Raw genomic sequence first — 243,793 nt, 5'->3', positions numbered from 1 at the left:
GTGAAAATCCCAGGGATGTAGATGCTCTAAGAAATGTGGATTTTTTGGATCTTGAGGCTTTTCCCACACAAGTAATCCTGATTCATGTAATTGGCTCCATTCAAATGACTGATGCTATACATTAAAGAAAGGATTACTGAAGTGCATTAGAGGGGCAAGACTGGTCCCTTCATCTGTATCCAGTATAAACTGCTGCACTGCTAGGCCTGACAGACTGTGATTACAGTACATGATTATTGTTCAAGAAGTACTTACTGCTCAGAATACAAAAAGTCTCAAGTGTTAGCTTTTTTCTCTGGGTCACTAAAAATAACTTAAGTCTATTGATCACAAGTTGGTAACTAGAAAATTCAACTACAAGTTTAAAGTGTAATGGCATGTTTCTACCTTCATCTCTCAACAGCTACTCAACCATTGGCATATTGGATCTTTTTCACCATACATCTAGAGGATTTTTCCCATGTTTTAAGGAGCCTGCTTACATTTGATCAAACTCTTAGTGACCTGTATTTAAATTACATAGTGTCTCCATATTAACAGAGAAAATGTAGATGCTTATCAGAACACAGCAATAAAAAGATTGCCATACAACATTACAGTTGTGTACCATTTGGTTCACTGATTAGTACCATATGCTTCAAAAAAAAAAAAGCAAGATGCCTGGCAGGGGGTAGAGACATACAGAGTGTATCTATATGAGACGTTACTGCATAGTGGTTACTGCACATTTATTTAATACTTGATTATACAAGTACTAAATAAATGTGCAGCAACCAGAGTTACTGTGCAGTACCCATTATAGTAGTGTGCACTAGCTATTAGCACTGTTGGTATTGTGATGCGCTAGTACTCAGTATTATGTGGCACTGAACAGTTGGTATCTTGTGTAGACACGTCTACAGAACAGCAGATTCATGGACTATAAATTTGAAGGAGCATGAAGAAAAATTGGAAGATAAACTTAAAAAGAAGAGTATAAAAAGATGGTAGGGAGGATAAGAGAAGTTGAGGACAATGTGACTGTCGATGACAAAAATGGTGGAAGAGTCTGGAAAAATGTGTAGAAAGGTATGTGTAAAGGATGGAAGTCAGACTACACAGAATGCAAGATAGAGTTGAAGGTAAGATGCTGTAATTTCCCAACTATCTTAATACAAGGGATGTAATTTCCCAGATGTTTTAATATCTTTCATGTGAGCTTAGCATTATTAGATTACTTTTACTATTTATATATTTATATAAGATGCAATGGATCACTCTGTGCTAACTTCTTTACATTCATTTGGTGCAAAACACTTGTAATCTGATTATAACCTGCAACCCAGCGTTCCCTCAGCATGAGGAATCTGAAGCTGATGTACAGTAATTGTTGCCCTCTCTTTGCCACCTCCCTGGAGACTGTGAAATTTAGATGGGGGGGGGAAGGATAGAGCATAGCTGATATATGCTGCTTTTCAGCTAACTTTAGTGTCCCAACAGGTTACAGGGGTAAACTGAGAGAATTTACAAAGGCCTTAGGGATGTTGTAACTTGCACCAAGGCAGAGCCCATGGATAAAAGGAGTGTAAAAGTGATGTGTGATACCAATGGGCATTAAACACTTAGTGGAATACTGAATTTGAGAAAGGAGAGGTGGGTTCCGGCCCCTGCTGCTGGGACTGCTTATGTGTTTTACGTTAGAAAGTCATTGGTTAAAAAACAGAACTAACCCTGCAGCTGGTACCAGAACTAAAATTCCTCCTAGAGGAGTGGTTTCATCTCTGCTCTACAAAGTCCAGATCTCTCTTGCTTATGTCCCTTTTGGCCCCTTTACTCCTGCAGTCTTGGCTGCGTACTGGAAGCCTATTCTTTACTCTGCTGGTATGGACACTCTCCTGAAGAGTGGGATATTTGGGATAATCTCAGGCTTAGGTCAGCCTAGAACTCAGCTCTCACTTCCTGCACAAGTGCTTTAATTACCAGATGTATTGGAATGACAACTATCATGGCTGCAAGATGTCATGCTGAACTCAATGCTGTCAGTGTGAGTTAAGCGTACTTTGTGGGTGCCTAATACATTGGGTTCCTCCTGGGACTTTAGAACACCCCTGCAGCTTCACTCAGGATTGCAAAACAGTTTAGGCAGGAGTAAGGGACCTAGATCAGGGGTAGGCAACCCTTTATCAATGACAGACCATTGCTTACAACACAGCCAGTGTTGTGAGCTGCTGCCCTCTGTTACTAGGAGATTCCTCCAACAATCCTGCCCCAACACACTGCCAACAGAGAAATAGCCCCAGTCTCACAATACCCCCACCTCACCCTGAGGGATGATGCTGTTGCAACTGGAGGTATTAGGATGGCTAGTAGAAATTTCACCAGCTGTTTCATTTCAAAGCTATTTTGATCTCAAAACAGTGAACTTGAAATGAAACAAAAGCCTTTGAAACAATTTTGAAATGAAACAAGGGCACTCGAAAGGTTTCAAAAGTTTTGAAACATTTTGAGTTTTGAAGCTGGGCTTACTTGGCTTCAGTGCCAGTCCCAGCCGGCAGCAGCAACCTCCTGTCATCTGGTGCAGATCTGGGGGCCATGCTCCCCACGAGGATTCTGGCACAGACCCTGGTGCTGGGTGCAGGCTGTGCCCAGCACTGGTCCCAGCTGGCAGCAGCAGGCTCCTGTCATCCTGCAGGGAGATTGTGGGCCCACCTGCACCCCAGAGTGTGCTGTGGAGGCTGTGCCATACTTCTCCTGGGGGTGCAGGCCCTTGATTTTCCTGCTGGATGACAGGAGGCTTGTTCTACTGCCTGGGGCCAGTGGTAGCACCATTCTTCTCAGTACTGGGTGTGAGTTGCACCCAGTGCCAGTCCCAGGCAGCAGCAGCAGTCTCCTATACCCCAGGACAAGTCTGGGATGAGTCTGGCACAGCCCCACAGCCCTCCCAGGGGTGCATGCCCCTGGATCTGCCTGCTGGATTACAGGAGGCTGCCACTCCTGGCATGTGACATGAGATCTCCTTGTCAATAACTTGAGGGGCAGTTTCCCAGAAACCTCTGCATCTATCTCCTTGAAACATAGCAGACATCATGCTCTTAGAAGGGGCTACCATCCCTGCAAGTTTCATCTCAATCAGACAAGAAATGACAAAGTTATAGGCAGTTTCGTGCTTCCCCATTATAGCCTATGAGCGAAACGTTGAAACGGCATTGAAACAGCAGAACAGTTTTGATGAAACAAAATGGAACAGTGCTTTGTAAACTAAATGAAACTTGATACAAAACACTGTTCCATCAAAATGTCGAAATGGAAGTTGAGGCGGAATGGAGCAGCCTAATAGCCCTAATACTTAGCGCCCTGGGGGTTAATGCAACAGTTGACACTGCTTGTTCCCTGTGTTGCCCTATGGCAATTGGCGACAGTAACTTTCACCTGAAAGAAAGGAGCTATAGTAGGCAAGGATACATTAATCCCCCTGCTGATAGCTGTGCTGACACCTTCCCCAGCGGCAGCATCTTCAAATCTTTGCAAACCAAGTCCAACCTTTTTGTAGGCAGGATCTAGCCTAGGAGCCACAGATTGTTTATGAATCAAGATGGTTTGCTTTTGAGCAAGTTTTGAGAGCTCTGTTTCAGCCTGTAGGTATCTTTTCAGTTCCGTATGGAAATGCCTGAAGAACTTAGCTATCTAAATGGTTTTGTGGCTATTTGGGGAGGGTTGACCCGTATCACTTTTTCTACAAGTACTTAGGCCCAAATACAATTTCATCTCCAAGGTGCCTAAGTGGTACTTAGTTTCCTAAGTGCAATCCTACTCTATCCTGCTGAAGTCTTGAAAAATCATTAAGTTTGTCAGCGTCTGTAATATACCTTAATCTTTGCTTTAAAATTAAGTCACATGAAGCAGTAAGAAGAAGGAGGAGCCACCCATATTTTGCATCAACTCTTTTCAGGAATTTAAGTAGTTTGGAATGGGATAGCTGCAATAGCACTCAGGCATATAAGTATTACTTGAGTGTAATACGCAGTTTTACTTAGATGCCTTGGAGGTGAAATAGGAAGTTATCTGTAAGTGAGTAAATTGTGCCACATCCAATTTAGAAAGCTCATTGTCTGAATGCTTTTAACTGTTAATATGTTGAGATGGTCTTCAAAATCCTAGATGCCTGACTGCAACTTTTGAGTTAATAAAAATGATAAATGGAAGACAAAAGTAGTTGTAGAGACAGGACCCAAATCCAGATATTTTCAGATGTTAGAGTGTCTAAAATCCAGAACTAGAACTTTGCTATGTCTGAGGAACAGACTGAAGTATTTATGCCAGAGCAGGGCACGATGAATATAAGTTACGGAGGAAATTTTAAAAGTGCTTATCTTATAGGGTGCCTGTACATGTGTGGGGAGGCTGCTCTGATGCACTGTAATTACAGCACATTAGAGCAGCCTGAATCAAGTCTGCTGGAGCATACTAATTAGCGTGCTCCAGCCAGTTTCCACATCACATGTATCAGAGTCCCTGCACTTCAGAATGGTGGTGAGGGTGCATTAACTAAAGCTTGTTCGATGAGCTTTAGTTAAAGCACCCCTGTTGCCATTTTTAAGCATAGGGACACCGATATACAAGAGGCTGTGGGTGCTTTAAGTAGAGCTGCTCTCAGAACTACTCTAATTAAAGCTCTGCCCCCTCCCCATACCTCCAGAGCATGTGTAAAAACACTTAGAGATAACTTTAAAAGAGTTATAATCTGAAAAATAGATTCAACTGCCTTTTTCCTTATAAAAGAGAAACTATTTTATTTGGCTGAACAACTTGAAATTTTTGCTCTTTGCTAAAGTTATTTTTCTGCCATTGAAGCTTTGTATCACTAATTTGATTAATTAGAAACCAGCTGAGCCAGCCACCTTCCTCTAAATGTATTGCCTTTCATTAGGCTCTCAATCTATTTTATTGATTAAGCCTTTGTTGCTTTCACTGTAATGTTTGCGAATATTGTTCAGTGTGCTCTGAAGTCTATAGAGTGACTGAAGGTGCACAGAACTCATCTGTATTAACTTTAGATTTATCATGATTGGTTCTACAGCTGAAGTAATATTTTAAAAATACTCAATATCAGTCTTCCTATATGGCATTTCACTGTAGTATTTAAAATACTTATCATCTGAATTTTTTTTTCATCCCTGGACACTGTGTGTTCAGTGTTGTCATCATTTTTTTCATTTTGTTTTATGTAAAACAGCAAAGTTTAATACAGTAACTTGTTGGATGGATAGCCTTGAATACTGAAGGCTTTCCTTTATCTATATAAAAGGTAATTGACAGTATAAGCTTCTGATACAGAAAACTTCCTATAGTATTGCATGTATCGACCCTTTTCTAGGGAGATAAGGAAAAGAGAATAGTAGCTGATCCTTGATGCATGTTTAGTTGTTTGAATTTAACTCTTGTTGGGACTGTACTTATAGTAGTCAGCTTGGGGAATCTCCAAGCTGTTTCAACCTGGTAAGTGAACAGCACCAGTTAATTACTTTTGGTCATCACTAACCTGTTCTGCATTTGGAATGGTTACCTACAATGGAAAGATCAGTATCCCATTACCATCCCTTCAGGAGCCCAGTTGTCTTCTCTTGTCCTCTTCTCCTATGCCTATGATCCCAGTTATATAATAAACACTTTTAACCAGGTTCTTTGCTTAAATGTTACTACAGAATACATGCTTTTCCCCAAATGGCAGCATTTCAAGATCCAGTATATAAGGGCAGGAGAAAAAAAGTAATAAGGTAACCAATAATTGGATCAATACTATTTTGTAATATTTCCACATCTACAGCAGTGACAATCACTACCATATATGTGACATGGATTATCGTATAATATGCTAAATGTAAGAATTAGTTTTTTGGTAATGCAAAACATCAGCATGAGATGAGCATCTAAAGCTTGATTTGAAACAAATTGAAGTTGGTAGAAAGACTTTATTTATCTCTAACAGCTTTGCACTATTATAACTGTACCCACTAAAAGACACAAATTGAGCTTAGTTTTGTGGTAATGGCAAAACATCTCAACTAATTGCATGACTATGGGGAACCAGCCAATCCTAGTGCAGAACTCAGAAAAGCTTAGCAGTAAGGATAAGAGGATACTGGCAGCACAAAGAGAAAGAGAAATACTGTATACGTGTTAATCTTATATTTTGTTTTGTAAACATAAATTGAAATCAAATTATGAGAATCAATTTTACAAATGTACGTTACATACTTGGAGTGAACACAAGAGTCTACTTTTCTTAAGAGCCTCTGCTGATGTTACATAATGTAACATTTCAGTTTAAGCAGTTTATAATTATTAGAAGAGCTTAACAGAGATTCCAGTGACATTTACTCCAGAGTTATCTATGAATATATATCAGCTCAGTACAGAAAAAAGAAATTCAGTGTTTATGCTCTAAATTTACAAAGTGAAAACAAATGAAAAAATATGAGCAGGATAAAAATCTTAGTTGATATCACATGTCCAATGTTTATCAAAGTGTGTATTTGAATTCTTTGGCTTGTTATGAGATGTATTAAAAATGTGTTGTGGAATCTATTTGTCTTTCCAAACTTTCATTCAGAATGTGTCACTATAAAGTTTCTGAGTTAAAACAGAAATAAAGTTGAAGCATCCTTAACTGGTAGATATCTTTAAAACTAAAACTTGCTAAGCCATGTTTCTGTATGTAAGGGATTTATGACTTGCTATACTAGATTAGATTGGATGTATCTAGTCTTATATCCTGCCACTGACAATAAGTGATACTAGGTGCCTCAGTGGAAAATATGAGAAATTCTGCATTAAGCAGCTATAAGGTAATTTATCTCAACGGAAATTTCCTTCAAGGCCTCAAAAGAGATTGGTTTAGTCAGTACAGAATGGACTGCAAGTGGTTGAATGGTAGAGACTTATATTTCTTCTGCTGAAGAATCAGCATTTTAGCCCATGTACATTTGATGAGAATCAGCTGAGGGAACAGGGTGAAGGCTAACGCTTCTTGTGGAAGGGGAAACTAGCTCTGGACAGACATGTTCATGGCCTTGACTTTGCCATCAAGAGTCATCTCGTCAGTCAACTTATGTTGCTACCTGTGGGCATTAACAAAGACAGTATCTTGCAGGGACCTTACATGCAGATGGAAGCAGATTCTTCTGTGCTGGCTGCAGTCTAACTCTGGATATTTCCAGGAAAATCAGCATTGATCATCACTTGGCATCTGAGGTACACATGAAGATGAAGGCTGTTGCACATACTGGAGGTTAGAGCAAGAAGCAAGTGACTGTGTCCTCCCTGTTTTAAAGGACCACAGAAAGCAGCGTAGGAAGGTGAGGGGTGGTATTTTCCCTCATGGAAGATTTCATGGTGATGAACATCCTACTAGAGAAACTCGATCACCCAAAGTTAAGAGCCCACCTGAAACAAAACATGGCAAATGCAGGGAGTGTTCTGTGCGCCAACAAGCTTTGCTAGGGCTATCTCCCTGCAGTGATTGTTTCACATGTACAGTCCATGAAGGCCATCTTGGTAGAGTATCATTCTTTTTCCACTGCAGCTGATGAAGCCACCAACCCTCAGGACAACCACCTGTTGCACATTTTATTTGTATTGCAGAACTGGACTGACTGGGTTTCAAACTGAAGCTTGTCTACCTCACATCTGTCAATTTTTCTACCGTGTCCCAAGCCGTCATGAAGGTAATTGTCAGCTATGGTGTAGACTTAAACAAGATCTCAGTATTCCTGTCTGACAAGAACATATAAATGTGCAAGGCTTTCCCTGATGTTTTCTAAGGAATGCTGCCCAACACTGTTCACTGTATGTCACAGGCATAGCACACATCCTGTCCCTAGTAAGTAACATCTGGTGCACACAGTTCCCCAAGGTGGATAGCACAGTGTCATCTCTCAAGAAAGCCCTCAAGCACTGTCCAGATTGTAATGTCTGGTACAGGGAGTCCGTCACCAGTCAGAGCGGGGACTCACATGGAACTGTGTTGCTGCCACCAGAGCCTGTGGTCTCACAGTGGAATTCCTGATTCAGTGAGGTCCATTACCATGCCAAGCACATGCAACACTACCAGCATTTTATGAGTGAGGAGCTGGAAATCACACCCAGCAGACAGTACATGCTCAAGCTTCATGATCTCTTAGGGTGCGGCAACATTCAAGATCAGGTGATGTTTGTGGCTGAAAATGCCATCCAGGTGATGAGGTTGGAAGGCCACCAGGCTGTGATTCACCAAACACACAACAAGGTGATGGATTTGATAAGCTGGGTTGAAGACAGGGCATCGCATGACCTGTCAAGCTGTCTTCATGAAAACCAGCACAGAAGGGATCTGTTCCAAGCAATAGCTGTGAAGTTGAACCATTACTACCAGTATGACCTGTCACTACCATCATGGTTCAGTTAGCTGGCTGTCACCTTCTTTAGTGCTGTTAGCATTTTGGACCCCAACAAGGTGTTTTTCCTGAGTTTTAACCCTCAACGACCGAAAGTAATCCTGGAATGGGGGAAAAAGCATGACAGTGAATGTACTGCTTACAAAAACTTCATTAAAGAGTGCCAGATGCCTGTGCTGTGCCTGTGTTTTGAACTGTCTATGACCATTTCCACTTCTTTACACCCTGGCAAGATGCTATGATACCATTACTATGAACTCAGTAGGTGCTGAATTGATATCTCAGTGTATGGACATGTTTTAACCCCACAGAGACAGAGAGTGTCTCAAGCTACTGTGACTGGGTGCAGTATGCTCACATTTAATACAGAGCAGGAACTGTCCGTCTTAAGGTTAGCATTCAGTTTTAGTAAAATCCTTTTTATAATGTCCTTAAATAAAGTATATATAGTTGGCATTATTTACAATTCATGTTGTGCATAGTATAGCTTTGTTTTCATAAATTATTTCAGTTTAGAGTTTAATTAAGTGCTTAGGTGATATTTTTTAATTAAGTGTATATTGTTGGTACTAATAAAGGGTAGGGGTGTGCGAAGTGGGCCCTGTTCAATTCGCATTTGGATTTGACCCGAATTCAAATTCAATTTGTTGATTTGGATCACTGTCCCTGATTTGATTTGGCCAAATTCAAATCTGAAGATTTGATGCTGATTCAGAGAATCAGGGATTCAGACATAGACACAGCTTTAAATGTTTTTTCTGTGTACCTTGAGGTACCAGCATGACTTGTGAACACTGTGATGCTGGAGCACATAGAATGTCCTACAGGAGTGCAGGGGGTCACTCCACATGCTCAGAAGTGAACCCAGAAGTGGACTAGAAGTACTTCTGGTCCACTTTTCGGTCCACTGGGGAGCGCGTTGGGGAACTCCTCCGCACCTCCCGCTTTGGGGATTGGCCATAGGTGGATCCGGGAGGCACCAGTCGCTGATTGGGGGAGGCATGGGAGAGCCCATGGGACGCATTGGGAGGGCAGGATCTGCTGCTGAGCATGCTGGGGAGCCCCCCACATTTTTGTGGGCCACTCCAGGAGCCCCAGCATTGCAGCATTCATGAGCTGCCTGCTACCTAGAGACACATAGAAAAAAGATTTAAAGGTATGTCTATCCCTGAATCTCCAAATCCTTCCAAATCTCTCTGAATTAATTTGGAGGGTTCTGAATCAATTCAGAGAGATTAAAGGATCCTCTGATTTAATTTGTATTTGGAGATTTGACCACCGAATCAGACCAAATCTCTACCGAATGGAATTGGGGACAAAAATTTCAGACAGCCCTAATAAAGGGTGCTGACAGATTTGAAAAAAAATCCCAAAACAGCACTTTACCAGAAGAGGAAGTTCATTAGTTCAACCCAGCTTCACAGCTTTTGCATAGATTGGGTGCTTCAGCAGAGTTTTTGGCATTTTTATCTAAAAGCTGATTCAATCAGTGATTAGATAAACATGCCAAAAAGCCCTGCTGAAGCACTTGATCTATACGGACATTTGGTGAACTGGGTCCAACTAACACGATGCCTTTTCTGCACTCAGTGCTTAAAGTACCATTTTTTCCCATGTCTGTAAGCAGCCAAAGTGTATATAGTTGGTATTAGTTACTAAAGTATATCTAGTTGGTATTTGTTACAATTCATGGTGTCCATTGCTTTATTTTAATAAGATATATCATTTTAGATTTTAATAAGGTACTTAGATTGCTTAATAATAATGCATCAGTTAATGGCCTCCATGGGCTTAATCCTATGATTAAGCCTGTGGAAGCCATTAATTGACATGTAATTAAGTAGTCTAAGCTATGTCTAATGGCTTTCATGGACTTAACTGCAGCTAATGTATCAATTAATGGCTTCCATGGGCTTAATTGGGGGATTAAACTTGCAGAAGCCATTAATTAATGCATTAATAAGCAATGCCTGGTTTGGGTCCATCTGACAATCTGTGGGGTAGGCTGGACTTCTGGAGCCCCTCTGTCAATCAGAGGAGTTGGGGGGGGCAGGGAGGAAGGGAGAGGCAGAGGCACCCACCACGATCAGACCACAAAAATGGTGCTGGGTCCTGCACTTGCACTGTGAAATTGGCAGGCAGCCACCTCAAATTCAGTAGGTCCATACTCATAACCTTCAGTCTTAAGCTCAGCAACACCAATATGCCACCACTGTCAGTGCATGTCCCAATGCTTGATTCTGACAATGATGTCAAAGAACTGTTCTACCCCAATCTTGACCATTTTGATTAATATTTGCAAGGAGGAAAACATCATTTTCCTTGGTGACTTCAGTGCCAGAGCTCTGGAGTGGCACCACTGGGAATCAAGGAGCAAGGAAAACCAACTCCAACAGCATCCTTCTCCTGAGCAAATGTATGGAGCACAGTCTTGTCCTCATGAACACCATCTTCAGAGAAACACAGATACAAAACCACCTGGAGATACCCTCACTTTAAGGACTGACATCTCCTTGATTATATTATTGTTAGACCCTGGGATTGAATGGCTGTCCATATCATGCCAGCCATGTGAGGAACCAAAGACTGCTGGACAGATCATGATCTTGTCAGATCCATGATGGACACCCAGCTTCCTCCAAAATGCCCAAAATAGCCTCAATTAATGCAAAGGACTCTCAACATCAAATCCCTTCAAAACCTGAAGGTCTGTAAAAATCTTCAGCAATGTCTCTATGAAAAGTTCTCTGCCCTGTCCACAAAGGAAGGCAACATTGAGAAACTCTGGAATGGTTTTAAGACTGCTGTCCATATGACCTGTGTTGAATTACTGGCTATACCACCCAACCACACCAAGACTATTTCAATGAGAATGATATTGAGATCCAAGCTCTGCTTGACCAAAAAGGAAGGGCTCATTCTCCTTGGCAAGATGATAACTTATCTCAGCAGAAGAAGGAGACATAGCAGTTCCTCAAAGCTGAATTTCAGAGGAGGATCCAGGAAATAAAAAAATAAGTGGTGGCAAGAGAAAAGCAAGGAGATTCAGTTCTATGCAGATAAACATGTCATCCATAGCTTTTTTAAGGCAACAAAAACCATCCACGGCCCAGCTTTCCATGATTCTACTTCCCTGCGATTGCAGGATGGCTTGGGACTCCTTAAAGACAATGAATCTATTCAAGCTAGAAGGAAAAAGCACTCTGAGGCACTCCTGAACTTTGAGTCCACTGTGACAGATACCACCAGCAAATCCATCCCCCACCACCCTGAAAGGAGATCCCTCACTAACCCTCCTATCCTACAAGGCTATCAAGGAAACCAAGAACAACAAGGCTACTGGACCAGATGGCATGCCTGCTGAAATCTACAAGGCTGGTGGTGAGGAACTAGACTCCATGAATTTATTCCTCAAATTTGGAACAAAAAAGAGATCCCTGGAGACCTGAGGACCCTTTTTATCTCTGAGATAGGAGATAAGTCTCTGTGCGGGAACTATCAATGTATCACCCTTCTTTTCACAGTTGGTAAAATCCTCTCCTGCATCTTCCTGGACTATCCTCTAGCTCTTGTTGAGAGAGTTTGGCCAGAATCTGTGTGTGGTTTCATCCCATGGGGCAATTGACTTGATCTTTGTTGCATGCCAAATCCAAGAAAAGTTTCATAGTTGCTAGGGTGAGAATGGACCTAAGCAGATCATCTAGTCCGACCCCCTGCCATGGGCAGGAAAGGATGCTGGGGTCAAATGAGCTAGTGGCTGTCTAGCCTCCTTTTGAAGACCTCCAGGGTAGAAGCAAGCATCACTTCCCTTGGAAGTGGGTTCCAGCTCCTAGCTGCCCTGACAGTGAAGTAGTGCCTCCTGATATCTAGCCTGAATCTACTGTCAGTCAACTTATGGCCGTTGTTCCTTGTTACCCCTGGTAGTGCTTGGGGGAACAGGGACTCTCCCATAGCCTGCTGGTCCCCCTTGGCAAGTTTATAGGCAGCCACCAGATCCCCTCTCAGCCTTCTCTTGTGGAGGCTGAACAGGTTTAGGTCCTGTAGCCTCTCCTTGTAGGGCCTGCCATGCAGCCTCCTAATCATGCAAGTGGCCCTCTTTTGGACCCTCTTGATGCTGTCCACATCTCTCCTGAAGTGCAGCACCAAGAACTGGACACAGTACTTCAACTGTGGCCTGACCAATGTCACATAAAGGAGGAGGATCACCTCCTTGGACCTGCTCATGATGCATGGGACCATGACCCCAGGAAGAGAAGAAGAGTGGTTGCTCCTCAAGGGAGCAATCCTCAAAGCAGAAGCTAAATCTATTCCATCTTGGAGGAAAGGCAGTAAGAGGACACAGCAGCCCCCCCTGGCTCTCCAGGGACCTAGCAGACCTCCTGTGGCTAAAAAGAAAGGTCTACAAAGGATGGAGGATGGGATTCACCTCCAAGGAGGATTAATCTGCACTCGTCCAGTTCTGCAGGGAGCAAACCAGGAAAGCCAAGGCTGCAACTGAACTTCAACTAGCTTTGAGCATCAAGGACAATAAAAAGTCCTTTTTCAGATATGTGGGGAGCCAGAGGAAAAGCAAGGGCAACGTTGGACCCCTGCTGAACCAGATGGGGCAACTGACAACTGACGCCCTGGAAAAAGCCAACCTATTAAATGGGTACTTTGCATCAGTCTTTCATCAGTCCCATGGGACACCCATGCCCACTACAGGACAGGGAGATCCGGGTGCGGGAGGTCCCCTACCCTCCATTAATGCTGACCTCATGAAGGAACATCTTGAGAAGCTGGATACCTTCAAGTCAGCCAGCCCTGACAATCTACACCCCAGGGTACTCAAGGAGCTGGCAAGCATCATAACCCAGCCTCTGGCATGGATCTTTGAAAACTCCTGGCACTCTGGTGTAGTGCCTGAAGACTGGATCCAATCAAGAATTTTTCCTCTGTGTGCACAAGGATAGTGCAGTTGTCAGTGTATTGAAGGTCAAAGGTGGTTGTTTTTAGTACTTTGGTCTTTGAGAAAAACATCCCAGATCAAAGAGCCCTCATCCATTTACTATTCATTGTCAATTCTGGAAGGAAGGGGGTATTTAATGAGAACCAGTAAGATTGTCAGATAAATGGAGAACATTGTCCCATGAAGGTGGGACAGTGACACACCTTTGCTTGACCCCAGTTTGAAAGGTAAATGGATCTGTTTCCAATCCACTACATAGAATGGGTAATGGGTGCAGTCATCTGGTCATGGGGAAGCCTCAGGACTTTGTTGTACTTTTCAGGACATCCAAATCTGGCCAATACTTTCCACAGGGCTTCACAGTTGATAGAATCAAAGGCTTTAGTAAGGGCAGTGAAGGCCATATACAGATCCTAATGTTGTTCCTGATCCCTGGCACAGCTTTATGAGCACTCGTGGTGTTCTGGTGAAGTGCCTGATGACTGCAAAAGGGCCAACGTGGTCCCCATTTTCAAAAAAGGGAGGAAAGAGGACCCAGGAAGCTGTAGGCCTGTTAGTCTTACCTTGGTCCTGGGGAAGCTCTTTGAGAAAATTATCTAGAAGTACATCTGCGAGGGGCCAGCAGGCAGTTTATGCTTCGGGGCAATCAACACTGGTTCATTAGAGGCAGGTCCTGTCAAACCAGCCTGGTGGCCTTCTATGACCATGTCACAAAAGCCTTGGACGCAGGTGTCACGGTGGACATAGTCTTCCTGGACTTTAGGAAGGCCTTTGACACTGTATTTCACCCCATCCTCATTAAAAAATTAGGTGTCTGTGGTGTTGACACCTACACAGTCAGATGGGTCACAAATTGGCTGGAGGGCCACACCGAGAGAGTGGTGGTGGACAGGTCATTTTCAACCTGGAGGGATGTGGGCAGTGGGGTTCCCAGGGCTCGGTCCTCAGGCCCGCACTGTTCAATATCTTCATTGGCGATTTGGACGAGGGGGTGAAAAGCACCTTGTTAAAGTTTGCAGATCACACTAAGATGTGGGGAGAAGTGAGCAGGCTAGAATGGAAGGACAGGATACAAGTAGATCTCGACAGGTTACAGAGCTGGGCGGATGAGACTAGGATGGGTTTCAATATGGACAAGTGCAAGGTGTTGCACCTGGGGAGGAAGAACCAGCACCATACCTACAGGCTGGGAAACTCCCTTCTCATCAGAATAGAGGCAGAGAAGGATCTTGGAATCACTGTCACAGGAACCTGGCATTTTTTTCCAGGTTAAAACTTAGTGTCAAATCATGAATCACTAACATAAATGAGGGATTTGGTGTTGACCTTTGTGGGAATATGACAGGTGCCTTAAATGTCTATACTTAAGACCATAGTTTTGCTACGAATGTACAGCAGAGTTGGACAAGTCTCTTGGAAAATGCTTTAGAAGTGGGCTTACATACAAGAGGAATCTTTTGTGTATAAATTGGGATCCAAACCTAGGTGTTGGGAATGTATATATTTTATTAAAGGGCTCTATTTAGTAAAATATAGCACAATTGCCAGAGCAGCAGAAACTTCAGGATACTTTCTCCTTTTTCCTATCCCTATAAATAGTTTAGTAAATTCTGAAGTATTGCACTTTATAATGGTGGGAACCTAAGGAAAATGAAATATTACACTATGTGGTTCCTAAGGAACCTTATTCACAGTGGGAGGTAAAATTTGAAATGGCCTTATGAATTCCTTTGGAATTCCTTTGGACCAATATTGCATCCAGTATATTATAATGAATAATAATGATGGCTTGGGTAACATGTCCCACACGCTGACTCCAGACGGAGGAAAGTAATTACATTTTCAATGTGTGCATATCATGCTGTTCACACTGCACCTTTGTAAGTGAACTGTAAAAGTTTGTATTCTCTGACTTTATTAAAAAAAATCAATTGTGTGATGCTGCAGTGTTGACCCAAAACACATGGCCAAATAATAAAACACAACAGTAAACTGGTTTAAAATGTTTAATGTACTACATTGTACTGTGGAGAATACCTTATAAAGTTTTAAGTCAACTGTGAAAAGTTTGTTCTTTTATTTTCCAACTGTTCTTTACCTGAAATTTTGACCCAGGGTTAACCATAACTGTGTTATAGGAGGCGCCACTATAATGTATTTGGATATAAGCTTTTCTCAATTCAGGTCTGAAGGAGAGAACTTTACTTGTTCATAAATTACAAATGAGAATTCAAGACATTTAAATAAAGTAAGCATGACCCCAAAATTAAACCACAAAAATGTACTCCACTAAAATAACATTTCAGGTATGAAATGAGTAGCCACAAAAGTGGTGCTATTCAGATATACAATTGTATATCCAGGATTGATTATATATTCAGTCTGACATGTCAAAGCCAGATCTCATAAAAGGTACAGAAATGAACAAAATATTTTCAGCATATCTTGAAACAATTTTATCTTTGTCTTAGTTTAGCTAAAAGCAATCTCAAATTTCACTGTACAGCTGAGATTCATTTTTTCTTCCTCATCTTCAGTACTCTTGTAATGTTATTGGGGTTGGCATCTTTTGAGGCTGTGAGGGGCCCATTCATCATAGATTTTGTGTGTTGCTGGATGGTTACACTGTCCCCACCTCTCCTGACTTGGCAGGGCAGCTAGATATTATGCTTATTTTCTCATGGGAAAAAAAAAAAAGAAAAATCTGAAAAGAGGAAGAAGGGAGCCTGTCTACTTCATCGTCACAGTGCCCAGGAACAGGGCACTATGCCCAGCAACAGAGCACTATGTTCTGCTCCTGAGGCCAGTGCTTTAATGTGAGGGTCATAGCCCCATAAATTACTTTTATGTAATTGTAAACTTTTACACAAGTATATTTCAATCACTTGTGTTAATTGATCACTCAGACACATGAAGTAAGATATCTTTGCTCCAATTTCTGGGACCATGCTTGAAGGCAGTAGATGTGAAAAGTCTTCCCCGTTCCTGCTATTGTTCCAGAAAATCTTTCTGAATTGTTGGCAGGAGGGAAGGCATAAAAAACATTATCTACAAAGCCCTCAAACCCAGTCTGTTAGACAGTGGGGAGGTTTAGGTTTAGTGGCCACATGTACAAGCCACTAATGGTGCAGTAGAGTAATTCTACTGCACATTAGTGTGGCACCAAAAAAAATGCTAATATGAAGTAGAATTAGTCTACTGTGCATTAGCATCACTTAAAAAGCATGTGCGGGCACTAATGCATAGTAGCATCAAGTAAGGCACTGAGTACCTGTAATTAGGGTGCATTGATGAATGTGTAGACATGCCCACTGACTCCCAAATTTGAAGTGAAACAAAGTCCCAAGGGCCCGATCCAAAGACATGCAAGCACCTCCACTTCAGTGTTACAATGCCTAAATATTAGGGACTAGGAAGAAGATCAAAATAAATTGGGAACCTAGATTCCCTATATGATTTATACTGAACCTTATGTAGCTGCCAGTACCAGGGATTTGATTGAGGAAACCATAGAATTCCTGTTTGAAGATAACATTATATTTCCCAAGATTTGATTTATTGAGTCTCCACTGAAATTCAGCAGGTGCAAAGTAAAAACTTTTCTCTGAATATCTATAACATTGATAATATCTATAACATTGTGGATAATATCCTGAAAGTCATGGTCCCATCCAGACATTGACTAAGTTCACACTTCAAATCCAATGCAAGGCTATTATAGGTATATCATGAGGACTTGGGAAGAATATTATTAGAGATTTAGACTGCTTGAAATGAAAATCAGAAACTAGTATTGGCAAGAAATTTGTGAGAGGCCAAAATTCCATTATGGAAAACTCAGAAGTGGAAACTGTTAATGACAGGGGTGTTAGTGATTGGGAAGAGCCACTTTGGAGGACAAAAAAAGAACTTTTTATGGAAATTGACATGAAACATCCATGAAAATACTGAGGATGAGATACAGATAACACAAAGCCACTGGGATCTTTGTATGAATCTCCTTAAAAATTCCTCAAAAGAAAATGAGCTCAGATGAACACCACATCTTCAAGAAGATGAACTCTAAGGGAGGATGCGCTTGAGCCCAACTTCATCAGCAGTCTGATCAAATGGTTGGTAGTAGCCAAGGACATATAAGCAGTAGAATGGGAAACCATTTTCACAAAAAGAAGTTGTAAACATTTCAGGATTTAAAAAGGAAATTTTTTTCATTCTTACAAAATGTTTTGTAAATTTGCCTTGAGGAATGAAAAAATAAAAAGGGGTGGGGTGGTGGGTGTCTCTGAGAAAGTTTAAGGCATTCAAGGAAAGATTTTGGTTTTAATACTAAGACCTGTTTTGTCAAAGACAAAAAAAAAATACACTGTTTGTAGTGACCAGAACAAAAGTGAGAAGTTCCACTGTAACAAAACTTTCACTACAAATTAAACTTTCCATTTGAGATGGATCAATATCTATGTATTTAAAACATTTTGTAACTTTTAAAAGTTTAATGCCATCAGCCAGCATGCTTGAAAGACAGAAAGAAAAACATCATTTTAAAGTAAAGCAATTTTAAAAGAAGTTTAAAAAAAATGAAAGAATGAACACTGAACTTGGTAACAACTTGCAGGGAATCTGTAGGTTGGAGCAGGAATTGTAAGAGGGACAATTATGAGCGTGACAGCTTCCAGGAAACTGTTTCTCAGGCTGTAAGCAGCAGCACTGAATATAATGCACTTATAAAGATCCAGGGCTATTCTTGCATACTAGGCTATGCATGAAACAAAAGCTTAGGCTCCACACTTTAAATGTAGCCCATCTTTCTGCCATATGTCTAGTTGGAAACTAATGATTGTAAATATCAGTTAATAAAAAATGAGCGAGCAAGCAAATGAGAAACAGAGATGGGGTGATGGTCTTATTTAGAGTTTCAGCACACATCTACACTTGGGCCCTTGTTATACTTTGTGCTTTGAGCTACTCAAATGTTGATCAGTGTTAGTGCTAGCTCAGGTTTTGAGCAGTCACACCTTAAGGCTTAAAACCTTCTCTGACTGTTCCCCATCTGCACAGCTGAGACTTACCACTACAGGGCTGGTGAGTAGGGGCTTGACTAGGTGGTATAGCTGTAAGTTGCCACTACAGGTCTGGTGAGCCAGGATAGGCTTCTATCCCTGCTCTAGGTGAAGATGTGCAAGAGATGGGTTGGAGGGAAGGGCAGGCACATGAAGCTGGGATGTGGATAATTAATGGAATGGGGGTAAGTAATGAAATGAGAAGTGGAAAGGTAATGGGGGTAGGAGAAGAGTGGTGAAATGGAGGAAGTCAGCCACTGAAGGATAAAATGAAATAATAATAAAAAAAGAAATAAATAGAAATGAATTAAAGAAGGGCTCATGTTTTAATAAATTGGGATTTGGGATTAGGGTGTTGGGGGTTCTGGTTATGCTTCCTAGGGTAGCTGGGTGATAGGAGTGGTGAGGGAAGGCACTTATAGGGGAGCTAGTGGCTGTGCCTTGGGAAGGAAGCCCCAGCTCATGGGGACCCAATCCAGCCCCCTAATTTGTTTGCCCCCTACCCTCCCTAGACTTCACCCCAAAAACCCACTCCTGGACCCACATGTGTCCTGCCTACCTGGCATGTGCTCTGCAGCCTGTTTGCATGGAGTTGCACCCCTAGGGATGAGAAGGTCACATCCCCAGGGACAGGAGGGGAAGTTGACTTGGTAACTGAACTGCCCCTTGGGCAATAGAGTTCAGGGGGTGTAAAGTTTGTCCATGTAAAACAGGAGGGGGTGGAATGGGACACTGCATCATGGAATGCTGGTGAACTGCAACTTAGGTGACTTATCTGTTGAGGGGTAGCCACACTTTGGGACATGAGCTGGGTAACAGGGACCAGAGGTGAATCTGCCCTGGAGTGGCATAACTTTAAGCTGCTTAACGTGTGCTTAAAACTAATTTCAGGTGTTAATATGTGGACAATCCAGGGGTTACAAGGTCCAGTAGCCACCTATATTGAATATGTAACAAGGCCCTAGGTCTGAAAAGTGCCAAGGAATACTTCTCTGCAGAGTGTACGGTGTATTTGGAAACACCAAAAATGGTGGTAGATATTGCTTCTAGTGTGGTGAAAGATGCTTGCCAATAAGCCTGCTATTGGGGCGGGGGGGCAGGGGGCATCCTTGGGCATGCCCAGAGCTACAACAAAAAGGCTTAATTTCATTTTTTTGGGCGGTGTGGTGCTCAGGGAGTGAACTTCACTGCAGTGCTCTGGCAGGTGGGGCAGAGATAGTATAAACATGCCCTCAATCTCCATGCTGGGAAGCCTACAAGATAGGGCCAAGCAACCTCTGCAGCAGTTTTCACTGTTTTTAATGTGGACTCCAAAGGCAGGATTTGTGCAGTCAATTTGGGGCTTGACCCAAAAACCATTAAAATAAATAGAACAGTGGTAATCAGACATTTTAGACTCAAGGCATCCCTCTATAGCCATGAGCAATGCATTGGATCAGCCCAGGTAAGTACTAAAGGGCATCAGGACAGGGGGTACCAAGAATACCCATCAGGGGGCTTAAATGTCTCTACACTAATGCTAGGGCAGGGGAACAAGCAGAAGGAACTTGCTCTACTGCCTGCAAGCAACAACTTCAACCTGGTTGGACTAACTGAAACCTGGTGGGGCCCTACTCATGATTGGTCAGTAGGCATTGAGGGTTACAGGTTGTACAGATAGGATAGAGTGGGAAAAAGGGTGGGAGGGATGCTCTTTATGTTAAGGAACAATATACGTCCTCTATAATCAAGATGGGATCAGAATAGGGCCAAACCAAGGCATTGTGGGTCAGGATACAAGGGGATTGAGGGGAAAGGGACTGGTAATGGGGGTCTACTATAGGCTGCCACACTAGGAGGATGAGTTAGACCTGGAATTCTCTAGATGATTTTCAGAGGCTATACAGTTGAGAGATAAGGTTGTCATGGGTTACCTAAACTACCCTGACATCTGCTGGGAAGAGTAGTTCGCCAAATCTAACCGCTCATGTAGGTTCTTAACCTGTATACAGGACTTCCACCTAATTCAGGAGATATATCATCCCACTAGGGGGAACACCTTGCTGGACTTGGTATTAGCTACTGGGGATCACCTAGTGGGGAATCTGCAGGTACAAGGTAACTTAGGAGATAGTCGCCATCAATTGATTGAATTCACTCTCTGGCAAAGGGTGGGTAAACTAATCAGCAGGGCTGAAGTGCTATATTTCAGAAAGGCTAATTTCAGTGTAATCAGGAGATTAGTTAGTGAGGTGACAAAGCTCAAGAGCATTGGTGAAATGGGGGTCCAGGAAATGTGGTTGTTCCTCAAGGGAATGATCCTACGGGTGCAGAAGGAGACAATCCCATTGCACATAAAAGGGTGCAGAGGGGCCAAGAAGCTCTCTTGGCTGAATAGGGAAGTCCAGGAAAGCCTAAGGGCAAAGAAAGAGGTATACAGGCTGTGGAAACAAGGGGTAGCGACAAAGGAGGATTATACCTCTCTGGCTTGCACTAGCAGAGAATCAGTTAGGAAGGCCAAAGCAGGATTAGAACTTAAGCTGGTGATGAAAATTAAGGACAACAGAAAGTCCTTCTTCAGGTATATAGGGAGCAAAAGGAATATGAAAGGTAGCATAGGACTCCTACAGGACAAACTAGGGCAATTGGTGACAGGGAGGGGGGACAAAGCTGAGCTCTTCAATGAGTTCTTTGCATTTGTATTCCAAGAGACAGACCTAGACAGATCTCCCACTTGGATTGTAGATAGACACAGGAGGGACACCAGCCCACCAAATGTTAGCACAGACTTTGTGAAGAGGCACTCGGAGGGGCTGGATGAACTTGATCTGAGGGTGCTGAAGGAATTGGCCAGTGTCATAGCAGAGCCACTGGCATGGCTGTTTGAGCACTCACGGTGCTCTGGTCAGTTCCCAGAGGACTGGAAAAGGGCCAATCTGGTCCCTATTTTCAAGAAAGAGTGGAGGGAGGAACCAGGAAACTATAGGTCAGTTAGTCTCAACTTCATGCTTGAGGAAACTCTGGAAAAACTTGTTAAGGATCACATTTGTGGGAGCCCAGCAGGGGAAATAATGCTGAAAGGAAATCAGATTGGGTTCATGCAGGTAGATCCTGCCTGACTAACTTTGTTTCTTTTATGACCAGGTCACAAAATGCTTAGATGCAGGAGTTGAGGTAGATATCATATCCTTAGGCTTTAAGAATGTCTTCGATTTTGTATCACATTCTGTTCTTGTAAAAAAACTGACAGGCTGTGATGTAGATGATTATGTGGTCAGGTGGGTGGCAAACTGGCTTAGGAGTTGCACCCAGAGAGTGCTGGTGGACAGGTCGATATCACCCTAGAAAGATATGGGCAGTGGAGTCCTGCAAGGCTTGGTCCTTGGACTGGTGCTATTCAGTGTCTTCATCAGTAACTTGGACGAGGGCATAGAGAGCACTCTGTCCAAGTTTGCAGATGATACCAACTTATGGGGTAAAGTTAACATGCAAGAAGGTAGAGAATGGATCCAGGCGGATCTGGACAGGTTGGAAAAATGGGCAGAATGAAATAGGATGCAGTTCAACAAAGACAAGTGCAGAGTGCTGCACCTGGGCAAAAAAATCCACCAACACACTTACAGGCTGGGGGATGACCATCTCAGCAGCACAGCAGTGGAAAGGGATCTTGGAGTCATAGGTGAAGTGATCAACAAGGCTAATGCATGATGCATGATGAACAGGTCCAGGGAGGTGATGCTTCCCCTCTATGTAGCAATGGTCAGGCCACAGTTGGAGTACTGTGTCCAGTTTTAGATGCTGCACTTCAAGAGGGATGCAGAGAATCTTGAGAGGGTTCACAGGAGGGCCACTTGTGTGGTTAGTGGCCTTCAGGCAAGGCCCTATGAGGAGAGACTGAGGGACCTATATTGCTTCAGCCTTCGCAAGAGAGAGGTGATCTTGTGACTGCCTATAAATTCATCAGGGGAAGGCAGCAGGGAATAGGAGATACTTTATTTACTAGGGCACCCCCTGGAGTAACTAGGGATGATGGCCACAAAGTGATGGAGAGAAGATTTAGGTTGGACATTAAAAATGAACAATTAAATTAGGTTGGACATTAAAAATGAACAATTAAAAATAACTTCTTCACAGTAAAGATTGCAGAATCTGGAATGGGCTTCCAAGGGAGGTGGTGCTCTCCGCTACCTTGGGGTATTCAAGAGGAGACTGGACAAGCATCTAGCTGGGGTCATCTAACCCCAGCACTCTTTCCTGCCCAGGGCAAGGGGGCCGGACTCGATGACCTATTGCGGTCCCTTCTGACCCTAGCATCTATGAAGCTATGAATCTATAACTTTATGTGAATTGAGCGGCACCCCATTTAAAAAATGATATAATTTATTACAGTACTTACCTCCTTGCAGAGAGGCCAGACAGTGGAGGTAGCGGTGTCACCAGGCATGGAGAGCCTAAGCCTGCCCTTATCTGCGTATCTCCTCACACTTGGAACTTGAGGCGAGCCTGATCTGCTTAACTCCTCACACATACAAAAAACTAGAACTCTTGGTTCCAAAATGATACCTATTATAAGACCAACTAGGTATCATTTTGGAACCAAGACTTCTAGTTTTTTGTATGTCTTTTTGTCTCAGACCAACACGGCTACCAAGATAACTCCTTACACATCATTTATCTCCTCACACTTCCTGAGACACCCTTCAAAGGTCCTAGGCAGACAAGGCTCTTTGGGTAAATCTGATATATTTTATTAGACCAACTCAAATGATTGGAAATGTTCTTCTTAGCAAGCTTTCGGGTATAAATACCCTTCATTAGGCTGAGGAAACATCCACAGTTGGTGTGTGCTCTTCCTGGATGGCCTGACACCCATCACTGCAATAGAATAATCTAACTTGTTTCACTGGGCTTTGGATTGCTCCCTTGTTAGTGAGGGAGAATTTGAGGAAAAAATTGGTTTCTAATTGTCCTTCTTCATACGCTATATAGGAGGGCGTCTTCAATACATACAGCGACACCTAACCTCCAAATATATTCAACGTAGTTATTATAATTCTCTCGATTCTCTTTCATCTTTCAGAATGTTCATTGTCAACAGAAATCCTGTACAGTATATAGAGTAAAACAATACATATATTGTGAGAAAGACATAGTTATATCATTTCCACACTTTTAATAAAAACAGTCCTTGGTCACCTGGTATTTTTTAGTTGGGCAATGAAATGCATTTTTTATTACTGTTGCTGCTAGAGAGTTCTCCTTACATGTCGACTGCTGATTTTCAAAGTCTACTTTCCTTACCCTATATCTCATGCAGAAACTATCAGTCTCTCACAGATTCAAGGGAGGCGGGGTAAGCTTTCAATTTCTCCACTTAATGCCAGGGAGAAGCGAAAGATGGTGAAAAGAAGAGTGTTGCATTCCATCAAAGGTGTATTTCCATTCCAGTGTGAAAATCCTCTGAGTTATAATATGAATGTTAATATGCCTTCTCTATCTATATATGTGCATGATTGCGTGCCTGCACACAACTGTAATAAAATTATATGTACTTTTCTAGCGTAAAAGCTTGTCACATTCCCACTTTCCAAGAGCTTTTTTCATCACTTTAGGAGTAAATTCATAGTTTCCTGTACTTGAACATATGTATGTTTGTGTGTGTATCCTATTCAAAGGGTGCGTGGTCTCTGAGATATTATGAATGTATGTTATTTTAGATCACTGGGGGCAAATCTTTTTGTCAGGCATGTCACAAATTAGATTTGTACCCTCCTTAAGTGCCCACTCTGATCCCCTTCCTCTGCCCAACCTGCAGCTTTGCTTTCTGCTCTCTAGCCTCTGCTTCTTGCCCAATTTCCTCCTCTGCTTCTTGCCCTGTGCTCCCTGCCTGATCTCTTGCTCTGCTTTTGTCTTTCTGTCCTGTCTGCTGCTGTGATCCCTGTCCCCTCCCTGGTCTGCCACATGCAACACACAAAAGCTGCTTGTAGCACTTTTGCTACAGGATGGCCACCCCTGGTTTAAACAGTTATTAAAAGCTTGTGTAGAAACAATATATAAGCTTTTAGTTTGAATTCTGTGGTAACTGGTTTCTGAAATGAGATCTTGTCAGTTTTTAATATGCCAGCATAAGGTGATGAGGAACATTTATATGATTGAAATATGCTTCTTGGGGATTAAAATTAATTATAAGCAGGAGCTGGTAGATTGAATTAAATATAGATTATACAAGATATTGATGAGAGATTTCTAAAAAAACACCCCAGATAATCTAAAGTAAAAGCATAAAACATAAAAAGGTATAAAGTAATATTTGTAATGGAAAGCATTCTTTCAGGTAATGTGAATAACCCAGCCGTGTTTATTGATAGTGTGGCTATATTGATTCTTTTATAACTTAATACTAAGCTTATGCATCTTTCCAGTGAATTTTTACTGTAGAAAGTAGTGGACAGTAAAGATGCAATGTTAAAAGTCTGGCCCTCATGAGAACAATTAGTTTGTCTTCTATATATGCCTGCCTGGCAGTTTTTTGTGGATCAGGATCCTCCAACTGATTTTTACCCATTTAATCTTCATACCAGAGATTAATAGTTATTTAAGACCAGAGGCTGAAATTCACTCTTATAATTTTCATTTGGATGTATATTGTATTTTTTTCACCTTTCTAGATGCATACATATATTGTCACATCATATAAAGTAGATTTTTTTCAGAATTAGTCTAAGCAATCCCTCTTTTGTCTGTCCCATGCAATGGATCACTACATGCAGATCAATATAAATAAAGGTATGTACCTAACAACAATTTTTTCCATTTTAGACAGATCTAAATGGTACAGCCATTAAATGAGAAAGTAAGTCAATCAATATACAGTTACTTTAACTAGTATTCCTAAAAGACAACTTGCCTGCTAAAAACGATATACAATTACACCCTGCTTTGTAGAGTACCACCACGTGCTTCTACACGTGAAATTAATGTGATGCAATAAACTCTGGAGCATATTGCATCTGAGTTTATTGCTCTTGAGCACCACATTTACATGTACACCCAGGACCACAGCATGTTGAGACAGGTCAGAGCAACCCCAGCTGGCAGGGGGCCAGGGGTTGCTAAATATCTCAATTCCCTCTCAGCGGGTAGTGAGACTTAAAACAGCTTGTTTTAACAAGTTGTTTTTGGATTTTCCACAGTTTAGACTGTGCAGAAAAACTGATATGGATTATCTCTGCTTACAGTTTTATTTTCTTTGTTTGTGTTTCCATATTCTGGTGCCTATTTAAATTCAAGATCCCTGTTTTCCTTCGGAGAAACTGACTTGAAGGCCAAACCTGCAATGAAATAAGTACCCCTATCACTTCCCTGCATGGGGCATGGAGGTGGTTGGAGTGATGCAGGGAATGGGTAAGATCAAATGCTTCATGCAGTTATTGTCATAGAATATTATTATGTTAGTACCTAGTGGAGCCAGGAGGACAGGATAAGGAAGGAATGCTTCCTAGGGTTGCAAAAGGCACAATCTGACCCTTGTGTTGAATGGAAATACTACCAGACAAACAGCCAACCTGCAGTCCCCCATAATGTTATACGAATAATATTTTGAAAATCCTCCAACCAATTCTTTTTCCTTTTAAACTACAATAAATCACTCTTCATGTTGCAACATCCTTTTCACAAACCCTTACACTTTGTGCCTAAATTTAAATTGATAGAGTTTATAATCTGTTCTTCTACACCAACAAGCCATAGTTCCAGTTTCTTATTTTATTTCACAGCCATGGTGATGATTTAGCAAGGCAGCTTAGCACATGAATAGACTTAAAGTTAATTATGTGCATCCGGACATTGCTAAATCAGATTGAATAGCATTTTCAAGTTAGTGTTATACATGAGTAATGAAAAAAAGACACACATTTGAGCAAGAAATTACTTCTACCTATACTAAGTTTTCTGTATGAGCAGAGATTTTCTCTTAAAACTTCAAGTGAATTTATGGTTCATGAAAGCATAGGGCTAATATCAGTATCTCAAGTCAGCCATCCTTTATGTAAGAGCAGCTATGCGAACCTCCTCATAAAAATCTTCTAAAATACAAGTCAGCCCTAAACCTTCACTGTTGCTATTCTGGACATAGGCTTCTAACAGTTGGTTGTGTGGTCATTTTGTGATTTGTACAAATGAGAACTATTTTAGGTTGAGAACACCAAATGAATTTTCACTTGTAGGATTAGGGAGGCAAGAAACATTCAAAAGGCTTCATAAACAGCCAATAATTTATATGTGCTACAGTGAAGAAGTAGTCCAGTCTGAATCAGTTTCTCTCCCCCAGCTCCTTGTTTCTATTTGCTGGTTCTTTAGAGACAAATTATTCTGCTGCTCTAGAGTCTTTAAGCTATTTTCTGAGAGTCTTCTGAATTGAAAAACAAATTCACTAACATACCAGGCCTCCAGTCCCCATCATTCTTTCATAGCAGACCCCTGGACAGAATTAGTTACCCATGACAATTACACAATACAGTGCATTTAATATTCTGTATGCTCCAGCATGTCAACTCTGTAGCCCCCAGAATAGAGATATAAACACAACAGCAGGCAAACAAAACTGAAAAAACACAACCAGAAAAAAAAAATACAACAAAAGATCCTCAAAGACCCCAAAACATATATGCTTGAGGGGTAAAAGATCTGAAGCTATTTCATTGTTTTTGGATGCCGTCTTTATTGTTCTTAGCAACCCCACAGTATCTGTTTAAGTGCAAAAAGACTTCACCCTGGAAGGACAGAGTGAAATATATTTCAAATGTGTAGCCAAACATTCAGCTGGTATCAACAGGTTTCACTGGTTTGTGTTACAATGATAAATGTTCTCCAAATAATCAGGAAGAATTACAGGACTTATCTCCAAATAATACAAAACCTCTGAACTCTAAAAACTAGAGAAAGCTACAGACCAGTTTCAATAATCAGCTTCTAACTTTAACAGTAGCGTATACCACTGGGAGTTCTATGAGTGTCTTGTCATGTCTTCCAAAAATTATATGTACCACAAGACACTGCAGAAAAAATATGTTGTCTTACCTTTCTGGCACAGTTACTAGCCTTTAATTACTCATAAATGAATACATATAAAAGAGAGAATTTCTGATTCTATCCCGATATCCTGGACTCTAACCACTTGCCTTACGAATGTTTAGATTTTTAAGCAATGGCCCATACATTTGGAATCTACTCCTTCTAGTGGTCTGTCAGAGGCCAAAGCTAATTTTGTCTATAGGTCAGAGTAAGATTTATTTGTCTGGCCAAGTGCTTGCTTGACCTTTTGGGCACTGATGGAAATAGTATTTGTTGCAAAATAGGTTCCTTGAAAGCGCTCTACAGTCATGCCCTGACAGAAATGCATGGCTGCAGTGTTTTAAAAGTGCCCAATCATGTGACAAATTAACTCTCATTTAAAGTGGAATACCTTCATTAACTTCTGTTTGTTCTTGCATGTGAGCAGGGCTGGGTTGATGCAGTCCAACCCTGCCTCTGGTGGTGTCTGCAGGAAGATGTAAAGGGGAATGGGGGAGGGGAGGGAGTTTCTCTGGGGTTTGCCCAGCCTGCACTGGAAGGAGGGGTGGATTGGAGCCCTTCCAAGGTGCGGAAGCTCCAATCCATGCCCCCCTTCAGTGCAGGCTGGGAAAACCCCATGCTGGAACTGTCTCCTCTCCTCTATCCCCCTTCACATCCTGCAGACAGGAGCTAGGAGGGGGAGGTGGGGCTAGGCGAGAGAGGTTGCAGACACACAGCCTCTCTCCACCAAATCGTCTCCAAAGTGGAGCTTGATCCCCTTCTCCCCCTCCCCCTCACTGACCAAACAGTGAACATATCTGTTGGGGTGGTAAGTTGGGGGGGGGGTGAGGGACATCACTGTAAGTCATAGAGCTTTCTGTGAAGTGCCATGTGTTAGGGTAATGATATGGATTTTGGAGGTTGGGGTATGAAATCTGGGGGTGCTGAGTGTGCATCTGAATAAAGGCCTTTTCCTGTGTCTCAGCAAAAAGCTGCTAGTCACAAAGCTGAAAGATATATCAAAGGCAATGTCAGCAAAGGCTGCTGGTCATATGGCTAGCTGATATATTAAAAGTAACTAACTTTGCAAATGCTTGAGTAAGCAGTTTCCCAACAAAAGGATAGTGTGTAAGATACATGACTTGCTATGTAAGAACAAAATGTAGCCCACCAGCTATTATCAGGAGATAAAGCAGAAGCAAAACGTTGACGATAGAGAAGTCAGCAAGAAAACCAGGAAGAACCAGTGAGAAACCGCAGGTGACTGAGAGAAGAGAATAGTCAAAGTCTTATGCATGCGCTCTTAGCAGAGAGGCATGTAAATGAATAAACTGCATAGGTAATACTATGCTAAAGAAGTATGCAGTAAATGGAGGTGGAGTTTAAGAAAGGAGGAGAAATGGGTTGGAATAAGGGCAAATCAAATGTTTAATATGTTTAATATGTATGAACCAAGGTGTATAAATGTTAGAAAGAACTGCTGTTCAGGGCAGGTCCCCATCTTTTATAGCATAAGACCCTTGTCCAAAGCTGTCTCCATTTCAAATAAAGCTGTTGCGAGCAATGTGTTCTGGTGTTTGCTCCCTGCTCTGCTCTGGCTAATGAGTATTAGGATCCACGAGCAATTGGACTGCTGTCTGCCTAGTCACTGGGTGCCGCATGAAGTCAGGGTCTAACACCACGAGTTATAGTGGGAAGCTGCCCTTCTGTAAGCACCTTTTAATAATATCCTAGCAAGAAATGGTAGACAAAAGTGTGCAAGAAGTTCCTCTCTAGTATTTTGCTGGTTATTAGCTGATTTAACTGATCCAAGACAGGCAGGTGCTTTTGTGTTGAGCACCAACTATAAATTCATAACAATAAAACTAACCTTACATCCAGTTATAATTGTAATGTCCTGTTGTTCATATTCTCCATCTAACAGCAACCGTATTCTACAATAGTAGCACATGCATTGATTTCCTGATTAGGAAGTTTTCCCCAGATTTTTAGTTTGTCTATCAGACTTTTGAACTCTTAGATCAATATCTTCTGCATTACAGCTGGAGCCATAGTGTCTAAACTTATATGAATTATTATTATTTATACAGAACCTAAACTGAAGTTAGATTAATTGAAGAATAAATAAAATATGATCTTAGTTATAGGAGTGGATAATCTTGCATTAGATGTTGTTTATTGTGAAAGAGGAAGAGGGAGAGAATATAACAGTTGGAGAAGAAGAAAAGAAAAGATCATGGCTACAGAAACAGTACCAGATGGTTATGTTTATAGATGCATATCTTGAAGCTGGTTACTCCTTTAACTTTTTTTTTCTCTCACTCACTACTTCCTTTCCACCTTGTACTGCATTATGCTCAGCTGAAGAGGACATTTAAAATAGAAAGGACAATGTGTGTCATTTAGAAGTTCAGAATCTGTGGGAGACAGTTGATAAGCCAAGGAGGAAATCTGAAATGCTGGGTTGGGAGATTTTTCCAAACATGACACAACAGTGGCCTCATCTACCTGAGATGCTGACTGCACAGTAGTGTTGCATGACATGAAGTCACCTATAAGCCATGAGTAAAGTAAAAAGTAACTCTCTAGTCAGCATCTTGTGTAGATGTGGCCAGTATAGAAGGAAGTAGGAAAATGTAGAATAAACTGGGAAGGTGTAGCCATTATCTTTTCTTTTCTTCTTCTCCAACTGTTATATTCTCTCCCTCTTCCTCCTTCACAATAAACAACATCTAATGCAGGATTATCCACTCCCATGTCCTTTGTCTCAGTTTTACTATGATTCTTCGAGCTCTTTCTGTTCAACCAAGGAAAATGTAGAATAAACTGAGACAAAGGACTCAGGTTGGACTTACTTAGGTTATTAGGACTGTAGGAGAGTAGGGCTGTAAGGGAATACAAAAAAGCATCTAGTCCATCTTCCTGCTTGAGGAAAAATCATGTCTGATTAAACCGTCCCAATCTGCTCCTGAAAACTTCCAAAGATGGAGATTTCTCAGTTTCTCAAGGTAGCCTGTTCAGTGCTTAACCATGCTCATATTCAGAAAGTTTCTCCTAATCTCCAGCCTAAATTGAAAAATGGATGAGTGGAAGAATGGTTTCCTTTACTTTGCAAATTACCCTTTTGTTAACACAACCTAGCATGCTGTTGTGTTGGCTTTTTTGCAACCGCACCACACTATTGGCTCATATTCAGCTTAGGACTTTCTACATCAACGTAATTTGGTGTAGTTTATATTTCCTTAGCTTGTTAATGAGACTGTTGTGGGAGAGAGTGTCAAAAGCCTTGCTAAAGACAAGGTAGACCACATCCACTGTTTTCCCTGCCCATCCACAGAGCCTGTTCCCTTACCATAGAAGGAAATCAGGTTGGTCAGGCATGACTTCCTCATAGTTAATCCATGCTGCCTGTGCCTTTTTCACTCTTGAATGTAAGGATGTAAGTTCAAGTGCTGCTTGGAATTTGTGCCAAATTAAGGCGTTTCTTATATTGTAAGGCATCTCTACCATTCTTAAACATATCACTATACAATAACACAGTCAAAAGGATTAAACTTCAAATTAAAACAGTGTCACTGAAAGCAACAGGTTATTGGATGGTATATGTTTGTCAGCTTGGATTCCTAATGCATTCTGAATTTAGTTTTAATTTTTGGTACAGACATTTCTTTTGTTAATACCGATAACATGTTTTTTTAATGTTATCCTTGTTCTTCTTCCGAGTAAAAGGGTACACTTCGGGGTTTAGAAATGGAGTAAAGTAAAAGGAATGGGTATGATATAAATCTAAATCTTTTATAGTAAACAGTAAGCAACACTTCATCACTTGGGTGATTGGATGTTATATGGTGCTGTTAACGTAGCAATTCAGACAGTGTTTGTTTAAAGACTGATAGATAACTCTGACCTCTTCTTTAGTCTCCACTCATAGTTTCAGTGATGTATTATGCCCTTCTTGGCACACACAAACATTTCAGGAGCCCAGATGCCTTTTTTAAGAGCCTGAATGTCATTTACAAAATAAAATAAAACAGGTTGATCTATTATCTCCAAAATGTTCCTTCAATATACACAGCTGCTTACATGGATGTGTAGTAGGCTAAAGCACATTGTTCTGAAATGCATTGTCAGGAATCAAACTGTGCCTGACAGGTGCTGACCTAGGTAGAATATAGTGCAATTACACCATATCAGTAACGAGAAGACTGGGAGGAATTATGCCTTCAAAAATTACACTTCTCTAAGCTTCTCAGTCTATGTCCAATTCAATGAGAAGCTACTGTCAGATATGGTCCCCTCTACATGTGCAGATAAAGGCATGATGGGATCTAATGCAAGACTCTCACAGTGATGCCTTCTGCCATACCACAGGTGCATGGCAGGAGGTACAATTATAAGATCTCACATTAGGTCCCATTTACAATGATCTTGGGTGATTAACTTGCTTGATATGATTTGGAGTGCTTTGTCTGACCCTGGCTTCTGCTGAGAACAAACCACCTGCTGGCCTAGGCTGCAACAGTGGGGAAACCCAGGCAACACATGTTACCTGGGGAAGCAGCAAGAGCTGGCAGCTACAGGGCAAACATTTGCTCGAACCCTGGGAGACCCAGGATGGGGTTTATGAGTGAACTATAACTGACAGAGCACTGGAGGACCAGATGTGGCTGGCAGGGGAGGTAGGAGTACCTAGGAGAGAGCTCTACAAGGGTCAGAGACCCAGGACTGTAGCAAGAGAGAAAGCTGCCTTGCCAGAGTCAGGAATGCCAAGGGGGTGGCCTGGACTGTGAGCAGCTTGTCAGAGGCAGGGATGCCAGTGGGGGCTGGGCTGGACTGTGAACAACCTTGCTGGGGTCAGGGACACCAGGGAGCCTGGGACATCATGTGAGATGGGCCAGAGTCCTAGAAAATGGGACAGAGCCAAGGGTCTGGAGAGAAAATCACAGGCAGGTTGTGGCCGAGAAGCAGAGAGCCTTGAGCCTAGTGTGACTACAGGTTAGGGGCTGAGGCTAAGCAAGCTGGTTGAGAACAAGTGGGCCAGGGCTGAGGCCTGTAGCCGGAATAATGGTGGGTTAAATCCAAGAGGGCTGAGGCCTATACAGGAAGGCAGATGTCAACAGAGTAACACCTGTGAGGCATGGGCATGGCTATAGGGGTAGAGAGACGCCATGATTTTAGCTGTTAAGAATTAGGGCCAGAGGGATCTGATTCACATGTAGAGAGCCACTGTCCAGAGGGGCTAGAGCCCCAGACCATGAGACTGAGGTTGGCAGGGGCTGGGGACCCAGACCAAACAGGCTAAGCTGAACCCCGAGGAGGGGCAGAGATTAGGAAGAGCAACCAGAGGACTCACTAGTGTCTGAGGGTAGTCTCCCCTGTCTTTTTGCCATCAAGGTGTGGCAGGTGAGGCTGAAGGGTAAGACTCTGAGAGTGTGGCATGGGTGAGCAGGGTAGGACTAAGACAGCCACTAAGGAGTGTCATGGCTGCCCCCCCCGCAGGCCTGTCCTGTTACACAGTGGCCGGTGCCTACATGGGACACTTACCATGCAGTAGCGTCACATGGCATAAAGCATGAAGCGATGCTACTGAGCAGTAGTAATGAGCTATTGTGCATTCAGCATCTCCAAAAAGCCATTTGGGGATGCTACTGCACAGTAACTTCAGTTCTTGTATAGTCATTTAATCCTTGTATGCAGTAACGACTGTGCTGTCAGAGTCTTGTGTAGACACGGCTAGTAGCTGCAACATTTCTAGCCAGGCAGTGCTGACTGAATCATTTGACTTTATGGCTTCCTATAATCTACTTGATCCCATTTAAACTCTTCATTCCCTAGGTGTTAACGACCCTTTCTTTTTAATGGTTTTGATTAACTAGCTTTTGTTCTGCAGTTCTGCTTTCTGTTACCTGCACCTGCTAATGAAGCTCCGATTTCACAGCCCTGAAGACTGTTGTTAACTCATTCCAAAGAAGTTATTTGTTTTTGCTTCAATCTTAAAGTGAACAATACAGCCTGAGGCCCCTAACATATTATTAAAGCTTCTAGTTTAATTTTATCCAGAGAAAAATATGTGTTATTTTGTATGTGATGATGCACTGCACCAGGTGCACCCCTCCTTTCAAAATCCTAGACCCACCCATGATCACAGTCAACATTTTCCTTTTCTTGCACACTTCAGTACAAAATATTCATACTGCATGAGGTCTCATACTTTACAGAGAAGGTCATAAAACCCACTTTTCTCTCATTATTTAAATGAACATTCAGTGATTGTATGCACTCAGCATAGCATCCAGGCATTTGCAACACACGAGAAACAGAGAAAAGTTAAAATTAATATAATTTCTTCCACAGGCATCTTAGATGGGCGGTGAAAAGAACATGAAAGGAAAGCTCTGTGACAGAGGCATAGCTTTAAATTTTGATGCCTGGGGAGAAAGGTAGCACCTCCCTTCTTGTGTAGGCTGCTTTGGGCACGAGCAGTTGCTGGCTTGGTGCAAGCTCCCAAACACATGCTATAACACAGCCTCCCTGGGGGCTGCCATTCCGGTGCCCCCTCTGAATCAGCACCCAGGGCTGGTACCCAGGTCACCCCCCCCACCAAGTTACACTACTGCCTGCGTATTCAGAGCTTGGCATTTTTAAGAACAGAAAGATGTAAAATACTGACAAACATATGCCTAACCTGTTACCCCTGTACTTTGCTTTAACGTCTGTCTTACATCCCCTGTTTTACATACAGAAGAAAAATGTTTGTCTTGTATTTTAAGAAAGCTGTGGACTTGTAACAGATAGATATAGGTGCTAAAATATGTTAATAATTATAAAAAATTAAGAAATTCTAATTGGGCTAGAGCTATGATGTGATTGTCAAAACTGTGCCTAGTCTTCTGTACATGTCAGAAATTCTGTACTTTGATAGCCTCAAGACACCTTCTGGAAAATGGCATTCGCTCATTTTTTGACTACAGAAAAATAATAGAGCAGTTCTTCCATTGTGCAAAAACTCAGCAAGAGTACCATTGTAACAGGACACAATGTTTTTAACACTATGGATTCCTTTTTGAAATCTCTGGGTTTATCTTATGAATTATGCTTGCACACGTAACAGTGCTAATGCTGTGTAGCATTCTGTGGCACCCTTGACAGGATCTCAAGGCACCCCAGAGTGCTGTTACACACTGATTGAGAATTGCTGGCATGTGTCCTGTATTTTATTATATAATTCATAGAGATAGGGCGTCTACAAAAATGATTCAGCACAAGAAAACATAATTTGTATAGAAGAATGTATCTCCTGCCTTCATATTTTAAAATACATATTTTAATCTAGCCAGAATGCTCTAAGGAATTACTGATTTGTGTAAAATATTTATTTGCTCTTATTAGAGATTTGTATAATAGTCTACCTTCAGGGTGCTATATGTTAAAAATGATAAAGTGCTATTTTTGATGCCATTGAAATCAATGGAAATTCAGCCTTGACTTCAGTGAGACAAGGCTCCTAGATAATGTTGTGATAACTAGAGAGTGCTACTTAAGTAGGTAGATAGACATACTTAGTACAGTGCTTAGGGTGCTAACTGGAACTGAAGAAATTTTTCTATGTGGGTAAATTTAGGTCTAGATCCTATTCCATGTATTATGCATGTAGGACTTAGCTTCCACCTACCCACAAATTACCTGCCTTTCTCAGAAGATCAGTCATATTCTATCTCTAGTATGCCTAGGTCTGTCTTTCTCTTAATGGTCAGCCTACTGCCTCCATAGAAGCTGATTCTATTCTGCTGTGCAGAGCTCTGCCATTTTGTTAATGGGTAGCCACACAGCTTTAGTTATCTCCAGAAGGTGATCTTTTTTTCACCCCTGGAGACAAACACATAACCTCCCACTGTAAATTGGGCAGACTTACAGGTGGCCTAATGCACTTCCTTCAAGTTTGGATCCAATTTCATCCAACTCCCTATGAAGGGAGGTACCCTGTTGGGATTTAGTTCCTTCAATCAGGCAAAAGGAAATATGATGTTGTGGCTCTGTCAGGAGGCACTGGCCTGTAGGTAAGGTTTATTGTGCTCTTAATCATACAGATCCATGCTATCCAATGTCTATTTATTGCAAAACACATAAGCAGTCCTGGTAGCACAGACAGAGATGACTTTTCTCCCTACTGACTGTATTAACCACTATGCCACAAACGTTATGGTTTCTCTTGCTTGCTTCCTGGACTGTTAATGTATTTTATATTAGGTAGCCATTGGTTAAAAAAAACCCTGAAGTAATTCCAGTAGCAATAACCAGGGCTCAGGACTAAGGTTAAGATGGAGGTTCCTAAGAAGTCTAGGCACATTAGCACAAATGTAGCTAAGGTAGGATAGGATCATATTTAGTCACTTCCAAGCCCCAAAACTATGAAACTGCCACCTTACTTCCACAATAGTAAACATGGTCCATTATGTGTTCATAATCTGTAAAAGGGGGATAATTGTAGTTTCCTATCTCATTGTGAAAACAAAAACACTGATTGTGAGATGCTCAAATACCATGATAAGGAGCCATACAAACCACGTTGGTTTAACATCAAAATAGTTGGTCTGGTTTGGATAAACAGTTAAGCATGGGCTCTTGCAGATCTTTTCAAAATTATTTGAACATTTTGCTGCTTCAGTGATAAGCTATATATCTGACATATATGGTCATTTGTATTTCTGTGGTTGTGTTCTGTGTTTTTTGAAATTTCCAGGCAACAATACAGGAGAACAGAGGCTTGCAAAAGATAAATGTTAATGAGAAAAGGAAACCAACTTCTTTTGAACCTCAGGAAGAGTTAATGCAGGAGATTCCTTAACAGTTAAACAGAGTTTTAAGAGTAGGAGTGGGGTTTGATATGTGCTATATTGTTTTTAGTGATGACATGGTTACATAGGGGAAACAGAGGAATAAGCACTGAACCACTGAACAACTTTAAAAAGATAGATGAACTTTAGTTTGGATGTAAATAGAATGTGATTCCTGCCTTAACCATGGGCTGAGGAGGCATGCACAATGGGTAAATAGAGAAGAAGCCATGGCTGAGCGTGAGAAGGTATGCTGTAACTGAAGAAAGGGTGAAGGATATTTCATCACTATTCTATCTTGGTTTATCATAGTGCTTTGGGGGAGACAGCATTTTCCTGAAGAATAATGACTCACTAAGTGCATCTACACATGCAGTTAGCACAAAGCAATAAACTCTGGCACAGTTTACTGTGTGCCTGGGACTGCAGTACATTGAGCCAAGGCAGAGCAACCTTGGCTGGCAGATGGCCTGGGGGCTTAGCCTGCCATCTCTGCACATAACTACTCTGTTGTATGATAGTATTTGTCCAGAACAGTACTATCCTACTGTGTGGAGTTAATTAATTTACTCTACCCTAATATGGATGCACATGTAAATGGTGATGATGTGGAGCTAATTAGTCAGCTCCGCAGTAAAGCACGCATGTAGATGCAGCTACAGAGCTCCTCCTGGAGTGGTACAGCTTGTGCTGCTGTTGACTCAGAGTTTGTAAGTCAATCCCCAAAACTAGTTACATCTGAAAAGCTGTGCCCCATATTCCATGGGTGTGTCAGTGGACTGGGAGTTGGGAGACATGTTCTATTCCTATCTTTCCATTGTTTTGCTATATAAGTTAGGACAGTGATGTCACCCCATTATCCTCAGTTTTGAGCTTATAGTAATAATGCTTTACAAAACATTTGAAATCTGATTGTGAGCAGTAAGTACTAGTATACTTTATGTAAGTACTGCCATGTCTAAGGCTAGAAGTGACACAAAGTTTTTATCTCATTCACAAAGTTAGGTTTCCATAGTTTCCTGGTATATGTGTTAGGAAGTTTTAGATAAATCCTTTGTAAGAGAAGCCTTCAGAGTTTTGCAAAAGGAGGCTATGTGCATTTCCTGAGGTATGGTACCATGAAGCTTTAGAATTATAGTTTGATTCAGAGTTCAGTCATTCTTTTGAATGAAAAGACAATTGGATTCTTCCCATCTGCACTGATTTTTATATCTCTTCTTTTATCATCATCTAAATATAGTTTTCTTAAAAAGTAGTACCTTCTTCCTAAAGGAAAAATAGGAGAAAGACCAGCAGTGCAAAAGGTTATAAAGTGATTTTTTTCCTGGTACTATATTTCAGTTGAAACTGAGTTTTTATGGCCAAGTTATAAACCTCTGAAAATAAGGTTGATGGTAGAAGAACTAACACAGCTTTAAATATTTTTTACTAGCAAATATGTCCCTATAATGAGATTTGTAAAGGCAAAGATATTTATTTTATATAATCCATATGTATGTATGTTTTTAACAATATAAGGTTATTTTCAGCATCAATATCACATAATTAAAGGAGGAATGGAACTATATGAGGCTGTTTAAAAGACAGAATTACAAATGCTGTCTATCAAAGTTGCTGCATAATTCATCTAATGGTAATACTGTGATGTATTTAGCTCCTTTCCTTACTGCCTAAGCATTTGGGAAAGCAGAGCAGTGTTGACTGTTTTTAGATTTTCTTCCTCAGAGACCAATACCCATTTCATTTCTGATGGAAAAAGTGCAATCAAAATGTGTGTTGGGGGGCGGGGGGAGAGAGAGGGGAGGAAAGAGCAACCTCCCCCTCTCCAATTAGTATGTTTGTCAAAACCTAGCCTAACCACTGACTTAGGGTTTCAGAGGCAATAGAAATGGATTTTTGCACAAAATAAAATCAGCCATATTGAATGATATTTGATAGAATAATGGGAAAATGGTATGCTCTGTTCTGCAGTGATTTAACAATGGACTTTAAAGTTTATGGAGGGATTTTTTATAAACCAATTAAAAAGAATGGCCACCAAAACAAGACATTTTTTCACTGCCCTAAAATATAGTAATTTATGCTATGCTGATTTGCCCAACCATACCATGAGAACAAGGGGACTATGATTCAGTTTTTTGTTGTTCCCTTTTATTCTGATGGAGCCTTTGGCCTGTGGATATGGTTGAGTAGTTAAATGTGCATATAGGTGAGGCATGCTAAAGGATTACAGAGCTAAACAAAAGATGAAATTATATATAGTAACAGAAATAGCAAAGGCATGGAAGGGATTTTATATTTCTAATAGCATCACATCATTGACTATTTTTTGTTAAAACCAAATCACACATTGGGCTCTTTGATGACTCCTACCTTATATAACGTTTCCATTTGTTCAATATAGATGTAAAGGAAATTAGTTAAGAATGTTCCTTTGCACAGTTGCAAATGACTGCATGAGGTATGGGAAGATGCTCAAGGCCTGATCCAAAACTCAGCCAGAGCTGCTTGCTTATCAGAAAGAATATAGGGACATTAACCCTCCCAAGTACAACTCTCATAAGGTGCTGATAGCAAGTGCAGAAGCATATTCAGGAATAGTGTTATAAAATGTATCACATCTGTATGATATATTTGACCCTGCATAATAAATACTGGAAAAAATGGGCAATATGTACAGAAAGATGCAAGTAAGTCTTAGTTTTGAAATAAGCTTTTCATAGTGACTAATTTTCTATCTTCAGAACACCTTAAGTGGTCTTTGTTATCTCCCACATACACAAACTCCATTTGGAGACCTGCTACACACAGGAAAGTATTTCTAAAGGGAAGTGAGTAGCAACAGAGAGACTGATTCTGAAGTCGAGTTCAACCAATATATTAAAATTCTAAGAGGTAGCAATGGGTAAAATGGCTAAATATTTATTTGTGGTAATATGTCACATGTAAAGGACAAAAACTTGATTTACATGCACATATTTTTACATTTTGCAACACATGATAGTTTTGTGTTAAGGCAAGTAAAGAACTAGGTCTAGTACAAAGGCCAAATAAGGTTAAGTGTCAATATGCGAAAGAGAAGCCAGTCCAAGACTTGGCATGTCTGTTTGGGAAATCTGAAACAACCTTACATGATACAGCTCAAGAAAGATGCTCAATGTTCATTACTTTGTGCTTATACAACCTCATCATCAAGTTCCACTGCTCTTTGTGAAGGTTAAAGATTAAGAGCTATCACTGAGACATAGTCCACAGGGAAGTTAATAAGCCAGTTGGCGAGCCTTTTGACTGATGTGCACAGAGGGTCATTGTTACAAGGCCTCTCTAAGAAATTGTCTGATCTTACTACATTCATTACTCCTGTTAGGAGGTACAGAGTCAAGTGCTTGCCATTGGACATATCCTCTGTATCTAAGAATCTTTCTAAAGAGGACAAGCCACATGTTGAAGGACCTATCAAGGCTGGTCTACTGTCTTGATGACATCCTAGTCCACGATCCTAGCTTTCTGATCCACAGTGAACAACTTTGCTAAGTATTATGTTTACTCAAGAAGCTGGACTTGTCCTGAATGTGATCCAGTGTGAGCATCAAACATCATATTGGCAGATACATCCACTGATTGGTTGGGAGCTGTTCTGTGTCAGATACAGGACAATGGTGAGATGCCACTTACAACACATGCATAGAAACCACTGTCTGACCTGAGGATAAAATATGCACAGAGAGAAAAAGAAGCTCAATTTTGGCATGTGAATACATGCATGAATTTATTATAGGCTTACTGTATTCATGGAAGCTAGCCAGAAGCCATTGGCAGCCATCTTCTACCCATCTCAATATCCTTTTGCCCTGGCTTCAAGTCAAGGCGCATATAGTCAGATCTGCCTATACAATCCATGGTACCCCTAACTGAAACTGTTTTCTAGCAGATGTACCATCAAGAAGCCACTGCCTGATAGAGGTGACCAAGACTCCAGAAGTGTGCCAGTATCATTTCCCCATTCAGCCTCTCAGATTGCTATTTCTGAGGTACTTATACCAACAAAACTAACTTCTGCTTCTCCTACAGCAAACTGAGCCGGCAGTGGCTTGATAAAATATCCCCAAAGATGAGAACTCTAAAGGTACCTTTATTTCTTTCAAATTGTGTAAATTGGACTTAAAAGGAAAGACACATGGTAATCTAACCTATTTATCTGTGCTCTGGCCAGAGGTCACTAAAGTGTAGTCAGCTTGTTATTTGGGTTTGATTACTTAGTGTGGGAGACCTGTGATTATCCTGAATGGGGTTTGAATAAGAATTTTGCTTTATTTCTCTTTGTGCTTGAAGTTGCTGTTGTGCTGTTTAGCCTGAATAACACTATTCCCTAGTGGAGCAAATAGTGCATGATAGCAGCAGCAAGAGCATAGTGGGCTCCCTGAAAACAAATTCAGCAAGCTGTTCCCTGGTCGAGCAAGCAGTACAAATAGTTCCTAACCAGAGGGTTTCTGTTGCACAATCATAGCTAATGGTTTCTTTTAAAAACATAAATTATATTTAATTCTCTATACCTTCCATTAATAAATATCCCTCAATCCTTTCTTTATTTGAAACATAGACAGTCCTACATTCTGATGTTACAAATACTGTATTACATTTATATCAGGAATTCTAAACACATTTAATACCATCACGAGGAATGTCACATTTGAAAAGTAAGAGTTTTTGCTCAACTCCAGATGAAATCAGACCTAGATTTCATAGGTGGTATAGTGAGAACAAAATTATTAGACTATAATGTTAGGTTATTTAACTTGCATCTGCAGAGTGAGCTTTTCCTTTGTTTTTAAGTGCAAGTGAGGGGATAGAAATAAGTTCCTTCCCAAAGTGATTTAGAAGGACAAATTTGTTAAAGGTAAAATGGAATAGAAAGGTTCTTTTTAACTGTTATAATAGAAATGACAATTTGAAGGTCACATTGCCAAGAAATGGTTGTAAAATTAATGTTATATGTGTTTTCCACACATTTGTATAGTCTTGATTTCTGAAGGATTTCAGAAAATAAAAAATACTGTAAAAATTTTAAAAAGCTGAACCCCTATCTGACTGTCTCACATCCCAATGCCTGTTTCAAGACAGTGGTAAAGGAAGATAGATTTTGTGGTTTGAGGCAGGCTCCCCATGGTATTCCTTTGAACTGCTGAGACATAACTGCTTACTTTCTCTTTCTTGCTTATACCAGTTTAGCATAAATCTAACTGTTCAGTGTAACCATATGTTCAAAGCAAAACATAAAATTGTGTAGTTTTAAAGGACTCATTAATGTTCCTTGTACTTTAGAGCAGCAGCATTAAAATCTGTAATCCACAAATTCCAAACTCAAGCTTGTTACAGTTTTAATGCTGTTTACTTCAAAGGGTCCTGAAAAAGGAAGTGCAAGAGAATTACATTCTTGTGTTGAAAAATTAATACCTCACTGACACTGACCCATTTTCTGATTTCTCCACTTCATGATTTCTTAAAGTTTATCTATTTGTAGGACATATCCATGGTTAAACTTACTGGGGGGTACTGCCCTTTGAAAGTGTAAAGAGTGAATCCTGTTGTTCCTTTGGAGGACTGGTACTATATAATATAATAAATCAACACAGAAATTGTAATGGCCTCCACTGCTGATGCCTAAGCTGCTAAACAAAAACATGGCATTGTAGGCTAGTAGAATCTAATCCTGCACTTACTCCCCTGGCTACTCCCCAGAGTGACCTTAATTTAACTGGAAAAAGGATGTGTTTAGATCATTTTAGTTCAGCCAAGCTAGCTCAGAAACAGCCCCAAACCCTACAGTGCTCATCAAATTATGGGCAAGCATATTTGAAGGGGGTTAGTCTTTTTTTTTCAGGGCCAGCTGCCAGTTTTAAACATGGTAACTTCCATCCTTGCACGTTTTAAGAAGGCTTCTCAACTCAGTTAATTTTACTTAATCTGCTGTGACTAAATATATATATATATATATTTTGCTGAGCAGGCAGGACAGGACTACCTGTATGTCCCAGAGCTAATCCAACATATCAAAGAAAATGGGCAGGCTTGGGGCAACCAACATGGGTTCATTAGAGACAGGTCCTGTTAGACCAACCTGGTGGCCTTCTATGACCAGGTCACCAAATCCCTAGATGCAGGTGTCATGGTGGATACAGGCTTTCTGGAATTTAGGAAGGCCTTTGATATGGTCTCTCACCCCATTCTCATTAAAAAATTAGGAGACTGAGGTGTCAATGCCTATACAGTCACATGGGTCACTAACTGGCTGGAGGGCCACAAGCAGAAAGGGGTGGTGGATGGGTCTTATTCAACCTGGAGGGATGTGGGCAGTGGGGTTCCACAGGTCTTGGTCCTCAGCCCCACACTGTTTAACATTTTCATTAGCAACTTGGACAAAGGGGTAAACTGAACCCTGTTCAAATTTGCTGATGACACTAAGATGTGGGGGGATGTGGGCACGTTAGAAGGGAGGAATAGGCTACAATTGGACCTAGACAGGTTACAGGGGTGGGCGGATGAGAATAGGATGGGTCTCAACACTGACAAGTGCAAGGTGCTGCACCTGGGGAGGAAGAACCAGCACCATACCTACAGGCTGGGGAACTCCCTTCTCATCGGTGCAGAGGCAGAAAAGGATCTTAGAGTCATTATTGAGGCCGATATGAACATGGGCCGACAGTGTGGGGATGCGGTCAGGAAGACCAAACATACCTTGTCATGCATCCACAGATGTATCTCAGCAGGTCCAAGGAGGTGATCCTCCCCCTCTGTGCAACACTGGTTATGCCACAGTTGGAGTACTGCATCCAGTTCTGAGTGCCACACTTCAGGAGGGATGTGGACAGCATAGCGAGGAGGGCCATCCACATGATTGGGGTCAGCAGGGCAGGCCCTATAAGGAGATGCTACGGGACATGAACTGGACCACCTCTATAAGAGAAGGCTGAGGGGGGATTTAGTGGCCGTTTACAAACTAGTCAGGGGGAACTAGCAGGCACTGGGGGAGTCCCTGTTCCCCTGAGCACTCCCAGGAGTGACAAGAAATAATGGACAAAAGCTAGCAGAGGGTAGATTCAGGCTAAACATCAGGACGCACTACTTCACTGTCAGGGTGGCTAGGATCTGGAACAAACTTCCAAGAGAAGTGGTGCTGGCTCCTACCCTGGGGTTCTTTAAAGGGAGGCTGGATAAACACCTGGCTGGGGTCATTTGACCCCAGTAGTCTTTCCTGCCATGGCAGAGGGTCAGACTTGATGATCTGCTCAGGTCCCTTCCAACCCTACCAACTATGAAACTATAAAACAAGTGGTAGTGTCCCCAGGTACCAACTGGCCAGGCCCCAGAAGCTCCTGAGAACGAGTAGCCCTGAGCTACTTCACAGGGTAGGTTTTGTACTGATGGGCCAGAACAGGGACACTTTTTATACTGCTGGGGATAGCCAGGTGCTGGCCCTGGGCTCTAGCTCCCCCTGACTGCAGATCCAGGAAGAGCCAGGCAGGGTTATTTTGCCCCAAGTGGCACAATTTGCCCCACAGCAAAGTGCATGTCTGGGCATGTGCACTGAGGCAAAATCCCCCTGCTCAGATTTTTTGACAGCTTTACATTTATTGGAAACTCCTGCAGTTTTTCTGCAGCAATCAATCTTTATTATGAACTATGGGGAAAAATACAGTATGCCGATAATTTGCACCACCTCTATTTGAGCTGCTGCAAGTGCACATGCTTGCATATGTGGACACACCCCAGGAGGGTCACATAATTGCCCTCCTAATGCAACCTTTGAGGATCCCGGTAATATAAACAGAAGGGTGAGCTGCCTAGCTGACAGAACTTCCTCATACTGCAGCAAAGGGGCTGCACATTGGTCTGTGCTATGTCAGAAAGGGTTAACTGAACATATTAGTGCTTATATTAAGTCTATCAACCCTTCCATGCCCTACTTCATATGAGGACAAATTAAGCATGAAAAGGTATGACCCCTAAGCTGATAATCACTCAATTGTTCTTGCTTTCCAGGTCAAGTATATCAGAGGTTAGTGGAAGTGTGTTGGTGTTTGCCTTCCTATATTTGCAAAGATCATCTAAACACATAATTTGATGGGACATTATCTAAAGTTATTATTTATTAGATTATTCATTTCCTATTATAATTATTATAGACATGTAATATTATCTCATTCAGTGTGGACAAAAAAAACCAGTGAATTTTATAACAAACTAAGAAGAACCATATTTCACTGCATAATTTCTAAGAAGGAATATTTAATGTTTGCCAGTAAAATTCCCTCTGTCACTTTTGGAAAGGTGCTTTTGATCTATTGAAATTGATCAGATTATTTTGACAGCTTTACATTCATTGGAAACTCCTGCAGTTTTTCTGCAGCAATCAATCTTTACTATGAACTATGGGGACAAATACAGTATTCCAATAAGAATTTGAAGAAAAATGAAACCTGGTCTGTTAGCCTGCTTAAGCTGTCAGTGGGCATGTCAACATGAGAGTTTAACTTCACAATAGCATAGTTTACTGTGAAGTAAGCATGTGCATCTACACGTGCACATGCTTACTTTGGAGTAAACCTCCCCAAACCTGAGTAAATTTGCTACCTGGAAATGGAAGTAGCAAAATTTGCTTGGGATTCATAATGACATCATAGTACTCATGTAGATGCCTGACCAGGAGCAAAATCTGGTCCCAGTCAGCTGTCTACCATAGGGCAGAAGATAGCTCCTTGTCCCCATGAGCTGCCTGCTGCCAGGCAAGACTCTGCCACAGGATCCTGGGCTGGGATTATGTCCCCCTGCCCTGGCATCAGGACGCTCCTAAACTGCTTCAAAATCTTAATTGGCAACTGTGGGGCTGGTGCTGGGATAGCCTTATCTCTCAGCTTACAGAGCTGGGTGGGGAACAAGCTCCCCAGCCCCTGCCCTACATGGCCAGGTGCAGACAATGTCCCCCTGCCATTGCAGTAGGGATCTTCTAACCCCTGCTCCCTGATCACAGTTGTGGAGTGTGGACTGAAAGTGTGTTCCCAGCTCCCACTGGGATCACAATTGCAACCACAAAACAGGGGCTGGGAGCTCCCTGCATGGGGACAGTTCTCTAGCCAGCCTGGGACAGTTCCCAGCCAGCTCCAAGCTACACAGGGAACCACATGCAGCCTGGAGGCAGTTGCAGACTGTCTTGTTTCAGGTAGTCCCCAACCAGCTCTGGGCTGCACATACAGACTTTCCCATGCAGCCTGGGGCTGGCTGTGAACTTCCCTGCTCAGTGGCATGTCCTAGCCCTGTGCCCCAATTGCACAGGACTTGGAAAGAGCTACAGGTGTGGGGCAGGTCCCAGGCCCCTGCCCCAATCTGTTGGTGGGGCAGCTAGCAGTGAGGTAGCTGCTAGTTGCGCCACTGGTGGAGTGAGTCATGGGACTGGGACCTGCCCCTCCCCTGCAACTCTTTCCAAGCCCAGTGCCTGTGATCAGGGAGTCAGGGCCAACAGCTCCCTGCTGCTGGGGCAAGGGGACATTGTACCGGCCCAGCAGCAGGCAGCCTCCCGGGGCCAGGAGACAGCTGTCTCCTAGCTCATTGCTCCCTGCCAGCCCCTGGGCTAGCACCCAGGGAGATCCTCGAGCTCCCTCTGGTGGTGTCAGGGGCCCATTTCAGGGTTGCAGGGAACGGGGTGCAAATCTGCTTCCTAATCCCCGCATTGTAGGCACCTGCCTGAAAACCCTTACTCTGCCTTATTTTACACTAGTATAAATCTAGGCCGGAGTAAATGCATGTGTAGATGTGCCCAGTGACTGCCATCAAAAGAGACTTAAAGCAGAATCACTAGCTATGAACATGTAACCTTGAAGTCATTTAGAAGGCTAAAAACAAGAGTTAGACTAAAAGGAACAAGCCACGAAAATTGGTGGAATAGTCTACCCGCCTCAATTTTAAACACTTGTAGAGGAATTTACTTAATCTTAGATTAGAGCAGTGTGAAGACTACTCTAAATTTTCTTGTCTGGCATTAATTTCTAGGGGCCATTACTGTAGATGAGAATTACTAAACCATAATGTGGCAGGGCACTGTTGGTGCCTGCCACTTTAAGAGCTGAGCCAAGCAGCCAGCAGGTGCTTGATTGCAGTGGCCATTTTAGATCTCTGGCCACCTATATAAAGTTCCCTGCTGGCAGCACAGGCAGAATCATCACCTGGCTGAAAGGCTAAGTCCAACATCCTGGAGGTAAGGGCAGGAGCTTAAGGGGATGGTTTGGAGGCTCCTGGTCCTGGGCATGACCTAAAAATGCACCATGCCAGGAGTGGGTGGCCTGGTGGGGCTCCCAGTGGCATGGAAGTCTCCAGGAAATACCAGGCCAGTTACCACCCTGGTGAAAGGCGGGTTGGGGCACCTTAATAACCCCAGTTCCCACAACTGGGTGGGTTACCCCATAGAAGGGCCAAGAAGGTGGACCCAAGTTAAAGAGGGGGCTAGAGGCTTATAGACCTGACTTGAAAACCCTCGACTGGTCAATGCTGGGGCCAGGACCGGAAGGGTCAAAAGGGTCAAGGGCCCACCATGAGGGATGCCCAGAGCTAAGGGCTGGGGGTTTCCAACTGGCCTTGGAGGTGAGGCCAGGGCCTGTGTGGCCAAACATCCTGGGGGGACCATGCCTAAGAGGGGGAACAGTTCAGGGAGCTAAGCAGCCCAGAATGAGTGCAGATTATGCTGCCTGATTGTTGGGATCTAATTGGGGGTCTAGAATGGAGGATTCTGCATCCCAGTGTGGGGCTGGTGATGTTAAGAACAGTGGATGCCACCTGTGAGGCTTGGACTGTGGTATAGGGGAGGAGTCGAGCCGTGGATAGCACCCCCTGGCATTGGGGCAAAAATGGGCAGCCTCCTGCCTAATTAACATCCTAATTAGATATCAACAAGGTGTGGCAGGTGAGGCATATGGGTGGTGTGCCCAGCGGCAGGTGGGAAAACCAGCACTGTGACTGGTCAGGGAGACCCCCATTTTGCCACAATAATCCTTGGAATGTGGTGACAGCTAAGGATCTGGGGCAGAGGCCAGAAGAATTGCTGTTTTCAGTTTAGAGCCTCACTGAATGGGGGAGGGATCCTATTGGGACTGTGAATGCTCACAAGTAAGATTGGGCAGGCCTGTATAGAGCAGAGACTGGATTAAATGTTTTTGTTTTTGTTGTGATTTGGACATGACAGCCTGACCCCAGCTGAAGAGCTTGACCAGGAATTCTTGGGTCAGCTCACAGAGGCAGTGAAGGCTAAGGATGTGGTTGTCATGGGGGACCTGAATTTCATAGATTTCATAGATTTCATAGACTTTAGGGCTGGAAGGGACCTCGGGAGATCATCGAGTCCAGCCCCCTGCCCAAAGGGCAGGAAGTCAGCTGGGGTCATAGGATCCCAGCAAGATAAACATCCAATTTACTCTTGAAGGTGTTCAATGTAGGTGCTTGAACCACCTCCGCTGGCAGGCTGTTCCAGACCTTGGGGGCTCGGACAGTAAAGAAATTCTTCCTTATGTCCAGCCTGAAACGGTCTTGCAGGAGTTTGTGACCGTTCGACCTCGTCATCCCTTGGGGCGCTCTGGTGAACAAACATTCCCCCAGATCCTGGTGGTCACCCCTGATAAACTTATAGGTGGCCATCAGATCACCCCTGAGCCTGCGCTTTTCCAGGCTAAAGAGTCCCGTGGCTCTCAGCCTGTCATCGTAAGATCTGTTTTCCTGACCTCTGATCATGTGCGAGGCTGTCGTCTGGACTCTCTCAAGCTTCTCCACATCCTTTTTGAATTGTGGAGCCCAAAACTGGATGCAGTACTCCAGCTGCGGCCTCACCAAGGCCGAGTACAAGGGGAGAATGACGTCCCGGGATTTGCTCGAGAAGCATCTATGGATGCAAGCCAGCGTTTTGGTTGCTTTATTAGCTGCAGCATCGCATTGGAGGCTCATGTTCATCTTGTGGTCAATGATGACCCCCAAGTCTCTTTTTTCTGTAGTGCTAACCAACGTAGCACTGCCGAGCCTATAAGGGTGCTGCAGGTTTTTCCTCCCAAGGCGGAGAACCTTGCATTTTTCGGTGTTAAACACCATGAGGTTCTCGTCTGCCCATTTGCTGAGCTTGTCCAGGTCAGCCTGGATCACCCGCCTGTCTTCTGGCGTGGATGCTTTGCCCCAAAGTTTGGTGTCATTGGCGAACTTGGCCAGTCCACTCCTGACTCCAATGTCCACATCATTAATGAAGATGTTGAACAGTATGGGTCCAAGGACAGAGACTTGAGGGACCCCACTTGTTACAGGGCACCACGATGAGTGACTGCCATCGATTACAACCCTCTGGGTCCGACCACGGAGCCAATTTCCCAGCCAGCAGATCGTGGTGGAGCCAAGGCCACAACTGGGCAGTTTGGCCAAGAGGTGATCATGGGATACCAGATCAAAAGCTTTTTTGAAGTCAAGATATATGACATCAATCTCTTCTCCCTCGTCCAGGTGATAGGTCACCTGGTCATAGAAGGAAATGAGATTGGTCAAACAGGACCTACCCACAACAAACCCATGCTGGCTATCCCTTTGGATGTTAGCCTGGGCCAGTCCATCAAGGATGGCCTCCTTAATAAACTTTTCTAAGATCTTCCCCAGGATAGATGTCAAGCTAATGGGCCAGTAGTTAGCCGGATCCACTCTCCTCCTTTTCTTGAAGATAAGCACCACATTGGCCTTCTTCCAGTCTTCAGGCACTACACCAGAGCACCAGGAGTTTTCAAAGATCCATGCCAGGGGCTGGGTTATGATGCTCGCCAGCTCCTTGAGTACCCTGGGGTGCAGATTGTCAGGGCCGGCTGACTTGAAGGTATCCAGCTTCTCAAGATGTTCCTTCACGAGGTCAGCATTGATGGACGGTAGGGGATCCCCATCACCCGGATCTCCCTGTCCCATAGCAGGCATGGGCGTCCCATGGGACTGATGAAAGACTGATGCAAAGTACCTATTTAATAGGTTGGCTTTTTCCTGGGCGTCAGTTGCCAGTTGCCCCATCTGGTTCAGCAGGGGTCCAACGTTGCCCTTGCTTTTCCTCTGGCTCCCCACATATCTGAAAAAGGACTTTTTGTTGTCCTTGATGCCTGAAGCTAGTTGGAGTTCAGTTGCAGCCTTGGCTTTCCTGGTTTGCTCCCTGCAGGACCAGACCAGTGCAGAGTAATCCTCCTTGGCGGTGAATCCCATCCTCCATCCTTTGTAGGCTTTCCTTTTAAGCCACAGGAGGTCCGCTAGGTGCCTGGAGAGCCAGGGGGCTGCTGTGCCTTCTTGCTGCCTTTCCTCCATGTTGGAATAGATTTAGCTTGTGCATTGAGGATCACTTCCTTGAGGAGCAACCACTCTTCTTGAACTCCCAACTCCCTGGGGTCATGGTGCCTGAGGGCCTGACTGACTAGCCTCTTGAGCTTGTCAAAGTCGGCTTTTCTGAAGTCAAGGACTTCTGTGTTGCTGACTGACTTGCTAGCTTTACGGCAGATGGTGAAGGTGATCAGCTCGTGGTCGCTGTCACCCAGCTTCCCATTGATCACTAGGTCACTGTTTAGGTCGTCCCCCGTAGCCAGTACCAGGTCGAGCAGCACTTTGCCTCTCATTGGCCCATAGACTTCTTGAGTCAGGTAGAGGTCATCCACGCACGAGAGAAAGCTTTGCGACTGCTCGGATTTTGCTGAGTGATCTTCCCACGAGATGTCCGGGTAAATGAAGTCACCCATGACAACCAAGGTCCTGGAGCAAGCGGCCTCAGTCAGTTCCCGGGCGAACTCCTGGTCAAGCTCAGGACTTTGAGTGGGAGGTCTTTAGTAGACTCCCACCGTTGTGTCCCCTGTGCCGTATTCCCCATGAATTTTTACCCAGAGGGTCTCTAGCTGTCCATGCCAGTCACCAACATCAGCTTGCAGGGACATGTAGCTTTCCTTCATATAGAGACCTACACCCCCACCCCTTTTGTCAACACGATCCCTCCTGTACAGGGTATAGCCCTCTATAGCCGTGGTCCAGTCATGGGTGGAGTCCCACCAGGTCTCTGTTATCCCAATGACATCATATTTCTTTGCACTGAGCAGGAGGACGAGCTCGTCCTGCTTGTTGCCCAGGCTCCTGGCATTAGTGTACAGGCAGGCAAGTGTGCCCTTAGGGGCTCTTGCCTTGCCCACAGATTGTGCCAGGGCTGAGGCAGAAGTGGGCTCCCTTAAGTGCCTTGGTCCGCTGGCTTTGCAAGTGTCGCTCAGCGGCCCAGCAGTGGCAGTAGTCCCCCCATCCCCCAGCGGGCTTAGTTTAAAGCCTGGTGGAGCAGGTCAGCCAGCCTGGCTGAGAAGAGCCTCCTCCCCAGGGGGGAGAGGTGGAGGCCATCTCTTCCCAGCAGCTCGCTGCCTCTCTCGCCAAAGAGCAGGCTGTGGTCATGGAAGCCAAAGCCTTCCCGATGACACCAGTGCCGCAGTCTTTGGTTCCCGGACATCTGCTGGGAAGAGCAGTCAGCCAGGTCTGAATGCTTCCGCAGGTTCTTGGCCAGAGTGCAGGACCTCCATCTAACGCAGGAGGTGCACAGCCCCACAAGGGGGGACGCCTTGTTGGACCTAATGCTGGCCACGGGTGATGACCTGGTGAGGGGGCTGTGAGTGCTTGACCACCTGGGTGACAGCGATCATCACCTGCTGGAATTCACCATCCAGCGCAAGGTGGCAAAGGCATGCAGTAAAGCAGCGGCCCTAGATTTTAGGAGGGCAGACTTCAACGAGCTAAGGAGGATAGTTGGAGAAGCGCTGAGGTCCTGGGGGGGAGGGGAGCCAGGTGTCCAAGGAGAGTGGTCGCTCCTTAAGGAGACGATCCTCCAAGCCCAAAGGAAGGTAATCCCAATGAGGATCAAAGGGAGCAGGAGAGCACACAAGCCTCTGTGGCTCACCAAAGGCATCCGGGAATGTCTCCTTGCTAAAAAGGAGGCTTATACCCAGTGGAAAGAAGGGGTCATCACCAGGGAGGACTAGTCTGTAGTTGCTCGGGGATGTAGGGGGGCAGTTAGGAAGGCCAAGGCAGAGATGGAACTGGGACTAGCTTCCCAGATTAAGGACAATAAGAAGTCTTTTTTTAAATACATAGCGGGTAAAGCTAACATGTTTAACGATTTCTTTGCCTTTGTCTTCCTAAGTAGGGACCAGAACAGCCACCTCCCTGCTGGGCCCCCCTCGGGCCCCGGGGGAGGTACACATGGGTCACGGGTTAGCGAGGATTTAGTTAGGGAGCTTCTGGAAGGGTTGGACGTATTCAAGTCAGCTGGCCGAGATGATCTCCACCCTAGAGTTCTAAAGGAACTGGCTGAGGTCATTGCAAGTCCCCTGGCACAACTTTATGAGCACTCGTGGTGCTCTGGTGAGGTACCGGAGGACTGGAAGAGGGCCAATGTGGTCCCCATCTTCAAAAAAGGCAGGAAGGAGGACCCAGGAAACTATAGGCCGGTTAGTCTCACCTCGATCCTAGGCAAGCTGTTCGAGAAAATTATGCTGGCACACATCCAGGAGGGGCCAGCAGGGGACTGCATGCTTAGGGGCAACCAACATGGGTTCATCAGTGGCAGGTCCTGTCAGACCAACCTGGTGGCCTTTTATGATCAGATCACCAGATCGTTAGACGCAGGGGTTGCAGTGGATATAATCTTCCTGGACTTCCGGAAGGCTTTTGATACTGTCTCTCACCCCGTTCTCATTAAGAAACTTGGGGGCTGTGGTGTAGACACCCACACAGACAAATGGGTCGCCAACTGGCTGGAGGGCCGCACCCAGAGGGTGGTAGTGGATGGGTCCTTCTCAACCTGGAAGGACGTGGGCAGTGGGGTTCCGCAGGGCTCGGTCCTCAGGCCCGCACTGTTCAACATCTTCATCAGCGATTTGGATGAGGGGGTAAAAAGCACCCTGTTGAAATTTGCTGATGACACTAAGATGTGGGGGGATGTGGGTACATTGGAAGAATGCAACAGGCTACAATCAGACCTCGACAGGTTACAAGGGTGGGCGGACGAGAATAGGATGGGTTTCAACACAGACAAGTGCAAGGTGATGCACCTAGGGAGGAACAACCGGCACCATACCTACAGGTTGGGGAACTCCCCTCTTATCAGCACGGAGGCGGAAAGGGATCTGGGGGTCATCATTGACTCCTAGATGAACATGGGCCGGCAGTGTGGAGAGGCAGTCAGGAAGGCCAACTGCACCTTGGCATGCATCCACAGATGCATCTCGAGCAGGCCCAAGGAGGTGATCCTCCCCCTCTATGCGGCACTGGTCAGGCTGCAGCTGGAGTACTGCATCCAATTCTGGGCGCCGCACTTCAAGAGGGATGTCGACAGCATGGAGAGGGTCCAGAGGAGGGCCACTCGTATGATCAGGGGGCAGCAGGGCAGGCCCTGTGAGGACAGGCTGCGGGACCTGAACCTGTTCAGCCTCCAAAAGAGAAGGCTGAGGGGGGATCTTGTGGCCTGTTATAAACTAGTCAGGGGGGATCAGCAGGCATTGGGGAAGTCACTGTTTCCCCAAGCACCGCCAGGAGTGACCAGGAATAACAGTCACAAGCTGGCAGAGGGTAGGTTTAGGTTAGATATTAGGAGGTGCTACTTCACAGTCAGGGCGGCTAGGGTCTGGAACCAGCTTCCAAGAGAAGTGGTGCAGGCTCCTACCCTGGGGGTGTTTAAGAGGAGGCTAGATGAACACCTTGCTGGGGTCATTTGACCCCAGTATTCTTTCCTGCCATGGCAGGGGGTTGGACTAGATGGTCTGCTCAGGTCCCTTCCGACCCTACAAACTATGAAACTATGAAGGGGACATGGACTGAGTCTGAGAAAGAGACTGAGAGCAGCTGGGTTTTGCTTTCTTGTTTTCTTTTTTTTTTTTTTTGATATTTGAGTGCAGGCTAAGGCCAGCCCCTGGAAAGATGTGCACCTAACTAAAGCTGATGTTCTGCTCTCAGCCACAAGGGTGACCAGTAGACCAACAGGCAGCATTAAGATCTAGCTGCAGAGAACTACGAGAGCCATCTGGAGAGGCTAGGGTGGGGGGAAGGGGAGTTTGGAGCCCCACAGAAGAAAACAGTGATTGGGACATGGCAGGATCACCTTGGGCATTGCCTCCTAGCAATATAATATTATCAAAGTCATGGCAGATGAGAAATATAAGATCAGCTTCCTGGCAGACCAGTTGATCTGAAGCTGAGGTCCACCCTATCACCGCCTGTTGGAAAATGAGCTCAGGGCTGTGGCAGCAAGCCCTGCAAGACCTACAGCCGTCACACTATTCTTTAATCATTTCCTTTTTATCCGTGTCATTTCTGGCTTTTAATTAACAATATTTCACTGTCTCTCAGGTGTGGCGAATGTTCCCGGCACTGGCTGATGACATCAGCATTTCTGGCTCGCTGCTGGCAGGATAAGTTTATCTCTTCAGTTTTTCTCAAGTAACAGGGCCAACAGTTCCCTGTAACAATATTTTCCAAAATCTTAATTTTTGTGTAACATTTTGGAACCTTGGTTTCAGTTTGGTACTTCAGGCTGATGTGAATGAGCTGGTTGCTTTGACCCAGTATTATGTTCTGTCCATAAAGCATAAATACTTATAGCAACAGGAGCAGGGATAATGATGAACCAGTGAAAAACAGCTTATCTTTTTAAAATACAAAGCCTTTCTTTTCCTGCTAATGCAAGCATTGTGTATTTTTTCTGTTTAAGTAGATGGTTATTTATCAGTGTGTAACACAAATGTCTTTTACTCAGCTGCTATTCTTTTACTGTTTCACAAAGACTTCCACAAGGGTCTATCTCCCATAAAATGAATAATCATGGAACCCCTACATCACAGGATCATAGGAAAGTAGGGCTGGAAGGGAACTCCCAAAACCAGCTAGTCTAGTGCCCTTGTCAAGGCAGGATCATCCCCAATTAAACCATCACATCCAAATGTTTGTCCAACCTGGTCTTGAAAATCTCCCAGGATTGAGATTCCATAGCTTCTCTAGGAAGTCTGCTCCAATATTTCCACCCAGGTAGCCAGAAGTTCCTCCTAATCTCCAGTCTAAATTTCCTCTGTTCAGGCTTGAGGTCATTGTTCCTAGTCATGTCCCCTATAGCCACAGAGAAAACAGCCACTTCAGGTGTTTGAAGACTGTTATCAGATCCCACACCTCAGTCTCATTTTCTCAAAAATAAATAACCCTAGTTCTTTCAGCCCTCCCTCATAAGTCTCACTTCCTATGCCTCTAATCATTTTTGTTACTGTACATTGGACTCTTTCCAATCTGTTCACATCCTTCTTGAATTATGAGGCTTAAACCTGGACACGATACTCCAAATGAGGCCTTCCCAGTGCTGAATAGAGTAGAAGAATCACTTTCCTTGCTTTGTGTGTGACATTTCTTGTAATACAAACCAGTATGCTGTTAGCTATTTTTTTGCAAATAGAGCATGCTGTTGGATCATATTCATTGTATTTTCCACTGTAACTGCCAGGCACTTGCCCAACCACTCATACCCCGGACTATTTGTGCATGCAGTTATTGCATTCCAAGTGCAGGACTTTTCGCTTGTCCTTGTTGACTTCCATTTGGTTGACTGTAGACCACTTTTCTAATCTGTCCAGGTCATCCTGGATCTAAGCCCTTTCCTCCAGAGTGTCTGCAAGTCCAGATGTTTTGATAATTAAAGTCCCCCCTCTGAGAAACAGGTCCCTGAGATGTTCATTCTGTCAGCTTTTTAAAGAAGGCCTCATCCATGTCATCTTCCTGGTTTGGTGGCCGGTAGCAGATGCTCACCGTGACATCCCTCCTGCTCCTCTCCCCTCTGACCTTTATCCTGAGGCTTACAATAGACCTTCCACTTCATACTGCACCTCAGAATATGTCTACATTAGCTTTATATCTAGGGGGAAACACCTCCTTTTGACTTTCCTTCCTGAACAAGCTATGCTCATCTCTGATCACACTCCAGTCATGAGAGCTATTCACCAAGTCTCTGTAATCCCAATTACATCAAAATATTGTGATTGTACTAGGACCTCAGATTCTTCTTACTTGTTCCCCATACTTCTCATATGAGTCTATAAAGATTTCATCAATCATATATGGCATTTCTCCATATTTTCATTTGCTCTTTTTATGTTTCTTTGAATGTCTACTTTTTACTCAGTAGACAAAAGTTTACCACATAGTGTTGAAGGACCTAGTCTTCTCTTTTTGTCCTCACTTTCCTACCCTCATCCACTCTCATACTTCCTAGAGTGGCTCTACTTAGCAGTCCAGGTTTGAAGTATACTTCCCATTTGACTTTGCTCTTGAAAATAGGTGGTACTTACCATTATTTTAAATATGAAGCTATGGCAAAAATATCACTAAATATCTTGCTTATATAAAACTGCCAAACATGGTGCCTCATTCTTATGCTGACCTACATATCCTAGGTGTTGACCAGTAGTGTAACTAGTAGTGGGCAAGATGGATATAGACTTCAGGTGCTGACTAAGCAGGGGCAGCAGAACGGAGTCAGGGGGTGCCAGAACAGAAGTGCTTGCCAGTGTGGACCAGTCAGAAATGGCCAGGAACCAGCAGGCAGGGAGACTTGAATCTCTGGAGTGGTAGGACAGGGAGCCTGTAGTCAGGAGGTTAATCCTGCTACCAAATTTGGCATTTGGCATGACTTTTGGTAGTGCCCTCAAGCCCTCATGGCTCTGGCTGCTGGGGCTTGGACATTTGATCCTGCTCTACAGCAGTGGAGTCTGTGGCTGCCAGAGCCTGGAGCCCCCTATCTTTATTCCAACATTCCTTGCCAGGGTATGCTTCTGCTGCCCAGAAAACCAATATTAATTACACTTCTGGGGATGGCTACCCTCTATACTAGCAATATGGTTAAAAGAAGGGAGAAAAATATATCATAAAAACAAGTAATTCTTGAATGCCTTTAACAGAAGGATTTTTGGCTCCAAGAGTTGTTTTTTAAAATGAAAGAGTAAGAATGAAAGAAACAAGTATGGTGCATTATTTGTTAAAGGGAAAAACCTGTATTTTCTCCTTCCTCTTTCTGGGGAAAAAGTTGGATACAATTATGAAAAATTATAAATTATCAGTAGAATTAATAAAATAAAATTTACTGAACAGTTCTGGGCAAAATTTGTAAAAATGTTTTACAATGTGTCTTGAACTTCTTTGTCACATGTAGAATAGCATTGGGATTGGAAAAGGAGTCAGTAATTGGTTAATTTATAAACTAATCTTTGTAGGCACTTCCTCATTGTTCTTTCTTGAGATGTTAATTCCTTTGATATCAATGGGAGTTTTATCGCCGACTTCAACAGGTCAAGATTTCACCCTGGTTACTTCTATTAGCTGGAATTTGCCACGTATTTTTACCTTTCTACCTTAGACATTTTAAGAATTGTTCTTGTTAGAATATATTTACATCTAAATTGGCTGTTTGTATGGCAGATTTTAAGTAAATGGAATTTGAAGCGTGAATTGTAAAAGAAATGAAAATCAGCATTCATAAAAAATAGACTGACAGATTCCTAACTGTAGTGTTGTGACAGGTAGGCAGTTCTTTAATAAAGCAGATATATTCTAGGCATCAGAAAAATATCTTTGTCCTGACCCAGTTTGTTTTAACTTTTATGGAGTGCACTTTATTGTAAAATGTTGTCACCAGGAAGATCACTGAGGTTGAGAGATAGTAAGTTATCTCTTCACCTATAGAATTCAGAATGAGAGAAGCAGAAATACTGCTCTGTTGATGAAACTGGTGATCTTCTCTTCAGTTCTTCAGCCTCCTCTAGCAACATCAGTGTGAAAAAAGTTTTGAGTTCGTTTTGTGAAGAAAAGTTTGTTTTTAATTTAGCACAGTAAAACACATTTTCTTTCTTTTTGCAGGCTAAAAGAAAATAATTTTGGTTTACAAATGAATATATAAAAACAGTATAATTGATGTACCATAAATACCAAACACCATTCACGTGATTAATTGCTTGCATATAAAATCAAGTTGTTGAAATGTTTCATTTGCAGTGACCTCTCTGCCTTGCTATGTCATGTCATACCTGCAGAACGTCTACTTGAGGACAATTATTCAATGCTATTCCTATCTGACCCTGGAGATATTTTTTTTTAAAACCTGATGGAAAAAAGCTCACTTGGCATTTTAAAAATGTTCTTACATTGGGGTTTTGCCCCATGTTTTGGCCTTAAGGCAGAATATTTCTTAAGCACATGAGTCCCTGTGCTATATACATTCATTTTAGTGATGTCAAACACACCTAATATAGAAACTTTATTATTTCTTTTGTCTATTGGGAGGACTGATTGGATAGATGGAGTGTCAGTGTTTGAATCTTGTTACGGTGAAAAGGCTTTGCAGAGCGTTGTGTTTTGCATTTTTCCCTAATTAAGCCAGTTGGTTAGGACTACACATACTTGTGTCAGAAGAGGGAAAGTAATTTGGTCTTATTTTTGTTCTCATTAGTTTAAACCACATACTAACTGTAACCTTGTATAGTTAAGAGTGAAATAGAATGGTGCAAGTCAAAATTAAGGGATGCTGGTAGAGCAGTTTATGGTGAAATTATGATGGGATAGAGCTAATACAATTATATCTATCAGCAGTAAATTTCTTCTCAAGTGAAATTTGAATTTTTAATTTAAAGCATACTTTGCAAAAAGGTAGATTTCAAATTAACTTTCCTTCATCTGTGCTTCTCACATTGAATAGCTTTAAATTTCTTTGATAAACTAGAGAATGCTGCATTGCTATGGATAATAGGGATCAAACACCCTTTGTATTTTGTTTAGTGTGTTAATGGGCTTTTTTCTTATACAGTACATTTAAGCTTCTCTATTCCATTTCTTATATTCTCTTGGGAAACGATAACTTTATTAAATGAGGTTTGTGAGAAATGAAACTGTTTGAATTTGTTAGGTCAGCTATCTTAACCCATCAAAAATTCATGAAAAACAAGTAATTTAGTTCCAGTGTCAACATGGGGCCCTGTTATATCCCTATTCATCTTTTGTACAACATTTGTATTTGTAACTATCCTTATTTGCCATTGTCTTGCACCTTGTTAAAGGTTGTTATGAAAACTGTGCAATAAAAAGTGTTTGAAATGCAAAACAAACTTTACTGGGCCTAAAGAAGCCATAATCAATACTATACATTCTTCAGCATCATATACCTATGTATTTAGTGTGTGTGTGTGTGTGTGTGTGTATGTATATGTGTATATATATGTGTGTGTGTGTATGTGTCTGTGTGTGTATGTATACACACACACACACACACACACACACACAGAGACACATGTGAGTATAGCCTCATAAAGCCAGTTTTCAAAATTATGGAATTCTTAAAAATCCGGCACTTTTAAAAAATATGATACAGCAGGGAGATTTGGTGGCTGTTCCCGGAGCAGTGGCCGCATACACAGTGGTGGTGTGGGCTGGTGGATTGCATATAAACTTCCCTCTCCATGTTCAAGGGGTTGAGGGGTTAGTGGCGGACAGTTGTGGAGCAGGGGCAGGGGTAGCAGTGGCTGCTCCTGAAGTAGTGGCCGTATGCTGTTTCAAAAATATGGAATTTCTAACTTTCCAGCAGGTACTAGGTCCAAAGGATGCCAGATTTGTGAGGTTATACTGTGTATATCTGTCTGTCTATCTATCTTTATACACACACACACACATAGTTCCATTGTAACATTTCCTTTCCTATAATGGAAGCTGAATAGTTTCAATTTATAGTTGTGTAAATTCAGGATACAATTCTGCTAAAGTAGAATGAAAATCCACTTTGCAGAAAGGTAAATTACTATGGAAATTTAAAGGAAGTGCAAACATAGGTCCCAAATATGGTGTAGGTATCAAAGGCAAAAAAACAAACAAACCGAAACAATCCTCTACTAAAGTAAAGTCAATTCCAGTAAACATCACTTCAGCACTACGGTAAACCAAATCCTACTTTCAGTAATACATGTATGACTTCAGAGAGCCAGTTTTAGCCCCACACATTTATCAAAAATAAAGGAAAGAGATAAGTCAACAATGAAAATCACCAGGCAAACAGTAATAAATGCCATAACAATCATGGAGAAAACAATGTATAGGGAAATGGTTGTTTAATACATGTAACAACAAGGGCATCACAAGCAAGCCACTAATGAATTGTATTAGATAAATATTTCTAGTTTAATGAATTATCCTTATTCAGTAAATGGCAATATGTAAGCACTGCATAATTCCAGAATATGCTATTTGCTTCTAGTGAAATAGTTATATTAATATTGCATTACATTATACATGCTGTTATTCTGATAATGTTTTCTTTTCTTGCTTAATAATGTTTTATTTTCTGGCTAAAGCATAGCGTCACACAGGGAAGAGTATTTTGTGGTTGTCTATGAAATATACAGTACAACTAATCTAAAGCAGAAGTTCTAATAATTTTGTGTGTGATGATATTAAATAATTATAGTTCTTGAAATGCAAACATAACTGATAGGACTTCCCTGTAACTGAGCATCCATAATGGTTCCTGTGGAGAAGTAGCGAAACCAAATCACGTAACGTCTGTTAACCCATTTACTGCTACAGCATGTGACCTACCTGTGTCTTTTGGTGATCACTGTGCACTGAATCTTTAGTAGCTTGAAAATAGAAAACATTTAAGTTTTGTTTGTAGATCATATAACTTTAGTAATTCATATGACCAGATACCAGTGAATGTCCAGCTTTATTACACACCCAGGCACTAGTTATCTTCTAATGCAAAAATCTATTTTAGAATATAAGCCAGGATTTTACACTAATATTGCTTATCAACTATGAATTCAGTTCATAATGTGATTTACTTTGCCAAAATGAAATACTGTACTCAGCTATAAGAACCCTAATCTTTCTTAATTCCTTCAGCACTTTTTTGAAAAGTTGTATACAGTGGATATCTTTAAGATATATATATATATTAATGAAAAATTACCATACTGTATGGTGTTAGAGATACCACTGTTTTCTTCTGTACATAGGAAAGGAGATAATTGTGGTAATTGTATAGCGTTAATTTGTACATGGTATTTTAATGAGTATTATTGTATACAGCCTGTCTCCTGAACTCTTTCCAAAGTGTACCTGAAAACTTCCACTTGCCAAAATAATAAGGCTTTCACAAAATGAATAAATTGCAGAACTGATTCTAGACACCTTCTGCTCGTAGTGATGTTGTTGCTGCTTAAAATTACCAATAGCTCAAATTAAGAGCAAGACCTTAAAAAGGGGATAAGGCAAAATGCCGTGTTTATTGGTTACATGAAGCAGATACATAAGGTTGGACACACCAGTTACATACAAACAGACATAAAGACAAAACCACTTCAGTAAGATGTTATAGTTACCAGCAGATGTTACTTAATATTAGCACTGGATGACTGGTTCCAGGCTTATTGAGGGTGATAGGAGCTGGGGAAGAAAAGACATGCATGCCTGTGCTCCATGATGTTGCAGAGAGTAGATTCCCCATCTTGGCTTGTCTGCATCCCACTTTTATAGGGATTACAAGTCTTTGTTCAGCATTGGGTTTTTTCTATGCTTAGACTTGAATTAGAGGTTGTTTCTTCTGGTTATCTCAACTTGAGGTCATTCCAGTAAAGCTGGTATCTCCACTGGTATCTTAATCTTGATCTTTGCCTTGAAGCATTGTGTAGTTGGTCTTGAAGCATTGTATTCTTGAAGCATTATCTAATTCAAATAGCAGGATATGCAAAATTCCTCCTTCTTTGCACCCGATCAGAGACAAGTTCTTCAGCCATCCATTAATTAGTTTACTGTCTGGTAACTTATACATTGGTGCCTTGTTGCTTACACAATCAATTAAATCTTCTGTTTTCATGCAAATAGTTATCATTCACCCTCTCACACAGACACTCACGTACTCAGGGCATACAAAGTTCATCTACTTATGTCAAGGAGGGAACAAGCACAAAATGGAGTTTTAGTTGTTCATACAATCATAGAGGTTGATCAATTCAATACTATTATCATTTAAACAGAATAACTAATATGCAAAAATCCATACTACATTGTTCTGTGAAAAAATAATACTTTACTAGGATCTTCTGTATTATAATGACAATTATTTGAGCTGCAATACAATGTGAAGAAAGAAAATTATGCTTTTAGATAGAGGACTTGAACCCAGCATGGCTTGTTTCCTGTCTTATGTGATCAAAACTCTGCAGGTGGTTGCAACTTATTGGCATTTTTCCCATGTTCCAAGTCTCTATGCTTGGCTTTTGTTCCATTGCTTGCACGGCATTTTGGGTTCTGTTAAAATGGAAAATCTGATGTGGGAAACCTGCACTTGATTACTCAGCAGCTCCAACCTTACCTTTTTTTCAAGTGCTCTTCCAGATAATAATGGCTGGTCTCTCTCCTCTAGCTGGGGCCAGAGTTTCCTAACTGGGATGTACAGTGGTTGCAACATGGCTAGTACCCTAAATAATTTCCTGAAATATTTGGTAAGAAAAAATAAGAAAGAAATTGTTCTGGGACAGGAGGAAAAACTACTTTTCTAACTAGGCCATGAGTACCAGAAAGACACCTTGTTCAGATAATGAGATAAAACTGTCCCACATTCCTTCATCTTTGATGTTGGAGCTCATAGAAAGCACCAGCAACAACAAAAGATTTTTTACCTTCACACTTCAGGTGATTTCTTATCTTCCTTACTGGGAATTTAAAACTAAAACTAACAAACAAACCAATAAAAAAGACCTAAGAAACACACACTCATAACATGCTAAAAATAGTCTTTCAGTTTGAATCAAGGGTATGTTTTAAATGTTAAAGAAATATGCACAGGTATTTGTTGACTACTGATGTTACACACACGCACATACACACACACTATGGCACTGTCATCATGATATCTTTAAACCTATTATGATGGAATACAACTTAGGATTTAGAGCAAAATCCATTTTAGTCCTGATATGTCTCATTTGGTCTTTGGCATGCCTAAAAATATTTTATGACTGACCCTGGGAAGGATTGTAGAATCATAGTGTTGAAAAAGACCTCAAGGATCATCTTTGCCAACTCTCTGGGCATGTCTTCACATGCTTTTATGCACGCCTAAACTTCATGTGCATTTCCCCTAATGTGCATTAAGGTGATTTAGGCATGCATTTACACGTGCATGCACTAAGGCACATTAACTTGGTGTGTGGACCGACTTGGGACTAAAGTTAGTCTTAAATTGATCTATATACCATGTTAATGTGCCTTAGCACATGCACGTGTAGATGCATGCCTAAAGTTAGTTCCAAGTCAGTCAACATATCATTAATGTGCCTTAGCGCATTTACACATGCATTAAGGCACGTTAGCTATTCACACCTAACTTTGATACCCTTTGCAGGTATCAAATTTAGGCATAAAAAAGCCTAAAATCACCATTTTAAGGCTCATTAAGGACACAGGCATATAGATCCGTGCCCTTAATACCGTAAAAATGACTACTGTGCCTTGAGTCGGTATGTGTAGATGTGCCTTCTGCTGCCCAAATGGAGAATCCCTTCTTCCTAAACCATCCTAAACAGATGCCTATCCAGCCTCTTTAAAATCTCCTGGATTCCACAACTTCCCTATGCACCTTTTCCCACTGAACTAGCTTTCTTACAATAGAAAGTTTTTCCTGACACTTCGTCTAAATCTGCTTTGCCGTAGCTTAAGCTTATATTCTCTTCTTCACAGCTGAGTGCTCAAGACACTAGGCTTCTTTTTTGTTCTCCTGTCTTGTGACTCCTCGATTCCTGGCTTCACAGGCAAAATTGTATGCATGAAGGGTACCTTTACCTACATTAGGTGCTTAAGGGATTTGGAGAATACTGGAGCAAGGGCATTCTGGATTGTTTTTTGTCCATGAGTGTACAAATTCTATCTAGGACCCATTTCAACATCGATTTTACCAATCTGGTTTTAACCAAAATACTACATTTTGTTTATAAATCCTGTCTTATGTAGGGAATTATATTCCTAAATACTGTCCTGAATTGTGGCCTAAAATTCCATTCACTTTTATACAAACAGTCAAAGTTCATAGTTATAAATCAGTTTTTTTCCAATGGCAAGGAATTGCAACCCCATATATTGAAAAGCCCCTATTCTGAGGTTGCTAAAAACACCCCTGTATTTGGCATGATTCTATTTTAGTATTAGAAAGAAAGAAAGAAATGTGTTCTGAAGATGACATCTGACCAGAACTAGAAAGACTTAAAAAACATTGAACTGTAGCATGGAGACCTTGTCATATGAAAGAGAAAAAAAATCAAAACTAAAGTTAGCTGCTGGAAAAACATACTTCAAGAAAAAAAAAGAGTTGTACAAGAAAGTCTTATATAAGTCAAAGGTATATTTAATGAACCTACCTGATTTTTGCAGGCTGTATGGGTCATGAGATATAGTGATACCTTTCATTTTACTGAAGATTCTATTTATAGGCAAGTGAAATTTTACTGTAGTTTCATCCAAGTTAAACTGCATAACAGATTGAACACTTGTCATTAAATGGCAAAATCCTGGTTATTATAAAGTGTGATGGATTCATATGGAAAGCAACATATCCAGGTTAACTTAGGCTCTGTTCACAGATACATGGATTATACACACAAACGTCCCTCAAACGTACATTTTGGCTTGCCTATATAGGACATTATCTTTTTATGAAGCAATTTCAGCAAAGGAAGCATTCAGCAGAGACACCATGTGAGATTTTAACTACTACACACATGAATGCAATTAATAGCAGGGGCATCAAAATAGGAAGACCTTACTTTTACATGCTAGCAGACTAATATCCTGTTCATACCATGCATGTAGGACTTTATTATCCAAGCACAGAAACATGTGCCAAGATGCTACTCACAAAAGTGGAATGATAAATTTGATTAAGTGCTATATTATGAACCTCAAGCACTTACTTACCAACTTGATCCTATTGAAGACAGTGCTGCTACTAAAGTGAGCTACTGCTCAATAATACATAACAGAGATTCAAAATCTAGCCCCAATTTTTTGTGTCACAATATCATGTCACAGTTGTGTGCTGAGGCAGGGGACAGGTGCTAGTCTAGGATTTAAAATCTTGGAATAATGTTAGCATTAATAGCTGGCTGACCAATTGTAAGGTCCATCATAAAATATCGAAGAAGGATGACTTTGAGCGACATCTCGGCCAATCCCTGGGACAGTGCAGGATCTAGGGTTATTTGATACTTAAATAGATACTTTTGGGATCAGTTTCATCTTGAGCACATCCAAAAAAGGAAATCCTATAACTTCCGTGAACATCCTATCATATTGTTCTAAGGTTCTAACAGTTAGGATATTTTCACTGACATTTGCTCTAAATCTCCTTTGTTGCAGGTTAACCTATTGCTGCATATCCTGCCTTCTATGGCAAGGAAGCATATTATTTCTCCAACTTTTGTATGGCAGTTTTTCAAATATTTGGAGACTGCTAGCATGTCTGCCTTTTATTTCCTTTCCTCCAAATTAAACACACCTAGTTCCTTCAAACTTTCCTCAGACACCTTGTGTTCTAACTCCTATATCATCTTCTACCTTTAGTTCCTCTCTAATTTATCTACATCCTTCTTGTAATGCAACTGCTGCTCCAGCTGGGCCATAACCATCACTCAGTTCAGAGCTGGTCTTAGGGGTAGGCAACATAGGCAACAACCTAGGGCACCATGGCTGGGGGGAAGGTGCTAAACATACACATACTCACATATGTACAAACATGTTTGAGCAGCGTGCACTCTCAGGAGTGCTTTTCCCCCACCTTACCCCACCCCAGCTGATCCCCACCCCAGGCAGGAGGAGCGGTGCCCAGCCTGCCCCCTACCTCCAGCTGCTGCTTAGGCTGAGCTGGGCTGGGCACATGTAGGTGGGGTGGTGCCTGCTCCAGTCCACCTGCCTTGCTCCTGCAGAATAACAGCTGTGCTTATCTGGTTCACCATGCCACTCTGCTTCCCCGCTGGACTGCGTCCTGCACCCCTGTCTGTCTGCCTCTGCCTGCAGCAGTGCCACTGACTTGGGCAGGGGGAGGGGGCAAAATACAAGTTTGCTCAGGGTGCCACTTTCCCTAAAGCTGGCTTTGAGTAGGATGAGTAGGCTGGCTTTGACTATCACCTTCTCTTGCTTCTGTTAATAGAACCAAAAATACGTTTGTTTTGGGGGGAGGGGTTTCCACAGAAGCATCATCTGGCAGACTTGCAGTGAGTTTGTGATCCACTAAAATCATCTCAGGCCCTTACCAAGCCAGTTTTCTCCCATTCTGCATTTATTTATCTATTTATTTTCTTTCCTGTGAACAGCACCTTACATTCGTCTTTGTGGAATTTCATTTTGTCATCTCTAGCTCAGTTCTCCAATATATCAAGATCCCTTTGAATTTTTAATACTGATTTACAAAGAGTTTGCAAACCCTGTATTTACTTTCTGTACATATACATGCATGCATGCACACACACACACACACACGTGCGCATGCACATGCATATATGCCTGATTTTTTACATGCTTCTTACTATGTAGAAAAGTAACTTGATCACTGAGCAGAAAACACAACTTTTATTACTATTAGTATTACCCTTATTTACATTCACTGATTCTGCTTCTTTTGCCATTTCACACTTCTCAGTTGGTGCATGATTAAACTACGCCAGTAATCAATATGATAAACTGCCCTAGCATACATGTTTAGCAGTCTGTTACAGTGTTTCAACCTACATTGTCCTGCAGTATTAAAACAAAAAAACTGTGGGTTAAGGTACAAGAATAACATGGGCTTGAAATTTTTCTCTTTTAGTAGAGGTAAAAATTAGATAAATAAAAATTAATGAACACAAAAGTACTTATTCTGTGTGAATTTTTAAAACAGAGTATACGTCATTTAATGCCCCAGAAGTGTCCTATGTTAAGAGATATATATTTTCTCAGAAAAGAAAAGCAATAGGAAACCTACAAATGTATTTACTTTCTGAATGCATTTGCACTTTGGAAAATTTAAAAAGAGAATGTTTTATAAATAATAATTTCCTTTGAAGGCATTTTCAGTGCTATCATTTTAATTGTTAGAGATATAGATCATAAATTGTGAATCTGGTCACTCATCTTCTCCACCTTAGTAAACCTGTAGTGAAAGTACAATCCTGTGCTTCTGACATTATTGTTTATTAATATGCAAATTGTCATGCTTTTGCAGAGAGCTAAATCAATAGATTTAGAGGTGTTTAATTGTTACTTTAAATATCTAAGTTTATTTATTTTTTTAGCTTCCATAGGATTCTCAAAATACTCTACTCAGCTGCCTCAGCTGTGATGGGCCAAACCACCTAAGCCCCAACACTGCTAAGGTGCTGGGGATCATTACATAAACTCCTGTAAGATTTTCAAGCCAGGCATCACCTGCCTATCTCACCTGCAGGGCATGATATGAGAGGTATGCTCTGAGAATGCCTATTGGATAGGACCTTGAATTTACTATCCAGCACAGGGTGGTAAAAGCAAGCAGCAAGACAGAAGTCCTCAACTTCAGGAGGGCCGACTTCTGTGAGCTAAGAAGGCTAGTAGGAGATGCATTGGGGTCTCAGAGCTTCAATGAGATAGGAGTCCAAAATGGGTGGATGTTCCTCAAGGAGATGAGCCTCTGAGCACAAAGGGAGTCAGTCTCAATGTGCATCAAGGGGGAGCAGGAGTGCTAAGAAGTCCCCATGGCTCAGCAAAGGCATCCAGGGATGCCTGAGGGCAAAAAAGGCATACAAACAGTGGAAGCAAGGGGCTATCACCAAGGAGGATTATACCTGTGTTGCTTGAGACAGCAGGGAGGCTGTTAGGAAGGCCAAGGCAGAGATGGAGCTAGGACTAGCGACCAGAATTAAGGATAATAAAAAGTCCTTTTTCAAATACATAGGAGGTAAGAAGGCGGCACTGGGTAGCATGGGGTCCCTACAGGATAGGTTTGGTAATATAGTGATTGAGGCAAATGAAAAAGCTGACTTCTTTAATGAATTATTTGCCTCCATATTCCTGAACAGGGACCAGGATATCTCCCCCACTAGAACTGCAGACGGACCCAGGCGAAGCACTGTCATGACTAGAGTCAGGGACGACATAGTTAGGGAACTTTTGGAGGGGCTGGATGTGTTTAAATCTGTAGGTCCAGATGCTCTTCACTAGGTGAGGGCTAGTGGGGGTCATAGTGAGGCCCCCGGCATGGTTCTATGAGTGCTTTTTGGGCACTGGCCAGGTACCACAGGATTGGAAAAGGGCCACTGTTGTCCCCATTTACAAGAAGGGGAGAAAGGAGGACCCTGGCAATTATAGGCCAGTCAGTCTTACCTCAGTCCTTGGGAAGACCTTTGAGAAAATTATCAGGGAGCACATCTGCAAGGGCCCAGCAGGGGATGTAATATTCAGGGGCAACCAATGTGGGTTCATTGAGTGCAAGTCCTGCCTGATTAACCTGGCTTCTTTTTATGATTAGGTCACAAAGTCCCTGGATGAGGGTGTCAGGGTAGATGTCATTTTCCTGGACTTTAAGAAGGCCTTTGACAAGGTTTTCCACCACATTCTCTTAAAAAAATTTGTTGACTGTGGCATTGATGCCTACAGTCAGATGGGTGGCAAATCTGGATAGGTGGTCACACCCAGTGAGTGCTGGTGGATGGGTTGTTTTCAACTTGGAGGGATGTAGGCAGTGGAGTACCCCCAGGGCTTGGTCCTGGGGCCTATACTGTTCAACATCTTTATCAGCAATCTGGATGTGGGTATGGAATGTACGCTGTCCAAATTTGCTGATGACACCAAGTTGTGGGGTGAGGTGGGCATGCTGGAGTGGAGGAACAGAATACAGATAAATCTAGACAAATTAGAGGTGGGCAGATGAGAATAGGATGGAGTTCAACTCAGACAAGGTGTTCAAGCTGTTGCATCTAGGAAGAAGGAACCAGCAACACACCTATAGGCTGGGGAACACCCTTCTTATCAACATGGTGGCAGAAAGGGATCTTGGAGTCATTGTTGACTCCAGGATGAACATAAGCCACCAATGCGAGGAAGCAGTCAGTAAGGTTAACTGCACCTTGTCTTGCATCTACAGATGCATCACAAGCAGGTCCAGGGAGGTGATCCTTCCCCTCTATGCAGCATTGGTCAGGCCACAGTTGGAGTACTGCATCCAGTTCTGGGCACCACACTTCAAGAGGGATGTGGCTAGCATTGAGAGGGTCTAGAGGAGGGCCACTCACATGGTCAAGGGGCAGCAGGGCAGGCCCTATGAAGAGAGGCTAAAGGGCCTGAACTTAATCAGCCTAAACAAGAGAAGGCTGAGAGGGGGATCTTGTGGCCATTTACAAACTTACCAGGGGAGACCAGCAGGAATTGGGGGAAGCTCTGTTCCAGACACCACCCAGGGTTATTAGGAATAATGGCCACAAATTGCTAGAGAGAAGGTTCAGGCTGGATACCAGGAGACATTACTTTACAGTTAGAGCTCCCAGAATCTCAAATGGGTTCCCAAGTGAGGTGGTACTCTCTCCTACCTTGGGGGTCTTCAAGAGGAGGCTGGACAGATATTTGGCTGAGGTGATATGATCCTGGCACCTGTTCCTGCCCAGGGCAGGGAGTCGGACCTGATGATCTGTTTAGGTCCCTTCCAACCCTAAGTACTATGATACTATGAAAGGCAGCCAGAGATGAGAATTTTAGGGACAGTGGGAAAGTGTAGTGTTATATAAAATAACCCGAATAAGGGCACTCACTTTGACAGTGGAAAAGCCATTTTGCCAAATTTGGAGATGGATAATAATTCAGGTCTTCTACATTCAATGAGACCATCCTAGTTACTACAGTGTGGGGGTTAGGTTCTTTAGTTAAAACTGTCTTCAGCAGAAGCAGTGAGGGGCCTGATCCTTTTCTGTGTGTGTGGAGCCTGCCCACCTCTCCCACAGTCAGGGGGTGAGCTGACAGCTGCATTGTTGCACTTTGCAACATTGCAGAGCCAACTACATCCGGCTGTAGTTTAGGTTGCAATGATGCAAAGTCATTTAAAAACCCCCAAACTGGCACACTTGCAATGTGTGACACCACAAAGTCACAGAAATTACATTTTTGTCATGTGTACATTGTGACAGCCATCACGTGTACAAGCAACCACCAGAGTAGCCCACATCCTGGTGATTAGGGCACTCTTTTGGAAGGTGGGAAAAGTTGATTTTACCTTCCTCAGGCCAGGAATGGTATTGTAGTTAGGACCCTCTTTTCCTGGCCAAGGGTTCTAACCACTGGGCTATTATAATAGTAGGGTATTCTCATCTCAGTCTGTAATGAGATAATTCTGTTGATATACTAAGGTGTGCTCTGAGAATGCCTACCAAACTGGGCCCTTCAGGGAACTTAGGTGGAGTAATGCTCAGTTTTTGTATAATAAGAGGTGGGTATAGGAGCCTAGCTGCTTACTCTGGATATCTTCTGTGCATATACAGATGCAACATCCTGGGAAGTTAAGGAACTATCAAGTCAAACAGTGGAAATCTTTTCAAATCTTTTCATCTGTGAAAATTACAGGTTTGAACTTAGGTTCTTCATCTCACCCTGTCTTTTACTATATATACTTCTAAATTCCTTTGTGGATTTTTTCCAAAATCAACATTATGCTATATCAGCAGGATGATGTAAGGGACAGCCATTTGTAAACTAATAAAAACACCCCCCAGAATTGCAAATAATAGTGTAAACTGGCAGGGGAGATTTTAAAAACAAATCTTACTAATGAACTGCTTAAATGTTCAGAAATCATATAATTGAATTTTTTTTGCAGTATGAAAATCTCTTTGAAGTAAAATTACTATAATCCACCTATTTTTTCACAACATCCTTTTAAAGAATCAAATTGATATACTATCCTATTGAGCTTTCTGGAAAAATAAGGTTCTTATCCTTCAAGGACCTGCATATATGTTTAATGTTAAGCCAGTATTACCCAAAACCCAGTTTGTTTGGTCTCGTGACAACAAAATCTTGAATTGATGCTGCCAATGCATAAAGAATAAGGGCGAGACTGGCATGCGCAGAACAGCTCCTGAATGGAAAATTCCACAGCATGTCCAGCATGTGCCCCCTGGCCAACCTCAGGAGCTGGCTATCAGCACTGACCTACTTAGGCAGCTCTGCACATGCTCAGTTACAACACAGAACATAACCAGATGCATACTCAGTCAGCAAGAGCATGACCTAATCTAACTAGAAGGTTCTTTTGGAAAAGCACCCTGACTGGCCAAGGGGTTGCTATAAAAGCCAGTGAGCCCCCCACCTCGGTATGGGTTGGTCTGGAGTTAGAGGTTGTTTTAGGTGCTGTTGGTGTGAGAGTTAGAGAGACCATGCTCTATCTGCAAGCAGAGGCTGCTTTCAGCAGGGACTGTGAGGCAGAGAGAGAGTTTGGGATTTGATCCCCCGGTTCTCTTCTCAACCTTATACAGCGACTTATCTCCTCGATTCATTTTCTCGTACCGATTCCTTTGGTTACTGAACTGTTTTGACTTCGACTTCGATCTTGGATCATCCTTACTGCTTCAAATCCGGCTTTGTCTTCCACTTACCTGGCTCCCGACCTCGGCTTCTATTTTTGACTATCCGTTTGTCCTGTCGGACTGGCGTCACGACTTCGTTCCTCATCTCAACATGTTACAGTTTCGTTCTGTTGTTCATTTACCTTTATATGAGCTGTTGACCAGCCCTGGGACTTAAGGAGTGGGCAGCCGTCCCTAGCCCTACATGGTTAGATAGCAAGGGCTCACTCCAGAACCCCGAGGGCCAACAGACCCCTTCTGTTGTTTGTTTTCATTCCTGTTTATTCATAACTGTAGCTGAAGAAATAATTGTGCCTCCACTTCAAAGCGTGAGTAAATAAACCCATCTTATTTTGAAACCATATGCTTCTGTGCCTCTCAGACTCCGCCGCTGCTAATCCCACCTGTTCGTGTTCCAATCGCCATCCCGGCCCACCATGACCTAGGGGCTCGATTCTTTCAGTTTTACCCTGACAGGTCTTTAGAGAGACAAGACTACAGCCTGCCTATGATCAGGACCTCTTTGCAATCTTAGATTCAAAATTAAGGGACAGTTACAAATTCCTTAATGGTTACCCATTTTGTGCACCAATCATTACATTTCCCAATGATCCTCCATCTCCCCTTCTCTGGTAAGATTTTTCTAACACCCAAGTTACATAAAGAAGCAAGAGGCAAGTCTATAATCTAACCTTTTGTTGATTAAACCCCAAAACACAAGAATAAGCATTTGTCTCTATGCCCATCTAAGCTACCTGCAACAGCACAATACAGATGCTCACCTATGCTAGTTGCTGAAGAAGCAGGAGGGAGGAGGAAGATGGCATGCAGGCTGGCAGCAAGTTGTTTTGAATTTGATTAAGTTTTTCCACAGCACCCCCGCCCCCGCAAGCCCTTCTCCCCAAACCCCCCTCCCATTTACACCCAATATTTTGACTCACTTTAATACATTCTGATTAGTATTCAAATTCTTTGTTTCACTGAGACTTTGAGAATTAGACTCAACCATTTTTTTGTGGACATGAAAGATGCCATTTAAGTAGGGTCTATGTTCTCATGACTAGTACAGTTTTGGGAGAGAGGACTTCTTATTTTTTTCTATCTCTATCTGGAATGCTACTTGCCATATTCCATTCCTTTTACTTTTCTGAGTAGGCAGGAACATTTGAAAGGTTCACTGTGAAACAGCTTTAGGGTCTTCTGCTTTGGCCATACTTCTGTGGCTTAGTATAAGTCCCTTGAAAATGGCCAAGGCTGACAAGAAGTTAATACAAGCACATTATTATTTCAATAGGATTCTAGCAAACTACCGCTAATTCAGTTCTTAGCACTATCAAAAGGCAGAACACCAGTTGTTATTTTTAGCTGCTATTAAGCTCTTTTCTGAAAACAGTTATTCATTCTTGGCCTAGCCTAATATTGGTGGAATCAATAAACAGATTCTTGTTCTACTTTCCCAAGCTGTTAGTTATGATTTAAAAACAAGCTTATTGATTATTGATTGTATACCAGCTTAAGTGCACATTATTCATAATTTAGGCTTTTGCTAAGTTCATAGCCTGCATCTGTCAGCGTGGTCTGTCAGTAACTGGCCATGTCTACAGCTTAAAGCTGTGAGTAGTCAAAGATGAACTGTTTATGTATTTAAAGTTATGCACATGTGAGTTGGTGCAGGACTGAGGCACAAGTCTTTTAAGCAATCTTCAGTTGTTGACATTTGTTGAAGATACACCTATTGGAACATCATAGCAATTTTCTCTTCACTAACACTGAACCACTAATGTATTTTCTCAACAAATGGACATTGTATACACAAGGCTTTTCTAAGGAATAAGCAAATGTTTTTTTAGCAGTGGATAAATGGTCTTTTAATTGCATATGTGAAAACAATTACTGTCACCATGTCATTTGATTGTAAATTTGTTTATACATTAATTATTTGCACATGACTTTGTTTTTGTGGGTTCAAGGAGGACTTTTAAATTTGGGACAGGCAAAATTATCTGTAGCTGTAATTATCACTGAAAAGAAGTTAGGATCCACACAATAAAAGGCCTTTTATTAAGGTATCACATTGAATAGAGTAACAGGGTCAGATCTTTAATCACTGTAAATCAGTATAGCTCTTTAATTTCAGTGGAGCTACACTCACTTATGTCAACTAAAGATCAGGTCCTAAACTTTAAACCATGTACATCAGTTCTGCAACATAACATATCAGTCCTGTAGATTTCATACAGAAGAAATTCTAATGGGCTCCATCATTATTAGTTGTTCCAAGTGAGCGGTAATAGGACTGAGAAAAAATTGCAAACCTATAAGATCCTATCATTTTATAGCTAGACTCATGCACTTTGTTGTTATCTGACTTTTATCATTGCTATGTATGTTAATTGCTCAGCCATTCTCCTTCCTCACTGACAGTGGAGGAATGGAAAACCAATCACATTTCAGAATATTGAAAAGGTCAAAGCAGTATTCTGCATTATACTTTATAAAATATATGTGGCACTATAATTTTTGATATCTCATTTTCATGTCTAACACAACATTAATCTGATCTCATGGGTTAACTGTTTTAGTGTAATAGAAAATGGTACAAAGTTGATATGTTCCTCTTATAGTTTTTAGATGACAGTTTTATGAGGTTCACCTTGGACGATGTACCTTGTTTCTATTTCTTTGCTAAAGTTGCTTAAAAAGTAGATAGTTAGAAATTCAATCCAGGGCCTGCATATGTATCTGAATATGTGAACCTTAGGTTAAAATGTTATTGATCTGGACATCACAAGTTGTGTAGTTTAAAAAAAAATTGGAAAGCTGGGATAAAATAGTAGGGATGTTACAAATGGAAGTTGTGCAGTTACTATCACTGAATGTGATTCTGGTGTTTCCTGCAACTTAATAGCATGCCTTTAAATATTTCTTTTGACACTTCCTCAGCCTGATGAAGTGTGTTTGGACCCAAAAGATTGCTAAGAAGGATTTTTCCAACTATTTCAGTTGGTTGAATCAAAGATATCGGATTTACCCAAGGAACCTTGTCTGTCTTTTTAAAACTAGGCATTGACTTCTTTTTATTTTCAGAAGGAAGCACCATCTTTTAAATACAAACCATAGAATATGTTGATGCTTATGTCTCTTTTGATCTTGCCAAATCATGATCAAACAGACCAACCTCCTTTTTAATGTTTTCAACATTTTTTTCATGTAGTCCGAAGTGGTGGATATATCTCATCTGATTCTACAGAAATTCAGCCAAAGGTCAATCCTGTGAGGGAGTGATACAGAATTAATGTGTCAGTAATTGCTCATCACCAACTGACATGAGAAATAGCTGGACTGACAGAGTGCTGGCAGATGAGCCTCCAGCTAAAGGAGCTTTCAGCTAAAAGGGATTAAGGCTCAAGCTAAGCTTTGGAAGTCTTTGACTGTGCCAGCCTGAGAATGAACACAAACCCTTTGTGTGCATTTGCATACTGCCTTCTCCTAAATCCAAATTTATTTTAATGAGTTCATGTCCTTTAGGATGTTCCTGGTGAAGAAAGTTTAGATCAATAAAGTTTCTCCATGGTTGATTACTTGAGTGCAATTGTCTGTCTGTTTCCTGCCACATTAAATGGCATTTCTTGATCCTCCTGAGCTCAGGCTGTCAATTAACCTGCCATGACAGTGGTATCAATAGTTTCAGAGCAGAGGTGTGGGTGAAACTGGTTACAGGCTTTTTCTTGTTTCCATTGTGGAAGAAATCAAACTTTGCATTGTGGTTGAATCAGAACTGACAGAGCCAGCTTTTCTTTATTTAAGGCTATACAGTGATCACAGGGAGAATTCCATACAGCAAGGGGAATCACCCACTTGTCTGTTTCAAAGGATTTCTCAGACTCTCTAAGTTTACAAGTGTATTTATACTAAAGACAGAGAAAGTGATAAAGAAAAACCCTTGGAGAAACAAAACAATAGTAAATTGCACAGAAACTTAGAAAGTTTACTTAAACAAACTATCTATGCATAGGGCAAGATATCAAGATAACCCAAGGAATGCAGGAATGCAGATTCCTTATCTCAGAACATTTGAATTAAGCAGTATCAGCACTTCTGGTCTTTGTCTGGTTTTTTTCTAGTCAAGTAAGCTAATTACTTCTACACCATTATAATGAATATTTTATTCTACAAGAATGATAAGCTCCCTGTGCCTTACACCAGCAATCTTGTGTGTGTGTGTGTGTGTGTGTGTGTAAGTGTGTGTGTGTATATATATATATATATATATATTTATACTTCTATCAGTAACTAGGAAACAGAACTACTCACTTGCTGCTCTTGCTCTTTGGCTACAGCTAAACTTACATTGTAGGTCATGTGACTAAGGGAACATGAGGCTCCGAATGGATTTATATTCAAAACTACAGGTACGTTTCCTAATCAGACTTTCTGTAAGCATTGCTGTAGATGAAACATGAAACTACCAGGCAATAAAAATAATATCAGAGCAGTATATGGCAACAAACACCCATATTTTAAAACATTAAAAGCCAAGGAGCCATAACAGCATGAGGCATCATTTGTTTTGCTTTATATTATAAGAGCTACAGTATGTTACTTAAAATTCAATACGAAAATATAATGCATAAAACATTACATGTTTAAAACCATTTAGAAACATTGACTAATTAATCATCACAAGAACAATACCATGGAAGTGAAAGGGCAGTTGAAACTGCTCATGCCAGGTCAGTAAGCAAGATTTAAAGAAAGGAAAACTGAATTGTAGAGGCTTAGTGTCTTGCATACAAAAGCAATGCAAAAGAGCTGGGATAAAAAGCCGAGTATTTCCTGATTCTAACACTGATTCTTTTAGACAATGCCTTTGTTGTTGCTGGTATGTATCAAGGAAAAGGACACTGGGCCGTTACCTAATTTTTATTTTATAGAAATTCTAAAATTTTGTAAATCATGACAAAATAAAGCATTTACATACCTTGAGAAAGTTTACATAGGCAAACAAATGACATGCATGAAAAATGCAGTATTATCAAGACTAGATATACCATAGCTCTTATTACATGTGATAGCAATTTCTGCTAAATGTCTGTGATTATCGGCAATCCTGGTTTTCTCTGTTTAAAAATCATAGATTCTCTGATACAACCTTCTAATTCTCTGATTAAAAAACCCCAAATCTACAATTAAAATAAAATGCTGCTATATATATATATATATATATATATATATAGGTATCAACTGAACACAATATTTTATTGATATATTTACAATTTTAAAGCAATTTGGAAGCCTACCCGTTTCTCAGTCACTATAATAAAATAAATTCTAAGTATTGATAAAAGTTTGCGTTTGATTTTGGGTTCTTTATCATGGTAAATCACATCTCTCCCTGCCCCCTTTCCTCACCAGGAACACTTGTACACATGACAAGGGTTTAGTCCCCTAAATTGAAAGGGTGAGTTTTTAACTGCAATGATTAAAACCCCAATGTTTCAATTTAGGGGCTTCCATCACTGTTGTGGTGAGGGGCCTGATTTTTTTTTTTTTTTTTTTGTGAAACTTGCCCATGTCTCCCACGGCCAGGGGGCGAGCTGCTGGTGGGCTGAGCATCCCCTGAGCTGCAGGTGGCAGCTGTGGCAGGCCACCCAAGTGGCTCTGGGGGGGGGGGCACCACCACCATGGAAGGAAGGACTGGGCCCCCCCACAGCTCAGAGCCCACCAGCAGCTTGTCCCCTGGCTGTGAGAGAGGTGGGCAGGCTTGACAAAAAAAAAAAAAAAGATCAGGCTCCTCACCACTTTATTTTTTTCTGGCTGTCTGCTCACATTAGCTTCCAGCAGACCATGCAGCCCCTGCATGGTGAGGGGCCCCTGTCCTTCCCTTCGCAGTGGTAGCACCGCCCCAGGGCTGCCTGGATGGGTTGCGCATGAACTGAAGGTTGCCGTAGGTCAGAGGCAGCCCCCAGCCTCCTAGCACCCCAAACAGCCCTGAGGGGTGCTGCTGCCACAGAGGGAAGGACTGGGGCCTCCCATAGCTCAGGGTCTGCTCACCCCACTGGCAGCTCCCAGTTACTTCTGTCTTCAGGCTGCCTCTCCCATGGTAGAGGTGGGGGGAGAGCTGCCAAAAGGCTGCAGTGTTACAAATAACTAAGTTGCAAACAAAACTACATGCAGATGTGGTTTTGTTTGCAATGTAACAAACTTATTTATATAATAATAAGAAAACCCCATGTGTACAGCGTGATGCAATTAAACTGCAAAAATGGGCAATTTTTGTAACATGTACAAACCTCCCAGGGTGCAAGTCCAGACCCCTCAGTCCCAAGCCACAGTTTCTAAGCCCTGCTGGTGCCCCTCACTCCCCAACCACAACACTCTGGCCCTGCTAGTACCCCTCACGTGCCTCTCACAGCCCCTCAAGCCCTTTAGCCCTGCTAGAGGGGATCTCCACCTGCCAGAGCTATGGGGCCAGGAACCCAGGTCTGCAGTCCCCTGACCTCCACAGCAGCACTTGAGACCTGGCTGTTACCTGTGGGAGTCAGCTGCTGTGCTGGATCCCAACTTCCTCTCCCCCCACGGATGGCACAGCCAGAACAGAGCCCATAAGGGGGTGGGTTTGGGCTGCCATGCTGGCCGTGGGCCTCCTCAGCCCAGCAGGTAGGACCCAGCATGGCAGGGCAGTGTGGGGCAGCTCAGTGCTACTGCTGGGAGCTCCATGCCACCACGGTGAGGTGCCCCCTACCTGCCCAGCAGCAGCAGCAGCCACAACTCTGCTCTGTCTTACCTCACTGCTGGCTGGTGGGCAGGGAGCACTTCGCTAGGGTGGCATAGGGCTTCCAGTAGCAAGGACTGTCCTCGTGCAGCCCTGCTCAGCTACACTGGGTCCCACCTGCTGAGCTGGAGAAACCCCCAGGGAGGGCAGCAGGGTGTGAGCCCACAGTGGGGAGCCTGCTCCCACACTGTGAAAAGATCTGAGGAACATGTCCCCCCCAGGAGTGTGTGCAGTGGTAGAAAACAAACCCTACCCCTCCTGCCCCCAGACAAGCTACCTGTGGGTCCCACCCAAGCCCCATGGCCACGTATTTTGGCTTTAGACCCCAAGCCCCATGCACTGCTTTAGTTGGGCAGCAGCCTTGCTGTGGGGGTCTCAATCCCCCCCCCCCCTTCCCCACTAGACTTACATGCAGGAGCTGCTCTCCAGGTTGCCTGGTGGCCATGTGCATGTAGGAACGTGCACATGTGCATGGTGCCCCCTGCCTAACCACCTTTCTCCTGTCCCCCCAAACTTTTGTAGGCTGGAACTCTGCCAGCCTGTAAAAAGCTCTTTGCAAAAATGGAAAATCCACTCGTTTTTACATTAAAATGAAAAAAACTGGATTTTTCTCAGTTAACAGGGAAAATCTGCATTTTTTTCTCTTTTTTCATGGGAAACTGAAAACCCAGGTCCATGGTGATTATATTATTTGAAATTAATGACTTGCTTACATCTTAAATTATTTTTAATTGCTGGTAAGGAGCTCAAATAATCTGAAATCATAAAATGCTATATAATTCTAAAACATGTTTTTGAAATTGGATTTGTGTATTGAACAAAGAAACTGCATAAATGAACAGCGACATTTGATTTGTTCAAGCTCTGTCTGAGCCTTGATTGCTCATGACATTAGAAATGAAACATCCATGTGGCTGTTTTTTTGGTTGGCTGAGACACTTCTGAAGTGGTAGATATTCCAAAGTGTTTAAAAGACACTTTGTAAGTGACTGTGGTGAAAAACTAGAGTTTTTCTTCTGTATGAGTGTGTTGGTATCAGGGCATTTGGAATTGCTCCTTAAGATTTAGGCATCTAAACTTCTGTCCAAACCTAATTTAAGTGCTCACAAAGATTATTTGAATCTAGCTTGTACTGTCTGCTATTATCATTACTAATAGCTACTGAGCAGTATTTATATAGTGGGTGATGTACACAAACACCGATCTTGCCCTAAAGATACCAACACAACTCTTTCCTACAGAGAAAGAAGAAAAGGTATATTTGCCTTGCACATATCAGATAAATTAAAAAAAAGTAAGAATGGGGACTTATTATAAGACTAAGAATGTGAACTTGAAACTGAATATGAAAGGAAGCCATTAGCGGCAAAGACAGACATGGCAGCTGTAAAGCAATAGGAAAAGAAGAGTAGCTTAATAACTGAATTTTGTATAGCTTTTGAAGGTATTATTTTTTCACTTTTGCCACCATTTCACTGTGAAGTTGTGTAACCATAATGAATTTGTCAGGGCAGGCAATTTTAGATAGAAAGTCCCATAAGACTTTTGTTGGGGACAATATCAAAGGTTTTTTGCAGAGCAACACAGACATAGTAGAGTTCAGTATTCTGCTTTCTGCATTTTTCTTGTATTTTCTATGCAGCAAAGGTTGTGTCTGTTGTCTTTGTTCTCTGAAACCAAACCGATACTGGGCAAATGTTTCTCAACTATGTGGTAGGTAAAGTGGCTGAGTATGATTCTGCCAGGAATGACCAGTAGAGATTCCCTGATGTTTGCTTTGTATGAACTATAGAATCGTAGAAAATTAGGGTTGGAAGGGAGCTCAGGAGGTCATCTAGTCACACCACCTGATCAAAGCTGGACCATCTACAGCTAGATCATTCCAGTCAGGGGTTTGTTGAGCCAGGCCTTAAAAGCCTCCAAGGATGGAGTTTCCACAACATCTCTAGGTAACCCATTCCAGTGCTTCACCGTCCTCACAGTGAGAAAGTAATTTTTTTTTTTAATATCCCACCTAAGCCTCCCTTGCTGCAACTTGAGACTGTTGCTCCTTGTTCTGTCATCTGTCACCACTGAGAACAGTCTAGCTCTTATCCTCTTTGAATCCCCTCTTCAGGCAGTTAAAGGCTGCTTTCAAATCTCCACTCAGTCTTCTCTTTTCCAGACTAAATAAGCCCAGTTACCTCTGGCTCTCCTCATAAGTCATGTGTCCCAGCCCCCTAACCATTTTCGTTGAAATCATAGAAACATCAAATCACAAAGAAGTTGGGCTGAAAGGGACCTTGGTAGGTCATCTAGTCCAATCCCCTGCCTGAGGCAAAACCATCCCTATCCAAACCATCCTGTACAAACGTGTTGTCTAACCTCTTAGAAAAACGACACAGTCAACCATGGCAGCCAATATCCTGCTTCTGTAAATGTTGTTAATATAGACTCAGGAGACCTCAGGAAGAGATCCATGCCCTCCATTACTGGGGAATGCAATACCCATCTGACCATGGGGTAAAATTCTTTCCTAACACCGAACATGGCAATTGATCTGATCCTGAAATGGAGGGGCAAGACCCTTTAACAATGTACCTCCATTGTTTAGTGCCAACAGGAGCGTTGGCACATCCCAGTCAAAATCCCCAGCCTCTGAGGAAGGGTTAAAAACCTCCTGACACATGTAGCAGCAAGTGTGCGTGTGGGGGGGAGGAATGTGTAATTCCTCCCAGCCCTGTGCAGCAACCGGCAAAGCCCAGAAGTATGGGAAATGCCCATAGTAGAACGTAGGCATAGCTCTGCCTACATCATCCCTGACCAGTGGCTGTCCTACATCTTGAGCACTTCAGTAAAGGAGAGTCCACAGAGTCTCTAGGCAGCCAGTTCCACTGCTTCACTGTTGTAACGGTGAAGAAGTTTTTCCTGATATCCAGTCTAAACCTACTTGGCTGCAACTTCAAGCCACAGGTTTGTGTCCTGCTCTTTGCAGCAAGAGAGAAAAGGTATTTTCCTTCTCTTTATGGCAGCCTTTGTTTTTATCCTTATGGGCAAAAAGAGATATTTATATTTCTATGGGACCACTCCATTATACCAGCTGCAGCAGTTATGTATGTTAGAGTATGTGGTCCCTAACAGCCATGTTGGAATATTATTTTAGCATCAGGGTTTTTGCCATTTCAGTTATGTGATTGCCTCTCTAATCTGTAAGGTGGCAAGTGTGGTGATGATGGCACACTAAAGTAGTTGCTCGAGTGCCTCGTCACTAACACTGCATTCCTCATTTTTAAAGTGATCCGCCCACTTTTCTAAATTTTTCCATAGATGTAGCTTAATTTAAACTGACACTAGTTAAACACTTGGAAGAGGCCTATTTACAGTTTAAAGACCATCAGAATGGGACTGTAGCTCACCAAGAACCTTTCATACTTCTCTGCTTAGATTGAAGATTGTTGCTCAGACCATAAAAACAATTTCGTTAAGCACCGATTTTCATCAGTCATCTAAGGTAAGATAAATATGTTATGCTTCTCATATATATCTCTTCATATTCTTAGAATATTAGTTCTCATTCAACCAGTTGTGATATTTCTGAATGGTTGGACCAAGGGTATACAAAGCAGATGTGTAGATCAGCTTCAAGTCAGCTTCAATGTCTCTAGAAATTGTATTTAGTTGCCTTTTTACTGCTTCATGTAACATTTATTTTAAAGTATCAGTCTTTAATCTTTCGAAATTTAACTTCTTCAGAACCTTTATCCTTGCATCTTATAGTATCAACAACCCGGATGTGGTTGGTCAGCCATACTGGCTATGGACTGGACTGGACAGGCCCAGCAACAGCCAGCGAGCCCAGACCAATGGTCAAAAGGGAGAAACAGGTAAGCGATGGGGGACGGGGCATTGCTGAGACTAGGGGGTCAGTGGGCACAACCGTTGAAGGCCTCAAATGCCTCTACACGAATGCTCGAAGTATGGGGAAGAAGCAGGAGGAACTCGCCCTCCTCCTAGCTGTCACCAGCCCTGACATAGTAGGGATCACAGAAACGTGGTGGGACTCATCGCATGACTGGGCGGTGAGTGTCAAGGGCTATAGGCTATACAGGAAGGACAGGATAGGAAGGAAAGGTGGAGGAGTAGCACTCTACATCAAGGAGGAATATACTTCCTCGTTAATTAGCAAGGGGGTAGAGGGGGGGCACTCTGAGGTGCTCTGGGTTAGAGTAAAAGGCAGTCCAGGGGAGAGAGACTTAACGGTGGGAGTCTACTATAGACCTCCCAACCAGGGAGAAGAGCTCGACCAGGAATTCTTAGGTCAGCTTACAGAGGCAGTGAGGGCTAAGGATGTGGTCATCATGGGGGACCTGAACTTCCCAGACATCTGCTGGGAGGAGCAGTCAGCCAAGTCTGATCGCTCACGTCGGTTCTTAGCCAGAGTGCAGGACCTCCATCTAACCCAGGAGGTGCACAGTCCCACCAGGGGAGACGCCTTGTTGGACCTGGTGCTGGCCACGGGTGATGACCTGGTGAGGGGGCTGCGGGTGATGGGCCACCTGGGAGACAGTGATCATCGCTTGCTGGAATTCACCATCCAGCGTAAGGTGGCAAAGGGCTGCAGCAAGGCAACAGCCCTAGACTTTAGGAGGGCTGACTTCAACAAGCTAAGGAGGATCGTTGGGGAAGCGCTGAGGACCCAGAGGGGAAGGGAATCAGATGTCGAAGGTGAGTGGTTGCTCCTTAAGGAGACGATCCTCCATGCCCAAAGGGAGGTAATCCCAACAAGGGTCAAAGGGAGCAGGAGGGCACATAAACCCCCATGGCTCACTAAGAGCATCCGGGAATGTCTCCTTGCTAAAAGGGAGGCATATACCCAATGGAGAGATGGGGTCATCGCCAAGAAGGACTATGTTATAGTCGCCCGAGGATGTAGGGGGGCAGTCAGGAGGGCCAAGGCAGAGTTGGAGATAGGACTAGCTTCCCGGATTAAGGACAATAAGAAGTCCTTCTTCAAATACATAGGGGGTATAAAGAGGGTCCCGGGTAATGTGGGGCCCCTGCAGGACACGATGGGCAACTTAGTCATCACGCCAGATGACAAAGCTAACATATTTAACGATTTCTTTGCCTCTGTCTTCCTAAGTAGGGACCAGTTCAGCCACCTCCCTGCTGGGCCCCCCTCGGGCCCCGAGAGAGACACGCCTGGGCCAAGGGTTAGCGAGGAGTTAGTTAGGGTACTTCTGGAGAGGCTGGACGTGTTCAAGTCCGCTGGTCCGGACGATCTTCACCCTAGGGTTCTACAGGAACTGGCTGAGGTCATTGCGGGACCCCTGGCACGGCTCTATGAGCACTCGTGGTGCTCTGGCGAGGTGCCGGAGGACTGGAAGAGGGCCAATGTGGTCCCTATCTTCAAAAAGGGAAAAAAAGAGGACCCGGGAAATTACAGGCCAGTTAGTCTGACCTCAATCCCGGGTAAGCTCTTTGAAAAAATTATCCTGGCACACATCCAGGAGGGCCTTGCGGGGGAATGCATGCTCAGGGGCAACCAACATGGGTTCATCAGTGGCAGGTCTTGTCAGACCAACCTGGTGGCCTTTTACGATCAGGTCACCAAATCATTAGACGCAGGGGTTGCTGTGGATGTAGTCTTTTTGGACTTCCGGAAGGCTTTCGACACTGTCTCTCACCCTGTCCTCATCAAAAAGCTGGGAGACTGTGGTGTCGATGCCCACACAGTCAAATGGGTCGCCAACTGGTTGGAGGGCCGCGCCCAGAGGGTGGTGGTGGATGGGTTCTTCTCGACCTGGAAGGACGTGGGCAGTGGGGTTCCGCAGGGCTCGGTCCTCGGGCCTGCACTGTTCAATATCTTCATCAGTGACTTGGATGAGGGGGTAGAAAGCACCCTGTTCAAGTTTGCTGATGACACTAAGATGTGGGGGGATGTGGGTGCACTAGAAGGGTGCAATAGGCTACAAACTGACCTTGACAGGTTGCAACGGTGGGCGGATGAGAATAGGATGGGGTTTAACACTGATAAGTGCAAGGTGTTGCACATGGGGAGGAAGAACCGGCACCACACTTACAGGTTGGGGAACTCCCCTCTTGCCAGCACGGAGACGGAAAAGGATCTTGGAGTCGTCATTGACTCCACGATGAATATGGGCCGGCAGTGTGGGGAGGCAGTCAAGAAGGCCAATCGTACCCTGTCATGCATCCACAGATGCATCTCGAGCAGGTCCAGGGAGGTGATCCTCCCCCTCTATGCGGCACTGGTCAGGCCGCAGCTGGAGTACTGCGTCCAGTTCTGGGCGCCACACTTCAAGAGGGACGTGGACAATATGGAAAGAGTTCAGAGGAGGGCCACTCGTATGATCAGGGGTCAGCAGGGCAGGCCTTATGAGGAGAGGCTACGGGACCTGAACCTGTTTAGCCTCCACAAGAGAAGGTTAAGGGGGGACCTTGTGGCCTGCTACAAACTGGTCAGGGGGGATCAGCAGGTATTGGGGGAGTCCCTGTTCCCCCGTGCGCTGCCAGGAGTGACCAGGAATAACGGTCACAAACTGGCGGAGGGTAAGTTTAGATTAGATATTAGGAGGCGCTACTTCACAGTCAGGGCGGCTAGGGCCTGGAACCAGCTTCCAGGGGAAGTGGTGCAGGCTCCTAGCCTGGGGATTTTTAAAAGGAAGTTAGATGAGCACCTTGCCGGGGTCATCTGACCCCGGTGCTCTTTCCTGCTAAGGCAGGGGGTCGGACTAGATGATCTACCTAGGTCCCTTCCGACTCTAGCTACTATGAAACTATGAAACTATGGAAACAGAACCAGGAGCTGGGAGACTAGGCAAGGGCAAAAACCAGAATTAGGAGCTGAGGAACAGAACAGCTTCAGAAAGCACAGTAAGCAATTGAGAGAGAGGTATGAATCAGAAGCCAGAGTCAGGAATAGTCCAGAGGTCAAGAACCCAGAATTGTAGTCAGATGCATTTCATAATCAGGCCTGTAGAACAAGACCACAAGACCAGGGAGCAAAGCAGGGAGAAAAATCAAGGCAGAGTACTGAAATCAGAAAGGTGTACAGGCTTGCCAGGAAACTAATTGTGTATTACTGTCTGCTGTACTGGTTTTAAGCTCGTGGTAGGAGTGGGCTTAGCTTCCAGACTGTGGCCATCTTATATTTACATATAGGTAATTTATGCCACTGCAGGCATTCTGGATTATGGATAATAGTAGACTTAATAAAAAAATTAACTCAAACTTTTTGGTGATCTTCTTTGGACTGACCACTCCAAAAGACTATGTAGCAAATTTCAGACCCCTTTAGCAGCAATTTCTCTGCAGGAAGTTTCACTTAGTGCTGCAATATTAGTTTTGTATCCATCACTGAAGTTCCTCATTCTGGTTAATCATAAATATTATTATCCATAAGCATTTCTATGTTCCAGGTTGCTATGCTCAACAAGATAAATTCAGTTTTTGTATTATTTTGCTGTTTAAAATGGGACAACTCTTAGCTACAGGAGGTTGACCAGAGGAAAATTGAAGAGGCATTTTTTCCAATCTCTGCCTCAAGCTCTGAAGGTGACCAGAGCAATCCTAAAAAGGACTGCTCAAGCATACAGGGAATGATGATCCCCACTGATGCTCTCTTCCAGTGAATAGAAATCCATAACCTGAGGGGCCTGCTCCTCTTATCCCCTTCCCCAGCCCTGCTATTCTACCCTGTGCTCCCCGCCCAATCTGGTGCTCCATTTTCTGCTTCCTGCCCTACCTGCTGCAGTGCTTTCTTCCCCTTCCTGATCTGCTGTGTGCCACACATAGGGACATGTGTGGCACACATGCTGCAAGGTTGGCCAACCTACTGTCAATTACCTAATGTATGCATACCAATGACTTAATTTATTTAGTAAAATTTCTATAAGGCCTTCTAGTCAAAGAATCTGACATAATGAAGCCATCTAATTTGCCATAGAAGTCCATAATGCTAGGGCAAGAAATGAGTGACCTGTCCTCACCTGAGGATTCTTATCATCTACATAATTTACTTGGGAGCCAAGGCAGCTGCCTAATATGTGGCTCTTGTCATTCACAAGCAACTACTTGGAGTTATAGGTGAGAGTTGGGGGTAACAAAGGAGACCAGTGACAGGAGTCTATCCTCAGGGTTTGTCTGAGTTCTGCACGAAAGTGCTACTTTTACTGCTACTCTTGTATCCTTATATTGGCATTGGCAGGGCCTCACCTCAGATACTGTGTCCCCTTTTGGGCTCACACTTCAAGACAGATGTGGGCAGATTGGAAAGAGTCCAGCAGAGAGTGACAAAAAGAATTAGAGGCCTGGGAAGCAGTACCTATGAGGAAAGGCTGCAAGAACTAGGATTATTTAGAGTGGAAAGAGAGGACAGAGGACTGAGGGTGGATTTGATAATTGTCTTTAAAACTTGAGGAACGATTATAAAGAGGATTGAAATAGAATTTTCTTTGTGGCCACAGGGGACAGAATTAGAAGCAATGCTAAAAGCAGACTAAATTTAAGTTGGACATGAGGAAGAACTTTATGACTATGAGAAAAGTTAAGCATGGGAACAGGTTATGGAATCTTCATCCTTGGTTTTAAGAGCAAGTTAGAGGTTAATCCCATTTGAATAGGATTGTTTAGTCAGGGATGTTCCTGCCTTGAGTAGGGGACTGGACTAGATAATCTTCTGAAGTGTCTTCCAGCCCTACTTTCTTCTAATCCTATGATCATATGATCTCTTTTACATATTTTAAGAGAATTATTATGTATCCTCCAAATCTTCCCTTCTCTAGATTGGTCTTGTGGTTTCCTCTGCTCTGACCCTAATGATTCCAAATTCTCTACTGAGGTTTTGGGAGACTGGAGACCTTAGTATCTCCCATAATTTTTAGGATCTTAGCCATGATAATGAGGATATAGTGTCCCTGAGAAACCCAGCCATACCAGATACTCAGAGTCAAGTTTCACAGATCCACAGTAGAGAAGTCTTCCTTTAGAAAATTTCCAAAATGCTTGGATATTTGTTTAAAATCAGAACTTTTTTAATGGGATTTCCTGTGGAATGGAATTTCCAAATCTTCATGGGTTTCACTCTTAATTGCTGTAATGTAGGTGAGGCACCTGCCATATTTATATTTTTCTTCTTTGACTGACTAAACCATGATGATAAAAGTTGCTTTCATTTCAGTATTTTCATTTTTATTCTTTTTCATTAAGTATATCAAATGTCTACTCTGTGTTTTTATTTATTTTTTTACTAGCAAAAGTAAATGACAGAAACTGAAAAGTTAAAGTGTAGGCAGTTTGCCTAGGATCTATGTAAGGTAGAGCTTATAATGTGTATGTGGAAGATGTTGATTGTGGGCATGAGAGGTAGACATTGTTTGGGCTGATATTGCTAGAGGAAAAGTAGAGGACACAGAGAAAAAGGTGGAGATGAAAAAAGGATCTTCAAGAAAAAGGAAAGGCTTTTGTTTTTGAGAAAGCAGGATTTGAGGATAGATGTGAAGAGTGGAGGGGTGTGAATCAGCAGGTGAAGAGAAAAAAGAAATAAGAAGAGAGGACACAGCAAAAAAAAAGAGAAAATGATGCAGGGGACACTTCAGGTGGAGAGATGCACAGATCCAAAGGAGCATTCAAGCAGAAAGCATGCTGTAGGACTCTAGAAAACCTGGATAATGGCATGGGAAAACAAAGGAGTAGAGAGATGTGAGACATGGGGGCAAGGGTGAAAAATAGTGAAGTAGAGCCAGGTGGTAGCTGATCAATATGAGAGTTAGGACAGTGACAAATAATCCTGTGGAAAGGCAACTGTAAACAATATTGCAGATAATAGCACGAAAAGTAATAAGGCAATAGTCAATATGGAAGATAAAAGACAACCATTCTGGTGGGTAAAAATGGACCAGTCAATATAAGAAATAAAAACAATTAATATGGCAGGTCATAAGGCAGAAATCAATGTAGTAGAAAGAAGCAAGTCACTTTACAGGTGAAAAACCTTTAGGAAATATGGCAAATGAAAGACATTTGGGGCTGATCTTTTAGAGCTCAGTAGGATTTCATCACTTCAGCTGGATCAGGCTCTCAGTGGGCATGTCTACACTTGTATTTATGCACTCCTGAACTTAATGAACCTTTACTTAAGGTGCATTAAGGTGATTTAGGCATGTCTACACGTGGCTGCACTAATTTAAGTGCATTATATTTAGGTATGATTAGTTAAGTTGCATTAGTGCATGTGTCGATGCACTAATGCACATTAATGTGGTGTGTATCCATTATGTCTGCATGTGTGCTGATGCCTTTTAGCTATTTGCACCTACATTTGATACTTGCTTTATGCAATGTAAGACACATGAGGGTAATGTGCCTTAAAAATAGTGATTTTAGGCTAAGCCTGCTTAAAAGAGGCATGTGTAGGTGTACGCAGTGTCACAAAAATCTGGTAAGATTGAAAATTACAAGACGAGGTGAACTGTAGTAGGATGTTATTTAATGTTGTAGTAATAGCTTTCCGGGTTTTCTTTTAAGGTGACTTGGGGAAGAGCTACATGTTGCTTTGTAATGGATTTGTTCTGAGGAGCAACCCATCAAACGAATGAGCTGACATTTTTATAGCTATTGCCCAACACTCTATAGAAACTCTGTGTGTGAACATATGGATAATTAACTCAGATATTGGTATTAAATAAACACAATAGAGTTCTGGAGGCTCAGGGGATTGATTAACACTGTAAAAATAATGATGGATTTAAAATTAAATAGAGCCATAACTGGACACCACTGCCATAGAAATAACAACATTAGTCACATACAAACATTAAAAAGGCAGCCATCAAAACTGCTTGTTCAAAGTCTTTGGTAGGGATTGAAAATCTATGAGAAATGAACTTCCTTTCAACCTCTAACCCCTGGAGACTGTAGTTAATGTATACGAGTGGGGACCTATAAAGGAATTTTGCCTTGATGCTCTTGTTGTCTCTGTTGTACCAGTTTTGTTGATTATTGAATGAAAGTCTCTAGGACAGTATATTTCTATGTAAAGATGCAATATGCTGTATTTTAAAGAGGAGAACTGGGCAAATAGAAAAAAAATATATAATTGAGAATATGACTGTTTAATCAGCTTCATAATTTGGTCCAACTATGATTTACTTTTAGGTATGCTTTTTCACAGCAATTTGAGCAACTGGTTTTTGTTTGCAAAAATGTTTGGTAAAGATCTGATGCTGGAATGGATGTAAGTGTTTTCACGCAAAAAGTATATTTGTATATAAACAAGGACATTCATGCTATACATTGGTGAGAGAAAATAGAATTGTGAAATAAGTTAGACTGCCAAAAAATCTGTCTTATCTTCCTCTTGCCCTTAGTCAAGAAAGAACCTAGTTATTAAGATTCAATTCTGATTCAGAGAATCGGTGATTAGGCCATAGACATGACTTTCTATGTTTTTTCTACAAACCTCAAGGTACAAAGTGCAGCTTGTGAATGCTGAGATGGTGGGGTGATTGGCCAGAGGGGGACTCCAGGTGCCCCTCCAGACCCAGGAGGCACCAGTTGCCATGCTGGGGGATGAGGGTGGGCTCCCTGCATACTCCGCGATGGACTGGAAGTACTTCTGGTCCATTTCCAGGTCTACCACCGGGCATATGTGGGACATCTCTGTGCTCCTGTGGGATGCTCCACCTGCCCTACATCTCAGAATTCATGAGCCACACCTGGTACCTCAAGGTAAGTAGAAAAAACATATAAAACTGTGTTTATGGCCAAACAGTCTTTCTCTCCAAATCTCTCAAAATCAAATCAGTGACCAAAGCTTTGCATAGCCCTATTAGTTATGCTTAACCTGGGCTCCTAACAGCCAGGCAATAGGCCTGTGCAAAGTGGCTAGTATTCACTTTGGATTCGGATTCTGCTGATTCAGGGGACAGTGATTCAGTTCAGTGATTCAAATCACTGTCCTGATTCGATTTGGCTGAATCTAATTCGGAGATTCAGCAGCTGCTGAATCTGGAAAGTAGCCAGGCCGGGCACATCCCCTGCTCCTCTCCCAGCCTGGCAATGGCTGTTCCACCCACCCCAACTCCCAGGTCTTGTTGAAAAAAAGCCCTGACTCAGTGGGTGCTGCCAGGTGGGGAGTGATCCCTGCTTCTCCCCTGCTGTCCCATGCTGCATGGGGGGCTTTGCATGAGCCCCCTGACCCTCCCCTGCTAGCCCCGCCCATGGGTACTCTGCCCAGGCCAGCTCCAGCTCTTTAAGAAAAAAAACCCCTGAGAACTCCCCCAGACTCACCATGCCTGCTGGCAGGGGGTGCGGTGATCCCTGTACCACGTCGGGGGCTCTGCATGAGCCCCTGAAACCCATAGGTTGCTACAGGAGCAGTAAGTCCCAGGGCTTTTCTTGTTTTGTTTTTTTTTCTTAAAGGACCAGAACTGGCCCAGGCGGGGCACCTGTGGGTGGGGGCTGGGGGAAAGGGGGTTGGGGGGCTTGTGCAGAGCCCTCCATGCAGCATGGGGCAGTGGGGGGTCTGTGGGGATCACTCCTCCACCCAGCAGCATCCAGTGAGTGGGGGCTTTTTTTTTTTAAGTACCAGGACCTGAGGCAGGTGGGGACATCCATGGGAGGCTAGGGGAGCAGGTGAGGGTTGGGGGGGATGGAAGGGGTCTCCCCCATGGTCCCCTCCCCCAGTCTCCCCTCCCCCACCACTAGTACTTACTGCTTGGAGCTGCAGCCACTGGGGACTGCCTGAATCATCAAGCTTTTCCAAAGATTCAGAGAGCTTTGAATCAATCTGGACTTTAAAATTGGTCCCCTGATTCGATTCACATTTGGAGATTTGGCCACCGAATTGAGCCAAATCTTCTCCGAATCGAATCACCACCTGAAGCTTTGCACAGCACTACCAGGCAAGTATAATGTTATTTTTTCTAATATATACAATCAGGGCAGGAAATTAAGTTAAATATAACATGTCCCTCAGTTCTGTAAATCTTACGTCTCTTTTCCTAAATGTTCCTCATCCTCTCCCTGAAACATCCTAATAACTCTCTAATGCAAAGACAGGAACCCTAAAGTGCTGGTTATGTTTGAACTGGGATGGCCAAAGATGTATTTATTTAGGTAGCCTATTATTCAGCATTCTTAAAAAGAGTCTTAAATGAAACAGCCAATTTGCAGATGTTATTAAATTATTTTGGGTAGCCAAATCCCAAGCTGATGGAGACAAGCTGCAGAAAGACCTCGTCAAGCTAAGTGAGTAGCAAAAATGGTAGATAAACTTAAATTTTGACAAATTACATGCAATGCATATGGGGAAAAATAACCTTAGTTATATGCACACAATACTGAGTTCTTAATTAGCTGTTATTTCTCAGAAGAAAATACCATGGAGTAATTGTAGATAGTTCTCTAAAACCATCAGTTCAATGCTGAGCAGTGACCAAAAAAGCCAATAAAATATTGAGCATCATTAAAAATAGAAGTGAAAACAAAACAGAGAACTTCATCACGCCACTATACAACTCCATGGTATGCTCACAGTTTGAATACTGTGTGCAGTTCTGGTCTCCACATCTTGAAAAGGATGTAGTAGATTTAGAAAAGGTACAGAGGTGGTCAACAGAGATGGAGCAGTTGCCATACCAAGAGAGACTAAAAACACTAGGACTCCTCAATTTGGAAAGGAGAAGGTTGAGAGGGGATATGATAGAGGAAAATTTATAAAATCATCAAGGGTGTGGACAAAGAAAATAGGGACCTGTTATTCATCAGATTCCAGAATACTCGACCTATAGGCACCCCCTGAAATTAGTAGGCAACAGGTTTAAAACAAACAAGAGAAAGTACTTTTTTACACAATGTGCAGTTAACTTGTGGAACTCATTACAACAGGAAGTGGTAGAGGCAGATAGCAGGGCTAGATTCAAAAAGAGAGTAGAAAAATGCATGATGACATATTGATAGCTATTCAGTGGAGCAGTTGGAGATATTTTCTCTGACATCTGTGAGCCAATAAAGGTGGAGGCCAAAGTGCGTAATGAATACAGGGGGAGAGAGATCGCTCTAGATATATCTGTTCAATGCTATCTCTCTAAAGCACCCACCTCTGCTTCTGTCAGAGACTAGATGTACTGGTTTTCTCCATCTCTACTTCTGTATAACTTGTACTGCTATATGCATCCATGCACATGTTAGGATTTCTTACTCACTTTCTAATTACTCCACTTTACTTAGAATGTTTTATATAACTACACATACTGAAAGCTGTACACTTTGGATAGATTATTTTTTTCCAGGCCTGACCCATGTATGTTGATGCTTCAGATGCTGATTCTAAAAATATTATTTTTCTGGTGTTTTTGTTAATTACATTGGACTTCCATACTTCCTTGATCTTCCTAAAACAGCAGTTGTTTTACCTCCTTACCTGAAACTTGTATCCAACATACAATCATATATGTTATGATGCTACCCATGTGAGTGAATTTATTAAAAAATGTTAAGACAAGTAAATAAAAAATCAGTAAATAAATTAATTTTCATAACTGCTCTCTTTGATTTATTATTAATAAAGACCTATTTGCTGGGCAGAATTAACATGACCATCTGTCTTTCACCACATATCTTTATCTGAGTTATTTATGAGGCACATGTTATTTGCAAAATCTTGCTAAAATGAAAGACTACTAATATTTTGAGGAACTTTATAGTGTTGCCTCTATTTGATCCAAATAGTACACCAAATTCAGGTTCTTGCTGCTTTGTTTCTGTTAGGAAGAGGAATTGATGGTGGAATGCAGTGGAATTCAATTCGGATTCAGCCTGAATCAGGGACAGTGATTCGATCCGTTGATTTGGATCCCTGTCCCTGATTCGATCTGGCTGAATCTGAAGATTTGATGCTGATTCAGTGAATCAGTGATTCAGACACAGGCACAGCTTAAAAGATTTTTTCTGCATGCCTTGAGGTAGCAGCTCAGCTTGTGAACACTGAGGTGCTGGGGAACATGGAGTGTCCCACAGGAGCACGAGGGACTCTGCAGTGTGCTCAGCAGCAAACCCAAAAGTGGACTGGAGAGTACTTTTCCTCGTTCAGAAATCCTAGTCTGTTTTTCCTTGACTGAAAGTAATTCAATTTCTTGGCTAACTCCTAGGACCAGCTAAGTTTATCTGGCTTTCTCCTGGCTTTCTGGCTTTTATGCATACACAGATACAAACAGCTGCTATCAGTCAATTAATCCACTCATCCCTGCGTTTTAATGGCTCTCTAGGGAAGCCCTTGCACCCTAGAGGTACTAGGCTTAGGTACTATCCAGGCCTTGGGCCCTGGTTTCTATCATTTCAGCTATTACTCAGGATATTTAATTGTCGCTTCCATTTAATAGAAGGGTGCTTAGTACATCCATAAGCTTTAATTGGAGTTGTGAATGATGGAAGTCAATAATAGCTTCCAGTTTAACAATAACGTTACGTCAATCACTTAGGAAACAAACAGTCTATCAGGTGACTTGTGTCCATGTACTCTATATTCTGAATAATGAAAACGCTAGTGTGTTTGATGTGAAGTTTTTTGGAGGAGGCCATGAACACAAATGCTTTGTGTTTGTAAAGTCCAAATGTAGGAAAGTCATGATGAGTCACAGAAAGAAAAGTTAAAGTAAATAAACCAATTGCCTCCACAAAATTTTTCAACCATCTGTGCTTAAGAGCAAAGCTTGGTTGTATGCTATGCAACCTTAAGTGCATAAAGTTCCAGTGTAAGACCTAGTGTTAATAATTCTATATATTGCTAACCACTGCATCACCTATGCTATGTTTAGGAAACATGTATGTAATTATTTAACAGTGATGTCATTTTGCATCACAGTGAATGGAAAGTACTGCTTTGCTATCCTATCTATAGAAGAAATGAAAATGAGGTTACTTACATAATTGATTAGGTAAGTCAGTAACTGTTACTTGTATAAAAGTGCTCTCATTCACGCAAGAATACAGTTCATTACTGGCCCTTGTTTAGAGGATGACAGGGATCCAATAAAGCACTTTATGCAATTTTCCAGTCCTTTACTAAGCACCTCGTTCCTTCCTTTCAAAAGTAGTGTATAAAATCCATTGCCAAACAGCAAATAAGAATACAGTGTGTACTACTTAGAATTGTGTCAAGTATGAAAATAATATTTTCACAATTCACAATTGCTCATATTCAGATAAGTTCCCTTTTAGTTGGCATTTCTAAAATATTTGTATCTAGATTGGTCTACCAAACTTAAAGATAAACAAAGAAAACACTTCATTCCCCTCTTTCTTCCCCTTCTACTCTAATTGCTTCCTCTTGCTGTCTAACAGCTTTTGGTCTCTTAATGATCATTTAGTAGAATAGAAAGAGAGACACTTGAGCCGAAGGTGCTATTTACTAACACCACTGCTTTCTTTAGAAGAATAGTAGTCACAGAATTGAAGACAGTGTGGGTGTGTCTATATGTGCAGTTATAGCACCTGAATAAACTGTAGAGCTTTCTGCTCCACAGTTTATTGCTCCTGGGCATGCCAGTTGAATGTGTGCCCAGGAGCAATTAACTCGCCATGGTTTATTCAGGCATAACATATAGAGCCAGCTCAGAGCAGCCTGGACTGTTGGCAGGTGCTGGGGATCAGCCTGCCAACCTGGGGGTGCTCTCTCCAGTTCAACATGCTGTGGAAGGGCTGATTGGGGCACAAGGCAGTTTCAGTGTGGGGCTAGCTGGCAGGCAACCCTTGCACTGAAGCACCCTCATGCCCTAGCCAGTCCATCCAGCATCTACACATGCACTGTTGCAGTTTTTTTTCACTCCACACCAGGATAGTATTTGTATTTACAAGCCCTTGCACATACATGGCTTAGTATTTATAAGTACTATCCTGCTAAAGAGTAAATTAACCTAATCCAGCGTAATAGGAGCGCACATGTAGATGCTGAGATGTTTACTGAACAGTTAATTAGTCAACTGCACAGTAAATATCTTATGTAGATAAGATACTTACTCTGTGAAGATACCCATTAGGTACAGTTCTTGGAGTAGACTGCTACCCAATGGGTGCATCTACATGTGCTATTAGTGTGATGCAATAGACTTGAGTGCAGTTTGAGCTCAAGATTACTGATCTTGGGCACCATGTTTATATATGTGCCTGGTACTGCAGCATGTTAATCCAGGGCAGAGCAGCCCAGGGCTGCTCCAATCAGGATCAATGTGCTGTGGAGGGGGTGGATGGGGCATGAGGATTTTGCAGCATGGGGCTAGCCAGTAGGCAGCTCCCTCACTAAAGCATCCTTGTGCCTCAGCCAGCTAGGTCAGCATCTACATGTGCATTGTGGCACGCTAAATAATACTGCCGTGGGTGCACCTACTCGAGACATTTATTGCAGAGATAACTAATTAGCACAGTAAAGTCTCAGCATCTACATGTGTGGCCCTATTAGGCTGCAGTAAACTAATAGACACTGCCATAGGGTAGTACTTGTCCTGCTTCCTGGCTTATTTTTGGCTGCTGTCACTATCCCAGGGGAGCAGGCAGGGAAGGGAAACCTGCCCGGCCCTGACTACTGCCACAGCTGCTCTTTTCTGGACTGAGTTTAGCTTAGAGAGTGGTGGCAGTGGCAAGGGCTGGGTGGATGATTTCTACTTCTCTGCCTGCTTCCCAGGGACAGTACCAGCAGCCAAAAGTAAGGCAGGGGGATAGGAGGGGTGAGTGAGGATCCTGGGGTACTGAGTGGGTGCGGGTTGGTGGGCCTAACTGGGGGAATCAGGAGGACAATGGACTGTTCTGGACTGGTGTGGGACAGGAGTGGAAGGCCCAAGCTTGTGTGTTGGGAAATGGTGACCTGATCGGGGGGAAGTGGAGGGAGTGGGCCTGATCTGGGCCAGTGGGGAATGGGTGGTGATGGGGTGTTTACAGTAACAGCTAGTCTAGAGTGGCTTCACACTAGTGTAACAGATCAGAGATAAACCTGTAGCTTTAAGCTGCCTAAAGAGTTTTTAAAACTAGTTTCACATGTTAGAGTGTAGATAATCCAGGGATTAAGAGCTCCAGAATCTGCCTAAAATTTAACACATAACAAGGCCCTAAGGATATGTTCCACAACAGGCTAAATGCTGAACAGAAGGCTGCCTTAACTAGATAGTAGGAAATCCTGAAAAGAGAAGTGGCTAAGATGGTGAAGCCCCACCTCGTAAATCTCTCTGGCTCTGTGAATATTTAAGTAGTCTATACAAACTGGAACAGATTCAATAGGAGAAACTGGGATAGCTTCATTCCATAATATTCTAGTAGTTTAAGGTATACATTTGGAAGAGCTAAGCTCCCCAAGTAGAGGAGGAAAGGGAACTCAAATCACATATATGCTGGGGGAGTGCTATTCTTAGCAGCACCAAGTTTTGTATGGGACCCTATCCTGTAAGTATGTTCAGAGCACACCTACAAGATTAGATCCTTCAGGCTAGATAGGTTGGGTCACACCTAGCATGTGGGTCCTGACTTGAGCCAGGCACTAAATTACTCAGTGCAGTCAGCATTTATGTAGGCATTTAGGCTTCTAGAGAACTTTACTGGCAGAAATTTAGGCACCTAACACTTCCAGTGCATCCAGGTTAGGCAGAAGCTGAACTGGGGTCTTGGGGATCTTGTAGAATTAGGCATCCGCACTAGCCATGGGCACTTAAGTCTTGCACAAACATAAAGTGGAAAGACCGCACAATACAGACCAAACCAGAAGAGGAAATAAAGGTAAATAACTTGTTCAAACAAAGCAAGAAGAGGAAATAAAGGTAAATAACTTGTTCAAACAGGCAGAACCAGAAATAGAAACCAGTTCTCTTATATTCCAGCCCAGGGTCCTATAGACTGGGCCACACTTTCTCCTGTGGAGATTGGTAGGTTTCTAAACATGGATATGGCGCACTTATTTGAGCAGGCACAAAGTTATTCATCTCTTGTAAGAACACCTCCTTCAGACCAGGAAGTGACTGACTGGTATGATTTATAAGCCCATTTAACAAAGTTATGTCCACCCCTTTTGATAGTACAAACTTTTTATGTAAAATAATATTTAAATGAGTTTGAAAAATGTTATTTTATGTATCATAGGTGGGAAATAAAAGACCTGTTGGCACTTCTTATCTTTTAGGAAGTGTAGGAATGATTATGGCTAATGCATCTAATTTTTTGTTCCTCAGAATTAGTTAGGATAATGTACTCTATACCCATATGCACTTCAATAAGCTGTGAGATAGATTGTCCTTATTTATTTACAAAGACAAAAGGTAAATGTGGGGAAGTGCACAGTTACTAAATTGAATATGACAAAAATATTGTCTGGCTGATCTGATGATATGGGAAATAACAATTTATCTTATGTGTCATGTTCTTGGCCAAAGTGCACATGACACTATGCAAAAGAATGAAACCTAGTGCAACATCATAAAAATGTAATGAAATGTTGAAATGATCTATAATATAGGTAAAATCCTGCATTCCACCTTTCTTGGGGAAACAGAGTGAACAAAGGTTAGCACAACCTTGAACTTTGAAAGGCAAATCATACAACAAAAGTACCACAATGGTTCGTCTATTACACCCACAGGCCAAATATCGTCAAACTGTACTGTATTTTCCATGGAGCCATGGCATAATAATGGTCTAGGAAGTTGGGAGTTTCTGGTAACCAGAGAAATGAGACTTAGTACAATTTTGCGGGGCCTAATACAACAGATGCAACTTCTCTACTGGGACTATGTATCTCACCTGGAACAATTGGTACAACACACATTTTATAATTATTTCACTCTTCAGAATCTTTTCCTTTGGGTTTACCTAAGGTAGGATGACTGACTCATAGACACCATAAAGCAGTGTTGTTAGTGCTCTTCAAGTCACAGCCTCCATGGTAGTCCCTCCGGGCACTTTTACATGTGCTCCAAGGGCAAAGGGGGCAGCACTTTAATTAGAGCAGCTCTGAGAGCCACTCTAATTAAAGCACCGCTGTATTTAACCTGTATTAAAGCACTCCTGTATCAGCATCTCCATGCTTAAAAATGGTTGCAGGAGTGATTGAACTAAAGCTTGTTCAATGAGCTTTAATTCAAGCATCCCTACTACCATTTTTAAGCACAAGGAAGCTGATACACAAGATGTAGGAGACAATTGCCACACTCCAGCAGACTCAATTAACCAAGTCTGTTCCGATGCTCTGGAATTCCAGGGCTCATTCCAGTGAAAGTGCACTGCAACAAACATATCACTGAGGTGTACTCCACCCTATGCCCAGCTTGACAATATAACTGTGCCACAGGGAATATTGAGGATGGGTGTTGCCAAAGCTTCACCTACTTCTGGCCCCTTCATAATCATAGAATCATAGAAAATTATGGCTGGAAGGGACCTCAGGATGTCATCTAGTCCAACCCTTTGCTCAAAGCAGGATCAGCCCCAGTTATATAATCCCAGTCAAGGCTTTGTCTATCCTGATCTTAAAAATCTCTGAGGATGGAGATTCTATAACCTCTCTGGGTAACCTGTTTTAGTCCTTTACTACTCTCCTCATGAGAAAGTTTTTACTAATACTTAACCGAAACTTCCCTTGCTGCAATCTTGGGACCATTGCTCCTTGTTCTGTCATCTACCACCACAGAGAACAGTATAGCTCCATCTTCTTTGGTACCACCCTTCAGGTAGTTGAAAGCTGCTATTAAATCCCCACTCAGTCTTCTCTTCTCCAGACTAAATAAGCCCAGTTCCCTCAGCCTCTCCCCATAAGTCATATTCCCTGACTCCCTAACCATTTTTGTTGCCCTCCACTGGACTCTCTCCATTGTGTATACATCCCTTCTGTCATGGGGGGACCCAGTACTGGACACAGTACTCCAGATGTGGTCTCACATAAAGGGGAATAATCACTTCCTTTGATCTGCTGGCAACACTACTCCTAACACAGCCTAGTATGCTGTTAGCCTTCTCTGCAACAAGGGCACATTGTTGGCTTATTCAGCTTATTGTCCCCTGTAACCCCCAGGTCCTTTTCTGCAGAGCTGCTGCTTAGGTAGTTGGTCCCCAGCCTGTACCAGTGCATAGGATTGTTCTGTTCTAAATGCAGGACTTTGCACTTCTTACTGAACCTCATGAGATTTCTTTGGTTCAGTCTTCCAATTTGTTGAAGGTCTTTCAGACTAGAGGGTAGGGCTAGAAATCAGCCCGCTACTTCCTCCAGCTTGGTGTCATCTGCAAATTTGCTGAGGGTGCACTCCATCCCATCTTCCATATCATTGATGAAGATATTGAACAAAACCAGTTCCAGAACTGACCCTTGGGGCACTCCACATGACTGTCTGCCAACTAGGCATCAAGTCATTGATTACTACCCTCAAAGCCTGATATGCCAGCCAGTTTTCTATCTACCTTATAGTCCATTCATCCAGCCCATACTTCCTTAGCTTGCTTGTGAGAATATTTTGGAAGACCATATCAAAAGTCTTGCTAAAGTCAAGGTATACATGCCCACTGCTCTCCGCACATCCACAGAGCCAGTCATCTCATCACAGAAGGCAATCAGATTGGCCAGGCATGACTTTCCCTTGGTGAATCCATGCTGAATATTCCTAATCACCTTGTTCTCCTCCAAGTGCTTAGTTACGGATTTCTTGAGGACCTGCTTCATGATTTTTCCAGGGACTGAGGTGAGGCTGAGTGGTCTATAGTTCCCTGGATCCTCCTCCTTCCCTTTCTTATAGATGGGTACTATATTTGCCTTTTCCCAGTCATCCAGGACCTCTCTGTCACCATGATTTTTCAAAGATAATGGTCAGCAGCTCTGCAATCACATCAGCCAATACCCTCAGTGCCCTTGGATCCATTGTGTCCAGCTCTACATACTTGTACACATCCACTTTTTCTAAAATAATTCCTAACCTGTTCTTTTGCCACTTTTTTGTTGCTCACCTCCTCCTCAAACTGTTCAGCCAGGTGAAGTAGTTTGAGAGCTGACCTTGTGTGTGAAGACTGAGATGAAAAAGGCCTTTTCTGCATCATCTGTCACTAGGTTGCCTCCCTCACTTAGTATGGGACCTATACTTTCCCTGACCTTCCTCTTACAGTTGAAATACTTGTAGAAATCCATATTGTTAGCCTTCACATCCCTTGATAGCTGCAGCTCCAATTGCACTTTGGCTTTCTTGATTTCATCCCTGCATGCCTGAGCAATATTCTTATACCAGTTCCTAGTTGTTTGTCCAACTTTCCACTTCTTATAAGCTTAATTTTTGTATTTTATCTTACTGAAGAGTTTCCTGCTAAGCAAAGCTGTTCTGTCATACTTGCTAGTCTTCTGTGAATTGGGATGGTTCATTCTCGTGCCTTCAGTAAAATTTCTTTAAGATACAACCAGTTCTCCCGTCCTCCTTTCCCCACAAGACTGGCCTCCCAGGGGATCCTGCCCATCAGTTTCCTGTGTGAGTCAAAGTTTGCTTTCCTGAAGTCCAGGATCCTTGAGCTGCTGCTCTTTTTCCTTCCTTTCCTCAGGATCCTGAACTCAATAATCTCATGGTCACTGCTGCCCAAGTTGCCATCCACTACTACATTCCTCACCAACTCTTCCCTGTTTGTGAGCATCAGGCCAAGAAAAGCACAATGTTGGCTTCTCCAACACTTGTACCAGCAAGTTGTCCCGAACACCCTATAAAACTTCCTAGATTTACCTGCTGTACCCTGCTGTATTGCCTTCCCAGTAGATATCAGGGTGATTGAAATCCCCCATGAGAACCAAGGCCTGTGATCAGGAAACTTCTGCTAGCTGTTTGAAGAAAGCCTCATCCACCTCATCCTCCTGGTCTGGTGGTCTAAAGCAGATACCCACCATAACATCACCCTTCTTGCTCTTCCCTCTGACCTTAACCCAGAGACTTTCAATAGGCCTGTCTCCATACTGAGCTCTGAGAATTCATACAACTTTTTAACATAAAGTGCAACTCCTACTCCTCTTCTCTATTCATGACAATGCTCCAGCCGTGTGAACTATCCCACCAAGTCTCTGTTATTTTAACCATCTCATGGTTCCATGACTATGTGAGGACTTCCAATTCTTCATGCTTGTTTCCCAGGCTCAGTGCATTTGTGTACAGACACTTGAGGTAACTAGCTGATTGCCCTACTTTCTCAGGAAAAATAAGAAGTCCTCCCCTGTTGTCCCCCTGCTTGTGTTTCTTTCAGGTTGCTCACTTCTGCATTCATGTCAGGGCTTTGATCTCTACCCCCTGGGAAACCTAGTTCAAAGCCCTCCTCACTAGGTTAGTGAGCCTGTCTGTGAAGACACTGTTCCCTCTCTTTGTCAGGTGGATCCCATATCTTCTCAGCAATCGTTTTTCTTGGAACAACTTACCATGATCAAAGACGCCAAGGCCTTGCTGGCAACATCATCTGTGCAGCTACGCATCGATCTGCAGGATGCATCTACTCCTACCCAGGCCCTTCCCCTTGACTGGAAGGATCGAGGAGAACACCACCTGAGAAGAAGGAAAAAAAATGGAATCTCCATTCCTACCTGCATTTATGCACAAACAAGTTTGGCCATCTGTAAGTGTTCCTATTATCTTACTTTAGTGTTCCCATTATCTTACTTTATCTAGTGTTCCCATTATCTTACTTTAATTCTTGGCGAATCCTCCTATATACCCTTCAAATATGGATAAGCTGTTCCCATAAACACTGCCATCTCCCCCAGACACTCTCCTTTTATAATTTATATAGAAGCATTAGAGCAGACAATAGAACTAGTTAGTTAGTGTTCTTGTTTCAACTGGAATAAGAAACAGTACATCTGAAAAATTCTTCTTGAATTCAACTGTGAGGCTTTGGATACTTATCCTTCTTTTGTTACCTAATTAGCTTTCATTGTGTAATAAGCAAACAGAATCAGTGATGTGTTTATCTCTAAATACATTAAAAATCTAGTAACTGCTTTCAGAGAAAAAATAATTGAATATTTTAAACGTTGTCTAAGGTTAGTTTCAGTGTGGTGTTTTTGCACTATGCAAAATAATTGCACAGTTAATAATTAATCAGTAACAAATTATTCACAAGATTGATATGATTTATAGTTGAAGCATATGCTAATTTTGGACCACATCAAATATTCTTCATGTGGCGTTTTCTTTTTCGTTTGTTCAATTCACTCACTAAAGTATATGTAAATGATAACAAAAAATATTTGGTATAAGATTTTTATAGGGCACTGAATTAGAGTAAACATATTAGTCCAGATTGTCTGATTGTGTAGTAAAAAGTTCAGATTTTATCAGTAGATCAATGATGCATGCAGGAAATGTATTGTATTTTGCATGTGAAGCTTTTCTGAGTTACTCAGAAATTGTCTGAGTCTTAGGGAGACTGTTTTAATGTTTCAAGAAACATGTAATACTTTGCTATAATGTTTTAAGTACCTCTTCAACTGTTCAATAATAAATTAAGTCCCCAAAATGGAACAGTATGTTCCAGCAGAATAGTTTTAAGTTCAGTTATAGGAGTGGGTTTACTTTCCAACAAAACAAATTAAACCTAGTTACTCATTTTCTTTTGATGACGCATTGCTTTATACCTGTTAGTATTTCTTTAAAAAGAATATTATAACTCTTAATAGACTTTTAAAATCTTATTTGGGGACCTAAGTTGTCAAAGAATTAACCTGTACTAGTGTGTTGAGAATATGCTGTTGTTGAGAGATTTACATTTATGCTAAAGAATTTTTGAGGAAATGAAGTTGCAGGATTTAGCCATTGACATGCTTTAATTTTTTTTACAAGAAGATAGGGGCAGAGCCTGCCTCATAAAAGGTTTTCTAGAAATCTGGGTACATGCATTTGTTTGTTATCTAACTGACAATGGGCCACTTACATAGTTTGGCTTGATATGATTAGCAGTGGAGAAATGCATGGAAGGCTTTCATTTGTCTCAGAAAATACAACTAGGTAAGAGAATCTCTTCATTGTGGCTTAAAATTGGACGGATTTTTTCCAGGAAATATTACATATTAATAAAGAATGGTAGTGTAAGAGCCACAATGGTCCAGAAATTATGTAAGAGGCAAGGTTTTCTTAGGATGATATCTTTTGTTGGACCAACTATGTACCCGGGACACAGTTACACAAGCTTTTTGAATGCAAGACATTCTTCCTCAGGTCTCTGATAACAGGAAGCAATGCACAATGCAGTGAAACACAGCAGAGGGAAGGGACTGAGAGAAATTCTCAGGGGTAGCAGACACACAATTAGCAGAAGAAAAGCACCTGCTTACTGGCAGATCAAGGCCTACCAAAAGGGAGAAGGGTCAGTCTCATCTTCCTTGTGTGGAAAGAATTCAGGAGTTGAATAAATTATGTGCCATAAACCCAATATCAATTATTAGACCTTGGCAGTGTAGATATCCCCAAACTATTTATGAATTCAACACAAATTTAGCAAACAGATTTGGATAATATACATTTCTAGCTTGGTTCACAAAACTGGTAATGTGACACATAGGTGAGATTGAGGGAGCCCTACCTCAGCATTTCCTGTAGTTTGGTGATTAGGACACTAAACTGGGAAGGGGAAGAACTAAGTATTGCTTGCTTCAGAGCAGGTATCATAGCTAAAGTCTGTCTTCATTCAGACAAAATAACCAGTTCACTGAGCTACAGGACATTCTGGAGTGGGTCTTTTTAAATCTTGTTCAAGCTGTTCCACTTTGCATAAAATTTGTATTTTTTAATTGAGAGAGAGAGAGTGAGTGCAAAATATCTCAATAGCCAGATAGTTAGGATATTTGTGACACCTGGGTTTCAGTCCAGCCCCAATGAATACTGAAGTTTTTCATACAAAATGGAAGAGTGACATTAGAAAATGCCCCCTGAAAGTAACCTACAGCCAAAATCCCTGTAGCTGTGGATTCCGGTCTTCTCAGGCAGAAGATGGAATTAAATTAGCCTTCCACAACCTGAGTGAGTGCCCCAAACATAGTTAAAAATAGGGTGCTACTCCTTCTCTAACACCTCATCTTGTAAATGGCACCTGAATGTAGCTCTTCCTTACCAATGTTTTGTTTTGTTAAAAGTACTTGAAATGGGAAAAAAAATCTTTTCTTTGGGGTAAATAAGAAGAAAATTAAAAACAACCCCCAAAACATTTAATTTGATTCCAAATGAAAGTGTTCCAGGCCTTCATTTTAGTGAGAAAAATCAAACAATTTTCATTTTGGTTTGAACAGAACCAATTTTCTTCTCTTCTTTTTCTTTAAATTTGCTTTGCTATGGTAATTGAAAATCAATTTTTCACATACCCTCACTCCTGATACCAGAGGCAACTCTTTCAATAGGGTTCCTGTTGAGAAAAAAGAATATAATTCTACTAGCATGTCAAGAATAACTTGAAAAATATAAATAATGTAAATGTTTAGGAGTCAATGTGCCTTTCGAGTTAAAATCTGTTGCAGTGTCACTGCTCCATTCAAGAACTGGAGACACAGTGTCAGGTACATCCTTTTTGGGGGTTGTGATAGGCTCTTGACCACTGTGTCAGCCAGTGGCATGCCCTGCCTCCTGGGCTATGTGATACTGGGGTGTGTTTTCTTGCCACAGCTTGTTGTTAAGCTGGTTTTTATCTCTGGAGATGGTGTTCAGTGGTTCCCATGGAACCCCAGGTGACTCTGCTGGCATGTCTCCTATGGGGCTCCTCCTCCCCTACATCCCATCCCTTTCTACTTGCGTGTTTAGATTCAGCCTCAATGATGCTCAGATGTGGTGATGGGGTTCTCTTCTCCCGCACTGATGGCTAGTTACCAGGACATCTGCAGGAGGTATGGCAGTAGTCCTGTATGCTTGTAAAAATTACAGTGTAACAATAATTCAACTAATATAGCTTGAATTGTGTCAGGGAAGGGCCATAATGCCCCTGCACCAAGTGTGTGGAGTATGTTGGTGCCTGGTGCACCCTTTCCTCATGGATTCATAAGTCAAGGGCACCCCTTTGCTGGGCATGCTTTCTGGACCAAGTTCTGCCTGGCCAGGTACTCCTGTGCTGCAAGGTGCATCCCTCTGCACTTGCATGATGTTCACAATCCTGCCAGTCCATTGCCAGAGTGCTCTGTGTGTGTGATGGGGGTGTATGGTGCCAATGGGGTCCTGTGCTGGGTCCTCTCCTTGGGAAGCTTCAGCAGTGCCCACTGGGCCATTCTCTCCCAGCCCCTGCTGACCTGTGTGTTACTTCAGGGGTTATCATGAGTGCTGGGGAGCAGTATTGGGTCAGGGCTGATCAGCCCACCAGCTGCCACAATCCAGCTGGCATCTGCTGGATTTCCCAGTGCTGCCTGGGCAGTCTGGCTTTCCTGTAATGTTTCTGGGGACTTTATCCCTGTAGAGAGCTGCCAGCTGCCTGCTGACTATGCAGCATGCAGCTCTGGGCATACATTGTCTCTCCAGGTGTGTTAGTCCCACACGGACATGCAGGGTTCCTTCTTGCCATGGGGGGAGCATCCAACTCTGCTGCCAGTGCTCACCTTTTTCTATCCCTTAGCTCCACTTCTGGGCTTCTTTTAAGCCTGAAGCCTTCTGGCACTGGACCAAGTTGTAGAGCAGCTTCTAGTTGCCTGGTGCCAACTGACTCACCTGCAGACTGGCTGTGTGGATGCCAGATGTCAGGTAAGTGGGTCCTGAGCCTGTCACAGGGGTGAACTTCTTCCATAGAGATGAACAAATTGAAAGTATCAGAATTATATGTCTAGTGCTTCATCATCTTTCTGAAACTGACTATGAAGGAGGCCCCACATACAAACTTTAGTATTCTGTGATAGAGAAATGAAGAATTTTTGCTATCACATGAGTTACTGTGTGTAGCTCAATACATTTGTATTGAGGAAAGCTTGTTTAGTGCTTACAGAGACTCCATGCAACCTAATCTTAAATATTTGACAGCAGGATTTGGGAGGAGGGGTTTTCAGGTATATACTTTCACTTAGGCTGAACTACCTGGAGGTAGCAACATGCTCAGAAGGACCTAGTGACCTGTGCAGGATGGAAGCAGGATCTAAGTGGCTCAACATGACACTGTAATGTGACTGTAATGCATGTAACAGCAGAAGGAACTAGGGGGAAGTCTGCAGAGTTGTACTGATTGTTAATTTGGACTACAACTCCCCCAAACCCCCAGGGCCTGGGGGCAATGGAAAAAGGAAGAAGAAGTTTGAGGCTGAAGTAAGGAGAAGAGAGCAGTGTGCATGTGCAACCTGGTCAGCTCTACAGATAGGAGTGCACAGTGGAACTGGAGATCTCCACTGAAGGAGCTTGTGGTAGAACCTATATTCTGGATGGGGTTATTTGTCAGCACCCTGAGGGAATTCCATCTGACTCTCCTGCCACACTTTTGGTGTTAATGAAAAAGAGGAGGTTTCAATGATGCAATTATGGGTTCCTTCTTCTGGGGCTACTCATGGCACAGCAGGTTGATGATTTGGGGCTCCACCTCTCCTACCCCCTGTCCACATGCCAGCCATGTTGTCACTGAGGATGTACTCACCACCTTGACTTTGGGTCAGGAATCATCTGGAGTATGTGGTTCAGTGGTGGAAATCTAGACAAGTGATTCCCAACCATTTCAGACTCAAGGCACCCTTTGAAAGACACAAGACACCCCTCAATAAATGTCAGAACTTATTTTTTACTTGATTTTTGACTACAGAATAATAATAGAACAATTATTCATTCAAAAAGAACTTAGAAAGACCACAGCAGGTCACAACAGGTGCCACAAACCTCACATGTTGCATGCTAACTATGCATGGAGCTGCTAATTTGTAGCGCTGGAGAAAAAATTGCTACCAGGATTTCATGGTAGCAGAAAACCCCCTGAAAAAAAAATAAAGTTGTGCAAATCATATCAAAGTGCGGTGTGCCAGGACAAATGCAGAGATGGGAGAGCAGGCAGCCGTGAGCTGTCCTTGCCTGCCTGCTCCAGAATCTTGGTGCGCTGTGGAGCCCTTGTGCTGAGGCAGCCTACATCCAACCAGCTGCTCCCTGGCTGACTGGGGTGCAGAGTGCCTCAAGATGGGAGAGCAGTCAGCCCTGGGCTGGCTCCTTCCCTGTCTCTGTGTGCTTCAGGGTGAGGGCACTGCTGTGGAGCCCCCATGCTGAGGCACATGGAGCACCCATCTTGAGGCACACTGTGTCCCAGCAGTTGCTCCCCATCTGGCTGGGGTGCAGGGTGTATTAGCATGGGGGCTTCACAGCATTAGGAGATGGGGGAGAAGGCAGCCCACATGTTGCTTCCTAGCTGGCTAGGCATAGAAAGGGGCACAAATTTGTGCCACTACTATTTGTGCTTCTGGGTTTATCTTGGAGGAAAGAGGCATCAGTCGTTATTGAGCATTGGGGTTAGGGATACAGCCTTTCTATACCTTATATGTTGGAGGCTGCAAGTGAGAGAGGGGCAGTGGGAAAAAAACTCTGGTCATACCCAGTTCATTCTCTTTTTCAGCATCCACTCTGCTACTGTGGTCATATCTACATGAGACACTGACTGTGCAGTAGCTGAATAATACTGTGCAATAGTGTATCACAGTACCAACAGTGGTAATATGTTACTGCACAATATTATTAAGCTACTGAACCCTAGCATCATATAAAAGGCATATGCCGGCATTACTGCACAGTACCTCTGGTGCTGTGCATTTATTTAGTACTTGATTTTACAAGTACTAAATAAATGCTCAGCAACCACTGCACAGTGCCATCTTGTGTAGACACACCCTGTGTGATACAGGATACTGGACAAGATGCACCTATAATTTGACTCAGTAAATGGCAATTCTTTTGTTATTATCATGTGAATCATGTTTACACACTGTGTTGGCTACAAAGGACCAACTCACAGGATCATCATAAAATTCTAGTTTTTTTCTAACATTGTTATATGGTGCAACTTATTTTTAAACTTAAAGTACACTTGTAAAAGCATCTACAAGCTGTATTTTCACTACAAGTGCACCTTATATAAAATAATAATAATATAATAAAAGAAAAAGAGAGAGGAAGGAAGAAAATGTAGAAAAGAGAAAGCATCCCCTAAAGGGGGCAACTACTGCAAAAGGGGCTTTTGCCTAATGGAGGAGCTTCACATTTTGGGGGGGGGGGGAGCAGGAAAAAAGTTTTTTGCTACAACCTAACTCTTTAGGCACCCTGATGGAGAATCACTCGTCTACAGCTGTGATTTCAATTATAGATTTCAAACTTAGTGCACAAAGAATAGGACTAAATTAGGTATTAAGCAGTTAGGAGATGGAATTTGAGGCAGTCTCAGGAAGGAAGCATTGTGTATTTGGCAGTGAGATTTGTGCAGGTATTTGGTTATAGGAAAAGGTTCAGAATAGGTATATTTTGGGAAGAGCTTCCTGAAAATTTGAGTTTTGGTCTATGGGAAACCTGGAATATCAACTTTATTTTTCAACCCTGAAAAAGACAAAAAGAGTATCACAAATTCCCACAGAACAAAATTTTATGGAAAATGTCACTGTGGCTTTTCCAATAGCAATAAAACATTCTAGAATTCCCAGATTCATGCATTTCATTAAGGCTTGTTTGCAAATTGAAAAATTAGGTCAAATCCATTTGGCATGAATCTGCTGTGTCCCCCTGAACTCTTGGAATACCTCCTGGCAGTTGTAGTCTAGATAGTAAGAGCAGGCCATGCTGGAGAATGAGGGTATAAGACACCAAAGTTACTTCTCCCATAAGGTACTGTTTTGGCGCAGACAGGCACAAACTGATTTGAAATTAAATATTTTATTCCAATTTTACTGAAACTACCTTATTTTAATTTATTTCAATAGGTATCTTTGGTATTGTTGAAACTCTTGCTAACTACCTTTCTGAATCTTTAAGTTCTACATACTTTACTATTACAGATTCAGGCTGACTATGGGTAGGGCCCCAAAGGCAGAATTCAATGTACTATAAGCCTTAGGAAATGATATGTCAAGTTCCCATTTTCTTGATACACGTGTATTCTTGTCATCTAAATTTTATCTTTAAAGTCAATCTTGATGAGCAATTTTTGACAGCAATGTAGGGCACTGAAAGCAATTTAGTTGGTATTCAGCAACTCAAAAGATGAGACACAATACGGGGTAGATTTCCTGTTGGTGTTTCAATGGCCACATCCAGGTATGTGGCCAGGCAGTATGTGGTGCTGCGGACACATCTGTGGCACCACATAATGCACATTCTGTTGTTATCTGTGCTGGAAGGGAGCAGTATGGAGCAGTATGGAGGGTTTTTTTGACCCCTGGATATCCAGGGGTGAAAAACCCCCCCACCAACCCCTGCCCCCAAAACCTGGAGTGGTTCACGTGGCAGCAGTGTACACTGCCCTAAGCTGGAGCCTGGCCGGCCAGAGCCATGCTTTGCTGCTAGCCAGGCTCTGTGCAGCAGAAGCAACATGACAGCAGCCCCAGGAGGCCCCCAGGACACCAGGTAAGGCTGTTGGGGCTAGTCCAGTGCTGGCCCCAGCCTTCCGCAACCCACCCAGGGTAACTTGCTGCACACCAGAGTGCGAGTGACACGGGGATACCCCAAGGACACCTAGCGGTGGCACAAGCTGCATCACTGCTAGTTGTCCTCGGGGAACCAAACATGAAAGCAGTATATTTTCCTTGAAGCAACATACCTTATTTGGGAAATTTGAGAGTCATCTTTAATTGATCTATAGCTCTGTTGAGCACAGCATAAATATACACAATGAGTAGTGAAAGTCCTGAATCTCTTAGCTATATTAAAGGCCTAATACTACAATCCTTACTTACACTAGTAGTTCCACTGTGTACAAAGGGACACTGTGTATACTGTGAAAGCTAGTCAGCATAAGCAAAGGTTGCAAAATTTCTGCCTGAGTGGAAAAATTGTAGGGCAGCATATTGGATATTGTACACAAATAGCATAATTTTACAAAGCTCACAGAGCAAGAATAAGATGAAATAAGAGGATTCCTGCCATAGTAGAGCCAGCTTTGTCACTTGGTTGATAGTTCGCCATGATGCTTCATTAGCTAGTGCAAATACTATAACATGATGAAGCTGCTGTCTCTATTATTGTTGCTACAGCTCAGAGAAGGTTGAATGGGTAACTACCATATTATATGTCTTTGTCTCCAAAGATAAAACCCAGGAAATGGGAGCATTAAAAGTACTCAATCTCTCTTTCTTTCTCTCTCTCTCTTTCTGTCTTTCTTTTATACAGTTTTCATATCTGTTCTAAAATGTGCATGCCACTTCTCCAGATACACTGTTTCCTAGCAATAATCTTGCAGTTTCAAAGGATGTGTTTCAATATTTTATGTTCCTTTATAAAAAGCGTTAAAAACTATATGAAAGCCACTTTTGTTCCCTTTAGCTCTTTCATGTGTGTAGCTCTGTCATTTTCTGAGTTCCATCTTGATTCAGGTTTAACACAGTGAAGTTTAAATATGATACAAAAATATATGGAGTAAATAAATGTGGTACTTTTTTAAAGTTGAACAAACTGTAGATGGTACAAGATATTTTCTCTAATCAGATATAACAAAATACAGCAGAACTGTCAGATATAAAAAAATAACAGAGCTGAGTAAGCATACTACAGTCTGTATTAAGCATATAGTTATAAGACTCATTTAAGTATAATCACTATATTTTTATATCAGAATAGCAATAGTGGTGGTGGTTATTATTACTTTCTACCACCTGAAATACTGTAAGTAATAACTGCTAATGCAGGGGTAACTTAGATCAGAGCATAAGTGAATGTTAACATCTTTATTTATATTTTAGAGCTACCCAGGGATGTTGCTTTTTGAGGTACCCAGACAGAGCCAATATCTAATTTATATGATGCTGGACACATGCACACATTCCAGGGACCCAATCTGCAATCAAGCAACTTACTTTAAGCCTTGTGATTATAGATTATGGTCCCTGCTTGTGCACACATTTGCATATATGGAGAACGATACCAGGAACATGATTTAGGTAAGTCAGGGTGGGGAAAGGGGTCGGTGGGATTAAAGAGGGCTAGCTGGTCCTTGGGAAAGCTTTAAGGGTCTGGGGCAGGGTTTGGTGGGACTGGGGGAGGGGGTTTTCTGTCTGGTGGTGGGGGTCAGGAGACTAAAAAGATCTTGGTGGGGGTTGGGGGTAGGAGAGGCACAGTCCCAGGCTGGGGCAAGTAGCTAGGCTTTTGCAGCCCCAGTACTGTGCTTTGAGTATGTATTCAATGGATCAGGCTAATTCATTGTTGTTCTAACTTAGTGCCCATCCTTAGGTAAACTAAGATTGGACTGGCCATTTTTTGCCTGATCTAAACTCCCCAAATGTTTGTACAATTTGGCACTCAGAGCCACCAAACCCTAGTCGGGTACATCTACGTGTGACCACTACACTTAGTCACTATTGTGATGGCTCATCATAAGATGCCAAAACTTCACAGAAAATGACATTTATATTCTTTTAATGGCCTAGATTTTCTTCAGACTGTGCTGCCGAATGCTGCCAACCCCCTCTCCCTGCCTCACCCCTGCTCTAGAAGCTCCAGTTCCATGAACTGAATCCAATGGCTATATGGGCTCGATCTGACTTGTGAGCTGTAGGTTGCTGTGCCCTGTGCAAGAACATATTATACACCATTATTGTAAACTAATGTAACATAGACAAAATTGTCCCCAGTTTTCTCATCCAGCCAAGGAGGGGTTTCAGTAATTTAAGTGGTCCATCCAGGTGCATGTCTAGTCCCTGGCAAAATCAGAAGATCCATTAATTTTCCCTAACTTAATTAGGTGACAGATAGTCCTTCAGGTAACTGGACATCAGAGACTATAGGGGTTCTCTGGTTTGATCATTCACTTTTTTGTGGATGCAACTCTTATAGTTGCAGGCTGGTGAGGGTGTCAGAGAAGTTGCTATGGCAGCTGCTACAGTACATAGTAATCCTAAAGTGTGTGTGTGTTGTGTGCATACGCATGTCTGTATGCATATGGGATTCTCTGAAAAGAGCACAATACAGACTGAAGATGTTAGAGAATGACGGACATGCACATACACTCTGATCACTTCATTCAACACAGAAATATGCCCCACTTCTGGAACATGAAAATTATTCTGCATCAACACAGCTGCTTTCTGGGAGAGGATATAAAGAATTAATAATCAAGCTGAAACTACAAAAGAGAGATGTATGTAATTATATCATGCTTTGAGATGAAGTTTGCTAAGAAATCATACTTAGACCCCTCAATGTACTGAGGGAATTTTAATGACCACAAATGATCAGGACCTTGATTTGACATTTTCTCTGAAAGATAAGTGTTTATTATCTTGTGTCAACAAAAACACAGCTCTCCTGGAGAGAAGCAAATGGTAAATCATTCATAACAGCTAACCTACAATTCTCCATTTCTCCAATAGAATGGGTTACCAGCTTTGACAGCAGCAGAGACATAGCAAGTCACCTTTCATCTCAGTATCTTTCTTTCATCCCAGTTTTTACAAAATCTTTAGATGACGGGAAATGAGTCCAGAGCTCTAATTTGAGGGTAAAGCTTGCACAATTCTTTCATTAATAAGGTGAAAGCATAAATAAAATGTCACATCAATAGCAATAGTTGGCTGGCACATCCAACCTGTCATATTTGCCAAATCTTGCTTTCCTCTTTCCACACCTTCTTGATGGCTGATCTGTGAACCATGAAGTAAATCAGTTAAGACATTTAGAATTTATGAATTCTCTTCATACAAAAAATGATGCATACAAACGAAAGGAAGCCCTTGCACATTTCTGTCATTTTAGCTGTAGATCTGTTGACAGTTATGAGGGTCACATTTGATAGGAACACTTGAAAAAAATATCCTGTATGTTGAAATCAGGGTACTGAGTAGATCAGCACTATAGCTATAGCAGCTAGAGCATTACTGAGCTGCTTACCCTAACCATCATTTCCTCTACCTTTCTCATATTCCATTGCTAGCTCCTCTCTTCTTCTCCATCTCAGTCTTATGTTACGTTCTCAGTTTGCTTGTTAATTTTAGCACCGTTTCTGAAATGTCAGTCTGAGTCCTTGACTTGCTACTGCCAATGATAAAACACAGTAAAGCCAAATTTATGGTCCTAGATCATTGCTGGTTGGTAACCAACCACTATAAAAAGTAGTCCTTCCACCACAAAAATCATCCATTAGAGATTATTTTAGACAAAGGGACAAATCCCCATACACTGGCACATATCCATATGCATTTTCCAACAAAACAGGTGCTTGTGCACCATAATAGATTTGTTTGCATAAACGGATACCTGCCTCGAAGGCATGAATAGCAGATTGTCCTGGCATGTGCAAGTTGTCACAGGCCTGCCTCTACAAATTATGACTGATTAAAGATAAGGGAGGAGAATAACCTCCTGCAGAGTTACCATGGAAATCTCTTCACTGTTGTTGTGGCTGAGAGGAGGTGGTGGGATGACTGAAGGATGTCAGCTATCAAATCAATGGACTTGCCAGGGAAGCAGAGATGTCTCCTAGACAAAGGAGTGGTCGCCAGTGACTTGAGTTTTATTGGAGGAGGTGCTTGTCATTCTAAAATTAACAAGGGTGGTTGGTTAATGGTTACTTCAATGACTGGGATCTAGAGGAAATGCAGGAAAGCATGCTGTTGCATTGCATCACTGGGAAGGAGTTTGATTGATGTACTGGATGTGAGATGTAAGGGGAATATCTTTCTGTGGGGGAGAGGGAGAAGGCAACTTAGTCAGCAGGGCATTCTGAAGTAATGCAGCAACTGTGGAAACTGGCTGTGTAACAGGACCAGGCAGTCATGATTTTGAGCTCATGGTACCCTGCACTTTCATAGCACACAGAGGTTGGGGTGGGACAAAAGATCCCTGATGGATCCCTGCATCAGAACAGAAAGGCTTCATTTGTATAGTTAAACATCTGGAGCAGGATACAGTATGCAAGTCCAGGTATATATATTTAACTACTATTCATATTTTTACCTAGGTTTGGAGATCCCCTGTAGTAACCTTGATGTCCCTATGCCTGACACATGGACATTGACTACTGATAGCATTTAGATCTTGTGCAAATTGACCTGAGGTAAATATGCAGTAACTCTTTTGAGTCTCTCTATTGGTGTCTCTGAGTTGTTAGCAATATAACTTAGACAGGAAGCCTGCTGTAACATAGGCAGCAATGTTTGATAATGAGTCCCAGAATTTTCAAATCTACATATATAGAATGAAATGTCTGTCTGTCTGTCTGTATGTTCGCTTATAACTCAAGTGTGTTTGGTCCTATCTACTCTAAAACTTCCTAAATCACTGAATACCTCCTGAAGAAAATTATAGGTGAGTTATTTTTCACTTGACCCTTTTTGGGTCTTCCAATGACTGGGATTACTTTGTACCTCAGATAAAGTGGTGCCACTCCATTTTGGATGCAGTGAATTCAGTTCAGGTATCATTATTATATTGACACTTGCGTATTTTTTCAACTCAGGTGTCATTACTATATTGACGCCTTTTTTTTTGCTCCACATTAAATATTAAATGTTAAATATGTTGTACTACATACTTTAAAAATAAACAATATTTTTCCCTAAATATGTTGTGCTAAACTCTTTTAAAATAAACCAACGCTGCAATCACAAAAATAACAACCCAGGCGAAGACTGGGCACTTCATCTAGTATAACATTTTTGAAAAAAAGCTAACAATCTCATATCAGTTAGAATCTACTTTACTAGGGTTGAGTAATTGGCTTCATGTTGTAGGCACTGAGTAGATGCAACATCCTGTCTGTAACTCTGTCAAACAATGGAAGTTCACAGAACAAATAAATTCTATTGACACCTAAAGGAGTTGGGTTTACCACACTATGTTATATACTTATTAATCCTGGAGTTCTAACATTATCCCTATGTCTTGAACTCAGTAGTTTAGGTGAATTTCTGCTTAGTTTATACTGTGTTATATTGCCAGTTATGAAGTATCTGTGAACTATCCCCATAACAAAGCCAATAGAAACAGCCTTTTTTAAGATGGTAAGTTCCATCCATTTCGGTCTTCTCCCTTGTCTTTATTCTTCTGGGAAGGCCATATCTTTTGTACTACTGAATTGAACTGTTGAAGGGACCGCTGAAGACATGAGAGGGATTTAATGTATTTATGATTTTTTTTCTTTTTCATCTATTAATAGGGTATTTCTGAAAACCTGGTATTGCTTCCTTGCATTATTCTAATGAGCCTCCAAAGACTATTTTTTAAGTTTGTCTTCCGGTGTCTTGCAGCATTTAAAATACCACATCACAAAGGTTTTTATGGATCTCCCTCATTATCAATATCTCCATGACAGCAATCTGAGAATGGAAATCACTGTAATACTGAATATATAACAAGCATAAAATCTTTCCTGCTGTCCCTGAATAGAAGAAGATACAGAATGGCCTTCCCTGAGACAAACCCATCTCAAGGCTCCTCCTTGTGTAGAAGAGATAAATGCTAAGTTCATCTCTGTCTGCCAGAACTGAAACTGTATTCTCCAGATCCTGATCAGAAGTGAAAGACCATGACCCTCATTATCTATAGTCACTCCCTCTTCCAATATTATACATCATGCAAACTGGCACAGTATAAATAGATACAAGTCACTCTTCTTTTAAAAATATTGCATTTGTTCAATTTGAAAATAAGCTGACAAGTTACCTGTTTGCTTTGTCACATTATTAAAATGAGCTCTTGTTTATCACAGGGCAATTAGAATCAGATTTAAAACTTTTAGTATCTACTCAACAGTTTTACTTTAGCCAAAATTACATGGCAGCAGATAGTGATAAGTATAAGAGCCAAAAGAGGCAGGGGAGGAAAAATCGATCCTCTGTCAAAAGTGTTCAGAACAATTCTCAAATCCTTGCAAGAACCATTGAACAAATTGAAAGTTTAGCACATCTTCCTGAGTTCCAGAAACTCTGAAACTCTTTGATGTTGCCTCTTTTCAACCACTTTTTTCTTTATATTTGGTCATGAAGACATAGCCACAGTAAAGGGTAATGCATTCCTGCATTGCCCGGTGTCCTTCTATAGAATGAGAGAATTTCTTCTTTGTCTCCTCTTGGTGATATGTGAGTATGATACCTGCAATAGGTGCCTATGAGTTTTCTTGAACTCTCTCAGCTATACTGGGCAGCTGAGAAGGTCAGTAGCAGGGGGCTTTAAATAAACTTAACCTGTAGCACATAGCTGCTAATTGGGAAGACTCAAAATCTGAGTAGTATGAATTAGAGCATAAGGGTACTTCTTAGTCCCATATACTCCCCTGTTTCCTGGAATCTGCCATAACTTTAAGTGAATTCCCTTTGCTGGGCGCTTACCAGGGTGCTGTGTTTAGGTCTTACATGCAGTGTAATTTTTCCATGTAGATATAGTCATGTTCTGCAAGTCATGAGCAAGGTGTTTCTTTATACCCTCAACTGAGCTGAATCTCAGTTTTAGACCTGATCTTTCAAACATCTTTGCAGATATGCTTAACTTTATGCATCCAAGCATCTACTCACTGAGTTAAAGTTAAGCACATTTGTGTTGTCACGATTGGGAAAAAAGACCATAAGCAATCTAGATCAGTAACTTGGCAATATGTGTTTTGTATTCACAGCACAATTTGGGGTGCAAAAATTTTTCCAGACCTATATAATCACCATTCAGTAAATAATTTTATGAAAGCATACCTTTGCCTATTTATTATAATTCTGAGATATTTGCAAAGAGATTAGTTGACCCTTTTTCAAAGAAAACTTAAACTTTAAATTTAATTCATGTTTTTTCAAGCAAATTTGGATTTCAAGTAAATACTTCATATTTAAAATATATTTAATTAAAATAGTACTTTAAAAATCTGTTTTGGAATAGTGGGAACATTCCAATTTTCTGTGGTTTAGCTTTTCTTTCTCTCCTTTTTTTCCCACTAAAAAGTTGAGAAAAGTTCTAAAAGAATGACATATTGTAGGAAAACACTTGCAATAACTTTGCTTTTTTTCAGAATGGAAAAGGGAAAAAATTGAAAAAAGATTAACATTCATGAGAAATAATACTCACTTTTAAAAGTTAGTTTCCATTTTTCAGGGGAAAAGTGAGAATCATTTTATTGAAAAAATGAAATAAGAGAAAGGAAAAAACGCCTCAAAATTTTGAAACGTAATGTGTGGAACAAAATGTATTTCCTTAAATTAAATAGAATGCTTGTTACAGATAATTTTACCTCATAACATAAAACTACAAAATATACAGTTTTAGACAGCAGAATGCAAACTATTTTTTTTCTTTTAAAATTATAGGAAAAATGTATAGCAGAAATCAGAATAATAGAATTGCAAGGCTGTGATGGAACTCCAGCTAGCTATAAATATCAAGGACAATAAAAAGTCCTTTTTCAGATATGTGGGGAGGTGGAGGAAAAGCAAGGGCAACATTGGACCCCTGCTAAACCAGATGTGGCAACTGACAACTGATGAGCAGAAAAAAGCGAACTTGCTAAATGAGTACTTTGCATCAGATTTTCACGAGTTCTATGGGACACCCCTGCCCACTGTGGGTCAGGGAGGTCCTGGTGAGGGAGATTCCTTGCCCTTCCTCAAAGCTGACCTCGTGAAGGAGCTTCTTGACAGGCTGGATACCTTCAAGTCAGCCGGCCCTGATGGATTACACCCAAGGGTACTCAGGGAGCTGGCGAGCATCATAGCTCAGTCCCTGGCATAGATTTTTGAGAGCTCTTGGTACTCTGGTGAAGTGCCCAAAGATTGGAAGAGGGCCAATGTCATACCTATCTTCAAGAAAGGGATGAAAGTAGATCTGCCAAACTACAGGCCCATCAGCCTGACCTCTATCCCAGGGAAGGTCTTGGAAAAGATTATCAAAGAGGCCATCCTTAACAGACTAGCTGAAGGCAATATCCTGAGGGATACCAGCATGGGTTTGTTGCAGGTAGGTCTTGCTTGACCAATCTCATTTCCTTTTATGACCAGGTGACCTATCACCTGGACAAGAGGGAAGAGATCGACGTTGTATATTTTGACTTTAAAAAAGCCTTTGATTTGGTATCCCATAATCACCTCTTAGCTAAATTGGTTAACTGCAGCCTTCACCTCACCACAATCCACTGACTGGGGAATTGGCTCTGCGGTAGGACCCAGAGGGTGGTGGTTGATGGGAGCCAATTGTCTTGGTGTGCAGTCACCAGTGGGGGTCCCTCAAGGCTCTGTCCTAGGACCTATACTATTTAACGTCTTCATCAGTGACATGGACATTGGTGTCAGAAGCAGACTGGTCAAGTTTGCCAATGACACCAAACTCTGGGGTAAAGCTTCCGCACCTGAGGACAGGAGGGTGATCCAGGCAGATCTAGACAGGCTCATGAAATGGGCGGATGAAAACCTGATGGTGTTCAACACTAAAAAATGGAAGATTCTCCACCTTGGGAGGAAAAACCTGCAGCATGCTTATAGGCTCGGCAGTGCTACGCTGTGTTAGCACCACAGATGAAAGGGACTTGGGAGTCATGATTGATCACAAGATGAACATAATCCTTCAATGTGATGCTGTGGCTAGTAAAGTGAGCAAAATGCTGGCTTGCATCCATAGATGCATCTCAAGAAAATCCTGGGACATCATTCTCCCCTTTTACTAGGCGTTGGTGTGGCCACAGCTGGAGTACTACATCCAGTTTTGGCCTCCACAATTCAAAAAGGATGTGAAGAAGCTTGAGTGAGTGCAGAGGAGAGCCAAGCACATGATCAGAGGTCAGGAAAACAGACCTTATGATGAGAGGCTGAGAGCCAAGGGACTCTTCAACCTGGAAACACGCGGGCTCAGCGATGATCTGGTGGCCACCTATAAGTTTATCAGGGATGCTCATCAAGATCTGGGAGCACATCTGTTCACCAGAGCGACCCAGTTGTTCTTGTGGCCCTTCTCTGGACCCTTTCAAGATTGTTCACATCTTTTTTGAACTGCAGTGCCCAGAACTGGACACTGGACCCCAGCTGGGGTCACACCAATACCGAGTAGATAGGAAGTATCACTTCCTTAGCCCTGCTTGCGATGCATTGGCTAATGCATACCAGTATGCTATTAGCTCTGTTGACTACAGCATCACACTGGCAGTTCTTGTTGATCCTGTGATCAGCCATAAGCCCTTTCAGCCATCATGCTGGCCAGGACATCTCCTCCTAACCTATATTAATGTCACTGGTTACTTCTCCCCAGATGAAGCTCTTTTCATTTATTCTTATTGAACTGCATCTGGTTCTGCTCTGCCCACCTTTCCAGCTTATTCAGGTCTGCTTGGATCCACATCCTATCCCCTAGCATGACTGCTTTGCCTCACAACTTAGTATCATGTGCAAACTTGGCCAGCGTGCTTTCCACATCCTCATCTAAATCATTGATAAAGATGTTGAACAGCACAGGACCAAGAACCAAACCCTGTGGGACATGCCTGGCCACTTCCTGCCAAGATGATGCAGACCCATACACTAACACTTTCTGGCTTTGACCCCTTAGCCAGGTCCCAACGCACCTGACCATGGACTTTGACAGCCCACAATCCCCCAATTTTTTATAATAGCATCATGGAAGTCCATATAAGGCCATTTAAAAATCTAAGTATATAACATCAACCATGTATTCCACATCTAAGTGGTTCATTGCTTTGGGGTTGTCAACTGTGTACCCCTGGGGGTTACGCAGGGGTGGGCAGAGATGGAGCCCACCCCACCTTACAGGAGCAGGGCTGGGACCAGGTGAGAGCAGGGTTGCACAGATGCTGTGCTGCCACTGCTCCTCCACTCATCATGTCTCCACTCCATGTCCTGCGGCTCGCCACCTCCTCTCCCCTCACTCCATATCTGGCTGCTTGGCACCCCATTATCAAGGACAAACTGACTGGTCTATAGTTTTCCAGATCCTCCATCCTTCCATTCTTAATCATTGGCACCACATTGGCCTTTTTCTATTCTTCGGGGACCCATCCTGAACACCACGTTTTCAAATACCTTTACCAATGGTCCTGCAATGGCTCCAACTGATTCCTTCAGCACTCTTGGATGTAGTCCATCTGATTCTGCCAACCTGAAGACATTCAGCTGCTCTAAGTGCTCCCTCACCAGTTCAACACTGGCGATTGCTGCTGCCCCCTGCATCCATCCAGTGCAACAAAGCAGGCATCCACCATTTGCATTCAGGAACACCAACGCAGAGTATTCATTAAAGAGATCAGTTTTCTCCTAACTGCCCTTTATCAGCTGTCCCAACACATTCTACAAGGGCCCCACATTTCCCTTGGTCTTCCTCCTTCTCCCTACATACCTAAAGAAGGAGTACTTATTGTCCTTGATTTCACTTATTAACCTGATATCAGTCACCACCCTTGCCTTCCTTATCCTCTCCCTACGAATATGGGCTATATTTGTGTATTCCTCCTTGGTAAGTACCCCTTGTTTCCACTTGTCTGTAAGCATCCTTTTTTTTTAAAGCATTCCTTGACTCTGGTAAACCAAGAGGGTTTCCTGTACCCTTTACTACCTTTCCTACATACAGTAATAAACCTTTTCTGCACTCTGAGGATCGCTCCTTTGAGGAATGACCACCCTTCCTGAACTCCCTTCCCCTCCAGTCCGTCTTCCCATAGGGTCTCTCTCACTATTTTCCTAAGCTCATTGAAGTCAGCCTTCCTAAAGTCAAGTACCTTTGCCCTACTGACAGACTTCCCTGTCCTATGATGGATAGTGAATTCTATCATCTCATGATCACTGTCTCCCCGATTACCCTCAATACTCAGATCTCCCACTAGGTTGTCCCCTTTGGAAGAACCAAATCCAACAAAGCATTCCCCCTGGTCAGACTGTTTACCTCCTCTACTAAATAAAGTGCTTCCACGCAGGTCAAAAACCTACATGACCAGTCAGATCTAGCTGAGTGTTCCTCCCAGCAGATGTCAGGGTAATTGAGGTCATCCATGACAAACATTTCCCTTGAGTGTGCAGCCTCCATCAGTTCCCTGGAAAATTCCAGATCCAGCTCTTCCTCTTGGTAAAAAATTTGCTTTACATATATAATCATTATTCAGTAAATAATTTTAAGAAAGCATACCTTTGCCTATTAATTATAATTCTGAGATGTTTGCAAAGAGATTAGTTGACCCATTTGCAAAGAAAACTTAAACTATAGACTTCATTTTTTTCAAGCAAATTTAGGTTTCAACTAAATACTTCATATTTAAAATATATTTAAATAGAGATTAGTGGCAGTCTGGAGTAGATGCCTACTATCAAGTCCCTTTCTCCTTGTCCCACCTGTATTTTGATCCATAGGGTCTCAAGTTGCCCTTCTCTCAAAGAAGTTTGGGTTGCTGATGAAGCATACCATCCCTTTACATAAATATGTTTTCCTGAACTGTGGCCGTGCTGAACTTATAGAGGACAAATAACTAACATGCAGGACTAAGTCTCTCATTATGGGGGAAATTCCTGCACTGGATATTTCAGTACATAAGAATATCTTTACACATGCTCCAGGTTGTGTGTGTGTGGAGGTGGGGGTGGGAGGTGCACGGGGGAGCAGCTTTAATTAGACCAGCTCACATGTATTCAGCATCCTGCACTTCAAAAAAGTGGTGGGGGCACTTTAACCAAAGTTCATTCAATGAACTTTAGCTAAAGTTCCCCTGCTGCCATTTTGAAGTGTGGGGATGCTGAACACATGTGGCACCGAGGCTGCTGGAGCATGCTAATTAGCACACTCCAGCAGACTCAATTAATCGAGTGTGTTCCCATATGTGCTAATTAGCATATATCAGACCAGATATCTGGCACGTGCATAGGTGCCCAAGATGTGCAAACAAATTTTCAAATGACCTGACACCATTTATGCAGCTAACTCTGAGCCACATAAACCTGAGTTGGATTTTGCCATATGCAGGCATTCACATGGGCAGTCAAGGGTAAGTCAGGGGGGTTAAAAAGTCAGAGGGGGAGCTCACAGGTTTGTTGTGGGGATGGGGAGTTTTCAGGTTCATGGAGGGGCCTGATGGCTCTGCAGAGGGGAAGGGGACTGCCCCATCTGATGCTCTGCTGGTTGGGAGGAGGTCAGGGTAGCAGGGGAAGGTGTTAAAACAACATACCCTTGCGGCTGTGGAGAGTTATTGGGTTTTCCCAGCTCTGGGGATTTTCTGGGGATATGTGCAGTCATTTGTTAGGCCAGGTTAATTCATTTTAGTCAGATTAACCCATGCCAATCTATAGTCAGTTCTCACTGGATGAGAACTAATTTCAGGTTGGTAGTGCCATTTTTAGGGTGACTTAAGCCCTGTGAATGCCTGCAGAATCAGCTATTTAGAGCCTAAAGGTGGTTATAGTGATTTAAATGTAACATCTGTATTTACCCTGATTGTGCTAAATGTAAATGGAGCTGCCATAAATAGTGTTTGTTTAATTGAAATGCATTGCAATATCCTAGTTTATCACTAAGTGAATCTCCAGAGCACAGTGTTCGTAGATAGCTACCATTTTGAAAGGAATCTCTCACATATGATTCATATGTATAGATTGCTCCTGTTTGGAGCATTACACAAAGACTAATGTCAGTTCAGAAATGATCCCTTAGTAGTATAGATATTGAACATGTAATAAAGCATTACACCTATTCTTTACATACCAAGATTATAATATCATTTAAAAAGATAACATCAACCATACAGTTACTGAATTTTGTGAAAAGAAATCTGTCAGAGAGATTAAAAAAATAACTCTGGTATGTTTTTATGGTAGGTAAACAGATTCAGATGAAAACATTTATATTATTAGTATTCCTTTCCCATGTGAAGAAAGAAAGGCCAGGTTATGTCATTGCCCCTATTTGTCTATGCTTTTATGGAAATTTCTCTGCTTTTTTTGGCAATACTTTATGCTATTCCACAACTGAAGTCTTTATGATTTTTTTAACATTGATTTTTCTCTTTCATTTTCTTTTGCTGTGATAAAGGAAGAACTGTTTTTATTTAGGGAAGAACACTGTTAATAAATTCCATGGTGTGTACTTGTAGAAATAACATGGTATGTTGATCTGGATAAGTAAAATAAACCCTAAAACCCAACAAAGCCAAGTGCAGGAAAGAGGGTATGATTTTAGCTTAAACTGCAATGGAATAATAGGTGGTATGGATATGTGTATTGTTTATGGCACATAATTTGGAACCAAAGAGGAGGTCTACTTGAAAAGAATGCTAGCAAAAAATTGCAAGGGGACAAATGAGTGAAGGGAGGAAGCAAGATGAAATTCAATACTGATTTATTTGTTTAGCGTTCAAAGGAAACACAAAATACAAGCAAAAACTTCAGATGACTATTGATTTTATGGAAACAAACCATGATGAATATTTGGATCTATGAATTAAAATTATGTTCACCATTTCAAAGGAAAATATTACTCTTCTAGTTTGAAATGGGGGAATAACACTTGTTATAAAATTGCAAGACCAATTCTGGTCCTATTGGAGTCAGTGAGACCTATTATTTGTATGTAAAAGTGGTGTAAAATAAAGACATATACATTTTTCTAAAAAAGTTACTGTTCTGAGAAGTTTGTCATCTTTGTTAAACATGACATAGGGACCTGGTATTTTGCAATGGCAATAAATAGATACAGGGAGAGAACATAAGATTATGATGTTTTTGTTACGTGCATACAGTACCTAATACATATGTCAAATGCTTTAAAAACATTACATTCTGTAGAAATTGAGGCATTTGTGTTATATTTTTAAAAATTGACTGAAAGAAGTAAGTATAAGTACTGAAGGTGCAAAGAGCCTGGCATAGGAGAAGAGGAAAGTCATTCCAGGTAAAGAAAGCTATGTGGGAGAATAGTGGAGCTGGTAGAACACATATCATGTCTGGTGCTTTTGAGTCCATGGGCTGAAAACTCAGCCCTTGCGGTAAGGGCTACCTTTGGCGCAAGTCCAGAGTGATCCTTGAACTCACAGCCTTGGGGCTATATTATACTATGCTACAGGGTATAAATTGTGCCCACCTTTCTACATCCAAGATGCATAAACAGCCAGATCTCTTCTAGTTTACCAAACAATGGTATGGCTCCAAGTTACAGAAAATTTCCCTTAACCTCATTTGTTATGTATTGTACTCTGTAGTTTACAGCATTTTGTTAAGAATCGTTAGCATAATGTAACCTATGCAACCAGATGCAGAGCATTTACAAATAACTATAATAATGATAATCCCTGGCTGAAGTTAACATCAATCTCAATAGACATATTCAATATTTGGGTAGAGTGGCCATGATTTGTGAGCTAGCATTGCCCCAGTTTTGGCCTGTGCTGTAAACCATAATCAGAAGGTGCCTCCTTCCTGAAGATAAGCAATTCATTATTTATACAAATGTGTAACATGTTGATATTTTTCTCCCTTTCAGTCCGTCATCCAACTTTTTATGGTGAGGAAGGGATAAGCCTGCACTACACAGAGATCTACTGTTTCACATTGTTTTGAATTATGTGTGTAGGTGGCATGCACTGCAAAAGGCTGTCAGTTGAAAGATGAACTGTATTCATTTCCTTCAGGATTTCAGGTTTACCTGAACCAATAACCCAGAGATACAAGGCCACTGATCTTCAATTCACCATGTGATCAGTAGTTATGAATGTGTCTACTTCAATGCTTTCTGATATCATAATGAATTCTATAATCCCCTGGAGTTTCTTGAAAACACAGAAGAATAAAACTCTCTTCAACATATTATTATATAGGAATAGCTACAAGTAGCAATGAAGTTTTGACACAGTAAATTATACAAAATTCCTGTGTTGTGGCCACAAAAAGCAGAAAATATAATTAAAAAATGCTCAGTCACATTTATTGTTTTGATCAAAATATCTTTTATTTTACAATAAAAACTGCCTGAACCCTTTAAAAATATATATACTTTATGACATAAGCACTACAGTAAAGACAGATGAAGAAGGGAGTTAAAAAGTATAACATACAAAGGTAGAAAGGGTGTTTTAATAGATGGGAATCTGGATTTGGACTAAAGAAATCTAGGATTAATTGTTTAACACACAGGGTGCATCTACACATGCAATTAATGCAAAGCAATAAACTCTGGTGCATATTGCACTGGAGTTTACACATGTGCCTGAGACTGCAGCACGTTGAGCTAGGTCGAAGCAGCCTTGCGCTAGCAGGGGGTCCAGGAGGTCAGCCTGCCAGCCTGGGGCTGTTCTGACCCAGCTCAACATGCTGCAGAGGGGCTGTACAAATAATCTTGGGGCACAAGACTGCTACAGTGTATGAGAGGGAAAAGAACGGGGCAAAAGGAAATCCATGGGAAACTCAAATGAGAGACACTCACCCCAGGTGCAGCAGAAAGCAGAGTAGGGAGTATGCTGCCATGTTTCTGAGTGTGTACTCTCTTCAGGCTGGTGGAAGGAAGGCATGGGAGGGTATTTCTGGGCCAAAGAGGAGGGCCAGTCAAGAGAAGACCATGGCTGGTGGACTGGAGCGATGCTGCAAGTCTCCCTTGCTGACAGTGACCCATGGCCAGCAGCAGGAGAGGGAAGCAGATTCTTTAGTCAGGGTTGCTGGAGGACTACAAACTAATAAGCTTCTGAACTCATCAAGCCAGGAATCACTTGAAGATGACTGGGTGAGGATGAGAGAAGCAGAATCACTGAGAAGTGGTCCATGAGTTTCCAGGGGCACAGCCACCCCATTGCTTCTTTTATGTTGTTTTTCTTTTCTGTTGCTTTTGAGATTGTGCTTCCCTTTCCTGGTGCCGGATAAAGCAGTTGGAGGGGGAGAACTCCCCTCCTGGAAGGTGCTCAGAGATCCTGACCCTGACGAACCAAGCCAGGGGACGAACCTGGCATAATGGTTTTCATTTTGTTTGATGAGAAGAATCATCCTTAAAAGGGCTGACCCAAATTAATTGACCCAGGAATTAATACCTGGGTGGTATAGATTTCATTGGGTTTTGATTATTTATTTAGTTATTTGATCAGGATTTTTAAAGGACTGAGATGGGCAGATTAACCCAGGAACAGGAGACGTCTTAAGTTTAATTATTTTTTTTCTGTGATTATCTGATCATCCAGTCCTTAAGGGACTGGCCTGGACTGATTGATTAACTCAGAAACAATGAATCTAAGGTCGGGCGTTAGATGGACCAGTCCTACTTGATGGACCTATGAATCAAGGAGTGATTTTTTTAAAATGGTCTCAGGGAGCCCAAGTGAATGGACCTAAGCTCCTAGGCCTTTGTTTGGTACACCAGCATTTAGCAGCCAGCATCAGGGTAATACAAGATCTGGGCCCTGAAGTGTGTCATCCAGGAAGTAGTTAGGAAGTATTTAGGGTGGCATGTGAGGGGAGGTGGTGCTCCATGAAGAAAAGCCTCCAAGAGGACCCACCAGGATCCCCACCAATGCATTCATCCAGGTCCCAGTAGTTAAAGAACATCAAGATGTGGAAGGTAAGAAAAGAACATTGGAGATTGGTGGTGGTGGTACTGTCTGCTGCACTAATGGCTTACTCTGGTAAGATGTTGTGCAGGCAAGGGCCACGGCCAAAGAGCACCTAACCCCAACAATTTGGTATGGTCAGGAATATTGATGATGGGTCAGTCCAGGAGGAAGCCATGGATCTCCAGTGAGTAGCAATGATAGGGGCTTAGGTCCTACAGCAGGTGTTGAATTCGATAGGCCAGCTTCTGCAATAGCAACAACAGTAGATGGCTTGGCAGATATTGTTAGAGGAAAAGTTAGTCCAACAACAAGAATGGGTCCATTGGAGTTTGACAGAGTTTAAAATGCCAAAGATGATGTGGGACAATGACCCTGAATCATTCCTCAAGACAGTCAAACAGGCTGCAGTATCATTGGGATTGGATAAGACAAGATGGATAACCAATTAGGAGTTTTATTCATTGGCCGAGCTCAGACAGCGTACTGCTCAATGTCAAGTGTTCATGTGCAGACTTACCCTATCCAAAGTTCCTGGGGAGAGACTGGATAGAGATATGACAGCTTGGATGTAGGGTTGCTCAGAGATTAATGGGAGGAGTGACTGGAGGAGGAGGCAGAAGACATCCTTGATGTAGAGGGATTGCCAGCAGCTCCTAAGTTAGGGAAGGCCGAAGAGAGGAGGAAGTCTTTCAGGCTGTAGTTGAGGCAGAATTGGCACATAGGGATCACCAGGTAATCCATCCTGACCTCTGTGATCAGCTGCCCTGGTGTGAAATTAGAAAGAGACTTCTTTATATGCATAAACATGGAAGAGGGGGAAGGAGGCATAGACAGGCTCCTCCCAGCCTGTTTACACCTTTATAGGTGTAAACAGGCTGGGAGGAGCAGTCAGTCAAATCTAACCGTTCATGTAGATTTTTAACATGCATGCGGGACCTTCACCTAATGCAGAAGGTATACGGTCCCAGTAAGGGGAATGCCTTACTGGACCTGATGTTGGTTACGGGGGAGGACCTGATAGGTGATCTGCAGATCCATGATCATCTTGGGGACAGTGTCCATCAATTAATCGAATTCACCATACAGTGTAGGGTGGATAAGATAACTAGTAGGATGGAAGTGATTGACTTTAGGAAGGCTAACTTCAGTATGCTTAGGAGTCTAGTCAATGACACACTGCAGGAGAAGAGTATTGGAGAGACAGGAGTCCAGGAAGGTTGGTTGTTCCTAAAGGAAGCAATCCTTTGGGCACAGAGAGAGACTTTCCCAGTATGAGGGGAAAGGGGGAAGGAGCCAAAAAACTTCCTTGGCTAAACAGGGAAATCCAGGGGAGGTTAAGGACAAAAAAGAAGGCATATAGGCAGTGGAAGCAGGGGGAAACTACCAAGGAAGAATATACCCACTTGGCCCACACTTGCAGGGAGGCAGTTAGAAAGTCCAAAGCTAAGGGAACACAAATTAAAGACAACAAAAAGTATTTTTTTAGGTATGTAGGGAGTAGAAGGAAGGTGCAGGGCAGCATAGGACCCTTACTGAACAAGGAGGAGCAATTAGTGACCGAGAAGGGGGACAAGGGTGAGCTATTCAAGGATTTTTTTGCCTCAGTGTTCCTGAACAGGGCTCAAGATAGGTCTCCTAATGGGTTCTTAGATGGGCATCAGAGGGACACCAGCCTACCAACCGTCAATGCTGACTTGGTGCAGAGTCACATGGATGGACTGGATGTGTTCAAGACAGCAGGCCCGGATGAGCGGCATCTGAGGGTACTGAAGGAATTGGCTAGTGTCATAGCAGAACCACTGGCATGGCTGTTTGAGTGCTTGTGGCACTTGGGTCAGGTCCCGGAGGACTGGGAAGGGCCAATGTGGTCCCTATTTCAAGAAGGGGAGGAAGGAGGAGCTGAGTAATTATAGGCCAGTCAGTCTCACCTCCATCCTTGGAAAGGTCTTCGAAAAGATTATGAAGGATCATACGAGGCTTGACCAAAAATTTCTAAGGCTTGATGTTCAGGGTATTGTTCATCAGGAATTTGTACCAAGTGGTCAAACAATCAATCAGGCCTTTTATAAAGAGGTTTTCATTCAATTGAGGGATAAAGTTAGAAGAAACTGCTGTGAGCTGTGTGAAAATGGTAGATGGCTTCTGCACCATGACAATGCTCCTTCACACACTGCTGTCTCCATTCAAGAATTTTTGGCTGAAAAAAATGTTCCTGTGATAACGCACCCTCCGTATTCACCTGACCTTGCCCCATGTGATTTTTTTATGTTCCCAGTAATCAAAATGAAGCTGAAAGGAAGGAGATTTGATGACATTCCAACCATCCATAAGAACGTGAAAGCAGAACTCAAAAAACTCACAGTTGAAGACTTCCAGCATTGCTTCCAAAAGTAGCAGGAACGCTGGGACAAGTGCATATCATCTGGGGGAGATTACTTTGAAGGGGACAACTCATAAAAATGTTGTTTGTACACTATTTTTTAAAATAAAGGCTAAGTCTGAGAACTATTTGATCACCCCCGATATTTGTGGGAGTCCAACAGAAAAAATAATGCAGCAGGGAAACCAGCTTTGATTTGTAGCAGGTAGATCATGCCTGGCCTATCTGGTTTTGTTTTATGACAGGGTCACAAAATACTTAGATGCAGGAGTAGAGGTGGATGTCATTTTCTTGGACTTTAGCAAGGTCTTGGATACAGTATCTTATCCGAGTCTCATAATAAAGAGGCTGTGACATAGATGTTTGCACGGTCCAGTGGGTGGCAAATTGGCTTTGTGGTCACACCTAGAGAGTGATAGTAGATGGGTCAGTATTGACCTGGAAGGATGTGGGTAGTGGGGTCCCTCAGGGTTCGGTCCTTGAACCTGAGCTCTTCAATAACTTTATCAGTGACCTGGATGTGGGTGTGAAGTGCACTCCATCCAAGTTTGTGGATGATACTAAATTGTGGAGTGAAGTGTACACTATAGAGGGTAGGGAACAATTGCAGGCAGACCTGGACAGGTTAGAAAAGTGGGCAGTACACAATAGGATGCAGTACAACAAAGACAAGTGCAGAGTGCTGCACCTAGGGCACAAAAATATCCAGCACACCTACTGGCTGGGAAGTGACCCTCTCAGCAGCACAGAAGTGGAAGGGGATCTCTGAGTCATAGTGGACTCCAAGATGAACATGAGTAGTCAGTGACAAAATCATCAGCAAAGCTAACTGCACTTTATCATGAATCAGCCAATGCATGACAAATAGATCCAAGGACGTGATACATCCCCTCCATGCAGCATTGGTTAGACCGCAGTTCTAGTTCTGTGTCCAGTTTTGGGCGCTGTACTTCAAGAAGGATGTTGATAGACTTGAGAGGGTCCAGAGGAGGGCCATTCGTATGATTAGGGGCTTACAGGACAAGCCCTATGAGGACAGACTGAGGAACCTGGACCTCTTCAGTCTCTGTAAGAGAAAGCTGAGAGGTGATCTTGTGGGCCACCTACAAATTCATTAGGGGGACACAGCAAGGGATCGGAGATGCTCTGTTCGCCAGGGCACCTCTTGGGGTAGCAAGGAACAATGGTCACAAACTGACAGAGAGCAGATTTAGGCTAGATATCAGGAAAAAACTTCTTCATGCTAAGGGTGGCCAGAATTTGGAATGGGCTTCCAAGGGAGGTGGTGCTCTCCCCTACCCTGAGGTTCTTTAAGAGAAGGCTGGATAGGCATCTGGTTGGAGTCATCTGACCCCAGCACTCTTTTCTGCCTAGTTAGGGGGTCAGACTCGATGATCTTTTGGGGTCCCTCCCAATCCTAACATCTATAAACGTCTGAGAAGAGGTAACCCGGATAATGGTGCTTCAACCTTTTAGGATCCCTTTGTTGCAACTGACCCACAAAAACCTTTTGGGAGGTCAGTTGGGTAGGGTGAAGACTGAGGCTCACCTCCCCCACTGGTATTTTTGACCTCATATATGAGAGGAAATAGACCAATTTTGTGTGACCTGTGCTGTGTGCCAAACCCCCTAAGGTGTAAATCCCCCTTCCCACAAGGCTCCATTATAGGTGATGCCAATAAGCACTGATCCTTTCTCATGCACCTCGCTAGACATAGTTGGTCCTCTGCCAAAGAGTTCCTCAGGGTAGCAGTTTTTACTTGTTATGATAGACCATAGTACCCCAGCACCCTGGAACCATACGTCTTAGAACAGTTACTGAGCCAAAAATAGCAGAAGGGCTTATGAAGTGGATCACAAAGGTGGGAATTCCTTGAGAGAGAGTCACAGACCAGGGGTCCTATTTTATGTCCCATGTCCTAAGGAGCATGTGCCAAGTTTTAAAGATCAGGCACTTGAGGACCTTGGTTTATCAACCCCAGACTAACGGGTAGGGTGAATGCTTTAAAGGTAGGTTAAAGAATATCCTCTGCCGTTGTCCTCAAGAGGGTTCTCGGAGATGGGATCTCTTAGTGGTGTCATTATTCTTCACAGTTAGGGAAGCCCCTCAGTCATCTTTGCGGTATATCCCCTTTGAGGTGGTGTAAGGGCACTGCTCCCTTAGTTTATTGGTTCAGGAGGGATTGGATGATGAAGAAGAGCTCAGTAAGGAGACCTCCCATTACATGAATTCCGTGAGGCCAAGGTTGCAGGCTGCCCAGAGCAACCTCGAGCAAGTGCAAAATAAACAGAAGGAGTACTGTGATAGGAACCCCTGGGAGAGAGAGTTTCAGATGGGACAGAGGGTATTAGTACTTTTCCCTAGCTCAACCAGCAAGTTTTGACTTGCTGGCAGGGACTGTTCAAGATAGTAAGACAAGCTAGCCCAGTTGATTATGAGGTGTTCCTGCCAGGAAACAGGAAATAAAAACAGGTCTACCATGTAAACCTATTGAAATTATGGTATGAGCCAGAGGGCTTTCTAGTGCCCCACAGCCTAAAAAGGAGGAATTTAGGTGGGTAGTGGAGGAAGTAGAAAAGATCTTGGACTTTGGGGTCAAGGTACCTTTAGGGGAACATCTAATGGAGAAATGAGGAAAGTTAAGGCAGACCATTTGAGAATTTGAGGAAGTTTTTAGTGAGGCATCAGGGTAGGTGAAAGGGGCTGTACATAAGACAAGATCATTATGCCCAAAGGGAAGATAGAGAAAAGGGGAAGAGGATTCCCTACCATAGGTATCAACCTATTAGAGAAGAATTAGATAAAATGCTGGTGCAAGGTGTTCTCGCAGAAACACAACATAGTCCATGGTGGAGTCTTATCATAGCAGTGCTGAAACTAGATGGTGCTTTACATCTGTGCATTGACTTCCAGAAGTTAAATGTGATCTCCCAGTTTGATGCCTTATTCATGCTGCAGGTAGGTGAGCTTCTACAGTGGATTGGCCAAGCAAAATTTATTTCAACACTCACCCTGGCCAAAGGCTATTGGCAGATTCCATTAAGACCATAAGACTAGGCGAAAATCACTTTTGGTACCCCATGAGGCCTCTATGAATTCAAGCTGATGTTGTTTGGCTTTAATGGAGCCATGGCTACTTTTCAAAGAGTAATAGATTGGATGTTAGCTATCAAACATCAAATCTATGCCTATATCAACGATATTGTTATCTACCTGGAGGCATGAGACCAACAGTAAAATTCCAGCAGTACTGCAAGAGTTGAGACAAGCAGGCCAAATGACAAACCTGAGGAAACGTACTTTGGGTAAGGCTGAAACTAAATACTTGAAGTTCCTAGTAGGGCAGGGTCATATTAGACCCTTAGCTGATCAGGTAGATATAATACAAGATTACCCACCTACCCAGCACAAGAAACAGATGCGACCACTAACAATTCCCTTCCCAGATCCCAATGTCATTGGTGCATTGCTTTTATAGAGCCACCCTAGGTAGGTGGCCCACTCTTCTTGCCTTCCTTGCATTGTAGAGACATGATCAGTGGTGTTCAATTTACAAGATTTTTTTACAGTTTAAATAACCTCCCTTTAAGTTAAAATGTGTGTCAATAATCCAGCATTCAGGATGAACACGGTGATCCACTGTGCAGACCACACAGAAGAAAGTAATCTGGAGAGGGATAGACTTAGTTTTCAGTGTCTGAGAGACCATTTTAAATAAAGAGTTTTGAGGAAAGAAATATTTCATGAAACAATGAAAAATACCTTCATAGTATCATTTTAACTACAGTGATGCAACGCAGAGCCTCTCTGATAATGCCTTTCAATGTGGTCCTATGAAATGAGGACATCTTTATATAAATATGTGTGCCACTAGTCCACCGGGGTAATGGGATCATTCTGGCGTGCTAAGAATTAACTTGTCATGTTCACCAGACGATGTTATATATCATCCATTAACAAACCTTTTTCATGATTTTAGCAGTGCCTGATTTTTTGTCAGCTCCAGAATGGAAAATAATTGTTCAATTAACCAGTATATTCAGAGTTTGGGAGAGAAAATATATGGTTTGTTTCAGTGCTTTCTGCCTTCTCAAACACATTTTGGTCCCATGTTCTCCAACATGTTTGTAAAGTAGATTATTTTCTATTTGCTTTTTTTGACAGCACTGATGCTATTAATTAAGGGCTTGATCCTTCAGACATACACATGTGGAATGTATTTATGTGAATGAGTAGTATCAGCTGGTATTGTCTCAGGGAGTAAATAAAAAAAGGGGAAAAAAGAAGTCCTGGAGTGAACACCTAGGGAATTCAAAAGGTTTTTAGGCTACTTATGTGCAAATGAAGGCATTTAATTGTAATGTGTCTTCAGTGATAAATGGGGGAAAAATGCTTGAATAAATTCCCCATTATAAAATGAGAAATTATGTCATGACTGTGCCCTTTTCATTTGCTACTTGAGAAAGGTGAACGTCTCTAAAAAATTTATACCGGCATAGCTTCAAGTCTTTTGCACTGCTAATGAACTGAGTAACAGAAAACAGCACCTCTTCAATTAAAGGAAAATGTGAAAGCTTAGTTTGCTGGGTAAAAAGGAGAGAGCAATAAAGGAAGATTACTAAATTATTAATATGATATCAAAATAAACGCCTTTCTGTAAAAATGTTGTTTTCTAAATCTTTTTTTGTTTTTGTTTTTTGTTTTTTGCCTTCCAAGGAAATGTGTTCCAGTGCTGAAAAGCATACAAATAATGAGTGTTATGAATCTTTCTTCCTTGTTAAAAGTGAATATATATCTAAGGTATATTATGTTATTTAGAATGTATACTGCCTTGCAAAATACTTACACTTTAATGAGTAGGTTATCTCTAGTCACTGTTGAACTATTTAACTTTTGCTCACACATTTTTGTGTTATTTGCTCCAAGGCACAAATCACTGATACAACAAATATCAATTGTGCTAGATTTCAGCATGTATGTCTGACTATGTCACAATTTTAATGACTGCTTGAATGGAAGAGAAAAATAGACTTCAGCCAATATTCTGCTTCTTAGAAAAGATACTATATCTATTTATCTATCTACTGGAATAATGTAGGCAGAACAGAGAAACTTGAAAAGGCTGTTTTTATGATAAACACTAGTCATGAAGACAAATATACACACACACAGAAAAAAACAATGAGATTTCCAAAAATAAAAATATCAGTTTATTCAATGGTTTCCCACAATCTCATATACAGTATGTATAGTAGTCACTATAACATCAATGATTTGTCCTTTGCAAAAAATTGCTTCCCTCAGCATTTGGAATGCACAGTGAGGCTTTTTTTAATCAGATGATATTAAATTGTGAGTTGCATTTATAGGAACAGTTTGAAGAACTGTCTTCTATGACTACAGCAGTTTTCTTCCCAGAATATATATTGCAGATAATCTTTAGGTTCATTGAAAGTGCTTGACTATGGAATATAATAAAAATCAATTGCAGAAAAGGAAATCAACTGCAGTATTACATAAAAGGAGGCTTGCTTTATAAAGCCAGGATTTTATTGTTTTGCTCAAGGCAAGGGATAATGTTGGATATGTCAAGTTTTGTGCTACAGTACACCAGACTGTTTCATGTATAAAGATCCAGGTAGTGATGCCTTTAACTAGTTGATATTAGTTTAAGTAAAGCCACAAAAGATTTTTATAAAAAAGGTTTGACTAGGCTGCACAAAATTAATATTAAGTTTCCTGTCGTCTACCTCATTACCTTGTTAGATGGCTTGTATTAAAGGCAGTGAAGCAAAGAATCAGTAACCTGGGCTTTTGCCATTTCTGCAGTGCTGCAGATACACATTTTGTACCATTTATACAGAAATTATGTATGTTGAGTATGCTTTCCTGGAATATAAGTGCACTAGACTAGAAATTATGACTTAATTATGATACTTCAAGGCTCTGCTGTTTGAAATTATCTGTGAAAACCATTGTTATCAATAAGCAGAACTAGTGAGAATTACAGGAGACCTTGTTTATACACTATCTCTAGTATAGATATGTAAGTATTATGGTACAAATAACCATATAACACAATGCAAATGTCCCTTTTGTGAAAACAAGTTGTATTTTTACCTGAAAATAAATGAATTCCTTATTCAAAGCTACTTTGTAAGGGGAACAAATAGTTAAAAAAATGCTGACAATCCCTCAGAGGTCTTGCAGATTTCGACATATGAAAAAGATTAAGAAGCTGATTATTGACTGTGGATTTTCTTTTATGTGAAGACTGTTACTAACATCCAGAGATACCTCCCCCCACTGAATGAATAACTTAGGGACAATTTTTGCAACCCTCACTGTTGCTGATTAGCCCCATTAAAGCTAATTGGACTATCAGCACGAAGACTATTCAACCTGAGTAAGCATTGCAAAACCTGGCCCTTAGTAAACAGGAAAAAAACATGGTAATATTTCAGAACTGCTTGGTTACTTAGTGTGTTTTATCATTCTGTAGATGGTGAAATGGGGAAAAGTATGGTGTTTTTTTGGTGGCAACTCAAAACCCAAGGACCTGATTCTCACTACAGTATACATTATGTTCTTGAAAAAAATTAAAATAAGCTTGGACTTTAAAAACGTTTAAACTCTGCCTGCAGATATTTGCATTCTTGCACATACAGAAATTTCTATGTTACTTTAACAGAAAAACAGTATAGTATGTGAGCCGCATGTTAAAAAATTATAGCTATAAAATCAAGTGCTACTTGCCTTACAAAAACTCTAGATTTCTGAGGGATCTTTACATAAGTTACATGAGAATGATTTAAGTTTTTTTGTGCTTTTCATCAGTTGTAAAGAAAGAACACAGAGTTTTCTTTTTTCTCTTGGCTAACTAGTGGATAGAATAATATTTTGCTGCTACAGCTATCAAATATATCTTGTGAAAACCCATGTACACGTTCATTTAATTGACAGGGTCTCCTGAAATGTTCTGGTCTATTGGTACATACATAATGCAGTACCTGTTTCAGAAAACTGCCTAAATGCATTAGCCCATAGACTGGAATTACTCAGAAGTATCACCACTGGTTTTCATTTAGCAATTCTAGTTGCCATTTTTTTTCCTGTTTCCAAAAATCAGAAGCCATAGAATGCTAGTCTAGAAAAAAATCACATAACTACTCTAGGATGAACTGAAATGAGTATATATTGTATATAAGTTTAAAATGTTGGAAAGAGGAAATATTTCTGAGTCAGGCAGGATAACAGCATGTACAACATTACACAAAGCTAAGCCAATTAAACTATGTGTTATTTTATCAGGTCTAAAAATCTAGGGTGTAATAATGATGCCCATCACTGGAGGACTTAGAACATAGGTCTCTACTTCCTAGGCCAATGAACAAAATTTAGGTATCAATTTGGTACCCCTGTGACTGCCGTCACTTTCTGTAGCAAACAATTAATTGGCAGGGGAGGGGAGATGCCTGTGCGTTATCCTGAAGTCTATGCTGCTGTTATTGCCCTCCCTTCGGGGCACTTTGGACCTTAAGAGATGATGGAGACACCTCTCCTATAGGCACTTGAGATCGTAAGCTTATGAAGGTACTTAGTACTTTATATGCTGCCCTGAGTCACATGTCTCAACTCTGAAGAAGAGCAGAAGATCAGATGTAATCCCGTGCTTAGGATTTTCTATAGGCTAGCTGTAGGAGCCTCCCTACACACTATGTTGGTGCTGTGAATCACCCACACCTCTCCCCATACTCTGTACAGGGATCTAAAGCATCTACACCAGTTGAGTCAGTATTGCAGCACCCTAAATGGAGGTGGTTGCCTTAAGTGCCTATGTGCTCAGACAACTCTCTCCAGAGCTGAGGTACTGTATTGGCACTTCCATTTAATGGCTGTGATGATTTTGCAGTGGAGGGTTCTGAGTCCATTGATTCAGATGTCCTTGGTAAGATGGATCCAACAATTTTCTAGATGGGATGGGAGCAATAGGGACACCATGGAGAGAAAGTCTATGTGCTACAGAGCTCTGCTCTTTGGGATTACCTGTATCCCAGTGCTAGAGGGTTTTAGCAGATTGACCAGAGATTTATTGAGGTGTAAGTGGCAGATACACCATTACATGAATGCACTAGCCACTGTCTCCATCAGAGAGGTAACTGTTTCCATCAAAGAGTTAACCTGTTGTAGGTACTACTGCAACTTTGAGGCTGTAGAAGAGATCACAGCATATCCATGGATGAATACAGGACTAAACAAAAAGGTGCAGCAACCCCTTTTGGATGTGTCGTGCATGCACAGTGAGGTCACCAACTGATTGGCATAAGCTCTGGCCTGCTTTCACAGGGGTCCCAAATCCAGAGAGTGAGTTTCAGGCTGTGGTCTTGAACCTAGGGGTCACTCATCCAGACCTGCTAGAACCCTAGACTTGTCAAGGCTGGCCTGAAGCCCACTCCCTTTCACCAAAGTAGCTGACCCTCCAGTTCCTTCATATAAACCTCTGATGTGGAACAGGAAGTATCTGGGCAACAGAGCTTAACCTGACTCTAGACTGGTTTGCTGTTTTCTCTGATTCATTTCCCCACTAAACCTCTGCTTGATCCTCCAACTTTTTGACTTGGCTCGCTTCTGTACCCTGCTCTCAGCTTACCATCCTGACTCCTTGATCTCATTTCTCTTTGGATTCTGTTCCTCCATCCTGACCTTGGTCAGCATCTCCACCCCCAAATAACCCCAGACCTGGCCATCCACATCCTGGTATGACAGGGAGCCCTGCTGCTCTTTGCACTTCACTCTTTCCAGCCCCTTCTCTACTGCAAAATTCAGCAGCAGGGCAAGACAGGAAATGAGTGGCAGTGGCACTCATCCTCTGGAGATATGCCATCGACCAGCTGGAGATCCCAAAATGCTCATGGCACATGTGGAGCTCTGCCATGAGCTGCATTGACATATTGGTGAAGTCAGAGTTTGCTACTCATGCACCACACAACCAAAAGGGGTGGTTGCACCCAGTGCCATAGCAATGAAATTTGGCACCCAGGGCAAAGCCCACAGTAGCAGCCCACCCTCGCCTCATGCACAGATCCAGGAGGCACACGCCCTTCCCACATGCTTGCCTGGGAGTGAGCACAGTGGCAGGAGCTGCCCTCCTCCCCATTCCCATGCCCCCCGCAAATGAGCTGTTCATGGCTCCATCCCATGCCCTACACTAGTTGGGCAGTGTCTGTTGGTGTCCCTTTGCTCTGGTGCCTGGGGTGGTTGCCCCCCCTTCTCCCCCTCCCTTTGATATGGCACTGTCTGCACTTTCTTGCTGGAAAGGGCTGTGAGCACACCACGGCACCCTGTGCATCCACCCCTGAATAATGGCAGCTGATGTTCTTATGAAGTTAGAAATCTTTTGTCCCAAGTCTCCTAAGAGATCACCACTGTCAGCAGAATTTGGCCTTAGAGGGTTTTTAGTAGGGCTAATATTAAATTATCTTTTGAGGGAAAGACACATAGAGAACATTTGTACTTTCTTAGTCATTTGTATGATACAAATAGTTTTGGAAGGTGGCTGCATTAAAAGTAACAACAACAAAAGTAAACCTCTGAACTTTGTGCTTCACTTAATGAATCTGAAAACTAGCAAAAGCCAGCACACTATTATTTTTGACATCTGAAAACCAGCAGTAATAAGGCTCCTCTTAAAACATTAGGAAAAGTCTTTGTGAACTGTTTACAAGTGTAACAGCTCTTAAATGAAAACTCTTAGAAAAGTAAGGAAGACAAATGCCTAGTGTTGAGTAGGGGACTGGAATAAATGACCCATGCTGTCTGTCCCTTCCATTCTTGGTCCGGGGGGGAAAGAAAAATAAATAACAGGAAAGGACCAAATGAGAGAGAGAGAGAGAGAGAGAGAGAGAGAGAGAAACTACCCCTAACTCAGTCTATTTTCACTCTTATCCTGTATTTTTGGGGTGGGTTTTCTCAGTGAAAGAAGTACTATAAAAGGTGCAATAGGAGGCCAGAAAAAAAAATCTCCTCTTGAATATTTGTCAGCTAGTTCAATTTAATTGCCCAATAATATGTCTCTTATACCTTATTGCAAAGTGACAATCATGTACTGAAATTTGTCTTGTGCAAGCCACTGTCATCTTGTATTAGTCAGAAGTAATAAACAAATACACTTAAGCTACTGAAAATGAAAACAATATTCATCTTTCTATTCCTATTGTAATATGAAACAATAGATTCTTTTAGATTTAAAAAGCCACCTCAGAGATGCCTTCAACTTTTTAATTCTAATTCATTTGTTCTTTGTGCTACATAGATAGAGAAGAAAAATAAGCAAATAAATCTCATCTTAGAAATTACGCCAAAAACATCAGGCCTAGCTGTAGGAATAGGTTCATGGTTTGGATCAGTGAGGGCTAACGTTTTTGGCAGGAGCGTCACAAATTGGCCCTTTACCCTCCCTGAATGACAGTCCATGCCCCTTCCCCTCCCCAACCTGCTGCTCTACTTTCTGTTCCTTGCATGCCATATCTGCTACCGTGCTTCCTGATCTCTCCCTGATTTGCTGTGTGCTACACAGAAGCTGCCTGTGGCATACATGCCACAGGCTGGTTACCCAGAGTATAATCCAAACATTTTACCAGGCAGCAAATAAGAAGCAAAATAAAACAGAATATGTAGTTAGACCAGGGTCCAGCATCTGATGCAGGGTGTTTTGACTTTATTACACAATGAAATGTCTCTTTCAGGTGGTTCAGGTATCAGTTAGCTATAACAAGAAGATAACTGCAGATCTTTATAAAAGTGTATCAAACATGTGTTGAAAGTTTACTTCTTTCTTTAAATCATTTAATTCTTACTCCTGATCTGTTAGCTTCTCTGCTCAGCTGACCCTGAATATAACTGTTCATTGATTTTACAGGAGGCATAAATGTCTTGTTCAGTATTTTCTTCCCCCTGTATTGGGTTTGGGTTGCCAGGTAGGTAATCTAAGGAAATATTTCATAAACTTGGCATTCTGGCTAATTTGTAGAATGTGCATATGGCATTTTTAGCATTGAGAATTATGGGTGAGTGTGTAAGTGATAGTTTAATTCTTCTCCTTTTGACTTCAGAAGGAGCAATGAGAGGCCACTGCAGAGCGCTTTTGAAAATATCACCTGAAGCCTTTTCAACAATGTTATCATTGTCTTCACTGAAGCAGACTCAGTGCTGTAGGAACTTCTTACAAGTACCTCCAAAAATAGATACAGCCTTACATCTGGTACCAAACTTCCAGCAAAAAACCCCCAATTTTGTGGCTTTCTTTTAAAACTAAGGTAGGATGTAAGTGTATTAAATTCTTCCCCTCCTACCAAGAATGAACTATCATCTTGAGCTGATTAACACAGAAATTAAATAATGGAATATTGCTTTCCAGGAATGGGATTTGGGTTTCCAACCTATCTTTTTGAAATTTTCTTTCTTTTTTTTTTTTAAAGAAAATTCAGAGGCATTGCCTAGAAAGTAGGCAAAACAACATTTTGCCTAGAAAAATGAGGCTAAACAACTTTTTTTTTAAAAAAAAACAAACCTCATTAATATAAGAAATAGTGGATCTAATGCACTATTTGCTTTCCAGTCCCAATAAAATATTTCTCTCCATCTTCATAGGAATAGCGCAATGGTAAATGAGACCTTGCATATATGACATATGAAAAACAAAATTTGTGCTATGCCTTTGAAGAGATGATAAGATAATTCGTAGCAAATTTTGTTTCATATCTTGACATTCTATTCCCAACAACTAATTATTTATGAATATTTTTTCCATTCTTTCATGTGTTCTACTCACCACATAACTATGGTTTCAGAAAAGAGAAAGGACTGTATATAATCAAAATGCAACTCAAGTAAATCCTGCATACTAACAGGCAGTGCTCTGAGCCCTGATGAATGAATATATGGACAAAGCAATTTTTCTTTTTATTGTAGCAGAAACAAACCATCATTCATAAACCATAACAATCCAGTTAGAATATTTTATGGGGGAATGGGAGCTATTGCTATGCAGCTGTTTTAAAATACCAGTCATTATGTTCCAGCTCAAGCTTGATAGCAAGATAAATATGGCTTCATAGTTTTTTAAATGGAAGGGAATATTGAAACTCAAAAAATCACTAAAGAAAAATTAGTTGACAAGTTATAGGATGATCTTTGTATATTCAGAAAGATGTCCACAATATGACTGATGAACCAACTTCTAGTAGTTTCCTCCTTTTTTTGTGTAATACCGTTACTAAGAGAGTTGATATATTAAAAGTTAACCTGCCATTGTGAAGATTTAATATTATATCAATTTCAAATTGTATTATACTAAGGCATATAATCATACAAGTTAGCATTTGAAAAGTCCTATTAGATAACTGAATGTCTGAAATGCAGGATATAGTCTCCTGACAGAGAATATATAATGTATTAAACTGATACTGAACTTGATCTGAGTCAAAAAGCTAATGAGTACTTCAAATAAGAGTAGTCAGCTCAAAAGAAAATTATTATTCATAAAATTCACCATATAAAGGCTTTCCTTTTCTTGCAAACAGCACCTTAGGTCTTGTGCAGTTTAAATTCAGTTACGGACTGCAGGATGTGGCCTGCTCTTGTTCTGTTGTGCTATGCTCCATCATGTGCTTCAGATTCCTGACAGGCTGCTTCTTGATACCTTTGCATGCTGTTTGGCACTCGGGACATTAATGGTGCTATATAAATGTACAGCTAGCTATTTTTGTGGTACGAAATACCCATGTTATGTTTATAAAAAATAAAATGTGTGAAAACATTTTTAACTGAAAATGATTACCAAGGTGCTTTGGGGGAAAAAAATCCCCAAATTTTGTTTAGGAAATTTTCTTGGTGCAATTTTCATTTTTTTGTGTATTTATTTTTCACTCTTTATAGTTTCATAGTTGAAAGTTGGTAGGATTGGAAAGGACCTGAGTAGAAAAAGTACTGGGGTCAAACAACCACAGCAAGGTGTTCATCTAGCCTCGTCTTAAAGACCCCCAAGGTAGGAGCCAGCACCACTTCGCTTGGAAGTTGGTTCCAAATCTTAGCCGCCCTGACCGTGCAGTGGCGCCTCCTGATGTCTAAACTGATTCTGCTCTCTGCCAGCTTGTGACCGTTATTTCTAGTCACTCCTGGTAGTGCTCAGGGAAACAAGGAATCTCCCAGTGCCTGCTGGTCCCCTCTGATTACTTTGTAACAGGCCACTAGATCCCCCCTCAGCCTCCTCTTGTGGAGGCTGAACAGGTACAGGTCCTGTAGCCTCTCCTCATAGGGGCTGCCCTGCTGACCCCTGATCATGCGAATGGCCCTCCTCTGGACCCTCTCCATGTTGTCCACATCCCTCTTGAAGCATGGTACCCAGAACTGGACACAGTACTTCAACTGTAGCCTGACCAGTGTTGCACAGAGGGGGAGGATCACCTCCTTGGACCTGCTCGAGATGTATCTGTGGATGCATGACAAGGTGTGGTTAGCCTTCCTAACCACATCCGCACACTGCCGGCCCGTGTTCATTTTGGCATCAATAGTGATACCAAGATCCTTTTCTGCCTCTGCACTGATGAGAAGGGTGTTCCCCAGCCTGCAGGTCTGCTGCTGGTTCTTCCTCCCCAGGTGCATCACCTTGCACTTGTTAATGTTGAATCCCATCCTGGTCTCATCCACCCACCCCTGTAACCTGTCTAGGTCCAATTGTAGCCAATTCCTCCCTTCTAGCATCCCCACATCCCCCCACATCTTAGTGTTGTCAGCAAATTTGAACAAGGTGCTTTTTACGCCCCCATCCAAGTCACTGATGAAGATGTTGAACAGTGCGGGCCTGAGGACCGAGCCCTGGGGGACCCCAGTGCCCACATCCCTCCAAGTCAAAAATGACCCATCCACCACCACTATCTGGCTGCAGCCCTCCAGCCAGTTGGCGACCCATTTGACTGTGTAGGTGTCGACACTACAGTCCCCTAATTTTTTAATGAGATTGGGGTGAGAGACAGTGTCAAAGGCCTTCCTAAAGTCCAGAAAGACTACATTCACTGCTACACCTGTGTCTAAGTATGTTGTGACCTGGTCATAGAAAGCCACAAGGTTGGTCTGACAGGACCTGCCTCTAATGAACCCATGTTGGTTGCCTCCAAGCATAATCTCCTCTGCTGGCCCCTCATGGACATGTGCCAGAATAATTCTCTCAAAAAGCTTATCCAGGATCAAGGTAAGACTAATTAGACTATAGTTCCCCGGGTCCTCCTTCCTCCCTTTTTTGAAGATGGGAACCACATTGGCCCTCTTCCAGTCCTCTGGCACCACACCAGAGCACCACAAGTGCTTGTACAGCCATGCCAGGGGTCTCGCAATGACCTCAGCTATTTCCCTCAGTACTCTGGGGTGGAGATCATCTGAACCAGCTGATTTAAATACATCCAGTCCCTCCAGAAGTTCCCTGACTTGATCCTCACTGACGCTAAGCCTGGGTGTGCCTCCCCTGAGGCCTGAGGGGGTCCCGGTGGGAAGGGCTGATCTGGTCCCTGCTCAGGAAAATGGAGGCAAAGAAATTGTTAAATAGGTTAGCTTTGTCATCTGGTGTGATGACCAGATTTCCTAGCGTGTCTTATAGGGGCCCCATGTTACCTAGTACCTTCTTTTTGCCCCCTATGTATTTAAAAAAGAACTTCTTATTGTCCTTGATCTGGGTAGCTAGTCCCAGTTCCATCTCCATCTTGGCCTTCCTGATCACCCCCATGCAGCCCCAAACAACCAAGGTATAGTGTCCCCTGGTGATGGCCCCTCCCTTTCATTGGGTGTACGCCTCCCTTTTAGTTAGGAGACATTCCTGGATGCTTTTGGTGACCCCTGGGGGCTTTTGCGCCCTCTTGCCCCCTTTGATCCGTGTTGGGATTACCTCCCTTTGGGCTTGGAGGATCATCTCCTTAAGGAGCGACCACTCTTCTTGGACACCCGACTTCCCTCTCCTCCAGGACCTCAGTGCCTCCCTGACTGTTCTCCTTACCTCATTGAAGACTGTCCTCCTGAAGTCCAGGGCTGCTGCCTTGCTGCAGGCCTTTGCCACCTTGTGCTGGATGGTGAATTCCAGCAGGTGATGATCGCTGTCGCCCAGGTGGTTGAGCACCCACAGCCCCTTCACCAGGTCATCGCTGGTGGCCAGCACCAGGTCCAACAAGGCATCTCACCTGGTGGGGCTGTGCACCTCCTGGGTTAGATGGAGGTCCTGTATTTCGGCTAGAAACCTACGTGAGCAGTCAGACCTGGCTGACTGCTTCTCCCAGCCGATGTCTGAAAAGTTCAGGTCACCCATGATGACAACGTCTTTTGACCAAACTACCTCCATGAGCTGACTTAAGAATTCCCAGTCTAGCACTTCCCCTTGGCTGGGTGGTCTGTAGTAGACCCCCACTATTAAGTCCCTTTCCCCTTGACTGCCTTGCATTCTAACCCAAAGCACTTCAGTGTGCCTCTCCTCTGACCTTGTGCTACTTGATGAGGATGAGTATTCCTTCTTGATGTAGAGCACCACACCCCCACCTTTTCTCCCTGTCCTGTCCCTCCTGTACAGCCTATAGCCCTTGATATTCACCACCAGTCATGCATTGGGTCCCACCAGGTTTCAGTGAGCCCCACTATGTCTGGGTTGGTGTCAGCTAGCAGAAGGGTAAGTTCCTCCTGCTTGTTCCCCATACTACGAGTGTTTGTGTAGAGGCATTTGAGGCCTCCTGAAGATGTGTGGACTGTCCTCCTAATCTCAGTACTGCCCTGGCCCCTGTTGCTTACCTGGGTATTTGTTCTGCTCGTCGTCGGTCTAGGTTGGGCTGTACTTGTGGGTGCCGCTTGGTTTAGTGGTCCAAGGCTTCCTCTGCCCTCATTTTCCCCTTCCCCTGACAAGCTAGTTTAAAGCCCACTGGAGGACATCCACCAACCTAGAAGAGAACACACACTTACCTTTGAGGGAAAGCTGAAGCCCATCCCACCTGAGCATGTCTCTCGTTGTGATGTGCAGGTTGTTGTCTAGGAAGCCGAAGCCTGCCTCAAGACACCATTCCTGAAGTTGCAAATTGGTCTCTCTGATGCAGGTCTCATGTCGTCTTCCACATCTGCTCACTGTTAGGACAGAAGAGAATACCACCTGTGCCCCTATCTTCCTCAGCATGCCCTCCCAAAGCATGGTAGTCCATCATCAGGTGATCAGGGCTTCTCCTGGCTGCATCATTAGTACCCACGTGGATTAGGACCATGGGGTAGTAATCAGTGGGCTGGATCATGGCCTGGATCATTCCTGTCATGTCCTGAATCTTTGCTCTGGGCAGGCAGAAGACCTTGCATGTTGAGGGGTCCTGGCAACAGATGGGGCCCTCTGTACCTCTCAGGATGGAGTTGACAATCACTCAACATTTCCTCATCCGGGTCTGCTTAGCTCTTTCAGCCTGTTCGGAGTGTGGAGTTTCCTCCTCTCCTTCCCTCTCCTGCAGTGTTGCCAGGGCCTTGTACCTGTTCTCCAGCCAGACTGGAGGAACTGGTACTGCTTTGCTGTGAGCAGCCCTGCTTCTGGATGTGACCATCAGCCACTCTGCAGTGGAGGACACCTCCTGGAGTGTTTCTTCCTTGTGTGCATGGTCCTTCAGGGAAAGGAAATAACCATCAATTTCATCCTCCACCTTCCTGATTCCCTTCAGCCTGCTAACCTCCTCCTGGAGCTCCCTCACCTGCACTTCCAGGTCCCGAAGATGGGCACCTGCAGGACAGGTGTGGGGGTCCCCCCCAGCTTTGCTGAGCATCCCCCACAGGCCAGGGGGCAGGGGAATGCCAGCTCCCCCATGGGCTCTGTCTGGGTGGAGGCCTCATACAAGCCCCAGGTAGGCAGCACCCCCTGTGTGTTGGGCCCTAGCAGCATTCCACATCGACACCATTGTATGAGTTGCTGTTTATTTATAGTTTTGTGTGGTGCCTTTGCCCTACCTTTGCAGGTGTCTCCCTCCTGGCCCTTCCTGTCCACCCACTGATGCAAATGCCGGCGCGCTCCTAATTTGTTGTTGTTGTCATTTGCACATATATGTATTGTGATAAGACATAGGGGACCCAATTACAGGCACAATATGCTAAATTTGGTCAAAAGTATAATACTAATTTTTACTGTCTTCAATTTTCCCTGAGCCCAATGAAGGGCATTTGAGCCCAAATGATTGCATGAAAAGATAACTTTTTTTGTGATTTCCTAGTTGGTCTAATAAAAGGTATAATCTCTGAACCAAGAGTTCTAGATTTTTGCATTTCTTTTTGTCTCAGACCAACACAGCTATCAAATACATCCCTAATAAAAAGGGTGTTTCCCTCTAGGAATTTACAATGCAAGCATAAGAACAGAGACAATAAACAGAAAGGGACCACACAATGAGATGCCTGTAAAGATTGTGTAGTGCTGGCCTGGAAGTAAAAATTGTGTTTCATGAAAAATGTCAGGTTCAGAATTATTTTTCATTCAACATCAAAAAAAAAAAAAAGAGATCTTTTGAATTATATTTCATGAAAGAACATGAGACTTCCACCCCCAAAGAGCCAGTATCCTGCATCACCCCAGAATACTCAAAAGCTTATAAGTTAGGGCACTTGCCTGGCATGAGGGCAACACAGACTGAAACTCCTAACCAGAAGCAGGTAGAGTAGGGAATTTAACTTGGTTTTTCCATGTCCTTTTTGGCTTTTAGTGTAATTGGAAGCAGAACGCTTGTTCTTTCCTTCCACTCCATGGATCTAAGAACACTACAAGATAAAAAAATTCTGTTAAACACTTCCATTACAATAATGCAGTATTTTTCAGTGGGAAAAAGGAAGTTTGGCCAAACGTTTTTGATCAGCTCTAAGGAGCATTGCTCACAGCTCATCATCTGTCTGTCCATTTCCAAATTTCTCCATAAAGCCTGTCAGACATAGCTCCAGTAGAGATCCCTCTCCTGAATGCTGTTTTATGTTCAAATATGCTAAAACTTTAGCTTCTTGGGACATGTCTACACTGGAAAGATGGACCGAGGACTGCTACAGGGGACAACCTGGAGGGAGATCTGTGGATAGAGGGTAATCTAGAAGATAGTGACCACCAATTGATGGAATTCACTATCTGTCAAAAGGTAGGAAAGATAACCAGTAGGGCAGAAGTGCTAGACTTCAAAAAGGATAACTTCAATGAGCTCAGGAGGTTAGTAAGTGAGGCACTGAAGGACAAGTGCCTTGGTGAGATGGGAGTCCAGGAAGGGTGGTCATTCCTCAAGGGAATGTTACTTCAGGTGCAGAAGGCAACAATCCCATTGCACATAAAGGGTGGCAAGGGGGCCAGAAAATGCTTTTGGCTGAATAGGGAAATCCAGGAAAACCTGGGGATGAAAAAAAAAAGCATACAGACTATGGAAGCAGGGGGTAGCCACCAAGGAGAAATATACCTATTTGGTCTGCACTTGCATGGAGTTGGTAAGAAAGGCCAAAGCAGCAATGGAACTCAGAGTTGCAACAAAAGTAAAGACAACAAAAAGCCCTTTTTCATGTATACAGGGAGCAACAAGAAGGTGCATGGTAACATAGGACCCCTACAGGACAGGCTAGGGCCATTAGTGACAGATAGGAGGGACAAAGTTGAACACTTTAATGAGTTTTTGCATCAGTATTCCTGAACTTGGATGAAGACATATCACCAAATTGGACTAAAGACAGGCACAAAAGGGACACCAACCCACCAATGGTTAGTCTTGACCTAGTGAAGGACAGTTGAAGGGGCTTGATGTGTTCAAGTCAGCAGGCCTATATGATCTTTATCTAAGGGTGATGAAGGAATTTCCCAGTGTCATAGCAGAACCACTGGCAAAACTTTTTGAGCACTCATGATGCTTAGGGCAGGTCCTAGAGGACTGGAAAAGCGCCAATGTGATCTCTATTTTCAAAAAGGGGAAGAAGGAGGATCTGGGTAATTACAGACCAGCTAGTCTCACCTCCATTATTGGGAAAACCTTTGAAAAAAGTATTATGGATTACATTTGTGTGAGTCCAGCAGGAAAAATAATGGTTACTGCACAGTCATTTAGTACTTGCTAAAGCAAAGAGCTTATTAAGGCAGGATCTAGTCCTAAAATGCAAAGTGTTAGTATGGTCTCTATGCCTACCTGGAGAGCTTTCCTATGAAACCTCAGTGTAGATAACCAGCTCAATGCTCACAGTACTTATCAGAACAAAATAGGCATGGTACTTCTGCTTATAACTTTGTAGAGGAGACAGAAAGAATAAATTAAAATGAATGTTATCAGGCATGTATCTTAGCTCCTACTTTTTAGTCAATGTTTATGAAGATGCCATTTTACAATTAAGTATACAATTGTAAACTTTGCTTCTGAACCAGTGTAAACATATGAATGTCAACAATGAAAACAATAGAGGTTTGAAGGTAGCTGAACTGAACAAATGAAATGTTTCAACCCACTATTTCAGATTTTTCCCCCCCAGTAATATTGACTTTTTTTATTGAGCATTTACCTGTGTTCACAGAGCATTTACCTGTGTTCACAGAATGAGCATGACATATTTGCTTCCTACTCTGTGCCATGGGTGTCAAACTCACCCTGTCCCCTAGCATGGATCTGAACTGCAAGGCTCTCTGCTGGGCCAGAATCAATGGGGGTGAGCAGATGTAGGAGTTAATACACCTGTTGCTCACCCCTTGCCACCAACATGCATCTGTTGGGTTCGGTGCTCTAGATCTGGGCAGCAACCCTGCCCCTGAATTTGCAGGTCTTCCACAGGCCTCATGAGTGTGTCGGATCTAGCCCACAGGCTGCATTTTTTACCCTTGCTCCTTGTTATTTGTGACACATGTTTGTGAATACTAGAGTTGGGATTTTCAAAGGTGCGCAGCCCAGCTGGAATTTGGCATTTATCTCCTGTAGGCATCCTTGTAAATCCCTAGGCCCAATTCATTTACCCTGCTTTTTTTAAAGATTTTTTTTTAAAGTCTCAGTTCAGAAAGTGAATATTGCAGCAATTCTTATTCCTCCCACTGTCTTTCTTGGGGGGGGGGGGGTGTTGTTGTAAGGAAATAAATTGTGGTGCTGCAGGATACCTGTCACCATCAGGATTGTAAAAAGTTACGTGAAGGAAGGAAGAGAAGGATTAGTATCAGCTCCTGAAGGTATAAATATTTTCCTGACTAAAAGCTGCATTTTAAATTATTAATGTGGCTTGGAATGCCATGAGGAATAAGAAATATATTTGGGAACTATGAAGGAAAAGTAGAAGCAAATGCATTAAATGGATTGCAGGCAGTCATTTCAAATCCTGTGCAGTATCTAGGCCTTCTGTTCTTTAAGATGAGATGTTTTGATATAGATCATATAAATCTAATCCTGCCTTTGATATTAGCTAAACTAACAGACAAAGTATATAGACCAGTGGTACATTTGACTCTCTTTAAAGACATACCTATATTTATGTTGCAGAAAGTTCCTTCTTTGCTGAGAAGCCTTAGTAAACTATCATCAGCTTTTTCATACTGAATTAAAATAATTCAGTATGAAAAGACCTAAATAAACATAAAATTGTGTGACAAGGGACAACAGAACAGACTCTTAATAAATCTCTTATTTAGTTAAAATAATTAACTTTTCTTAAATGAGTACTAAAGTCCTATGGTAACTCCAAAAACAAAGCCAGTTTCCGCACCCCTAAACAGTAATCTGAATTCCCAGTAACCTGTTACAAATAAGAGGGAGAAGAGTGATTTTGACCTGACTGCAAAAACTATGAACATTTTAATGAAATGCTCTCATGTGGGCCTTCCTGCTGACATTTTGATTTGCTTTAATTATTACAGGATGGCTCTGGAACAAAGACAAATCTATTAACTATAGGATAAATGACAAATACAAATCGCAAAAGTAAACAGTGGCATGTGGATCATAACTCTTGTGTGTGTGTGTAGTGAGGAACTGTGTGCTCAACAGACAGAATGAAGCTGATTTTTCTGCATGTGTCTGATGTGGAAATGTAAATTGCCTGTGGCCAAAAGATGGAGGAGTACAACATTATCATGTCGATAAAAGTGTTCCTTCCTGGGCTGGGCTGGTTATATTACATGTATCTGTTTTTGTCAGTTTAATTCCCTGCAGCCAAAGTTGGGAGATTGTTTATTATTTGGGGTTACTCACATATGTGACAAGTTCACCTAATTGAAATGAGAGTACTTTTTATTAAGTCTCTTTTCATAGATTCAAACCAGCTAGAGCCATATAAACCAGATTTTGTTTCCTTGTTTACTTGAGCCATTAATTGCTAGATGAGCACTTATTAAAAAGTGGACCTTGGGACTGATTACTTGTCTGGTATCTAATAGAAGAAAGCTTAAAACATGACAGAGCTGCTCTCTGCTTAGGATATAATGTACATACTACACATTCCAGTCACTGCTCATTCTTGAACATCTGAATATAATGTTTTTGCTGCCTCTGAGACTGTTTGTTTTGGAGACTGCTCTATACCCTCTTTGATGACATTACATATGGTGTCATAAACTATAATCTTGTAGTTTATTAGCTTCTCATTTTTCTTTAGGCAGATTCAATCCATTGCTGAATATATGAAATTTAATCCCTTTGGATGTTCAATAACAAAAAGTGGCACAGATCGTGTGTCTGGCATTATACAAAGCTGATGCTAAATAAGGCAAGCAAGAAAAAGAACATTAAAACACTTTTCCCTTTGCCTTTGGCAAATAACAAATGCTACTCTTCTGGGTGAACTGCTGAGATTTGTGTGGAGTGATTTTTGGTGTCACCGAAGAAAATAAAATTGCCAGACCTGTTTTTTCACTCTTCACAATTTCCTCTTGAAAGTAATATCATTGCAAAGTTTAAGCTCAGATGTTCATGTTATAGGAAAACTGTACCTGGATTTACATTTTGTAAGTGACATTTTATTTCTTTTCAATTGCTTACTAGATATTTTGAGAGTATTCTTTTATTAAGAAATATGCTGTCTTCTGAACTATTCTTATACTGGCTAAATTAATTCCTGGTGTAATTTCTTTGTGGGTAAAAGGAGTTTGAACAGGATGAATTTGGCACTATGGATTACATTTTTAGCTGCAGTTAATTAATAAAATTCCATAGATTTGAATTATGCTGTGCCAGTTTTCCCCAGCTAATAGTCAGCTCTGATATGTATAAGAAATGAAAGAATAATTTAAATCTTAAATTATTTAGTACCATTGAGATGCAAATGTAAAGACCTTTGTGTTACGAGTACATTAAAACTGCATGCTTGGATGGTAAAAATTGTGAACTGACAAAATTAAAGCTGATAGTTCACCCTTATTATGTATGTATCAAATGATGATAAATAGAAAAGGTAAGATATCATTGATACCCATTACTTCCCATGGAATATACTTGATACTTTATCTTTTAGAATATTTTGTTTATTTTTTTGGTACTTCTTAGGGCTGTATGAAGCTTTGGTCCCTGATTTGATTTGGTGAAGATTTGGCCTGATTTGGTGGCCAAATCTCTGAATCCGAATCAAATCAGGAGACCCTTTGATCTCTCTGAATCAGATCAGAACCCTCCAAATTGGTTCAGAGAGATTCAGAAAGATTCAGCAATGCAGACATAGACACAGCTTTAAATGTTTTTTCTACATACCTCAAAGTACCAAGCAGCTTGTGAATGCTGTGTTGCTGGGGCAGATGCAGCATCCCACAGGAGAGCAGGGGGCTACCCAGCATGCTCAGCAGCAGACCCAGAAGTGGACCAGAAGCACTTGAGGGTCTTCCAGGGAGCATACGGGGGGGCCCCCTGCGCCCGCCCAGCTTGGCAACTGGTGCCTCCTGGGTCTGTGGAGGCACCTGGGGTCCCCCTGTGGCCGATTGCTGAACCAGAAGTACTTCCGGTCCACTTCCGGGTTCCCTGCTGAGTATGCAGGGAGCACCCCCCCCCAACTCCTGTGGGATGCTCCATCCACCCCAGCATCGCAGCATTCATGAGCCAAGCCTGGCACCTCAAGGTATGTAGAAAAAATATTTAAAGCTGTGTCTATGGCCAAATTGCTGATTCTTTAAATCAACAGTGAATCTTCAGATTCAGATTTGGCCAAACTGAATCAGGGACAGTGATCTGAATCAATGAATCAAATCATTGTCCCCGATTTGGGTTGAATTTGCATCCAAATCAAATACAACCCATTTCACACATCCCTAGTATTTCTTGGTTAAATTATTCACAATCAGCCCAGATATTTTTTCAGTAGATGTATTTATCAAATTACGTATTTATTACATGCAATATTTTATTATATGATGACATACAGATTGTCAGATGGTTCAATAGAACATATTTGATTCTTGAGGTGTTCTCTTTCCAGATATACATCTCATATTCTATATTTTTATATTTTATAGTTGATTCTTTTTCCTAATGTTCTAATAAATCTATATTAACTGTGATTTATTCATGCTAATATCTCCTCTGCATAATGTGTATATTTACTATAATACTAGGTTGTGCATATGCCTCAAATAGGTAAAGGATGGAGATGGCAGAAAGATCATTACAAAGGCCAGTTTTTTTGCATGGTTTAAAAACAAGGTTGATAAAAATCAACAAGTTAAACAAAATAAAAGTTCTGTTTTTCATATTAGAATGTTAAATTTTGTTTTCCAAAATTTGATAAGTTTTTCCATTAAAAAAATAAACTTGTTTAAAATAAAATCTGAATTCAATATGATATGTTAAGACCTAAATCTCTTTTAACCTCTTAAAGTATTTAAACAACCTTATGGTAGTGTTGATATGATATTGTAGCCATGATGGTCTAGGAAATATGCACAAGGCAAGGATTTTTGTGGATGGAATGGATGGATGGAATCTTTTATTGGACCAACCACATGCTTGGGATGGAATCAGTGAAGCTTTTGGCTACTACAGCATCCTAACTCAGGTCTCGTTGCTTCACATAATGGAATAGAAGATACTTAATATATTGCCTTTTCTAATATGTCGTTATCTTTTTTATACCTGTCCATTATTTTGTGCACAATTAACACAGATACCTCTGCCAAGAGACCTAAGGAGGGTACTCTGGTACCTGAAAAATTGTCTAAGTTTATCCCAACCATGCAGTTGGTCCAAAAAAAGATATTACATACAAAAATCTTTATTTCTTAATTCTTTTAAGTAGTCAAATATTTCTTGACCACTTAGGTAGCAAGAGAATATACTGATGTTGCATTTGTGAAAAGTTTTGGCAGCAAAAACCTGGGTGAATAGAAAGCTTAGTCTCTTATCATGCCAGAAATGCCCAAATTTTGAAGTGCAACAATTCCTACCCATAATTACTATAACCTTGTTGTGGCCAACATCAATTTGCTTATTGCAGGAAACCACATGCAGCCCAGGCTGCCTTAGCTCCCCAGCTGTCCTGTGCAGGTGTCCTTGCATGCTCTGGGAATCCCTTTGCAGGTGAACTCCAGGAACATTTATCTGCAATGCAGAAGAGGTAACCCTCCTGCAGGGGATTCCTGTGGTGAATGCATCATGCCCTTGCAACCTTATGTGGGGCATGCATCTGCAAGCAGGGAAACCCAGGAGCACCGGATCAGGCTCATGAAGCCCCAGGAGTGACAGGGTCCTGACCCTGTGGGACAATAGTTCCAGCAGCAGCTGAGGATGCCAATGAAACAAATCAGCTGTTCCAGGGCATATTCCAGCACAGCTGATTCCTCTCTAAGCACAAGGTCTCTTTAAACCCAAGTGCAAAAGTTTTAGTTAGTAGTAAATCTACATGTTTTCATGTTACATCAACCAATGCAAATGCACCTTTTTTATTAAATAACTGATGTACACATGGGAAAGCTGATTAATATCAATAATTTAAAACAGGGCTTTCTACTTGGTGATTTCAATTTCCTTAACTATTTCCACTGTTAAAAAAGATTGGAAAAATTATAATGGAGAAAGTTTTTTTTGTCAGTCTCATCTCTCACTCTCCCTTACAAACTGACACATTTTTGTTTGGACTTCAGGTAGAGAAAACCCTATTAAATTTCATCAAAGGTGAGCATTTCAGGGACCTGTAAGTGATTGAAAACAAATGAATTACACAGAAACTGTTGGGCAACTCTAAGAAGAAAGAGTAACTATAATTACAGATAAACATCATGCGCTAAATTAGTTTTAATGTTTTGTTTTCATTCCACCATCTGGTTGTTTCAGTGACCAAAGAAAAACCATGTCTTGCTGAGAAGGTATAATGAATACCGTCTCATGCGAAAGCAGAAAATGACAACTGTTTGGGAATCATCTTTGGTTGGTGGTAAGGAACACACTGTAGAAGTGATGTTCTAAGTCTGTAAGCCCTGTCGGTGCTGAACTATAGTATTGTACTAAAAGTGTAGCAAAGATGAAAGAAGTGAATGCAAAATTTCAAGAATTTCACTGTCTTTCTTTGTTTATTATCTACTTACAACTACAGGAAAGTGAGACAACATTTGGCATGGACTTCCTTGGCTTATGGGCAGATGAATGAGAAATGCACCAATGTTGGCACTTCCCAGCAGAATCAGGATAAGTATTTCTAGGAAAATTTGTCCAAAATGTAGAAGGATGTTTTTTCCAGGTAAACAGCAATTGTGGGATTGTAAATGAAGCAGTTCCTAAGGCTGTGTCACAGATGAGTGGAATAACGATGATTTTTACTGTTTTATGGTGCTGCATTTCCTTTTTTTTTATGAAACAGGAATATAAACCAAAATTATAATATATCATTTTCTAGGTCACCCAGACCTGCTTTGGATGTATGGCATGGGTCCCCAAAACAACTTTAAATTACTGCTGCTTTTAGTAGTTTTCAAAACCCAAGAAAAATGTTTAACATGTAAAAAAAATTTGAAATTTTCCACTGCTATCCATCAAAGGTATTAGCAAAACCACGACTATATACAAAAATTGAGGACTAAAGCTTTGGTTGAAGTCTTCAGCAGATGTGAATCAGCATATCTGTTCTGCTTCAATAGAGTTTGACTGACTTACCCTTTTTTAAATTCAAACATTTCTTCATAGATTTTTTTTATTAACTGTAATCTTTTCACAAGAAAGTAAATATTTGTTACAAAAACAGAAAAAAATGATCAGAACAAAAATAAGCTTTACATTTATCAAATAAAAATACTGGCTAGTCCTGTTCATACCAGATAAGTAAGGATCAGAGGCATTTTATAAATAGAAAAAAGTACTTTATAGCACATAAAAGATGACACATTTACAGAAGAATACATTTTGCTAGATTCTCAACTAGTGAAAAATTGATGCAGCTCTATGAAATCAGTTATGTTCCCAAAATTTATATCAGCTGCAGTATTAGTGCGGGAAGGGAAAATAAAATTCAAATCAGCAGCAAGATACAACAAACAAGCAAAAAACCCCATGCACTTGAACAGGATACTCTGTACAAGATATTTCCTATTTGGTAAAATATACATAAATAGAATCTCAGGCTGCTGAAATTTTTCTGATTTTCTTTTACAGTTAGCTGGAAGACAATTCTCAGAATGAATTTGCTGAAAGCAGTCAGTGGAGAAGATGTAGGTCTCTGTTCTTCTGCATCCAGGAATTCTATTTCCTGTTTTAAAGGTAAGCACCTGAACCCCTTAGCTGTAAAATCTTCAGCTTTTCCCTATCTCCCCCAGACTCTTGTAAAGATGGGTCTCCAATTCCTGTTCTTTTGCCTCAGCGCTCTCATGACACATCTATACAGCTTTTCTCTGCAGTGAGTGTTCAAGTTTATTAGTAACCCCAGGGCTGATTCATCATAATTATCCCAATGTAACAAGGCAGTTTAGTTTATCTTCATTAAGATAATTACAGAAATTAAAAAATAAACAAGAAACAAAAATCATAAAATATTAAAAGTGACCATACATGCTCATAATATAGTAGATTGCAAGGAGTCTTGTGGTTTAGAATATGAACTTTTTTTTTTTGCCTCAGATCCCAGGTGCTTTTTCCTGTCTACATCTGTTAATTCAAGGCCACATATCTGTACTATAGGATATTTCTATGCAGTCCTTTGTTCTAGGAAGATGCTGTATGTACTGGAAAAGGAGGAGTTCTTTCTCCAAATGACCAATTCATTATGACTCTTACATCTTTAGCCTAAACTGGCTTCTTGGATAAGTCAGCTTCTGCTCAGGAAACTTCAGGAGGCAAAAAAAAAAGAAAGCCAGGCATTCTTTAATATACTTTTACAAAAATTGAGATCAGTTGTTATGCTTTTTATTTGTCTGTATGTATGGTACTGTTAACTTCAAGTGAGTTCTGTATGTTTTTTCCCATTGGCAATGCTATGAGCTCTGGGCCCAGGAACAGCAATACAATTTTACCTATGTGGAAATTAAATAAAACTTTGTGTGTACAGTATAAAATTATACGTCAGGTGTCCAATACACATAAATCATGCATATGTCTGTCTCACGTCAAAAGGCAGTGTCTGAAGACAGGAACCTGGGTGGATTTGGATGGAGAGGCTATAACTTAGGATTTCACTAGAAAATGTTGCTGGGTTTAAACACAACTTTGAGGAGTTGATTTACCTGGCACAACATTGGCCATAACCAGTTGATCAGTATGAAGAAGGACAATGGGCATTCAACATCAGTTCAAGTAACTTTGGTTAGGCCTCACTCTAGCCTATGCCAACTTCTTCATACTACTAATAGCTGATACAATGAAGAATAAGACTTTTTCCTATACACATTTACCAAACAGTCATAGGATCATAGCCTCAAAAGAAACGAGGTTTGAATAGGACTTCACAAGATCATGTAGTTTAGCTCTCTTCTCAAGGCAATGTCTGTCTAACCTGCTCTTGAAAATTTCCAGGGATGGTGATTCCATAACCTCTATGTAGCCTGTTCCAGTGCTTGACTATTCACATTGTCAGAAAGTATCTCCTATCTCCAACCTAAATTTCCTTTGCTGCAGCTTAAGGCCATTGCTTTTAGTCTTGTCCCATATGACTATAGAAAAAGGCTATCTTCATCTTCTCTATAATTACACTTCAGGCACTGAAAGACTGTTATCAAGTCCCACCTCTATCTTCTCTTCTCCAGACTAAATAGCCTCAGCTTTTTCAGCCTCTTTTCATAAGTCTTCCTTCCGATGCCTCTGATAATTTTTGTCACTCTGTGCTAGACCTGTTCCAGTCTGTCCACATCATTCTTGATAGGCTGAATAGAGTGGAAGAATCACTCCCCTGGTTTTGCAAATGTCACATTTTCACTCCAAGAACAAGTTATACTTTGGAGGTTTACCGCATGGCATGCATGGATATTCTCCGAAATTAGGTTAACTATTGTGGTGTTTAGTCTCTAACTGTAGCAAGTGCAAAGCTATGTTCGGTTTAATTGTTCTTATATCTATATAGGTTATTTGGATAAAAATGTGATTTTGATGTATCTTTATGTTACAACCAAGAGGTTGTTTTAGTAATACAGTGATTAACTTGAGTGACTCTCAACTGTTACCATTTAGAAGAGACAATGGCTGAGAATTAGCATTTGACAAGAGTTGTATAGTCTCAAATAGTCCCTGACAGACAATGATAAATTTACATTTCAAGGAAGAGGGCCCCATAGCTTCCACTGAGGGGAAATTCTAAGAGGGGTGGATATTGAATTTGAAAATCTCCATATATACTTTTGGTCTTAATTGGATCAGGAAAGATTTCTGAGCTGGTAAAACAAGCACCTTCAGGGGTCAGGAAGTTACTGGCCTAATGTGACCCCCTAGAAATGAAGGGTGACATATGTTAATGGTGAAACTATCAAGATCACTAAAGCCTGCCTTGAAAGCCTGCCTTTAGTCTTCTCAAATACAAGGGAGGGGTTGGGATCCCTCAGCCAAGGAGCCTGGGAAAAGCAAACTGATGCAAAAATGCAGGATACCCTGGTCGGAAGGGTCAGAGGCAGGAGCTGCATTTAAACCAGTAAAGCTGGATAAGGACACCTGAATCTTTGGATTTAAGGAGCAGGGTAAGAACAGGGCAAAGTTCTGGTATTTATTTTGTGTATTTACTAGGGCTGTGCGAAGCTTTGGTTCTTGATTTGATTCAACAGAGATATGGTGGCCGAATCTCTGAATCCAAATCGAATCAGAGGACCTTTTAATCTCTCTGAATGAAATTGGAAACCTCCAAATCAATTAGGAGAGATTTGGAAAGAGATTTGGACATAGACACAGGTTTAAATGTTTTTTCTACGTACCTCTAGGTAGCAGCTGGCTCATGAACACTGCAATGCTGAGGCGCATGGAGTGTCCCACAGAAGCATGGGGGGCTCCCCAGTGTGCTCAGCAGCAGACCTGAAAGTGGACCAGAAGCACTTCCAGTCCACTTCCAGGTCTGGTTGTCTATGGAAGGAGTGACTTCTGGGTAAGTGTTATTCCTTTTCCCTTTGTAACTCAAAAATGGGGTGGCCACCTTATGCTTTGGGGCTCCTCCCTGGACAGGTTTGTGACAAGAACCCAGTATACGGTTGCCTTTTTTGCAACAAGAGCACACACTATTGGTTCATATCCAGGTTATTGTTTACTGTACTCCTAGGTTCTTCTCTGTCATATTACAGCCTTGCCAGTCAGTCCCCCATTTGTATTTAGCATCATCCACAAATTTGCTAATCATCCATTTGATCTGATTGTTCAAATCACTATACCGGACCCAGGACAGACCCCTGGGGAACTTCACTTGGTACCTCTTCCTCACTCAACATCTCCTCCATTGAGACATTGATGATTACTTGTTGAGGACAATGATCCAACCAGTTCCATATTTACCTTATAGTATTTTTGTCTAGTTTCCATTTCCTTAATTTGTTAATGAGAATATGGAAGACAGAGTCAAAAGCCTTCCTGAAGTCAAGTTATGCCAAATACACTGCTCATCCTCCATACACAGTTTGTCACCTTATCATAGAAGGAAATCAGGTTGGTCAAGCATGACTTGCACTTGGTGAATCCATACTCACTCTTCCTGGTCACCTTAGGCCTTTATACACATATTCTGGGAGTAGGGGAGGGGGCATGTGGAGAGAGGTGGGGTGCTTTAATTAGAGTGGCTTGAGAGCTGATCTAATTAAAGTGCCCAGAGTGCCTCATGTATCATCATTCCTGTGCTGAAAAATTGTGGTGGGGGCACTTTAAGTAAAGCTCATTAAAGAAGCTTTAGTTAAAGTCCCCCCACCACAATTTTTCAACATGGGGACACTGATACACGAGATGCTGGAGTTTGCTGTAGTGCAATAATTACTATGCTCCAGCAGATTCAATTAATTGAGTCAATTAACTGAGCCAATTAATTGAGCCTACTCCTATGTGCTGTAATTACAGCACATCAGAGCAGCCTTGCTGCTCATGTATAGGAGCCCTTTGTCTTCTTTTAAGTGTTTCACAATAGGTTCCTTGAGGACCCGCTCCATGAGCTTTCTAGACATTGGTGATGCATAGGAGGTGCCTGTGGGTGCCCGTGAACCCACTGAGATTGGCCGTGGGGTTTATATTTGCCCTAGAATCATATCAGCTAGTGCTTTACTGCCTTTATTTGAATATGAAAAAAAACATCTTGGGAATACCTGCCTTTAATGGGTATCTGAAGGACAGAGATTTAGAGTGTGTTTTCCTAATTGATCTGAATCCTAAAAGTAGTTGGGTCAAAAATAGAGTGGAAATTCAAATTTCCTCCATTCAGTAGAAAGAAGTCAAGTTTGAATGGCAAAAATCATGAAGCAAGCTACCAGTATAAGTCACTGTCTGATGAAATAGACTGTTACTGAGAAGAAATGAGAAATTGCCTGTGGGCTTCATTCACCTAATAAAAAGCCATTTTAAATCTTAGTGAAACCTGATGGTAGCATTGACTCTAAATGATAGACAAAGGTTTTCCTACTATGTGTAATAATGCTACTGTCACTGAGGCAGTTTTAAAACCTTGTTTATTTTCAAATAGCTAATACATGATAAAGTAGCTATCAATTTTGAAGGGTTTTCATTATATATATTCTAATTGTACACACACTTTCCTACGGAAAGCACGGATCCTAAAATGAACAGATTATATTTTGGGCGGAAGAGACATTTGCCTAAAAAGACTAACTACACTTGTATTGTGCCAACCATGCAACCCCAGAAACTGGCACAAGAAGCAAGGGGGAGTTCCCACTTTTATAGAGAAAATAATAGGGGTTAGGACAAGAATGGGAAAAATACAGCCTGTGGGCTGGATCTGGCCTGCCAAGGGATTTTGTTTGGCCAATTATTGGTCCCTTGCTCCCACCTGCCCCAGGTGCAGTGGGGAGACAGTCCAGTCGTGGTGCATGCAGCTGGCCCCACTGCTCCCAGGTGCACAGTGAGGCTGGGGTGGTATAGTGGCTAGACTTGCTTCCAGCAGTACTGTGAGCAATGGCAGCTCCTTCTGGCAGCCACCAGCTCTGGCCCTGCTGCCTGGCCCATCTACCCCATGCCCATTGCTGTGGGTGGGACCTGCATGGGCAGGCTGTGCGGCTGGAAGACGGGGAAGGGCAATGGGTGAATGGGGAGTAGTGTCAGGGAGCAGGATGGGTGGGTGGGATCATGGGGAGGGATCACAGGGTGATAACAGTACTGAGCCAGGGCCCAGGGCAGAGCCACGTTCTGTTCCATGCTCATCCCTGAGATGGGGGCCAGTTCTGCAGGTAGGGGTGTGCTACGAGCAAACCATGGTTTTGCCCCAGGCCCCATCTCCATCAGAACTATGATCCGCTCCCTGCCCATGGAACCAGCACTCTTCATAGTTCATAGGGGTGTGTGGGAAACAGATTGTGGCTCTGTCCCGGGATCCCAGCCCTGTGCTGTCACTGTACATGATCCCTCCCACCTGCAACACCTACCCATCCTGCTCTCAGGTACTGCTCTCCACCCACCTGCGGCCCCATCTCCACTGTCTGACTGAGCGCAGAACAGAGCCACGTACTGAGTTTTGGTGAGCTGTTGTGGGGGAGGGGAATGTTGCCCTACCCTGCAATAGCTCGCCAAAACTCCCTAAGTGGCCGTCCAGTCCATATCTTTGCCCACCCCTGGGTTAGTATCACAAGCCAATGGCCAAAGGTAGGGAATAGGTAAAAGGTAAAGAAACATCAACACTGTTGTAACTTATACTCAGCACCTTAATTCCCTCTGCCCCACCGCACCTCCCGAGGTGTCCCCAAACAAGCCTTTAGTCCCTAAATTACCCAAACAGCAGCCTGAAGCTGCCCCCAAGTCTGAGTCCAACTCCTTCAGTCAACAGTCCTGGCTGACTGAGCCAGTGAGATGTCCAGCTCCACTGGGCACTCCTTTGTGTACGACTGACCAAGTTCCATTTTTTGAACACTGCTCTGTCTTCCCTTTATTATAGCCCCAAGCTGCCTCTTCCTTTTCCCCTTGTCCTCCAAACCCTGGGAGTTTCTGGGAACTCTAGTTCAAATTAACAATCAACACAGCTGTGTTCCTGGTTCCTTCTGATGTTACATGCATTGCATTCACATTACAGTAGTTTTTATCATGACATGAATAAGGCATATCTAGACAGGCTAAATAGGGTGCTATTTGGATATCCAGCGGCATCCATAGGCATCATTTTGTTATTCACTTCCAGCTGGTGGTATAGGCAGATATTGACCATTGGATGAGTCCTGGAGACCAAAGCTGAAGTCACAACCTCTTTACTAGTGTAAGACCAGAAGCATGAAACCATGATCAGGTCCTAGGGGCTCAGATCAGTATTAAGAAGACATGTTTCTGTATTATGGATACTTGTACAAGGCATTTACAGCCTCTGCTCCCAACATGTCCCCTGTTCAGTTTTGCAAAAATATACAGGTCAAATATTTTTTATTATTGAATATGACATGATTCTGAAATCCCTACAAACAGTGGATTAACTTAATAAACAGAAAATTAAGAAGTATGTATATCAACACTGAATAACTATGTGATCTTATTACAGCATCCTTTCTCCTTCTTAATTCTCCTGGCATTCTCCCCATTTCTTTTTTATTCATATTGGCAGCATCATGACTAAAAATTGGATTTTACATTCCTCAGGTCAGTGACCAAACAGTTTCTTTTTATTTGCTTTGTAAAATGTCTAGTACATTTTTCAGTGATGTGTAAATAATAATAAATTGGATATAATGGACATAATGGGATATAATGGACAGAATATTACTATAAGCATATGTTAAGCATTAAAATCCATTTTTAAAAGTACAGAGACATGCATGGGAAAGACTTTTTCCTAACTCTTTTTTTTCAAATGGATCAGCAGGAGTTCTCTAGATCTTTTGCACACGTCTCCCTTGTAGATCCCCAAAGCAGCAGCAATTCACCCCATTCTCATTTTCTGGCTAGGCCTTTGTTCTTGAGAGCAGCTGTGGGTCACTTGTTGCTCTGGCTCTTAGATAGTTCATAGCCTCAATGGGGGATTTTCTGTTTATTTTTTTATTATTAGCCACTGCTCTTCTCCTTACATTTATTTCTCAGCAGTTCCCTTGCTATTCCCTCCCACTAGGGAGGGACACAAGGGACCTGCTTGAGCTACTTATTACTGTCAAGCCTGCCAGAGGGGGTCAGAAGGTGAACAGCTGTGATAATGGAACAGCAAACAGCAAGAATATTCATGGGGTACAACAGCACTTGAAACCATGTTGGGATACTAGTGCTTATTAAAAGCTAATTGTTTTTGTAACTCATGGGTGGGCAACTACTGTTTTTCAGAGATCTCATTTTTTCTGCTGCATAACTGCTTTTGATCAGTGAAATCTCTAAAAAAGCAGTAGTTGCCCTACTAGCTCCAGTTTATTCAAATATAGTTATATGGTATATGACACTTTCAAAATGCTGACTCCCAAAGAATGTTAAATAATTATATTTTCCATTTCAATATATTATATAAATTACAAAAGAAGAAAGGCATTTTCAGGAGAATAAAGTGGAATCATTCAGCCCTAAAGACAACAGTGCTGTGTGTCCCGTTCCCTATTCTCTGTGGATCAATTCCTTCTTAGAACAAGCTTCAGAAGTTGGGCTTGAAATTTTCTGAAGATGTGGGGAAAGTCTCTCCCACTTGTATTTTGCATAAATGATACAACCATATGTAGTGACTGAATGTTCCTCTGACCGGCCTATTCCTTCCATGACCCACTTTTAAATTCTGTTGCGCAGAGATGATGGTGGAAAGAGACCCCTTGACCATGGGGAGTGGGTTTCATAACATAGGGGATGGAATTCCCTGTACAGACTCTTTGAATCACCCTCCTTTCTTGAGCAATCTCTTCTACCAAACAAACTGATGGGAGAAAAAAAAACTTCCTGTAAAGGAAGGGTTTTTTATCAAGCCTGAGAGTCTAATATTAGACTGGTAAATCCATATATACCCACCTTATCTGCAACCAGGCAACTAAAAAAATAACGTAAACAAAGAAAGGGAATACTGCAGATCATGATAAGTGAAGAGTGTATGAGAGAGCTTTTGGCAAATGTAAATGAATTTCAGTTGGCAGGGCCTGATGAAATTCATCTCAGGTTGCTGAAGAAACCACTGAATACATGTTGTAACTCTTGCAATACTAATGATGGATAACAGGTGGGGAATGGAAGGGACCTCAGGAAGACATCTAGTAGAGCCCCTGCTCAGGGCAAGAACACCCCTGTCTAAACTATCCCAGAAAAATATTTGTCTAACCTGTCTAAAACTTCAAATGATGAAGATTCCGCAATCCTCTAGGTGATTGTTTAACCAGTGTTTAACCATCTGCAGAGTTAGAAAGTTCTCAATACCCAAATTAAATCTGGATACAAGTTGCAATTTAATCCATTACTTCTTGTCTTGATCTTCAACCAGGAGTTATTATAACCCTTTTTTGTCAAATCCTCCCTTAGTCATTCCTCAATCACAATTCGTCCAATGTTTTCTCATATGTTATGGGTTTTTTAAAGAATAATCCAAATTAATTCGATTTCCTTATTTATTAGCATAATGAGTTTGATGGACGAAGGGAATGCAGTAGACATAATATACCTAGATGTTATCAAGGCTTTTTGCCACTGTTCTATATGACATTTTCAAAAATCAATTGGAAATTTGTGCTCTAAAAAGAATTACTGTTAGGTGGATGCATAATTGTTTTAATAACCACAAATAAAGGTTAACTATAAAAGGACGCATGTCAGAATGGTAGGAGACCTTAAGTGGGGTTTCCTAAGGGGTCTGTTTTGGGTCAGTGCCATTAAACACTTTTACTAATGATTTGGATATAAGAATACAGGAATTGTAATCTAACTGCTCATATGAGCAAACGAAACCAAACTGGGCAGGGGAAATAGGACAGGATGAGGATTTAAAGGTTCTTGATAAATGAAAGAACTTTGTTATAGACAACAAAATAAAATTCAGCAAAGACAAATGTAAGCCACTTCACTGAAGGAATAGAAACTTAATACACATGCAGAATGGCGGATAATTGGCTCGGCAGTAGCTCTTGGGTTAAGAAAAAAATGTGAGTGATATAATTTGAACTTTGATTGGTAAAACTGAACTGAAAGAATGCTGGCTGCAGCACATTTTCGAAAACTCCTGACATGCAATTACTGTATGGCCACATGTGGTAACCACAAAAGGAAAACTAATAAAGCACTAAATATTTTAAATCTTTTTATATTTTAATGCTCATAGTTCTATTCAGTGCTCAGACATAGCGTTTCTTTCTGAAATACATTGCCTTTATTTTAAAAGGCACCTGGATTGTATAAGACAGTGACACTATTAGTATTCTGATCTGACATTCTGATTCAACAGTTCACTTTCATTAGTATGCATCTCTTTTTGAGAGAAGCTTTGGAGGGGAATAAGTTCCAAAAAGAAAGCATATACTTTTTAGCCCAGATACAATTATTTATCACAAAAATGATGGGGTTTGTTTGCTTGTTTTTGTTTTTCTTTTGAAACTTGTCAAATAATCAAAGACTCTGAGGATTAGAACCAGAGAGATAAAAAAGTTAGTTTTGTGGATCTGACGGCTGGCTGACAGTCCAGATTTGTGTCAATGGCAAATGCCTGATGTGCCAAAGAATGATAATTCCATTCCACATAGCTGTGTACCACTTGAATTTGCTTCATGGAGTACTGCATAGTGGGACACTCCATGGGTATGTACAGTGAAATGTTTTGTTGGGATATTGTTATACATAGGGTCACTGACAAATATACATATAAATACTCATACCCATACACAGGCAGTGCTTCTGTAATAACATTACCAACATTCTTTCCCCAAATGACAATTTGAATGATATTTTTACCAATCAAAACAAGAAAGGAATTTATCCCATCTTTTTCCATCATGAAAGCCATTTACTTCTCCATTACCCTATAGCCATTGTAAGTTTTACGGTGTTGTATTGCATTCAAATATCATTCTCTTCAGCTGGGCATTTCATTTCACCTGGTATGCCACTTAATAATATCTTTACATTTTAAAGATTTTATTTCTTGGCAGCAAAAATGCTTCACATCCCTTATCTAACATTTTAATAGTCTTTGATTAACTTAAAAAAGATGCAGTTTCTGTTTCATTTAGTAACAAGCTCAACCTGTGAGAAACTAAGTCTATCCCTATCATCTCTTCTGTGTTCTTTGACCTCTTTAACACTTTTTGAGATAAGTGAAAATTCATATTACAATTTGCCTTTGCTCAAGATGAGGAGAGATATTATGCTTGTAAGTTTTGAATTCCTGATTAAAATCTTGTTTTATTAGATTTTTTGGTCTATATCTCTATGGGGCCATGTTGCATGTTACACTTAATTCAAAACTTGTGTGGTACCATAGGTGGGATTGACAATCAGCTGATTGTAAGTCCAAGCCTTAGAACTAAATCAGTTCAAAACTGTCAGCAGCAAAAACCTGGCTCACCCTCTGGATCCACTGGTACATGAGGCTTCAGTGGAAGAAGCAGCACCTTCTCTGAGGCTCAAATCCTTGGGCCTCCCTCTGCCTGCTCCTGGTGGCAGGGACCCAGCTTGTTCTCAGCTTCTGGGCTGGGCAGCGCTGAGCATATGGCAGAGATGGTGTGGACTCCAGGCATGGCAGACATATAAGCTGCAACATCCAGTTTCAAAGTCAGCATGTCAGGGAGGGAGGAGTACAGTCAGCTCCAGCCTTAACCAGAGTAGACTGAGGTCACTTTAAGTACTACTGGGTGCATCTACATATGCAAATAATGTACAGAAAGCTTACTGCACAGTAAAATACCATGACATCATGTCTACATGTGTACCTGTCAGGATCAAATTTGCTCCCAACAGGAGCAATTCAGGGCAGAGATACTCCTGCCCTGCTCTCCTGCCATATGGCAGCCAGGGGGAGCTCTAGGCTCCCCTAGGTGCCAGCCTCAGGCTGGCAGAGGACACACTAGGGTCAGGCCTGGTGCCACACAGGCAGGACAGTTTCCAGCTAGCCCCTGCTGAGCAGGGAAGCAAGAGCTCCCCAGTCCCAGACCGATTCAGCTCCCCACTCCTGTTGGGACCCTGCAGTACTGGAATGGGGGTGGTGGGGATGGGATGGGGGGGGCTAGGAAAGAGAGGGATCTGGTCCTTGCTCTGCTCAGCTCCTAGGAGGAGCCAGGAGATAAGCAGTGTCAAGACCAGGCCCTCTGCTGGTGTGGCTGAGTGGGAGAAAATGTGTTCCTGGTTAGTGTATACTCTAACTCTACTGCACGGTAACTACTACACAGTTAGTTTAGTACCTGTATTTCCAGGTACTAACTAACTGTGCAATAGACTAATTTATTGTACACTTGGTCCTGTCCACAGTTACATGGTGATGCTTTACTGCTCAGTATATTAATATGGCATTGGAATGCTTACTATGGTCTACAAAAAGCACATGCTAAGTGTCCCAAATGACATGACTATATGGTTAGATGTGAAATCTTCAACACTGCTCAATTTAATGCACAAGACTTTCTGAAAAGAGCTATATAAGACATGTTACTATTATACATCAAGCTGAGAAAATCAAATCAGGAAACTTAGAGTTAATTTTAATGCAGTGATATATTTCCACTACAAGAAACCATTGGAGTTTGAAGTTAGTAATAGGGTACAACACACCTTTCAGAAGATTTTAAATTCTGAAATGCAGTGTGTGACCATAACTCATGCATAAGCAACGCAGAAAAGCTGGATAAGCTGTTGAGGTTCAGAGGTGATGGTTTGACCCATTTACATCTCATATCAAAAATGCCCTTGAAAGTTGTGTGAATTTTTGAGACACTGAAATTATAATTGTGGAGATAATATTGTCTCTGCAAAAACTGACATTAAATTGAACCTTTTCAGAATAAGGCACTAAACATTTTTAAATCTTTAACTCTTTTTAAAACCACACTTGAATATTCATAGTTTTATTAAGTGCTCAAACATTGGGCTTCTTTCTGAAGCAAACTCTTTTTTTAAGGTGGCTGGATTGCCTAAGCCAGTGACCTTCTAAGTGTTGTGTTCTGATGCTACATTTTACTTTCATTAGTATGCATTGCTTTTTGAGAGATGCTTTGGGTGGGTAAGATCTAAAAAAAATATTTTTCACCCCGGATATAGTTATCACAGAAGTTTTGGGGTTTTTTGTTTGTTTCTGTTTTTCTCTTGAAACTTGTCAAATAGCTGAAGGTTAGAACTAGGGAAAGAAATTTTTTTTTGGCAGATCTGACCATTGGTTAACAAAGTCCAAATTTGTGTCTGGCAATGGATAACACATGATGCTTCAAAGAATGATGACTCCAATACATATACTAATTAAATCTGCTTCATGGAGTGCTACATAGTAGGACACTCTATGGATATGTGCAGTGCAGTGTTTTGTTAGAATATTTTTGTAAAATCCCAGCTATGATGCAGTCCTTTATCTGCATGCACGCAGTTTAAAAGGGCTCACCAAACAGCAAAAAAAGCCCAGTTAGCCTCCGGAGTGGCAAGAGACACGCAGGTGAAAGCCTGCTGTGCCTCTGCTCCCCCAAAGCCCCCCAGACACCCTAAGGGATAGCCAGCATTGGTTTGTTGTGGGTAGGTCTTGCTTGACCAATCTCATTTCCTTCTATGACCAGGTGACCTATCATCTGGACAAGGGAGAAGAGATTGATGTAATATATCTTGACTTCAAAAAAGCCTTCGATCTGGTATCCTATGATCACCTCTTGGCGAAACTAGCCAACTGTGGCCTTGGGTCCACCATGATCTGCTGGCTGGGAAAGTGGCTCTGTGGTTGGACCCAGGAGGTTGTAATTGATGGCAGTCAGTCATCATGGTGTCCTGTGACCAGTGGGGTCCCCCAAGGCTCTGTCCTTGGATTCATATTGTTCAACATCTTCATTAATGATGTGGACATAGGATTCAGGAGTGGACTGTCCAAGTTTGCCGATGACACCAAACTTTGGGGCAAAACATCCACGCCAGAAGAAAGGCGGGTGATCCAGGCTGACCTGGACAGGCTCAGCAAATGGGTGGGCGAGAACCTGATGGTGTTTAACACCAAAAAGTGCAAGGTTCTCCACCTTGGGAAGGAAAACCTGCAGCATCCTTATAGCATCAGCAGTGCTATGCTGGCTAGCACTACAGAGGAACGAGACTTGGGGGTCATCACTGACCACAAGATGAACATGAGCCTGCAATGCAATGCTGCGGCTACTAAAGAGACCAAAACGCTGGCTTGCATCCATAGATGCTTCTCAAGCAAATCCCGGGACGTCATTCTCCATTTGTATTCAGCCTTGGTGAGGCCGCAGCTGGAGTACTGAGTTCAGTTTTGGGCTCCACAATTTCAAAAGGATGTGGAGAAGCTTGAGAGAGTGCAGAGAAGAGCCACGTGCATGATCATAGGTCAGGAAAACAGACCTTATGACGACAGACTGAGAGCCATGGGACTCTTTAGCCTGGAAAAGTGCAGGCTCAGGGGTGATCTGATGGCCACCTATACATTTATCAAGGGTGACCACCAGTATCTGGGGGAACGTTTGTTCACCAAAGCACCCCAAGGGATGACAAGGTCGAACAGTCATAAACTGCTGCAAGACCATTTCAGGCTGGACATAAGGAAGAATTTCTTTACTGTCCGAGCCCCCAAGGTCTGGAACAGTCTGCCAGCGGAGGTGGTTCAAGCACCTACATTGAACACCTTCAAGAGCAAATTGGATGCTTATCTTGCTGGGATCCTATGATCCCAGCTGACTTCCTGCCCTTTGGGCGGCGGGCTGGACTCGATGATCTTCCGAGGTCCCTTCCAGCCCTAATGTCTATGAAATCTATGAAATCTATGAGCTCAAACTTCATTTGTGTCCAATTACTAGGTATGCATTATACAAGCCAAAAGCCTACTTCTCTGGTTTTGGTTCTTTCCTGAGTAAAGACTGCCACTTAAACAGCATTGACCAATGATTTTGTGATGTAGAAGTTCCCGCAAAAGCATCTAAGACAAGACCAGTTTTGTTTTCACTTGGGACCTCTCCTAGACATTGAAATCTAGCTTTGAGAGCTGAAAATTTCTGACTAGCTAGCTCTGGTTTGGAGGAGTTTTGATCTGCCAGAATGAAATATATATAGATGATTTCTACGTACTTTTTTAAGGAAGATTGTTTTTAGAATCTATTTTATGTACTTGATAGACTGGAAGGACTCCAGGTATATAAGTGCCTAGACATCTTTTTAAAGTGCTCATATTATGTAGCTAATGGCCAATATGGCTCTGAAGTTGTTCCAATCTATTTGCTAAATATTAGTATTCAAGAGTTTTTGGTTTTAAAGCACAGCATTTACCCAATAGGCAAGAATTCTTTCCAGCCTATAATGAAAATATATATTTAGGATGCCTGTTGTGCATAGTAAAATTCCTTATGAAAATTCTTTAGAATAAAGTTGCTGAATATAAAATAGGATAAGACCTGATTTGAAACTTAAATTTACTGTCAACTGAAAAGGCATACTAAAAAAAAAAAAAATGGAATACTCTTGTCTAGTCTTGCTAAAGATTTCAAATAGTGTCTGCTTCTTGTATCTATGTACTCCTAATTTTAGAATTCTGCACCAAAAATTTCTCAGTAGTGCTTCCTTATTCCTTTTAGGTTCTTGTCCTACAGTTCCCCACAACCATGCTGATGATAATGATAATTATTGATGCATTCATGCTTATATAGGGAAATTAATTTCCCATGCAATAGAGATTATTGGACTTCAGTCTCCCAGCATAGAAGGACATCAGGAGGTTCGTCCCTTGACCCTCCCATAAGTGATATCACTTTTGGAGCTTCCTAATCTTGCTTTTACAGCTTGATAATAAATATGTTTTTATCCCCCTGAGATCCACCTCTAATCACATCAGCACACCCTTTTCAGAACAGGGCTTCTAAGGAAGAGAATCAGATCCCTCATCACTTTTCTAACAAGTCCTAGCTGCTTAATTTTAACTATTTTGAGAGCTGTCCCCAAGGTTTCTGGGATTTGCAGTTCAAATCACATCAACGGGATTCTTCAGCATTGTTCATAACTTCTTTTTCCTGCTTCCAGGTATCTCTGGGATTTGTAGTCCACAGTTGAGCCAGCAGTAGCTTTGAGCAGAGGAAGGGCTGTTTAACCTCCCTCCTTGGCCCCAGATCCCAGCTGGGGTTTGCCTGGGGAGGCAGTCCACCCACTTGCAGACTGGGCTACATTCCCAGCTGGGCTTGCTCTCCCTACACCCTTGTCAGCCAGCTCTCATTGCACTAGCTAGGGAACACAAGGATGGGGCCACCCCTGCTCTCTGGAGCAGACAGTCCAGTCCAGACCAGGGCTGCAAATCATGCTGGGATGCTGGAGGACTCTGATTTAACTTGCACCAGGAAGGTGTCTGGGACAGAAGTTTCATAAACTGGTTTGACCCAAAGCAGTTAAGTCTGATACTACATTCAACCATGTTTAACTTAGACCAGTTTCAGCTGCAACATGGGTGGGGAGGGGCACGCACACAGTAGTGAAAAAGGGAGTGGGGCTGGGAGAGGGGCAGGTGCTGCACAGCCAGGGTGGGGCAGGGCGTAGGATTGAGCCATGAGTGGCTCATCTGGGGGGCATTACTGTAGTTGCTACACATACCCCAAGAGGGGTCTAGGGCTGAACTGGGCTCTTCCTGGTGGGGGCGCTGGGTGAGGTGGTGCTCAGGGTGAGCATCAGCAATGCTGGAAGAGGGGCTATGGGGGGGGGCTTCAGCTACCCCGAAATTCACTGTAGCCCCCAACCCCCTTCCCATCTCTGCCAACTCCCACCCTGAGCTCAGCTTAGCACAGCCCAGCCCAGCCTCTGCTGGGAAGAGCCCAGCACAGCCTCAGGCCATGGCAGCAGCCTGCCCTGCCATGTGCAGATCCGGGAGCACATGCCCCCATGCCCTACTGGGGCAAGTGCAGCAGCGGGAGCTGTCACTACCTTCCCGTGCCCCCTTGATGATCCACAGCTCTGTCCTGCACCCCACCCAGCTGCTCAGGGCCTTCCCCACTCCCTTTCCCCTGGCCCTTTCCCCTCCCCACACCCCTTCCTCCACAGACTTACCAGTTAGGGGAATGTGCACATGCGTTCACATGCTCAGCACCCCCCCAGTATTTTTTTCTCTTTCCTCCTATGATCCCTAGCCCTAGAATATAAACAGGGATTATCCTTTTGTTCAGTGTTTGCCGAACACATGGCACAATGGATTACTGATTCATTATGACTAGGCTCCTCAGTACTACACTATAATGAACAACAACAATAATAATACTTGGTGATTCATACTACCATTTGATTAATCTCAGTGCTGGGAATTCAATTAACTTTGTCTGGATTTTGTCTTTCCTTTCCCTATGCATATCAGCAATACTGTTCCTCTCAAGGGTTTATTGCCATTGCCCATCTGTTTATCACTTACGTTTCTCCCATTCTTCTTTCCATTGCCTCAGTTGCACTCACACATACACTAGCCATAACCTGTGGTTTTAATAGCTCAAAAGAAAAAGAAAAATGCAATTATTAAATGCATACATAGTAAGTAATAAAAACACCAAAATTATACAGTATTACAATTAGTAACTAATAATAACATTCTCACATGTTAGAGCAAACTACTAAGTATGAGAGCAAGGTCTACAAATATATCAAAATATAGAGTGAGGATACCAGGGATGAAGGAGTTTATCCTTCAAATAATTGTTCTTTAGTCAGAAAGAATGTAAGTATTAGAAGGTGTAAGAGAACTCTGATAATTTTCTTCAAGGTGAGGAGGATAAAAATGAAAAATAAACAGCTGTTCTTCAGAGACATGGGCCATTTTGAAGACATTGCCGGTGCAACTGAATTGTTAAAGGAAAGCAAAACTTTCTTTATGAAAATTTGGAAGTTAACTCAGTGGTTCTCAACCTTTTTAGAATCACAGTATAACTTTTCTGAATTTAGTGGCACCCCATTTCAAAAACTCATTTCTTTCATTTTTGGACTATGGAAAAAATATACAGAAATTCTTCTTTTGCAAAGAATTCAGAAAGACCACAACAGGTCTAAATGTTTTTGACAGTTTGCATTCCTATTTGAAATATCTGGGTATATCTTGTATTCATATGCAGATGTTTGCCCAAACAACAGTGCTAATATTGCATGGCACCAGCCATAGGCGACATGTAAGGGAGGCGCAGGGGGCATGTGCCCCCTCTCCCAACATTGGCCAGGGAATGGAGGGCAATGAATGGTGACCCCTTGAGAATGTGGGGGTTTCCCACCGGCACTTCCAGCTTGCCACTGGCACTTTTGCTAGCAGCTTCAATCAGCTCCTGGGGGACTGCCCCCCTGTCTGGCAATTGGCTGCTGGTGTCACCCCCACCCTGCCAGGATCAGGAGGCACCAGTTGCCCATGGCACCAGCAGCACTCTTAAAGGGATCTCACAATGTTAGGCTGAAAAGCAGTAGTGACACTGGCCTGATTAATGTAATTTACCTAAGTTAGCACATGGTCAGTATAAGAGCAGAAGGGTCTGGAGAATTTGAACTTCTAAACCACCATGAGACCACTTGGTTTTCAGTTTGAGCATGCCCAGTTTGATATAGATTTTTGGTGCCAAAAGGTGCATTCCACCCCTCTGAGGTGATTAATAGTTTATTGGGTGATGACTGTGACAGTTACATGTGCCAGAGTGATTGGATCAGGAAGTGATTGGTGGGACTTCTGTAAAGATAATTGGTGTAAATATGATTGACAGAAGTGGTGTGATTTGGATGAATAAAAGGGTTCTGATCCATATATGAGGTGTGTGATTGGGGGCACAATTGATCTGTGTGTTGTATATGTGCTGAAGAACATTGTAAGAGCAATGTGTGGTGTCTATTACTGTTGGCTGTTGCTGTGGTTTGAATGAGGAGATTTGAATTGGGTCCATCTGGTGTGTGGGGGTGTGAGTAAGACCATGTGTGTCTGTGTATTCACCTGAGACGATGTGTGGGTGATGCCACTGTCCCTAGCTATCCAGAGGAAGTGGAGTTGCCAAGGGATTATGTAGCTGTGACAGGGTAATTTATCACCACACCCTGTCATTTTATTTTCTCTTTCCCCATTGTTTGTATTCTTCATAGTTTCATAGTTAGTAGGGTTAGAAGGGACCTGAGCAGATCATCAAGTCCGACCCCTTGCCATTTCAGGAAAGAGTACTGGGGTCAAACGACCCCAGCAAGGTGATTGTCAAGCCTTGTCTTAAAGACCCCCAGGGTAGGAGCCAGCACCACTTCGCTTGGAAGTTGGTTCCAGATCCTAGCTGCCCTGACAATGAAGTAGCTCCTCCTGATGTCTAGTCTGAATCTACTCTCTGCCAGCTTGTGACCATTATTTCTAGTCAATCCTGGTAGTGCTCAGGGGAACAAGGAATCTCCCAATGCCTGCTGGTCCCCTCTGACTACTTTGTAACAGGTCACTAGATCCCCCCTCAGCCTTCTCTTGTGGAGGCTGAACAGGTTCAGGTCCCTTAGCCTCTCTCATAGGGCCTGCCCTGCAGCCCCCTGATCATGCAAGTGGCCCTCCTCTGGACCCTCTCCATGTTGTCCATGTCCCTCTTGAAGTGCGGCGCCCAGAACTGGATGCAGTACTCCAGCTGCAGCCTGACCAGTGCCACATAGAGGGCAAGTATCACCTCCTTGGCTGTGCTTGAGATGCATCTGTGGATGCATGACAAGGTGTGGTTGGCCTTCCTGACTGCATTCTCACACTGCCGGCCCATGTTCATCTTGGCATCAATGATTACTCCAAGATCCTTTTCTGCCTCTGCACTGATGAGAAGGGAGTTCCCCAGGCTGTAGTTATGGTGCTGGTTCTTCCTCCCCAGGTGCACCACCTTGCACTTGTCAGTGTTGAATCCCATCCTATTATCATCCGCCCACCCCTGTAACCTGTCTAGGTCCCGTTGTAGCCTATTCCATCCTTCTAATGTGCCCACATCCCCCCCACATCTTAGTGTAATCAGCAAATTTTAACAGGGTGCTTTTTACCCCCTCGTCCAAATCACTGATGAAGATGTTGAACAGTGCGGGCCCGAGGACCCTGCCCTGCAGAACCCCACTGCCCACATCCCTCCAGGTTGAAAATGACCCATGCACTACCACCCTCTGGGTGCGGCCCTCCAGCCAGTTGGCGACCCATTTGACTGTGTAGGTGTCAACACTACAGTCCCCCAGTTTCTTAACGAGAACGGGATGAGAGACAGTGTCAAAGGCCCTCCGAAAGTTCAGAAATACTATGTCCACTGCTACCCCTGCATCTAGGGATTTGGTGACCTGGTCGTAGAAGGCCACAAGGTTGGTCTGACAGGACCTGCCTCTAATGAACCCATGTTGGTTGCCTCCAAGCATAATCTCCTCTGCTGTCCCTTGTGGACATGCGCCAGAATAATTCTCTCAAAAAGCTTATTCAGGTTCAAGGTAAGACTAACTAGACTATAGTTCCCCGGGTCCTCCTTCCTCCCTTTTTTGAAGATGGGAACCACATTGGCCCTCTTTCAGTCTTCTGGCACCACACCAGAGCACCACAAGTGCTCGTACAGCCATGCCAGGGGTCTCACAATGACCTCAGCTAATTCCCTCAGCACTCTGGGGTGAAGATCATCTGGACCAGCTGATTTAAATACATCCAGTCCCTCCAGAAGTCCCTCCATTCTTGTGTATATGTTATTGTGTTAATTGTTCATTAGTTATTTGTTATAAATACACCATACTGTTTAGAAATTCAATTAGACTTAGTGATTATTTATAAGGTCTATTCACCAGCACAGGCCTGATCTGTTAACCTAGGCTAGTAAAAGCTTAGCACCCACCTCTTTCAACAGGGAAGATCTGGAGGATTAACAACCCTCATTTACATATTATAATTTTCCCTCCTCAACAACTACACCCTGATTGAGAATCACTGAAATAACTTAAGTACCTTTTTACTGACTCTGTTGTTTGGAGCTCAAAAGTAAAAAATCTCTAAGACAGAACAACTGTACCATCTTCTTCCTCAAGATTACCTATCAATTCCTATTTTTGATATTTTTTACAAATTTAGGCCCCAATCCTAACTCACCATTTAGGTACCACATGTTCCAAGCTAACATGACTATGTGTATAATTCACACATGTGAATAATTCTTTCCTCCCTGAGCAGTATGCTTGCCACATGCAGGCCAAACTGCTCCCATATACATATATATAACCCCTTGCATGCTAACCCCATCTCGTGGCACATTAACCTTAATCTGAACTTTCCATTCTACCTACAAGTGACTAAGGAGAAGAAAGCATACCAGAAGAAGGAAGTGAGGACTTATGGAGAATGATGATGACAGGTCTGCAGAGACGGAGGAGGAGGATGACACAATTTTTGGGGAGTAACCAGGGAGGCATCCTTAAAGGCCTCATCACCCTGGGTTATCACACTTGCTTTTGGGAGAATGTGGCGTCTGGCACACAAAGTTTTTTAATATACTTCTTCATCCTTGTGGGTTGCTAAGTTAGAAAAGAATGCAAGCCAAACCTCTCTGTGAATTCCAGGAGACCTTATGTTGCAAACATTGTGTGGGATGGGAAATAATCAGTGGTTGATGTTCCAATTCTTCTCATTTGTGCAGATATGAATAGCGCATACTCCCAGCCACTAGAGGGGCACAGCTGCACTGGCAGGAGCAGGAGCATGGTGGCGGGAGCACAGCGGTGGTGAGTGGGGAGCTCCTGCAGATGCTGCCAGCACTGTTGGTGGCGGGGGGGAGGGGTGGTGAGCACCATCCAGGGGTTGGTGAGCATCTGCGGGTGCCACTGGCAGTGTTAGCAGTGGCCAGGGGCAATTGTGGACTGCCCGCAGACCAGCGGTGGGGTGGTGAGTGGAGACCACCCACAGGTGCTGCTGACTGTTGGTGGTGCCTTTTTGCAGGGGGTGCACTGCCATGCTCAGGGGGTGCAAGTGTACCCATGTGCACCCCCTATGCATTGCCCCTATGGGCAGAGGAACCTTCTGGGCTTTGGCAGCTCCTCATTGGGGTCCATCTTGTTAAAAGAGCTAACCACAGCTTCCTCTCTGGAGCTTCTGAGGGCTACTTCATGTCTGGCTCTGCTAGAACTCTTTAAGTTTCAGGCCCATTACCCAGTGATCTCAGTGGCTGGCATATCTGCTGTTCCCTACAACTACATTCAGGTACCTTCCACCTGCATTCTGAAATCTGAGTCATGATTGCACTGTGATGTCCTGAGGTTGCAGCTGCTGGTGGCCAGCAGGCCTACAGATAATTTGTTGAAGGTACATGTTTGTACTCTGGAATACCTCTCACAACTGGTACATATCTTGGTCCCCTGCCCTCCGCTCCTGCATTGCCCTTTTGCCTACACTTCTTGATGGAGCCCATATTCAGGATTGCTCTTCCTGATTTAATAAGACCATCCACCATCCTCAACATTTGAACATTCTGGCCTACAAAGACTCAAAAACCTTGTCAGGTGTTTGGGATCTTACCAGACATAGTGTTAAATAAAAGCCTGCCTGGCTCACTGACAGCTTCTTTGGGTGCATCCACACATTCAAGCATGTGCGCTTGCAGCAGCTCAAATAGAAGTGGTCCAAATTTGAGCCAGGGCTTTTTGCCTTGATGCACGTGCTCAGACATGCACTTTGCTGTAGAGCAAATTGCACCACTTGGGGCAAAATAACCCTACCTGACTCCTCCCGGATCTGCAGCCAGGGGGAGCCAGAGTTTGGGGCCAGCACCTGTCATGGCACAGCAGAATAAAAAGCTGCTCTGTCCTGGCCCCAGAAGCACAAAATGCTGCTCTGGCAAAAGTAGATCAGGGCTACTCAGTCTCAGGAGCTTCTGGGGCCCAGCCCTGGGGACACTACCCCTTGTGCCAGCTGGACTGCTGAAGCAGCCCTGAGAATTCTCTGCATCCTCTACCCACTGAAGCAGTCTGGCGGGGGGGGAGGGGGCTGCTACCTAGCTGTGACCTGCTGTGTACCTGCCTGACCTGGGTGGGGACTGCACAGCCAGTAGAAGGGATCTGCCCCTCTGGGCCAACAGCCAGTGGACTGTGTCTGCAGGGTTGGCCTTTGTGTGGGACTACTGCCAAGTGTGCCCCCTGCCTGGCCACCTAGGCAGCTGTTGCCCGGAAGATGTTCCAGCTGTGGTAGCCTGGTCTGAACTACCAAAGCATGTTCTCCTGGTCCCATTTGACCAGGAGGTCAGCCACAGCCAGCTGGGTCCAAGGTGCCAGCTCTGAGCAGGCACGGTCCTGCCACTGGCCTCCCTAATAGGAGTTCTGGTGTTCCCTATTGGAGGACTGAAAAATCCCTGATAAAAAGAAATCCCAAAATCATTTTTTAAAATACCCCCAAATCCATGTTCCTCCACAATTAAAACAAAAGACCACTATAAACAGAGAGAGAGTGAGACAGCCATCAGCCAGGCAATGTTTTATTATTATATCCACAGTGTTAAAGCACAGCTGTTGGGGGGCTATGGCCACATAGGGCTTATGGCCCCCCAGCAGGGGCTATGGCCCCCACCGCAAGGTCCACATGCCTCACCCAGCCCCACAATTGCTGCCTTACCTGTCCCCATCTCCTGCCAGCTGCTGCAACCCCCCCACAAGCTGCCCCACCTCCCCACTCTCCCAGACCCCACAATGGCTGCCTCACCTGGACCCACCCTCCATTTGCACCACCAGGCCCCCATGGCTGCTCCCCCAACCCCAAGCACTTAAAAAAAAACAAACACAGAAAACAGGAAAAAAATGGAAAAAAAGCCTCTACTTACCTTAGAAGTGGGGGCGGGGGGAGGGTTCTGGGGCCTCCTGGCAGAGCCCAGCTAGGCAGCACAGGGCAGCAGGGAGCAGGAGGGCCCATGTTGGGGCCACTGGGGCAGTCAAGGCCCCAGTCAGCCAGACAGCAGCTATAATTGCTGGTAAGTGCTGTGGGGGGGTTTCTTTCTTTTTCAAATTGCCGATGCCGGGGTGGGGGAAGCAGGGAGTGGGGACCTCGGGGGGACTGGGAGGGAAGGGGCCCAGCACAGCAGGAACTGGGGGGGCTTGGGGGCCATCAGGGGGTGGGGTCAGGCACCCCCAGGATCAGGGGCTTTTAGAGGGCAGATGGGGGGTGGGGCTGGGTAGAGCAGGAGTCAGGATGGCTGAGGGAGTGAGTGGGGCTGGTGGGGGTCCCTCCCATGGTCCCCTCCCCCTTTATCCAGCCTCCCTGATCCCTTACTCACAGCAGTGGTGCTCTGGTGCTGAACACACAGCTGCATGTTCAGCATCAGGGCGAGAGGCCAACAATAGAGATGCTCTAACCCAGCCTCCGGTTGCCTCAGGGTATGTTTCAGGACTGTGCCCTGTCCCACTTTTTTTAACTTCATTTTTTTTGACCCCAAATTTGCAGCATGGGGAACATTGTTTCATTCCCACGTGTGCCTCCTGCCCCATCTCAAAGGGGTTTGAGACAGGGCAAGAGGCACATGCATGCTCATCTGGATGCTCTCCTTGAGGGCTGAGGGAGCTAAGGAGCACTGAAGAACAAGGGTGTTTTGAAGAGTGTTTACAAGAGTGTTTTTAAGCCAAATACATTAAAAATGAAAGGTGCTTAGGTACTATGGAAAGAGGGATCATATACTGTAAGTTTCTTGCCATACTAGAAATACAGTGAAAAGGCATATTTCCAGTGAAACTGGGATAATTAGCCCACCTGAAACTATATCTCTATTGCAGCAACTACAGGCTTTGTACATGCCAAACTAGCTTTATACCAGGTAAGTCAGGTCCTGCTACCAGTGGAGCTCTGTTATCACAGAGTTCAGTTTAGTTTAATTAAATGTGTATTTACTAAGTTTTTCAGCCAGGTTTTGCTGCCTGGATCTGGCTATGTGCTACTACATTTTCACTACTAATATTAAGTAGTGAAAGCCAGATCATTTAAAGCTTTAGTAGTCTAGATATGCTGGAAATTCCAACTTTTGAGAGTAGGCAATCATCCTTCAAAAAACAAAAAACAAAAACAACAAAAACAAGCGACCATAGATGACCAGCACAAAGTAGGATTAAAGAATGTGTGTGATTGAGTGATCTGCTAGTTATAAAGAAGTCGAGACTCCTATTTGTAAAATTCTTTAGTTATTCAAAGGTTAATATTTTCTGAAAATAACTTAAATAGACTAATAATACCCTACAGCATGATAATACATTTATTTTCATATTTTTGTTATATCTTTTATTTTTGTAATAGAGGTTCTAATTGTACAGGCACGGCCGAGAATATAGATTTAATTAGTAGATATCTTTCTGATTCTAAGAACTGCGAATTTACAAACTAACCTCAGGGGAAAAAAATCCGACTAGCATTAAATACTGACTTCATTGACACTTCTACACTTGTATTTTACTTAGAAGCTATAAATGTTAAAGTACAAATCAGGCTCTCTGTTAGCTTCAGAAAATTATTTTTAAACTATGCTTGAGACAAAAATAGAAGACTGATAGTATGCAATTCTTGTTAAAAATATGCATGACAATGCACAATGTGTGAATGATTCATAAACCAAATTAGAAATATATGAAGAGATGCAATGAACGGGATAAGAGTTTGTAACATAGGAAAAATGCAAGCAGTTTCAAATATACAAAATTCTGTTTTATTTATAACGGAACAAATGAATATACTTTTTATGGAAAATGTGTATCTTATTCAGAAACATATCAAGGTTTTTCTCAACAAGGCACTGCATATATCTTTATTAGATCCATTGTATGAAAGAAGCAGATCAAAGGTGTAGAAATCAAGGACCTACCATACTCATAACATGGAAGAATCCTTATAAACTCATTGCTAAGTTTCTAGTTTATATGGCTATTTTTTTAAAGAAGAAGAGCTGAATGTTCATTCATTTTCCTTCTGCTATGTACTTTCCATAAGTGAACGGGCTGGTAAGAAACAAACTGTCATCCAGCATTGATTCCAGCATCCTCCCAATATTCTGCATTATGCTAGTATTTTGGACTAGGTCTTTCATTAGTTCATCTTGTGGCTTAGGTAATTAAGATGAGAATGTTATGAATATTAGTTACTATAGTCTATAGAAGCTACAAGAATTAGTTTTGTTCTCAGAACAAATAAACTATTGAACTAAAGCAGCTTGATCTGATCTGATCTCATCTTGTCTGTGTTACTCTACTGAGAATGTCTATGTATAAATAACTGGATATTTGAGTGCACGACACTAACTTTTTGATGAGCTCTTTTTGCATGTGAAGAGAAACTTGTGCCTAGGTTGAAAGGGTTAACTATAATAATGAGACCATTGCTATTACACAACATCAAAAGAACCTAGGCTATTCCCTTGTAATTTATTGAGGGACCATCTGGAAACCCACATGGTGCTATGGTATACTGAGCTCATTATTTAATTGTAGTTGTTGAATCCTAGTTAAGAATAACTGAACTTTTTCTTGTTCTAGTTTAATTTTCATATTAAAATATATTTAGTCACCAAAATACTGCAAATTGCAAAGAGGTTTTGGTTGGGAATATATGTGCTTAATATTATTCAGTAATAGTTTGCTGTATTGAATACCCTCCCCCCACTCTGTTTTTTCCTTGTGAAGTGAAAAAGGTAAAGTTGTGTTTTACATTTGTTTGCTCTGTATTCAGATATATCAATCCTGCTTAATTGCAAAATATAAATGCATTTACATTTTCATTATCATTTACATAACACATCATAACATATCACATATAATTTGCATAGTGTCATAATTTGCATACATGCTGAATGATTACATACAATATGTGCATATATAATATCCATAATGTAAGGGTATGGTCATGCTTCACATTTGTTTGATCTATGTTCAGATATGTCAATAGAAATTATTTGCATAATATTAGCATGGGATTCATTTGCTCCAGGGTTTCCCTTTAGATCCTATTCTGGTGTTTTACACAGATGCTTATTTATCTCAAAAGACCAAAATCCACAGGCCTTTTAATGAGATTTGGGGGTGGATCTATACAGAAGCATCCCTAACTAACAGTATCAGTTATAGGCATGGAGATTCTTTCTTAATATGCTCTTACATGGTGTGATCATAAAGTCATATACATGTTGTATATATATGCTACAGTTTCACAGACATTAGCATTTCAAAATCAAAAGAAAACTTCTACAGTTGCTTTTATTATCTGTAGTCTCATTGGTGGTGACACAGTCCAAGGAAGCTCTAACTTCAAGAACATAGGTGCTAAATACAAGCTCTCAGATACTATGGTGATGCAGGACATAAAGTACCCAGACATACAAGGCAAGAAAGTTTCCCAAAAATCAGCATGAGGAGTGAAGGAAATAGGATACTGAGAATAGGGTGGGAATCAATTTTAAGGGGGAAACAAAGAGAACAGGGAAATATAAAGAGAGTAGGGACGGATGGAAGGAAAGAGAGAGAACTTTCACTTTATTCCCACAACTATTTCTACTGATACCAGTGAGACAATGCACGTGGGCATTGTGATCAGGTTTTGACTTTCACAGAAGGAAGAGAGAAGCAGACTAGGAGGAGACTAAGACATGGATGAGGCATAATTTTTGCTTATACATACAAAGGGTTCTGTGCATATCAAGTACTGTCTTAATGACACACAGCAAATATCTCAAAGGACTGCTTTTTTTCTTTTTATAAAATATGTTCATATGTTGTTACTATCCTTGAGATCCCTTCCAACCCTGTGATTTTATGATTCTGTTCAAAGTAGTTTCCAGCCATAAGCTAGAAAAACTTTTTAAAACGTTTTTTAGACATTCTTAAGACAGACCATACTTTGAGGATGTATATTACATTTAAAAACAAATAGAATAATAACCATATTGTTATATAACATTGTATAACTTACATTTACATCTTACAATTTTTAAAATGAAGTGATTTAGCTGTAAGTTTCCTTATATATAAAACAATGGAAGTACAACAATTTTCTCATAAATGACCTCTGGGAAAAATCTAATACTCTGTAAAGAGTGGCATGCTCCTTACTTCTCTACTTTTATGCTACTGTAGTTCTTCACAACCTATGCATCTCCAGCCTTGTGGAAAGACTTTTGCTGTTTTTGAAGATGGAATATGAACACATTACATACTATCCCCTCTTCTGCCCAATTCTACTCTTTTGGGTAGATGAATGGGGCAGGATTTTTGTCTTGATGTTTTTATTTGTATACATGACTAGATATTTGACTATATTTGTGTATTTTTGCATTCCTAAAAAATAATAATATAATAGTTAGCTACTTGCTTTACTCTGAGCAGAAAAGAATTACAATTTTTGTTGAAATATTTTAATATTACTGAATGAGAAAATAAAGGGCTATACACAAGCAGCAAGGCTGCTCCAACGCACTGTAATTACAGCATGTTGGAGCAGACTCAACTGAGCAGACTGGATTAAGCAGACTTGATTAAGACTCAATTAATCGAGTCTGCTGGAGCGTGGTAATTACCACACTGCAGCAGCCTCCAGCATGTTGTGTATTAGCATCCATGTGCTTCAAAGTGGAGTTGGGGGTGCTTTATCTAAAGCTTGTTTGATGATCTTTAGATAAAAGTGCCCCCATCACCATTTTGAAGCATGTGGATGCTGATACATGAGACTGAAGACATTAATGCACATGTAGATGCATCTTTTGTGCTCTTTTGTTAATATTTATTAAGACAAGCTAATGTCCATTTTCGTAGCACCTCACAATGGAGGTACTAGATTTAATGTGCATTAACTAAAATGTGTTAAAGCATATGTAAATAGGCATTTTTACACATGTTCCCAACATAGTGCTGGGCACTTTTATTTAGTGAGCTGCTCTAATTAAAAGCATGCGGTGCTGCATCAGCTCTAAGAAAGTGGTGGTGTATCAGTGGTGCAACGTGCCTCAGCTCTAAGAAAATGGTGATGGTGCACTTTGGAGGAGTGAGAGGGACTACTGAGGGTGTGGGGGACCATAGGCAGGGGCAGCTCAGGAGGGGTGAGTCCCTACATGGCTCCAGGCCCCTGCTCAGCCTGCACCCAGCTCCAGCCACCCCCACTCGGCCTGTGGCTGGGTGCAGACCCCTGCTCACATCCGTGCTCAGCTACAGCCTCCATGCTCAGTTCTAGCCCCTCACTTGTCCCATGGCTGGCTGTGGTCTGCTTGTGAGGCAGCTGGCTGCAGCCCCCCCTCCCCCTCTGCATGCTCCTCACCCAGCTGCAGCCCCCCACGTGCTCACTGCCTGGCTGCAGCCCCTCCATACAGTCCCTGCCCAGCTGCTGCCCCCCCCATGCACTCCCTACCCAGCTGCAGGCCCCCTGCATGCTCCCTGCCCATCTGCAGCCTCCTCACTCAGCCTCTGTCTGGCTTCAACCCCCCCACAGCTTACCAGCAACAGCAGTCATACTTTTGGCCTTGTGGAACAGCCCCCTGCCTGGTAGAGGGCAGTGTGGCTTGGCCCCAGCCACCAAGTAGTCATGCAGCCTCTGCTACAGCACGCTGCTGTGTCCCAGCTTGGCGTGGTGCAGGGTCATGTGTTTTTGGGCAGCTCTGGACTGTCACCTGGGGCTGCATGCTACTTGCAGGGACTGCCAGCTATACCAGTCCAGGTTCTGCATGCAAAGAAACGGCCTAGCTGGACAGTATAGGGCTCATGTATATAGGACCCAGGCCAGTGTGACTGGTGGTTCTCATGAGTGGTGCACAGCCCCAGGCGACAGCTTGGAGCTGCCTAAAATCACATGGTCCCACGCTGTGCCATGCCAAGCTGGGCCACAGCAGCATGCTGCAGCAGAGGCTGCAGATACCTGGCAGCTGGGGCAGAGCCATGCTGCCCCCCACCATGCAGGGGGCTGTGCCACAAGGCCAAGAGCATGGCTGCTGTTGCTGGTAATTTTTGGGGGGCTGGGGGGGCTGCACCAGCTGCAGCACAAATAAGCAGGCCACAGCCAGCTGTGGGCCAAGAAGCCGGGGGGGCTGGATTCAGGCATGGGCTGAGTGGGGAGCTGCAGCTGAGCAGAGAGGTGAGTGGGGGGCTGCACCCAGCCACAGGGCAAGTAGGGGGCTGGAGCCATGTAGCGGGGTGGCAAGCAGACCCACCCCTCCTGAGCTGCCCCCATGGTCTCCCACACCCTCAGTAGTCCCCCCTGCTCCTCCAGCTCCCCCCACCCCCTATTTACCTGGCACAGAGCACAGGTCTCCATCACTGTGACCCTTGTGGGGGGGACAGTCCATGACGTGTGCAGGGGGGCTGCACCCTGCGGGGACAGGGAACTTACCTTTCCTGAGCAGCCCCCCCTATAGCCCCCTCCACACCCACACTCTGCCAATTCACCCACAAACCCCACACCCCAAGTCACCCCCAAAAACCCCTCACCCACATTCCTGGCCTTGTGGGGCAGGAGTGAGGAGAATGCAAGGGTAAGTTGTGGGTTGAGAGTGAGTGGCTCGGGCAGGGGCAGGGTAGTGGCATATCAGTGTTGCTTAATGCTGCACATCCTGGTGAGCAAAGTGGGTAGGGGCAGCTCTGATTTTCCTATGACAGAGAAGCCCAAAGTCAATGCCAAACTGTATAGACAATTCAAATTTATTTTATGATGATGATGGAGGCAGTGGTAGGCTTCCAAGTGGTTTTACAATTGTAAATATATCAATAAAGCATTGCCCAACTGATCTCTCTCTCTCTCTCTCTCTCTCTCTCGTGGTCTTTTGTTGTAATTGTGGAGGAAAATGGACTTTGGGATATTTTAAAGAGTGAATTCAGGATTTTTTTTTTCAGAGATTTTGCAGGTTTTAAATAGGGAACACTGGAATTCCTGGTAGTGAAGCAAGTGGCAGGAACCAGGCAGAAGAGCCTGCTCAGGGTTGGCACCTGGGACCCAGCTGGCAGCCTGACCTGGTCATTTTGGGCCAGGAGGACATGCTTTGACAGTTCAAAGCAGGCCACTACATGAGAACATCTTCTGGGTGATAGCTGCCCAGATGGCCAGGCAGGGGCACACATAGCAGTAGTGCTGCACAAAGGCAACTGTACAGTCACAGCCCACTGGCAGTTGGCCCAGAGGGGCAGGTGCCTCTATTGGCTGTGCAGTCTCCATCCAGGTCTGACAGGTGTGCAGCCCTGGGGCCACATACTGTTGCAGGTGCCAGCTGGTCACAGCCAGGCAGCAGCCCCCACTGCCAGACTGCTGCAGTGGGTAGAGCGTGCAGGGAACTCTCAGGGCTGCTTCAGCAGTCCAGCTGGCACAAGGGGTAGTGTCCCCAGATACCAGCTGGCCAGGCCCCAGAAGCTCCTGAGAGCAAATATCCCTGATCTACTTGTCAGGGCAGTTTTTTATATGGCTGGGGCCAGCACAGGGCAACTTTTTATACTGCTAGGGCCAACACAGATGGTAACTCCAGGCTCTAGCTCCCCCAGGCTGCAGATCCGGGAGAAGCCAGGCAGGGTTATTTTGCCCCAAGTGGCACAATTTGCCCTACATCAAAGTGCATGTCCGGGCACACGCACTGAGACAAAAAACCATGGCTAAATTTGCACTGCTTCTATTTGAGATGCTGCAAGCACATGTACTTGCAAGCTACACAAAGATGCTAGCCTTTATTTGAAAAGAGTCTATTTGTCCTTCCTCTTGGAACCTTTTTGATGATAAGCCTTCATATTAAATTTGAGTCTTTGTGGGTGCTTTGCAGTGAAAAATATGTGGAGATATGAGTTCTGATTCCTTTTGCCTCTAGACCAATATGGCTACAACCTGCATACCTGACACATGGAAGAAATCAAATTTTAGTTCATTTTTAAAATGAAATCTTCATAATTTTATAAGGAGGAAGCAAGTTTTACCACCTGAAACCTGCGACCCTTCTTCTGCCTTTGTTAGAGGTAATTTGCATCATCACTGAGCTGAGAGATATCTCACCACATAAGAAATTCCTGCCGAGAAGAGCATTCCATCCTTTCACTCTTCTGTGAAATATGAAACATCATAACCAGAAGGAAATATGACTACATCCTTCTTGCTACCAAACAACTTTGAGGTAAACAGATTATTCCAACTTTTCTCTGAGCCTAACCTGCATAAAATGAACTGTTCCAAACAGGAGACTTTTTACCACACCTTCGACTCTACTATAAAATATTAACTTTCATTTCTACCTAGGAGAATTTTTACTATCTTTTCTCCCAAGCCTGAAGAAGGCTGCTTGTGCCCAAAAGCTTGAAATTAAAGATTTTTGTTTTTTGAAAAATCTAGTTAGTCTAATAAAAGATATCACCTCTACCACAACTGGAGATATTTAGGCATTTAAATTTAATATTCACTCTCTAAGTCCCTATTACCAAAATTCTATCACATCTTCTGAGGTCCCTTCCAGCCCTAATGTCTATGAAAGTCTATTTCCATGAGATTTTTATGTTCTGGAAAATTCTGCAGCGACTTGGGTGTCCCCACTTCTGTCTGATGCTTTATTTTTTGACATAATGTATTGCCCTGGTTATTTGTTGCTTGATATGTTTTTGACATCCAGGACACAGTGAGAACTGAACAAATAATCCCACCATTTTTACAAGCAGGAGACAATCCTTTTAGTTGCAAATGATGGCTATAATGAATAATAACATTCATTCAACTATAACTTTTCCCTACAGTATGCAGAGTAAACTGTAGCTGTCTTAATAGCATAGAGTAAGGGCGCAATTTTATTGGCAGTATTCGGATTCAATTACCATGTATTTTCTGTAGTCTCCCCTAGACTGGGCCTGTCAAGAATACCTTCCGCTACTTCTGTGTCAAGAAAGTTTGAGCAAGAGTAGGTTAGATTGTTTCTTGCAGTATAGGAATGATGAAAAAAAATCTTATTTTTAAAAAAACATTGCAACATTCTTAGAGACTGAATGACTGGAATTTGAATAGTAACGTCTGATAAGGCAACAAGGTGACTTAACTCCCTCAGCACTGACTGAATAGAAATGCTGCTCAAAGGGATTTTGCTTTAAATTTTGGGTACTGAAGGGTAGAGAAACCTTTCTGCATCTTCTGCTACTGGACTCTGCCCCTCCCTTCAAGCAGTTGCTGGAAGGAAGAGAAGGAAAGAGAAGCAGCAGCCCTCTTGCAATGTCTCCATGCTTCTGCCATGGGTGGAAAATCAACTTCCTTGCTTAAGAAACAGATACCAATTTTGGTAGCCTAAATCCAGAGGTAAAGTAGGGTTACCATATGTCCAGGTTCTCCTGGACATGTCTTCTTTTTAGATACTCTGATTTTGGTCTGGGAGATATATTTTTTAATATGATCAAATGTCTGGGATGTTGGTCGACTCAGCGTCAAGGTTTTTCCCAGCACTTCCCAGCTTGTCCTAGTAAGGAGCTGCTTGGGGCTGGATGATTGGAAGCAGGCAGCATGTGATCAAAATGTAGCTAGGCAGGGTGGGTGAGAGCTGCCTGGCAGCTGGATACAGGTAAGTCTGTGGGGGAGGGGCTTGGGATGGGGCTTGGGAGCTGTCTGGTGTCCATGTGTATGTGTGTGGGGAGGCAGGTCCAGTGCTGCAGCAAGGTGGGGGAGGCACCTGCTCTTCTAGCAGGGGAAGCCCTTCAAGGGCAGCAGGGAGTGGATGGGAGGAGAGGTGGGTGTGTTATCAGGTCCATGGGAGGGAGGGTTGGCAGATCAGTTGGGGGATAGTAGGCTCAAGGGGACTAGTTGGCCTGTCTGGGGGGAATTTGTGGGTCTTCAGATGTTGGGGAGGGGGTGCTAAAAGTAGCACACTGAAGGGTAGGAAGAACACAGTCCCAGGGCTAGGGTGAGTGGCTGGGTTTTCCAAAGTGTGCAGATGTTCAGTAGATTGGGCTAACCTGTTCCTGATCTAATTTAATTCATCTCCTCAGGTGAACTACTAGGCTAGGGACAGAAGTTACACATAAACCAGTGTAAGGGATCAGAAACTGGTTTAAACCTGTAACAGAATAGAAGCTTAGTGCACATTAACCAGTTTCAAAATGGCTGAGATTGGTTTAAGATAAACCTGGTTGAATGCAGTATCAGACTTAACTGATTTGGGTCAAACTGTTTTATGGAACTTCTGTCCCAGACTACTTCCTGGTTCAAGTTAAAGCACAGTCCCCCAGCCTCCCAGCATGCTTTTCAGCCCTGGGCTGGGCTGTGCTGTCTGCTCCCCTCTGCTTCCTAGCTGGAGCAGTGAGGGCTGACTGACAAGGGGGTGGGGAGGAGGCAAGTCTAGCTGGGGATGCAGCCCAGTCTACCGGGGAGGACTGTTACCCTGCCAAGCAAACCCCAGCTGGGGCCTGGGGTCAGGGAGGTGGGTATATACTCCTTCCCCTGCTCAAACTTAGTGTACAAATCCTAGAGGCACTTGGAAGCGGAAGAGGAAGTGATGATAAACCCTGCAGAGTCCTACTGCTGTACTTCCGGACTGTAAATCCCAGAGACTGCAGGGGCAACAGGATCTAACCTCCCTTAACCTCTATACAGATTGGCAGTTATAGCAACCAACCCTTAGTTAGGTCAGTCTGAGTATATTGCCTACATGTACCCTTAGAAATGGGATTACATTTTGCTGGATACTTTGGTTGTTTAAAGGAAAATTGAAACCCATGTGTTACAGTCTAATGGGGAATTCAGTAACATTTCTCCCTAATTTTGTAAAATGTTTGTAATTAATTCCAGGAGCATTCCCTCGTGCACACAGGTCCAGCATAAAAGTCATGCACCACTTAAATGTGACTTGTATATTTAAATGTGACTTAAGTATTGTATAGTCTTTGGTTGTTTTCTGTGTACGCTCTGAGTTTTTCACAAACCTCTTTGGGTGCTCCAGTGAAAGAATCAACATTCTTGCTCAGCGGTTGCCTACTGCAGTCTGTTGTACCTCTAGCTCATTGCAGCAACTGTCAGTGGTTCTGCTGCCATTTGTGTCCCAGGCTTCCCATCAAATCAGGGCTGTAGGTATAAGAGTCTGTGCAGCTGCTGTTGTCAGTATTATCTTTACTGTCAAAATCAGTACTCAGCTGCTCCAGGCTTTTTGCAGCTTTGTCAGCTTGGCAAAGGGATTAGCATCCATCCCAGATTCTTAAGCCCTGCAGTAGAGAAAATACGGGAGGGATGTGTTGTCTTTTGCTAGGTCTGAAACAGAATAAAGCATAAAGGCAAATGCGAAATCCTTGTTTTTAAGCAAGATGTTGGGGAGACTTGAGATGATTTGAGACAGATGGGAGGAAAGGGACAATCAGTGGCACCATTTTGGACTGGAGCAAATCTAAATTTAATCATATTTCAAAGATTTTCTTCAATGAAAATCGTGACTAAGCCAGATAAGACAGATTTACAACTGAGGTGCTAATGTTATTCTGTCCTTTGATTCATAACGAACAGAGAAGTTCTGTTTATTGAATGAGTTCTAGTTAAAGCACCCCCACTGCCCTTTTCAGCACAGGGACATTAATACACGTGACGCTGGGGTCTGCTGAAGTGCAGTAATTACCATGCTCAAGAGGACTCTATTAATCCAGTCTGTTCCAATGCACTGTAGTTACAGGGAATCGGAGCAGCCTCACTGCTTGTATATAGGTGCTTTGAGAGCCTAATTGTTCCAAATACATATTTATTTTAAGATGCTTAATACTAGATATCCTTTGCAATTTCAGGGCTCAATTTTGCCCTTGGATGCATACCAGATTTTTCAGTGATTACACAAAATTATAATTTACAAAGTATGAAAAAAGAGTGCTAAGTACCTTTACAGACAAATACTGAAGATATGGTTTCAAGGAGTTTACAGGTTAAATGATGAACTGTGATATACAGATACCACCATAGATTGGACATAGCAGAGAATGATCCATGAGCCTGCTTCCTGGAAGGCTGTGGGAAAGTAGCTACAGCAACAGACTGCACAGAGTACAGCAGGTAAGGCTGCTGATGGTAAGTCCTTCTCTGAAAGTATTCCAGCTTTTATGTGACAAACAAGCATTTGTGATCAGAGGAAAATTTAAGCTGTGTAGCTTAAAAAAAAGTGTGTTGCAAGACAGAAAAGGGCCAGAGGAAGATAACTATAACCATAAGACTTCTCTGAACCTTGTCTCCTAACCCTTTGTCTTGTTAGGTATTTGATTCACCAGTGACGTGTCTGTCCAGTTTATTTTCTGTTAGTTCTGTAATTAGGGTTTAGTGTAATCTAGCTTTAGTGTCCTCCTGAGTCCTGCAAGAATTCTTAGCTCCTGGAATTCTACCGTTTTCAAATCCTTTCTTAAAACCATGTAAAATATAGCCACTAATTCCACCAACTTCTTCCATACATTTCCAGTCTAATTATAGTCATTTGTAATGCTCATGTGGAAAGGGAATATCATTATTGGCAATCCCTCACAGTTGAGGATGATTGTTTTATTTGTGAGGCATATATGTTTCATATGGAATATGTAAGGACAGTAACACAGAGAAAGGTATGCAAACTGCAATCTAGAATAGGGACTGCTCTAATATGAGTTCATACACGAGGATAGCTTAAGTTATCTAATATTTAAACTATGTTGTAGCATTTGTCTGATATTCAGATTGCATGCATTTTTTATTGAACATGGGGACATATCTTCTTGCAAGTGCTGTATTAGTGCTGAGAACTTTTCTCTTAGTTCCCTTGTTTTATTGGAGTTTATTCATTTGACTCTAGAGTCTGATTTTGGGAAATTCCAAATTGTGCTAATTTTTAGTGCAATCTGAAATATCCGCTGTGCATTGTTATACTAAGTGCTTGACACACTAGAGGAACTCCTGACAAATTAATGTACTTCCCTTTCTCCAGAACAATGTGTTCTGCAACCATGTTTTGCTTACTAATTACATTGTGTATCTTTTTTTCCAAGGGAAGGCTTTTCTTCATGCTGGCTGTTGCCAAGACATGCTGTTTTTAATCCTAATTATTTGGGTTATAGACCTAATCCCTTTCTACCTCATGTTGCCAGATTCTATTGCCTTTTAATGCCACTGCAATATTTGAAATCCCATATTCAGTTTGGCTACCAAAGGCCCTAAAGTATTAGGTTGGTAGGACATTAGTTGGTCAAGCACCAAGCCACTACTTCTGCTTTCTTTCATTGCCTCGTCCTTGACCTTCTTCTAGCTAAATATGTTTTCCTCCTGTGGTGGCCCCAGGCAACTACATGTCTGGAATTTCCTTTTCCAAATCTGAGCAACTCAGCTTGACTTAATGAACAAACACGGCTGCACAGCAGTGCCTTGATCCAGTGGTTTACTCAGCTGCATATCCATTCTCTGTCACCTGTAGAATTATTTCTTTTGATACCAGAAATGTTACAATACCTGCCTCAGCTGCCACAGACTAAAGAAAAGCCAGCAACTAAAGCAAAATAGCAGGGGCTTATGGAGGTTCCAAGTAATAGTGCATGTTTCAGATAAAACATCATCACTTAGTTGCAAAGTATTTTACTTTAATTAGGTTAGTTTGCCATTTTCAGCATCATGTCTTACCATTTTCTCTTTTTATTATAATTTAAAACCAGAACTATGTTTTTATTTTTACTGTATAGTGGTGATACTCTGCTTTTACCCAGGCATTTTACTCAGCTAAGGGAGAATTATGCAAGAAAAAAGGAAACACGAAATAAGGACCTGATTTTCTTTTTTTTTCCTCTCTTTTTTTCCTCTTAATGTTTATGTGCCCCTACAGCTCACTACAGAGATACCGATCTACAATTGACAGTCTGTCTGACTATAAACTTGCTGAACTAAGGGTTTTTCATTCTTTTAGACACAAAAAATTTGCTTTTTGTAAACAGGATTTGTGCATATATGAAATATTTTCCCATGCAGATTAAATAACTGCATATAGGATTGACTCATTAAGAGTCCAACCACCTATTTAGTACACACATACAGTGTTTTGCATGTTCCCTGGCTTCTTAGAATTTTTTAGGGGCATCTGCTTTGAAAATACAAGCTTCTGACCCAGCTACCTGATTACTAATTAGTTGCTGTTCAATGCATTTATTTGTTATTTATGCCTTTTCCTCTTGTTTCCATTTGCCACTGAAGTCCTGTTTCTGCAATTCATTCAGTTGAAGGATCCCTAAATAAAACTATTTCTGTAAATAAAGAACATGAGTAAAAATGTAGTATAAGATCTGTACACCTTCCATGTTGTTTAAGATCCCCTTACTTTCTTTTCTAAGGAACTCTATGGTTGCAAGTTTCATATTTTGTTTTTCCTTTTAATGAAATATATATTATCAGCACCAGCCTTTATCTCAGGCTAAAGAATGGATACAGATCTGGTGCAAAGAGACCAAACTTCAATGCAGTCAATACTATACCACTATTAGCTACAGTAGGGCAAGTTCATGCTTGAGATCCTGTTTTATTCTATTATTTCACACTGTTTGTGTATATGTTCTCCTCAATAACAAAGCAAATGTGATTGGTAGAATATATACCTCTGACCAGGGGTTTCTTGGCTATCTCCATGTCTATTTCCTTTGTCATCTTCATCCTATATTTTTCAGACAATATGAAGCATCATTAAAAAACAAAACTGACAACTGATCTGGCTGCCAAAGGTCACTAGAGAACATTTGAAAGAAGTGAAAATTAGCTGGATTTCTATTTTTTGGCACTCAAATAATAATAATTATAAAAAGAGTATTACTGTCATGTCTATGGTGGTTGTCGATAAACATTCTCTTAAAGTTTTTCTTCATTCTATGTATCGTGACCTCAACAATTAAGGTTTGTGAAGTTATTGTATACTTTTGCTAAACACTCTTATTGTGAAAAAGAAATTATTGTACTTATGCAAAATATCCTTGTCCTTGATTGGATGAATTGTGTGTGTCTTTTTTTTTTCTTGGACGAGGAGAGGCTTGTTGACAGGAAGAAATAGAGTATAATGAAAATTAGGACTGACTGAAGCTTTTTATTCTACTTAAGTACTATAACTGCACCTTCCCCTTTTTCTTCTTCTGGAAATGTTCTCCCTATATAGCAAATTATATACATTATAAACAAAGGGATACATCATTATGAACAGAACATAATGTAATACTAGTCCTTATTACTCTCCTACAAGCCTTTAATATGAATAGCAGTACCTTACAATAAAAGCTGTATAATTGATCTATAGAAACCTCTTTCATTCAGCACACAGACCCATACCAAAAAAAAGCAAGAAAAAAGAAAAATACTCTATCAAAATAATGAATTGTATTGAAATAGAAGAATACATGAGGCAGGACTGCCAAATTATTTATCTTTCATTAAAGGAGAAAATCACACATAATTATCTCTGCTATATAAATCCATTTCCTGAAAGTTGGCAAGGAACTGTGCAACAATAATCATAAAAAATGCAACCCACAACTAAGTTGAATCAAACTAGCTGTCATTAACTAAATGCTAGAGAAGGGACTATTGAACAAGGAAAATGTTCCACTAAGTATTCTCAATATCCTTGCAACATTCTCCATAGCTAGGGAAAAAAAAAACTATCCATCATTTTGAATGTTAAAAAAAGGTTATACACTTGGAACCTAATCAGTGTCTTTGTAGTATCCCCATAAACAAATAACAATTGAGCTTCTACTTAAAAGAAGATGTCTTGAAATTAAGCAGGAAAGTAGTGCCTTTTGGTTTCGTTCATGTGTGTTTTGGAAGATTAAATAGTGTATGAAGGAGAGAAATACTAGATTAGAATTTACATTTCAAAACACACTCTGCTTTCTGTTCCTTATTTAAAAATCCATTCCGTAGTTGGTCATAAATTAGAGCAGCATGGGGTGACATTCAGTGTCATCCCTAAATCTACAAATCTGTAATCAGGAGTATAGTCGCCTTTAGAACTGGCCATTATATGCTATTAGTATATGGGGTTTTCATCTTCTTCCCCATTATCACTTCATTGACATTTGTTCTACAGCTATAAATATCTAAAAAGCTAGAAATGCTCTGGATAGTTTCAACAAATGAGCACTTCTCACCTTTCAATGTGTTGAACATGCTGGAGTGTGTTACTTTATGGTGCTGTGTATTGCTACTAAAGGCCCAACAGCTTAGTTTGCAAACTTTTGTACATGGTTTTACAAAACAACAGAGATTTAAGTTTAATTTCTGGGCCTTTTGCCATATTCATATCAAAATGTTGCCAAGAGAGACGTTAAAATAACATAATTATTCATCTACAGATCAGGTAATAACAGTGGATACATCTACATGTATGCTTTACTGTGGAGTTGACTAATTAGCCTACATGTGCAATGGTATTATAGCACAATAAATTAATTAACTCTGCTATAGGATAATAAAATTTCAGAGGACAGTACTGTTCTCCAGAGGAGTAATTTACTCTACCTAAACACACATGTAGATGCTAAGAGGGACTGGTTGCCACCTACCCCTGAACTTTAACACCCTTGTGCTCCAGCCAGGCCCTCCACTGCTTGCTACCACCACCTGGAGCCCAGGGCTGACTCCCTGTGCCCCCTGCCTGCCTAGGGCTACTCCACCCTGGTTCCAAGTGATGTGGTTCTGGGAGCATGCATAGATGCTGCAGGTAGATTGTAGGGGTGTATGAAGCAGGCCCTATTTGATTTGGATTTGGATTTGGCCCAAAATGGGGAGAGTGATTCGATCTGTTAATTCAGATCACTGTTCCTGATTTGATTCAGCTGAATCTGAAGATTCGATGCTGATTCAGAGAATCAGCGATTTGGACATAGAAACAGCTTTAAATGTTTTTTCTACATACCTTGAGGTACCAGCGCAGCTTGTGAATGCTGCAATGCTGGGACGGATGGAGCATTCCACAGGAGTGTGAGCGGGAGTGTGGGATCCCAGGTGCTCAGCGATGAACCTGGAATTAAACTGGAAGAACTTCCAGTCCCCCGGATCTACTGGGGAGTGCATGTCCCGCTTTGTCAGTGTGGGGTATTCCCTTGATACTTCAGGATCTGATTTTTGCTCTTATCTCCCTGATTGCCAGATTTGTGAACTGCTGCATTATATTCTGACTCTCTTCTGCCACGTCTTGATATATTTTTATGTTATCAGTGGGGAAGTGTTACTGATGCAGCAGGACACTGGCAATCTGACTAGATTTTTGCCTGTATTACCCCTCTCTTCTGGCTCCCTCAGAGAACATCCAAGATTTTAATCATCAATTGAATCCAATTTGTATATAGTTGATCAATTCTCTTTATTATTATAATTTTTTTTCTTCTTACCGCTCCTATCAGTTATCATCCATACAGCCTGTGACTCTTTCAAACTGTTTTACATACTTTTGTTTTTACCTTCAAAAACACTTCATTGCATTTATTCGACATCAAAACAACATGTACACAACTACGTAAAGTCAACTTCAGAACTTTTTTTTTTACTTGACCAGGGGTACTGCTTTCAGTCTCTTTCTTTCTTCCCCTTTTTCATTTCATGGGAAGATATTATCTTAATGAGTTCTTCCGTACATCCCCTGTTTCTTTTTTGTATGGGTGTGAGAGTAGCTGGGATTTGGACTCTTCCTTTCACCAACACACCCCGGAGCGCAATCAGCCCCAATTAAATTCAAACAAAAACAAGAAAACAGAGCAGTATAAGAATGAACTTGACCTTTGTGAAAACCAACATGCATCCACAGTGCCTTCTTTCTCATGGTTTCTGCTTTCATTACTCCACTCTTCCCAGTGATTCAAGAGTCAACTTATTTCTTCAGGGATCCCAGATTCTCACTTCTGGCTACGTCCTCTCTGTCAGGCGGAACCAGCCCCTAGGATTTCCCCATCTTGAGCTTTCTCCCAAGGTTTCTCTTCCTCTGAACCCTCACTCTGTCCTCTCTCCTTCCTCAAGCCATGCTGCACCCCTCTGGGTCTCTCTATCTTAAAGGGACAGCAACTCCAGAATCAGTGTTCTCCCAGAGCCATCTCTTTTTCTATTCTCTGGACCTTATTTATAGCCAGTCCCTGTTCACAGGAAGTGACTTACCTTTTACACTTCTGATGAAAGTATGAAACCTGTCACAGAAGCAAATTTCTTTATGATCCTAGCTGCTGATCATTAAAGGCAAAAGAAATGATTTTGCCATGTCTTGATTACCAAAGGGGCAGATGTCCTTGCCCAGTTTATACTCTAACTTTTCATTTTTTCTTATTCAGGAAAACTCCCAATGAGAAAATCTCATTGAAGTAAACTGGATTTGATCCAATGTTTGTAAGTAATCAAGGGAAAGATTTATATAATTAACACATATATAAACTCTTAAAATAAATTACTAAAAGTTTTTTTTCAGTTTTTGTGCAGCTATTATATTTATTTTTTCCTTTGCTATTGAACAATGGATTTTGGTTTAAATTGGAACTGGATAGGAATTTTCAAAATTCTTTTCCCTTGGAAAATGCTGATTTATCAAAACACCATTTCAATTTGTAGGAAAAAAGTTGATTCTAGATGCAATAAGATTTAAAATTCAATTTCAAAATCTTGACATGTTTTGTTTTAGATTTTTCCAAATTAGAATGTATTAGAAGTATATTATACCTCCATAATCACTGAGGTTGGCTCTTTGCTGTTGTCAGAAATCACATTAAAAATGACCAAAATCAAATTGACAAATTTAAAAATGATTAAAATAAAATATATGGGTTGACCTACATCAAAATGTAGTCTTTCTGTTTGACCCTAAACTTACTAAACTACAGTCATAATTAATTTATGACATTAAATATTTATCTGGAACTGGATATCAACCTGTTTGAGTTTCAAAACTTCAGAACCCCCAAACTTTTGAATTTCAAAATTGATTTTAGAACCTGCTGAACCTCTGAAAGATGTCACCCCTTTAATGCATCCTATATTTGAAACTAACACTTTGAAGTACACAAGACTACTAGTCACTTCTGAATATCATGCAGCAGAAAGATAAAGAACAAAGAATGTGACAGACAGAATAATTTGTTTCTACTACACAAAATCTTCTTTTTCCACCTAAAAATACCTGCCTTTTTATAAATTCATAGATGCTAGGGTTGGAAGGGACCTCAATGGATCATTAAGTCTGATCCCCTGCCCATGGCAGGAAAAAGTAATGGGGTCATGTGACCCCAGCCAGGTGCTTGTCCAGTCTCTTCTTGAAGACTCCCAAAGTAGGGGAAAGCACCACCTCCCTTGGAAGCCCATTCCAGATTCTGGCAACCCTAACCATGAAGAAGTTCTTTCTGATGTCCAGCTTAATTCTACTCTCTATCAGCTTGTGGCCATTGTTCCTGGTTATTCCAAGGGGTGCCCTGATAAACAGAGCATCTCCTATTCCCTGTTGGCCCCACTTGGTTAGTTTGTATTCTGCCTCAAGATCCCCCCTCAGTCTTCTCTTGCAGAGGCTGAAAAGGTCCAGCTCCCTTAATCTTTCCTCATAGAGTCTTCCCTGCAGGCCTCTAACCATACGAGTGGTCTTCCTCTGGACCTTCTCAAGGTTGTCCATATCCCTCTTGAATTGTGGCATCCAAAACCAATGTTCCCTCTAAGGAGTAGCGGTTCATGAGCGTGCCACTTCGATCCTGCCTCCCACTTTTTGTGCGGTCCGCCGGTAAGTGTCCTGCAGTAAGTGTGGGAGTGGGTAGGGTTCAGCCCCCTGTGGAGCACTGTGGTCCCACCCACCACCCTTCTCCATGCTAACTGCAGCGCAGTGTAGTACTGTGGGGCAGCCATGGGCCAGACACAATCAATTGGCAGGTACCCTGCCCTCAAACTGGATCCAATCAGTTAGTGGGCCATATCTGGCCTATGGGCTATATTTTGTCCGCCCCTGGGTTCTGGGTTCACTGCTAAATGTGTCCCAAGAATTATTCATTATAAAGGATGATAGAACTGGAAGGTAGGCACTGTGGCCTGTGCAGGACACTTACCAAAGGTAAGCTCCTCACTTCTCATGTGGGGCAGGCAGCAGCTCCTCCCTGTGATGAGGTGGGGGCAGGGGCTGGCGGCTGGAGGCTGGTGCAGGCTCTGGGGAACTGTTCCATGGGCTCCATCAGCTCTGGGGACCTGGTCCACTCCCCTGCTCCCGTCTCACCTTGGGGAGTGAGGAGACACATGGCATTCGGGCTGAGCAGCGGAGCAGTTCCCCAGAGCTGGCAGAGCCCATGCCAGCCCCCAACCCCAGCCCTGCCCCCACATTGCCTCAGGGAGGAGATGCTGCCTGCCATGCATGAAGAGTGAGGAGCTTACCTTTAGTAAGTGTCCCACATTGGCCCTGGTGCCTCCACTGCACTCTGTGCCCAGCTCCTCTCTGGGTGGGTGCGCAACATTAAAAAGTTACTGCATGGCAAGATTTTTAATTGTCCATGGCTATGCATGAGCACAGCTTAGAGGGAACCTTGCCCAGAACTGGACACCGTACTCCAGCTGCCATGTAGAGGGGAAGCATGACCTCCCTGGACCTGTTTGTGATGTACCTACTAATGTATGACAAAGTGTAGTTAGCTCTGCTTATAACTTCATCACATTGATGACTAATATTCATCTTGGAGTTGACAACTATGAGATCTCTTTCCACCACTGTGCTGCTGAGAAGGTCACCCCCCACCTATAGATATGCTGGTGATTCCTTCTCCCTAGGTGTAGCACCTTGCACTTGTCCTTATTGAACTGCATCCTATTGTTCCCTGCCCACTTCTCTAACCTGTCCAGGTCTGCCTGGATTCAGTTTTTCCCCATCAGTGTGTTTACTTCTCACCATAGTTTTGTGTCATCTGAGAATTTGGACAACCCTCATGCAGATTGCTGATGAAGATTTTGAACAAAGCCTTGGGGGACCCCACTACATACATCTTTCCAGGTCGATACAGCCCATCCACCATCACTCTCTGGGTATGACCTTTTAGCCAATTTGCCACCCACCTGACTGTGTAATGATCTATGGGACAGCCATTCAATTTGTTTATGAGAATATGATTCGTTACTGTGTCAAAGGCTTTCTTAAAGTCCAAGTAGATGAAATCTACCTTGACTCCTGCATCTAAGCATTTAGTGACCTGATCACAGAAGGAAACAAGGTTAGTCAAGCAGGATCTACCTGCTATGAACCTCTGCTGGTTGCCCTTCAGCATTATATTACCTGATAGACTCCTACAGATGTGTTCCTTGATAATTTTTTCAAGGGTTTTCCTAAGGATAGAGGTGAGACTAACTGGTTTATAGTTATCTGGATGCTCCTTCCTCCCCTTCTTGAAAATAGGGACCACATTGGCCCTTTTCCAGTCCTCTGGGACCTTACCTGAGCACCATGAGGGTTCAAATAGCCATGCCAGTAATTCTGTTATGACACTGGCTAATTCTTTCAGGATCCTTGGATGGAGCTCATCCAGTCTTGCTGACTTAAACACGTACAGCCCTTCCAAGTGTCTCTTTACCAGGTTGGCGCTGACAGTAGGTGAGCTGGTGTTCCTTCTGTTTCTATCTGTAATGCATTTGGGAGATTTGTCTAGATCTGTGCTTAAGAATACAGAGGCAAAAAACTCACTGAAGAGCTGAGCTTTGTCCCTCCTATCTGTGCCCAACTGCCCTAATCTATCCTGCAGAGGTCCTATGCTGTCCTGCACTTTCTTTTTGCTCCCTATATGCCTGAAGAAGGACTTTTTGTTGTCCTTAATTTTTGTTGCCAGCTTAAGTTCTAATGCTGCTTTGGCCTTCCTAACTGATTACTTGCAAGTGTGAGCCAAGGAGGTATACTCCTCCTTGGTAGCTACCCCCTGCTTCCATAGCTTGTATCCCCCTATTTTTGCTGTTTCTCTGTTCTCTATATTTTTTATCACATTATTACGGTTCTACTTGCAATATATTAGAAAAGTAAAAAATAATCAATGGGGAGAATTATTTTAGTGAACAGAATTGATGTCCAATGAATAAAGTTTATAATCTCTTGGGGATATGTATAATGTATTCCAATATATTCATATAATGGCCATTAAGAACTCAGTTTTGATGGGCTATTGAACCCTAGTACTGTATAGGTAAATACTAAATGATAAGTTTGATAATTATAATAGGTAAGCTCTGTCTCTTCTCAGCTCCACGTGTTTATGGACATGTACTTACAGCAGTGCAAGGGCATATGCTCAGAAGTGTTGGACTGACTGAACTTTAGGAACCCAGCCCCTGTAACTTTGTTCCAGGTGGGCACAACCCTCAGGCTGACCACAACACCTGCCAGTTGATAATAGGTGAGTTTATTGATATACAGTGATAGGAAATAAAAGCAATGCAGGCAAAGCAAATACAGTACACATTACTCACGTTCCCCAGTCCCAGAATATGCATAAGGAGAGTGGTCCATCTGGCTGGTATGTAAATGCCACCCTGAAGTCCTTTGCTTAAGTGTCTACCATCAGCAGCCTTGGAGGTTGGGGCTGATGCCAACTGCCTCTTTTTCTGTTTTTAAAACTCCTTCTTTTGTATTCTTTCTTTTGGTGACTTCTGATGACTCTTGATCCATGGATGTTGCTGGTTGGTCACATAGCGACACATCCTGTGTTGTCAGCCAAAACCCCATTTCACCGGTATATTCAGATGCCCACCTCCTCATTTGGGACTTCTCCTAATTTGGTTTGTTTCCCCAAAACTACAAAGCGTAAGTCTTTTTGCAAGCAGGCACTACCACCCCGGAGTCCTGGAGACAGGTCTACCTCTATTATGAAAATCAAGTTCGGATGTTTTCAGTTACCCAGGATGTGTTGCCTTGCTGTTTTCCTGCCTGGATTAGACACATTGTCAGCTTCTGAAGGTGAGAACTCTGTGTGACTTTGAGAGACAAACTCTTTAGAAATCAATTAACCCCTGCTGCCTATCTTGACTCCTTATAATACATGTATCTATACTTATAAGGCAATTCTCAAAAAAAAAAAACCCAAACCTTTAAATGCCATCTTTAAGCCAACAAGGAGTCTTTTCAGTTTCTTAGAACTGCTCTCCACGAACTATTTTTGTGGGTCAGTCAGAAAATGCTTTTTATTTTTTGCTGAACACAGCTAGTTTTCAACATAGACTCCTTGTTTGTCAGTGACCTTTTCCCACATATCAACAAGGGTACTTATCTCAACATTGTACAAGTCCTTATCCTTATGGCATAGGCACTATTGGCACAGACTCTATCACTTTGCTGTCATCCCAAAATGAATGTATTTGTAGTCCATTCTTCTCAGCAGCAAAATGATGGTAATTGAAGTGTGCCAGGTCTGAGCTGTATAGAGGATGAGGAAACACTGTCCATCTCAGCAATGATTTTGTTTTTGTGGTTTGCAAGATGATGTGTGGGCAAGTATTATCATGCAGAAACAGTACCTTGGGTGAGTCTCTGTCAGGATGGACTGCCTGTATGATTTTTTTACTTTCTTCAGGGTCTTGACAGTTTACTATGACTCCTTTAGGGAAGACCTCAACAAGAAAACACCCTCTGTGTCCCAGAACACAATGGCCAAAACTTTGCCAGCAGATGGCATAGTTTTGAACTGCTTCCTCAGCAATGATTTGTGGTGCCAGTCCCTGACTGTTGCTTCATTTCTGGTTTGAACTGGTGCATCCATGTCTCACGACCTGTAACTATTTGAGAAAAGGAATTCTTCCCTTCAGATTTAAAATGTTCAGAGAATTCTGTGTGGATTGCAATTTTTGTGCTCATCAGCATTCTAGGAGCCCCCGAGCACACAGTTTAAAGTATCTGAAGTTGCTGAAGATGCTGAGAACATTTGCTTTGCTAATTCCCAGTTTTGAACACAGTTCATCAGTGGTGATGAAGTGGTCACTCTCAATGAAGTCATCCACCTGCCTGTTGTTGTCAGATGTCAGTGCTGTAGAAGGGCAACTACTGTGTGGCTTGTCCTGAAGATTGGCTTTATCCTTCTCAGCGCCTTCACATGGTTCACCCAGACACAGATGGCTCTGACATTGACAGTAGAGTCACCATACACTTTTTTCACTGTGTTTGTATGCCATGATCAGTCACAGCTGCCAGCACAGCTTCTATGATCAGTCCCAAAAGAAAGCAGGCAATGGTATTACAGTAGTCCTGCCCTGGATGTTCTTCTTGAACAGTTCCTTTATAGGTCATATCTGGAAGTCCCTGGGAGCACTCTTCAGAGGACAGGTTCAATCAACCTCTGTAATCATATCCAGACATGCATGGATGTTTGGTTCCCCAGGAACAACTAGCAGTGGCACACCTTGCACTGCAGTTACTTGTCCCTGGGAAATGTCCATGCTGCGCATGCTTTGGCATGTGGCAAGTTACCCCAGGGGCAGTAGGAGAGGCTGGGGCTCGCACTGTGCTGGCCCCAGCAGCCTTATCTGGGGTCCTGGGGGTCTTTCAGGCCTACAGTCATGGCGATCCTGCCAAGCAGATCTTGGCCAGCAGCTGCAGCACAGCTCCAGACAGCCTGGCTCTGCTTTCCAGCAGCACATGCTGCCCCAGTGTGCGCTGCTCCATTATTATTTTACTGCAGGTTTTTTTTGACCCCTGGATATCTAGAGATAAAAAAAAAACCCTGCAGAAAAAAGAAGGGAGCAGCACATACATAGGCAGCATGCCCTTGCAGCATGGAGAACATTGGATTGCGTGGTATGTGGTGCTGCAGACGTGTTTGTGGCACCATATACTGCATGACCACACTCATCTGGATGTGCCCTTTGGTGTTTTCACCATTATTTTCTCTCTTCTAACCCAGTCATTTACTCTTTAGGGACTGCTCTGATGATAACCAAATTCATCAGAGGACACAAGGCTGCATTTAACCATGGAAATAGTGCAAATATGGAGATAAATTGTATCTTCTTGTGCTGGTGCTATTCCCTTAGTAAGGGTGGTGCATAGCTTGTGCCATTGCATCTGTTTTCTAAGAGGACTTTTCTGATGGACAGCCTGAGTTCCTGATAAAATTTGACACAATATATGTTTAAGCCTCTACTCATAAAACATGGTTGCATGAAGACCTGCATTTTTCCTATTTTCCTATTTGGGCAAATCCTAAACTGAACAATCACACTGGCTCTTGCTTATACAAGGAGATATAATTTGCCTCTCCATATTTTCACCATGTTTACAGTTAAATACAACCTTGTGTCTTGTAGTGATTTCATTTATCTTTAGGGCAAACATTAGAGGTAAAATCTTGTTTTTCAGTAGACCAGGTGCTCCTGCAATACTATCAGATTAATTTAGTACTACTGCATATATGAACCTGACTACCTACATATTAAACATCCAGTTAAAATACAGCCTTTGTTCTCATTTGCTATGAGATATTACAAAATTCCCTTTGATTTATAGAACAATACAAGCCATTATCAGAAAATGGAATTAAATCTGTTAATCTTGACCTCTGACACATATATTAAACATCAAAGGTAACTTTTAGAGACCTTGTATGGTAACTGCAGTTGGGAGTCATACAGACATTTTTTCACAAAAAAAAAATCTTGCACAGAGCAGCTTTAGGGCAGACTTTCAAACTCAGCAACATTTAGATGCAACTTGTTTAAATCTATGTAGCTCTTTTTTTCAAACATATGTCAAAATAACTTGCTGTATAAATGACTTAATTAGTAAGTGTTGTTTTTAAAGACAAATGAGTTGCTGTATAATTCTGCTTTTTCTATTTATGTTAGATGTGTGTACAGAAATAAGATTTCTTGGGAAAAAGAAACCAGAACATTGAAATGTCAATTATGCAAGAGAACTAGCTTATTCTGACAATCTACAGTCTATAGTCAATAGCTATCTGAACCAGCGGCAATTGAAGCAACAGCAAACCACCAGGTGTCAATTCTGTATTTAACAATCTTTTTTTTGTGTGTGTGTAACAAAAACAGACATCCCAGTCTAACAACTCTTATTCACGAGGGATACTTCATTGTAAGGAAGTCCCTTCAAATGCAAACAAAATGTCCATATGACTTTATGGTTCCTATACTATCAGAAATACCATCATCCTGAAAACACAAAAAGCATCTTTCAACCAATGCTTTCAGTGAACAAATTACATTAGGCTCTTACAAATAAACCCACAAAGTTCAGAGGAGTTTTGATTTTAATATGAACCATTTGGGGCAGCTCTTATCAAAACAGAGCTGAAAAGTATCTGTTCCTGGCAACTGCTGAGTAGAGTAGATTGAGATCTCCTTCATGTTTATTTAGCTTTCAAGGGAAAGAAAAATAACAACTAACAGGAAGGTCTTACTTAATTTGAATCTGAATATAAATTTTGTGTTGAAAACATGCAAAATGTATGGAACAGCAATTATGGTTCACGAGAAGAAATTTGTAAAAGAAAATAATTTAATGTGACAAAGCTCTGGTTAATATTTATCACAGTGTTAATGTCTCGCCTGAACAATCATTGCCGTATACTGGTTTTCTTAGAAAAACTATGGGAAATGCACATCTCTGGAAGAACATACAGAAAGCCATAAATTACCTAGACCCAATCTCCCTGAATGACTGTTTGCTACCTTGTGGCCTATTGAAATGATAGGCATTGAGCTGGAACTGCTGATTTTTTTATGTTGTAATTTCAAGAGAATGAGACGGACCTACTCTTCTAAGTGCATATGATTTTTGGCATGTTCTTTTTTGCACAGTATATTCTAAAGTCTTTACCTTACATGAGCAAGCCAGTCTCAAGTATTAATAGATGGGACACGCTAGACACATTTTTATTTCTCTCTGTATGTGTAGAAACATAGGAAACAAAGTTAGTTATGGATATTTGGATGCTGGAGTGGTAAATATTTATATTAGTCCAAGAATTTGTTTGAGTATTGGCCCACATTGTCACTTAGGCAATGACAGTTTTTGGGTACTTCATTATTTAGAAGTGTAGAGGCTTTTGAGTATGACAGGCAAACAAATAAAGCCGATTATTATGCTTGAATACATAAAAGGTTAAAATAGCACTTTTTAAAATAGCACCTTCAAGTGTTATGGCATCTCTGTTATTATTAAAATTATATTTTGCCACAGGGTTATTGTAAAAAGCGGTGCATGAACCTCTCTATTACTGCAGGATCTTCTACCAAAATTATAAAGGTACAATATATTCTGTGATTTTATCTGTCACAGAAGAGATGAATTATGTTCAGGCTTTCAAAAAACTGTTATTTCACTGTGCTTTCCAGGGAACTTGAAGCAAGATAGAATGTTTATTATTTAAGATTTAACCAGAAAATAATAAGATGCTGATGGCGGTGCTGGCAATGGGTTGCAAAGATGCATGCAATGGATTCATTAAACCTGTGAAGAGGTCAGCTCATTCAGGCCAAGTGTATACTCACATACTGTATACTCATATATTATTTGTTTAGGATGTTCTAGAGGAAGCAAAATAATTCTAAATCAAAATGAATATTAAACACCCACTAAGCCAATTGGTATAATCTCCAGTCTTTTGACATCTAATGGTGAATAATAGGTCTCATTGCCTTCCACAAATTCTCATGCTGTGTTGCTTTGGCCCAAGAAATATAAATTATGAATCTACCAAGATTATCTGGGAAATGTAGAGGACACCCCTTGAGCCATTGAAAAGGGGTGCACTTTTCTGATAGCTCATGTAAAATTTAGCCCACAGGCAGAAAAATAATTGTAAAAACAACCTCTTATGATAAAAAACTGCTCCATGTATGCTGTCTGCATCACAATCTCTTAATTCACTGCAAAATCAACAGTAAGTTCTTTTCTATCTTGCCTCAACTGTCATTAATAAAATAGCTAAGTTCTTGTTAGTGGCTATTGCATGAATGAAACAACCTCCCCTCTCCTCCAAGCCATTTTTATATACTGGCTTGAGCTTAGGTCAGTGGTTCCCAATCTGTGGTATGGGTACCACCAGTGGTACGCAGACAGCCTGTGACTAGTACACATTAACAGATTTATTATACTTACCTTATATGACAAAAATTTGCTGGTGGTACTTAAGGCTGAACTGAAAAATTTGCTGGTGGTACTTAAGGTTGTATCATTTTACAGTGGTGGTACGCAATCTGTCAGAGTTTGGGAACTGCTGGCTTAGATAGTTGGCAATTAGAAAGACAAGGAAATGTTACACATTTAATATAGAAGGCACTGCAAATGGGAGGGGAAAAAGAGAATTATTTACATGTTCAGAAATTTGAAATGCCTGAACAGATGCCACATTTATACTGATATAATCTGCTTTATATCAATGTAAACATGTAGCAGATAATTAAAACCTGTAAATGGGGTAACTTTTCCTGATCTGGGGGAGAATTGTACTAAAATAAAGTCAGGAAAAAGGAAGGTGGTCAATCATACATTGTTATCATGAACAATACTGAAGCATTTCATCAGTTAATCAATGTATAAGCATCTAGAGAATAAGTAACAGATAACATGAATTTGTCAAAACTAATTGTGTCTAACCAACCTGATTTCCTACTATGGGAATGTGACAGAATTTGTGGAATGGTGGGGGAAAATGCCCTGAATTTAGTAAGGCCTCTGATGAAGTCTCCCAAATTCTCATAGATAAGAACCCATGTTTGAGATGAACCTACTAAAAGATTGTTTTGAGAATCATGCTCATAGAATAGTCATCAGTGGTTCGATGTGAAACTGTGAAGAGGCATCAGGTATGATTCACTAAGGGAGAGAACGCTTTAATGCACAAAATACAAAACAAGGAATGATTGGCTAGACTGTAATACTGCAGAAAAGTCCCTGGCCTTTTCGTGGGCTACAAATTGGTTATGAATTAACAATGTCAAGTTGTTGCAAAGAAAACTAGAATAGCATATTGGGGTGGTCTAGTAACAGGAGTTTCATATGCAAGTCAGAAGAGAACATTCTTTTACTTTATTTAGAATTGAGGTGACCTTGAAATTGAAGTGACCCTAAAATGAGTACTATATCTAATCTGGAGGTCTAGAAAATATGACATGCAAGGAAAAATAGGAAGAGGAAGAATTGGGATTTTTTAATTCAAATTTAGAGGAAAGAAGACAAATAGAATTTGATAACAAACAAAATAAAAACAATAGCTTTATCATCCAAGGACTAGAAAATTTATGAATGATAGCTCTATTAATAGCTGTTGAACAGAACAGTTGGAGATGTTTTCTCTGGTCTCTCTAAACCAATAAGGGTGGATGCCAGGAAAAGTAATGAATAGGAGACAGATTATTTTAGATCTATCCAGTTCAGCGCTCCGCCTCTAGAATCCATTTCTGCCACTGTGAGAAAAAGGACACTTGGGCTAGATGGACCATTAGTCTGACTCAGTATGGCACTTCCTATGTTCTTATGTAGAAAAAGGTTGTTTTAAAGAGAATGAACATCAATTATTTTCCATTGACAAAGGAACCAGAACAAAAGTTATGTCCTTAAATTCCCAAAAAGGGAAATTTTAGGGAGATATAAGAAAATATTTTCTAGTTATGATTGTGGCTAAGCTCCAGGACATATTACCTACAGAGACTGGGGAATCACTTTTTAAAATAGAAAATTAGAAAACATTTACCTAGAATGGATTGCTTATTTATTGGATTTATATGCTGCCTGTTGCAACCTTTGTAAGCTCAGGGTAGCTTACAGCAAGAACAAAATTACTTATAAATAGGGACCTACCAAATACATAATTTCATAGATTTCATGAAAATAATATAATTGGCAGTGTCCTGTGAAATATCTGGTTCCTTGTGAAAAAGCGTGGGGAACCAGCTATCTTCAAAAAGCCAACAAAGAGCTGGCAAAAACTGTCCCCCTAGAGGGTGAGGAGAGGAGGAAGGGAATAAAGAGAAAAAAAAAGGCAGACTGCTTGTCTCCTGAAGGGGCAGGGGGGGCGGGGGGAGGAGGGGATAGGCAGGAAAAATTCCCGTCTCTGTCTTCAGAAGGGGAGCAGGGGAAAGTGGAGAGCAGGGTAAAGCCCACCAAAGGTCTCCTTCCCCTGAAGTGGGTGGGGTGGGAAGACAGCTGGAGTGGAGCAAATCAGAGGCTGAGCCCCTGACATTGGCTCAGTCCAAGAGCCAGTCAGGAGTCAGCTTGTGATGCCCAGAGGCATGAATGCTGTGCGCCACTGGAGGCTGGGCAGGGCATGGCAAGCTCCCACAGGTGGCAGTGGTGGCACGGTCAGTGATGGGAGCGTGGTGGTGGTACGTAGGGAGCTCCCGCAGGCAGCCACAGTGCTGTCAGCAGCAGGGGGGTGGGGTGGCAAGCACTAGCCAGTGGTCAGCAACCACCTGCAGACACCACCGGCAGTATTGGCGGTGGCCGGCGGTGGCCAGCAGCAATCGTGGACTGCCGCAGATGCCGCTGGCAGTGTCAGTGGTACCTTTTCACAGGGAGTGTATTGCCATGCTCAGGGGGTGCACGTGCATCCCCTACATGTTGCCAGAGGGTTTTAAAAATGCTTGCAGGAAGGCTGCTGCTGCATTCCTGTTTGCTTGTGCCCAACAAAGTACAGGTATGAATGCAAAAAAGCCATTGAAGACTGCCAAGTATGTGTCAGTAGCAGCCTATGCCAAGCAGGTACCCTACATGCAGACAATGACAAATTCTTCTGCACCACCTGCAACCTGATCCTAGATGTGACTAGGAAAGGCAGCATTGAATGGCACCTGGAGTTGGAGGTGCACATGGAAAAAAAAGCTGCTGCAGAGGCTGACAGTCAAAAGAAGAAGCAAGCGTCTGTGTCCTTCCTCTTCAAGAAGATGACAGACAGCAGGCTGGCAGGACAAGAGGCATCATTTCCCTTGTGGAGGCTTATGCGAACAGCCTGCTGGAGAAGCTTGATTACCTGAAGCTGAGGGACCACCTATAAAAATATGCCAAATGCTAACAGTGTGCTAACAAACTGCATCAGGACTATCTTCCTGCAATCATCACTTCACAGGTCGAATCCACAAAGGCTGCCTTGTCAGAGCATGAATCCTTTTCTGTTGTGGCTGATGAAGCCACCGACCCTCAGGACAACTACCTGCTGCATATTATATTTGTACCAGGGAGCTGGACTGACAAGGACCTCCCTGTATTCCAGACTGAGCTGGTCCTCCTCATCTCAATCAATTTTTTCCACCATGTCTCAAGTCATAGTGACAGTACTTTGCAACTATGGCATTGACTTTAACCAGGTTTCAGCCTTCCTATCTGACAGTGCCAAGTACATGTGCAAGGATTTCTCTGATCTGCTCAAGGAAGAGCTGCCCAGTGCTGTTCATGTCACCTGCAATGTGCATATTCTCTCCCTAATAGGTGACATCTGGTGCAGTTCCTCGAAGTGGACAGCTTGGTGTCTTCCTTCAAGAAAGTCTTCAAGCACTGTCCAGAGCATAAAATCTGCTACAGGGACTCCATCGCCAGTCAATGTGGGGACCCACATCCCACTGTGTCCCTGCCGCTGGAGCCTGTCCTCAGCCAGTGGAACTCGTGGTTCAGCGTTGTCCATTACCGTGCCAAGAACATGCTGTACTACCAGAAGTTCATGTGAGTGAGGAGCTGGGCATAGTGGCCAACGCCCAATGCCTGCTTAAGCTCTGGGATCTCTTGGGGTGAACTGACCTTCAGGATCAAGTGACATTCATTGATGACAATACCACCCAGTTCATGGAGCTCCTGACATGGTTTGGGGGAAGGCAGACTGTGATCCACCACGCATACAACAAACTTATGGGCTTGATCAGCTGGGTGGAGGACAAGGCATTTCAAGAACAATCAAGCTGTCCTCAGGAAAACCAGTGGAGATGGGAGCTGTTCCAGACAGTAGCAGTAAAACTCAACCAATATTACAGGTACAACCTATCACTTCCACTGTGGTTCAGACAGCCAGCTGCCCCCTTCCTGCATGCTGTTCACATTTTGGACCCTAGCCAGGAAGTTCTGCTGAGCTGGGATCTTTGGCTACTGAAGGCAATCCTGGGGTGGGAGGCAGACTATGATGGGGAGCATGCCACTGGCACACTTTGGGCAGGAGTGCCGGATGCCTGTCTGCATGCCTGACTTTTGGGACGCTGTCCATGACTGGTTTCCCCACTTGTACACCCTGGCCAGCTGCTGTCTCAGCATCCCAACAGACCCAGTGGATTCTGAGTGTGCCAACTCCACCTACAGACAAGTGTTCAACCCATAGATGCGAGCAATGTCCCTCTCAAAAGCAGCTGGGTGCTGCAAGGTTATATTTAATGCCTGAACAGCCTCTCTCAAAGTTAGCATGGGTTTCAGTTACCTGTTTTTTTATTTTTTACTGCTCTGTAAAAAAAGTGTATATAGTTGGTGTTCCTTCTAGTTCATGCTGTGCATAGTACAGGTTTATTTTCCTAAGGTCTTTCTGTGTAGAGTTTAAGTGCTGATGTAATTAAGGTTATATAGTTGGTGTTAGTATAGTTTTGGTTTTCCTCTTTAATAAAATTTACATTTGGTATTTTTTTAATTAATTGTTTATATTGTTTTATTTTAGCCAGGTAGCTAGCTTTACACTTCAGTTGGGTATGGGAGAACTGTTTAATTGCCACACTTAAATTGTTTGTTTATTCAGTAATTATCACCCTTTGCCCCTCCAAGACGGTGATAATTACTGAATTAACAAGCCAGACAGACAGCTCCAGCTAGGCTTTCAATCAATGCCTGGGAGGGGTGGGACTTGCAGCATCCCTCAGCCAGTCAGAGGCATGGGGGCCCCTGCTTTGCTCCACATTCAAAATGTCAACCCTAACCACGATACAGCCATGAAATCAGGGGCCCCAACCATGTTATAGCTGTGTAATCAGCTGCTGGGGCCTATGAATTTGGTAGGTCCCTACTTATAAAACAAGACAGAAAGCAAGAGGTCTCTTTCAGCTGAATTTAGGAATTGTGATGGAGCATAATGGAGAATTTAATCCCTTAAGTACAGATAACCCAGACCATTTGGGGCTCTGTAAGTCAAAACTAGCACCTTGAATTGTGCCTGAAAAGCTATTGGAAGCCAGTGGGCGCATCTACCCATGCGCTTTAATGTGCAGTATCCTATTCTACTGTGCATTAGAAGAGTGCTAATCAAAAAGAGTGCTAATACATGAATGTGGTGTAGAGTTAGTCTACTCCACATTAAGCATCACTAAAAAGGCATTCATTTTTGCTACTGCACATTGTAGTACTTCATATTAGAGGTGCCTATAAATAAGCAGGGAGACTTCTCTGACATGCTGGAATTCCAGCGTGTTGGAGCAGACTCGATTAATTGAGTCTGCCAGAGCATGACATTTACTATGCTCCATCATTATCCCATGTCTCATATATCAGCGTCCCTGTGCTTCAAAATGGCAGTGGGGGTGAGCTTTATCTAAAGCTTGTTTGGGAAGCCTTACATGAAGCATCTCCGTTTGAAGCATGGGGACGCTGAAACAAGAGATGATCTAGGAGTTTTAATTAGAGTGCCCCCCCACCACTCCCAGGGTACGTGTATAAATGTCAAGAGATACTGAACTTAAAACACAGTAGCAAAAGCACATTAATGAACATGTAAGCATGCCCAATGTACACTCTGGAACACTGGACTTACAGGCTCCTAGTGACTTATCACCATCAGGAGTATGTTGCCGCAGCTCCCAGACAGTCAAGGGCAGCCCCACATATAGGACATTACAGCAGTCTGGCCTTAGGTTGCAAAGCCATGGGCAGATGTTTAGACTTAACTGGTTTAATCTAGATGACCTGCTGATGTCTCTTACACTCCTATTTTCTATAAATGTTCCATCATTAAAAAAGAAAATGCTAGGTACTTATCCCTTTAAAAGCATGTGGTGTTTCTTTACAGCCCTAATACGAAATATATATAAATGATTTTTTAAAAGAATACATAAATATGTATGTATACAGAAATATGCATTCTTAAAAAATATGAACGTTATTAGCAAAAAAGACTGTCAAAATGTAAAGAACATGAAGATTGAGAGCATTTTATTAGCAAATTAAATGCAATAGAAATTAGATTAAGAATAACTGTTGTTACTGAGTTAAACAGAAAATTAAGGGAAATGTATGATAAAGAAACAGTATGTTTTTATAATTGAGCAATAATTTAAAACAAATGCTTTTTATAATTACCTGAGATTTTGCTTTTATAATATTCGGAAGCAGATTGAAAAAAGAATAAATATATTTGAATATAAAATTACAAAAACTCAGCAAACATCTTTTACACTATAGACTGTTCATAGCTATTTGGAATTTGACTCATTTTTCATAGTTATTGATTGTTCATTTCATGTATATGCTAATAAGTCTATTCCCCACTTGGCTGAGAATGTAAATACTTCCCAATAGAATAATGCAATTGTTGATATAATTTCAAATTTCAGTTTCTAAAATACTCAAACAAAATATTATTAGAAAAATATTTTTGTGAATATTAATACCAGCAGAATTTGTTATATGTTTACAGAAAGCAAACAAAAAATCAGAGTAAGCACTGGGTCAAAGCAAGCTATGTAAAAATAGGAAAGAATATTTAGGATAACGTTTTAGTAATTCACACTGGTTTTGTCTGTCTTTAAAGCAGCAGACCTGGTCATGTTTACCATATACATATACAATGATCCAGAATGATCATTGGTAACTCTAATTATCCCACAAATTCAGTGTTTATGAGTGAAAACCAGAGATCTAAAGAGAGAGGGAAATTTAAGTGAAAATATGAGGGAATGGGAAATAGATATTATAAAATTACAGTATTAATTTCAGTTTCATTTTAGTAAGATGGGGAATTTATTTCCTTTCTAAGCAAAAAACACAAACTCAGGACATTTCTGCAACAGAAGTATGACATCAGAAGTCACTCCAGCCTTACAGAAAAAATGTTTTCCTAATTCAATGTACGTATTATGTGGACTTCATGGATTTGTGCTGAAATTACTGAGGCATCTTTTTGACATTGTAAACTTGTTTCCTGAGCTATAGATTAACATCACATCTCCATTATAGTTGGACATTGTATCTTGCTTTCAGGACTTGTGTTAAGATTTCATTGGGTTTTTTTGCATTTCACTCCCTTGGTTTTGCATATATATTAGATTGTGTCCAATTAGGTTATTCTGATAATTTTCAATTTCACTTAAATAAATAGAGAATTAAAATCACACCAAAGGTTCTATGCAGTCTATTGAAGCTTCTCTTGCTTCTTCAGTCTATTGAATCTTTTTCCCATTTAAATATTTTAGCCATTTCAAAATGTAGCATTTAAACTTAAGAAAGTTCATGCTAAGAACTAACTTCCAAATTGTATTTGAGATAGTTTAGCCCTCTTCCCTTTACCTAAAGCTTGCAAAGGGAGTCCAAAATTTCTGCCAATTTATATTGTTTGTTCTGGTAAATGAAACAGTACCATATTTTCAGACCCCTTTTGAAATTCTCACATTGAAAATAAAAGCTACGAGAGGCATCCAGGCTGACTGTGACTGAACACCCTTTAGGGTGTCTGTCACTTGCAGGGCAGAGAAGGGAGCTGCCAGGTGGCTAATGAAAGTGGCCATTTTAGAGAGCGGCTATTTTGGAAGAGCTCTGTTATAAGAGCAGAGCATTTTGAGATCAGCTAGTGGGGAATAACATTGTGTGGTGGAGCTTCTGTTCCAGGAATATCTCAGAGGTAACGGTGAGGCTATGGGGAAGGAGGAGGCCTCATTGGTCCTGGGCATGACTTAAAACTGCACCCTGCTGGGCTAGGGAGGCAGGACCACATAAATACTAGGACTGAGAATCTCCCCAGTGTAACGTGGGATGGGGCACCTAAGCCCCTGCCACCACCTTTGGGTGGGTTACTAGGAGAGTTAGGGGGGAGGCAGGCAAGCAGGGTAGCTGCATCTGAGTCCTATAGTGTCTTGGGGCCTGGAGTGGGGACCAGATGTGCTGAATAAGCAAGACCTGACCCTGAGGGGGTGTAAGACCCCGGGCCCTGAGGGTTGCTGGGCAGACTTGTGGGCCATTTAAGCTCTGGGAGGAACAGCTGAGGCCTAAAGCATGGAAGACCCCAGGCCCTAGTGTAAAAGGGTGAAGTTGTGGCCCAACAGAAGGGTGTAGTGGTGAGAGGAGAGGGGAGGGGAGAAGCAATCGCTCAGTCCTATTTGGGTGAGGGTCACAGGAGAGGCCCAAAGCACTGTGCCAGGGCTGACTGAGGAGTGGAGAGAAAAGTCTGAGGATCTCCACAGAGTAGGGTGGTGTGCATGTGGCCTGAATAGGCAGTATGCAAAAAACTGGGTGTAAGTGGAGAATCTAATTAAATCGTTTGCTTATGTAATGGTCAGGATGTTGAAGCATGTTGGCTCCTAGTTAACAGTTGATTTTCTAATTAAGGATTTTACTCAGCATATCTGCTGGATCTCTTCTGCCATGACTTGGTGAAAAAAAGTAAAAAAAAGAGGGAGGCTTGCTGTTCTTAATGGCTGTTGACCTTCGGTCAATTTAGAAATTTTTACCATGCTTGGCTCTATTTTTTTTACATACCGCTGTGAACCCAAGGCTACTGGCTATCTATCACTGTTCCTACTCCTGACCTACTTTTTATGAGTAATTTTGGTGGGCTGCAGATCCAGGGGTCCCTGGTTTCTTACAGGTACTCCTATCCTGCACCACCGCCACTCACAATTAGTTGGCTTATGTTTTTACAGGTTCCCTAGTGTTGCTCTGCCAGATCCTGCTGATTGCATCTTCTTGTGTCCTGATCCCAGTAAGTATAGAGACTCCTCCAAGCCTCAAAAGGAGAGTTTTCCTACTCTCCTCCTTTACCGCTCCCAGGGCATTGTCTCTGTTTCAATCTCCAAAATGCTTCCTCTGATCTGCTCTCCATTTCTGTCTCTGTCCATCCTTCCCCTCCTGCTGTTACTGGGTGTAGTTTTTAACTGCTCTCTGTCCCACACTCAGCCAACTGGAACTGATAGGAGCTAATAAATCTAGGTTTCTTTGATCTTCCATGTCTTCTTCTCTTGCTTCCAGTCTGCCGTAAGGTAAACGTTTGTGCTCGGAGCACCCTCTCCAGCACTCCTTATTATCTTCAGGGCCCTTTTTCTGGGACCCTGGCATCTCCTTTGAGAGGGCAGTGTCATCCTTGCTGCCATACCAAGTGAGAGCCAGTGGGGTACAAGAGGCCCCGGTGAGAGAGGGGTGGCACGTGTATGGCCCCAAAGCAGGCAGTATGATAAAGATACAACTATGTGCCCAGCTTGGCCTGGCCTTGAGCCAGAGTATCATCACATGGTGAGACCTCATCAAGGCATGGGACATGTCTAGGAATGGTGAAAGCATGTACTGATCACCTATGGTCATTTGGGCACATAAAGGCAGTCTCTGGCCTATTTGACATCATAATAATTTATCAACATGGTGGGGCAGGAGAGCAAGGTAAGCAGTTTGCCTAGAAACAAGGGCAGGACCATAATAGTACCAGGCCTGGAAGGTGCCTTTGTCACACTGACATACTATATTTCAGTTTAACTGCTCGAAGTGGTTTGAGCAGTTAAATACTGAAGACAAAAATGCTTAGAATGAAAGCAAATCCAGATTAATCACCTTTGATAATGCCAGGAACAGTTCTCCATTTATTGTGTGGGGTTTTTTTGTTTTTTGTTTTTCTTTTTATACTGATATGGCACCTTTTAACTGAGGAAAATAGCAGCTGGAAATGGCTTGGGTTCAGTGATAGTAACAGTTTAAAATTAGAGAAGTTTAAAACCCACCCAGCCATCCGCTTTACATCACTTATTTAAATGGACTCTGTGGCACACTTATATAAAATGCTCAAACAAGGGTGGGCAAAATGCAGTCTGTGGGCTGGATCCGGCCCATAGCGGGTCCTTATCCAGCCCATGGTGGGTCCCTTGGTCCCACCTGGCCCAGGCACTGTCCAGCCATGGTATGTCCTCCTGCCCGTGGGCATGCAGTAGGGCTGGGGCAGCTCCACAGCTGGACTGCCTTTCTAGGCAGCCCAGGTAGTGGCAGCTCCTTCTGACTGCCACCGCCACTGGCTCAAGCCCCACTGTACTGGTGAGGACCTGCACTGCACAGCCCCAACCTTGTGCTCCCAGTGCATCCTCTGGGTTTGCCTACCCAGGGTCAGCTCGGCGGTGCAGGACAGAAGCTGTTGCTCAGTGTGGGGGGAAAAGTGGCCCCTCTTTTTGCACCAGCAGATAGTGCTTAGGGATTGTTAAAGCACAATTAACCCTTTAATGGAACATGAAATATGAAAACAGATAATTTAGTGTCCTAAAATCAAAGTATAACTTTATTAGTACAAAAAGTATTATCTTAGTAGTTTCTATAGTCAGAGAGAGAAAAACACTTAGTACAGTGATCTCACCCAATCCCAGATGTTACTTTGCTTCACAGAAAAGATGGCCATTCAGTTCCTAAAGTAAAGGGTGTGTCATTGGCTGGGATGATCCAGACAAGTGTTGAAAGCTGAATTCATGATGTAAATGATGATGCCGATGACACACTTAACTTTTTTTGCTTTCCCCTTATACGCTTTTCTTTAACTTGACTTCTTTGATAATTCTGTTTTGGATCAGTCTCTCTGAAGTCAGCATATTGTTCATATTTAATCCTGTCAGCATATTCTTTAGTTCAACAGCCCCATTATGAGCACACCTCTTAATTTGGCCTTTTTCCAGTGTTTTACTTTAAGAATTGTCCATTGATCTCCTTTTTTTACCTTTCATTAACATATCCAATCACTTCATCCCTCTGTTTCATCTGGTTAGTGCCAAGTTCAGTTAATTTGAGCTAGTAACAAAACTATTACTATGTTGTGTTAGAAAAACTTCTCACAGTGATAGAAAAAGGAAAGAAACATCATGCAAGTAAACTCAAGGCCATAAGCTGTTTGCAAGAATCAAGGCCAGGTGATACTGCAAACACCAGCAAAATGAAAAGTTCAGATAACAATGAGGCTATACAGAACTTTAGGCTGTATATAAAAGAAAACTTTAAACAATGCTATAATTCACTGCTCTATAAATGGGTGCAACTTTAAAGCATAAAATATGACAGGCTACCCTAACACCTCCTCCTCACCACAGTCTGCCCTGTGCTGCCACTACTGCCCCTCTGGGCACCCTGAAGTGACTGGTGTAGATGCAGACAGCCCAGCACAGGCTCCAGGGGACTGCAGCAGGAAGGGATGGCAGTGGCAAGCCTCACAACCATATACACTCCCACACACTATCACACACTCCACAAACACTGTGCCTACCCCCCCCCCCGACACACACCTGTGTGCCTCTGGGTGGAGCCCGACTTCTATGCTCACACACCCCCAGTCGCTCTCCCCATACCACCCCACCCACATGCACACACACAAATACCACCCACCCAGTTCCACACCCCTCCACACCCTCCTCTACATCCTACATCCACACACACAGACTCACAGCCCCCCACAAATCCCATACCCACTTATACTTCAACAAACACCTTCACCCTCCTCCCCAAATACAAGAATAAGACTCCGTTTTGAGCTATTATACAATCACCTCTATATACACCACACAAATGCATACAAATCAGGTAAAAATGTATTATAAAAAAAATAGAATATGTTATTAGAAATGTTTAGTTTTTAGCTGTAATTTTTTTTTTTCCAGTCAGAGAATTTGCCAAAGATGGCAAATCCACTTCCCGAAAGGAGAACTTCTGGGGGTCAAGGTAAGGGGCTAGGGGGCAGGACTTCCAATCCCAAGATAGTGACCGAGGGGCAGGGCACCTGTCAAGGGGAAGGGCTACAAGGGTAGCCCTTGACACCTCACCAAAACTCATTAAACAGCTCTCCACCTGAAAGAATTGACCACCCTGTGCTAGAAGAATAATAGGCTAATTCTACTAATAGTAGAATAATTTTGTCTGCGCAGCAGATAATAGCCATGCTAATGCACAGTAGATTTAGTCTACTGGACACTAGTGGCAAAAGAAAGTGTGTGCCGGCACTACTGTGCAGTAGTGCTGATTTTACAGTGCATTAAGTGAGTACCTGTTATTACAGGTACTGAACTTAATGTGCTGTAATTACAGTAGATTAATGAATGTGTAAGACACACCCTGCAAGTCATTTTTTAACCAAGCAGGAGTAGAATAACTGTGGTGGGTAAGAAGGGCACTACTCGCAGGTGTCAATGTAGGAGAGTCACTAGAACCAGCTCCCCCCACTACTCCTCCAAAGTCCACACTATGGCAGCAAGACCAGCCCCATGGCATTGTTCTTGCTGCAGCAGCAGCAGCAGCAGCAGCAGCAGCTAGCTCATAAATTTCCTGCCTCTGCTGCTTAGAGAGCAAGAGCGAGGTAATGGGAAAGGCAATGCACATGGTGGCACCAGTCAGCAGCAGCAGGAGCAGTGTAGCTGTGGATTTTTTTGGAGATTCCAGCCTGATTCAGAGTATTGCACCCTTGCTTGTAGAACCTACACGCAGCCCTCCACACTCTCCTGCAGGGTCTGCCCAGGGTGCAAACCCTGCTGGTTATGCCTCTATTAAGCAGGGGTTATTGTGGCAATAAGACGGCTGTTTTTCAGTAATACTTCAGTCATTGGACACAAACAAGACATGGCATATGGGATGTTTCAGTAAAAAATACAAAACTTGTTTCAAAAGACATATACCCCGTCTCCCCCCCCAGAAAAAACAAACAAACCCAAACCGACATAAAATGCTCATAAAACACACCGGCCACACAGCTTCCAGTTATCTTTCTATTATATACCAACTCTCTACATCATTCCTTATCAGGTCTCTTTTTCCTCTTTAGAAACTAGTAGCAATGTTTTAAGAATAAATCACAATCCCAGATAATTTGTTGTTCTTCCAACAGATGAAACTTTTATCAAAATCAAAGTGCTTGATGATTTCCCCCCTTCCATTTTAACTGATTATTGGACTCTTGGGCATGTTTGTCATAAAGGAATAGCATTGTATGTGTGACAGTTTCTTTACATGATAATATTTTGTTTTTATTCAAAAGAAGCTAAATACACTTGAGAAAAAACAAACCAATATATGGCCAACAAAGGTATTTCAACTCAGAGATTCAAATCAAGCTTTTTAGAAACATATTACAAGATAATGGAATATAATATTGAATGATACTTCATTGCACAATTGCAGTTAAATTTCCTAGTGAAAAATCTGAAATAATTGTGTGTGTATATATATGTGTGTGTGCACATGTGTAACCATTAGATTACAAACTCTATATTTAATGTAGATAATATAATTTATGTGAAAAGACTGTTAGGCATTTCCAAATCCAAACACTACATCTACTAAGAATTGGCACTAGCATTAAAAATTAATTTTATTATTTTTTTGTCTGGTTAGGATTAGATATTTCTCCATATGTGATATAATAGTTGTGCCGATCATTTTGCTCTTAACCGAATCTCAAAAAAAACAACCAAAAAAAAAAAAAGCCCAACCCACGAGGAGGAAGAGGAGGAACTGCTTTTGTGTTGTATTTACTGTTTTTCAAGCACCTGAGAAGGGGGGAACAGAATCACACTTAGGCACCTAAATGCATTTGTTTGTGTGTCCAATAGGTGAAATAGTCATAGAATCATAGAAGTCGGGTCGGAAGGGATCTTGTAGATCTTCAAGCCCGACCCCCCGCCTGGGAGGGAGAAAAAGACTGGACTCAAATGAGTCCAGCCAGGTAGTCATCAAGCCTCTTCTTAAAGATCCCCAGGGTAGGAGCCAGCACCACTTCCCTAGGAAGTTGGTTCCAGCTCCTAGCCGCCCTAACTGTGCTCCTAGCCGCCCTAATTGTAGTCTCTGGCCCCATATTTGAATGCAACATCTTAAATGTCTGTATTTGAACTTGTTTTCTTGAGAAATATTGTGAGAGACCCAAAATGGACAGAAAAGATTGAGACTACTCAGTGCTACCTGGAATTTCCTTGTGACCTACATTTGTCCAATATGTTCTACTAGTTTTCAAATCATGAATATCCCAGCCCAAGGAGCGTGGCAGAGTGTCCTTTCTCTCTCATTTCTTTATGTCCTGAAAGGCATTTGTCTTACATTCATCTTAAAAAAAATAGATGAAGAACATACATTACTAATGTAGCATAAACATGAACATTTCAAGAAGCTGAGAACTGCAATGCTAGCTCACTCAAAACCCTGATATTTGCTGTTATCTCCTTGCACGTTTACAAAGGTTGACATCTGAAAAAGTCTGGAAATAATTTGAGGTTTCAGGCTATGAAACAAGCCAGTTTTGGATCTAAATGTGACTGTCAAGTCACTTTATTGGGTTCATCTGACGCAAAATGAAAGCACATAAAAATAACAAAGTTTTCTACAGTAATGAAAAGAGAGTCATATCTGCAGGGCAAATGATTAGCTTAGTAGTGTTCCTTCAAGTCATAAACTAGTCTTTTTGTTCTTCAAATGTTTATTTATGGGATTAAATTATTGGGTTTTTTTAATTTTGCCTTTGATGATATGGTAAATCTGTATACCCCAAAGGTGGTAAAGGAGATAAGCATTATAGGATTAAAAGTGCAGAACCATAATGTATTTCAGTTGGGCACAAAATTTCAGCCTGAGCTTTTTTTTGGCTGTTACAGAGGAAGATTTAGATAACACATTCTGCAAAGTACAAAATGAGTCTTCTAACTCCACGAATGCTGTTGGAAAAATGAAATCCTTCATCCAAGAATGTCTTTTCTGAAGGTGGATTCTAATTCTTCTCCCTTCTACAGCAATGCGTTATTTTATGCAACAGAGGTCATTATTATACAGTGTCCTTCAGATGAGGTTTCTCGCAACTATTCTTATCATCAAGGAAAAAGACAGAGAGAAAAAATTGCAATACAGAAAACGTGCTAAAGAATCTTGTAGAGTTAGAAAGGGAAAGGCAAAACAATTGTTACATACTGTATGAACATGTGTTTGTGTGTGTGCGCATGTGCATGTGCACTCCTATCAGTAGGTGGGGTTAGTCTGTGTTCACCTCTTGTTGCTACCTGCTGTTTTGCTTGAAAAATTCAGTTAGGTCTTTTGTTTCATAGAATAAAGGTAGTTATCTTGTTGCTCCCTACCCATTCTCATTCAGGCTGACAAACCCCTGCAATACAAAAAAATTTTTTTAAAAAATTACCATATTTACCCAAATACAAGATGACCCTGAATTTAAGACAACCCCCCCCTAATAATTAGATTCTATAGAAAGAAAAGGTACAATTTTCCATGTATGGAAATAATTATTGGATGATCACCTTAAATTCTTCCCCCACTTATTGGAGAATCATCTTAAATTCTCTCCCCCCCACCTCTCTAACCCCACTACTACAGGCATCAGGGGGAGAGGTGATGTGGGGGTCAGTAGTGGGGCAGGCAGGGGACCTACAGTGGGAGAGGCAGTAGGGCACATATGGTAGGGTAGGTTGTGGGGGAAGCAATGGGGCAGGCAATGTGGGGTGGTGGGGAACAGGTGGTAGGGCAGATGGGGGGAGTAGTAAGGGGGCAGGCAATAGAGGGAGCAGAAGGACAGACTGAACAAAGGCAGGTGGTAGGGGGCAGGCAGTATGGAGACAGTTGAGAAGCCAATGAGAAAAGCAGCCCCTGTTGCCTGTCCCCTTCCATTGTTTCTACTCCCCATAGGCTCAGGCCTCCAATCCCCCTTCCCCTGTCTCCCTCTCCTCCCACCTCCATGCTTCTTCTATCCCTGTAGCCTCATGCCCCCAACTTCCCTGCATCTTCCTCCTCTGCCTATCCCTCCACCCATTCCCCTTACCTTTGCTCCACATAAGCAGGCTTGGTCCCCACTGCAGTCAGGGGCACTGAGCATGGCTCCAGCCTGGCCCGGTAGCAGTAGTGTGAAGCCACCAATGCTGCTACAGGGCCAGGCTGGAGCACATGTTTCATTCTCTGTTCTCCAGGCTGCAACAAGGACAGACCTTGCCAGCAGAGCACAAGAATAATGGGGTATGCAATGTGGGGTGGAGGAGAAAGTGAGAAGCAGTGCAGGGGGAGGCGGGGGCAGTGGGGGTTTAAGGTTGTGGGGAAGGAATGGCAGGGGGTGCAGAGGCAGCGAGTGGCAGGGGGAAGGCAGCAGCTGTGGCTTTTCCTCTGATTCTAGTTCTGGCTTCAGCTGCTGTGCAGGAGCAACTGCCTGTCCCCCTCCCCTCCCCTCATTGTGTTCCCACAGTGGCCTCATACTCAACTTGTAAAGTGAGGGCCTTTTTCTCCAAGTTAAATAGTTAAATGGGGGGGGGTGGAGACCTTCATCTTCTAATCAAGTAAATACAGGAATTGCTCTTGATCAGTTTCTAAGAAGGATGTAATGGGATATGATACGGTTGCCTGCAACAGTGCTAGGTTGGGCTGACTGACCCAAATTTCTCTTTCCATCTCATGTTCATATATAAAGCAGAACACAACACACAGAGATGGAGTCAAGGAACAGAAGAGAAATTTGGGTCCTGACATTTCCTGTCTCTGCAAGTGTGTGCAATTTGGTTCTCTCCAGTTATGCAAAAATGGGCACAATGGAAATACACAGCCCTTCTACTCCCCTCTCACTTGTGCTAGAATAGAAGTGAAAACAAAACATAAAAGGAGGAGAAATTATAAGTGAAGACATACCACTTAAGGGACTGTGGGAGGGTCAAGCAAATCATAAAACAAATGCTGAGAGGATCACAAGCAATCTTTAACAATTTCTTTGCCTCCATCTCTTTATGCAGGGACTGGGGCATCCCCCTCACTAGGATCCCTGACAGACCCAGAGGAGATGCTGCCAGGCCCAGGGTCAGTGAGGACCTAGTCAGGGAACTTCTGGTGGGACTAGATGTGTTCAAATCAGCAGGTCCTGACAATCTCCACCCCAGGGTGCTGAGGGAATTAACAGAGGTCATTGCAGGACCCCTGGGAACTACAGGCCTGTTAGCTTTTTTACAGAGCCTCATAGTGCTCTGGTGAGGTGCCAGAGGACTGGAAAAGGGCCAGTGTGGTCCCCATTTTCAAAAAAGGGAGGAAGGAGGACCCAGGAAACTACAGGCCTGTAGTTTTACCTCAGTCCTGGGGAAGCTCTTTGAGAAAATTATTGTCTCTCACCCCATTCTCATTAAAAAATTAGGCGACTGTGGCATTGATGCCTACACAGTCAGATGGGTAGCAAATTGGCTGGAGGGCGGCACCCAGGGAGTGGTGGTGGAGGGGTCTTTTTTGACCTGGAGGGATGTGGGCAGTGGGGTCCCACAGGGCTCGGTCCAAACTGTCAAAAACATTTAGACCTGTTGTGGTCTTTCTGAATTCTTTCTGAACTCCCTTCCAGTCAGCACAGAGTCATTATTGATTCATTATTGATTCCAAAATGAACATGGGCCGGCAGTGTGGGGACGCAGTCAGGAAGGCCAACCGCACCTTGTCATGCATCCACAGATGCATCACGAGTAGGTCCAAGGAGGTGATCCTCCCCCTCTATGCAACACTGGTCAGGCTGCAGTTGGAGTACTGTGTCCTATTCTGGGTGCTGCACTTCAGGAGGGATGTGGCCAGCATCGAGAGGGTCCAGAAGAGGGCAACTCCCATGACCAGGGGGCAGCAGGGCAGGCCGTACAAGTGGAGGCTCTGGAATCTGAACCTGTTCTGCCCCCACAAGAGAAGGCTGACAGGGATCTGGTGGCCATCTACAAACTGGCCAAGGGGGACCAGCAGGCAATGGGAGAGTCTCTATTCCCCCAAGCACTGCCAGGAGTAACGAGGAATAATGGCCATAAGTTGACTGAGAGTAGATTCAAGCTAGACATCAGGAGGCACTACTTTACTGTCGGGGTGGCTAGGATCTGGAGCCAACTTCCAAGAGAAGTGGTGCTCGCTGCTACCTTGGCGGTCTTCAAAAGGAGACTAGATAATCACCTAGCTGGGGTCGTTTGACTCCAGCATTCTTTCCTGCTCATGACAGGGGGTCAGACTTGATGATCTGCTCAGGTCCCTTCCGACCCTACCTACTGTGAAACTATGAAACCATTCTAAATATGGTTTTCAAAGGATGATCTTTTGTTTCAAAGAGATGTCTTTCACTGCTCATTCATTGCATTTGCCCGGTTAATGCAGAGATTAGGTGTTACATGGATTCATTTATATATAATATACCATAGAACTAGTCAATTGTGCATGTGTCTTCAGAGTAAGACCATATTATGGATGTTGGCAGTAGTATAAGTGGGGTTTGGAAGAGAGGGGCACCAGTCCTGGGAACTTAGAGGGACTACCAGAATGATTGCTTTTTCTCCCAGACTCTTTGCCACATCTAGAGCAGCGCTAGAGCCCCCGACCTTAGAAGCAACACTGGAACAGCCCTGTTGTGCCTGGCAGTAAGAGTAGAGTTAGAGCAGAAGCAGGATCAGTGGGGGGGTTTTGAGTTTTTGAGCAAGTAAGATGCATGGGTAGCTGGGTGGTGCAGAGCTGCTGCCGCTTGGCTTTTAGAGTTGGATAGTGCAGGGTGTGCAGAGCTGGACTGGTTCCTGCTGTATACTGGCATCCAGCTCCTAAAACTGAACAGCAGGGGTTTCTCCAGGTTGGCTTCTATGGATGGGAGTTTCAGGACTGCTCCAGGTGTGGTAAAAGACTGCTTGTGGCCCCTCCCAAAATTTTGCTCATGGCACCAAAACTGATAGTTACACCTTTAGATGCTGGGTATCAGTATCATTGGCATATCTTGCCCTGTGGCATCTACTGTGGAAAAAAATCATGTTTGGCTAGAAAAAGCACATACAAATCTAACAACAAATTTATGGTGTCTAGCAACATGGATTATTAAATATATTGTGTGACAATACTAGGAGAGCATAAACAAGCACAGAAAAGATCCCTTCTTTTTATTGTCCTGCTCCAATACTCAGTTAATCCAACAGGAAGAAGACGCACATTATGGATCATAGTGGCTGTGAACTGTCTTATTTTTGAAGATTGTGTCAGGAGTAATCTTGCCTTTCTGAGGCTGACATAAGGTTTGGCTAGCTGATAGCAGCATCACAGCAACAAGTTTCTTCAGCTAAGTGGAGAAGAAAAATAGCAATTGATATTTGTTACAGACCTCTGGTAATGTGTGTCAAATAACATAGAAAAGCTAATGACAGCACTAAGGTCTAATAGGTGTGCCCTAGTCATTTATTTCCTAGTGCATAGGTTCAGTCTACTACTGCAGGGTGCATCTACACAAGATGTTTACTGCGCAGTTGACTAAATTAGTTGAGCAGTAAATGTCTCGGCATCTACACTTGTGTCCCAATTAGCCTGGAGTAATTTAATTTACTCTGCAGCAGATTAGTACTTGTAAAAAAAAAACTCTTTAGCAGTGCATGTTTAGATGCCGCCTGGCTGGCTGGGGCATGAGCGTGCTTCAGTGCAGGGGCTGCTTGCCAGCCCACCCAGCGCTGAAGCTGCCTCATACCCCAGCCAGCCCCTCTGCCACTGCACCAGGGGGAGCCACCCTGTGCTGACAGACTGACTTGTGGGGATACACGACCTGGGCTCCACATGCTGTGCCTGAAGAAACTGTGGAGCTTATTGCTCCAGAGTTAATTGCTCCCAAGTGGGTGCACATTCAAATGGCATGCCTGGCAGTAATTAACTCTGGAGCAATAAACTCTGCCATGTTCGGATGAGCACAGATGTTTGGTTTCCTGGGGAAAACTAGTAGTGGCACCCACGGCATACCTTGTGCTGCTGCTAGTTGTCTATGGAGAGCATCCTTGCCATGTGCCCTCTGGTGCATGGCAGTTTACCCTGGGTGGGGTAGGGGAGGTTAGGGCCAGCAACTTTACCTGGGGTCTTGGGGGTCAGGGCAGCTGCAGCCATTTTGCTTCTGCAGCCGGGAGCTTTGCTGGCACCTGTAGTGCTCCAGTTTTGGGCAGTATGCGCACTGCCTCCACATGTGCTGCCCTGCTTTGTGCAGATTTTTTTTGACCCTGGGATCTCCTGGGGTCAAAAAACCCCCTTCTGCACTGCAAGGTAGCAGCGTGGGAAATGCCTGAATGTGTGGTGCGGTCTGGACACAGCCACAAGCAGTCCTTTACTGCATGTGAAGCAGCCCTGAAACCCCCAGCTAGAGACAGCTGCACTTGTTTGGACACAGCCACAGAGTCCCTCACAGGGATGTGCCATTAGAGTTTAATGCTGCAAAGTATTGGTATACTTTAGATGCTATATTGTTGCTTCAAATTGACTAATGAGGACAACTTTTTCTATTTTTGGTGTATTTCACAGGTGAAAGTTGTGGAAAAAATAGGGTGCATCACATACCATGGTGATAATGAGTATAAAATTTTACCTAAAACCTTGGATAGATAAAGATTGTACATGACTGTGTGCATGCATTATAGTCTATAGACTAAGCTGTAGATGTGTAGATGTCTCAGATATGTTGGGTGCTTTTTATCAGTTCTCCTTTTTTAGGACACATCTCCCTTTGCTTTTCTTTTGCCTCTGTCTGAATTATCTTGTTCTCTGCACATTTTTCTGGGCTTTGGCTGATGGGAATAGGGAGAAGACAGGAGGATAAAACAAGCATTTTTACTTTCTGTTAGCACTCTTTCGAGCAGTGCTCTCACCCTACCCCCAAGCTGTTACTTTTCTATATTATGACTCAGTTTTTTAAGAGCCAGTCATTCTCACCCAGGGTGCCTTGATATCCTTTCAAGGGTGCTGTAGGGTGCCATACAGTGCTAACTTTTAGGTGTGCAAACATGAAGCATGAGATAAACCTAGAGATTTCAAATAGGAATCAATAGTGTTAAAAACACCTTGGTCCACTATAGTCTTTCTGAGTTCTTTGCAACAGAATAATTGCTTCATTATTCTTCTGAAGTAAAAAACTGAATGAAAAATAAGAGCTGGCATTTCTGAGGGTTGCCACAAGTCTAAAAGGCTTGAGAGCCACTGCTTTAAGTTCTTTTCAGTGGCTCTTCACAGACTGAAAATGGTGCTGCGTAATGTATCACAGAAAAAAAAATCCTTCATAAATGACCATTCCCCCAAACCCATCTCACCCACTGACTCCTCAATTTACATCTTCACTGACTGGCTTTCTTGCATACATACCAGTATCTGGCTTCTTTACTATTTATTCCACCCAGGAAGAGCACAAACCAACTGCAGATGCTTCCTCAGCCTGATGAAGGGTTTTTAAATCAGAAAGCTTGCTAAGAAAAACATTTCCAACTATTTAGTTGGCTTAATAAAAGATATCAGATTTACCCAAAGAACCTTGTCTGCCATTTCCTCATTACAACACATTTAAGATTGGACATTCAAGATGACTAATTTGCTTTCAAATACAATGTCTGAATACTTTCCTGGGGAGATCCAGTAACATTTGGGGGAAGTAATATACTTAGATGAAAGTATTAATTGACATCATCAGTTTCTCAAGCAAGCCTGCTACCCAAGTAGAGGAAGGTGCTATTTACAGGAGGTTTAGTAGATCGGCTGCTTGACAGGTCTGGAAAGACTCAAATGAAAGAGAAATGAGAATAATTTGTATGCAAAACAGGTCTTAAAATACAGTAGGTAAACTGGACATGCCAAAGCATAGGCTGTCAAGATACACTGGGGAGTTAAGCTGCCTTAAAACACTGCAGGGTGATGTATATGACGCCCTTGCACATTTAAAAATGGTCATAGAATGCTTTACCTAAAGCTCATTCAGTAAGTTTTATTTAAAGCACCCCAGTGGCCATTTTTAAACCCACAGGAGCTTGTACACTTGATTCTCCAGAGATGCTAGAGTGTTCTAATTGGAATGCAGAACAGACTCAATTAATTGAGTCTGGTCTGATGTGTTCTAATTAAAACATGTTGGCACATGTATATAGGCACTCTTAAGTCCTCTTTGCCATTACTACAATACTTACCTTAAAAATATTCAGGGAGGATGGCTTTAATCCTGAGAAATTTACTTGCTATTCATTTGTATTTTTTAAACTAAAAGTTGTATAAAAATATAGGCATACATCTACTTTTGACATAAAGGATATAGCCCCAAAATCTGAATATTTTATAACATTAATCATATTAAATTACTCTAGGAAACTAATCAACCTATAAAATGATGGTGGAGATTTTGTAAAGCATCTAAGACTGGGGTATGAAACTGGGCTACCAATCTATCTGACTGGACTACAGAAGTTGGCAGGGAGGAGTTAAAGGCATGCCCTCCCACAGAATTTGTTACTTTTGGGCCATGGTGGATATGGTGATCAGTGGTAGAAGGGCGAATGGAAGACTGATACTTCCCTGGTTGCCCTCTGGCCACTTCACCTGTTGCTACTACTGCAGCACCAATTCCTTGGGCACTGATCCCCTTGCTACCCTGGGCTGGAGCCACCACTGTAGTGATCATTTGGTTCACTAAATAGAGGGATACAATGAATGAAAAGAACTAAACCATAATTTTTATTGTGGAGCAGTAGGAAACCTCTAGAGACTTTTTGTCTCTCTTTATAACTCAATAGCTAGCTTGCTGTTCCCTGACAGAAGGACCATCTCCTAATTCTCAACCTCTCTATATTACTATTACCATTTTTTCCTCTTAAACATAACTACAAAATCCATTAATATAAAATCAATTAACAAATCTATAATTTGATATCAAGTTATTCCAGGTAGCCAAGTCCCGAGATGACAGACAGAAGTTGAAGAAAGGTCTCACCAAGTTAAGTGAGGGGGCAAAAAAAACAGCAGATGAGCTTCAATGTTGACAAGTGCAAGGGAATGCAGTTGGGCAAAAACTATATGTACACAAAGCTGGGTTCTGAATTAGCTGTTACAATGTAGGAAATAGACCTTGGATTCATTGCAGATACCTCTCTAAAAACACCAGTTTAATGTTCAGTGGTGACCAAAAAAGCCAATACAATTTTGGGCATCATTGGGTGCATCTACACGAGATACTTACTGAGCAGTAGCCTGATAACACTGTGCAGTAGTGTGCCTGTCAAAAACCACGCTTATATGCTACTGCACAGTGTTATTAGATTATTGTGTAGTAAGTGTCACAAAAAAACCTGTGCACCAGTTACTGCACATTTAGTTAGTACTTCATTAAGCAAGTACTAAGCAAAATGCACCGTAACTACTGGGCAATAATGAACACGTAGATGCACCTATTAAGAAGGGAATAGAAAATAAAATGGAGAATATTATCAAGCCATTATACAATTCTGTAGTACATCTATATCCTGAATATTGTGTGCAGCTCTGGTCCCTGCTGAGGAGAGGGTGGGATATGATAGAGATCTATAAAAGCATGAAGGGTGTGAACCCAGTGATGAGGGAACTGTTATTCACTAAGTCCTGGAATACTAGACCTAGGGGGCACCCACTAAAATTAGTAGGCAGTAAGTACTTTTTTATGCAATGCATATTTAACTTGTGGATTTTATTCCCACAGGAGCTGATGGAGGCAGATTGCATAGCCAGGTTCAAGAAGGGACTGCCTAAATTCATGGATGATAGACTATTAATAACTATTTCATTAGAGATGTTTCCTCCGGCATTTCTAAACCTATACATGTGGATGCCAGGGAGAATACTGCATAGGGAATAGATCACTCTAGAGAGATCTGATTCAGTGTTGTCTCTCTATAGAATGCACCCCTGCCACTGTCAGAGAGAGGATACTGGGCTAGATGGACCTCTGAGCTGTCCTAGTATAGCACTTCTTATGTTCTTATATACAGAGAAGAGATTACTAGCACATAGCTTTGGAGTGTATCTTTACCACTCAAGGTTCCTATTCCCCCTTTTCTGCAACTTTTAAAACAAATCTCTCAGAGTCATTTAGGAGGTTTCACTTTCTTATCAGAACAAAATGTTTCTGATCCAGTTTCTGATTCATTTTTGGTGGGAAGATTTTCCTCCAAGTCTTGATAAACTTGCATGCTTATACTGGGATCTGATTGACTTGCACTGCTAGCAGCTGTGTTTCCGCACATAGCACAAAGTTCATTAGCTACAGACCTCTGAAGTTGATTTCCTTTTTCTGTGAAATAGTATTTGCATGTATATGTCCATAGGTACATTTCTTCCCATAAGGACATAGTGCTTATTGAGTTCTGGAACAATTGGTTTCTTCCTAAGATTGTTTAGATTTGGGCTGTGATAGCTAAGGGGATCACTAGGAGGCATGAATGTTGTGTCGTCTTGTACTGAAAGCATACACTTAACTAAATTCAGTTTCTCACAAGCTGCCAGAACCAAAATTGGTGTCACCTCGCTAGGTACCAGAATTAATGGAAGTTAATACTCTATTTCTCATATTGTATCCTAGCAATCCATCTCCCTTTCACTGGTATATTTGTTCCTGAACAACCAGTTATTGTGATGTTTGTTGGATTCAGTTTTGGTTCCAGTTTTAATTGTTGATATTCCTGCTCTGGTAAAATATTAAACTGAGCTCCAGTGTCCAATTGTAATTAGACTCTTGTACCTTGCAATGGTCCTGTTGAAATCCAGTCCCTTTAAATGATTTTTCTTGATTCAACCATATCTATAAAAAAAAACTCCTCCTCTTTCTATTCAGCTGTATGCACATGAGGTTCTTGTGTTTGGAATCTGCAACATCTGGTAAAATGGTTCCTTTTGTTACAGTTAAAACTGAATTTTTCAAATGCAGCACCATGTTTAGGGCCAAGCGGTCTTCTGAATTTAGTACTTGTCTGTTTGTTCTCTCTCTTTCCCTTCGCATTTTCTTTGCTAGTGGAAAATTCCACTCTGGGAGGTGGCTTCTTCTGTATACATTCCTTCATGCCTATGGCATGGACAACCCCTATTCATGCATTCATCTGTGTAGCCTGGGCCTTCATAGTTTCTGCAACCCTGCACATAGATATTCATTTCTAGGGACATCTCTTCCTCATGAAATAGCCTTTCTTGAAAAGCTGTTTCTGTAATGCTACAAATAATCCTGTGTCTAATAAGAGATTCTGTCAAGTTCCCAAAAGCGCAGTTCTTACTCATTCTTTTTAGTTCAGTAACATCTGGATCCATATTTTCTCTGGTTGTTTGTCTGTACATAAAAAAAAATCTGTCTCTCAAGAGTCTCATTCTTTATGGGCTTGCTATACTCCACACATTTGCACAGTAATACACTTAGCTGCAAATGTTGGTCTTCAGAGGTAAACAGCAGGTCTTCCTCCCCCATAATATGCAAGAAAATTGAGGATTTGACTTTGTCATTTTTCTCTTCTGCCCCTGTATCACTAGGTACCATTTAAAACTTTGCCTGAATGCCCTCCTGTTCTCTACTATATTGCTTGACATCAGAAGGGTGGGTGGAGGTCAGTAGCATACTAATGGGGGAAAGGGGGGGGCCATGGGCTCCAGCCTGGCGGGTGGTGCCAGCCGGACAGGCTGGGGCACCTCCTGCATTTGCTGTGTGGCCTGCCCGCCTGGCGGGTTGTGAGCTTGTTCTGTCATTCCAGCTGGAAATTCCCGCCCGCACCCCTCCACCCATGGCCGGTGTGCTACACTGGCAATTCCCCTGTAGACGCGTCATAGGGCAGGAGGCAAGGCCCCACACAGACTGATTTGCCTCTGCCCCACACCCCGCTCGAATCATCCTGGGGAGGGGTGGTGCAAATGTAGGTGTTGGCCCCTAGATGCCGGGGACCCTTGGTACACCACTGGTGGAGGTTGCAAAATTTCTACAACCGATTCTTCTTTTACTGAGGCTACTACTGTGCAGGAAGGTAACTTACAGTGGCCCTTATTCTTCCACATGACTACACTGCTCCAGTTGTACCCAGTTTCAACTTCTGTTTCAATCTGGAACTCAGATTCTTGTAAGTTCTTTTTAACCACCATTTCTGACACAAAGGAGTGAGTATTGGTTTAACTAAATACAGGCATATATGAATGAGAAGAACTAAACAACAAACCTTAATTGTAGAATAGCAGACAGCTCCTGCAGACCTTTTATTTCACTCTAACTCGCTCACAGGTACTACCTACTTGAGAGACCATTTCCCACTTTCCAACTCTTCTAGATTAGGGAGTGTCTAAATTAAAACTTTTATCGCTAGGGCTGCTGCCATGAGTTTGATATCCCTTTTCTAAGAGATAAGACATTAAGTCCAACTGAAAGACATTTCTTCCTCATCTGAAATGATGACTCTTGGAATCAAACATCATTTTTATTAGCAAGAAGGCAGAATTCTGTTAAAATCATGTTCCTTATTGGTTTTGTAGTGCTAGTGTGCAAATCACCAGGTTCTTGCAGTTATTCCCCATCCTGCATTGATCAGAAAGGTTCTTCTGAATCCCTGGTAGATATGGTGAGTAGTTAAGTGGATGACTGTATGTCAGTTGCCACGATTCAGAAACTAATTTAATATGGTAGGCCTTCAGTCCTCAGCTTGAGAAAACGCCAAGAAGCAATGGTCAGTTTTGCATATAAATGGGAAATATAAATTAGTAGACTTAGGCACATCTGTCACCACATGCAAACTATACAGTAAATAGTGTACTTGTAAGGACAAGAGGAACCCATTTCTTAGAGCCATTGCAGTATGTTAAACAGAAGTTTTTTATGGATGAACAGGACGGAAGGCTAAATGAGGTCCAGTCTAGATGGGTATTATTTTCAGATAGGCTTTTGTCTTTCGCATGCATAATTTGATCAAATGTTTACTTCTTTAAGACATTTGTAAATCAATGGCAAATAGAAAACATGGACAGATAAACAGAAGTCTTTAAGGATTACATTAGACAGAGCAGATGCCTACGTAATAATCTCCTTATGTGTAAAAAAGAAAGACTTTCCTGATGCAAATATATTCATTTAACAGTTTTATTTTTATCCTTACACAAAAAATCTGAAATTGAGTTTGAGCGTATATATCAGGTATCTGAAGATAAAAATTCATAACTCTTTAAAAATTATAATTAGAAACAAACGACTCTGTTGGAACCCCAGGCAATGTAAAATTAAAGGCTCAGTCAAGCTTCAGATTCAAAGAGTGTAGGTAAGACACTAAACAAGATTAACTTTAGCTTTATTAGTGATGTCACAGGCTGAAATCTCAGCCATGGAGAGGGAAAAAAAAAGAAGAGGAAGAAGAGATGGCTTATATAGTGCTCCTGGACTTTATAGTCTGGGTTTGGAGAGAGTAGATTCCATTGCCTCAGATATCACACACTTCCCTTGCAGAAAAGCAGTGTACCTTGAAGCTCTTTGTCTAATGAAGGACTTATAAAGCATATCCTTTTATATGTTCTACATAAATGAGGCTGGGGTCAGCATGTTTCTTGTATCATGAAAAGTAAGGTATACAAATTTTGGTGGTTATTGCCAAAATAAAACTGTTAAGGAAGGTTCTGATAGCTGCAGAGTTTCTTGGTTTTCTTACCACTTCACTATCAGGAAAAATCAAGGATGTTAAAAGTGCCCGAATGAATTTAGAATAATTGCCTGCATTGTCCCAAGGGCAGATTCTTTCTTCTAACACAGCTGTGGCTTTTTCTGTGAGGGCAAGTAAAGCTCAATTATCAGGAATGAGATTCAGAGGCACCAACTGGTGAATAAGTAAATAACAATTTTATATTTATTGTTTGATTGTATTTCATAAGATAGTGCTTTTAAGAAGTCCTACTTACCTCATAGGTGCAAAGAATTGTAGACTGTGATTGCTGGTTGTAATTTTCTCTTATGGAAAGAAAATGGATACCTCTGGAAAATAAGAAGAGAATGTATGCACAGAGTTTACTATTAACTTATGCATTCATACCAAAATACTGCTTTTAAGTTTTCAGGTCAAGCATAATGTTAGAAGTCGATTTTGAAGGGAGGAAAGATATCATTTATACTTTTTTATTTACCAAATATCAGATGTGTATTGAAGTTAACATGATACCATATTTGTTGTTGTCAGACTAGTTAACATCCTACTGTATGAAAATATAATACTATATAATCCTAGTTATTAGGACAGGACTGTCACATTGTATTACATTTTCTCACAGGGAAAGACATATCACATTGTATTAATTGCTGAGACAATGTTAAATAAACATATAGTACAGTAGTCTTGCTTTTCCTTCCCCAGTCCTTACTTTCCCGCATAAATATATTGCATCATACTTAGCAGTTTGAACAGTGTATGCTTGTGGATGCCAATAAAATGACCACAATCTCCTAAATGATTAGAAACTGATACAATTCAGTGGGCACAAATTACAATTCAAGGGGTCAAAGAGATGTCAACGCAAGAAATATATTCTCATTACCTAAGGGTAATACTTAAGAATACTATGCTGTGCCAAGATATCAAAAGAACCTTAATTATATTTCATAGATTTTTATCGTGTTCTGTCCAGTTCTTGACATATATTTGTTGTAGTTAATACTGAGTAAATGTTTTTAAGCAGAATTATCTTATTTATGTGTGATACTCATTTTTTCCCAAGGGGAGTGACATATTTAATACTGATTAGAACAGTGCTTCTCACCTGTGTTAGACTCAAGGCACCCCTTGGAAAATGTCAGCTCTTAGTTTTCACTCACTTTTTTTTTTACTATGGAAAAAATAACAGGAATTTTGTTGCAAAGAATTCAGAAAATCTGCAATGTGTTTTTAGCACTATGGATTCCTGTTTGAAATCTCTGGGTTTATCGTGTGAATCCTCCATGGGTATTTGCACACCTAACAGTGCTGCTATTGTATGCCACCCTGTGGCACCCTTAAGAGTATCTCTGGGCACCCCAGAGAATCACTGCACAACTGTCAGTAATCCAGACATGGTGTGGATGCCAGTTACTGAGCAAATGTTATCACCAGCAAAGTTTGATGGAAATCTGATCTAATCATATTGCAATCCCAAATGTTGCCAGCTTTACTTTATGCCCATTTTTCAGCTTGCTTGTGCTAATTTGTGGTAAAACCAGCAAGAAGAGATCTTTGCTCTTCACAAGATTCACCCACATCACTCTTTCTTGGGCTATTTTATAAGGAGAGAGAGAGGGAATCTAATCAACTGGATAAGGGCACTGGAGTAGAAACCTGAGTTCTAGTTTTCAATTTGGCAGTGATCTGCTGTTTGGATTAATAACTACATTGTCTGTGTTTCTGTCTTCCCAATGCTATAACTATAACAAATATATATCTTGTCTGATCATCTTGTAGGTGCTTCAGTGCATGGATTTACTCTTTACATAATAGGGCTCTAGGTGACATTGTAATAAAATAAAATGAAAAGCTTCACATTTGGAGCATTCTCAGGAATATACACAGGCATCTTCATTGACTAATCTCCTTCACATCATAGTACAATGTAAATCATGACAGAGTAGAGATTCACCTATAAAAAGGAAAGGGAATGTAATCAATTGGATAAGGGCATGGAAGTAGAAATCTGAGATTTAGTCTTGCATCTGGTAGTGATCCCAAAGATGCCTTTGGGATCTAGAGGGTCACCAGGCTAAAAGCATATACTTTTTTCTAGGGATACCTTCAGACCAGGTGGGAAGATGATGTATTTCTTTTGTCTCCAAATTTCCCCTCTACCTGGCTCATGCCGGCAGTGTGGGGAGGCAGTCAAGAAGGCCAACCGTACCCTGTCATGCATCCACAGATGCATCTCGAGCAGGTCCAGGGAGGTGATCCTCCCCCTCTATGCGGCACTGGTCAGGCCGCAGCTGGAGTACTTCAAGAGGGACGTGGACGATATGGAAAGAGTTCAGAGGAGGGCCACTCGTATGATCAGGGGTCAGCAGGGCAGGCCTTATGAGGAGAGGCTACGGGACCTGAACCTGTTTAGCCTCCACAAGAGAAGGTTAAGGGGGGACCTTGTAGCCTGCTACAAACTGGTCAGGGGGGATCAGCAGGTATTGGGGGAGTCCCTGTTCCCCCGTGCGCTGCCAGGAGTGACCAGGAATAACGGTCACAAGCTGGCGGAGGGTAGGTTTAGATTAGATATTAGGAGGCGCTACTTCACAGTCAGGGCGGCTAGGGCCTGGAACCGGCTTCCAGGGGAAGTGGTGCAGGCTCCTAGCCTGGGGATTTTTAAAAGGAAGTTAGATGAGCACCTTGCCGGGGTCATCTGACCCCGGTGCTCTTTCCTGCCAAGGCAGGGGGTCGGACTAGATGATCTACCTAGGTCCCTTCCGACTCTAGCTACTATGAAACTATGCTATCTCCACTCTCTTCCCAAATTTGCATCCTGTGTACATGAAGAGATTTCTTTGGGATCTAGATAAAGATGTATAGTGTGATGAGAGGAGTAGTAGGTAGCAAACCTATGCACAGAGCCCCCCCCTCCCTGCCCCCACCCATGTACTGCTTGTTAGAGAATGATCTGATCTAACTGTATTTACAAAGTAAGAAATTTACTCTCTCTATATACCAGTACTAAGTGCCTGCACAATATTAATACCTTCACTAAAAATAGATAATTTAAAATGCTTGGTATCTGAATGTTATTTAACAGTCAAATCCTCTTTAATCAATTGCCTCCTTTTTATGAAAAGAGTTTAACCAAGACAAAATCTTAAAATGCAGTTTTGCATGGAGGAAATTTGCCTCCAGGAGTTACAACAGTTTCAAACTAAAGCTTTTTAACAATAAAACTGACAGACCCTTGACTACAGAGCAACAATGTTGCCAAATGGAGCTAAAATACACTGTTACTTTCTTGTGGCAGTAAAATTGATATTTTAAAATGAGTACTACAACAGAATTTCTTCACTAATTGCAGAAATAGATAACATATGCCTTAAGCTGCTATTATTCATTCTACAGTAATTTTTCTTAAACTGTAAGTGGCATTCTGTTTCAATAGAGCTACAGAGCCTGACATTCCCACAAGAAATGTTAAAACTGTTCCATTAATATAAAAATACTTCTGGACTTGTAGGTCCCAGCTGATAGAACTGGAATTACCTGAGACTTTTTTTAAAATAACCTGTTGCTTCTGCTGAAGCAAATGCCAGAGTTTATAGCTGACCTGAGCTTCTTTCGACTTTCAAGGCCTTGTTGATCAGTGGTAGTGCTGGCTTGAGTTTGGAGTAGTTACACCTTAAGGGGGAAAATCTTCTCTGACTGTCCCTCATCTACACAACTGAAAGTTGCCACTAGAGGGCTGGCTAGGAGCTTCAGCTGTGAGTTGCCACTACAGGGTTGGTCATCTAGGACAGAATTCTATCGCTGCTCTAGCTGGGAGTGTATGAGACATGGATTGTTGGCAGTGGAATGGGACAGGACATGAAGGTGGGGGACAGAGAGTTAATGGGATAGGGGTGGGAAATGGAAAGAAAATGGGCATGGGGGAAGGGTGGTGAAATGAAGTCAGCCAACCACTGAAGGATAAAATACAATGAAATAATGATCAAAAAATTAAAAAAAAAAAAAGAAAAGAAAGTAAATTAAATAAGGCTGCATGTTTTAATCATTTTGGATTTGAGATTGGAGTATGAGGGGTGCATATTGTGCTTCCCAGGGTGGCTGGGAGGTGACAGCAGTGAGCAAAGGTGTTTTTAGGGCAGTAACTTTCCCTGCCCTGGGAAGGAAACCCCAGTTCATGGGACCCTCTACCTTGTTTCCCAACCACCTCTTCTAGACCACACTCTTGGACCTGTCTGTGCTCTGTGACCTGGCTAGCTGGCATGTGTTCTGAAGGCTGTTTGCATAGGGTTGCACCCCTGGCAGTGGGAAGGTCACACCCCCAGCACTGGGAGGGATGTGATAGGCCAGCTGGGCACTGTGAGTGGATCAATTTTATCACAGGCCAACTGGGCTGTTTGATTCAGTTTTGGATCAAGGAAGCAAAGTTGGGAGCGAAGTAAAGGCAAATTTATTATAGCTTACACACACACAACAGTTAACAGAAAAATAAATGTGATAAGCAGATAATGCAGTATTAAAGAGTTAAACACATGATCTGAGCCTTTAGTAAATAACAGATAATAACACCAGATAGACAGATCAATTCTGTCGCAGGCCGACTGGGCACTGTGAGAGTATTAGCCACTGGGCTGTTCAAAACAATAGATAGACAGATATGGTTTGGCAACTTATAGATAGTCCCTCAATGCTAGGTGCACATCAAGTGATTCCAGTGAAGTCAGGCATCCCCAATTGACGTTGTCAGAGGGATTACTGTGGAAGGTCCTTTGATCAGAATCCAATCCTCACTCATACTGGGAGTCCAGGGTCCGGGCATGGAACAGAAATGACTGTTCTGTTCCCTTCTTTTTGTTGGTTACCTGATGCATGTGCTTTTTATACCTAGTTTTATGCTAATCTGTTGGCTTTAGAGCCACTCACAATGTTGCCCTATAGCTGATACCCTATGGGATTGAAAGGTGTTAAAAATTATCATAAGAGGTTACTACCTAGACTCGGCTTTATCCAATAAGCAAATTACAATGCAGCACCTTTAGGTTTGAAATTGGCATTGCTCTGCTTAGCCCCAACTCCTTTTAGGTTTAATTTGAATATGCTTTCTTGGGATGTGCTTTCCTGGAATGAGTTGGGTGTGCCAGGCATGGATCCAGTTTTTATCATCAAAGCTGAATCCTGAGCAGAAACCATTAGGTCAGCTAATCACACATCTACAGCTTTGTCTATTGGGCCCAGTCAATTCCACGAAAAGTTAATTTTATCATTTTGGTTAAACTTATGAAAGACAGGTTACATTTGCGGTTTACAAACCTACAAGCTTTATATTAACTAATATTACCTGTTTAGGCAAAATACCAAATACCTCTAAGAAGTACATATTTATTGCTCGTTAATCCCTCTGGTTCTGGCCATCACAGAGGGGGAGTTGGCTTTGGTCCAGAAATGCCCCCTGGGCAGAAGGATTCAGAGAGTGGAAAGTTTGTCCATACAGAACAGGAGGCTGGGGGAGGGGACAATGCATTCTGGGATGCTGGAGGACTGCAAGTTGGGTGGCAAGTTATCTTGGGGGTGGTAGTGGAGGCTGAGGCCAGCACTGTGCTGGCCCCAGTAACCTGGGGGCCTCCTAGGGCTACAGCCATGGTGATCCTGTTGAGTGGATCCTGGTTGCCAGCCGCAGCACAGCTCTGGGTGGCCAAGCTGTGCTTTTTAGCAGCACATACTGCCAGAGTGTGTGCTGCTCCAGCTTTTTTTCCTTATTTTTTTTCCCCTGGATGCAGGAAAAAACAACAATGGAGCAGTGCACACTTGGGTAGTGCGCCCTTGTAGCACGGAGAACATCAGACAGTGTTTGTGGCATGTTTGTGGCACTACATACCACACGATCACACTCATCTGGATGTGCCCAACATGGATACTTTGCAATGGCCTGCTGATACCAGCGGAAGGAAAATCAGCTGATTAGGTCCCTAAGGATGCCAGGAAGGGGGAAGTCCCTGGGTAACATATTGGTGGCCTGAATGTAGTGTGCTTCATGGAGTTATTTTCTTTTTCTACATTAAATCTGAACTCCCTGCTTTCAGTTTAGGACTTTTTGTGGTGCTACCGTGTGACCATTTTGATTCAAATTTCTGTTCATGTGCCGGCTTGGTGCATGCGCCTGGTGTTAGACGTGGTAAGGTTTCATGTGACCTCTGAAGGGGGCCTCGATCACTCTGGGGAAAACCCCAAAACTCACCTGCCATGACTTTGAATGGATCCTCAGTGGTGGGGTCTCCTGTTGGAGACCCCTCATGATTGATGACTCCTCCCAATGGATATTTATGGGATTCCACCTCCCCTACACCCCTTCCATATACCAGCCTCCACAACAGGCCACCTGATCTTGACGCGGCTTGCCCTCCAGTCTTGTTGGTTCCTACTCTTCATGCCCCATTTGGTTACTGCTCTTACTTTCTTATCATTGGACTGTGTGTCCACTGGGTACCCAGCTCTTCTGTATGTCACTCCAGCTGTATGCTGGCTGCTTGTTGACTCCACGAGCAGCTCCTGTCACTCGCACCCTGTCAAAGTAGGGCTACGGGTAATGGAAAAAGAAAAAGGACAAAAAAAAAAACAATAAAAAGAACATGCACACAAAATGGAAAAAGGATGGACACAGAAGAAAAGAGGACTGACGAGGGAGGGTAGGTCAGGCCCTTCCACCCTCCCAGCCCTAGCGTCTGTGCCTGAACATGTCCTCTGATGTTGTTCCACTCTTCACCTCTGCCGAGGTCTTCTTCCACTGTTCTCTGCACTGGATTCTCTCCTTCATGCCAGTGCTGCTGACAACCGGTGCGGAGAGCTTCTGCAGACTCCGCTGCCTCTAAAGTTCTCCCCTCTTCCCTGCTGGTGCTGGCTTTTATCCCAGCTGGGTGGCAATTGTTAATGATGTCACTTGCCCATGCTGGCTCCAGCTGTAGATAAACGCTGCTGAAGAACTGCGTGGGTTTTCCTTCCTGGCGTGGTTTGCCCTGCATCCGGTGTCCTAAAGGAGGTAAGTGACCCCTGATTTCAGGGTTTTTTCTCTGGGTGTGGGTTACCCCGATCTCTGGGTCCCCCCATGGGGAGGGTTTCTTGCTCCTTGGTGATTGTACCCCTGGGACATACCGTAATCTATCTTTCCTATCACTACAAAATGTCAGGCAACTCTCAAGAATCCAATTCATACGTCTATGTTACATCTCTTTGAAAATCTTTGTCTCTCTGTCCTCTGACTTACCCAGTACACTCCCTTCAGAGTAAGAATATGATACTTTTCATTAAGAACTACACACACCAAGCTACTACAGAAACAATAAATAATGAAAATGTGAAGGTTTGACTCCTTCCAAATTGCTTGTGCAGAAAAGGAGGCCCAGAGTTTCTGAGCAATTATGCGTGCAAATAGAAGAGTAAAAATTTTTATTGAATATCAAACCTAGCTATTACAGGGAGCTTCTTTTATTTTGTTCCCCTGAAGAATAAAATATATACGACCTGAATCTGAGAAAAGTAGAGAGTGATAAGCACAAACTATCAGTGACTTTGTGAAATACTGAACTGCTCTTCCATCAAGAGCATAAGAGATGTAAGTAATAAAAATTAATTTAAGATTAATCATAAATGACAGTTCAGGAGATTAGTGAAGAGAGAACTTGAGTAAGAAATCACTATAAGGGAATTAAAGGTTGCATAAATGAAAAGGAATCTGAAACCTCAAGTACCGACTCCTCAGAAAAAAATGCACTAATACTGGAAAAGCTAGGCAAAATCAGATATAAACCTGTGTTTATACTAGAATGGTTGCTTAAGGTGCTACAGAAGAAAAACCCTCATATCCAATAATTAATATAATTAACAAAAGAATTGATTTAACTGTCTTCTGTACAGCTCTAGAGAAAAATAAAAGTGTTTAGAGATAACTATGAATAGCCAAGGCTATTGCCTTATTTCAAATGCCTCATATCAGCTCTTACGAGACAATCCTGTTAATATAAAAATGTAACCACAAGGTTTCATATAGTAATATTTACAGTATTAAAAAGGTGAATTAAATAATAATTAATTAGTCACAAGAGCAACAGGTGATAACAATATCAAATCAATGGTGTTATTGTCACACCAAATAAAAAGTTTGAGTTGTAGCGTAGGTTGGAACAAGTAATGTCAATCTGTAACATTTAATTAAGGTGGAAAATGCAACATGAAGTGGAAAAACTTCTGAAAGAATCTTAAATTAAAAGCCATATATTATTTAAAAAATAGCTAATTGCAATTGTGCTGTATGCTTGGAAATACAGATAAAATGGTCCAAACTAATAAATGTAGTGAAAAATAATTAGGATCAATTAAACTCTTAAAAGGTAGATGATGCATGATCTTGATATGGTTCAGCCTGGGGAGGGCTGTGAGAGGAAGACAGTGTGAAATGAGAGAAGTGGGGAGAAGAGTCTTCCATTTTGCCCTCCAGAATTTCGGCTGGCATTTAAACAAATAAACTTAAGTCATTTGCATAGTTAATTCATTTAGTTGTGTAGTGGTCTGTTGTCTGAGGTACAAGTAGCCTGAAATAATACCTCAAAATTAGAAACAACCCCTATTTATATGATATAGAACTAACTTTGAAATTTGCTACTGAAGATTCAGCATTACTTTCCTTTGAATTGCTAGGGCACATAGCAAGACCGAGGCCTGGTTGTGCGGAACAAAAAGGTGGTCTTTGCCCAGTTTTTAATCAAGGAGAAGAGGCAACAGATGGGTTCAAACCATATATGAGTAAGTTACTAGTATAAAAGGGAACTACAGAGACAATTTTCATAAATGCACAAGAGGAGTCCAACATCATAGAATTGAATTTTACAGTGCCTAGCTTTCAGGTCCTTTGCAAATGAACAGATTCTACAACCTTATACAGTGACTAGAGAGACTTATGATCACATAAGAATAGAATCCACAAAAGGTTAAATGCTGAATGATATACCTTAGCTATCCAACTTGAAAGGAAAGCACCACACACTCTCTTAGAAGCAACTTTTTAATTTTGGCAAGAAAAGGAAAGGCTAAAGGGAAATCCAAGTGCCCCACCCGGGCAGAAATCCTTAAAAGAAGCCTTTTACTATTTTATTATCTGCATGGTACTAAGAGAAATAAGGGGAAAGAACATCCTTTTTGTGTCCAGTGTTTAGCACAATGGGTTCCTGGTCCACAGGTAGGATGCTTTGGTCCCCTGAAATGAAAGGGAATTTTTGTAGATAAGGTATGCCCAACTGATCCTAGGAACTGGATCATAGTCCACTCTAAAGAAGAAGGAGGGTAAAACCTTCCTGCAGTCTTTCCAAATTGATATGGAGGAAAAATCTTTCCTGATCCCAGTCTCTGACAAGCAGTTCAATCCTAGTGTATAAACAAGTCACAACAACTGGGTACCTGGGAAATTTCTTGCTACCCCTGGGAGCACCAGCATATCCCACCCAAACTACTTAACTCCCCTAAGCTAACTCCCTAAAATCACAGAGGCTACTGGTATGTTGTCATGGTCTCCACCAGAGAGGTGAACTCTGGTGACTTTTAGGTTAAAATACTGTTGTAGATCAAATGCACTTTGCTAGAGATATTGGTATAATACATGACGTGCTGAAAGAAAGCAGGGGTTAAGACATTAGAGAAAGACAAGTGTTCAGTTCCCATTTCCACCATAGACTCTCTGGGGTCTTGGCCAAGTCACTTAAGGATTGGGCCACACCAGACATAAATATTGCAAAAGAGTGTTAACATATCTCAGTCTTTGACATCTTGCTACTTCATGCCATCTACAGTGCTGAGTCAGATATACAAGGGATCCATAATATTCAAAATAGCATTTTGAGAGTGCAAATGGTGTTTCTTTCTTTGCCAGACTCGAAACTTTCTGAATGCCTTTTTGTGGTTCAAAATCTTACTCTCTGTGTAGTTTCCAATCTGTAAATGAGGACAAAAGTGCTTCACTAATTTGCAGGTGGGTTGTGAGTATAGATTA

The 243,793-nt window shown here is 42.2% G+C and overlaps 2 long non-coding RNA genes across 2 annotated transcripts; both read left to right on the top strand.

Moving 5' to 3' along the window:
* Positions 1-857: 857 nt before the first annotated feature.
* On the top strand, positions 858-128,771 carry LOC149868347 (uncharacterized). Its single transcript, XR_016440976.1, has 4 exons — positions 858-1,121; positions 110,601-110,798; positions 113,813-113,908; positions 128,613-128,771. It is a non-coding gene; the product is annotated as an uncharacterized LOC149868347 (long non-coding RNA).
* A 68,907-nt stretch (positions 128,772-197,678) lies between these two features.
* LOC149868346 (uncharacterized) lies at positions 197,679-200,820 on the top strand. Its single transcript, XR_016440975.1, has 4 exons — positions 197,679-197,989; positions 199,141-199,269; positions 199,743-199,831; positions 200,469-200,820. It is a non-coding gene; the product is annotated as an uncharacterized LOC149868346 (long non-coding RNA).
* The last annotated feature ends 42,973 nt before the right edge of the window (positions 200,821-243,793 follow it).

Source organism: Crocodylus siamensis, chromosome 3 (assembly GCF_052110815.1).
Source record: "Crocodylus siamensis isolate JL-2025a chromosome 3, ASM5211081v1, whole genome shotgun sequence".
NCBI lineage: Eukaryota > Metazoa > Chordata > Crocodylia > Crocodylidae > Crocodylus > Crocodylus siamensis.
This window is presented reverse-complemented; position numbering and strand designations above follow the sequence as displayed.